Raw genomic sequence first — 262,398 nt, forward strand, 5'->3', positions numbered from 1 at the left:
TATTTTATGTTGTACCTTATCAACTATTGATTTTTGTAAATATACATTAATTCCTATTGTTATGCTGATTTGATGGTTGCAGGACATTGCAAAAAAAAAAGTAGAGACGGGACAATGTAAGCCTGAAAAGCCTATTTTGACTCACACGTGTTGAAACCTTCCACAGGTAAACAGGTTATGCTATCATGATATGACTGCTTATGAATAATAGATGTGACTGGAAATGTTATATTTTATTAGTTATTTGCATTAAACTCATAAGTTTCTGCTTTCTTAGAACAATTAGCAGAGGTAGAAGAGACTTTTTTTGGAAGGTTTCAGAGGTCCAGAGATATGTTGACCTTGGCATGGGCACCCCCGCATACACAGTATTGATTGCACACACATTCTTAAGCAAGTACGCCATGTTCTTAACAAGCTGACCATTCTTGTAGAATGATAAACAAGTTTGGGGTGGAAAGTCGGCCTTGAGCTGGGTCGCTGAGCAGAGTTAGCCTGAAGGAGCAGTAAAGCGGGGTATAAATAAGGCGATAGGGTGGACAGTATCCTCCCCTTCTCTCCTGTAAAGGCCTGTGTGTGTTGGCATTATGAGATGGGTCCTCAGCTGAGTAATAAATAGATTTTTTGCTTTTACTATTACTCCAGTTGTCTGTGTCAATCTTTAAGGGTTATTTTGAAATCCCACAACATAGATGATCAAGTTCAATCATTTATGAACAAGGATGGGTTGTAGTTTTCTATTAAAAAAATGTGTGCCACATTATGAATATAATATAACACTGCACAAAAAGATACACTGGACTGTAATGCAGCTGAAACTGTGTATTCAATGTTATATCTTTGGATCCTAGAGTTTTTGCAGTCATTAAATTCACAATAAGTATAATTATAGGAAACACCCTGGACATTGGACTGTGGGAGGAAACCTGAGCACCTGGACTGCTCCTGCTGCGAATTGAACCCAGGATCTTGCTGTGAGGTGATAGTGCTACCCACCGAGCCACCATGCTGATCATTATGTTGATTATGTAAATGATTAAATATCTTGAATTTGTCCTTTTAAACTGAATTCATGATGTGAATCATTGCTGTCTGTTTTTATTACAATTTTGCCTGCTGTCCCTACAAATCCTACTGTTTTGGATTTGGCTCGGTATGATGTAACATCTTGGTAACAGACCACTCTTTTAGGTTTGTGGGGTAGGCTTTGGTGTCTGATGCTGAAGAAGGTATCTCTCTAATCTGTATCTTTATCTGATGTCAGCAATATCCTTGAGTTTAAATAATTACAACCTATCCAGGTTTGATCTATGCATGTCTTATTAGCCTTTTTCAGAGCATTTCAGGGCGACATGTCTGGTTTAGTTTTGTTTTCTAAGATTGTGAATTACAGCTCAGTGTTTGTGGAAAATCTTTTATCAAAGCAGTTTAGAAGAAAAGCCTTTCACATCAGATTAGCTGCTTAGTGTGTCGTCTTCTTTTTCAGGTTTTGATTAGCTCGAGGCACTGAGCTTCTGTTCCTGCTGTGGTTTTGACCCGTTGCTTTTGTGTGTCTGTTCAAATATTTAGTAGTTGTTTAAATGCACAGTGCAGGAAAAATGTGAAACAGAATCAGCTGAGCCTGCCTATTGTGAAATCATCTGGATTTTAATTGCATCAATGGGTGCACTGTGTGTGAGCATGGGTTCCACACAAAATAAATTGTGTATGAGATTAGCATGGAGCCCTTGCTCATTTGGTGATGCACTTATTATAATTACAGTTCCGAACAAACTGGGATATAGGTAGGATGCAAATAAAAACAGAAAGCATTTAGTTTTATAGGTATTTAACCAAACAAACAGCCCAAGGAAGAGAGATTTAATGTATCAACTTTGATTTAGGCAAGAAGGTCCTGGGTTCGATCTCCAGGCAGAGTGTGCCTTTTCTCTTCTCTGCATGGGTTTCCTCCCACAGTCCAAAAACATGCAGTCAGGTTAATTGGAGACACTGAATTGCCCTATAAGTGAATGGGTGTGTGTGTGTGTGTCTGCCCTGCGATGGACTGGCGCCCCGTCCAGGGTGTTACTGTGTGCCTTGCGCCCATTGAAAAGCTGGGATAGGCTCCAGCACACGACCCTAATTGGATAAGCGGTTAAGAAAGTGAGTGAGTGAACTTTGATTTTTGAAAATATACACTTATTCCTATGTTTTATGATGCCATAATTTTGTAATAAGAGAGTGCAGCTGCTTTAAACTACGTCACTAAAGACTCCAGACTGTTGAGCACAAGTTTTTTTCTTTTTAAATATGTTGCAGGCATTCATTGTAGACAGTAATGAGGTAAAACATTACAAAAAAATGTTTCAATATAGGTAAAATTTATTTACAAATGACTGTTTGTTCTGTTTGTGAATTGTACCCACCGCGACTCTAAACAGGATAAAGCGGTGCTAAAACAGACAATGAGGTGGCGCAGCAGGATATTTCCCTAGCACACCTGCGCCGAGATTCTGAACTCCTCGGTTCGAAACTCGGCTTTGCCACCAGTCGGCTGGGCGCCATCTAGCGGGCATAACTGGCAGTGCCTGCAGCAGACACGTTTCTGCTAGGGCGGGATGAGCGGACTATGTGAGTGGGGTCTTCAAACACTGTGTAAGGACCCTGATTAGCAGATAGAGAGGCACCTGTGCAGAATGCATGGGTGAAAAAGGGTTCTGTTAACAGCTGCGCATGGGTTGGAGGAGGCGTGAGCAGCAATATACACACCTCGACTGCAATCAGGGATCCCCCAGCAGCGGAAGACAAATTGACTAAGCTAAATTGTGAGAAAATGGGAGAAAATGCATAAATAAAATAGAAAACAAAAATCAGACAATGAATAAATGTTTTCTGTCTGTCCCAAGTTTTAGGCAACATTATACTAGTGGTAACATGCATTTCTTTGCCTGGTTGGTCACTAGTGGGTTACCAAAAGGGAAGAAACAACAACACTAAGTGCATTTGTAATGTAATGGACTACCACAAGCATTCATAATAGGTTTAATGCATCTTTTTTTAGCTTAATAATGCTGTAATTTTGTAATAAGAGAGTGCAGGTGTTAGACTAGCTTATTTTAAGTTCATATTTGTCCCTTATTGGGAATAAGTGTGGTACACTATGAACTACATCACTGAAGACTCCAGTGTGTTGAGCACTGAAGTTTAGTGTGTGTAAGAGCAGTAAAATGATCAAATTATTTTGAAGGTCAGTTGTCTACTTGATCTATTTATACAGCAATACCTGCTATCCCCTAAAGCATGGTGACATATTACAGAAAAACATGATTGATTTTGTGTTCTGTACTGACACGTTTTGTTTAAGAAAATCTGCTAGAAATATGACTGTCCAAGCGAGCCTCATTAACCTGTATTTGTATGGGGAAATGTAGAAGGTTCTGACTTGATTTGTGCCCGAGAATGCATGAGCAAATTTATCTTGATCCTTTCACTGCAAGGTTAAGTCAGCCAGCAGGTGTAAATTAAAGTCTCAAATGTGACAGGCACTTTGTTTGTAAGCTATTAAATGGAGAAAAGCCAATTTTCTCTGTTTCTGGCACCACCAGCCATTACTTCATCTTTAGTTATAATAGTTCCTCTGTTACCTCCAGACTGAGGCTCCATCAGCTATTGATTTGTTTACTGTATGAGTAGTGCAGCTCTTTCTGCGAGCAAAATGCTTCTGTTGTAAAGTTCTGAGATCATTAAAACAGATCAATGCTAGGATGTGAATCGCTATTTAAAATGCATTACTACATACCTGAATTACACCATGTGGACAAAAGTATGTGGACACAATATGCAGCAACTACAGGGTTTGGTTTTTTTGTTCACATATTTTTTCTATTATATTTTATGCATTTTCTCCCAATTTAGCGTAGTCAATTTATCGTCCGCTGCTGGGGGATCCCTGATTGTAGTCAAGGTGGGTATATTGCTTCTCACGCCTCCTCCGACCTGCACGCAGTCGTTAACAGAACCCTTTTTCACACATGCATTCTGCACAGGCACCTCTCTATCTGCTAATCAGGGTCCTTACACAGCGTTTGAAGACCCCACCCCCATAGTCCGCTCATCCCGCCCTGCAGGCACTGTCAATTATGCCCGCTAGATGGCGCCCAGCCAACCCGTTGGCAACGCCGAGTTTCAAACCGAGGAGTTCAGAATCTCGGAGCTGGTGTGCTAGCGGAATATCCCTACATTTTTAAAAGTCTTAAAAGTCATGAAATCTTTATAGACAAACGTTGGGACTATAACGGCTTTGTGTACCACTTACAGGATGCCACCTTTAAACCTTTCAATTGGGAAATTTCCATTCAGTCGGACAAACGACAGCTCAGATGTGAAGCAGTTGGCAACACAAGCGTATACAAAGTCACCACTGAATGCTGAATTAACTGTTCTCACCTGCAGCACTGACTACTGAGGTCCAGACTGCTTACTGTTTAGCCCACTACTTTTCTATCTGTCTGTCTACCTGTCCATCGGTCTGTCCGTCCGGTCGTCCATCCAGCTGTCCATCAATCCATTGTTGCAGAACAATTGTAATTTTTTTCAAATTTTATTTATTGAATTTTAATAGAACATACAAATGACTTGCCAGTGTTCATAATAAAGGTCCAACCAGTAATCCTTGAGTAAGACATTAAGAAAATGAAAACAACATATACAAAAAAGACCCTATCAGTCAGCTAACCATGCACAATATCTATAATCGTTTATAGTGACCCATTAGCCAGTAATATCAGTCTGGGGTTAATGGAGAATTTGTCCTCCTCACAAACTGGAGAAATGGGCCCATATTCTCTCACACTTGTTTAAGAAGCCACTTAGTAAGAGTCTAATTTGTTCCAGTTTGAGAAAGAGCAGAACATTAATTATCCAGGGCGTAAAGGAGGGAGGTGTTTTAAATTTCTAATTAGTCACGATTAGCCTAGCCAGTAGAGTGACAAGAACAAAAATCACTTTGGTCATTTCACTGGGGTTTATATCATGAAGAATCAAATTCAGTTATCCTGACCCTGGCTAAAACTAACCATCTAATCACCATACAGTCTGACCATTTCAAACACCCCTTCTGTACCACTACACCTCAACAGCTACAGTATTACCTAGTGCATAGTAGATATTTTGTCAAGACTGCCAAATCTTGTCTATAATAAGATGTACAGTTCAACTGTAGTGTCTCTTTATAAAACTGTTGAAGAGTAGCGTATAAAGTAAACCAAAAGAACTCTTTCATATTTCATTTAAAAGCTATATTGTTAGCATAATGCTGTACCTCTACTACAGTAAATGTAATCAAAGGGCCAAGTTAATAAAAAGAGTGTTCTTTTTTATTTTGAGCTTCTGCAATTAAGTAATTTTGAATGAGCTATAAATATAATATAGCTGTAGCACTTAGCAGAGCTGTTTTTTGCCTATACAGAAAAGAGTACGTGCACACACATTCAGTGTCTGCTGCTCAGATTACATTATACAATACACAGCCAAAAGTAAATGGGCACCCTTTCTAATGAGTAAAGTCAGCCATGTTTACTTATTACTAAAAGGTCCATTAATGTTTCCAATAAGTTAGTGTATGCAGTTTCTGCCTGCCCATAAAGTGCTTTAAGTGCTAAACTGTAAGTGTTGTTATTATGAGGTGGAAATATCTAGAAGAAAAAGCTGGGGCATCAACATACATCAGTTGGAGTGGTGTTAAGCAAACTGCTATTGGGCACTCTAACATGCAATTTACTGTAACTAATCCAACTGCTGCATGTTTTTATGGAAGCATTAGTCCAGACTAGCCTAAATATTGGCCCTGCACAGTGCTGAAGTGTGGAAAGTGTAAATATTGCCTGTCCCTGAATAAAATATTCACTGCAAAATCACAAGAACTGCTCACGTTTACTCATGGTTTGGGGTTCCAAAAACAATGGCCTTATTTACATTAAGTGTTATTTTCATTGAACAACAGTATCGGATCGGATTACATGTTTTTTTTCCTTCCGATATCCTATCCAGTGATTTGGGCCAATATCGGACCGATACCAATACCAAGTATCGGATTTAATTGCCCTAGTTGAGATGATCACAAAAATGATGCAGCTTTCATGGATAATTTTTCCAAGTTGACATATAGGCTAGAAAGGCTGTTTTCTTAAAACCACAGTGTCATCTATTAATATTTTTGAGTTTAACCACATATTAACCAAGGAGTAGATACGACCCAAACAAGATTATTTAAATAAATCTTATTTTACCCAAGTATTTAGACTTAAATTAAACCCAACCAAATGGCTGAGCAAACCATTAAAGGGTTAATACATGTTGTGCTTTTCCCTTCTGGATACTCAACATAGCCTTTATATTTAGTTAGCTGGTCTCTTAGTAACACTAAACAGGTCTTCAATTCATGCTTTCTCAGTCTACAGTGTTTTGTGAAACCACCAGAAAAGTAAGATAAAAGGTTAAAATTCCTACAAGGGCATGTGTGCTAAGGTTAAAATGCTTGTACTCTAACTCTAAATGCAGCAGTTCTACAAAAGAAATCAATCTTTGACACAAAAAGCTTTTGAGGGCTAAAAGAAAACAACAACAAATATTTCTTATACTACCTAGAAGGTGACCTTTCAAATCCTTTTCAGTATCAGATTTAAGTAAGCAAGAAAAAGTTATCTGGTAGTACTTTGTTGCCATGTTATAGCTAAATAAAAAGAATGGAACAGGACTTACTCATAAATTCATTTATTCCTAGCAACCGCCTTGGGGGTTTTCACATTTCAAACCTGTAAAATAATATCTTATGTATTTTGATGATAAATTATTGAAGTTATAATGTTTTGAAATGTTCTACTATACGCAGGTAATTTGGTAACAGGTGAGAGCATCATGATTGGGTATGAAAGTAGAAGCCACCAAAAACTCAGTCTGTACAAGCAATGATGGGTCGGGGCTCGTAACTTTGTGCCAAACTTCATGAAAGAATTATCAATTATCAATCAAGTCATTTCTTAGTGCAAGATTCTAGATTATGTAGGTATTTCACTATCTACAGTACATAGTATTGTGAAAAGATTGTGAAAAGGACTCAAGCTCATCTCAGATGGATCAAAAGACACTAAAAACTGTGATCAAAGAATTCTTTTTTGGAATCCTGGTTTTTGGACATCAAGATTTATGTGCCAAAAAAAAAGCACCATCCAGATTGTTATCAGGTGCAAAAGTCAAAAAAGTTGGGTCAGGGGAAAATAAGAGCAAAAAGTTGATAAATTATTAAAGTTATAATGTTTTGAAATGTTCCACTATAAGCAGGTAATTTGGTAACAGGTGAGAGCATCATGATTGGGTATGAAAGTAGAATCCACCACAGTTATCTACAGTACATAGCATTGGGAAAGATTGTGAAAAGGGCTCAAGCTCATCTCAGATGGGCGGAAAGACACTGAAAACTGTGATAAAATTTTTTGGAATCCTCGTTTCTGGACATTAAGATTTCTGTGCCAAAGAAAAAAGGACCATCCAGATTGTTATCAGGTGCAAAAATCAACATCTATCATGATTTAGAGGTGCATTAGTGCCCACTTGCATATGCCATCAGTGTGATGTCTGGAAGTTCATAGCTTTATTCTGTACTCACTACAACAGTGTGGCCTCACAGACACTGACACTGACAGAGTTTAGTTGCTTGATTGGCTGTGTGCAGTCCAGATTTGTCTGCTGTTGAAAAACGTACAGTGTTTCATGAGGAAGAGAATCAGACGACAGCAAGCATGAAACTGCTGCACTGCAACAATTTTGTCCTCCAGGCATCAAATTTTAAATGTGGTTATATTTCCAAAATACACTGATCTGTGAAAACCTTAGAAATCTTTTCTCTCTACTTTGGTCAGTAAAATAAAGAGTCTTATTTTAAATTCATTTTACGATACGTCCCAACTTATCTGAAAATGGCATTTGTACATTTGAGACACATATGAATTCAGAACTTAGCAGGAGACCATTTATTTGAAAGATGTAAGTCTGCTCTAGACTTTTGACTGTTTAACAAGTGTCTTGTTAGTGTGTTATTGCTTCTGCATCTAATTTAATTAGAAGGGATGTCCACACACTTTTAGCATTAGTGTATGCATAGACAAACATGGTACAAGTGTGGCAGGAAAATACAAATCAATCAAATTCTACCTCAAAAACAAGCACAAATGTACTGCTATGTGTATTCATTCATTTATCGTGGTGGGTCCAGTTTCACTAGAATCACTGGGTGCAATCCACCATGGGACCTCGGGCCATAGCCCTCTTCTCAGATATACCCAATCACGTATGTATACGCCCGACTGGCCGATAGCACTGCTGCGAACTTAAACCCTGGATCCCAGCAGTAGTGGGCTAGCATCATTTACCACTGTGTCACCCAAGCACCTTGCTATGAGTATGATATGTTATTAATATATAGTATAGAAAATAATCATTGTCATACAGCCAGAAATTAAATACAGCCAAAATGTCTACATAATGTAGAACTAAAATAACAGGTTTGAAAAGTGATCAGTTCTGTAGTTTAATATTTTATATTTCCACCTTTTGCTTAAATACAGCCATCAGTCAGTTTGGTTATGTCTCTACTGGATTAGAACAGCTAGACTGGGGAATATTTGCCTTTTGTTCTTCAATACTATTCTTCTTTGCATAATTCAATATTTGTCTGGCTCAGTCATCCAGTTCGGTCATGTTGTTAGCTTTAAACACCTTCTATCTCTTTAATAGTGTTCTGAAGGTTACACTCAGAGAGATAGTTAAAGCCTATGAAATCTTTGTGCATCTGTCTCTTAACTTGTTCCTTTCCACAGCTTTAATCCAAAATCTAATCTAATCCATTGCTAACAAATGCAATAAATCAAGCCTACTGCAATGCAGTCTCCAAAAACAAATACTGGCAGTAGGATACTGCTTTTAGAACAAGTAAGCTCAGTGAATATCTGGGCTGGTAAAAATGCCCTGATAACCTTTAGCTGATGTTACTGTAAAATGGACAGGCAATGTTTAATACGAGCCACTGAGCTCAATAAAAATTTTTTAACGTAATTACACTCCACAGAGCAGCTCTAACCTGTATTTTCCACACCAGTTTGTGTAGTGGTAATAAGAGTTGTGTGCTTTCTCTTTTTACTGTGAGATCTATGTGTTTTAGAAGCAGGTGTAGGCAACCAGTTTGCCACTACAGCACAGTTTCATCTCTATTTCATCACCAATATTGCCCACCTCCATTCATCCTCTGTCAGCATGATTCCAGGATAGCTTGGGGAAGTGGGGTGTCTTTCCTTCAGACTTTATTTTTTTATAAAATTGTGTCCTCATGCTCAGCTTCAAACTGACTCCAGCATCACCAGGAAACGCTTCATTAAAGGCAGGAATTCACCCTGGACATGGTACCAATCCATCAAAGGGCAACATAAACTGATCCATTTGCTTACTCACCTGAGGCAGTTTAGAGCAGACAATCCAACAACTGGTGGTGTATAGCCGGGAGAAAGAAACCCATGTGGGCATTAGAGGTTCATGGAAAACTCCTTACAGAAAGTGGCTGGTGGCAAGGATTGAACCCAGGTCCTAATGACGCTGCAATGTGGCACCCAATCCACTAGCTGCACCACTCTGCCGTCAAGTAATATTTCATTGTTTTATTACAACTGCAGGTCTGGTCCTAGTCCATGTGGTATTTACCATGCTAGATATTTTTCTTGAGTCTGCGAGCGCTCGGCGAGCCACTCAGATCGAGTCTTTGAGCATTTCACACCAGAGCTGCCACATCTAGCGGCGACCTGTTGGCAAGTGAAAATCAGGGCAAAATCGTGAAGTGTGAACTAGGCGTTAGACATAGCCTATTCTTCTCTTTTCAGACCAATATGCAGTAAAGCATGGCCTAATAATGATATTTCGTACACTATGCTTTATAAACTAATCATTTCCCACTATTAAGATTACCAAATCTGACTATTCCTTTTTCAATATGTCTGCTAGATTAAATACATTGTTTAAATCATGTCTGGAGACAAAGGGACCAATTTTAAAATATAAAATGTAAAAATATATTAATTTTTTAATCTTTTTATTTAAATAAGAGGGACTATTTCATGTGACTTGTAAAAAGGAGGAAATATTTTGAGATACTATATATGTACAAAAGTATTATTTGAATTCATGTATTTCAGCCACAACAAAAGAAATTATATGATTACGACTTTGCAGCAGCAGTTTAGGAAAGCCCCTTTCCTGTTCCAGCATTACTGTGCCCCTGTGCACAAAGTAAGGTCTATAAAGACAAGTTCACACAACGCGACTTTCGTATCTGTCAGGTCGCTGTACAGTTCACACTACACAACTGGATCTCTTGTAATCGGGAGTCTTTTAAGTCGTTGTGGTTTTCACACTACACGACTGATCAGCGATAGGGGGTCACACACTACACGATCTATCACCGGGAGGAATCACAGACGAGTCTGTCTGGTCTCCCAAACTACGTTTTGTCACAAAAACACACGCAAGAAGTGACAAGGGGTTTAGTGAAACCATGTCCAAAAATGCACGCCAGCAAGAACCTGTTCCAGCATCACTGTGCCCCTGTGCACAAAGTAAAGTCTATAAAGACATGAAGAAAAGCTTGATTCAAAGATACTTCAGTGGCCTGCACATTGCCCTGTCCTTGGCCCCATCTCAGCTTTGGAATGAACTGGACCAACATCAGTGCCCAGCCATATAAATGCTTTTTTGACTGAATGGGCACAAATTCCCACAGACATAATTCAAAGTCTTGTGAAAAGTCTCAGAAGAGTGGCTGTTCTTATAGCTGAAAAGATCACAAAGAGGTCATTATTTTAAAACCATTTACTTTTGAAATGGGATGTCTAACAAGCTCATGTTCAGATGGCCAAATACTTTTGGCTGTATAGTGTACGTTTGCCATCTGTTGGCTACAGAGACGTTACAGCTACAGCCTGAACGGGCATATTACAGCACTACATAGTGCGTAAGAAAAGTACAGTATATCACAGTATGTGCACTAGTCTTTGTACATACTGCGTAGTATGGTAGTACGCAGATGATTTTGTCATTGGCTGAGCGAAGAAGATACGTCATCACGTCAGTGACGGCAGATTCAAAACCAAAAGTGAAGCAGCTAGCCGGCGAAGCTACCTGAGAGGATTAGTAGTTTTGCTAACAGGATGGAAAGAATTGTTTGTGAAAGACACGGTGAGTGTTCATTTTAAATACACAAACATTACCCGCTTTATTTAATAAATATACATTTTAATCAATTAAAAGGAGCCAGAGTAGCGGTGCATAGATAGCTTAGGTAGCATAGGTATATACCGTTACCATATAGAGTACCCAGAGAGGTTAGCTAGCTGTGTATTTATAAACAAGTTTCAATTAGCTTAACATTTCACTTTTAATGGAACTCTCTGTATTTCTACATGTGGACCTTAATCTGTATCCTGAGGTGTTACTTCAGTTGTCAACATTCCGTACAATATCAGTGCTCACTGCGCTAGGTCTTTATTTTTAATTGTTTTTAATTATATGCATTATATGGGTTTTTTTGACTTGTCAAAATACAACTAACAATGGATGAGATGTGGATGAGATCCCACCCAATGAAGCCCTCTGGTACAGCTGCTTTCTCTTCACACTGATTTGTAGTTGCAAAAACCTGTACAAAGAAAAATAAAAATCTATAGAACACTGTGAACTTCAGTAAGTGATTGATTACTGCTGGAAGTTGGTTCCACATAGCATCATTAGTCTTGAGGACCTGGGTTCGATCCTCGTATGTTCTTGTTGGCTGTAAACATGTTGCATATTCTGCCTGTGTATGTGTGGGTTTCTTCTTAGTACTCCTGCCCCCCCAACCAGTGTTGCCAACTCCTCAGTAAGGAAAGTAGCTATTGGCTGTCCTAAAAGTCGCTAAAAGTCGCTAAATGACGTCACCACCTAATTTGCATAAGGTCAATTTGCATGTATTTGACGCTGTAGAAGAGAGGAATAATATCGTGGAAGAGACAAAAAGTGGGTAAAAACACCCTAAATATGTTTAGAACTACAAATGAACATTCTTCTGTTAATTCGTGGTTTGTTTTTGTTTTTTAAGACAACATTGAGCAACTCTGGGCAGGGTTGCCAGATCGCGACAGTAATTTTCAGTTAAAATGCATGAGAAAAAACGCCCAAAACACAGGTTAAGCAGATGATGTTTAGCATTTCACAAATAATAAACCAGTTAAACCATCATGACGTACAAATTAATATCTTAAAATGTACAGATCAGCAATTATACATTATAAAGAACAAATTATTTTTGCTTGCATGTCTTTAAAACAATTTCCAACAAAATTCGCTATTTTGGTTGCCCAATCTGGCAACCCTGACTGTGAGACTGACCGCCCGTAAGTGCTTGGGGGGGCGGAGGGGATCACGGCAGCACCCGCTGCTCGTTGAGGACAGTAACTGCAGAACAATATGTGTTTTCACGTTCGAGTCTCCAAGTCTCCAGTAACACCAGAAAAAGTCGCTAGATGGGTCTGAAAAGTCGCTAAATATAGCGACAATGTCGCTAAGTTGGCAACACTGCCCCCAACCCCGACACACACACATACATCCAAAAAAAAAAAACTGGCTGGTGGATTGCAAAGTATAAAAATGTGAACTGCATTTTATTTTTATCAGTCATATTTCAAACAAAGGCCAAAACTGACTAATTTGCTGTATGGTACTCTAAATGTGTTCAAATTCATTCATCCAGTACCAAGTAATAATTTCTCTGTTTGGGTATTTAATTTAAAATGTGTTATCTGTTGTTGTGTTTACTATATATAGTCAGATAATAGTAAACAGTGTATGCGATGGATTGGCCGGACCCACTGTGACCTTGACCCTGACCAGGGTTTACAAAAAAATTTTTACTTTTAAATATAAAGATTAAATAATCAAAATAAAAAATTGTCTGTGGATATTGTGTGTATCTATATGATCTAACATCAATTTCTTCTAGGTGGTTTTTGCTTTTTAAAGACTGGTGTGAAAGAAGGACCTAATAAGGGTAAAAGTTTCTATATCTGCACGGGGCAGGATGGCTCACCTTGCCAATTTACACTACCTGCTGAGTGAGTATAGTTCTGACTTCGGTATATTTAGTCTGTTTTATTATTCAGCTTGATTTTAATTCACGTTTAAACTCTCTCTTCTCCTTTGTGCTTTTAAATGGGTGCTGTGGGATAGATTTAGTTCATCTGTGCACTCTCTCTCATTTTCAGCATTCCTCCTTCTCACTGTCTCCGCCATGAAGATGCTCTGGTTGAACTTCAAGCTTTGGTTCAAAATGCAAAACACAACTCTTACAGGTAGATAAAATAGTATGCATTTCAGGGTTGGGCAGACCATCTGATTTATTCCTTTGGTTTTGTAGAAGCTCCACAGTTACTTATAAATAGGTTCATTTTGTTGAAAAATTGCATTGTTATGAGTAAAATGTATATATGACATCATTAGGTTGTTGTATCGCTGTGTGATTGGAAAGAAAGAGGGACAGAAGTGGTGTGGGAGTATTCCATGGACAGAGGTAATTCTTTTTTCTTTCTTTTAAAAAAAAAGATGATCGATCTACATACAATGAAAGTGACTCATGATGTTCTTCCATAAATAAGTAATTTATCAAAATATGACCATTACAGTTCTAAGTGTTTTGTTCTTACCTGTTGTGTATCTGTTGTATATCTAGAAAGACAATAAGAAAAGTCATTTGTTGGACACTAAAAATCAGCCTTCCGCTTTGCCTCCTGTGAGAAACCCTTTTAAAGCCCCTAGCAAAGCAGACAAAACTTCAGAATGGAAAATGCTTCAAGAGGGTGACTCGGCTGGAGGAAATAGAAAGGATTTGGATAAATCTTCTGAAAGTAAGAGCTGCAACAAGACCGAGGATGATGAAAGAAACAATAAAAAAGTGGGTAAAGAATTGGATGGCACAATAAGTACAGAGGGTTCAGCTGCAGCAAGTAAAAATGAGGTCAGTTCCGTACCTTCAGATTCTTGGAGAAACAAGAAACTGCCTGCTGGAATGATGGTAAAGAAGCGTGGGTCTGATGAGAAGGAAAAATTGTGCAATAACAGTGAAGTGACTGTAGATGGATCAAAAAATACCGATGCTACTGTTAGCCCTGATACTAATGGTGTTCATAAAAGCATAAAGGAACGACAAACTGAGAAAAAGGCCACAGAAGGCCATGAGCCAGCAGCAACTGAATTAAATCCTGACTCGCAGCAAAACCCCTGTAAAAACCCTGAGGCAGACAGTCCACGCAGCACAAGCTCAACATCAGAAGCTAAATCAACATCAGTAAATCATGTCATGAAAACTGCTCAGAGGGCTCAGAAAAGTCCAGTGAACTCTCCCTTCGGAGAATGGAGTGATGATGATGATGATGTTCAGCTGGTTTCGGTGCAGCCAGGCTCCCAGCAGTCCTCTTCAATTCTAGCTCCCCCTGTGCAGAAAACCCTTACCTCTTACCCAGGCTTCCAGGTTACATCAAAAATCAAAGCTCAGGAGGAGGACCCAAGAGCTCTACACAACCACTTAACAGCCCAGATCAAACAGAAAAAGGTACTGTCAGAGTATTTCACTTATTCTCTTATGATTTTATGATTGACTTTCCTGGGCGCTCGGGTGGCGCAGCAGTCTATTACGCTAGCCCACCACCACAAAAGACTCAGGTTAGAATTTCAGCAGTCCCAGTGGCCAACTGGGCATCCACATAGACATGATTGACTGTCTTAAGGTATTCTTGCCTTGTGCCTGTACTTGCCAGGACCCTGGCCAGAATAAAGTAAAAAAGAAATAAAATAATTAGATGTTTAAGAAAAATATGCAATAGCTTTAGCACTGCTGAACTGTTTTTTTATTGATTACTTTATAACTTTGTTTGTGCTGTTGTACTGAAGATACATGGCCGCTTAATAGTTCACTTTATCAAAAGTTCATAATAAAGAAAGGTCCGTTACTTCAGCTTTTCCCCAAATCTGATATAAAAGCAGTGACCTCATAACATTTAGCCTTAAACATATTTTTGTGTGTGTGTTCAGGCCACTCTGAGTTCTGTCAACGTGGCTGCTCTGCCTGATAAAGGAGAAAGGCTGACAAACCAAGTAAAAGAGCTAGAAAACGCTCTGGAGGCTTTAAGTCTGACAAATGCTTCTCTTACAGGTAACATGCTGACCTAGAAAATTCTACATCATTGTTATACAACTCATGTAGGGATAGAGCTGCATGTTAAATGTGTATTAGCAGTCATTTTAGGGGACTTTACTTGCAAGATATTCTGCAAGTTTCCATTTGGAGTTTTTAATCTGCAGTTGCTTATGCATTTATCTAATTTAAATAATGAACAACAGAACTATTGCACATTAAAATCACAAATGATGAAGTTGTTTTTGTCCGTATGGAGTTTTACCGAATGTTATATTTTGCACATGCAAATCTCCGTGCTTTTTTAATTAATGTGGATGTTTTAATATTTTAATAACTACACTAGTGTTGTGGGGTAAAGCTTTAAAATACCTAAATTAATTCATTTTGATTAGCATATTTAGTTAGTACTGTTTGCTACAGAGTTAAAATCTACATCCTGAATGTTGAACTGGTTCTGCTCACTAAACTAAGCTCACTTTACTCTTCTAAATGTAGGGCCCACTACACCCCTTTTAGACAGCATTTGGCATCATCGGCATTATAAGAGGGATAAACTCTGCCAGTGCAATTTAGCAGCAATAAACGAAAGAGATGTTTTAGGTGGGGAATTTGCCAAAGCTTGAAATGAAGCATAGAGCTACTGCTAACCAGTGAGCACATTATAAGGCCCTGTGCAATAACAGTGAAGTCACTGTTAAATTATATGAGATTTTTTTTTTAGATATTTGCAATCTTTGAACCTCCAGCTTGTGTTTCTGTGGCTGTTGGGTATGAAATAGTAATAATTATGTGCGGTATTGAGTGATTGTCAGTTATTGTTTCCACTCACCTTTATTTAATATTCCTAGGTGTTTGTCATGGAATTTTTGTCCCCTACATACTTTCAATTTTTAACTTGTATACACACACAGTTCACACACAGGACAGGGTAGTCCAGGACCAGTGCTGTTAAACACTGTACTAAACAATTTAAAGTCTTAAATGAAACTTACATCAACTTATTGAACATTTTGTTTCCAGATTCTCAGGTTGCAGACGCTAATGCTCAACAGAACACTAAGGTCAGTCAGTCCAACCCTTTTAGCCGTCCTGGAGACACTATCCTTCTGGCAGAATCTCATGTCCCCGTCCAGCCAAAAGCTTCTACTAACTCACTGGGACTGCAATTGAGTCAGGGCTACTCACAGATGTATGGAGGTAATTCATTTTTTAAATGGAATAAGTTCATTTATTCAGTTAATTAAAACATTTAACGTTAATCGTTTGCTCTGCAGTGAATCCTCAGAACCAAGCTTTTTATGGTGGTAGGATGACCGAAGACAGGCTGATCGCTGTCCGCAATGCTACAACCGAAGCGATCGACCATCTCCATCACTCACTGGAGTCATGCCCATCTGCAGAAACTGAGGCACAGGATCCCAAAGGAATAAAGGTAGGAGATACTGAAATTACATTTTAAGAATATATAGGCAAATATAAAACCTTATTACATTTTTTTTGGACCGACGAGTTGAAATGATCTTAACGTCTTTCAGGTCCAGTTGTTGCCTCACCAAAGAGGGGCCCTGGCCTGGCTCCTTTGGAGGGAAACTGAAAAACCTTGTGGAGGGATTTTGGGTAAATATTAATTTGTGTTTTGAAAGTGTTTGTGATATAAGTTCACAATGCTGTGGGGTTCAACATGGCACTTATGGTAATGTGTACCTGGACTGTAGCTAAATTGACAAAGGTCCTATATTTATTTGTTTATTTGACATAAACCATTTGTAGAAGAGATTAATGGTACAGTCTTGTGTACTCTTATGTATAGATTAATTGCAGAGAGTTTTTAAAACGTCATGTTCATTTCCTTTTCTCTCCCCGTATCCGCGTGGGTTTCCTCCGGGTGCTCCGGTTTCCTCCCACAGTCCAAAGACATGCAAGTGAGGTGAATTGGAGACACTAAATTGTCCATGACTGTGTTCGATATAACCTTGTGTAAACTGATGAATCTCGTGTAATGAGTAACTACCGTTCCTGTCATGAATGTATCCAAAGTGTAAAACATGACGTTAAAATCCTAATAAACAAACAAACAAACATTTCCTTTTCTTTCCTTTGCTCCTTTGAGCATAGGATTCTGTGATTATATCATTCTCAGGCAAGATTGTAATAAAAAAAAAAAGCAAAATTGCTTTATTTAGTCTTACTTCACTCTGCAGTGTGCAGTGTCCAAATCCTTGCACCAACTAATTAGTGGATTTTTAACACACACAATCATTGTGTTCAGTTTGTCTGTTTTTATAAAACAGTAATTTATTTATTTAATCAATAAAGTTTCTGATATTTCTGTTTAAACAAAACGATTTGTAATGCAATTCCCAAGAATGTTTGGTGCAATTAATAAAGTTCAGAAATAAGCTTAATATGAGTAAATGTACTACTCTTTTTGTGTTTAGAGCCATCTAATAATTATTTAATAATTACTGCTTATTTACTTGGCAGAGCTGGTTAATCAATCAGGTTTTTTGATTGTATGTTTATTTGTTTGTTTCTCTTAAATGTAAAATAGAGCAAACAGTTTGTATGCCAAATTGCTAGTGTTAAACATTTGTCTATTAGACTATAAATGTCTTTATTTCTGGACAGCATGGTAGCGCAGTCAACTCACAGCAAAAAGTACCTTGCTTTGATTGTCTAGGCCATGGTCCTTTCTGTATATAGTTTGCATGTTCTCCCAATGTGGTCCCACCGCAACCCTGACCAAGAATAAGCGGTGGTAAAACACACAATGAACATTGTTACATTAACAGTAAGCTGGCCTGCAGTCCAGTTTGAAGTAGCAGGTGTACTGTTACTTAAATCTTTATGAATTCAATTAACAGTTCACATGCAGCCTTGCACATTAAGCAGTCCGACTTTTCCTTACATACATTTTGGATACACTTATATATCTAAATAATTTTAAATTGTTGTGATGAACATTGATTTTTTTGGACAAGTCTATGGCTGTATCTAATCCATATGGTCACTTTAAAACATAGTTATTTAAGGAAGCCTTACATGTTTTTTGCTTCAAATGTTCTATATATTATCGTTTCAGCGGATGATATGGGTTTGGGGAAGACCCTCACTATGATTGCTCTCATTTTGGCCCAAAAAAAGAAAGAAGAGAAAGACAAAGAGCTGCAGGGATGGGTCTCAAAAACTGGTAAACTCTCTTATGTAGTGTTGCTAAATATAGCATGCTTAATTTTTATTTTATTTTATTTATTTTTTTTGGTTGTGTGGGTTTTTTATGGTGCCTTTGTGTTTATTTTTCTTAGTGATATTTAGAGACAGCAAGTGTATTTAGAGGATCAGAGGATTAAATGTCAAGGGTTATGCGTATGTATTCATTATAATGTGTATGTTTTTGATTAGACTCAGTTATGGTGGCATCTCAGGGCACGCTAATTATCTGTCCTGCTTCTCTGGTGCATCACTGGAAGAAAGAGATCGAGAGATACCTGAAAAACAGTCGACTGAGTGTGTATCTCTACCATGGGCCCAATCGGCAGAGGAGTGCAAGCATGTAAAACAATCAGCAGAGCAGATCTGCTAATTTATTTGAATTATTCTTCATTAGTCTTAACATTAATTAGATAATTGTTGGGGGGGGTTTATCTTATAATCCACTTTTCCGTTTTGACACTCTTGTTCTTAGACTGGCGGAACATGACGTGGTGATCACCACATACAGCCTGGTGTCTAAAGAAATTCCTGTTCAAAAAGACGAAGCTGAACAGCCCAGTCAGGACTCTGTGCCTGTGGTATGATACGCTGAATAATAACATTTATAGGAATTATTTGGTTGTAATAATACTATGGATTATAAGGAGAATTGTATACGAGGAGAACGATGCATGACTCTCTGTGTGTGATACAGATTGCCATATGAGCCTCGTACATGTAAAAAGAAGCGGTCGGCTACTGCACGTGTCAAAGGGGTTTCAGGGGTGCCATATCCTTCACTCTGACACCAGCTGTAAAAAAGTTTTTATTGTACTGTAGGTGTATATACAGTATGTATGTATGACAAAGGCATTCCATCTGCCCTAGATTATCACTAATAATATATTGTTGGCTAATCATGATTTAAGAAAGATTTCGAAAAACTCAGCTTTTGCGCCATCTAGCGGGCATAATTGGCAGTGCCTGCAGCAGACACGTTTCTGCTAGGACTATGTGAGTGAAGTCTTCAAATGCTGTGTTATTCAAATGCTATGTAAGGACCCTGATTAGCAGATAGAGGCACCTGTGCAGAATGCATGGGTGAAAAAGGGTTTTGCTAAGGGCTGCGCACGGGTCGGAGGAGGCGTGAGCAGCAATATACCCACCTCGACTGCAATTAGGTATCCCCCAGCAGCGAAAGACAAACTGACTATGCTAAATTCTGAGAAAATGGGATAAAAATGCATAAATAAAATGGAAAAAAAATGTGATGGAATAATGCATTAAATACAATCCAAATACTCTATAATGCCTGTTAATTGTTAAATGTAACATGTAAAACGAATCAGATGTGGTGTTTACATGCTTTCTCTCTCTCTCTGTCTAGGCGTCAGAGCTCCCTCCTCTACTACGGGTTGCCTGGGCTCGTGTGATTCTCGACGAGGCTCACAACATCAAGAACCCTAAAGTTCAGACCTCCATGGCCGTTTGTAAATTGAGGGCCAAAGCACGCTGGGCTGTCACGGGTACTCCTATCCAGAACAACCTGCTTGATATGTACTCACTGATAAAGTAATACCACCTTGTATATACTCTTACAGTGCCTTGCAAAAGTATTCGGCCCCCTTGAACTTTTCAACCTTTTGCCACATTTCAGGCTTCAAACATAACGATATGAAATTGTAATTTTTTGTGAAGAATCAACAACAAGTGGGACACAATCGTGAAGTGGAACGAAATTTATTGGATATTTTAAACTTTTTTTAGAAATAAAAAACTGAAAAGTGGGGCGTGCAATATTATTCGGCCCCCTTGCGTTAATACTTTGTAGCGCCACCTTTTGCTGCGATTACAGCTGCAAGTCGCTTGGGGTATGTCTCTATCAGTTTTGCACATCGAGAGACAGAAATTTTTGCCCATTCTTCCTTGCAAAACAGCTCGAGCTCAGTGAGGTTGGATGGAGAGCGTTTGTGAACAGCAGTTTTCAGCTCTTTCCACAGATTCTCGATGGGATTCAGGTCTGGACTTTGACTTGGCCATTCTAACACCTGGATACGTTTATTTGTGAACCATTCCATTGTAGATTTTGCTTTATGTTTTGGATCATTGTCTTGTTGGAAGATAAATCTCCGTCCCAGTCTCAGGTCTTTTGCAGACTGCAACAGGTTTTCTTCCAGAATGGTCCTGTATTTGGCTCCATCCATCTTCCCATCAATTTTAACCATCTTCCCTGTCCCTGCTGAAGAAAAGCAGGCCCAAACCATGATGCTGCCACCACCATGTCTGACAGTGGGGATGGTGTGTTCAGGGTGATGAGCTGTGTTGCTTTTACGCCAAACATAACGTTTTGCATTGTGGCCAAAAAGTTCGATTTTGGTTTCATCTGACCAGAGCACCTTCTTCCACATGTTTGGTGTGTCTCCCAGGTGACTTTTTATAGATATCTTTGAGAAATGGCTTTCTTCTTGCCACTCTTCCATAAAGGCCAGATTTGTGCAGTGTACGACTGATTGTGTCCTATGGACAGAGTCTCCCACCTCAGCTGTAGATCTCTGCAGTTCATTCAGAGTGATCATGGGCCTCTTGGCTGCATCTCTGATCAGTCTTCTCCTTGTTTGAGCTGAAAGTTTAGAGGGACGGCCGGGTCTTGGTAGATTTGCAGTGGTCTGATACTCCTTCCATTTCAATATGATCGCTTGCACAGTGCTCCTTGAGATGTTTAAAGCTTGGGAAATCTTTTTGTATCCAAATCCGGCTTTAAACTTCTCCACAACAGTATCTCGGACCTGCCTGGTGTGTTCCTTGGTCTTCATGATGCTCTCTGCACTTTAAACAGAACTCTGAGACTATCACAGAGCAGGTGCATTTATACGGAGACTTGATTACACACAGGTGGATTCTATTTATCACCATCAGTCATTTAGGTCAACATTGGATCATTCAGAGATCCTCACTGAACTTCTGGAGTGAGTTTGCTGCACTGAAAGTAAAGGGGCCGAATAATATTGCACGCCCCACTTTTTAGTTTTTTATTTCTAAAAAAAAAGTTTAAAATATCCAATAAATTTCGTTCCACTTCACGATTGTGTCCCACTTGTTGTTGATTCTTCACAAAAAATTACAATTTCATATCGTTATGTTTGAAGCCTGAAATGTGGCAAAAGGTTGAAAAGTTCAAGGGGGCCGAATACTTTTGCAAGGCACTGTATATAGAAATCTTATAGAAAAACTGTTGTATGTTGCTTTGTGTTATAGTGCCAGACAAAAGTTTGGACACACCTTCTTATGAAAGGAGTTTCACACATTTTAAAATTATGGACTACATTATCAAAACTCAAAATTAATTCAAATGGAAAACTCCAGGGGGAGTGTGGGGGTCATGTTTTGTATAAGTCACCAAACAGTATCACCAGTAAAGCAATCCCACCCCAATAATTTCTTCACATTGGTTCATGGTGGGAACCACACGTACAGATGTTATTTGTTCTCATCTGCTTTTAACAATAACAGTGTTTAAAGCCAAAAATCAGGATTTCACATTTGGACTACTAGCCCAAAATACTTTTTACTGGTCTGATGTCCACTACTTGTATTCCTTGACCCCCATCAGTAATGGTTTTCTTAAAGCTATTCAACCATAAGGGCCTTATTCCTACTGAATAGTCTCCTCTGAATGGTGGTTGTTGAGGCTTGAACTCAATTCAACTCTAATCTGAGGGGCGGTTAATGGGTCTGCCTTTCCTGTGGTGCTTCTCACAAGAACCCGTTCATTGTAGCGTTTGATGTTTTATTTCACTGCACTTGAAGTAATTTGTAATTTTCTGTTTTTAATGCTCTTCATTCCTTTGAGTAATGATATGTTGCATTTTTGCTTCCTTTGAGCTGTTCTAGGCATATTGTGGACTATTTCAACCAGAAATAATCAAATATTACATCTTTGATACTGCTTATTAGCATTAAACATTAATGTATTTAGTACATATTCCAAAAAGTAACTTTTAAAGCACATCAATTAGGTATGTCCTAAAATAGATTACTGAAGACTTAAGATTTCGTATTTTCGTATTCCCCCTTTAAATGTCACTAAAGCTCTAAATAAAATGGGTGCTAGTGTTGTTATAATTGTAAATTAATTAAATTAATTTTGTAAATTCAAATTAATATGTAGGCATCAACTTTAGTATTTATATGTTTTTAAAAATCTTATTAATTTTACCTTCAGGCCAATAATCTCTGAACATTGTCAGGTGTGTGAGCATTTCTCATGATACAAATTCCATTTGTTTGTTGTAGGTTTTTGAGGTGCTCCCCATTTGATGAATACAAGCTGTGGAAGGCTCAGGTTGACAACGGCTCCAAGAGAGGAGGGGAGAGGCTTAATCTCCTCACCAGGTCCCTGTTGCTGCGCAGGACCAAGGACCAGTTGGACTCTACAGGCAAGCCTTTGGTGTGTACACATACCATTAATGATGATGATTAAGATTGTTTCAGTGTTTAACATAGAGTTTGGAAAAAAAACCTTCATTAGCACTCTTTAAAGGTCTACTGAACAGACGTTTAACTTAAGCTCTACCTGAGTCTGGCGGTAGTTCAGTGGTTAAGGAACCGACAAGTAATCAGAAGGTGGCCGGTTTAAGTCCCAGCAGCATCAAGTTGCCACTGTTTGGGCCTTGAGCAATGCCCTTGACGCTCGATTGTATTTGGTCACAACTGAAGGTCACTTTGGATAAAAGCTTTAGCTAAATGCCGTAAATGTAAATGTGGGGCTTGATTCATTCTGGCTTTACACATTGATTCAGTGCTGTGGGTTTACACAGTGTGAGTAATTCCATGTGTAATGTCACAATTTACAGTTGGTAGACAGCCTTTATGTTTCTAGCAAACTGATGCTGTTGTTTTTAACACCTCTCATATTCTGCTGCTGTAGGTGACACTGCCGGATCGCAGCTGTAAAATTCACAGGGTGAAATTATCCAATGATGAGCAATCCGTTTATGATGTGGTTTTTGCACAATCCAGGTACAACATTTCTTACTTCCCAACATTTCTGTTCTGGAAGTGACAGTACATTGAATAAAGCTTTAAATTCTTTTTTTATTTCTCAGGTCCACACTTCAGTCCTATCTAAAAAGGCATGAGGGGGGAGACACTACACAAGGATGCAATCCCTTTGACAAAGGTCAGTCGAATATTCATTATCAAGATTTAGTAATGAGGCTGTCTAAAAGTATAATCTGTTTTTGTGAATGCCTTTTATGTTCGTTCCATTTTTAATAGAGATGTAACGATACATTCTACCCACGATGCGATACGATTCACGATACTGGGTTCACGATACGATTTTTTTTTTGTTTTGTTTTTTTAAACAAAATCAAATCAAGGTTTATTTGTCACATACCGAGTCAGCGAGCTTAAAAACAATACACAATATAGACGTTGTTGACTGACAATATTATCAGTGTATTTACATGTTTTTACATGAAATTTATTTTTGTTTAAATCAAGAAGCACTGCCAACAGTCGTCACTTGGAGTTGTGAGGACATAAAAAAATGTAATAGGTTAATGAAATGTTATTGTTTTAATCAGAGGATGCATTTAATCTTATTAAATTGCTACACAGTGACAACAAATAAGTTCAGGATTATTAAATGCGGCATTGCATATTATGTGTGCAGTCTTACACAGAACCTTTGATGTCCCTGGTCAAATTCCATTGTTTTGTTGATTTAGAGAAAATAAGCTTACATATCCTTAACGGGAAACACAGGTACTGTTCATTATCTAATTTTAAAATTGAAAAATAAAATAAATGTTTTTTGTAGACATCACTTTATGTTTTATTTTACAATATGTTAAATTCAGGCCGTAAAAATTAAGCACTATAATTTGCACAGGGAAAATGTTTCACTTAAACATGTTTCACCAGTTTTAATCAATTCAGTATAAACATTTACACATTATTGGACTTCAATTGATAGAGATGAATATTTAATAAAGTGCTGAAGTTGTTGTTGTTTATCATGATCAATCATCACTGTCACCTGAGAGTTCTTTGCTCATCTTTAAAACAAAATGGTTTTTTTTATATATTAGATATTTATTTAAATATTGGATTTTTAGTAAATACCTACATGAACATGTTTATCTCGTGTTCATTTAGCATTTGCTGCATATCCACTAGTGATTTGTTGTATGTTTTAGTGGCACGTGAGTTTGGACTGTCCCAGGATTCTGTATCTTCCTCTCAACCCGCTCAAGTTTCCAGCACCATCCACATCCTGTCCCTGCTGCTGCGACTCAGACAGTGCTGCTGTCACCTGTCTTTGCTCAAGAAGGTCACTTTACAAATACATTATTACTCTCATTTTTATCTTTTTAGCTCTTTCCTTGCCACTGTGGTTCTAGGCTTGCTTATTACAGGTTTCTTGTTAAGTGTCCGCATTAGCATTCACTGGGATTGTGTGCCTTTGTTGTACAGACACTGGATCGGTCTGAGCTGCAGGGTGATGGGATAGCTCTGTCACTGGAGGAGCAGCTGTGTGCTCTTTCTCTGTCCGAGTCTACAGAATCAGATCCTAAAGCCACCGTCTCCCTCAACGGCAGCAAGTTCCACTCCGAGCTTTTTGAGAAGAGTCAGGAAAGCACAAAGGTAAGAGAGACTTGCCTTCTTTTTTTTTATTAATGAATATTATGTAAATGAATTACCAAAACACGATCTTGTCATGGCTGAATTTTGTTTGTTTTTGTATTGTATTATTTCTCATTTAGATTTCAGCCATTCTCACAGAGCTAAGAGAAATCCGTAAGAAAGGTCAGAAAAGGTAAGTAAAAAGGTTATAATGCAAAAATACAGTATTATATTTGGATTACTGTGCAATTCCTTATATATGCTGTGTGAAACATACTGGTGTATGTGTGTGGTCAGTGTAATTGTGTCCCAGTGGACCAGTATGCTGCAGATTGTAGCTGTTCACTTGAAAAAGATGGACCTGGACTTCAGTGTTATAGATGGCACAGTGAACCCCAAGCGACGCATGGATCTGGTAGATGAATTCAACACTAACCCCAAAGGAGCACAGGTATGCTTCTTGAAAGCTTGCCCCAATTATCCCAGTTTGCCTGATAACATGTTCATTGAGGTTACTACACATGGATGTACAGCCAACGCTTTTGTACATTTGTCTTATACTTTTAGTATATTTACTGGCTATTGTCGACTGTAGCCAACTGACAAAGAAGTTGAATAACAACTAGAGAGGGGCATTTCCTGAAGAAAATGCGACTGTTTCCAAAATTTTTTAAATGTGCGTATCCAAAAGCTGTGTACAAGCCGCAGTGTCATCAACGGGATTTAGAGTAAAAACTAATGGAAGTGGATGGGGCAAAAAATGGGTAAAAAAAATGTCCGTGGCGGGTGAACGGGTGCGCATATTCAAAAATTGTAAACAAGTCGTGTGTCATTAAGAGGTCGGACAATTTAGAGCTGGAATGGCAATGATGTATCTTAAATTCAGAACATTAATTGATGTGAATGGGGAAAAAACGGGCGTGGTGGGTGTGCGTATCCAAAAGCTGTATACAAGTCACAGTGTCATCAACCAGCCTGAAGATTTAGAATTGGAACAGCATTGATATCTCGAAATTTCAAAAAATGATTGGAAGTGAATTGGGCAAGAAATGGGCGTGGCGGATGACTGTGTGTGTGTATCCGAAAATTGTATACAAGTCACAATGGCCCGGATGATTTAGAATTGGAGTGGTGTTGATATCTCGAAATTTCAAAAAAGGAATGAAAGTAAATGGGGCAAAAAGAGGGGCAGTTTGGGTGTGCGTATCCAAAAATTGTATACAGGTTGCGGTGTCATCAACGGGTCGGACCATTTAGAATTGGAGCGGCGTTGAAGAGATATATAATGTTTCCATTTAATTTTCATCAACAAATTCTTGTCAGGGTCATGGAGGGTCTGCTTTCAGCCACCCCCTCATTTATGTCTGTGTAGACACTAAGCCGGCTGATCCAGGTTCAAATCTCAGCAGTGGTGGACTAACATAATAGACTGCTGTGCCATCCAAGCACTCATATTACTGTGGAGGAACTTTAGTGCACTTTATAGTGCTTGTTTAAAGTGCTGTCACAGCACCTCAAAGGGGTTCAAGTCAGGCTACTTCAGTATCTGAATTGTGTCTATTTTGAGTGACTGGGAGAGTAAGTTGGTGCTACACATCATACTCAACACATGAGAGGCACAGAGTGCTGAATCGTAATGGTGCATCACCCACCACCAGTGTGCATCTGCCCCTTTTGTTTCCAAACCATTTCAGAGAGTCTGCTGTTGTTCAATCCCAAAAAGGAAAGCTTTGTATGCATTTATATTATTACAATCAGGAATAAAGAAACTGTTAAACAGTACATTTACCTCAGATAAAGCTGTTTTGCTTTGGTGTTTAGTGTGACACCCAGTTCATTCGTTGAGTAATATGTGTAGTTTAGTGCTTGTTATGGACTGTGCTACAAACTTTGTTTTAAATGTACATCCAGAATGCTGAACTAAATTTGCTCAGTGTTTAATTTTACTGTTTTGCAGTACTGCCATGTTCGCTAGATTAAAGTCAATCAAGTTTGAAGTCATTATGATATGATGTTATATGCCTGTTGGTCATTGGTTAAAGATTTCTAAATGTTACATATAAGGCAATCTAATGGTGACAAATATGCAACAAAGAAGAAATCCAAATGGGGCAAAACCTGTTTAAAGTACCTTTCTATGTGAAGAAAATGTTATCTCAATGACTGTATGTTGCAGGTAATACTGGTGTCATTGTGTGCGGGTGGAGTAGGCATTAATCTGACTGGTGGAAATCATCTGTTCTTAATTGACATGCATTGGTAAGTCTAGACATCTAACTTTTTTTTTATTGTTAACCCCTAATCCCCAATCTAGTCATATATAATTCCACAAGGACACAGTCAGTCTCTCCATTAGGACACAGTCAGTAGTGTATTGTGCAGGCGCCTGGCTGGTTGATGGCAGAGAGCTAGCCACTCAAGCACCCATCTCACTTAGCTATTAATGTAGTAGTTAAAAATACTGTTAAATTAAAGAGCTTATAAATATGCAGAGATATGGGGTTTATTAGCACAAAGGCACTTATGAATGTGTAGGAGGTTAAACATTAAACAATTATATGATCATGTGAGGGGTCTTTATTTAATGAAGGCAGGCCACATATGCAAACCTATGCAGAAGATAAATAAAGATAGATGAAAATATTATTTTTCCTGTTTTTTTTTTTCTTGCTATGGATTTTTTTACTTTAGTTTTAGTAAGTGTGTCATCTACTGTGTTTTTTTTTTTAATTAATTACTAAATTGTGTTACTTTATCAAGGTTTTCTTCTTGTTGGCTTTAAAGCATTTGCAGTCAGTAAGACCTAAATTTCCAAAAAACTATGACTAAGATGAGACTTGATTTTTAGGAATCCAGCACTGGAGGATCAGGCCTGTGATAGAATATACAGAGTGGGTCAACACCGAGACGTTACCATTCACAGGTGATTATGCTTCTTTTAAAAAATATATGTTTATATATTTAGTTTTACTTTGCTGTTCTTGGAGATACATTTTTGCTTTAAAAATCTCACGTTCCACTATTAAACACTATTCGTCAGTGAAAAATGTCCTTTACATCACTGTTAAATAATTCTGTCTGACCCAGAATTGTTATAATTCAGTCACATTGGAGGCATTTTGCATATGAACTGCGAATTTAAGGTTCTGCCACAAGAACTTAATTGGATTCAAGTCAGGACTCAAATTTTGTTCCAGCTGAGCCATTCAGAGGTGGACCTGCTATTGTGCATCATAATGCTGACTTGTTACATTTTCCATTTCATATCGCAGCCTGATGACCAGAATTTTTATTCAAGGATTTTTGGGTAGAGAGCAGAATTCAGGTTTCTGTAAATAAGGTTCAGTGACATTGGTATATTGTGTAAATTTGTGTAATTGTGAAATGCGTTGTCATGTGTAATGAGACCCATGATTAACATATTATTGTGACTCATCAGTCCACAGGCAATTATTTTAAAGAGCTTAAAGAGCAATAATGTGATATTTGCCCAATTTGAAGCCAGCCTTTATGTTCCTCATGGTTATCAGTTTGGTGTGTATGTGTGTGTGGTTTGAAAATATATATTTTACACCAACATCCTTATCGCAGGTAAAACATCTTGTTTTAATGTCAGTGTATTGTGTGGACCTTTTCTCCTCAGGTTTGTGTGTGAGGGCACAGTGGAGGATAAGATCTCCTCTCTGCAGGAGAAGAAGAAGGAGCTGGCTCAGAAAGTCTTGTCTGGAACTGGGGCCTCCTTTACCAAACTCTCTTTGGCTGACCTTAGGGTTATCTTTGGTGTGTAAATTATAAAATGGCCTTAATTGTCATGTCTGGCATGAGTCTGATATGTTGCTCTGAGACTTGCACTTATTTACTTTTAAGGCTGTTTATTACTTACAAAGCTTTGTAATTTCCAGTCCCAAACTGAGACCACATAAATGACCTGACTTACGTTGAGCCTTATTATTGGATATGTTAAATAAGGGTCCAGTTAGACTGAAATGGTACTGGATATCCTCCATTAAACTCATTAAACTCTACTATGGTGGTTTATTTGATTACTAAAATAACATTGGACACAGAAAATCTCCTTATGCAACCAAAAATGCTTTAATTTACAGGGCCCGGGCCCTAATAAAAAAGAGCCATAAGAATAGTACATAGAAAGCATACACTTTCATAAAGTAGATGACCATATAGACCATTTTAATAGCCAGGATCATAGGCTATAATGTGCATATGCTAATATGATCAAAACACAAAAAGGAATCTAACCTAGTGCAGATATAGTTCTTTTTAAAACATCATACATCTTCGAAATTAGTCTGATAATCAGCCTGAAATTAAAACTTTCCCAACTGTATTTACACATTTTGCTTTGTAGAATCTTGAGAAACGGACTCCTGATTACCTACAGCTGAGTACTAAAGGTGGGAATATTAAGCTAAATCAAGTTCATTGATTAAGTCAGTAGAATGAACAATGAAGCCTTTTCGTTTATCTACTCTTTGGACTAGGCTTTTAGACTGTAGTTTCCGTTCATTTTGGCCTGAGTTACTACTTTCTGTTTAAGTTAGCTGGGTTGTAACTAAACATTAGTGTTATGACAAAGTGCTATGACCCAGGTAACACAAACAATGCATCTTACACTTTCTGACTGCTCTGTACAATCTGGTCACACAGTGGTTTACAAGATGTGACATAAAGCCTCCACAAGGGGGCATTTGTGTACAGGTTTATTTGATTATTATTTTTTTTCCTCTGCAACCCATTTTTTTTTGGCTCGCCACCCACCTCAGGGTCACGACCCAGGGTTTGAAAAACCCTGGTTTAAACGAGCAGGTGATCCTAATGATGTGGCTGGTGGATATAGGTTTCTATCTAACCACTCCATTGTGAGATGGTTCGCAGCCGAACAGACTGTAACTGTAAGGACCCACACTGCTTTAAAATGGTTATTTTGGTGGTTGCATAGATAAATATAGTAATAAGTTGATCATTTCGGGTGATACCACTATAGACTTAAGCAGACTTATACCAACATCATCAAAGATACCATTAACAAAAAAAAAACTTCGGGAATAATTAAAGACAGTCACCAACTTAGATTTGTAATAATATATTTTAAACCAATAACATAACAATTTTAGTAGCATTTGCATAAAATAACAAACTTTATAACATTGGAATTAATTTTGTATGTTGTTGATAACATGCTACAAATGTAGTGTTTTGTAAAAAAAACAATACAAAAGCAATTTATTAAAGTACTATTAAAGCTACTACTAAATTCTTCAGAAATTCGTAGTGATAAATACACTTAAAACACAAAGTAAATCCAACACATTTATTCTCACCTCTAGACTGAAAAATCCTGCCTTTTATACGTGCCAACAAATCGACATATTTACATAACTGATAAAAAGGAAAGAAAACAGTAAAAAGACATACTTTAATTACACTCGTGTTCAGACAAACCATACAAAATTTATGCTCTCATTACATTACGGGTCCCGGGTTCAATCCCCAGGTGGGGCGGTTCGAGTCCTTTCTGTGTAGAGTTGCATGTTGCATGTTCTCCCCCATGTCTGCGTGGGTTTCCTCCGGGAGCTCCAGTTTCCTCCCACAGTTCAAACTCATGCAAGTGAGGTGAACTGGAGATACAAATTGTCCATGACTGTTTGACATTAAACTTGTGAACTGATGAATCTTGTGTAATGAGTAATTACCTGTTCTGTCATGAATGTAACCAAACTGTAAAACATGACGTTAAAATCCTAATAAATAAATAATAAATAAACATTACATTACGAATCACTTTATACTCTGTCCTTTGTTTGTAAGCTGTTTGTGTAAGCAAGTGTGTGCATGCCAGCATTTTCGAGGTTGGTGGTATTTAAAGTCAGTATTATTAGTTTCCAATGCCAAACTGACTTACAGGTTTTACAACCTATTAGAACAGAATTAGTTTCAACAGTATTACAATAACCATGAAACACAATACACACATTAGTCATGACCTGGTATTCAAGAACTGGTTTTGCCAACTGGTTTTGTTCACCAATAATAGTGTTTGTAATGCTTTTTTGCTTTTGTGAAATATTAATAAAATACTATTTAGAGAAACAAAGTGTTTGACCTTTTTTGTACTGATAAACAATAATAAAAAGACATGTATACATTTTAAAGAAACAAAACTTAAAAAGTTATATGTAAAAGTATTAAAACACCACACATTTAATGCAGTGTTTAATCACCACATTTGATCACCAGAAGCCAGAGTTTTCATGTCCCAGCAACCTGTCTGTGGTTTGTGGCTTGTCCTAGTCACCACAGCTGTCTGTGAACACCCTTGCTGTTTCGTCCTTCAGAACTAAAGGAAGCTCCTTCACCAAAATGGCTTGTTGCATAATATATATTTTGAAACGAAACCAGTTGAAATGTACAGAAAAAATATCATTTGCAGCTTTAAAACCTTTATGTAACCATCAATATTTGTTATAATATTTAGCAGACACTTTTATCCAAATTAACTTGCAGTTATGAATGAATACCATGCAAGCAACAAAGGGTTAAGGGCCTTACTCAGGGGTCCAAAAAGGACAACTTAGATGTAGCAGGGATTAAACCTGCAACCCTATGATTACTAGTCCAGTACCTTATCCACTAAGCCACCACTTTTGTATTGTAATTTGTATTGTACACTTATTTCAGAAATTCAGTACTGTGTCCAGTAGAGAAATGGATCGCCAATACATAAAGCTGTCGCATGGCACGGGTCTGTACAACAGTCACATCGTCCACTCATTTAATTGTATAAGTACAATGTCTAAATACATTTTGTGTGTGTGTAAAGGTAAAGTGAATTTATGCACTATTTGACATTTTCAGCATTTAGCAGACACTTTTTTTTATCAAAAGCAACTATATGACAGTATACTGTCTAAGCAATGGAGGGTTAAGGGTCTTGCTGAAAGGCCCAACAGTGACAACCTGGCAGTGGTGGGGCTTAAACCAGCAGCCTTTTGATTACGAGTCCAGTACCTTAACCGCTAGGCTACCCTGCCCTACAACAGTGACAATAAATAACAAAAACCAAAGTGGTTAAATACCTGTTGTATTAGATATGGTTAGTATGAATAAAGACTTAAGCTAGGATAGAATGAGTGTTTGTACCCCCAATAAAATTTAAACTAATAAAATATAAATAAGTGGCTCTTGTCATTAATTAATTAATTAAGTTCCTTAATTTGGAGTGCTGGAGTACTAGTTCATTGTGATAACTAGTAGCAATTAAGCTTGTTCTTCAATCCTAAAGGATGTTACCATACAGTGGAGAGGTCTCCTGGGTTTATTCCAATGAAACATCTACAACATTCTCTGGATGTGTGAAGATTTATATAGACTCGTGTTCAGGGATGAATCCTTACTCCAAGCAGGTGAAATGCTGGATGTGATATTGTCCTCCACATGTTTTCCTCTGTCTGTGTGAGCAGTTGGTATTGGCAGTGATGTCCGTCTCCCTGGTCATTGTTCTCATGCTGATTCTGAACACAGTGTGAAACATGTTCACTAAGAACTTTGGCCTTCTCCACAGCCTGCTGGTGCAACTTTTCCTCCAGCATAGCCACCGTCTCCTGCTCCAGGTACACCTCAAAAAGTGACCTGTAGTATGGCTTCCAACGGATTCTGATAAAGGAACTCACTGTCAGCAGGAAGGAAAAGCCCAGGATAAAGAATAAACCAATAATCTGAAACACACAGATAAAAGAAATCAGATTATATAATTGCATAATCATGCAACCATAACATTTGTGCCGATGTTATTTCATATCATTCTCCTACTTGTTGCGTTACTAGGCTATTTTATTATTATAATTTTTTCCCCCAATTGTCCTCCCAATCTAGTCATAACCAATTACCCAATTGCATTAAGCTTCCTCTCTACTGATGTTGACCTCCAGTCCAACTGAGGAGAGCCAAGACTAACACACGCCACCTCCGACATGTGTGCAGTAGCCGACTACATCTTTTCACCTGCACAAGGCGAGTTCATATGCAGATCAGCTTTTTGTGTACGGAGAGACACACCCTGATTAATGCATCATCCCCAGTCTCTGTGCAGACGCTATGAATCAGCCAGCAGAGGTCTTAATTGCATCAGTAATGAGGTCCCTCCGGCACTCAGCCCTTGAACAACAACCAATCGTTGTTCATATAGGCGCACAGCATGCCGGATGGCATAGCTGAGTTTCAAACCGACTAGTTAGAAATGTCAGCTCTGGTGTGCTTGCGTGTTTTGCCACTGTTTTATTATTTATTCTGTTATGTGGTTGGGTTAATGTGTCCATAAGGTAAACTACTGAACCAATTAGTAAAATAATATTATATAAATAAACAGTGCATGTTTTTTATAGTGCTGTAAGTAATTGCCCCCTTGTCAATTCTGTGCATTGCATAACTGTCACAATAATTGATTTCACATGAGTGAAGGAAACAGCTTGGTTAGGCTAATTCTATAACAGAAAAAGTTGTATAATGCCAGACCTTTAAAGAAAAATTACATAATTCTATTTCCTAAAAGCATTCGTGAGAACAAATCGAAATAAAACATGAGTGACATCACTGTGTCTGTAACTCTATCAAGCGCAGTAAATCTTTTCTATATTTCCTAGAATTCCTTTCTACTGAAAAATTGTGCACCACTACAGTGACTTTTGACCGTTTTCGACCTGCATGTTACAGTCAGTAATGTCAGTGATCAATTTTTTCTGGCTTTTACTGGCAAGTATTTTGTTATTAGAGGGGAAAACGAAGTTTTAAAGAAAAGAAGCATTTTCTGTCTATTCTGTTATGTAAACATGTAACTGTCTTCTTGGACTGGCATACAACCAGTTCTCTAGATTTAATAGTTATGCCATTTTTATTTAACTGAAGAGGCTTTATTTTGCCCTGTAAATGGTAAAAATAGTAGTTTCACTTATTCTACACCTTCTTAGTACAACAAAGACAAGCAGTCACCTTAAAGTTTTTACTAGAACACATGTAATGCAATTTTCAAAAGCTGAAAACAATTGAACAGTGTGGAAATGATTGTAAAGCCTTACTTAGCCTCTAGCAGTGCATCAAACTTTTTCTCAGCTTTATTTATTTTTTAAATGCTAATTCTCTGAGTTTATTGATATGTTATTTAACAAACTGCTGAAAAATCAAGTTTTTTTCAGTTGCTTCTGTATTTAGTTTTTTTTTTTTTTTACACCGGATACCTTCTCTGGCACAACCCTCCTATTTCTATCTGGGATAAGAACCAGCACTAAGAGTGCACTGACACGTGCACCTCCAATAACTCGGCTGTTTTAGCCACCCCTTCCTCAAACATAAGCCAATCATGTCCATGCAGACGCCCGACCTGCCAGCATATGATAACAACTGGTGTTCATAGGTGTTGGACATATTAATACTGACCTAAGCTGGTGTTGCTAGTCGACCAGACAGGTTAAACCACTGAGCAGCTGGATGTTTAAGTAGGAACAGCAGTCACCTTAAAGTTTTTACTAGAACACTACATGTAATGCAATTTTTGATAGCTGAAAACAATGAAACAATCTGAGAATGATTGTAAAGCCTTACTTAGCCTCTAGGAGTGAGTCAAACCTTTTATCAGCTTTATTTATTTTTTAAATGCTAATTCTCTGAGTTTATTGATATGTTATTTAACACACTGCTGAAAAATTCTTTTTTTTTTTCAGTTGATCGGTATTTAGGGGTCACCACAGCAAACTTGGCACAGGCCTCATATTTCTCTCCAGGCTTGGGACCAGCACTGAGAGTGCACTGACAAGTGAACTTTTCAATAACTAGGCTGTTTCAGCCACCCCTTTCCTCAAACATAGGCCAATCGTGTACATGCAGACGCCCTGTCAGCATATGATAACAGTTGATTTTAATAAGACCTAAGCTGGTGCTGCTAGTCGACCAGATTGGTTAAACTGGTTAAACAGCTGAGCAGCTTGACGTTTAAGTAGGAACAGCTTAGACATCCAAACAATCATTGACAAAGCACATCTTAAGCTGGTAAATCAGGAAAATTATCACAACTGTCCACACCCTGTAAAATGACTTGAGTGCAGTATAGGTATGAAAAAGGGGTGCCACTTACAGGGGTTGGACAAAATAACTGAAACACCTGTCATTTTAGTGTGGGAGGTTTCATGGCTAAATTGGACCAGTCTGGTGGCCAATCTTCATTAATTGCACATTGCACCAGTAAGAGCAGAGTGTGAAGGTTCAATTAGCAGGGTAAGAGCACAGTTTTGCTCAAAATATTGCAATGCACACAACATTATGGGTGACATACCAGAGTTCAAAAGAGGACAAATTGTTGGTGCACGTCTTGCTGGCGCATCTGTGACCAAGACAGCAAGTCTTTGTGATGTATCAAGAGCCACGGTATCCAGGGTAATGTCAGCATACCACCAAGAAGGACAAACCACATCCAACAGGATTAACTGTGGACGCAAGAGGAAGCTGTCTGAAAGGGATGTTCGGGTGCTAACCCGGATTGTATCCAAAAAACATAAAACCACGGCTGCCCAAATCACGGCAGAATTAAATGTGCACCTCAACTCTCCTGTTTCCACCAGAACTGTCCGTCGGGAGCTCCACAGGGTCAATATACACGGCCGGGCTGCTATAGCCAAACCTTTGGTCACTCGTGCCAATGCCAAACGTCGGTTTCAATGGTGCAAGGAGCGCAAATCTTGGGCTGTGGACAATGTGAAACATGTATTGTTCTCTGATGAGTCCACCTTTACTGTTTTCCCCACATCCGGGAGAGTTACGGTGTGGAGAAGCCCCAAAGAAGCGTACCACCCAGAGTGAAGCATGGGGGTGGATCAGTGATGGTTTGGGCTGCCATATCATGGCATTCCCTTGGCCCAATACTTGTGCTAGATGGGCGCGTCACTGCCAAGGACTACCGAACCATTCTGGAGGACCATGTGCATCCAATGGCGGTGCCGTGTATCAGGATGACAATGCACCAATACACACAGCAAGACTGGTGAAAGATTGGTTTGATGAACATGAAAGTGAAGTTGAACATCTCCCATGGCCTGCACAGTCACCAGATCTAAATATTATTGAGCCACTTTGGGGTGTTTTGGAGAAGCGAGTCAGGAAACGTTTTCCTCCACCAGCATCACGTAGTGACCTGGCCACTATCCTGCAAGAAGAATGGCTTAAAATCCCTCTGACCACTGTGCAGGACTTGTATATGTCATTTCCAAGACGAATTGACGCTGTATTGGCCGCAAAAGGAGGCCCTACACCATACTAATAAATTATTGTGGTCTAAAACCAGGTGTTTCAGTTATTTTGTCCAACCCCTGTATATCTTGAGTGTGGCACCCAAAATAAACACAACCAATATAAATCAAAAACAGGTGTGCACATACCCTTGACTCACTGTCATACTTTCTCAGAGTTTCTGCCTCTTCTTTAGTTGGTAGCTCCTTGCAGGCGAGTTGTTCCCCTGTCCCGTTTACAACCACTGTCCGAATACACACGTACCAGTCTCCATCAAGGAATGCCACCACCACCCACAGCCCCGCCGCATACATGACCCTGAGCACATGTTTCCCTATCAAAGTGCAGGGGTACCATGCCTCCTCTCCACAGGTGGCAGGTCGGTAACAGTAGCCATCAGCACAGCAGCAACACTCCAGCCTGGCACTGCAGCATCTCCTGTCTCCCCGCACACAGCACTTACACACAAAGCACTGGCACAGCTTGAGAAGCTGGGTGTCCATTAGCAGCAGCATGAAAAACATGATGCCAACGGGTAGCAGCAGGTAAAGCCAGCAGTGCAGAGCGGTCTCCTCTGGACTTACACACGGACAGCTGAACAAATATTTAAATAACACTACAGTGACCAGCACCGCTACTGCTGTCCTCACTGGCAGCTTTTTCACTGGGTCCAGGTTTATCGGGAAAGGTGAATAGCGGGCCATGTTTGACATGCAAACAGAGTGACTGAATGATATTATCTGATATGTAACATGCTCTCTTTATACACCAAACTCCTTTCCACTGGAGTTTAAGAAGGAAAAGGCGGGATCTTAGGACTCAGTGGTTCACTTCCGCCACCCCTCCCATGTATCTGAATTATACCGAAGGCTTGGTTCCAATCGGCTCCTTGCTCCCTTTATAAGCGCCCCACTTTTAGCATAAAAGAAAAACCTCTGTTCACTATGTAGTGCACTATGTACAGTAAATCTACCTGTTTGAATTCAGAACACAGATTTTCCAAAGGTTTTAATGGCGCTTCTATAATTGGAGAAATGTGACCCCTGTTATTTAACTACAGATTGCCTTTCTGTTTCATTTCTCATATGTTTTTATGTCTGGGACCTTTTTTACACAATTATTTTATATTAGGCTACATGTTAAAGATACATAAATGTTAAATATACACGTATTTGACTGTGCTGAAGGCTAGATTCCCATCTGCTCCTTACTCCCTTTATAAGTGCTCCACTTTTAGCATAAAGGAACAACCTCTGTTCACTATGTAGTGCACTATGTACATTAAATCTACCTGTTTGAAATCAGACACAGATTTTTCAAAGATTTGAATGAGCTTCCATAATTGGAGAAATGTGACCCCTGTTATTTAACTACAGATTGCCTTTCTGTTTCATGTCTGTTATGTTTTATACATGGGACCTTTTTACACAATTATTTCATATTAGACTACAAGTTAAATCATAGAAAAGGGAAATATTTCATGAGGATAAACAACAAATGGCAAAATACATGTCTCTGACTGTGCTGAGGGCTAGATTCCAATCGGCTCCTTACTCCCCATATAAGCGCCCCACTTTAGAATAAAGCAACAACTTCTGTTCACTATGTAGTGCACTATGTACATTAAAGTCACCAGTTTGAATCCAGACACGGATTGTTTTTTTATAGGTTTCAATGGAGCTTCTATATAACTGGAGAAATGTGACCTCTGTTATTTAACTACAGATGTCTGATATGTATTATATCTGGGAGCTTTTTTAAACAATTATTTCGTATTAGACTACATGCTAAAGAATAAAAAAGGGAAATACTTGATGAGGATAAACATCAAATGTCAAAATACAGCATTTAAGCAATGTTACTTATGCATTTCACGTCTCACATGTGGTTACTTTTGAGTCAAGAGTTTTTTATGTTTTTGGGCATGTTTTTCATGGTGTGATAAGGTTCTATACTGTGGCTTTCATTTTCTTATGCCTCACACAAATAGCTGGACAGGGTACTCTGAAGGGATCCCAATTGTATGACAGCAACAGACTGGCCTTCTGACCAAGGAGTATTCCCAGTCAGTGCAAAGGTTACTAAGGATATGTTCATTAAATAACCACCACCTACTGGCTGTGTTGAATTTTATCCTTTACCAACATTCACTTCCCCAAAACATGCCAAGTTGCTATTAATCCCAAATTCGCTATTAATTTCCTTCAGTTGGCAGTAAACTACCTGTCTACCTATCCAGTGTGTATTCCTGGAGTGTGCCCACTGTCTTCACTGGCTCTTCACCCTCTTTAACCCTGACCAAGACAAGACTGATACAGGCAATGAATAAATGAATCTATAAAATAATTGTGTCAAAGCAGGCTTTGTAGCTGAAAAGAAATAATACTTGACAGTAATGATAACCAACATGAAACACTTAATCAGTGTAGTTATTCTCTTAAATAATCTATTTGTGACTCAATCAAAAGTTTAGCATAATCAGTTGGTTGATTTAGATACACACAAAACTCTGAACAAAATGTTGTACCAAAAGGCAGCTGTTATCTGAATACAAAACAAATCAAACAGATTGAGTGGTATCACAGTCTTTGCCTTTTTGGCCTTTGCCCACATGTACTCTTTAAAACCACTTAATTTCTGCTTACTTAATCAGATTCTGCTCACACATTACACACATTATTTACAAATCTAATACAAGGAAAAGCACGTCTGCATTATTTATTGGAAAGGATGTTTCTCCTTTCTTTTGCACTTCAATTTTGTAACACGTTTAAAACAGAAAACACATGCTTGTACAGAGTTATAATAATGTGTATATTACAAAATATCACAACAAATTAAACTAAAATGGTATTAATTTTACTATAACTGCCCAATTTAGGTAATTGCACATACCAGCCCATTTCATATCATTTTCATTTCAAGAATAGACCAAAATCACAAAATATAGGATTGTATAATTTTTTTATTATTTTACAAATATGGCTGACATTTGTGCTAAATGGGCAGTGTCTGGTGCTTAGGTGGTGCAGCAGAAGAATATGAAGAGAGGAGTGTGGTACTTTTAACTTGCCCAGGCTGTCTGTAAAAATCTGCCACTGGTGGGTAAAAAGATGCAGTCGCCTTAATACTTTCCAGAGGAGGCATGTGCTAGCTTGTGGTCTCTCTTGGCCAACAGGAGTTTTAAGCAACCGACAGAGGTCATTAAAGTGAAAATGTATCTAAAAACTGCAAAAAGGACTACAAATCCCCCCAAATATGGGCAGTGTAAGAAATTCAGTAGATTTAGTTTCGTTGTAGTTCTCCTGTAGCCACTAAATTCTATGAAATGTACTTTTAACTAAATATAAAACAAAAAAACCTGTTAACTGCAATAAAATAATATGATACTTACAATAAGGAAAAGAAAAAAAGATTAGTATCTGTATAGATAGACTACTGGCATATGTCATCAGTTTATCTGTTGAATCTAATGTGCATGTTATTAAATATTACAACAAATTAAACTAAAATGGTGTATGACTCAATTTAGGTAATTGCATATACTAGTCCATTTCATATAATTTTTCATTTCAAGAACAAACCAAAATCACAAAATATAGGACTGCACAATTTCTTTATTATTTTCTTGTTCATAACTGTTCTTATTGTTCTTATTTACAATATCTTTAAACGACTTTACTGGTATTTAGTTGACACAAAAGTGATATTTGGTTAAATTAAAAATTTTGAATATTTTTTTATTCAGTGCTTCAGCATTGAAAACCGTTCCCAATAACGTTCCAACCCCAAAATATAATATATATATAATATATAATATATAATAATATATACTCTTTCTTTAATTCCAGAAAACAACACACACTGTAAAAAATAAAATACAATAAAAATACATTTAAAAATAAACAAGTCACGTGATATAAAGTTGAAACATGTCAATGCAACAGACTGGCGATCTCTACAGGGTGTTTCCTACGTGTGAATCGGACCCACCGCGACCCCGAATAAATATAACGAGGTGGTAAAACAGACAATGAATGAATGTGAGTGCATGTGATTTCTTCTACCAGTCATGAAGTGGACAGATTAAACCACTAGATGGCAGCAGATGAACGTGTGTGGACTGTACAGTATATCGTGGAGAAAAGGGGCGTGGCTTGTGTCATCTGCTCTCCGGGAAGTGACTGTCAAAATATTTTAGTCTGAACCGACAGTCGAAGTGGGAATAACGACGGACTTTCTGCTCAGCAAAGATATTATTCGTATAATTAGTGTGAGGTAAGTATTTATGTGGTTTAAATGTAGCTGTTTCGGCTGGCTGTTAGTGCTATGGGAATATTTAAACACGAGTGTTTGGTCTAACACGGCTGAGTCATTTACTAAAACTGCTCCTTTTACAAACACTGAGGTAAAGTTTCATATTCAACATTCGTTTTTGCACTTTTCAGCGCGAAAGTAGAACATAACAGCTAATAATGTGCTATTACACTGCATTTCCAGTCGGGATAATTTCACTACCCACGTCCCAAACATACACCACATAGCCAAAAGTATGTGGACACCCCTTCTTAATAACTGAGCTCAGGTGTTTCAGCCACACCTGCTGCTAAAGTGCATGAAATACCAATAAAATAAATTCACTTACATCATTTCAACCTTGTGTCAACAATTTGGGCAAGGTTCTTTCTTGTTCCAACATGACCATACCTCTGTGCACAATGCAAATATTATTTGATAAGTTTGGTGTGGATGAACTTAATAGGCCTGTACAGAGCCCTGACCTCAACACCTTTAAACACCTTTGGGATGAATTGAATCATGAATTGAATGCAAATAGTAATGCACAGTTGCTTTAGGTTTGATAAACGACTGTGGCATGTGTAAAATAATGGAAATCATCCTGAGTAAGTTGTACACTTTTTAATCCTGAAAAATGTAATTTGACCACTGGTGTCCAAAACTTTGCGTACAAAATATGTTGTTGGCGTTACTTATTTAAAAAAATTCTTGAAGATGTAAGTGCTCAGGTGGCACAACAGTGTTTTTTTACACTAGCCCATTACTAAGATCCAGCAGTGCTAACGACCAGCCTGTCATCTACACAGACATGATTGGCTATCTCTGAGTGGATGGGTTGACCGAAGCCCTGCAGTTGATTGGCACTCAGTCCAGGGTATTCCTTCCTTTAAATTATGATATAAGATATTTAGTATGATAGTTGGTATCTGAACTGGTTTTTGGGCGGTACGTTGGCTCGGTGGGTAGCACTGTCGCCTCACAGCGAGAAGGTCCTGGGTTCGATCCCCAGGCGGCGCGGTCCGGGTCCTTTCTGTGCGGAGTTTGCATGTTCTCCACTTATCTGCGTGAGTTTCCTCCCACAGTCCAAAAACATGCAGTCAGGTTAAATGGAAACACTGAATTGCCCAATACGTAAATGGGTGTGTGGGGGTGTGTGTGTGTGTTTGCTTGCCCTGCGATGGACTGGCGTCCCGTCCAGGGTGTTACTGTGTGCCTTGCGCCCATTTAATTTAATTTAATTGGATAAGCAGATAAGAAAATGAATGAATAAATGAACTGGTTTTTGAAACCAGTATCTTAAACTTGTAAACACAAATAACTACACATGGAAATAAGTCTTGCTCTCTTTTGTGCAGGTTATGGCTATATTTGATGACTGCTCTGTGGTTTTGGACCTGAAGAATGTCTCTTATAAAGAGAAGAAGAAGTTAATGTCAGCTATATTAGACAATGGAGGGAACATAGCATATGTCGTGAACCAGAAGGTGAACACTGTGTTTGTTTTTTCTTCTGTCATTTTTTAAATGCTGTCAAATGTTAAGATCAAACAACATGTTATGAAATACCACTGATAAATATGTACGTTGCTAAAAGTTTGTGGACACCCCTCCTAATTATTGAGTTCAGGCATTTAGCCACATCCATTGCAGGTATGTTAAATGAAAAAATGGAAGGCTTCCAATTTGCAGGCAGTCGGAGGATTCCTGAGGATGCAAAATTGATGTGATAGTAGATTTTTAAATAGCAATTCCATTGTATTGCTTTACCACAGGTTGTCAGACTGAAAATTAGACATCTGACTCAAGGGTTTGAGTTACAGTCCATGTAAACATAGAAACAAATAGTTGCCATAATCTGATGTCTTGTATCCATCGTACCTAGACTACCCAAATGTTAAGGATGAAGCTTTTCGATTTTATTTGGAAGCAGGGAGAACCGTTCTGATTTGGAAATCACCGATCCTAACGTTAAAAAATTAAAGCTGCTTAAAATAAAGAAACACTGTTAATTATAGTGATAAATTAGAAGCCCAGGTGGGTATTTTATCTTTGTTAATGCCATAGCCATTTGCTCTCAGTAGTCAATAAACAATACATTATAATAGAATGGCTCTGGTGATCATGGCCAGAAGAAGGACGTTCCTGTTCCTGTCTATCTCACTAGCCATTTTTAGGCAACACTAGCCATTTCAGGCACCTAGGAGCTCATGTGTTGGCACTCTTCATAAAGATCTTCTTAATGCAATCACATTATCTGCAATTGGACAAGATTTGGTGGCTGGTTCCACTCGTCTCAAAAGAAGCACATGGTAACTCTTCTAGAAGAAGTGGTATGCTTGTGTTCTCTAGATGTGCTCCTCCTTATCATTGTACTTGTGTGCAAAGTCTGTTTAATTCAACCAAAAACAGAATAAATCGCTACGTCCTCTTTCCTCTGTCCTCTTTAGTGTTCCTTTGTGGTGGTGACCAGCCTAGAGAACCTAAGCTGCAGCAAGCAGAGGACTGTTCTGAAACACCAGACACCAGTGGTCAGCCCACAGTATGTGTGGAGCTGCCTGGAAAAACAGACGTTACTTCCTGTTGAGAAGCATATTTTAAAACCACAGGGCTCAGAGCCAACACCTGAACAGCTTTCACAAGCAGGTATTAACATCTCAACAAGTTTGCATAATACACACTCTAGTCTTTAATGCTGTACAGATTTATTTGTTATAAAGATGGTTTGAATGTGTCTTGATTCATGATTATGCAAACATAGGTGTGTGTGTGTGTGTTGGGGGTTGTTCAAGGGACCAGAGAGCAATCTGTGACCGTCTCAGGTTAATCTAAGTTATGTGATAGTTCTGGGTGTTTATGACTGTATGCTGAGCTGTTGATGATTTACTCTTCCTGGAAATTGAGTGGTGACTATAGAAGTGGGTGTGGAAGTCATTTAGAGAATGATCCACATTGTTTGTTTGCATGATTATGCAGAATACATTTTTAAATGCAGATTTTTTTTGTGGTTTTACTCATAAAGGGCTGAAGGTGTCCTTCCAGTTATCAAAAGGACTGATGTCCAAAGCTCACCAGCAGGAGCAATCAGAGGTTCAGGCACATGATGGCACATACCTGATAGAACCCAGGTGTGTTCTGGTTTTCATTCAAATTTGGTCTACCACAGTCCTGCAAGTCCTTAAAAGTCACTGTTTTTTTTTTTTCATAAATTAATAATTATTGGTTTTTAGAAAAGGGATGTATCAGCCTAATACTGATTATTAATAGTGGGCTAATGCAGGCTTAGACCAATTAAGTAATAGATCGAAATAGACATGTATTTTATCAATGTATGCAGCAAATGCAACTTATATTGACCGTTTTAGCCGAATTATGTGTGGGTGGGTCTTCATCTTGCCCATTGGCAAGAGAGACGCCTGTGCAAAAAAGCAGGGGCGAGAAGAGGAGGGCTGTGCATGTGTCGGAAGAGGCGTGTACCGCGATGTGCTCTCCTCAGATGCAATCTGGTATCTCTCAGCAGCGGAAGACAAAATTGAGTGCGCTAAATCGGGAGGAAAATGGGGATAAGATGCATTAAAAAAAGTAAAAACAATGTGATAAGGACGTCCCTAAAATATTACATTACATAACACTGACTGTTGTTCGTGCAGTGGTTTCCAAACAGAGTACCACTGTGCCCACAGTAAGGGGATCAGGATAATGCTAAAGTAATTAAATATATGTTTAAACTAAATAAACTGTCAAACTTGCCCTGTTAAATCATATTTAAATGTGTAAATATAAAAGTAAAATAACACTTTAATAACTTTAGAAAAATATTAGAGGTGTGAAAAGTGAAAATCATTAAAAAGTGCAAATGTTTAAATAAATAAATATGTTCTTTTTTCTGGTCCAGCACTTTATTTCTTTTCTGGGAACTCAGCTGGAGGCGCTGCACTTATCAGCACAGGCCCCATGTATGGCTCAAAGCTGAGCTCAACAACTTCTACCAATTGAGAACTTGGTTGTCGCAGGCATTCTTTATTACTGGCTGCAGATGTTATGTGTTTTTATTTTTTGGCTACCGCTTTCACTTCCCTTTACCTTTCTGTGGATTTTTCTCATCATATATAATTTCTGCAAAAATGCCATTGAGACCACAAATTTAGAATACATGAATCCAATACCTTTACATCTGAAGTAACATTAAAAATCGTATTAAACAAATGAGTGGGAAGTCGTATTTAATTTACAGCCTGTCATTTACAATGTCGACCACTTCTGTACAGTGTGTAATATATAACCACTTATTTTCAGATTTTGGAAGGAAAATAATCCTAATGTATCAGAATTCCCCTCACATTTTCAAGTTGCCAAATACTCCATTTTCAGCAAGGTGAGTTTACATATGCTCCTAATACCACAAACCAGTCAATATGCATCTAAAATGAATTTCTGTTTTACCCTTAAATGCTTTATGTTTTCGGCTCAGCTCAATAAATGGTCAGTCCTCGAGCTACAGAGTGCCAAAGGCCAAGCTGGGCAGGAGTATCGTGTTGTGAAGTCTGTCGTGCATGAGGATGAGGTGCGGTTATCTGAACCTTACAATTTTCTACCAGGAAGCTATACATGTTTTTCTAAAGTTAAAGCAAAAGGTTGACGCTTTGTTTCTGAATATTTTACAACACTGAAACCACTAGAAACTATCAATGCATTAGATTGTTTTATATCCTTGCCCTGATCTTCACCTTGACACAATTTCCACAGTCAGTTCCTTGAACTTTGGGGCTCGTTTTAGTCCTGCTAATGCAGTGTACATTTTGGGCTCTCAGGTGTGTCTTTTTCTAAACTATGTCTGTTTAATTCAAATTGCAACAGGTGAACTCAGCTTGAGTTCTAGACACACCTATGGGATATTTAAAGTAAACAGGATATACAGTGCCATAGCAAAGAGTTGGATTTCTTAATAAAGGATTTTTAATTCACTGTAGTGTTAGTGTAGATTAACTAGTAAAAATGGCAATTATTTTAATGCAACATCAAATCCATAACCCAGTGAAGTGTGCAAAAATTCAAGAGGTCTTAATACTGTCTAAATCCGATGTACATGCAGAGGATAGGATTAGTATATAGATTATGACAGTAGTGATGAATAAACCACAGCTTGGTGATCGTATTGGGTTTTTTTGGTTTTTTTTTTTGTATTATTACAGAAGACTGTAATGATTGATAAGGAGATGCGCAGCTCCAGCTCTGAGGATGCTCTGGACATGTATCTCATAATGAATAAAGAGCTGCAGGACCAAGGCTTTACACAGACACAAACACTTCCTTCATGGGCCGAAAAACTGGCCTCCAATGGCCTCCAGCAGGTCAGTGCAAACAAGCTATACTCATATGCTGACTAGTTTTTAATGAGTGATGAGCAGTAACGTTTCCTAATCATGATAGCCGCAAGAATATCCCTACAGCTTTAGGTTTTTATTAAACTTGGTTTTTAAAAGAACATTGTTGGAGAAGTACTAGTAGTTTGAACATGTTGGTTCAAATTCTTGACTGATCTTACATTGTGTAATTAACAGCTTTTGTTGGAGGAGAAGCTAAACTGCGGTACAGTCTCACAGGAAGTAGGTGTCTTTTTGGAACTCATCTGGAAAGAAGCTCTTGGTTCACTAAACAACATCCTGAATGTCCCTGTCACCAGCATCAGTCTCAATGATGTAAGACTGATCAAATAGAATATATGCAGACTTAACCCAATCAGAATTAAAATATTCTATAAATAAACTAAGAGCTAGCTGCTTTGAATTAGTACATCTTTAGTAATTCTAGGTGTATAATAGATAAACTGTGTGTGTGTGTGTGTGTGTGTGTGTGTGTGTGTTTATGCAGGTGAGCAGGGTTGAAGGTTTGCTGCTGCAGGCACAAAAAAATCAGAACGAGGATGTGGTCGCTGCTTTACTGGATGAGGTCAACACCCTGTTACCTCTTAATATACCAGAGCCTGATTCTAAAAACAAGCTTGTGTCTCAGAAACTCGATCTCTGCCAGGTAATGATCACCTTTAGTTCTTTCTATACATGTAATGATAGACATCTATCAATTAAACCCTGGACACAGTGGATTTATTTGTAAGTGCTGCATACAGAAAATGTTTATCCTACTGTCCGTTCTAATGAACATTGCAGTTTTTTTTTTCCCTTTAACCCGTTGTCCGACACTCAAAAGTATCACATAGCCACTCAGAATGTATCATGCAACACTATATATGCAACATACAATACATGCAAAGTCAATTCCTGACACTGAGGAGGATGTTACACAATGATGATGTATAGAACAATATATTTTGTTATGAGAGGGTAATTATGCTGGACTGTCGCCTCACAGCAAGAAGGTCCTGGGTTCGAGTCCCAGATGTAGAGGTCCGGGTCCTTTTGTGTGAAGTTTGCATGTTCTCCCCATGTCTGTGTGGGGTTTTCCCCACAGTCCAAATACGTGCAAGTGAGGTGAACTGGAGATACAAAATTGTCCGTGACTGTGTTTAACATTAAAGACTTAAACTGATGAATCTTGTGTAACCAGTAACTACCTGTCCTGTCATGAATGTAACCAAAGTATGTAAAACATGACGTTAAAATCCTAATAAATAAATAATAATAATATAATAATCATGCTGGCCCACTACTGCTGGGATCCTGTCCATGGCGTGTTACCGCATTGTGCCCAGTGATTTAAAGGAAACCAGACCCACTGCAATCCTGACCAGAATAAAGTGCTTTTAGAACATGAAATGACCTGAAATATCTTAATCAAATGTAATGGTGAGGTTGTACTGGTAACCTAACAGACTGCTTTTTTAAGGATGGTGAGTGATCTTGAGGAGATACAGACAATTAAGGCAATTTGGCTAACCCTAAAGTATGTGCAAAAATGGGTACTGGGTAACTGTAAACGTGGGTGTTTGATTCAGTAAGGTTTTATTCTCGTAACACCATAAGCCTTAATACAATCATATTTGCATCTCCAGCTAATCCGAGACATCCTAAACATGACTGAGCTGACTTTGGGTAACCCAGATCCATCCTCTCTGGGGAAGTATCGTGCCCTGAGGTGCAGTGTAGAACAGATGGCCCCGGAAAGTCCAGAGTTTCGGTCTGTCAGCCAGCTTTTACAGGATAGGTATGAATAATATGAATTCCACCTGGCTCTATTGGAGCATTTACATTTCTGTTTGGTTTTTCAGTTTGTGCTTTTGATTTTAAATGCATGTGCATGGGAATTGGTTGTCTAGGCCAGCTCAGGTCCAGCAGATACTGCGTGTGAATCGAGGGGCAGAACTTCATATGTTTAAAGAGGAGCTGGGTAACGTTAGGAACCTTCTTCATTCCAGTGCTCCCAGCAGCTTTGTAGGAATCCTGTCACGGTAAGAATCAGTTTCTTTTTCTTTCTTACACACAGTGTATCAGTGTTTAACAAGTCTCTGTTAATACAGGGTTACCTTGGTACTGCCTTAACGGTATTGCACTGTTGTTGTTTTTTATGTTAGCTTCATCTTTTCTCAACTTAACACAAATTTATTGGAGTAATTTACTCTAGTGATTCTTTATTATGGACTCAATACAAGAAAGATTAATCTTGCAGCTATTTTCTCCTGTTTGGGATTAGTTTAACATGGAGAGATTAAGTAATTAGATGATTCAAATAATGCACTGTCTGTGTTTGTTTTATCCTGGTTGGGGTCATGACTGGCCTGGTTTTACCTAAAAAACACTGGCCGCAAGGCAGGAATCCTCGGGATGGGGCACACGGCTTTGGCCACCCCCAAAGGCATAGCCAATCATGTCCATATAGACTGAAATTTGTGTGTTATTAAACAATTTATTAGCAAGTTTATCAGCTGGCAACAGTCGTGCAGCTGGTATTTTTTTAGGTAAACGAATGTTAAAAAGTAGACTTTTAATAACATTTATTGCAGGTTCTCTGAAGCAAAAACGCTTTTTAATTCGCATTTTATTTCATTTTATTCCATAATAGATGATAACAATGTTAATCATTTTTACATTTGATTTTATTATTTTTGCTTTGCTCAGGGGTTTGTTGTTGCCAAGGGTTGGAGTAGAGCAGCATGGTATTCAAAGAACAGACATCGGAAATCTGGGAGGCGGCATCTACTTTAGTGACTCCCTAAGGTTAGTTTCCTCAGGTCATAAAATGCACACATTGAAATCTTATGTAAGATGACAACATTAGCATGAGTTATTAGCCATAGTTCAAGTGCTGACTTTGGTTGTGTTCTGTCTCAGCACTTCTGTTAAGTATTCCAAGCCCAGTGAGACCGATGGCACCCGGCTTCTGCTGGTGTGTGAAGTGGCTCTTGGTCAGTGTAAAGACATGCACACTAGGGACTTCACTCTGACCTCTGCTCCAGAGGGATACAACAGTGTGCACGGAGTCCGCAAGAGCCAAAAAATGCATTCTGATTTTGAGGTGTGTTGTGTTAAAAAAATAGTTTTTTTTATTTAAATTTTGTAGCTTAATTTAACATGTTGGCCTGTGTGTGTTTGTGCTGCTACAGGATGAAGAATATGTGGTGTATAATACAGACCAGGTCAGACTGAAATATGTTGTTCAGTACTCACTGGAGGAGGATCAGGTGAAGGAGTTTCAGCCTCACATTGACACATTTGTCAACTGGCATTCTTCACCAGGCCTTGACGTCTGTGAGTGTTCTAAATACTATATAACAGCATATACATATAATGTTGTTGTGCACATACAAGTAGTGACTGATTTTATCACCCTAAATGTAAATTAAAACATTTCCAACCCCCATTTGCTCCTTATGTTCCCCATTTGTCTAGTTATGTTCAGTTCCCCTTTTGTTAGAATAAGGACACTGGCACCGACCCCATACTGACCGAAGAGTGCTGAAACTATCCCTCTGACATGCGCATAGTATATTTTTACCTACCTTCATTGGCATATCATAGGGAGCTGTATCACTTTCATAGACACACTGTTTTTTATACTAAACTAGTTCCTAATTTTGAATGAAAAAGTTAAACCTACATGATGATCAATAGGAGTTTATATAAATTTGAGTTTTGTTTGTACTATTAGGTACATGATTTCTTTTTTTTATTATTCAGGCTTATTTAGTGATGAAGGAGAGGGTTTGGGTGTGACTAAGAACCCTCTGGAGAACGTTACTGCTGGTTTGTTGAACAGCATTGGTCAGACACTCCCTCTGCAAGCTGTCCATATAAGGTGTAAGCTTATGGACCTGCTCTCCCAGGTGAAGTATTACCTAGGACTGAAATAATGCTATTTTATCTTAAAAGTTTTCATAGCAGTAACCAACACATTTTAGGTGGCATGTATAGAATATAATTGTAATATAAATGTAAAATAATTGTAAAGAAGTCAGTGTTGTTGTCCATTCAATCATTAATTTAAAGAACAAAAAAGTATCTAATGACAAAAAAAACAACTTAAGTGGCGGCAGTATGCTCATTATACAAGACCAAATGAGATCCAAATATAAATCAGGGAAGAGAAAAAAAATGATTTAATGTATTAAAATTATGCAGAAACTACTATTACTTTCAAATCAGGTCCTAAGAATTGGTGAGATGTCTAATGTTAATTTAAATTTAAATGTCATTTAAATAAATAGACGCTTCTGAATATTATTGTTAATTCCATAATTTCTAACTCACACGGGCAGACCGAATATTATCAAAAGCACAACACTGTTGACATCCCCAAAACGAAGGTCAAATATGCAGCTGGGATAAAAAGATAAATAAAGAATCAAAACCACCTCCTGTTATATCCAGAGTTTCACAGCTGAAATTTGGCAATCCTAATCGTAATCTTTTTCATTTACACAAGACTACTTTTTAACATGCATGCTAAATCCCAAATTTCATCTTTTTCATTACCAATGTACTCTGTGTGGAAGAGGACTTTAATCCATTCTGGAATTTATATCATACACTACATGCCTAATAGAGTAGCATTTAGTAAAATATGTTTGTTATAAGTTTATTTACCTTCCAGAATATTTTCTTTTCATGATTTCTGTAGAATTTATGTGATTATATAATAATCCTGATGAAATTTCACATTTTCACTTGTCTTTATCCTTGTGTTAACAGGTCATCATTTTCCAGACTTATACAAACAACAGTGATGTTCCTATAGAGGCGAAGTATGTGTTTCCTTTAGAAGAGACAGCAACAGTGTGTGGTTTCGAGGCCTTTATTAATGGAAAGCACGTTATTGGAAAGGTGACTGTTCTCCTCTTGCAGTTCCTTTTAACTAGCCCTCTGCTACCATTGATTATTAGTTTTTACGGCCTCTCTATTCGTGTTATTATGTAATCTCTCTCTCTGTCTGTCTCTTCATTTCTTTCTTACAGGTCAAGGAAAAGGAACAGGCTCGTAAAGAATACAAGCAGGCTATAGAAAAAGGCCATGGAGCCTACCTGATGGACCAGGATGCACCTGTGGGTTTCTCTTTATACCAACATGCATTTAGACTGTACACATTGTCTTAGCCTTCATATGTTTTCCTAAAATCCTATAAGAGATTCGTTGTTGGTATGTGTGTGTTTCAGGATGTGTTCACCATTAGCGTAGGGAATCTCCCCCCAAGAGCCACAGTGCTGATCAAAGTGACCTTCATTACCGAGCTGGTTGTCAGAGCAGGCAACATCGTCTTCTCTCTGCCGGGCAGCGTGGCTCCGTGGCAGCAAAGTGCTGCACTGAATCAGAAAACACAGGTACACTGGGACTACATGGGAAATCATGTATTTAATACCAAGCATGTATTTAATGTGTCCACTATCTTCTCACTGGTGCAGCATAGCATGTACTGAATTTTGCCATCTGACTCCAGTATCGGTTTGGCATGTTTGTTAGGCTCTGCACCTAATTAAGCTGCGTTCACACATTATCAGTCGTGATTGTATTTTTTGGTCAGCACCTTTTTTATAACTTTAATAAGATACCACATCTATTTCGATGGATAATTTAAAAGCCATGGCATGTCAAAACCCCAAGTGTCTGGATTGCACTAGATGTTATTGGAATTTTGCCTGAAACTGGGTTCTAGGGTCAGATTAGACAAAGCAGTGTGCCAGTAAACACTTCAAGTGCATCATATTTTAAAAAGTTAGTCATTCTTCATTGCATATCAAACATTTTAAAGCATGCTCAGATGACACAGAAGCCTAACACGCAAACACAGCAGAGTGTTTGTACTCTCAAGTTTGAATCTGAGCAGAGATACCGACCTGGTCATGTTTGAGAGAGGGAGGGACAGATAGAGTCTCTTCCTGCTGCTGCTGCTGCTGCTGCGATGTGTGAGTGGGGACGGGGTGACTTGGCTCTGTGTGCAATACTGCTCTGTGTTGATATTTAGAAGCAGTTGCAGATTGGACATGTCGTAGAGGGCATGTGCTGATCCAGCTCTGCTATATCAGAACGAGGGTTATGCAAGCGACATTAGATACACTATTGAAAATGACCAGATTGTGAGATAACGAGGGAAAATCCAGATTTTTTTTAAGCTTGATATAAATATAGAACATAGACAAACTGTATCTATGAACTGAAATGACAATGCTTATGAACTGTACTTTCTGGAATACCCTGCCCCACTGCCAACACTATTAACCTGAATAAGGGCTAATAATAACCACTTAAGTTGTTACAATGTCGTGCCTTTGCGTCCTAAAAATCCTAAAAATATTATATAATATCATGAAAACTTGCTGTGTGCTACAAACTGCTTCTAAAAAAAATAAACATTTGAAGTTTATATTGTGTATATCAGAAAATGGTGTGTTTGTGTTACAGTCTACTGTTGAAAAAATCTGTGTGAACGAGCTTCAGCCAGATGGGTAAGAATCACATGATGGACATTTTTCCTTTATTCTTGTATATCCATGACTAACCACCTTTTGCTTTTTGTAGAGAATTCTCTTTGAGCATGTCCATTGAGATGCCTTATGAAATCCAAAACCTGGAGTGCTCACATCGCATTAAAATCAAGGTACGTGTGCTGTGTTCATAGTAACATAGTAATGTGTATCTGGTGCAGCAGTGTTGTTGGGAATTTTTAAACAGCACCATGTGATTTGAAACTTTCCTTATATAAAAGCCTAGAGCAGGATTACCACACATTTCATTACAAATAGCTCTCATGTCTATTTGTACACATTCTTGTCCTGTAGGTCAGGGTTTGTCAAACCCTGGGTCTCGACCCTTGGGTGGGTCACGAGCCAAAAATGGGTCGCAGAGAAAAATAATAAAAAATTATTAAACAAATTTTAACAGGCACATAAACACGAAATGAACTTGTCCACATACGGTACCAGTCAAAAGTTTGGACACACTTTCTCATTCCTGTGGTTTTTCTTGATTTTTTTTTTATTTTCTACATTGTAGATTAATACTGAAGACATCCAAACTATGAAGGAACACATATATTTTAGATTCTTCAAAGTAGCCATCTTTTGCTCTAATGACAGCTTTGCACACTTTTGGCATTTTCTCAATCAGCTTTATGAGGTAGCCACCTGGGATGGTTTACAATTAACGTTTGTGCCTTGTCAAGAGTTAATTTCTGGAATTTCTTGCTTTTTTAATGTGTTTGAGACCATCAGTTGTGCTGTGCAGAGGTAGAGTTGGTAAAGAGTTGGTGTTCCTTCATAGTTTGAATGTCTTCAGTATTAATCTATGTATCAATGTAGAAAATAAAAATAATCAAGAAAAACCATTGAAGGGAAGGTGTGTCCAAACTTTTGACTGGTACTGTATGCCCCCATGTGAAGGCATTATGTTACATCTTGTAAACCACAGTGGGACCAGATTGCCAGTATTTTCATTAATTAAGTAAATGTTGTTTTGTGTTTTGTTTTGGTGCATTGTTTGTGTTGCCAGGGTCGTGGTAAAAATAATGGACAACATGTGGGTTTGCTTGAAAAAAAGTTTGAAAATCCCTGCTATAGGTGACCCTCTTAATTAATTAACAAGGTAGTGGTGGTAAAAAAGTGTAGAAAGCAACATATAAGGTCCAGTCAGCAATTGTACAAGCACAAAAAAGTACAAAAGTAATTGTACACTCCCAATTTCTTTGTTGGGGGTAGCTCATAAAATATTCACTGTGAGTATATAATATATAGGTAAACCTTATTGTCTGGTAAGTGTATGCAATTTACATGTTAATTTGTTGTGGGTTTTTTTTTTTTTTTTTTTTAGAAAACAGATTGTAATGCTGTCGTGAACACACTACCGGAACAGACTCTCAGCTCTGATGGTTTCCAGCTCAGCTTTACTCTGTCACAGATCCATATGCCGAGAATGTGGGTGGAGAAACATCCAGAGAAGGATACTGAGGTTAAAAGAGATATGCATGTCCTGGTCAAATTTAATAGTAAATAAACCATGCATATGAATAGTTTAGCTTTAACTCTGTGTGTTTTATTTGTGCAGGCCTGCATGCTGGTGTTTTATCCACAATTCGAGAGCGGTGATGCTTCTTTATCAGGTGTGAGTGATGTGGTAATTGTGCTGGACACATCAGAGTCCATGCGAGGAGAGGCCATGCTAAACGCACGCAGGCTTGCTCTGAAGGTTCTTAACTCACTGGATCGTTCACTGAAGGTCAACATCATTCTGTTTGGGACAGGTTAGTATTGACCGAAACAGCATCATCTTGGGTGTGTCTGGAAAATTAGTTCATTGTTCATTGGGAACTTTTTCCTTGCAAAGTCAGAGATGAATTACTAAGATAAATCACACTGCAGTATATAGTACATTTAAATACTGTGGGTCTGTCCGAAATGTAGTGAACTCAGCATTTTACGTCATCCTATGCATGCTTCCTAGAAGAAGTCTGTCTAGATTCTTAGATGCCTTAAATGCTGCGAACTAAAGTGTCTTATTTCGAAGCAATAATCTGACTGAATAATGAGGGAGCATCCAGTGCTTCCTTAGCGGTAAGGGCTATCCCAGCATTCAGTGCGGCACAACTTTTCTCACAAAAAATTACAAATACGGCAGATGAATGTGGAAGTTCTTTTCAAATATAAATAAATTAGCGTTGATTTTTAGTTTGTATAAAGGTGTACAAGTGTAATTTCTTTGCAAATGTGTGCTTGTCAGTAACAGATTAACCATGTTGGTACACAGAGGGAGATGTTAGCTGGCATACTAGTGGGTTGTGCCGCCTCAGCCCATTGGTTTGAATGGCCTGAGGCTAACTATGTTAGCTTAGTAATAACTGTCTAAGTGGTGCGTCTAAATAATCTCCCTTATAAGTTCAATGTCTTATTAGAATCCTCTCTACTTAGGCAGCTGTCAAGGTAGGCAGTAGGTATCAAGGCAGCTGACTAGGTTTTTGAACCAACACACTGTCAGACTTGTGTGTGAATGGAAGGGTTGGCATGCTTTGGGGCATTCATTAATTTATTTAAAAATTATTTTATTCTTTCATTGTTGGGGTTACAGTTAGTCCTGCAACACTTGGAAACACTGGATGCAAAGCAGTACACACTGGGCAGAGAACCAGTCTATCACAGTCACACTCACATGTTCACTTAAATGTAGATGAGAATAATGTTAGAAAGCCAGTTTACCTTTGCCTCATTCTTCTAGGGTGGTTTCGACAAACAAGGCAAATAGTTTTTCATCACTTTGTACATAATTGTGCAATTTTTGATTGACCACTTTGCACACTTTTGCTCATTTAAAAATGCAAGAATCTGCGATATCAGGACAATATAAATGTTTTTGTTGTTTAACAGATTACAGACAGGCCTTTCCATCACCGATGGTGCTTCAGGAGGCTTTTGCAGAAGCCAAGAATTTTATTATGGTAAGCACTTACTCTCAAAGGCTATGTAGCCATTTGTCTACACAACACCCTTTAAAACATGCTTTGTTTTGCACCACTGAAAAATCCAGTTCTCAAGTGAATTACTATCCATGTCCAGATGGTTGTTTTTACTTAAAATAATGGCATGGCATGTTTTACATTTTGATTTTTGGCATTTAGCAGACGCTTTTATCCAGAACGACTTACAAAAGTGCTTCCATAGTGAACATTACCTTACTCTAGTTTAACCCTTTGATGCACAAGTTAAGCAAACCCCTTCTAATGCATTTTTGACCCATGTTGTGCATTAGAAGGGTAGTGATACAAAAAAGATTTATATTAAAAAAGCAAAAAATATAAAACTGAAATGAGGATTTGTGATGATCAAAAACAAGTTAATTGAAAAATTCATGGAAGCTTGAATGACGAAATTAATTTATTGCAAAGATATAGAAAATAAAAACTCAGTTGGGTCACTTTTGACCCAGGTTGTGCATCAAAGGGTTAAGTAGACAGAATACAAATTTGCTAAAACAAAGACAAGGGAAGCTCGTTCCACCACTTGGGTGCAAGTACAGAAAAGAACCTTGATGATGCTTGTCTTCCTTGAGTTCTGGGTGGAGCATCAAGTCGAGCGAGACTAGTAGCACGAAGGTTGCGTGGTACAGAGCGGGGTTTTATAAGACCTCGAAGGTAGCTTGGGGCTGGTCCATTTTTGGCTTTGTAGGCGAGCATCAGTGTTTTAAACTGAATGCGTGCAGCTACAGGAAGCCAGTCAATAGAGCACAGCAGTGGGGTGATGTGGCAGTGTTCAGGTTGGATGTTTTGGATTTTGCAACACCATAAGGCTTCAACGTTTAGAACTGGCTTTTATTTTGCTGTATGAAAAATCTTAGTTGTCTTTTTAGTACTTAATTCATATGTTTATTTAATGTGTTCATATGTTTTTGTTGCGTTAATTTTAATTAATGTTGCTACTTTCACCCTTAGTCCTCATCTGCCATTGGTGGCAGCACCGAGCTGTGGAGACCTCTGCGCAGCCTGAACTTACTGCCTCCTTCTCATGGTATCAGGAATGTGCTGATTCTTTCTGATGGGCATGTGCAAAACCAGCCACAGACCCTGCAGCTGGTCAGAGAAAACGCCAAGCACACACGACTCTTCACCTGCGGCCTCAGGTCAGCGGGGATGCTTTATTTAGCTAAATGCAAATAAACACAAAATTAAAGTAAAGCTTGTAAACCACATGGAACCTGGATTTCTAAATGAAACACTGATGAAATGGATTCTGACTTTCACGTAAATGATAATAATTAAGAGATTCATTTTACCTAAATTAGCACCCAAACAATTGTACTTGTCTTTATCAGCATAATCAATGACTGGCCAGTGTTTAAAGTTTAAAGCGGTAGATTCTGCTAGCACACCAGCGCTGAGATTCTGAGCTCCCCGGCTTGAATCTCAGCTCTGCTAACGGTCGGCAATTGGCAGTCAAGTCTGCTGGGTGAGAGAAGACCAGACTAATAAGTGGGTGGGGTATAAGCTTTGAACAATAAGCTTTGGGATCACCATGAGCCTGATCAAGACAAAGCAATTGGATGTGAATTAAGCAATTATTAGATGTGAATTTTTTTCTCTTAGCCCAACAGCTAATCGTCACATGCTGAGAGCCCTGGCACAGGCAGGTGGTGGAGCCAATGAGTTTTTTGACACAAAGACGAAACACACCTGGGCTGAGAAGGTGAGAGCAGCTCTAGTGTATAATAACTATCTGCTCTTAGTGTTAAATATGTACAGTGCTGGCCAAAAGTATTGGCACCCCTGCAATTCTGTCAGATAATACTCAATTTCTTCCAGAAAATGATTGCAATTACAAATGCTTTGATATTAAAATGTTCATTTAATTTGTCTTCAATGGAAAACCACAAAAAGAATTGTCAAAAAGCCAAATTGGATATAATTCCACACCAAACATAAAAAAGGGGGTGGACAAAAGTATTGGCACCCTTTGAAAAATCATGTGATGCTTCTCTAATTTGTGTAATTAACAGCACCTGTTACTTACCTGTGGCACATAACAGGTGGTGGCAATAACTAAATCACACTTGCAGCCAGTTAAAATGGATTAAAGTTGACTCAACCTCTGTCCTGTGTCCTTGTGTGTACCACATTGAGCATGGAGAAAAGAAAGAAGACCAAAGAACTGTCTGAGGACTTGAGAAGCAAAATTGTGAGGAAGCATGGGCAATCTCAAGGCTACAAGTCCATCTCCAAAGACCTGAATGTTCCTGTGTCTACCGTGCGCAGTGTCATCAAGAAGTTTAAAGCCCATGGCACTGTGGCTAACCTCCCTAGATGTGGACGGAAAAGAAAAATTGACGAGAGATTTCAACGAAAGATTGTGCGGATGGTGGATAAAGAACCTCGACTAACATCCAAACAAGTTCAAGCTGCCCTGCAGTCCGAGGGTACAACAGTGTCAACCCGTACTATCCGTCGGCGTCTGAATGAAAAGGGACTCTATGGTAGGATACCCAGGAAGACCCCACTTCTGACCCAGAGACATAAAAAAGCCAGGCTGGAGTTTGCCAAAACTTACCTGAGAAAGCCAAAAACGTTTTGGAAGAATGTTCTCTGGTCAGATGAGACAAAAGTAGAGCTTTTTGGGAAAAGGCATCAACATAGAGTTTACAGGAAAAAAAACAAGGCCTTCAAAGAAAAGAACACGGTCCCTACAGTCAAACATGGTGGAGGTTCCCTGATGTTTTGGGGTTGCTTTGCTGCCTCTGGCACTGGACTGCTTGACCGTGTGCATGGCATTATGAAGTCTGAAGACTACCAACAAATTTTGCAGCATAATGTAGGGCCCAGTGTGAGAAAGCTGGGTCTCCCTCAGAGGTCATGGGTCTTCCAGCAGGACAATGACCCAAAACACACTTCAAAAAGCACTAGAAAATGGTTTGAGAGAAAGCACTGGAGACTTCTAAAGTGGCCAGCAATGAGTCCAGACCTGAATCCCATAGAACACCTGTGGAGAGATCTCAAAATGGCAGTTTGGAGAAGGCACCCTTCAAATCTCAGGGACCTGGAGCAGTTTGCCAAAGAAGAATGGTCTAAAATTCCAGCAGGGCATTGTAAGACACTCATTGATGGTTACCGGAAGCGGTTGTTCGCAGTTATTTTGTCTAAAGGTTGTGCTACCAAGTATTAGGCTGAGGGTGCCAATACTTTTGTCCGGCCCATTTTTGGAGTTTTGTGTAAAATGATAATTTATTTGACTTTTTTTTCATTCTCTTTTGTGTTTTTTCATTGCAAGCCAAATAAATGAAGATATTAATACCAAAGCATTTGTGATTGCAATCATTTTCTGGAAGAAATTGAGTATTATCTGACAGAATTGCAGGGGTGCCAATACTTTTGGCCAGCACTGTATGTGTGTAACATGTGTCAAACACTGTTGATTGGCTGTTCTAGGTGAATTCTCAGGTGAGGTGCATGTCATCTCCAGGCTGCAGTTCAGTGGCAGTAAAGTGGCAGCAGTTCAATTTGGCAGCTCCGCCTCCTCTTCAAGCTCCCTCACAGCTCTGCGCACTCTTCAGTGAATGTCACACTCTGGTTTACGGCTTTGTGCCGCACTGCACTCAGGTATTTTTTTTAAACTGTTGTAAGTTTGCACGTAGGGCTGTCCTTATCGGCTGACCGGGCACCTACACAGACATGATTGGCTGTGTCTGAGGGTGGGAGCACCGAAGGGATTATTCATTACTGTGGAAATTACGGCTTCTGCTGAGTGGTTGAATGTGCTTAGGCCAAGACGGGGATTAATGGATAGCAGTGCGTGACTCTCTTTCATATGAGATAATAATCTCTGTGTGAACCCACCTCATGCAGGTGAGAAGAAGTGATTGGCTACTACACCTGTCAGAAAAGGTCTGTGTTAGGGTCAGGATAAGGGTCTAGCCTAGGAGATGAATGGAAAACTGCATAAATAGAACTTTTTAACAACTAGACTTTGGTCTGGACCAGAAAGATGGATTTAAAAATGTATTTGTAATCCACATCATGTGTTGTACTATTAGTCATTAAACACTCAGTATTTTTGGCACTCACGAGCTCAGTAATTTGTTTAGGCTACCCTGTTCGGCGATCTGAGTGGGCAGGAAATCCAGACAATGGTTTCTACTACAGAACTGCAGAAGACTAAAGGAACGGTAAGAAATGGACTCCCAAATATTATTAAATATTAAATTTTAAATCTACAGTCCCTGTTGTGATAGAGCATTTGGAAAAATATGAAAAATCATTACTTTGTAAAACATTTTCTCTAGATCTGTAGAGAAAATGCAATTATTTGCAATTATTTATTTATTTATTATTCATAATTTTGTGTTAACTTATTTCTGTAATAACTGTTATAACAATGCTACCAGATTTGTACCTAACATGTGTAATTGTGTCACATTACAAAGCAATTTCTGACTCTGCAGTACAACCTTAATTCTGTAATATTTTAAATTTAATTCCACATAAAATAAAAATATAGTCATTTCTTCTAGTGTTGATCTCATGTGTCTGTTTTTTGTGTTTTAGTTCCTTCACAAGCTAACAGCAAGAGCAGTCATCAGAGACTATGAGGATGGCAGTCTTGCTTCTAGTGAGGCAGAACATGAGGTATCCATTGTATAGTGACATTTATTACTTGAAACTTGATGAACCACATTTATGTATTGTGTAATAAATATGTAGATAATAGCTGGAAAAGTAAACGGCCCAGGAACTTCTACAATTTTAAACTTATTTTAAAATTGAAATGAATATGTGATAATTCTATGAATTCTGTGAATATGTAATAATTAATTTACTTATAACTTTATCTCTAGTAACAGTTTTATTGTGATCAGGGTTAAAAACAAAGCACTAATCTACTGCAGTGCATCACACATTTACCTATACACTTACTCACACATAGGAATATTATACAGTATCCAGTCCACCTACCTGCATGTTATGTGTAAGCAAACAATGAGCACTTGTATAAGACACTGCTCTGTCACATAACTTGTCATCTTCAAGTCAATATTTTTGCTTCATCTTTCTTTAAAGATGTATTTACCTATTTTGCTCCTGCTTAAAATATTTTAATGATTCAGTTACAGTAAAAAACAGACAGTCGTGTACTTTACATAATATCTTTTCCAAAACTGTTTTTTTCTGTTTTGTTCTGCTCCTTGTCTAGGAAAAGAAAGCAGAGCTGAAATCCTACATTATTGAGCTCAGTAAGGAGTTTTCCATTCTGTCCCAGTTCACCAGCTTTGTTGCCATCGAGGAAAGGGTATGATTGTTGCAAAATTTTCTTGCTCAAGATAACACATTGGTATTATTTGTAAGTAATATTCAAAAATAGCATGTTTGTTCAACCTAGTATATTCATATTGTATCTCATTATGATGTTGTGGTTAAACCTTAAAAATGGCAGTTCATGCTTTAAAAAAAAGTTTTTTTCACCAATAGTTGGTTACTGGTTTAGGAGGGTGGTTAAGGGGGACAATTTATCTAGATCATGAACACATACAGATATGAAATTAGACTTCTAATGTGTGTAGACAAAATTTTCAAGACTAATAGTTTAAATATTTATCATGTTTATATTTACTTAACATGTATTCTTTATCTTTTTACAGGACCAGGACCAGCCTGACTCTGGTTTCACTGATGTTCCTAAGATCATTGCCGAAGAGGATGTGGATATTCTGCCGTACATTGGCTGGACAGATGAGGAGAAGGTTTGTTTTGTTTATAAACAAATCCAAATAGCTACCGAATTGCATACTATTTCATGCATGTACATGTTTTTAAAGGTGTTTGGCTTTTAAGCTTTAATATGAACTAATTATACTGGCCACCAGATCATGTTAAAAGTGTACTATTTATTTCTGTGTGACCAAACTTTATGTGTATAGTCTAAGCTTATTTTTATTCAGTAGAACATTTAAACCTAGGGTTGCCTCACAGCAAGAAGATCCTGGGTTTGATTCTTATTATAAAATATTTGGGCCATCAGAAGGCATTGCATTAGAAACCATTGTGCTGCTGGGATAGAGTCACATGAGCTTAGGATTACCATTGTGTCCTAACAGAGTCCACCACTACATCAAGACAGGCAAAATTTTATAATCAACGTTTTGGTCAGTTTTTAATGAGAGTTGAATTGAAGTGAACAATAGAATTGAATTGAAGTGAACAATACTGGATTTAAAAGTATTCATAAGTTAACAGCTTTACTACATGTCATCACACATCTGATTATTATGTACATGTAAACACAGTCATTAAAGAAGCATATCCAAATGATTTTAAAGAAACAAATTCAAGGTTTTAAACCCCATGCAGTGGTAAGACCTTAGATGTGCAGTTTGCTAAAAGCCCTTCAATAAGGCTAATCTAAAGCCTATTATTATTATTTTATCCTGAAAAATTAAATCAGAATAATAGTAAGTTCTACAGCAATGATAAAGACTACATCACATTGAGTGGCTGCTAGTTCATATTCTCATATATATTCATTAAATTGACATAAAACGCCTTTAGAAATCCAACTACGCCAATGGTTAGGCTTTCACTATAGTGAGTGTCATTTTAGTGGGATAAACACGGACCTGGCAATCTCTTCCATCAACCTGCCAGGTAAGGCTCTTTCGATATAGCTACCCTTTTTGTAAAGCCCTTTGTTTTTGCATATGCATTAGAAAAACACACAATATGCATCATTTTATATACATGGTGTGTTACCTGTGCCTAAAGGCTCAAGTAGGGCCTAACACTGTCACCTCACAGCAAGAAGGTCCTGGGTTTGATTCCCAGGTGGAGCGGTCTGGGTCCTTTCCTTGAGGAGTTTGCATGTTTCCTCTGGGAGCTCCTGTTTCCTCCCACAATCCAAAGATATGCAAGTGAGATGAATTGGAGATACGAAATGCATGTGCATCACTTTGTTTGACATTAAAAACTTGAACCGATGAATTTTGTGTAACCAGTAATTAATTACCTAGCCTGTCATAAATGTAACCAAAGTGTGTAAAACGTGACGTTAAAATCCTAATAAATAAATTAAAAAAAGGCTCAAGCATAATACGCCTAAAAGTGGACGCAAGCAGTTTAGTCCATCTACCAGGAGTTTTCAAAACTGCCTCAGCCCGGTTTATCAAAAGCATTCATCAAGGCTTTTTAAGAGAACAAAAAACTTCAGGGTATTTTACACAAACCTTTTTTTTTTTACTTTTTTGTTCATCTTACTATTTTTTACAGGAAGAGCAAATACTTTGTGATGATCTAGAAGAAGAGGAAGAAGAAGAAGAAGAGGAAGATGAGTTTGATTATTGTAGTGCTGATGCATATGATGGTGAAATGTTGTTTGGCTCATGTGGTTTTTCATACAAGGAACTGACTGAAGAGGTTCCTAAAATGTCTCTCAAGATGGACACATCAATTGCATTGGAAGCATTTGGAGCATCACTTTCTTCTGAGCCTGTGTTCCAACAAGAGGCTCTACAATTATTTGACGAAACACCTGAATCTCAGGGCCCCTCTTCTATTCCAACATTACCCCATGCTCCTAGCTCTGTATTTAGAAAATCCTATATTGGATCAGTAAGGTCTAAGGCTTGTACAATTGACCTAAATGGGCCCAAGTATCATGATGATTATAATAAACCAACTGGTTTTGGAGCATCATCTTCTGCATTCGGCCGTTCTGCAGCTGGTTTTGCTTGGAAAAAGAGAGATGCTCCTTCTTTGGCGTCTGCTGCTCAATACAGGTCTTTTGCTGCTCCATGTCCTCCTCCTCCTTCCTTTTCTAATCTCTTTTCTACTGATTCTCAATACATTTCTACTGCTCTTCCATGTCCTCCTCCTCCTCCTCCCTTTTTTTCTCTTCTTTCTCTTAATACTCAGTGCATTTCTACTGCTCCTCCATGTCCTCCTCCTCCTCCTCCTCCATTTTCTTCTCCTATTCCTCTTGATTTGTCCTCACACGGCTATGCTCCTCTCATAGCTGGTCCTGCTCCTCTCATAGCTGGTCCTGCTCCTCCCATAGCTGCTCTTGCTCCTCTCAAAACTGGTCCTGCTCCTCTCATAGCTGGTCCTGAACATCTCATAGCTCGTCCTTATCCTCTCATAGCTGATCTTGCTCTCATGGCTGGTCCTCCAGGTCTTTCTTCTCCCACTGTATACGAGTCAAAGAAACGTCACAAAAAATGCAGGTCTCAACCTGAAATAGACATGCCACGCTCATATCATACAGGTAAGAAGCACCACATTACTAGTTGCACATCTTTCAGTGCTCATCACAATTCCTTCTTTCCCATCTTAGTGCAACCCTTGTACTCTTTTCTTTCTCCTCAGATAAAGCATACCTCAGACAGACTGTAATTCGTATGGACTGTCTCAAAGACATTTCATATGGAATTCTCAAAGCAGCTCCTCGGGAGTGCAGCATAATGCAGAGCGACGAAAGGCCAGAACAATTCAGAAGACCTGACGAGATCAACTGGGAAGAGCTTTTTGACCTTCAACAACAGGTACATGTATGGCAGTATGCATCACAAATATTCTTGCCACACTCATCTAAGTTTGATCATCTCTTACCTGTCCTATAAATATGTTTCATAATAGTGTAACCTAAATATCATGTAAATTTTTTGTCTTATTTCGGCCCTGTCCAACCTTTTTAGTGTTTGTGGCAGGCATCGAATTTAATGATTGTGTTTACAAATATAATCAAGTTGGTGAGCCAAAGCATTAGAAGTCATTTCTTTTTACTTTTGGTTGTTAAATAAAGGTTCGTGAGAAGGAACAAATCACAGATTCATGTTATTACTACATCTTAAAAATGTCCCAGCTTCTCAGAAATAGTGTAATTTGTAATTGAAGCAGTAAAATGAAGCACGAGTAAAGGACATTCTGTAATGTTGCATTATAACGTGTATGAGTGTTTTAGGATGTGACATAGAACATATTTTTGCCTAATTGGGTGGCACGGTGGCTAAGTGGGTAGCACTTTAGCCTCACAGCAAGAAGGTCCTGGGTTTGATCCCCAGGTGGGGCGGTCTGGGTCCTTTCTGTGAGGAGTTTGCATGTTCTCCCCTGTCTGCGTGGGTTTCCTCCGGGTGCTCCGGTTTCCTCCCACGGTCCAAAGACATGCAAATGAGGTGAATTGGAGACACTAAATTGTCCAAGACTGTGTTCAGTATAACCTTGTGTGAACTGATGAATCTTGTGTAATGAGTAACTACCGTTCCTGTCCTGAATGTAACCAAAGTGTAAAACATGACGTTAAAATCCTAATAAACAAACAAACAAACTTTATGCCTAATTAATAATGTAACCTCACATAGACAAAAACAAAAGTAAAATTAATAGCAGAATTCTTTGACAGAGCGGGGATTGCATCAGTAGAGAGGAAGTGTAATGCAATTGGGTAATTGGATATGATTAAAGTCGGGAGAAAAAGGGGAGAAATGCATGAACAAAAATATTTAAAAAATAATAATAATAATAGTAAATGAATAAATGTGCGTGTCCACATCGTAACAGTACCCAGTGATGCTGACAGAACTAGTGATACTACATGCAAGAAACAAAAAACAAGAATACGAATCGGAATTCCCATGGCAACGCTTTATTTTGTTTTCAGTTCTGTTCACTCACCTGTCTCCACCAGCTTGTTTTAGATTTGTCATTGGCTACACCCATTTCCAATTGTTTTGCTGATTATTTTGTGTATTTATACCCCTGGTGTTAAATTTGTTTCTGGCTGAGAATTGCAGTTTCTATATGCATTGCATTTAGTATCATGTTGTTTTTTTTTTCCTAGTTCTGTTCCTAATCCTAATCCTGTTATTTTGCCTGTGTTAGGTGTCCTTGATTTGTACCAACCCCTGCCTGATTATGCATTTGATTATGAATTTTGTCAGAATAATGTGTTTTCCTACCAAATGCATGTTTGTTCTGCCTCCTCTGTCCGCCCAGCATTGTACTTAGCGTGTTTGTTTGTTTATTACATTTACATTTACATTTTCAGCATTTAGCAGACGCCTTTATCCAAAGCGACTTACAGTACTGTGACAGCATACAGTCTGAGCAACTGAGGGTTAAGGGCCTTGCTCAAGGGCTCAACAGCAGCAACCTGGTAGTGTTGGGGCTTGAACCAGCAACCTTCTGATTACTAGTCCAGTACCTTAACCACTAGGCTACAACTGCCCTAGGATTTTATTTTATTAGGATTTTAATGTCATGTTTTACACTTTGGTTACATTCATGACAGGAACGGTAGTTACTCATTACACGAGATTAATCAGTTCACAAGGTTATATTGAACACAGTCATGGACAATTTAGTATCTCCAATTCACCTCACTTGCATGTCTGAAACCAGAGCACCAGAAGGAAACCCACGTAGACACCGGGAGAACATGCAAACTCCACACATAAAGGACCTGGACCGCCCCACCTGGGGATCGAACCCAGGACCTTCTAGCTGTAAGGCGACAGTGCTACCCTCTTAGCCACCGCGCCGCTCACTTAGCATGTTGGTTGTTCATTAGTGAAAGCTTATTCAAATACTATGTTTTTAATTTGTTTGTGTAAATATAATAATAAAATGTACCTTATTTAGATTATTGGATTAAGTCAACACAGCTGATTTTAACCATATCCCTATATTAATGGTTTTTACTTGGTAATTCAGCAGTAATGACAGTTTAGCACAGCTGTAGCTGATGTAATGGTCATCTTATGGATGCCACTGTATAGAAAAGCTCATCAGTACTAATTACTTTTTTGTTGTTAAAAACAGGAAGGTTACTGGGAATGCAGTGGTGCTCTGAGTAGATTCCTGGGCCTGGATGTTGACTTCTTTGCCAATGTCTTCCTGAAAGAGAAAGGCATCTGTTCCTTGGGTAAAAAAGTTATTTATTTAGTACCTACTAGTCTGGTTAGCAATAATGTTTAGACTTTTTATGTGCCAGTTCCTTGTCAAACATTTAGTGAATTTGAAGTAGCAGCTTTGTGTAGACCACTTTGTGTAGACCACTAGCTATCCACATGTTCTTGGTTCTGGAGTTTACCACTGTTCCTTCTTTGGACCCTTTTTGATAGATACTGACCACTGCAGACCGGGAACACCCCACAAGAGCTGCACTGACCCAGTCGTCTAGCCATCACAATTTTGCCCTTTTCAAACTTGCTCAAATCCTTACGCTTGCCATTTTTATTGCTTCTAACACATCAACTTTTAGGATAAAATGTTCACTTGCTGCCTAATAATATATCCCATATATACTGTATATATATAACAGGTGCCTGATGAAGAGATAATCAGTGTTATTCACTTCACCTGTCAGTGGTCATAATGTTATGTCTGGTCGGTTCTACACAACAGAAATAATTTTTTACAAAAAATATAGAAATATTTAGTACAGATAAAAACAGAAGAAACATTGACAATAACTATTGTTGGGTTTTACATTCTAAAGCATGTGCACTTGTTTACTTGGTTTGTCAGGTGCAAAGGCCCATACTGACATCTTGAGGCTGGTGGCCACAATGCTGGTGCTGCAGCTGATACGGGTGATGAAGACAGCAGAAGGGGAGCTGTTCCAGTCTCTTTTCCGCCTTGCTGAATACCCCGAACCCAGGCAAGGGTTCCACTTTGCTAACCATTCTTTCCTCTTTCTTTTTCTGGTTAGTTGTTAACAGTAAGTCAGTAAGTTTTGTTGTGTTTTATTGCTCGTGTGTCTGTATAGGCCGACATACTGGGATGCAGTAAAGAGAGCGGTGGACTGGGCGTGCACGACAGACAGACAGTACCCGTGTGTGTGCAGTAGACTGGAGCTTGGCTGGAACTGGGAGTCCTGCACACGCCAGCTGCTGGGTTTGGACTCACTTCCTACCTGCTCTTCTCTGAATGCTGTGCTTCAGAGAAACAAAGGCCTAACAGTCATGTAGAATTTAGACTTCCAGTTTAGCACTGCTTCTCTGGAGCTTCAGTTATATCAGGAAGTTTAAAGATTTGTTGAAAAAACTATTTGATAAAAATAATTGCACTGCTGGTTTACAACATATCCAATCTATATTTTGATCTACATTGTTTAAGGCAATTATTGGGTTTCACTTTCTCAGTAGCTTCAAAATTCATCCAGCAGTTACTCTTATTCTAGAAACTGGCCACCATGACCACCAGAGAGTGGATAATTATTTATTTTTCATACATGCATGTTTACCTGGGTATTAATCTGGGTATGTGTTGTGTAAAGCAGTGGTCCCTACAGTGGGCCGCACAGAAAGAATAAATAATTAGAGATCGCTAAAAAAGCAATGAAATTTCCAAAACACTTCGGGTGTTTTTCTCTTTTATCACCCCTAGGTGGGAGCAGCATGTTATTGCTGCGAAAAAAAAGCTTAAAGCTCATCACTTGTAATTTGTATAGTTATTTTATTTTAAATCCCCCTGCCCCCGCCGGCCCATGAAATTATATCTTATATGAAACTGGTCCGTGGTGTAAGGGCACCAAAAATAAGTCAACTGGCATTTACCAGCTCAATACCTGGAAAAACAACAGTTCTGTTATTATAACAAATGTAAAAAAAAAGAATATATATGCTTAAAATAGCTATATCTACCGTCAGCTTTACTTCTGCTATTAGTCGTTAGTTATGCAGTCAAAGTTTAAGTTCAGTGCTCTCCTACAGTGTACAAATTAGATTTGTTATAGGTTTGATTTTCTATAATTACTGTTTGTTTGAAATGTGGTCCTTTTTTATTATAGGAATGTCTACTTCTGTGTTTCTATGTTATAGGCACGTTATTGTGGTGGTGTGATCTATTGTTTCAATTAACTGCTCTTTTGATTGAAGTAGTTGGATAGGTTTATGACTTCTATGATTTATGATTTTATGTACTGTTTGAATGTGCACTTTACATTTACATTATCAGCATTTAGCAGACACCTTTATCCAAAGTGACTTACATTAGTTACAGTATACAGTCTGAGCGATTAAGGGTTAAGGGCCCAACAGCAGCAACCTGGCAGTAGTGGGTCCAGTACCTTAACCACTAGGCTACAGCTGGCCCTATGTGGTGTATTGTTATTTGCAAATATACAAATTGTGTATTTGTGATTATGTTGTTTACGCAGCCCTAATGGAAGCACTGCTGGTTTGAGTGCATGTGGTTTATTTGTAGTATTAAAAATAAATCCACTAGAGGGCAGATCAGCAGCAAAACCTCCTTACCGTCTTATACACAATATGGCTATAAGGTACTGTATGTAGACACCTGACCATGACCTTGTAGGACGTCCCATTCCAAAACCATGGGCATAGATTTAGTAGTATCAACTGTTCTCGGAAACAGTGTTTCTGTTGGGATTTGTGCCCATTCAGTCAGTCAAATCACACACTGATGTTGGACTGGAAGGCCTGGCTTACAATCCATGTTTAATTCATCCCAAATGTGTTCAATTGGGTTGATACCAGGGCTCTGTGCAGGCAACTGGAGCTCCTTCTTTGCAGACAACTAATCAATCGATGTCTTTATAGACCTTGATTTGTGCTCAGGGGCATAATCATACTAAAAGAGAAATTGGATTTCTTCAAACTGTTGCCACAGTGTTAAAAGCATATAATTTAACTTATATTACTTTATACACCTGTAAGCATTGGATAAGGCAGAAACAACTAAATTCAACCATTAGGAGGGGTGTCCACATACCTTTGGCCATGTGTTGTAGCAGGTCAAACAACATTATAATAAACTCACTATTAATTTCCTATTAATGTCACTTATCTTGATATACTGGCGCCACTGTTAATGTGTACTTGTTGATATCAAGTACAGTCCCAGACAAAATCTTTATAATATAAAAATGAGGAACATTTATAGACATTTATAGTCATTTTAAAATGGGCTTGTATTGTAGCTTTGAGGCTAATGTACCTAAGAAGTGAAGCGTGTGGCATCCAGTGTAGCATCTCACAAACTGCATGCCCAGATGATCACACACAAGCCATAAACATAAAAATAATATGTTTCATTTTTATAGTGCCTTTCCCAAACTTAGGGGGCACTAATAAACATTATTACATGATCTAAAATAGCAATTTTTTGGCTAAATCTGTTGCTTTCTTAATGTGTTTGTTAAAGTAATTTTCACTTAAGAGTAACAGTGCACTTATTTTAAATGCAATTGTTTTGTGTTTTAATTGTTGTGTTTTAATTACGTCCAAGTTCAGATCTCAGCTTTGCATCTGACTGGCCAGGCACCTAAACACAGAAGATTGGCTGTGTCTGTTGGGAGGGTTGGTCGAAGGGATTTCTCTTTATTGCTGCAATTATAGCTTCTGCTGGCTGGTCAATGCCACATGTACAAAATGGTCAGTGATGGAGAGCAGTATGTGATACTGCTCTCTGTGTAAATCCATCTTTGGCAAGTAAAAAAAGAGGTTAGCAACTGTATGCGTGTCTAAGAAGGCGTGTGATGGGTACAGCCCACCTCCATCAGGGTAGGAGTCCACAGCAGTAAAGGAGATACCACTGGGTAATTGGATATGACTAGATTGGGAGAAAAAGGGGGGCAGACATAAGAAGAACTTTTAAAATCTGTAAACAGTAGTACGGTCTTTTTGTGTAAGGTTTATTTGTACACATTAAACATGTACTTTTTACCCTCATTCTTGCCTTTGTTTTGTGTGTGTGTTATTTGAAGTTCAATTTCATACTGTCAAAAGACTTTGGGTGCTCTGGTTACCTCCCACAGTCCAAAAACATGCTGGTTAATTGGTGACACAAAATTGCCCTGTGATGGACTGGCAACCTGTCTAGGGTGTTTCCTTCTGTGCAGTAAATTGCACCGTGACCCTGAATTGGATAAAGCAGTGGTAAAACATACAATGAATAGATGATCCTTCATTATCGTATGCATAAATGCTTTAGAATTTATATTACAATGTGCTCTATAGAGATGAAAGCATTGATGTACGTATATATTCTGTGTAATGGTAAAAACTTTAATTTAGTGCCAAGTTGACCTGTGTTTTTTTTTAAACCAGAAAGGTAAATAAAATACTTATGCAGAATTAATGATGTTACCCTTCAGCTATTTTAACTGGGCCTTATCACTAGCCACACCTCTGTCTGCCAATATTGACAGAACGTGCTGCACCCATGCTTTAGGCCGAGATTAAGACTGAGGCTGGTATGTGCCAACAAAACAGAAGTGTACCCATGCTAGTGTACAGTGTTTCAGCGTGCTCCTGTCACATTTGGAAAATACGAGGATTATCAATACAGCATAAAATTGCTACCTGATGAATCCAGCATGGCTTCACTTGCACAGATTATCTTTTGGAGGTATGTTTGTGATCCTTGTATTATGTCCTATGTTTAAATACAATTATGTTTTAATAGTTAACTGTTGTAAAAATGATTTTTTTTTTTTTTCTTTCAGCATGATTGTCCTCATATTTGCAATGGCTGTGATTATAATACTTCTTCTAGTCATTGCATTTTCAGGTTAGTCTATTTGTGTAATGCCACACTTAAGGGGTAAGGAAAATCTTTCTGTGTCTTGCATGCTTGTCAATGCTGTTTTGTGTTGCGTTTCAAGGTAACCATGGCATTGTGACAACTAATAACAATCATCCAGTGGGCAACCTGGGGCAGGATGTGCTTCTGGATTGCAGTTTCCAAACCAAAACTGAAAAGATTTCCACTAATGATGTGTCGATCACCTGGACGAAACAGAATCTGTCCGGGACAGTTTATCAATACAATAAGAATGCAGTCCAGTTACAGGACCAGAACTCGCAGTTTCAAGACAGGTCTTGGTTGTTCCCACCTTCCATCTCCACTGGTAATGCTTCGCTTCTCCTGAGTAGTGTAAGACTGATGGATGAAGGTCTATATGACTGCAGTGTTAACGCTCCTGGAGTCTTCGGTACTGTCAGAATTGACCTCAGGGTGGGCGGTAAGAAACTCTCACATACAGCACATCTTTAACCATTTATTAAGATATCCTACAACATTGCATTAAAGAATATTCAGCCCCTAAACTATGTTTTAGATTTTGTTGACTCAAACTGAGCATTTTAAATACAGTAAAATACAAGCATCATTTCAAAAAGAAAATTGGGACATTTTGTAAAATGCAGTAAAAAGGAGAATTTGTTTAATTGGTAATCCTCCTTAATCTTAAGTTAACTCATACAAATAGATAAAAATAAAGATTTCCTATGCTTTCACTAATCAACTTAATTGTATTTTGTAAAAACATTTAAAATTTGGTGCCTGCAACACACCAGAAAAGCTGGGACAGAGGCAAAATAAGAGTGAAAGGTTTATAGAATATTCAATATTCAGCATTCCATAAATCGGTGAATTGGCAATAGGTTAGGGACTTATGATTGGGTATAAAAAGGAGTCTTTACAAGCAACAATGAGTCGTGGTTCACCACTTTGTGCCAAACTTCACAAGAGAATTACTAATCATTTCAAAAAGAACCTTTTTATTTATATATTATAAGATTGCGAATAATTTAATCTTTTACCATCTACTGTTCATAATATTGTGAAAAGATTCAGGGAATCTAGAGAGATGTAGGGTAAACCCTGAAACTACTGTTTCTACAGACAGCACTGCATGAGAAATGTCATGCTACTGTGATAAACATATACTGTAGCTACGAAAGCTTAACACAGTCGACCACTGTACCATAAAATGCAACCTGAAACTCTGTTACACAAAGAAAAAGCTGTACATCACAGGGCTCTAGAGTGCGACCAATTCGCACATGCGACCTAATTTCTCAATGGTGCGACTAAAAAAAATCTCAGGTCGCACCGGTGCGACCAGGCGTCCGAGGGAAAAAAAAAACAACAGACACACATTAGGCCAATAACATGGTCTAAACCAATCAGAGATAGTGAAGGGCGGGACAATATTGTAGCGGTGATATGTGAGCGACATTCAGCTCAGCCAATCAGAATGCAGCACCAGGTTTATACACGTGCGTTCGGACGTTCTGCCGTAAGTTTAGTTTTGTATATGAGACTCGCCGGATGTCCCCAGAATGAAAGTTCGGGTTCTGGAGCTCGGCGGTGTAAAGTGTTGTAACGCTCACTTAAGTCCTGACTAAACAGTTAAAGTGACTCGACCCTGTCGTGTGCCTTTATTCCCACACCTCCACCACCGCACAGCAAAAGACCCGCAGCATCCCCACCGGACAGCGGCTAGGTGAGCCGACCCTCTACAGTAGCAAGGGGCTAATGCTAGCGGTAAAGTGCGGCGATAGTGAAAGTAAAAACACGACAATATTTTCGTTAAGTAAAATATAAAAATAACTAAAAGACCAAAATATATTACAATACATGTAGTCAAAATACGCAGTGAGTGCACCGCAAGCGATTTTGGGAATCTGTGTAAAAGATTCAGTAAAGCCGATAATATAATGCACTGCATTTAAGATTACACTCTAACACACACACACAAACATATACATATAATTGTAAATATACACACACATATAAATAGATATACACACATACATACACATTTACTCTATTATTTTTATAATTTTTATAAGTGTGCTATAATTAGTCTAATACTATAATTAACTGTTAAGAAGACAGTGGCCGGCAATAGTATTGTGGCGCCGGCGAGCAGGAAGGCGAGCGTCGGGGCCTCGAGTGAGCTGCCCTTGGCAGTTCTCTCAGTGGTTTAGGACGTACTCTCATTCATACACACATACATTCACACAACAGACAAACACATAAGCTACCTATCCAGCTCTCACCACAGCCACCCAGTCTCCCACACTGGGATACACGCTGACGGTAAGCCTGGATACCACGGCCGCAAGGCTTTCTGGGTTTAGCCCTTGCCGGCTCCTCCCACTGACGCTACAGTATATTTGTGACTGGTTCTAATACATTTCGAATTGAAAGGCTGAAAAAGCCCAATGCATCTATAAAACACATTACATGCCGCGATTAATGCACTGCCCAAGTGTCCCCCTCTCCCCACTGCCCTTCATTGTCAGGCAGCAGAAAACAGATCATCAGACGAGGCCATGTTGACCAGATTGTTAGTTATTTCCAAGTCAATATTGCCTGTATGGACAGTGATTAAAAAAAAAAAAAAAAAGTGAACCTGTAAAACTGCGGTGTTAAATGCGATGCGGTCGAAAATTTGGGTGCACCTAACTTTTGTGCTGGTGCACCTAAGAAAAAAAGTTAGGTGCACCAGTGCAACCAGTGCAAAATGTTAGTCTAGAGCCCTGCATCAATTCTATGCAGAAACATTGCTGTGTCCTGGTCCCAAGCTCATCGCAGATAGTCTATAAAGACAGTGGAAATGTGTTCTGTGGTCAGATAAGTCCACAGTTCAGCTTGTTTTCAGACTTTTATTTGTGAAAGATGCAAAAGCCAACATCTGTCATGGAATGGGGGTGCATCAGTACCTATGGCATGGGTGACTTGCATATGTGTGAAGGTACCATTGATGTGGGGGTGTATATTTGGATTTTAGAGAGACACATGCAGCCGTCGATGCAACATCTTTTTCCAGGAGGTCAATGATTATTTCAGCAAGACGATGCCAGGACTTATTCTGTACATGCCACAACAGCATGGCTTTGTAGTCACAGAATGCATATGACTCTGTGTCAACAAAGCCAAATGCCAAAAAACATCATCTTGTATCCCTAAATTACCAATATATGCCCCTGCATCAATGATACCTTCACACTTATGCAAATCAGCCATGCTGTGGGCACTGATGCACCGTTATACTATGACAGATGTTGGTTTTTGCACCTTTTGCTGATATCAGTAGTTGTTTTTTGGCATGGAAAACTGAACACCCGTGGTATTCTTCTGAAAACAAGTTGAAACAGACTCATTTGACCACAAGACACATTTCCCCGGTCTTTTGGTCCATCTTAGATGAGCTTGGGCCAAGAGAATTCTGCAACTTTTAGAACTGTTGTATGGCTTTATCTTTGTATTTTAGATTACATGTCCTAATGTAGTGGCAGACGGTGTTAAGTGACACTTGTTTTCCAAAGTCCTTCCAAGCCCCTGTGGCTATATTTATTGCAGTAGTATGATGGTTTGTCGTGCAGTGTTGGTTGATGGCTTAAAAATCACACACATTAAACAGTGGTTTCCAGTCTTTCGTTCTGTTGAATCTCTACTGAGAAAATTCATCCATATACAAAAAATATGTTTCTAAATATATATACAAATTTAGGGTTATATAAAACAGTGTTGGGGATAAATATTTTTTCATTGCTCTATATAATTTATTACAGCTAAACAAAACTGTTAATAAAACACGGTCACTGTTCTCAATGTGATGTTTGTAGCTTTTTCAGCACCTACAATCACAAAGTCAAACAACAGTCTAACAGCTGTGGCCATGAGGTGGCTGCCCAAACCAGAGGTAACTTGGTCATACCAGAATGGAACACGGTTAAACAGCAGCACCCAGTTTAATACAAGTTCATCAGGAATTGTGGAAGTTCTGAGTATCCTACAACACGCATTAAATGAGGAGACCTATACCTGTGTCATCCAGAACTTCCTCGTCACAGCAGTCACTGAAGCAAGTGTTTCAGGTTTGTGTGGAATAAATATTTGCAATTATAATTTTTGTTTCCAATATGCATGTGTATATAGACACACCACATTAATACAACTCACATGGAATGAAAATATGTACACAGGCACTGCACATCTAAAACCAACCCTGTAAAAAGTCACTGTAGGAACTACACCAACTGTGTTTGGATAAGCAAAGTGATATGCTTTAAGTCTAGGCCAGTTTTTTTTTTATTCCTTTCTTTTTAAACAACAGGGCACCTACAAAGCAGCTTCCTAGGTTCTATTATGCACTCCCAAATCTGTGCTTTTAAAGGCAAAAAAAAAAAGATTAAGCCTGCAAGCCTAGGCTACAGTGGAGTGAACAAGTATTACACCACTTCTGTTTTTTAATAATTTACACGCTGTGTTTGTACTTTTAAATACATACTAATGTATGTCTTTATAAGCATAAACAAATATGTTTAAAATATTTAGTCCCTGTATTACAACCCCTTTTCTAGAAAAGTTGGGGCATTTCCTAAAAAGCAATAAAAACAAGAATCTGTCTTTTTTTCATTCTCTAGAACCCTTATTTACCTGACAAAAGTACCATAAATGCCTTTTAATAGCTGACCAGATTGATAGTATTTTGTACATTCAAAGTACGGTTACAAATTTAAAGCCATTTTTTTTATTTGATGCCTGGTAACAGGTGAGGGCATCATGATGTGTTGTGACCACTTTGTGCCACACTTTATGAGAGAATTGTCAATCAGTTCCAAAAGGACGTTTTACAATGCAAGATTGCAATTCAATTAAGGTGTATTTAATTTGCTCAAATAAACAGTCTGTTTAGTCTATAAACACTGATTCATTCATTTATCCTCAGTAGAAGCTTAATTGGGTCATGGTGGGTCTAGAGCAGTGGTCCCCAACCACTGGGCTGCGGACCGGTACCAGTCCGTGGGTCATTTATTACCAGGCCATACAGAAAGAATAAATAATTAGAGATCGCTACAAGAGCATTTCAATTTCCATCACTCTTAGGGTGTTATTGTCTCCAATCACCACTAGGTGGGAGCAGCGTCTCGTTGCATTGAGAAAAGCTCAGAATTCACATTGATTTTCTATTCTATAGTTATTCTATTTTAAATCCTCCCGCCCCCGCCGGTCCGTGAAATTATATCCTATATGAAACCGGCCCGTGGTGCAAAAAGGTTGGGGACCGCTGGTCTAGAGCCTATCCCAGGAATACTAAGTACAAATTGGACTAGTGCGTGTTATCACACAGTTAACCAAGTAAATTTAGGCCGTTTACAATTGATAGATTTTTTTCTATACCCCATAAAAACTGTGGGGTAAGCTAAAGAGGAGAGTGCAAAAGAGAGCTTGGACCCTGAACAATAAGGGGACATTGTGTAAAGAGGAACTGTCTCAAATTGCTCTATATTCTACAAACCGATAAGATGTAATAGGACAAGACTATGTAATAGAGTGCTTGTCCAGTTATTGGGGAACAATTTAACAAAGTGTAAATACAGTGTCTTCTGGTGTGTTTGCTTTTCAGGGGATGAAGTTTCGACAAAGATTAACTTTATATATAACTCATCACCAAAGATCAACAAAACACCTCTAATCAGTGCAATCCCCATTCTTCTTTCTATGCTGGTATGGTGAAGCTGATCCAGGATGGTAATGGATGAGGCTAAGTCTCTGGGTGCTATAAAAATACTAAATGTAAATGTGGTAAATATATGTGGTATATAGATTTTAGCTTGTAGCATTTGTGCTTTTAGGTCAGTATAAATCATCTGAGCTGCAAATGTTACCTGCAACATGCTTTTTGTAAGAAGTCTTTGAGTGCCAGTTGTCTTTATTTATTTTGTTCTTAGTAAAAAAAATTATTGCTTTGTTGTTTGTCTAGTAAATATTGTAACATACAGGTTCTTTCTGCTGCTTGAAATGTGTATAAAGTAACTGTGTCTAAATTAAATAGAACATTTGTATATTTTCACTCGGTCATACCACCGGACATGCTTCATCTGCAACAACACGACCATAAGGAAGTTTTCTTAGTAAGTGTCAAACGGCTACTGACTTTGTCACTGCGTTTCAAAAACAATAGCGATCAACCTTATCAGGCAATACCCTGCTTATTGTTTACTTTAGCTTAGCATACCTAAACTAACATTCCAGAACACACGATACAGTCAAAAGAATGTTGACCTTATTAATAATCGTCTAGATCAGGTATTTTACCAGGAAACACTGGGAGCAGGGCAGGAAAACAATGGACAGGGTGCCAATCTATTGTCGAAACTCAGCCCGCCATCCGGCTGGGCGCCTACATGAACAACAATTGGCTGTTGTTCATACAGGGTGGGAGCTGGATAGGGACTCTCTCATAACTGAGGCAATTACGACCTCTGCTGGCTGATCGACAAAGCTGATCTGCATATGAACTCACCTCTTGCAGGTGAAAAGATGCAGTCAGCTACTGCACACGTATCGGAGGGGGCATGTGTTAGTCGCGGCTCTCCTCAATCAGCAATTGGGTAATTGGATATGCTAAAAGTCAGAAGAAAAAAGGGGAGAAAATGTGTAAACATGCCCAAATGTGTGAGTGAAAGATAGTAAATAAACAGGTAGGCATTTGTCGACCTTAAAGCGGTTGGCACCCCGTCCCTAGGGTGGCTCGGTGGGTAGCAGTATCGCCTCACAGCAACAAGGTCCTGGTTTCTATTCCCAGGTTTTCATCTCTGTGTGGAGTTTGCATGTTCTCCTCATGTCTGAGCGGGTTTCCTCTAGGAGCTCCGGTTTCCTCCCACAGTCCAAAGACATGCAAGTGAAGTGAATTGGAGATACAAACTTGTTCATGACTGTGTTTGACATTTAACTTGTAAACTTATGAATCTTGTGTAACCAGCAATTACGTGTTCTGTCATGAATGTAACCAAAAAGTGTAAAACATGACGTTAAAATCCTAATAAAATAAAATAAAAACCCATCCCTGGACCCACCGCGAGCCCAACCAGGATAAAGCAAAAGTGGAAAAGTTTGTCAGAATATTTGGTCTGATTTGTTGTAACGTCATTCTGCTAACGTTCATGTTGTTCACATACTGTTTACAGTCGAAATTTAGTGCGAGTGGCATTTTCACCACAGCCACCGTATCCTAAATTGTGCCTTCTTCACTGTTTCCTACATACTAAAAAGAACATGGGCGGCACTTGCTGACCTGGCTACAAACGGCAGAACTTGCGAATTAGTGCACTTGGAAGTAGATAGAGTGCAGTTTAAAACACGGCGCATGCCTGCTCTGTGACTTGTAAGCCACGCCTACTGGTGCGTCTGCGTTCTCTGATTGGTCAGAACAGAGGTTCTCGGATTCCATTCAGAGTAAAGCTGTGAAGAGTAGAACTTTACGAAGTTAAAGTGTTTACCTATAAAACTAGTTTCCTGCTTACATTCGTTTATATTTCGTTACCTTATGGTGTAATAAAGTATAACTCGTAACAATGTCACTTTGTAAGGAGAAGTCCACTGCTGGAGAGGTGAAAGAAAGCGGAATGAGGAGAAACGGGAGTGTTAGGAACACTAAAGCGATATGCAGTGTGTGTAAGCGCATGTTTAAAGAGCCTAAGCTGCTCTCGTGTTTGCACACGTTCTGTGCTGAGTGTATTCTTCAGTTAGAACCGTTCTCTCCACTCTTACCGAGCTCTGCACGCTCCGAGCAGCTCTCCTTCACCGTTCTGTGCCCTGAGTGTGACACCGAGGTGGAACTCCCGGCCTCCGGGGTGGAGGGACTGACCACAGACCACCTGGCTCTGGATGAAGTGTTCATGGAGACCCTCCTGATGGAGAAGAGTGTGTTGTGTGATCTGTGTGGAGATGCTGAGGGGGAGAAACGTTGTGAAGTCTGCTCTTTTACCCTGTGTGACTTCTGCAGCCAGGCTCACAGGTCAGTCACTTCGTGTGGTCACTCCCAAATCACACACTGTTCACTGTTTTACATGATAGTGCACTAGGGGCAGTTTGGAGTAGCCCATTAAACTTCAGCATGTTTAGGGAGAGTATGCCCAAGTCATCACTGACTGGAGATGTGGACCAAACCCAAGTCCCCACAATTCTGCCCTTTTGTGCCCATGTTTGATATAAAAAAGGTTTACTGACTGACAGGGTTGCATCCAGGGGCATTGGCCCCCAGTTCGATTGGCCCTTGAATTGCCCCAGTAATGTCACTTGTTGCTTCACATAACTTTTTTCCATATATAGGGGTCGCCACGCCTCTCTCTCTCACTTTCTTAACCGCTTATCCAATTTTTGGAGTCTATCCCGGCTTTTCAATGGGCGCAAGGCACACAGTTTGTTTGTTTTATTAGGATTTTAACGTCATGTTTTACACTTTGGTTACATTCATGATAGGAACGGTAGTTACTCATTACACAAGGTTCATTACACAAGGTTATATCGAACACATCTCCAATTCGCCTTACTTGCAAGGCAAGTCTCTGTACTGTGGGAGGAAACCCATGCGGACACGGGGAGAACATGCAAACTCCACACAGAAAGGACCCAGACCGCCCCACCTGGGGATCGAACCCAGAAAAGGCACACAGTAGCACCTTGGATGGGGCGCCAGTCCATCGCAGGGCAGACACACACATACACACACCCATTCACCTACAGGGCAATTTAGTGTCTCCAATTAACCTGACTGCATGTTTTTGGACTGTGGGAGGAAACCGGAGCTCCCGGAGGACACCCACGCAGACACGGGGAGAACATGCAAACTCCATACAGAAAGGACCCAGACCGCCCCGCCTGGGGATCGAACCCAGGACCTTCTTGCTGTGAGGCGACAGTGCTGCCCACTGAGCCACCGTGCCGCCCCCTTTGCCCTGACAAGTGTGTCTCTCAATGGCTAGCCCCACCTCGAACATCATGTCATATCATCATAGCCAATCATGTCCATGCAGACACCCGACCGGCCAATAGCACTGCTGAGATTTGAACCCTGAATCCCCAGATCTCAGCGTACTTTATTGCTGCACCACTGCTTCAGGGAACTTCATTAAGAACTGAAATTTGCAAATGCCACATTCATTTAATTTCAGTGCCAGATCCGCACGTTCAACCCTCTATAAATGAGACATTAAACCAATGCTCTAGCCGACCACTATGGGGACTCTGGTATCAGTTTCAGCAGTAGCACTGGCCTGTTTAGGCATTGACTATGTCTGGGGAAGAAATGGTGGGATTGGGATTGCTGCTTCAACAAGTGCTGGAGCTCTTGTGTTGCCTCCACCTGCTGTTAGTTATAGGTTAAAAAAAAATCATGTGGGCAGCACAGTGGCACAGCAACATGAACCATGGGGACCTGGGTCCACCTATTGTTTTAGAATGAGACTATCATCTAGCTTGTGTTCATTATGTTCATTTGTATTTTATTGCTTTTTTATCAACAGGAGACAAAAGAGGACATCCAGTCATGCCATCCACAGCTTGGATGAGCTGAAGCGGGAGGGACGTCTCTCAAGACGTGTGCTGTGCTCTCTTCATCCAAGCCAGGAGCTGCGTCTCTTCTGTGAATGCTGCGACCTCCCTGTTTGCCTTGAATGTGCTGCAACGCTTCATAGGGACCACCGCTGCTGCCCCATGAATGAGGTCATACACCAGCATGGTGACCGTATCCGGGAGCTGGTCTCTGGAAGTCTTCGGCCTCGCCTCACTCGGCTTGAGGATGCACTGAAATGCGTAGAGATTTCCCAGGATGCTTTACAGGCCCGGGCAGAGACACTGGCAAGTGAAATTCGGGCCTTTTCTTTGGCCTATTCGAGTGCTGTGGAGGCTCACTGTTGCTCTCTGCTCCGCTCTCTGGATGATCTGAGGCTGCAACGTCGCAACCAGCTCCAGCTGCAGAAGGCACAGCTACAGCAGGCACTGTGTGACGTCCGTGGCAGTGTGGACTTTGCTGAACGCTTGCTCACATGTGGCTCAGAGGCGGAGATCCTGAATGCAAAGGAAGTGACCATAAGGAGGCTCTTGAATTTGTTGGAGTCAGGGTTTGATCCCCGCTTGGCTGTTGTTAGCCATGACAGTGGTAGCAATATCTGCTTTTCACCACGTGAGAGTGCAGGCCAAGTGAATGACTTTCCCATGGTTGGAGTTCTACATGCCAAGACTGTCGATCCCAGCAAATGCTCCATTCAAGGAGAAGGTAAGAGCAAGGGTTAGGGGCTTTACAATGCAAGTTCTACAATTACTGACTGTAGTCCATCTGTTTCTCTACATACCTTTTTAGCCTGCTTTCACCCTGTTCTTCTATGGTCAGGACCCCCACAGGACCACCACAGAGCAGGTATTATTTGGGTGGTGGATCATTCTCAGCACTGCGGTGAGAGAATCACTCTATTAGACACTCCTACCTATTTGGTCCACCTTGTAGATGTAAAGTTAGAGACGATCGCTCATTGGTGCTGTTCGAGTTGGTCATCTTCTAGATCTAGACCTTTATCAGTGGTCACAGGACGCTGCCCACGGGGCGCTGTTGGCTGGATATTTTTGGTTGGTGGACTGTTCTCAGTCCAGCAGTGACAGTGAGGTGTTTAAAAAATCCATCAACCCTGCTGTGTCTTATCCACTCATACCAGCACAACACACACTAACACACCACCACCATGTCATTGTAACTGCAGTGCTGAGAATGACTCACCACCCAAATAACCTGACCATTGAAGAACAGCATGAAAGGGGGCTAATACAACATGCAGAGAAACAGACGGACTACAGTCAGTAATTGTAGAAGTACAAAGTGCTTCTATATGGTAATATACTTTGATACTTTGTAAGCTCTGTGCGGACCATGGCTTTTGCTGTAAGATGCAACCAAGTAAATGTAGGAAAATCCTACTGGTGTAACTGAACTTTGGAGTCACTTTGGTGGGTCACTGAATACTATGTAACATGAGTTAGAATGTGATTGGTTTATTCTGAACACAGCCACATACTTAATTATAAGACGATGTGCACACTTATGCAACCACATTATTTTAGTTTTTATTGTATAAATTACAGGTCACATTACAGGTAAGTCTGAGATGATTCATCTTGATCTGATTGTACATCACAAAAACTTGCCATTTTTACAGAGGTGTGTGGACTTTTTATATCCACTGTATTCATGTGCCAGTGTACACACACACATGCGAAAAGGCCTGGGCGATGGAGCACTCTGGTCAATAATTGGTGACATTCTTTGTTCTTATGGCAGCAGTCTGTCAGTCATGGGTTTCTTTCTTTAGCCACGTTCCAGCATGTCTCACGGAGGTACGGACATCAATTCTTCTATTAACTTCTGTTAACCACAACATTTACAAGGAACGTAATTTATTAGGATGATAACAGAAACCACTGGTCTGAAAATTTAAAGGACTAAACTAGTAAACTTGATATGCGTCCTTCATTTATGCAGCCTTATATTTACATTTACATTTTCAACATTTAGCAGATGCCTTTATCCAAAGCGACTCACAGAACTGGGACAGTATACAGTCTGAGCAATTGAGGGTTAAGGGCCTTGCTCAAGGGCCCAACAGCAGCAACCAGGCAGTGGTGGGGCTTGAACCAGCGACCTTCTGATTCGTAGTCCAGTACCTTAACCGCTAAGCTACAACTGCAGCCTTCAGGTGACAATTGCGCTTAATGTGACTAAAATAAATCAACATACAATTTATCAACAGTCCATTTCTAATTAGTTTAAAGATACATCCTAAACCCTTGGGGTTGTTTAGTAGTTGCATGTCCTCAATCCTGGGTTTTGAAGGGATTTGTGGGTGATTAGCATATAAATGATTCAGCATAACACGAATGACATGCATTTAAGAGTGGGTTGAAATGGCTTCAACTTGCAATTGTTGTGTATAGCTCAGAAGCCGTAAAGGGGGAGAAATATCTGCAAGTTGCAACATGTTTATTATGACTCTGGGTTGTGTTTACACTTAACCACTATCTGGGTCATTTCTGCTAACTTCTCGAGTAAAAATGCATGTGTGAAAGTAGAATGAGCACGATGAGCACGGTGGTGAATTCTCATGGTAAAAAAAAGGTCTGCATCTAACATAAACAGACTCCACCAATAGAGAACAGTACTTCGCAACAAGCACAGAGTCGCCAGCGCTATGCTGACTCAGTGACTACAGAGTTCCAAACCTCCTCTAGCATTAACATCAGCAGTAAAACTGTGCACCAGGACCTACTGTACATAGGCAAGCAGCTGCATGCAAGCCTTACATCACCAAGCACACTGCCAATCGTTGGATAGAGTGGTGTAAAGCACACCACTACTGGACTCTGGAGCAGTAGAAAAGTGTTCTGTGGAAATGTCTGGGTTTCACGAATGTCAGGAGAACTAAATTGTGTCAGCTGTGAAGTATGGCAGAGGAGAAACAATGCTATGGCGTTCTTTTTCACCCAAGCCCCTTCATTCCAGTAAAGAGACATTTTAATGCTGCAGCATACCAGACATTTTGGACAACTGTATGCGTCCAGCTTTGCTGAGGGTGTCAAAACATGGACGACTTTTTGTTTTTAAGACCGTAGCTGGATGTTCTAGGTTTACATTCAACTATTAAGGTAGCTGTGCTGTGTATTGTAGCTTCCATTTATTCTATCATTCAATTTATGGGTGTAATTTGATGACTGCTGTGAAATGTGGCACTTTTCTTCCATGAAATCCATGAAATCTGTGATTTTTGAAAAATGAGGTCAGTGAAATTAAGCACATTTTCCTGTGAAAAGTAGGCCCTATAAGTACTTGATAATTCTCTGGGAAATGACACTCACACTTTGATTTGATTTGATTTTATTGAACCATTTCATATTTTATAAATAGATGCAATACCTCCTATAAAAAACTGAAACAGTCAGGGATAACACAAAAAGTCCATAGACTTATTTCCATTGTGGTCCCTAAGTGTCTGAGTGTCAGTCTATAGGCAGCTGTACCTATAAAGCTTGTATTTGGCTCTGGCAGCTGTGATTGAGAGCACAAAACCTGCATGAACCAGACAACCTGATGAAAAATGGTTGTATTTCAATTTTTCATTAACTATTAAGCTATCAGCACTTGTAAACGCCCATAAAAAGTGTTACAGCATCTCTGACATCAGCTGAAAATTACCAGTGTAAACATGTAATCATCTCATCCTCATACTCTGTAATCTACAGATTTCCAGCGAGGTGTTGAGGGCCAGAGAAGCGAGTTTGTACTTGTCTGCAGGGACTGTGCAGGGGAGCAGATGGGCAAAGGAGGAGATCCTGTGCTAGTCAGCATTGTCCATGCAGACAAAAAGGACTGGTGAGTGTAAAACCTTTCTGTGGAACAAATAAGTTTTTTTTAGTCTGAAATCGGTCTCACTTTAATTGTCTGCCCATGGTTATGGATTCTTAGACAGCTGGTTCTCTGTGCTTTCCTGAGGAATTTCACATATACATGACAGTTCAACTTTAGTGCTGTGTTCAGTGTTTGAATATCTCTGGATTTACAGCCACTGAGCTTGTGTGTTACATTCCTGTCACTGGAGACATTGTAAAGTACTAATTGAGACTTCCTTAAATTTGGCTTGTATAGGCCTCTCTGTTCTGACATGCCATGAGAAAACTAAGAAAGACCTGTTCAGAGTCAAAATAGACAGACAGAAAAGCTTTACAGTTTAGAGCAGGGGTGTCAAACTCACGGCCCGCGGGCCAGATCCGGCCCGCCACGTCGTTTTATGTGAGAGCTTAAACGACTGTACGATTGTTGTGATGGTTCGAGTCGTTACAGAGATGTACTTATAATTTAATGGGACTCCTGTGCCTTTAAACGGCAACCGGTGACATCGTAGTCATGGCAACTAACTTTGACCTTCGCTGAGAAGCCATGTGACTTTTACGGCAAAAGAACGCGGGTAGTAATGTAAACAATAATAATAAATATAAATAATTATTTTGCTGTATAATACCAAAGCATCGTCTGTGAGTAGTGGCGTTTATATTCTCAGTTGTTAGTAAATGTTTAGTGAGTATATCGCAGCGTTTTAGTTACAAATTTACCGTAATTAAATACAATTGTTACCGTTACTATAGCAATTAGTATCTTTACACAAAATGCTAACTCCTTAGCGCTATTTTACATTTGGTTAAATCTCATATTGTACCAGATGTAACACTTGACTACAGCTGTGTGCTTTTACTGTATTAAGTTCTTTATTGTTTTTATTGTTTGTATTTTTACTTCATTCTGGTGCACACAGTGTATCACACAGCTGGGAAGCAAATAAAACCGACTATTCTGAAGAGAGCTGTCTGTCTGTCTGTCTGTCTGTCTGTCTGTCTGTCTAGCTGAGCAAGGGGGATAAACTATTAGTGAGGGCAGCACAATTGTCTTAAAATACACTGTAAAATCCTACATTAACTGCATCTCTCAAAATGCAGGCTGATTTTGTGACCTGCAAAGTGACACATCCTGCCAGTAGATGATGTTAAGAAATATTTACACATAATCCCAAAATGTAGAAGAAGATAAGTAAGGAAATTAAGCAGAAGGAGGAAATTTAATGAAAATGAAAACAAGTTTGTGCTTCAGGAAGAGAAAACGGTGTGTCTCTTGTGTTATGAGGCTGTGTCTGTGGTAAAGGAGGACAATGTAAATGCAGAATTTAGCCTCCAAGAAAAACAACAGACTGCAATCACAGCAGGATACATTAAAATCGGCCCTTTGAGGGCCACAATAATGCTGATGTGGCCCTCGGTGAAAATGAGTTTGACACCCCTGGTTTAGAGTTAAAATAGTTTGAGCAGAGGTGCTTAGAAACGTAGAACATTTAAAAAAATATGTATGGATCAAATGTCTATTCCATTTCACTAATTTTCTGTTTCATAGTTTGAATGTACACATTAGTGCTACTGAAAACAGCACTACACACACAGCACTTTTCCACCAAAAGAACTCTGGTTCTTGAACCAGTTCTGTTTGGGTCTCTTCGAACCTTGGTGTTTTTTAGAGAACCGACGCGCGTTTCCACCAGTTTACACTTTGACCTTTACACTTTGACTCGTCCACTGATGACATCACGGTTTGCGCTGAAAAACCAGGTATTATGAGATGCCAGATTAGGATGCTAGTTCGCTGTCTGGAACCTCTTTTTTTATGCATTTTCTCCCTATTTTCCTCCCGATTTAGCGAACTCAATTTTGTCTTCTGCTGCTGAGAGATACCAGATTGCATCCGAGGAGAGCACGTCGCTGTACACGCCTCTTCTGACACGTGCACAGCCCTCCTCTTCTCGCCCCTGCATTCTGCACAGGCGTCTCTTCCACCAATCAGGGTTCTTACACAGCGTATGAAGACTTACCCACCCACTCAAAGTCCGGCCCCCACCCTGCAGATACGGTGGCCAATTAGTATCTGCTGCAGGCACTGCTAATTATGCCCGCCAGATGCCGCCCAGCCGAGGAGCTAAGAAACGCGGTGCTGGTGTGCAAGCAGAATATCTCACTGCACCAAGTGGGTGCTGCAGGAACCTCTTTTCTTTTTTTTTGGGTGGAAACACGTGGAACCGGTTCAAAATCAAGTTCGCGAACAATGGTGGAAAAGGGGTAACAGTAATCACAGTGCACAGTCACGTTTTGAAAGTTTACTTTTTCAACAGACTTCTTTCAACAGTCAGAGGGTCTAATGGTCTAATGCCAATCATTGGTAGGATGGTTGCATCAAGAAAAGCACCCGGTATAAAAATTGGGCCAATGCAGGTATGCAGACCAGAATGACCCACTGTGGTGACCCCTAATATGGAAGAAAATGGGGAACTCTTGGGGAAGTCTTTTGTGGGTTTTCTGAAAATATGCTGGGTCAAAAATCTGTTTTAACCTCATCCTAATTCCTTGTTAGTAAATATGACTGCTTGCTTTTGGGTTTTCTAAAAAATATGACAACATTTAATAATAATAAATAAAAAATATACATTCAGCAATGTATTACTTTTGGTGGTATAATGTAAACAGTCACTTTTGGCAATTTTAAATATTAGTTTGTTTTGTAGCCCTTGGGTGACACAGCTGTCTGTTGGGTTTGAATTGCAGATGTGCTATCAACAGCCCAGGCGACTACACAGACATGATTGTCTATATCTGGAGGGAGGGTGGTTGAAGCCCTGTGATGGATTAGCACCCTGTCCAGGTTATTTTTGCCTGCGTCACATGAAGCTTAGTGTGGCTCTATGTACGCCATACGGGTGGGAAACCAGTGCTGTAGATTGGACATGTGCTGCAGGGGTGTGGTGATCTGGTTCTGCCTGATCAGATCATGGATTGTGCAATTATTAAACTCTGAGATAAAAGTGGAAAAATCCAGAAATAAAATGATTAATGATAATTAAATGATCTATTGTGACAAAAAAATTTTTTTATATCCAGCCTCACACTGCATAGGTCATATATTTTCATTCAGTTTTTTAAAGACTACAAATCCAGCATAAATAGGGTATAAAGTGTAGTGAAGTGTAATGCTATAGTTGTAAGTAATATTGATGAACAGCATGTCTTTATGCTTCCTCTGTGCTCTACAGCAAAGTGGAGACTACGGTTATGGATAATAATGATGGATCATATGCTGTATCCTACACTCCCATGGAACCTGGATCCTACTCTGTGTGGGTGTGTGTAAAAGCACAGCATGTTAAGGTAACAGACTGGTTCTGGGAAAGCTTCCATGCATCAGGGGTGTGTGTATGCAGGAATAATGGTTCAGTGTTGTTCTCTCGGTAGGGCTCACCATTCAGGCTGACGGTGAAGAGAAAGTTCCAGAGACACCGTGGAATCTTTCACTGCTGCTCCTTCTGTTCTAGCGGGGGTGTTAAAGAGGCACGATGCGGCTGCGCTGGAACCATGCCAGGTACAGCACAGGTTTTCAAACCCAGTTCTGAAACATTTGGGACAGTAAGTAAAAAGCAAATAAGAAGTACTGTAGAACTGAATTTGTTTAAACTCTTTATACAGGTATTTAGTTGAAACAGCACAAAGAATAAATATTTTATGTATTACCTTATCACCTTTACACGCACATTCTGAAAAAGTTGGGACTGGGCATATTAAAACCTGGAGTTCTGGAAAATGTTTAAAAACCATTTAAAGCGCCCAGGTGGCGCAGCGGAATATTCCGCTAGCACAACAGCACCGAGATTCTGAACACAGACTCAATAATTGTAGAAATACAAAGTGCTTCTATATGGAAAGTGGAGCTGATAAAATGGACAGTGAGTGTAGAAACAAGGAGGTGGTTTTAATGTTATGGCTGATTGGTGTATACTGTCACAGTACTGTAAGTCGCTTTGGATAAAAGCGTCTGCCAAATGCCGAAAATGTAAGTGTGTGTGTACACAGTATTTGCTTTTCACCTCTTTAGTCCAGCAGGGAAGAGCATGACCAAGGCCATGGCTCTGAGAATCTGAGAAACTGTTCTTTAGTCTACTGGTGCGAGATCATAATGACCCGGACTGTTTGCTTTACAGCAGCAGTTTAAACAAGAATTGACAATGTTGTGTGATGTCTGTGATAAATAAATAGTTTGCTTAGTAAACAGTTTTTCGGGAGCTCGCGTGGTACAGTTCTGTATGCTCGGCAGCCATGCAGCTGGTTAGAATGCTTTCAGTTGTGCTTCTGTAGAAACTCACCAACGGTTTCTGTGGGAACTGGGCCTGTTTCAGTTTTGTGAGGAAGAAGAGTCTGTGTTGGGCTTTATTTGACTAAGTGTGTGAGGTGTGAACATGTGCTTCCATCTCGACACAGTTTTTTTTTTTTTTAATTGTTGGTTTGCTTTTGGGTCTGTTTAGTTGAACACAAGATGGACTACAATATGTGAATAGAGTAATGTCTGGTTGTTAATACACATTGACATGTCATGTGGTCTGAGCTAAACTAATAACATGTTTAAGATGGTACCTGTGATCTTCCTGTAAAGTCAGATCATAACACTACAATTGCATATTCCCCTTTTAGCTGGTAGCACTTCTTAATTCTAATTAGATCCTTTTGAAACAGTTCACAATAAGCAGCTGAATTTGGTAACTGAGGGAATCATGATTGGGTATAAAAGGAGGATCCATCAAAGGCTCAATTCCTGCATGCAAAGATGGTTCATGGCTCACTGACAATTTTTTCACAAAACAATCAGTTCATAAAGAACATTTCTCAAAAGATTGTAAAAAAGTTTTTGGTAGTTCGCCATGTACTTTACACTAAACTGTGAAAAGATTCATGGAATTACACTCAGTCCATGTAGGAAAAACTGGAAACCATTGTTGAATGTGCATGAATTAGCCCTCTTCTAGGCCCATGTTTTTGGGAAAAAAATAGGCCATCAAGAACTCTGTGCCACAGACATAAAGGATTTTCCAGAGTGTAGCGACTCTAGCAAAAGGTGCAAAGCCGACATTTGTCATCTGTCATGGAGGTGTATCAGTGCCCTCTCATGAGTGACTGGCACATGTGTGAAAGTACCAATAACGCAGATTGCATATATTACAATTTTAGAGCATCGTTTTTTTCTGAGGTGCCCTAGATTGCAAGACAGCACCAGGCCTCATTCTGCACAGACAACACCAGTGGGGCTTTGAAGACTCAGTGTGTGTGCTTGACTGGCCTGACTGCAGTACAGATCTGTTTCCTATTTATAATTTATGGCACTTTAAGAAGCCTTTTTTTAACTGTTTTCTTTCCTGTGCATAAACTAATATATTCTCTCTCTCTCTCTCTCTCTCTCTGGGTTTGTGTAAATATGTGTGTGTTTGATGCCTGTACAGGAGGGTTTCGGGGCTGTGGTCATGGTCATAAGGGTCACCCAGGAAAGCCACACTGGTCCTGCTGTGGTAGTGTAGTGGAGAGCTCAGCATGTGCGCTCAGCCTTGTGTCAGGCTCACATCGTGGACATGTACGAACTGTGGAACTCTGACAGAACTCCTACGCCTGGAACACATGAAGAGGTTTTTACTCCTACATGATATGACGAAGACAAACATGAAACAGGTTTTTTAAATATTTGAAACAAGCAGATGTATTATTTTGGGTTATTGCCAGTAGACAAAAACTAAAAAACACAGTGTTCTAGTGTAAATCCTAACAATCACATATTTACTACAGTTTTGTTTTTTGAGTGGAAATGATGCTGTTGCTTTCCTTCTGAATGACAAAACCGATCATTTTTATTATATAGTTATTATTTGGTAACTCTGGGGATTTAAAGGTGCAAAGAGAAACATGTACCAAGCCCTTTAAACAGAACTACAGTATATAAAAACTGGGTGTAAATCCACTAAACGGCAGCAGCACTGTTTCAAATGGATTCCTAAAGCTGTGTATTTTAGTGCTACAGTATTGTTACTGTATACCTCATGCTTTATACTTATTGCTACAATACATTTTGACATTTATATTCTTTACTTAATAGTAAGGATAAATGTGTACTATAGTATTAGATTTTATTTAGTCTTTTGGGGCCACGTGTATCAGTTCAAAGCTTTTTAATTGTTAATTGCAGAGATGATGCACAGCCTCTTTTAATGTGTGATTTAGTACAATCTCCAATTTTTATTATACACAGTCAAGTCACATGATTATGACCACCAGCTAATATCCAGAGAATTTGTAGTAGGGTTTTTTAATATTCGTGCAGGTTATATTACACTACCATCTTTGTTTGTTTGTTTGTTTATTAGGATTTTAACGTCATGTTTTACACTCTTTGGTTGCAATCATGACAGGAACGGTAGTCACTCATTACACAAGATTAATCAGTTCACAAGGTTATATCAAACACAGTCTTGGACAATTTTGTGTCTCCAGTTCACCTCACTTGTACGTCTTTGGACTGTGTGAGGATACCGTAGCACCTGGAGGAAACCCACACAGACACAGGGAGAACATGCAAACTCCACACAGAAATGACCCGGATTGCCCCACCTTTGGATCAAACCCAGGACCTTCTTGCTGTGAGGCCACAGTGCTACCATGCCACCGTGCTGCCCCACTACCATCTTATAACCCTGAAATTATGCCACAGCTGTTAGAGTGGGTCCAGTGTCGCACTGTTTGCTCTGACGGCCGTGGTTTCATAGTTGCTTTTGACTTTCTTCTGAGTTGACACACATTAATTTACCCCTGGGAGAAAACAAATACTAATGAAAGCAATTAACTTAAACATCTATCCTGCCACAAACTTCACAAAAGTGCAAACATAGTGTTAAATCCTAAACAAACAAATCCAAATTTCCCCCAGGTGTAAATGAATGACTGACATTTTGAGTGTGACTGACTGACTGCCCTGTGGTTGTTGATTTAATTTGATCATATATATGTTTTATCAGTTAAGCTATTTTTTGTGTTTGAATATGTACTTTTATTGTATACTTTTCATATTAGCAACCTTTTGCCTACATTTACAGAGACCTCTGTGCTCTTGGCGTACCTTGAGCGGAACAATCAATGATTTATGCTACATAGTTGAGGAGTCAAGGTTTGTACAAGTGCCATTGTTTATTCCTACTAGTTCAGTTAAGGCTGCACCTGGAAGAATGGTGGAACAAGGTAATGCAGGATGTGAACTAAATGTTGCTATATTGAACTGTAACCAGTTGTATGCTGTATCGTTTGTTTTTCATTATTTGAATAATTCATGTATTTTTTATAAACTTATGCATCTGCTCATCTGATTTTGTAGCACTCTGAGGTGAGAGTGACTACCCAGGCTTGTGAGCGCAAAAAGGTGAATAATAAAATATTAGTCTGACCATATTCGAGTCTTGTAGTGTTTTTATTTCAGATCAAATTTACACCACAGGTCCTGTCCAGTGTTGATGGCCTGTCTTCCTCTTAGTATTTCTGGGTGACACTGGAACTGCCACAACTTGGACCAGGATTATTAAAAATGAACCAAAAGGCGCCCAGGTGGTGCAGTGGGATATTCCACCATAACATTAGAACCACCTCCTTGTTTCTACACTCACTGTCCATTTTATCAGCTCCACTAACCATATAGAAGCACTTTGTAGTTCTACAATTAAGGAGTGTAGTCCATCTGTTTCTCTACATACTTTGTTAGCCTCCTTTCATGCTGTTCTTCAATGGTCAGGACTCTCCCAGGACCACTACAGAGCAGGTATTATTTGGGTGGTGGATTATTCTCAGCACAGCAGTGACACTGTCATGGTGGTGGTGTGTTAGTGTATGTTGTGCTGGTATGAGTGGATAAGACAGCAGCGATTATACAGTTTTTAAACACCTTACTGTCACTGCTGGACTGAGAACAGTCCACCAACCTAAAATATCCAGCCAACAGAACCCCGTGGGCAGCGTCCTGTGACCACTGCTGAAAGTCTAGAAGATGACCAACTCAAACAGCAGCAATAGATGAGCGATTGTCTCTGACTTTACGTCTACAATGTGAACCAACTAGGCAGGAGTGTCTAATAGAGTGGACAGTGAGTGGACACGGTATTTAAAACCTCCAGCAGCGCTGCTGTGTCTGATCCACTCATACCAGCACAACACACACAAACACACCACCATCATGTCAGTGTCACTGCAGTGCTGAGAATGATCCACCACCCAATTTATACCTGCTCTGTGGTGGTCCTGACCATTGAAGAACAGGGTGAAAGCAGGCTAAAACAGTATGTTGAGAAACAGATGGACTACACTCAGTAATTGTAGAACTACAAAGTGCTCCTATATGGTAAGTGGAGCTGATAACATGGACAGTGAGTGTAGAAATAAGGAGGTGGTTTTATTGTTATGGCTGATCAGTGTATTCCCCCTTTCTGATGAATCTGGCATACTCCCAGCGTTTAGAAAGTAGGTGGCTCAGAAAGTGCTCTTTTTAAAACCAACACTAGATGGAAGCAATACAATAGGATTTTTACATTACATTAACGACACCTATACCGAAATCTTTCCTCATACAGCTTCTTTACCTCTTAGTCAATCGTAAAAATAGATTTGGGGACTGGTTTAAATCTAAACTAAGTATTAATCGTTTTGAATTTAATTCATGTTTACATTTTGTGCCTTTTCATTCAGGTAGCACCAGGGGTGGAAATAGTGAGAAAAAACAGATATATAATATTATCGTTGTAAAAATAACTAATCATTTTAAATAATATATACTAAAATGCTGCATTAAAACAACGTGTGCTAATTATCGACGCAAGAAAAAAATAGTTTTAAATTTAAAAAGATTGCATTCCCCCTACACATTCCTCACAGTGGTTTGGTCCACTGCCCACCATCACCTGAACCCACACACGTTAATCTGGATGTGTGCCAGTACTGGCTGACCTTCAGTAAGTAGCTGCTTTGCAAAGGTAATTTAAAACTAAGATGTGTCAGATATTTTGTTTAAATTTTACCACTCTAAGGAATAAAAGACAATTACATATGTATCAAGATATGTTCAGGTAGGCAGAAGATCCACTATAAAGTTCAGAAAAATGAACTGAATTTCCTACCAGTTTCTGTGAGTGTGGTCTGCCAGGAATTTATTAGATCTAATGACACCCAGAAAATACCTTTGATTTGTAATCATTGTCCATATTTAAATTGGCATATTTGTCCAAGTCGACTATAATGTGTTACCTACAGGTCATCCTTTGTATTACTGGTTGAACGTATTAAACTTGCAGCCTGTTTAAAATATCAGTACTGTTGGTAGCACATTGGGCGTCCACCTTAAAAATGCTATCTGGAAAATTTACTGTTTATTGTCTCCCCAACATTGAAGTGAAATTTACACCCTGGAGTGTCACAGTGGCACTACATGTAATGTGAAGGACCTGGATTACATCAGTTGGTAGCACTGTCGCCTCACAGCAAGAGGGTCCTGGGTTCGAGCCCCAGGTGGGGCGGTCTGGGTCCTTTCTGTGTGGAGTTTGCATGTTCTCATGTGTCTGCGTGGGTTTACTCCGGGTGCTCCGGTTTCCTCCCACAGTCCAAAGACATGCAAGTGAGGTAAATTGGCGATACTAAATTGTCCATGACTGTGTTTGATATAACCTTGTGAACTGATTAAACTTGTGTAATAAGTAGCTACCGTTCCTGTCATGAACGTAACCGAAGAGTAAAACATGACGTTAAAGTCCTAATAAACAAACAAACAAACCTGGATTACATCCGGTCAATGTGGTTGATGTTTGATGTTTTCCCATGTCTCTGTGGGGTTCCTACAGGTGCCCTGTGTTCCCCATTATTCAAAAATAAAAACATGCAGAACTGGCTGTACTACAGGCAGTACATTACTGTACTGACGTATGATTAATGCATCTAGGTTTTATTTTATTGGCACTTTGTCAGTAGTATGCTTGTCAAGAAATGTAGTTTGTGCTAAAAGTTAAAGAAACATGAATTACAATACAGTGTAATGTTATAATGTTAAAATGTTTACATCACGTGTAACTTGTGTATTCATCAGCAGTACTGGAAAAGCACACATTATTTCATGTGCATGTAAAAATGGCTTGATTTTAAAGGCAAAATCCTGTTAACTTTGTAATAAGTGTAGATTGTTTGGGAAAGTACTGTAAAAATTTTATTTGACACTTTTTTTACACTAGTCACACCACATTCTTGCTTTTTATTAATGTTTTTAGGTTGTGACAGTCTTCACAGATACCATGTAGCTGCTTGCCCAAAGAATTCAAATCAACAAACAAAAAACACATATAGTTTGCATGTATGTCATGACAGTATTGAGTTTTATAATAACTTATTTTCAGAGACTAAATGACAAATTTTTGTCCCTATATAAGTTCATTAAAATATGCTTAACCAGGGAAAGCAGGAGGCTTAATACACTGCCTGGCCAAAAAAAAAGTCACACAATATTTGGTTGGACCGCCTTTAACTTTGATTACGGCACGCATTCGCTGTGGCATCGTTTCCACAAGCTTCTGCAATGTCACATTTATTTCTGTCCAGAGTTGCATTCATCTTTCCCCAAGATCTTGTATTGATGATGGGAGATTGGGACCACTGTGCAAAGTCTTCTCCAGCACATCCCAAAGATTCTCAATGGGGTTCAGGTCTGGACTCTGTGGTGGCTAATCCATGTGTGAAAATGATGTCTCATGCTCCCTGAACCACTCTTTCACAATCTGAGCCCGATGAATCCTGGCATCGTCATCTTGGAATATGCCCGTGCCATCAGGGAAGAAAAAATCCATTGATGGAATAACATGGTCGTTCAGTATATTCAGGTAGTCAGCTGACCTCATTCTTTGGGCACATAACATTGCTGAACCTAGACCTGACCAACTGCAGCAACCCCAGATCATAGCACTGCCCCCACAGGCTTGTACGGTAGGCACAAGGCATGATGGGTGCATCACTTCAGCCGCCTCTCTTCTTACCCTGATGCGCCCATCACTCTGGAACAGGGTAAATCTGGACTCATCAGACCACATGACCTTCTTCCATTGCTCCAGAGTCCAATCTTTATGCTTCCTAGCAAATTGAAGCCGTTTTGCTGGTTAGCCTCACTGACAAGTGGTTTTCTTAAGGCTACACAGCTGATTAGTCCCTTGAGTTCCCTTCGCATTGTGTTACTTTCACTATTAAACATCCCTGAGTTCTACAGTAGTTTTTCTACCATTTGATTTCACCAAACGTTTAATTGATCGCCGATCACGATCATTCAAGATTTTTTTCCAACCACATTCTTTCCTCGAAGATGATGCCCCCCCCCCCCCACTGTCCTTCCACTTTTTAATAATGTGTTGGACAGTTCTTAACCCAATTTTAGTAGTTTCAGCTTCTCCTTAGATGTTTTCTCTGTTTGATGCATGCCAATAATTTGACCCTTCTGAAACAGATGAACATCTTTTCCACGACCACAGGATGTGTCTTTCCACATGGTTGTTTAACAAATGAGAAGCTACTCACTGCATTAGTTAGGGTTAAATAACTTGTTGCCAGCTGAAACATAATCACCCATGCAGTAATTATCCAATGGGAGGCTCTTACCTATTTGCTTAGTTAAATCCAGGTGGTGACCTTTTTTTGGCCAGGCAGTGTATAATAATGAGTTTAAAGGTTCCTGGGAAAGAAAAAAGTACCTGCTTTTGCTTTTTTGAACAGAGGTTATTTCTTGTGCAGCAGCTTTGAAGCTAATGGGTGGGTAACACTGTTGCCTCACACCAAGAAGATCCTGGGTTTGATCCCCAGGTGGGGCGGTCTCGGTCCTTTCTGTATGGAGTTTGCATGTTCAAATAATGTAGCCTAGTTAGACTTATTTGTCTAACTGGGGGCTATTTGTCTAAACAGGGCTTGTTGCGCCCGTCTTTTACGACTGCTAATCGTAAGACGCTTCTTGGCGTCATAAGACGAAAAATGCTCAAGGGCTAAGGGCGGGTCTACGTGATGTATTAGGGTTGGTAGTTTTGTGACGCTCCCAGGTTGCTCAATCGGGCAATGCCACATGGCTGTGAGGGAGTCTACGTTTATTTGCTGTAGTTGGTAGTTCTGAGACGCTCCCAGGTTGCTCCATCCGGGCAATGCCACATGGCTGTGAGGAAGTCTACGTTTATTTGCTGTAGTTGGTAGTTTTGAGACGCCCCCAGGTTGCTCTATCCGGGCAATGCCACACGGCTGTGAGGGAGTCTACGTTTATTTGCTGTAGTTGGTAGTTCTGAGACGCTCCCAGGTTGCTCCATCCGGGCAATGCCACACGGCTGTGAGGGAGTCTACGTTTATTTGCTGTAGTTGGTAGTTCTGAGACGCTCCCAGGTTGCTCCATCCGGGCAATGCCACATGGCTGTGAGGGAGTCTACGTTTATTTGCTCTAGTTGGTAGTTCTGAGACGCTCCCAGGTTGCTCCATCCGGGCAATGCCACATGGCTGTGAGGGAGTCTACGTTTATTTGCTGTAGTTGGTAGTTCTGAGACGCTCCCAGGTTGCTCCATCCGGGCAATGCCACACGGCTGTGAGGGAGTCTACGTTTATTTGCTCTAGTTGGTAGTTCTGAGACGCTCCCAGGTTGCTCTATCTGGGCAATGCCACATGGCTGTGAGGGAGTCTACGTTTATTTGCTGTAGTTGGTAGTTCTGAGACGCTCCCAGGTTGCTCCATCCGGGCAATGCCACATGGCTGTGAGGGAGTCTACGTTTATTTGCTGTAGTTGGTAGTTCTGAGACGCTCCCAGGTTGCTCTATCTGGGCAATGCCACATGGCTGTGAGGAAGTCTACGTTTATTTGCTCTAGTTGGTAGTTCTGAGACGCTCCCAGGTTGCTCTATCCGGGCAATGCCACACGGCTGTGAGGGAGTCTACGTTTATTTGCTGTAGTTGGTAGTTTTGAGACGCCCCCAGGTTGCTCTATCCGGGCAATGCCACACGGCTGTGAGGGAGTCTACGTTTATTTGCTGTAGTTGGTAGTTCTGAGACGCTCCCAGGTTGCTCCATCCGGGCAATGCCACACGGCTGTGAGGGAGTCTACGTTTATTTGCTGTAGTTGGTAGTTCTGAGACGCTCCCAGGTTGCTCCATCCGGGCAATGCCACACGGCTGTGAGGGAGTCTACGTTTATTTGCTCTAGTTGGTAGTTCTGAGACGCTCCCAGGTTGCTCTATCTGGGCAATGCCACATGGCTGTGAGGGAGTCTACGTTTATTTGCTGTAGTTGGTAGTTCTGAGACGCTCCCAGGTTGCTCCATCCGGGCAATGCCACATGGCTGTGAGGGAGTCTACGTTTATTTGCTGTAGTTGGTAGTTCTGAGACGCTCCCAGGTTGCTCTATCTGGGCAATGCCACATGGCTGTGAGGAAGTCTACGTTTATTTGCTCTAGTTGGTAGTTCTGAGACGCTCCCAGGTTGCTCTATCCGGGCAATGCCACATGACTGTGAGGAAGTCTACGTTTATTTGCTCTAGTTGGTAGTTCTGAGACGCTCCCAGGTTGCTCCATCCGGGCAATGCCACATGACTGTGAGGGAGTCTACGTTTATTTGCTGTAGTTGGTAGTTCTGAGACGCTCCCAGGTTGCTCTATCTGGGCAATGCCACACGGCTGTGAGGAAGTCTACGTTTATTTGCTCTAGTTGGTAGTTCTGAGACGCTCCCAGGTTGCTCTATCCGGGCAATGCCACATGGCTGTGAGGGAGTCTACGTTTATTTGCTCTAGTTGGTAGTTCTGAGACGCTCCCAGGTTGCTCTATCCGGGCAATGCCACATGGCTGTGAGGGAGTCTACGTTTATTTGCTGTAGTTGGTAGTTCTGAGACGCGCCCAGGTTGCTCTATCTGGGCAATGCCACATGACTGTGAGGAAGTCTACGTTTATTTGCTCTAGTTGGTAGTTCTGAGACGCTCCCAGGTTGCTCTATCCGGGCAATGCCACATGGCTGTGAGGGAGTCTACGTTTATTTGCTCTAGTTGGTAGTTCTGAGACGCTCCCAGGTTGCTCTATCCGGGCAATGCCACATGGCTGTGAGGGAGTCTACGTTTATTTGCTCTAGTTGGTAGTTCTGAGACGCTCCCAGGTTGCTCTATCCGGGCAATGCCACATGGCTGTGAGGGAGTCTACGTTTATTTGCTCTAGTTGGTAGTTCTGAGACGCTCCCAGGTTGCTCTATCCGGGCAATGCCACATGGCTGTGAGGGAGTCTACGTTTATTTGCTCTAGTTGGTAGTTCTGAGACGCTCCCAGGTTGCTCTATCCGGGCAATGCCACATGGCTGTGAGGGAGTCTACGTTTATTTGCTGTAGTTGGTAGTTCTGAGACGCTCCCAGGTTGCTCTATCTGGGCAATGCCACATGACTGTGAGGAAGTCTACGTTTATTTGCTCTAGTTGGTAGTTCTGAGACGCTCCCAGGTTGCTCTATCCGGGCAATGCCACATGGCTGTGAGGGAGTCTACGTTTATTTGCTCTAGTTGGTAGTTCTGAGACGCTCCCAGGTTGCTCTATCTGGGCAATGCCACATGGCTGTGAGGGAGTCTACGTTTATTTGCTGTAGTTGGTAGTTCTGAGACGCTCCCAGGTTGCTCTATCTGGGCAATGCCACACGGCTGTGAGGAAGTCTACGTTTATTTGCTCTAGTTGGTAGTTCTGAGACGCTCCCAGGTTGCTCTATCCGGGCAATGCCACATGGCTGTGAGGGAGTCTACGTTTATTTGCTCTAGTTGGTAGTTCTGAGACGCTCCCAGGTTGCTCTATCCGGGCAATGCCACATGGCTGTGAGGGAGTCTACGTTTATTTGCTGTAGTTGGTAGTTCTGAGACGCTCCCAGGTTGCTCTATCTGGGCAATGCCACATGACTGTGAGGAAGTCTACGTTTATTTGCTCTAGTTGGTAGTTCTGAGATGCTCCCAGGTTGCTCTATCCGGGCAATGCCACATGGCTGTGAGGGAGTCTACGTTTATTTGCTCTAGTTGGTAGTTCTGAGACGCTCCCAGGTTGCTCTATCCGGGCAATGCCACATGGCTGTGAGGGAGTCTACGTTTATTTGCTCTAGTTGGTAGTTCTGAGACGCTCCCAGGTTGCTCTATCCGGGCAATGCCACAAGGCTGTGAGGGAGTCTACGTTTATTTGCTGTAGTTGGTAGTTTTGAGACGCCCCCAGGTTGCTCTATCCGGGCAATGCCACACGGCTGTGAGGGAGTCTACGTTTATTTGCTGTAGTTGGTAGCTTTGAGACGCTCCCAGGTTGCTCCATCCGGGCAATGCCACACGGCTGTGAGGGAGTCTACGTTTATTTGCTGTAGTTGGTAGTTCTGAGACGCCCCCAGGTTGCTCTATCCGGGCAATGCCACATGGCTGTGAGGGAGTCTACGTTTATTTGCTGTAGTTGGTAGTTCTGAGACGCCCCCAGGTTGCTCTATCCGGGCAATGCCACATGGCTGTGAGGGAGTCTACGTTTATTTGCTGTAGTTGGTAGTTCTGAGACGCTCCCAGGTTGCTCCATCCGGGCAATGCCACACGGCTGTGAGGGAGTCTACGTTTATTTGCTGTAGTTGGTAGTTCTGAGACGCTCCCAGGTTGCTCTATCCGGGCAATGCCACATGGCTGTGAGGGAGTCTACGTTTATTTGCTGTAGTTGGTAGTTTTGAGACGCCCCCAGGTTGCTCTATCCGGGCAATGCCACACGGCTGTGAGGGAGTCTACGTTTATTTGCTGTAGTTGGTAGTTCTGAGACGCCCCCAGGTTGCTCTATCCGGGCAATGCCACATGGCTGTGAGGGAGTCTACGTTTATTTGCTCTAGTTGGTAGTTCTGAGACGCTCCCAGGTTGCTCCATCCGGGCAATGCCACATGGCTGTGAGGAAGTCTACGTTTATTTGCTCTAGTTGGTAGTTCTGAGACGCTCCCAGGTTGCTCTATCCGGGCAATGCCACATGGCTGTGAGGGAGTCTACGTTTATTTGCTGTAGTTGGTAGCTTTGAGACGCTCCCAGGTTGCTCCATCCGGGCAATGCCACACGGCTGTGAGGGAGTCTACGTTTATTTGCTGTAGTTGGTAGTTCTGAGACGCCCCCAGGTTGCTCTATCCGGGCAATGCCACATGGCTGTGAGGGAGTCTACGTTTATTTGCTGTAGTTGGTAGTTCTGAGACGCTCCCAGGTTGCTCCATCCGGGCAATGCCACATGGCTGTGAGGAAGTCTACGTTTATTTGCTCTAGTTGGTAGTTCTGAGACGCTCCCAGGTTGCTCTATCCGGGCAATGCCACATGGCTGTGAGGGAGTCTACGTTTATTTGCTCTATTTGGTAGTTCTGAGACGCTCCCAGGTTGCTCTATCCGGGCAATGCCACATGGCTGTGAGGGAGTCTACGTTTATTTGCTCTAGTTGGTAGTTCTGAGACGCTCCCAGGTTGCTCTATCCGGGCAATGCCACATGGCTGTGAGGAAGTCTACGTTTATTTGCTCTATTTGGTAGTTCTGAGACGCTCCCAGGTTGCTCTATCCGGGCAATGCCACATGGCTGTGAGGGAGTCTACGTTTATTTGCTCTAGTTGGTAGTTCTGAGACGCTCCCAGGTTGCTCTATCCGGGCAATGCCACATGGCTGTGAGGGAGTCTACGTTTATTTGCTCTAGTTGGTAGTTCTGAGACGCTCCCAGGTTGCTCTATCCGGGCAATGCCACATGGCTGTGAGGGAGTCTACGTTTATTTGCTCTAGTTGGTAGTTCTGAGACGCTCCCAGGTTGCTCTATCCGGGCAATGCCACATGGCTGTGAGGAAGTCTACGTTTATTTGCTCTATTTGGTAGTTCTGAGACGCTCCCAGGTTGCTCTATCCGGGCAATGCCACATGGCTGTGAGGGAGTCTACGTTTATTTGCTCTAGTTGGTAGTTCTGAGACGCTCCCAGGTTGCTCTATCCGGGCAATGCCACATGGCTGTGAGGGAGTCTACGTTTATTTGCTCTAGTTGGTAGTTCTGAGACGCTCCCAGGTTGCTCTATCCGGGCAATGCCACACGGCTGTGAGGGAGTCTACGTTTATTTGCAGTAGTTGGTAGTTTTGAGACGCTCCCTGCCTGCACCAGGCGGGCGGTCTGTTATGGGATGCTGAAGGCGAGGGGTGGAGTCAATGCTGTCTAGCTGTTAGCTATTGCAGTGACAACATCCTGTACAGGAGCGGCTGCCATTGGCCATGGTTACTGAACAAACCGGAGCTCTAAATGAAGATAAATTCGGTTTGAGGATATAAAACACGGGTTTTCGGAGAACCTTCGTGTGTTTTAGGAGGACATGTGGGCGGTTTGGAATAATTGGCGTGGTTTTTATTTCAGAGCAGCGACGAGGGGATGCAGCAGTAGCGATGGCTGTGGGCAGAGGGAGGATCGGGCTGCTGAGTTAGCTTAGCTCTAAGCTAGCTAGATGCCTTTACTCACAGAGATAGAGAGAGAGACGCAGTCTTCAGTAGAGCTAGCATTCATTTCTTTTATTTGATGCTTTGTGTGATTAACAAGCGGGTTTGTTTATGTTCAGTGGTTCTCTCTCGGAGCGCTCAGGCTTGTGTGTATAGAGAAGGCGGTTATGCTGCTGACACGACATCACTGACGCTGTGGGGGCCTTTTACACACAGCTCTTAATACTCTGCATAAAGTCTACATTGTAATTCAGAGTTCATTTCACATTTGCTAATCCAATAAACATTTCAACTGGGTGGTTAAACTCGCTGTGATGTTGCGAGGCACTGAGTAGCTGTTTTACTGTAAATACGATCAAATAAACGTCCCTGCTTTAACCTTTATGATTAAACAGTATAGATTAGATTTGACATAGTTAGCTAATGCATTACTCTCCAGACCAAATCCGACACTCGGGAGCATTTGGATCAAATACCATCGTGGATCGGAATGATCAGCAGAAGATCATCAAGGTACGTGGACGTGTTTGTCATGCTTGTTTAATTTGACCAGTTGTAATGAGGGCAACATTATTGTGTCGCCTACAGCGTCAGTTTTATGTTGATGAATGCTGCTACACTCCTGCTGTGACTGCAGTTTACTGCTCGTTTTACATGAAAATTAGTAGTTTTAGTGTTTAGACTAAAGTGCATAGCTTGTTTATTATTATAAAGCTGCTGTATGCACGTTCTTTGCTTAGAATTAAATGCACTCCTATACAAATCTGTAGAGAACAGAGAATTCATTAAACATGTTTAATTAATGATTGTTGATGGTGTGTTTAATGATGGTGGGTAGGCAATGTGGAGTAGGCTAGAAGGTTTCAACAATCAGCACACTATGCTGTGATAAACAGAAACAATCTGGGGATATATATATATATATATATATATATATATATATATATATATATATATATATATATATATATATATATATATATCTACACATACACACACATTTATATGCAGTATATATATATATATATGAGCCTGGACTGGTTTGCAAGACCATTTCTACGTTTATTGGACTCACAGTAAATCACAGTGAGAGCCATTATTCCAAATCAAGAAAACTTGAAACAGAATTAACCGGTCTTTATAATGTCTCAGAGAACAGATCGATAACTACTCCTGGAAGTCATGTATTTAAGGAACTATAAAGTGTGTTTAGACTAAAGTGCATAGTTTGTTTATCATTATAACACTGCTGTATGCACGTCCTTTTGCTTAGAATCAAATCTGTAGAGAACAGAAAATTCTTCTTAGTTGCTCATTTAAGAACCATGTTTAATTGATGATTGTTGATGATGAGTTATTTATACTAGGCATAACCAGGCTAGGTTACTAATATCCCTGTTGAATTTAAACATGACTTAAATAGAACCTTTTAGGCAATATAGAGTAGGCTAGAAGGTTCAACAATCAGCACACTGCTGTGATAAACTGAAACGGTTAGAAGAAATTAAAATATTCACAAATACACACACACACACACACACACACACACACACACACACACACACACACACACACACACAGGACCACCACAGGACCACCACAGAGCAGGCATTATTTAGGTGGTGGATGACTCTCAGCACTGCAGTGACACTGACATGGTGGTGGTGTGTTAGTGTGTGTTGTGCTGGTATGAGTGGATCAGGCACAGCAATGCTGCTGGAGTTTTTAAATACCGTGTCCACTCACTGTCCACTCTATTAGACACTCCTACCTAGTTGGTTCACCTTGTAGATGTGAAGTCAGAGACGATTGCTCATCTGTTGCTGCTGTTTGAGTTGGTCATCTCATATATGTATGTGTATATACTGTATATACGGTTTTTGGACTCAGTAAATTACAGTGAGAGTCATTATTCCAAATTAAGAAAACTTGAAACGGAATCAACCGGTCTTTAAAATGTCTCAGAGAAGTCATGTATTTAAGGAACTATGTAGTGTGTTTAGACTAAAGTGCATAGTTTGTTTATCATTATAACGCTGCTGTATGCATGTTCTTTGCTTAGAATCAAATCTGTAGACATTTTGTTTTGCAGCCACTAAATGGCAGCAGAATACTCAAAAAATCAGGTATCAGTCCACTTAGTCTCCAGTTTTTTGGACAGACGCTACAACCCCAGGCACAATCTTTAATGTTCTTTAAAAGTTCATTGATTTGTACTGTGAACACACGATAGTGGAAGAAGGGGTGTAGTGTACTGTAAAACCGACCTTGCAAGGTTTCATCACGAGTAGATTGCAATAAGAAATTTAGATGAATCAGAATCCCCTAGTCCTTTCAAAAATGAAATGACTTTAGTCTGTGCAAACACTTCCGTATTTTGTAATATCCCCTTTAACAGATACAACTTTTTTTGTAGCAAGCCAGATTTCAGTTCCTGTTTTAGAAATGTTCACTCATTCTTCCCTGCAAAACGCATCTACTGTAGATCTGAGTTGTAAGTTAGGGGATTCTCACGATGATTTTTAAAGCTTTAGCTCACGTTTCTTGTAGAAGTTCTAGTGGATTTTAATTTAAATTTTATTGGATTATTGTCCTGAACTCTGTTCTGTACTAAGTGTGTCACATTTACCTCCAGAATTTGCTGATATTTAGCTAAATCAGCTTTTAAATCTACTTGTCTTTAAACCCCACATCATGCTTAACAGTTGTAAGGGGGTGCTCTGCTTATCTATTGCTGCTCACCAAACATACTGTTGGTCACTGTGACCAGAGTTGAAATTTTACTTCATCAGCCCACAGCACTTGCAGTTAAAAGCTTTCTGCATTGACTAGGTGTATTTAGTCTTCTGCTATGTAGGCATCACTTACCTTTGCTTTTAGATTTTCAGTAAGCTGTTTAGAGGAGTCCATGGTTGTTGTACAAGTGTAAACACAAGAGTCTGATTATTTACTAAGCTTTAGAAATGAAGATTTGCATAATTAAAATACTAAGATGTTGAGATCGTGATTATTTTGCTATTTACAGTACTTATATATAGAAATATAGAAATAAGTAATTGGGACTGAGCTTCCCATACCTTTCTATTGTAGCTTCGAATTAAAATGAGTGTGTGTAGTATACTTAACTACTATTAAACAGTCTCTTACAATAGAACTGAATAATAAGAGCCACTTGTTTTAGCAGGATTTGCTTTAGAAGTAAAATTCAGCATAGGTAGTTGAGAAAATTCTTCTTGTTGACCTAGTTATTTAAAATGCAAGTTCAAACGTTTTTTAACAATTAAGTCTAGTGTGTCAGCTGATTTAAGGTTTAGCTTCATTCCAGTAACAGTTGTGACACAGCATTTTTTTAAACCTTCCGTTTTCAAATGCATGACATTTGTGGCGCATGCTAAGCCTTAACTGATGGAAGATCAGGAAAGTACATATCATTTTCTTTCCTCATTCTTTTGCTTTTGCATCACAACTGACGTGTAACCAACCAGTGTACCAAAATTTTCCTTAAGCCGTAAAATTTTTGTAATTTATATCAATTTGCCAAAAGCCTGCATTTTAGTTTATACTGTAATATTCTACCTACATTTACAGAAAATGTTTAAATTGCAATGGAAACTAAAATGAAATGATCAGTCTTCTATCCAGTAGTAATATAGATTGTTCTGTCTTCAGGATTAAAATGATGCAGATTCTCTGAGGAACACGGTCTTCGCCCCACCCAGGATCCTGGCACCACGTTGACAGTTAGTCATGTGTTTGCTGCCATGAGATAAGAGTGGCCTACGTGAGAGAACTGTGACCTTCGTCCTTCCGTAGTTCCCATTTGAAACTTGAATATCAGAATATGACCACGCAGGTTCTTTTGCCACTCTCGGGACGCAGGATACCCACGCTGTCTCCAGGTGCCTCGTCTTTCCCTCACCACAGAGCGACCTTGCGACTCTCTGAAAAGTTTATCCTTCTCCTTATCCTCAGTGCCTTCATCACCCTTTGCTTTGGGGCATTTTTTTTCCTGCCGGACAATTCCAAACACAAGCGTTTTGACTTGGGTTTGGAGGATGTTTTAATACCGCATATTGAGCCAGGAAAGGAAGGACGGCATACAAGCGGGCATGTCATACATGGGCAAGGAGGATATGATGAGCATCGGCACAGGTGAGAGAACACACACACCCTTGAAATGCAAACAGCATATCATATATTAATAACATGTCAAATAATTTTCTTTTGCATTGCTCACAGTTCTGTTCAGTGGGTGGATTTTTTTATTGTTTGGTAAATAAAATTACCACAAAAAAGAGCTTGAGAAAACTGACTGGTGTAAAGATCAGAAGGCTTACTGACTGTACAACACATGCAGTTTTTAGATATTGTCATTATTGTTGTTATCATATAGTGCGATTGTCTATATGGTAACCAAAAGTTGGAATACACTCAAGGTTGGTGTCACAGACAGGGATTAAGCCTAGTCCTAGACTACACAACATTTTGAATGGAGATTCTCCATTTAAAGCAAAATGTAGTCCTGGACTAGCCTTAATCCCTGTCTGGGAAACCAACCCTCAGTGTTTTTTCCAGAAACTCTTGTCTTCTGTTTAGGTCATCAGACTTTAATAGTTTGTTTATTGTTCCTCTATTTGTACCCATCCATCCTGTTGCTGGCTGTCCTCTTTTACCTTTAACTGTATTTCCAGTGAACCAATTCTTCTCATAATATTCTCAAAAATAAGAGCTCCAGTTTGGCTATCTGGACTTTGAGAGGTTGTTTTAGGTCCTACACCAGACTAAAGGACTGAGGGGGAAGCACCATTTTACTTTAAGTTCTTGTACTTGCCACTTTTCTGGATGTATACACTACATGGCCAAAAGTATGTTGACTTTAAGCATTACATTACAAAAGCATACGTTTTAAGACAGAGTTGGTTTTCTTGTTGCTGCTTTAACAGCCTTTTAGCCTGTGAAAAGCTTTCAACTAGATTTTAAAACTATTGATTCTGGGGGGGTTTGCTTCCATTAAGCCACCAAACCATTAGTGCAGTCGGGCATTTTTTCCCTTTTGGACGCTGCCATATTTTAGAGGTAGATGCAGCAGATCATTCTGGTCCACATACCTAGTCTGGCAGAGTTTTTTTATGCAGAATGCCCTTCTTGACGCAATCCTTTTTTTGTTTTTGGGACTGACACACGGGCATCTGCGTAGACTTTGTGACCTTGTTATATTAGATAATGTTGTTAAGAGCAGCATTGAGAGACTAGAGGTTGCATCCTGGTGCTGAACTAGTACTGCACTGTAATGCTTTATTTTTATTCAGTAAAGTCTAAAGCTGTGTTGACGTGGTGTGTTTATCTGCAGGATTGCTTTATTGTTGTTAGATATGCGTGTACTATTGTCAGTGTGCATCCCTGGTACATGTGCTGACTTGTAATACGTTTTTATGGTTTTTTTGCCATTCTCTGATGTTTGTTCAAGTTGTTGTTGTTGTCTACTTGTTTGGATTATCCTTTGGTAAAAAGTTCCCCATTGGTGGGTTTAAAAAGACTGCACGACACATGTTAGTTTAAATAGTAATGACGCTGATAATGAATGGACCTTGAATGAATGAATTGAATCAGACTCATAGATGCTTGGATACTTGAGAGCTAAAACATTGTATTTAAATATCAGTTTATATGTGTTTTGATTAGGCAATTTGATTCACTTCAGATACATCTTTTACTGGCTTGTGCATAATTATAGAGCTATGCATTGATGAAAAGTTGTTTTTCTTTTTGTAACAGATGATTGAGTGTAGTTTTAATACATGGTCATAAATCATGCTTATGATTATCTATGCTGTTGAAATAATTGATATGGCAACAGTGCTTTATGTAAAGTAATCTTGATATCTGTATTCAGCTTGACAGTATAAATTGCTGAGACCTATTACTTAAAGTCTGATTTGTTACATGGCATCTGCTTACTAAGTGGATACTTTAAGTTGTTCATGTGTTTTGCTTCAATTACCATGATTTTTCATGTCTTTAATAATAATAATAAAATAATAATTTTGAATTTAATGCATGGAAAATACTCAAAATACGGTTAAATATTTGTCTCACAGTTCTGAAACATTTTGCAATAAGCAAGGTGAATTGGTAACATAAACATAGATAAAACACTGCAGAGTCGTGTTCTCTTTGCCAAAGAGGGCGGCACGGTGGCTAAGTATGTAGCACTGTCGCCTCACAGCAAGAAGGTCCTGGGTTTGATCCCCAGGTGGGGCGGTCCGGGTCCTTTCTGTGTGGAGTCTGCATGTTCTCCCCGTGTCTGCGTGGGTTTACTCCGGGTGCTCCGGTTTCCTCCCACAGTCCAAAGACATGCAAGTGAGGTGAATTGTCTATGACTGTGTTCGATATAACCTTGTGAACTGATGAACCTTGTGTAATGAGTAACTACTGTTCCTGTCGTGGATGTAACTGAAGGGTTTAAAACATGAAGTTAAAATCCTAATAAATAAACAAACAAACAAACAAACAAATTGTCCATGACTGTTTGATATAACCTTGTGAAATGATGAATCTTGTGTAACGAGTAAATCACCTTAACACATGATTTATCCGAAGCACACAAACAAGTCCACCTCTGAGCACCTCAAATTAACCCAAAATAAAGGTTTGTGAGTGGCAGAGAGTGGTTGAATTTCATTGAGATGCCTTAAACGGTCGGTTCCTGTTTGAAAGCCCTCCACTGTAGCCAAATTAAAGCAATTCTTCAAAGAAGAGTGGGCCAAAAAACAGCAATGCAAATGTTAATTCAAATGTTTGATTGCAGTTTGTTTGCAGTTGTTACAGCCAAGGGTGGCACAACCAGTTTTTTCACATGGGTAATAATAGGTTTGGAATAAATCTTTATCTTCAAGCTCTTCAATTGTGCAAATAAGCTTGTGCAAAAGCTATTGGCAGAGGTTTAATGGCCTCCATGCTGCAACAGCTTCTTACCAAAAATCTATGGGATAAGAAGGCCACTCCAGGATATTCCAGAACTGATTTCTTAACCAAGCTTTGCTTGACTTGGAAGTGTGCTTGGAATAATTTATCACCTAGGTTCAATCTCACCACAGAAAGCATAACATTCCTTCTCAAAGTGTCTTGAATTTTTTGCGAATCTATGAGGCCAAGATTGCCAATTTCTACAGCGGAAAAACATCACAGCACTGACCCATCTCCATGCTGGGCCATGGGGATAGAATTCTTCTGGTCCTAAGGCTCACCTTTATTGCGTCAGATAAACTGATCAGTGTGGCCTAACGGTTCCAGTTTTGATTTGGCACTCAATAGCTCTCCGGGCCTATCCAAATTCCTTCTATTTTATTCCAGTCAACGCTTCCTGTGCTACTTGGGCAAGAGTGTCACGTGTCTTTGAGACTAGCCATTAAGTTCTTGGTTGTTAAATTAAAGTGAAATTAGTGCAAAATTGTGTCGTTCTTAATAATTTAACTCACTTATAGGTCATGCAGACTAGCAGAAAGTTATTATGACATGTTGTGTGTGCATTTTTAAACCTGTTCTGCTCAGTAATCTAAAAATACCAAAATTTACAGCCACTGACAGGTTGGGCTGAACAGCAGCGTATATTAACAAGCTATAAAGGGTTGTAAATGAGCACTAATGTAAACTTCTGTCTTTGTGCAGTAAGTTTAAGTACAGCCAGAGGATCGTCTAGGTCATGAGTATCCACTTACCATATAGAAGCACTGTGTAGTTTAAATACTGACTGTAGTCCATCTGTTTCTCTGCATGCTTTGTTAGCCCCCTTTCATTCTGTTCTTCAATGGTCAGGACTCTCCCAGGACCACTACAGAGCAGGTATTATTTAGGTGGTGGATCATTCTCAGCACTGCAGTGACACTGACATGGTGCTGGTGTGTTAGTGTGTGTTGTGCTGGTATGAGTGGATAAGACACAGCAGCGCTGCTGGAGTTTTTAAACACTTCACTGTTACTGCTGGACTGAGAATAGTCTTTCAGAAACATAGTATTTGAACCAGGCTGTGACACTGCCACAGATGCCTAGGTCATCTGCATAATAAAATATTGTGATGAACTGTCTAGTGCAGCACTTGATATAAATCAAAAGTTAAATCTCAGTAAGGTCAGTATCTGCAGGATCTATGTTGTGTACAGTACTTAATAATAATAACTATAATAATTGTTATTTATATATGGTCTTTAGAGAGGAGGAAACATCACAATTTATTTTGCACTGAACTAATTACAGGTGTGGCACGGTGATTCGGTGGGTAGCACTGTCGCCTCACAGCAAGAAGGTCCTACACTATATTGCCAAAAGTATTCACTCACCCATCCAAATCATTGAATTCAGGTGTTCCAATCACTTCCATGGCCAAATGTGTATAACACCAAGCACTCAGCTCAGTGCTCAGTGAATTCCAGCGTGGCATCGTGATATGATGCCACCTGTGCAACAAGTCCAGTCGTATTCCACAGTCAACTGTCAGTGGTATTATAGCAAAGTGGAAGCGATTGGAAACGACAACAACTCAGCCACGAAGTGTTAGGCCACGTAAAATGACAGAGCGGGGTCAGCGGATGCTGAGGCGCATAGTGCTCAGAGGTCAGCAACTTTCTGCAGAGTCAATTGCTACAGACCTCCAAACTTCATGTGGCCTTCAGATTAGGTCAAGAACAGTGCGTAGAGAGCTTCATGGAATGGCTTTCCATGGCTGAGCAGCTGCATCCAAGTCTCACATCACCAAATGCAAAGCATCGGATGCCGTGGTGTAAAGCACGCCGCCACTGGACTCTAGAGCAGTGCAGACGTGTTCTCTGGAGTGACGAATCACACTTCTCCGTCTGGAAATCCGATGGACGAGTCTGGGTTTGGCGGTTGCCAGGAGAACGGTACTTGTCTGACTGCATTGTGCCGAGTGTAAAGTTTGGTGGAGGGGGGATTATGGTGTGAGGTTGTTTTTCAGGAGTTGTGCTCTGCCCCTTAGTTCCAGTAAAAGGAACTCTTAATGCTTCAACATACCAAGAGATTTTGGACAATTTCATGCCCCTTCCTGTTCCAACATGACTGCGCACCAGTGCACAAAGCAAGCTCCATAAAGACATGGATGAACCAGTTTGGTGTGGAAGAATTTGACTGGCCTGCACAGAGTCAACCTGATAGAACACCTTTGGGATGAATTAGAGCGGAGACTGCGAGCCAGGCCTTCTCGTCCAACATCAGTGTCTGACCTCACAAATGCGCTTCTCAAAGAATAATCAAAAATTCCCATAAACACACTCCTAAACCTTGTGGAAAGCCTTCCCAGAAGAGTTGAAGCTGTTATAGCTGTCATCATAATAAACCCTATGGATTAAGAATGGGATGTTACTCAAGTTCATATGCGTGTGAAGGCAGACGAGCGAATACTTTTGGCAATATAGAGTATGTTCGATTCCCAGGCATAGCATGTTCTCCCGGGGTGTGCGTGGGTTTTCCAGTCAATCAGCAACTACAAAGCTCTTAATCTGTAATATGTTTGTGTTCGTGTTGAAATAGAGGGTTTAACTTTATCCACTAGTCACCTCTGTGAGCTCTTATGGTTAATCAGTACAATAAGTGTACACACAAGACTTCTTTGTACAAGGCTGATTGAGCAATAACAATCATGTACACGTGTTGCTGCTACAGTGTTTCTGCCCACTAGTACTACAGTGCGTCCGAAAAGTATTCACAGCGCTTCACTCTTTCCACATTGTGTTATGTTACAGCCTTATTCCAAAATGGATTAAATTCATTTTTTCACCTCAAAATTCTACACACACACACACACACACACAATACCCCATAATGACAAAGTGACAAACAGTTTAATAAAACACAAAAATATAACAAGCCTTTGCTACTTTGTTGAAGCACCTTTAGCAGCAATTACAGCCTCAACTCTTTTTGAGTATGATGCTACAAGCTTTGGGCAGTTTCTCCCATTCTTCTTTGCAGAACCTCTCAAGCTCCATCAGGTTGGATGGGGAGCGTTGGTGCACAGCCTCTCAAGAGATGTTGAATCAGGTTAAGGTCTGGGCTCTGGCTGGGCCACTCAAGGACATGCACAGAGTTGTCCCGAAGCCACTCCTTTGTTATCTTGGCTGTGTGCTTAGGGTCGTTGTCATGTTGGAAGATGAACCTTCACCCCAGTCTGAGGTCCAGAGAGCTCTGGAGCAGGTGTTCTTCAAGGATGTCTCTGTACATTGCTGCAGTCATCTTTCCCTCGACCCTGACTAGTCTTCCCGTTCCTGCATCCACACAGCATGATGATGCTGCCACCACCATGCTTCACTGTAGGAATGGTATTGGCTAGGTGATGAGCAGTGCCTGGTTTCCTCCAGACATGGCACTCGGTATTCAGGTCAAAGAGTTCAATCTTTGTTTCATCAGACCAGCGAATTTTGTTTCTCATAGTTAATATTCTAATATTTAAGAAAAAAAGTCCTTTAAGTAAGTAATTTGCTTCCAAAATAAAATCAATGCTGTACTCGTAGTTAAACTGCGAGTCAGTAAGGCTGCACTAGTGAAGTCACTGTGCATGCATAATGAATTTGGTTGCCTGGTCATGTGCTTTTGCTCCTGACTTCGAAAAGACAGGCTCATCCTGGCCCTGAGGTCTGCGTCCAAGCGCAAGCACACTTCTGATCTCACTCAACCCCGGCTGTGTGTCGGTCTGTGTGTCGGTCTGTGTGTCGGTCTGTGTGTCGGTCTGTGTGTCGGTCTGTGTGTCGGTCTGTGTGTCGGTCTGTGTGTCGGTCTGTGCCTGACTATGCCAGACATTGACTCATGTGCCGTAAGACAATAATCCTCTAACACAAGGCCACGACAGCCCAGTGTTATTTATATACAATAATAAACATTATTTGTTTTTTTTATTATAATTATTATAATTATTTTTTCCCATTTTTTCCAATTTACATTGGTCAGGGTCACAACAGTTCTGGTTTTAGAGGGAACTTGGTGCAAAGCTAGTCCACTACTAGTCCAGAATATGATACCTACAACAAATTCCTAATGTTGTAACAGGAGCATATTTACTTCTGTTATATTATCTCTGTTGTGAGCTTGTGTGACTTAATGGTAAGAGCCAGTTTGCTGATAACAACTGATAACAGCTGAAGTTCCAGCGAATCGAATCCCAGGCTGGGTTCACAGATAGAGAACGCACATGTCAGTACATAAACCTATCCTTTGGGGGCAAACATTAGTGCACCCTTATGTCGGTTCCAAGTCCGGATAATTAGGACTGTTGCATCAGGAAGGGCATCCAGCATCTCATTACTTTTTCTTTAGCCAACACTTAATTTGTTTGGGGACCAAAGACACCCATTTATTTAATTTTAAAAGTGGATTCTTGTCTCTCTCCTCTGTTGAGCAAGTGTTTGTTAATGTGTTTAACTGTTAATGGCCATCATTGTCAACGTTTGAGCCACATATTTTAAATAAAAGACATGAAACAATAGGCAGGTCAGTCTAGCACCCACACTCTGTTTATGTCATTGTGACATGCAGTATCTACACAGAGAACAGTAACTGGCTGATGTGATCATGGAAGCCTAAAAATATGGCATGGGGCATTTTCAAGTTGATAAAAGGTCATATTAGTTGCCTAGGTGGCGCAGCGGAATATTCTAACACCCCGGTTTGAATCTCAGCTTTGCTAGCGGTCGGCTGGGCGCCAGCTACTGGGCACAATTGACAGTGCTTGCAGTAGACAAAATTGGCCACTGAGTCTGCTGGGTGGGAAAAGTCCGGACTAAGTGGGTGGGGTCTACAAACGCTGTGCAGGGACCCTGGTTAGCAGCCTGAGGCGCCTGTGCAGAAGTGGAGCAGCCTCATGAAAAAAACGAATAAAAAAGAAGGGGTTGCGGTACTGCGCACGCATCAGAGGGGGTGTGGAGCAGGCAAATCTACCCTCCCTGAACGCAGTGGAGATCCCCAGCAGTGGATGACTAATTGGCTACACTACCGGTAGAAAACGGGTGAAAACTAAATTTAAAAAAAGATAAATGGTTTTATTAAGAAACAGTAAGTTTTGTTAGTAAATTCATGAGCTTTGCAAGGTAGAATAAAAAAATAGACATAAATGATGTGGCACATCAGGAGAAAACAGTCAACTAAGTCTTACAAGGAAGCGTACCGAGCCTCAGAAGTGGTGCCGACTGTTTAAAAGACTGTTTACCGAACTGATACCACGATGCATTTTCCCCCAGAGTGCCCTCTGCTTTAGAGTGATTCAGTGAGAAACAAACAGCTGCACAGCGTACCCTGTAAAAGAGATAGTTGTCGCCCCTGGGGAAGGTAGCAGAGACAGAAGTGAAAAAGGAGAAAGAAGGGAGGAAACCTTTATATGTTCCATATAATGGAAATTCAAGAAGTTGACCTGGATTGTAGGCGGCTCGCTTTAAAATGAGCTTGAAAGATTTTTGGCCCTGGAATAAAAAAATGGACATTTATGTATTTTATACACTGATCAACCATAACATTAAAACTACTGCCTTGTTTCTACACTCACTGTCCATTTTATCAGCTCCACTTACCATTTAGGAGCATTTTGTAGTTCTACAATTACTGACTGTAGTCCATCTGTTTCTCCACATGCTGTTCTTCAATGGTCAGGACTCTCCCAGGACCACTACAGAGCAGGTATTATTTAGGTGGTGAATTATTCTCAGCACTGCAGTGACACTGACATGGTGGTGGTGTGTTAGTGTGTGTTGTGCTGGTATTAGTGGATCAGACACAGCTGCGCTGCTGGAGTTTTTAAACACCTCACTGTCACTGCTGGACTGAGAATAGTCCACCAACCAAAAATACCCAGCCAACAGCGCCCCGCGGGCAACTCAAACAGCAGCAATAGATGAGCGATCGTCCCTGACTTTACATCTACAAGGTGGACCAACTGGGTAGGAGTGTCTAATAGAGTGGACAGTGAATGGACACAGTATTTAAAAACTCCAGCAGCGCTGCTGTGTCTGATCCACACACTAACACACCACCACCACCATGTCAGTGTCACTGCAGTGCTGAGAATGATCCACCACCCAAATAATACCTGCTCTGTAAGGGTCCTGTGGGGGTCCTGATCACTGAAGAACAGGGTGAAAACAGGTCAAAAAAGTATGCAGAGAAACAGATTGGACTACAGTCAGTGCTTCTTTATGTAAGTGGAGCTCAGTGAGTGTAAAAAGAAGGAGGTGGTTTTAATGTTATGGCTGATCAGTGTATATACAGTATATTTTAAACATACATACTTTCAAGTCATGCCTTTGGATTAATCATATATCGTGGTAATAAAGAGTTCCCTTTTTGTAGCCTTAAGAAATGAATAAGTGTAACAGTGTATTGTCCTCCTTTTTACTTTATTTAACCCTATCATTATACACACGTGATCCAAAACTAGTTCTTTGTTTATGGAGATCAGCCTTTCAAACATTTTATTCTGGAGCTAAATGAATCCTATTATGTTGCCAGTGATTACTTTCATTACACTATACCTTTCATTGACTGTAGTTACTAAAACACCCACACAGTTGCTTGGCAGTATGAACGTTTGGCTACATGTAAGACTGTTTGGTAGCATCACATGGTCGTCTACTGGTTCTTTTTTTTTTAACCACAGTTTTTATTAGGTAAATAAACACTTCTGAGCACCTGGTAACAAATCCATTTCTGGCATTCTACTCAGGCAGGAAGCAGCCAGTCTCTGTACACTAGCCATAATAGAAGTGGCACTTACCTACCAACTGTGGTGGAAAACCCCTTAATGAAATACCTCAGAGACTTGATTATGAGTAGAAAAGAGTTTCACACTGACTCGCATAGAAACTTGGGGAATGCGATAACAAGGAAATAGAATAATCACTCGTTTAATACTCCCATCAGTGACCTTGTAGGACAGCGGAAGATTTTTTAGCTAGAACATAGGATCTGGTCTAATCCAGCTAGAACTGGGTTTTGGAGGTCATACAATGTAATTGACACACTTCTTTTCAGATACACCACTTTCTAGTAACATTCTATTGTAGCAGTATTCTTGGAATAGTGGAATTATGACTACTGGCAATCATGCCCTATGTACAGTACACTGATCAGCCATAACATTAAAACCACCTCCTTGTTTCTACACTTACTGTTCATTTTATCAGCTCTACTTACCATATAGTAGCACTTTGTAGTTCTACAATTACTGACTGTAGTCCATCTGTTTCTCTGTATGCTTTTTTTTTTTAGCCTGCTTTCACCCTGTTCTTCCCCACAGGACCACCACAGAGCAGGTATTATTTGGGTTGGGGATGATCTCAGCGCTGCAGTGACACTGACATGGTGGTGGTGTGTTAGTGTGTGTTGTGCTGGTATGAGTGGATCAGACACAGCAGTGCTGCTGGAGTTTTAAAAAACCGTGTCCACTCACTGTCCACTCTTTTTGACACTCCTTTCTAGTTGGTTCACCTTGTAGATGTAAAGTCAGAGACGATCGCTCATCTATTGCTGCTGTTTGAGTTGGTCATCTTCTAGACCTTCATCAGTGGTCACAGGACGCTGCCCACAGGGTGCTGTTGGGTGGATATTTTTGGTTGGTGGACTATTCTCAGTCCAGCAGTGACAGTGAGGTGTTTAAAAACTCCATCAGCGCAGCTGTGTCTGATCCACTCATACCAGCACAACACACACTAACACACCACCACCATGTCAGCGTCACTGCAGTGCTGAGATCATCCACAACCCAAATAATACCTGCTCTGTAGTGGTCCTGTGATGGTCCTGACCATTAAAGAACAGGGTGAAAGCAGGCTAAAAAAAGTATGTAGATAGTTTGGACAGTGAGTGTAGAAACAAGGAGGTGGTTTTAATGTTATGGCTGATCAGTGTATATCTGCGTGTTTTCTCTAACACAAGCGAAGTGAATTTTCAGGCTAGATTTAAGCTACATTAAACAGCAAGTTAAAAGATGATGAGGATACCCATGCTTTTTATAGAAGAAGCAACATTGACATCCAAATTCAGATGGAAATTATAAATATGCTCGGCTCCCCCAGAAAACAGCTCACCAGAAACTAAAATGCATCCAAATGTTCCATGTGTGTTCGATTATTTGAGCTTGTCAAAACAGCTGCTTGTCATACCAATGCATTTCGAACATGCGTTTGTGTCCAACTGTGCTACAATTTATGATACGCTGGAAATATTTAAAGAATACCTGAAATGCTTTAGCAATAATTGATCATTCGATAATCAAGTTTATTCAACCAAGCTGGTATGATGTCTTTCAGTGTTGAGTGGCATAGTAGAATTTGACTGGTACTAACACACATCTGAATGAGTGGCTGAACTAGGAAAATCATTTAACATTATTTTTTGGCATGAAACTGTGCCAGATCAGGGGTTAAGACCAGAACGATCCACTGTGACGACCCTTACATGCGAGCGGCCAGGAAAAAATACAATAAATATAGTTAACATAGTCACACCTAATTGATTTAGTTCAGATTCTTTGTGTTGCTTTGTGATTTTAAGGATTTTGAAGGTTGTACATATCCTTAATGCAGGGGTGTCAAACTCACGGCCCGCGGGCCAGATCCGGCCCGCCACGTCGTTTTACGTGGCCCGCGAGAGCTTAAACGACTGTACGATTGTTGTGATGGTTCGAGTCGTTACAGAGATGTACTTATAATTTAATGGGACTCCTGCGCCTTTAAGTGGCAACCGTTGGCATCGTAGTCATGGCAACTAACTTTGACCTTCGCTGAGAAGCCATGTAACTTTTACGGCAAAAGAACGCGGGTAGTAATGTAAACAATAATAATAAATATAAATAATTATTTTGCAGTATAATACCCAAGCATCGTCTGTAAGTAGTGGCGTTTATATTCTCAGTTAGTAAATGTTTAGTGAGTATATCGCAGCGTTTTAGTTACAAATTTACCGTAATTAAACACAATTGTTACCGTTACTTTAGCAATTAGTATCTTTACACAAAATGCTAACTCCTTAGCGTTATTTTACATTTGGTTAAATCTCATATTGTACCAGATGTAACACTTGACTACAGCTGTGTGCTTGTACTGTATTAAGTTCTTTATTGTTTTTATTGTTTGTATTTTTTACTTCATTCTGGTGCACACAGTGTATCACACAGCTGGCGAGCAAATAAACCGACTGTATTCTGAAGAGAGCTGTCTGTCTGTCTGTCTGTCTAGCTGAGCAAGGGGGATAAACTATTAGTGAGGGCAGAACAATTGTCTTAAAATACACTGTAAAATCCTACATTAACTGCATCTCTCAAAATGCATGCTGATTTTGTGACCTGCAAAGTGACACAACCCGCCAGTAGATGATGTTAAGAAATATTTACACATGATCCTAAAATGTAGAAGAAGATAAGTAAGAAAATTAAGCAGAAGGAGGAAATGTAATGAAAATGAAAACAAGTTTGTGCTTCAGGAAGAGAAAACGGTGCGTCTGTCGTGTTATGAGGCTGTGTCTGTGGTAAAGGAGGACAATGTAAATGCAGAATTTAGCCTCCAAGAAAAACAACAGACTGCAATCACAGCAGGATACATTAAAATCGGCCCTTTGAGGGCCACAATAATGCTGATGTGGCCCTCTGTGAAAATAAGTTTGACACCCCTGCCTTAATGTATTGATCACTTATAGTCACTACTGGACTTTTATTAGCATCTGTTTATTGGATTGTTATATTGTATCGTACATACTTTATTCGCTTGAGCATGTCCTACTTTGTAATAACCATTAATCGTTATCTCATCCCTCATTTAGCGGAACAACGTCTTGCCCCCTCTATTGAAAAAATCACTTCTCTTGTTCATTCTTTTCTCACATTAAGAGGCCGACAAAAAAGCCTTGCGTGTAAGTGCAGTCATGTGGTCGAGTAATGGAACTGGTCAAGGTCTGTGTCTCCTGAGGCGAGCAGGAAAAATGTTCCCTTGCTTTGAAATACCCTGCTGCACTCTGCACACTAAATTTAGTCATGTTAAACATCTAATACTTTGATCTTTTTTTAACCCAATTTTGCTTTTAATTAGTCATCGCCACTTCCTACAAACTGGAGAGCGTTCCCCTATTTCATGACGGCTACCAGTTACGATAGAGGAGGGCAAACGTGGGACATGTGCAGTAGGGTTGGGCGGTATGACGGTATTACGGTATACCGCCGTATTTAAAAATGTTGACGATATTTAAAAAATGTGAAGCGCCAAATTTCTGCTTAAGGTCCACCTTGAAAACGGAGACTTTAAGACCTGCGCGCATCCACAATAAGGGAGGGGCGGGAGTTGTAGGTGGTTGGAGCTCATTGATTGGTTGTGGGGGAGCTCACTGTTTGAGGCCATAACACAAAAGCTAGGGAGCTCTCTACATGGGGTGTGTTCAAACGCCTTGCTGTCTTACTGCTTACTAAGGCAGCTGCCTCAGTAGAGAGGATTCTAATAAGTCAATGACCTATTATAAGGCAGGTTATTCGAACGTGCTACTTAGACAGCGATTCCATCGGGTTTTGCTTGCTACGCTAACAGTTAGTATCTTGCCATTCAAAACCATGGGATGGGGTGGCACAACGCGCTGGCATGTCAATATAATATCTCTGTGTACCGAATACAGTTACATTCACTGACAAGCCCGAACTTGCAAAAAAAAAAAAAAACACACTTGTGCAAGTTTATACAATGTAATATTATCTCTCTGTGTGTGTGTGTGTGTGTGTGTGTCGCGCTCACTCTTCGTGATACTCGGATTTCGGATTGAATTCCGACAATAAACAGCTTTTACTATGACTGATTAATTCCCCGTACTGATGTGAAGAATGGGTGTATCACAGCCAATAAGAACGACGTAAAAATGAAAAGAACATATAAAACATATGTACAGGGTGGGCCATTTATATGGATACACCTAAATAAAATGGGAATGGTTGGTGATATTAACTTCCTGTTTGTGGCACATTAGTATATGGGAGGGGGAAAACTTTTCAAGATGGGTGGTGACCATGGCGGCCATTTTGAAGTCGGCCATTTTGGATCCAACTTTAGTTTTTTCAATGGGAAGAGGGTCATGTGACACATCAAACTTATTGAGAATTTCACAAGAAAAACAATGGTGTGCTTGGTTTTAACGTAACTTTATTCTTGCATGAGTTATTTACAAGTTTCTGACCACTTATAAAATGTGTTCAAAGTGCTGCCCATTGTGTTGGATTGTCAATGCAACCCTCTTCTCCCACTCTTCACACACTGATAGCAACACCACAGAAGAAATGCTAGCAGAGGCTTCCAGTATCCGTAGTTTCAGGTGCTGCACATCTCGTATCTTCACAGCATAGACAATTGCCTTCAGATGACCCCAAAGATAAAAGTCTAAGGGGGTCAGATCGGGAGACCTTGGGGGCCATTCAACTGGCCCACGACAACCAATCCACTTTCCAGGAAACTGTTTATCTAGGAATGCTCGGACCTGACACCCATAATGTGGTGGTGCACCATCTTGCTGGGAAAACTCAGGGAACGTGCCAGCTTCAGTGCATAAAGAGGGAAACACATCATCATGTAGCAATTTCAAATATCCAGTGGCCTTGAGGTTTCCATTGATGAAGAATGGCCCCACTATCTTTGTACCCCATATACCACACCATACCATCAATTTTTGTGTTCCAACAGTCTTGGAGGGATCTATCCAATGTGGGTTAGTGTCAGACCAATAGCGGTGGTTTTGTTTGTTAACTTCACAATTCACATAAAAGTTTGCCTCATCACTGAACAAAATGTTCTGTGTAAACTGAGGGTCCTGTTCCAATTTTTGTTTTGCCCATTCTGCAAATTCAGTGCGCCGATCTGGGTCATCCTCGTTGAGATGCTGCAGCAGCTGGAGTTTGTAAGGGTGCCATTTGTGAGTAGCTAATATCCGCCGAAGGGATGTTCGACTGATGCCACTCTCCAGTGACATGCGGCGAGTGCTACGCTCTGGGCTCTTGCTGAATGAAGCTAGGACAGCCACTGATGTTTCTTCATTAGTGACAGTTTTCATGCGTCCACATTTTGGCAAATCCAACACTGAACCAGTTTCACGAAACTTGGCAAGCAGTTTGCTAACTGTAGCATGGGAGATGGGTGGTCTCGTAGCGTGTCTTGCATTGAAATCTGCTGCAATGACCCGGGTACTGCGTTCACCAGACATCAACACAATTTCTATCCGCTCCTCACGTGTTAACCTCTGTGACATGTCAATGGCTGTAAACAAAGAGAAGCTTGTGAATAACTCATGAAAGAATAAAGTTAGTTTTTTTTTTTTTTTTTTTTTTTTTTTTTTTTTTTTTTTTCCTTCCCTCCCCTTTTAGCGCATCCAATTGTTCAATTAGCATCGTGCTTCCTCTCTGTCTATGCCGAACCCTGCCCTGATGGAGGGAAATTCTCAATAAGTTTGATGTGTCACATGACCCTCTTCCCATTGAAAAAACTAAAGTTGGATCCACTTCAAAATGGCCGCCATGGTCACCACCCATCTTGAAAAGTTTTTCCCCTCCCATATACTAATGTGCCACAAACAGGAAGTTAATATCACCAACCATTCCAGGGCTCTAGAGTGCGACCAATTTGGATTGCCAATCAGAATGCAGCACCAGGTTTATACATGTGCGTTTCGACGTTCAGTTGGTTTAGTTTTGTATATGAGACTCGCCGGACAGTCCCAGCATTAAAGTTCGGTTTCTGGAGCTAGACAGTGAAGTCTACCTTGTCGTGTGCTTTTATTCCCACACCTCCATCACCACACAGCAAGAGACCTGTAACATCCCGGACAGTGGTGAGCCGACCCTCTAGTAGCAATAGGCTAATGCTAGCGGTAAAGTGCGGCGATAGCGAAAGTAAAAACACCACAATATTTTCGTTAAGTAAAATATAAAAATAACTAAAAGACAGTGAAATATTAGAATAAGTGTACCGCAGTAAGTGCACCGCAAGTGATTTTGGGAATCTGTGTAAAAGATCCAGTAAAGCCGATAATATAATGCACTGCATTTAAGATTACACTCTAACACTCTAGAGCCCCATACACACACACACACAAATATATATATACATATAATTTTAAATATACACACACATATAAATAGATAGACACACATACATACACACATTTACTCTATTATTATTGTTATAATTTTTATAATAGTGTACTATAATTAGACTATAATACTATAATTAACTGTAAAGAGCATGGGAAGACCATGGCCGGCAATAGTGTATTTGAGACTGGTTCTAATACATTTCGAATTGAAAGGCTGAAAAGCACAATGCATCTATAAAACACATTACGTGCCCCAATAAATGCACTGCCCAAGTGTCCCCTTGCCCAAGTGTCCCCTCTCCCCACTGCCTTTCAGCGGCAGGCAGCAGCAAACAGATCATCATATTGTTAGTTAATCATTTACAAGTCAATATTGCCTATATGGACAGCGAAAAAAAAAAGTGAACCTGTAAAACTGTGGTGTTAAATGCGATGCGGTCGAAAATTAGGGTGCACCTAACTTTTGTGCTGGTGCACCTAAGAAAAAAAGTTAGGCGCACCAGTGCAACAAGTTAGTCTAGAGCCCTGCATTCCCATTTTATTTAGGTGTATCCATATAAATGGCCCACCCTGTATAACGGAGATGCGACTCGGTTCATTTGAAAGAGCCGTTCAATAGAATCGGATCGCTTGCGAACGACCCATTACTAACAGAGAGACGTCCCCTCTCGCGGTAATACCACGGTATTTTATGAAGACGGTATGACGGTATGAAAATCGGCAATATCGCCCAACCCTAATGTGCAGCATCTTTGGACGTGCTGAACTGTTTAGAGGAGCTGTCTATTTTAAATAGGAATTATTTAAATGATGCCTGTTGACTCAGTAATATTCTGCTGACTCAACCGCAGAGTTTCAAACCTCCACTGGCATTACCATCAGCACTAAAAGCTTTAAGGCATGGAGCAGCACTTGCATCACCGAGCACGATGCCAGGTGTCGGATGCAGTGGTGTGAAGCACAATGCCACTTGACCAATGATAGACGAATCTGAGTTTGTGTGAATGCCAGAACAACGTTTATCTGACTTCACTTGATGGAGGTTGAATATATCACCTATATAGGGGTTGGCCATGACCCTTTAGATTTAGTAAAGGGAAATCTTCAGCATACAAAAACAATCGTATGCTTCGAACTTTGTGGGAACGGTTTGGGGATGGCCCATTTTCTCAACGCACAAAGCAAGGTCCATAAAGGCATGGTTGGATGAGTTTGATGTGGATGAACTTGACTGTCCCGAACAGAGCCCTGACCTCAACCCTATTATTTATTTATTTATTTTACACTTTGGTTACATTTATGACAGGACAGGTTGTTACTGGATACACAAGATTCATCAATTCATCAAGTCTTTAATGTTGAACCCAGTCATGGACAACATGCATGTTTTTGGACTGTGGGAGGAAACCAGAGCTCTTGGAGGAAACCCACACAGACACGGGAAGAACATACAAACTCCACACAGAAAGGACCCAGACACCTCTATCTGGGAATCAAACCCAGGACTGTCTTTGCTGTGAGGAGACAGTCCTACCCACGGTGTTGGGATTAACTAGAATGGAGATTGCAAGCCAGACCCTCTCATTTAACGTCAGTGTCTGACCTTACAAATGCTCTTCTGGATGAATGTGCACAAGACACTATTGCATAAAGACACTATTGTATTCCACAAAGACAATATTATAGAAAGTCTTTCCAGAGGAGAGAAAGCTGTTATAGCTGCCAAGAGGGGAGCAACTCCAGACTAATGCATATGGATTTAGAATGAGATGTCATAAAAGCTCTTGTAGGTGTAATGTAAAGGTGTCCAAATACTTTTGTCCATAAAGAGTATGTTTGAGAGGATGGGTCTGTCCGAAAACCTAGTGAGCTCTCTACATAGACAGCAATTTACGCCATCCTATGCATGCCTACTGAGGTGCCTTATTTCTTTTTTTTTTTAAATATAGTTTGTTTATGCATTTCCTCCCCTTTTTCTCCCGACTTTTTAGCGCGTCCAATTGCCTGATTGCATCACGCTTCCTCTCCACTAATGCCGACCCCCGCTCTGATTTGAGGAGAGCAAAGCTAACCCACACCCTCTTTGACACGTATGCATTGGAAAGAGACACACCCTGATCAACGCACTCTTTCCCCGCCTCTGTGCAGCCAGCAGAGGTCGTAGTTGCATTAGTTACGAGGAGTCCCTATCCTGCTTAATACCCCACCCCTATATGAACAACAGGCCAATCGTTGTTCATGTGACCGCTCAGCTAAGCCGGATGGCAGAGCTGAGATTCGATGCGATGTATTCGAGATCCCAGCTCTGGTGTGCTAGCGTGTGTTTTTACAGCTGCGCCACCTGAGCAGCCGAGGTGCCTTATTTCTAAGCGATAATTTGACATAATAATGAGAGAGTTCTTTTCAAATGTAAATAAATGATCATTGATTTTTTTAATTTGTATAAAGGTGTAACAGTGTCATTTATTTGCAAATTCGAGCTTGTCAGTGACAATTTAACCGTCTTCAGTACACAGGGAGATGTTAGCTGGCATTCTCGCGGGTTGTGCCGCCTCAGCCCATTGGTTTGAGTGGCCTGAGGCTAACTATGTTAGCTTAGTAAGCAAAACTGTGGTGATGTAATAGCTATGTAAGTTGTCTGTCTGAATGCGCCCTATAAGTTCGATGTCTTTTTAGAATCCTCTACTTAGGCAGCTTCCTAGGTAGGCAGCAGGGCAGCTCACTAGGTTTTCGAACAGACCCGATATTTGTGTGTGTGATACAATGGTTTAACAGAATGAGGGGAGAGATTGAAATGCGTTCCCCCATCTGTGCGTATCAAACAGCTGCAAATTGGAATCAGTCTCGCTACAATCCGGTCCAATCAGTCCAATCATTGTGACACATGTCGACATGCCTCTAATTATGTGTTTGACAGGAGCCCTGCATGCTCCAGCTGCATTGCATAAGGCGTTCAGGAAAAGCTAGCAAAAATGATCAGAGAAATGCAAACAAAGGTTTCAAATGAAACCAGCTCTGGTGCTAAACCCGTCATGCCACTCATGGGGTTACTGGAGTGTCCACATCCATCTCATTTTACAATTTGCTATAAAAACAATCTCAGCCATTCATTATTGCTTTTCCCTTTGAGCCTTAATTTAAAATATAAACCAAAAGAAGTACAATGATTGATATAAGTGGAATATAAATATTTATATGTATAATATGTTTCTTTTTTATATGCCACAATTATTGACACTCCAGGAATTTAAAGGGTGGTTGTAGCCTAGCAGTTAAGGTACTGGGCTAGTAATCCAAAGGTTCAAGCCCCACCACTGCCGGGTTGTCACTGTTGGGCCCTTGAGCAAGGCCCTTAACCCTCAATTGCTTAGATAATATACTGTCACAGTAATGTAAGTCGCTTTGGATAAAAGCGTCTGCTAAATGCCGAAAATGTAATTGTAAATGTAAAGGATTTGAAGGGGTGGCTTAGTGAGTACCACTGTTGCCTTGCAAGAATGTACTGGGTTTGATTCCCAAGTGGAACAGTCCGGGTCTTTTCTGTGTAGAGTTTGCATGTTCTCCCCGTGTCTGCATGGGTTTCCCCCAGGAGCTCTGGTTTCCTCCCACAGTCCAAAGACATGCAAGTGAGGTGAATTGGAGATGCAAAATTGTCCATGAATGTGTTTAACATTAAGACATCCTTCCCCGTGATGAAATCATAGCAGTAACGCAGTCTCGAGTGGCTTATTGCTTTTATAAAACGGCGGTCCACATAAAATATAATAAAATACAACAATGTTCAATTTATAAATGTTTTTATTTACAAAAACACTTACAAAAAGCATTCTTCCGCGAAATCAGGTAGTCCGTTAACAGTGTTGCTAGGCAACATGAGGGCGAACATAACATTCACAATAAACATTCCTCCACAAACACTGTTACACTATTTTTTGGACTAATGATTAGGATTACTGTTTATATTAATCTGGACATTTCCATGTATAGTACATGACTTAAAATAGTGTTCAACCAAGTTTGTGCTTTTTCTTTTCAGTGGAGTATTAATATGGAATGATGACGAAGGTGGTCATAGGTGTGCGTATATCAGGAATTTTACAACGGCTTCGAACGCGGCTCGGCCAATCAGATTTTAGGACCGGAACTATCCGTTTTATAAGCAGTAATTACCTGTGCTGTCATGAATGTAACATTACAACATGTCATTACAATCCTAATAAATGACTAAATAAAGGATTGGAAGAGGTTCTGTATGGGGGAATGGTCTCTTTAAGCGTTATAAGAGATGACTAAGATCTCTCTAAGTCAAGACTGTACAAAACAATTGGAGGAAAGGGTGTTAATACCTGTATAACAATTCAGTGGTTGTTCAGTGGGTAGGATACTGGACTAGTGATCAGAATGTTGCTGTTAACCATAAGTTACCTAGAAAAAAGCTTCTGCTAAATGCCATAAATGTATAAACCACATTTCTGGAAAAGTTTAAATATTGTGTAAACTGCAGTAAAAACAAGAATTGTATATTTTTTTAATTCTCTCAAACCTTTATTTAATTGACAGAAGTTCTGAGAAAACATTCCTGATGTTTTCATTGACCTATATGGTTGTATTTGCTAAAATTAAACAACTAGAAGAATTTAAATTTAATATAATATGATCACGCCCTGGTGGTGCAGTGGGAAGATATGATAGCCCACTACCACCAAGATCTGGGGATCTGAGGTTCAGGTATCTGCACAGGCATGATTGGCTAATGTCAGAGGATGGGCGGTGGCTGAAACAGCCTAGCCATTGAGAGCTGCATTTGTCAGTGCACTCTCTGTGCCGGTTCTGAGCCCCGATAATCATAGCGAGTTTAAATGTGCAGCAGTTATACGGATAGGTTAATGCATTGAAACGCTCCACTATGGTATAAGTGGGCCAGTCTGTATCAAAAACATATTGCTTGTTTAGGCTACTAGTAGTGGTGTAATAGTATGGGAAATAATCAGGTTAGGCACATGGTTTCATGCCAAATTCCAACACAGATCTCTTGTAATTGTTAAAAACAGTGTGATGGCATTTAGAGACAAATGCACTACATTCTTAAGGCACTACATTTTTTTGTTGTATATACTTGTGGGATTATGATTTATTTTGATTGTTCTTTGGGGTGAGCTGCCTTGTTTGTTTGACTTTTCTCTCCTGTTTTTGATAGCTATAGGTTTAGGATTGTGTTTTTTTTTTTCTAATGCTTCATGTAGTTGTAGGTTTTGTTTATTGTTTTGGCCTGTGCTTACCCTGAAGCCTATACTGGTGTTGGAGTTTTTATTTGTATATGCTGTAAATAGCATTGTAAATAAATACTTAAACCTTGCTGAACTCTAAACCTTGTATGCTCTGCCCTTTATTTTCTATAAAGGAGAGTAGGGGTCATAACAGGTGTTTATGGTGGATGTTAATGGGTTGGTTGCACACTTGAGGAAGAAAAACTTCTTGTATCTAATAATAATAATAATAATAATATAGTTCCCCATTCTTCAGTGAATTAGGATAGTTTAGCATGAGTTTATTGAGATGTGGAAATAGAAAGTGTCAGGTGTTGTCATGTAATCCGTATTTTTGATTGTCTGCACTTGAGTGCTGTTATCAGCGCTGGTACTGATAGTGTCGCTGCAACGATATTTGGTTTATAAATATCTGAATGAAAACCACACTCTTAAAAAGTATTACAAATCAAGCCGTAAACCCATTTACATTACACTTGCTTGTCACTTTGCAGACATGCCCTAATGTGGTATTTACTTAACTGTGCTCGTTTCTGCTTTTAATTAAAACATTATAGACTCACTGGCTACGTTTCTACAGCTTTATTATACTGTTGTTAAAAGGAAAACTTAATCTGCCGCTGTTGTTCACCATGTAACTAAGAGATGCGTTTTGTGATTTGTTTTTATTTACATTTCCTTTCAATTTCATTACAGTCTGTTCTTAGGTACAATCAAATATTGTTATTATTGCTTTCATTGGCCTTTAAAAACCCATATCGATTCCACTTTTTTCCATGCTGGAATTGCTACACAGTTTGCACATAAAGCATCTTACACCTGATAGTCCAGGCTCCTCTTGATGTCTACAGCAGAGCACATTGCATTGTGTTTCAAAGATGGGTATGAAGATATACGAGGGTTCTTCGATAAGTTTCCGCACTTTTTTAAACTCTATGTGTTAAGAATTTGAAAAACAAACTACATCACTTTTCTGGCCAGTCCGGGTCCTTTCTGTGTGGAGTTTTGCACGTTCTCCACATGTCTGCGTGGATTGTTTTTTAGTCGAGCGTGTAGCCACTGATGCGCCGCTGCTTTCACATTATCATCACATGAAAATCTTCTTCCCCTTAAAGCTTCTTTGAGCGTCCAAAAAGGTGGAAATCAGATGGCGCTAAATCCAGACTGTAAGCTCTCCCTCAGTCTCTCAGACATGACTAATCACTGCTCCTCTCACCCTCACCGTTTTCAATGAAAATATAAAAGTGCAGAAACTTTTTGAAGATCCCTCATAGAACCAGCAAACTTCAACTATTCATGATGTACTTTTCATGATGCCCGATGGGTTGATGTTAATTATAAGTTATTGAATAAATAATGGCAGCTTTTTTATAATTGCTTTGTTTCCTGTTGTGCTTTCATCCTGCTAGGGAAGAGGAGGAGAGCCTGCGCAATAAAATCCGGGCGGATCATGAACGAGCGCTCCAGGAGGCCAAGGAGAAACTCCGCAAGTCCAAAGAGGAGCTGAGGGCGGAGATTCAGACCGAAAAGAACAAGGTGGCAAAAGACTTAAAAAAGAAGGATGGGCCAAAGCCTCTTCCTCCAGTACCCTTGCCTAAACTGGTGGGCATCAATGATGGAGACCCTGGAGACCCTGATGTTAAGGAGAAACGGGATAAGATCAGAGAGGTAAGAGGGAACCAGTGGAACTGGTGTATGTGTGGGTGGTGCGTTGGTGTGTGTACGTTTTCTTTTGTTGTTTTGTTTGTGTGTCATTGTTATAAAGCCATATAGATCAAAGGTGTACCAGTCGGCCAGAGAAGCCAGTAGTGTCTGTAGCAACAAAGGTTTCAGACAAAATTCTATTGTGATGTCAACCAGTAAAGTACCAGTGATTCCATTTCTCTGCCATCTGTCGGCAAGCGAAAATCAGGGCAAAATCGTGTAGTCAACTAGTCATAAGGAAAGCTTGTTACAATATACTATATCCACATAAAGCCTTTGCTTCCTTTCTTGCAATGCACTTCAATTCCTAATTTGGTTGTTGTTAGACCATGAAGAAGGAGGGATCTACCTTGCAGTCTGTACTCAATAACTAGATAGATAGATGCACTGTGGTTATCCCTATGAGAAAGTTTAGGTGCTACTACAGCGGACATCAGTAATGTACCACATTAAGTACGCCCACTCGTACATATTACACATTTACACAGTCCAGAGGACAACATGGTGTAAAAGGTCAGACAAATGGAAAAAAACAACATTAAACATTTATACCTAGAGATGTGTATGTGTCATGAAGGCTACGAAAGGGGCAATACTGCTGTTTATTAAAGCTCTGTTTAAATAATGTAAGCAGTTTGTATTGGGGCATCATCACAGAACACAACTTCGATATCAAATTCTGCTGGATCCCGGGCCACTGAGGAATTCCAGGAAATGAGAAAGCAGATCAGTTGGCAAGAAGAGAAACAGGAGAACGGATCATCAACCTCAAACTTCCAACAACAGACACCATGCCTCTAGTGAAACAATGTACAGTGTATCACAAAAGTGAGTACACCCCTCACATTTCTGCAGATATTTAAGTATATCTTTTCATGGGACAACACTGACAAAATGACACTTTGACACAATGAAAAGTAGTCTGTGTGCAGCTTATATAACAGTGTAAATTTATTCTTCCCTCAAAATAACTCAATATACAGCCATTAATGTCTAAACCACCGGCAACAAAAGTGAGTACACCCCTAAGAGACTACACCCCTAAATGTCCAAATTGAGCACTGCTTGTCATTTTCCCTCCAAAATGTCATGTGATTTGTTAGTGTTACTAGGTCTCAGGTGTGCATAGGGAGCAGGTGTGTTTAATTTAGTAGTACAGCTCTCACACTCTCTCATACTGGTCACTGAAAGTTCCAACATGGCACCTCATGGCAAAGAACTCTCTGAGGATCTTAAAAGACGAATTGTTGCGCTACATGAAGATGGCCAAGGCTACAAGACCCTGAAACTGAGCTGCAGCACAGTGGCCAAGATCATCCAGCGTTTTAAAAGAGCAGGGTCCACTCAGAACAGACCTCGCGTTGGTCGTCCAAAGAAGCTGAGTGCAAGTGCTCAGCGTCACATCCAACTGCTGTCTTTGAAAGATAGGCGCAGGAGTGCTGTCAGCATTGCTGCAGAGATTGAAAAGGTGGGGGGTCAGCCTGTCAGTGCTCAGACCATACGCCGCACACTACATCAAATTGGTCTGCATGGCTGTCACCCCAGAACGAAGCCTCTTCTGAAGTCTCTACACAAGAAAGCCCGCAAACAGTTTGCTGAAGACATGTCAACAAAGGACATGGATTACTGGAACCATGTCCTATGGTCTGATGAGACCAAGATTAATTTGTTTGGTTCAGATGGTCTGAAGCATGTGTGGCGGCAATCAGGTGAGGAGTACAAAAGATAAGTGTGTCATGCCTACAGTCAAGCATGGTGGTGGGAATGCCATGGTCTGGGGCTGCATGAGTGCAGCAGGTGTTGGGGAGTTACATTTCATTGAGGGACACATGAACTCCAATATGTACTGTGAAATACTGAAGCAGAGCATGATCCCCTCCCTCCGGAAACTGGGTCGCAGGGCAGTGTTCCAGCATGATAATGACCCCAAACACACCTCTAAGACGACCACTGCTTTATTGAAGAGGCTGAGGGTAAAGGTGATGGACTGGCCAAGCATGTCTCCAGACCTAAACCCAATAGAATATCTTTGGGGCATCCTCAAGCGGAAGGTGGAGGAGCGCAAAGTCTCGAATATCCGCCAGCTCCGTGATGTCGTCATGGAGGAGTGGAAAAGCATTCCAGTGGCAACCTGTGAAGCTCTGGTAAACTCCATGCCCAGGAGAGTTAAGGCAGTTCTGGGAAATAATGGTGGCCACACAAAATATTGACACTTCAGGAACTTTCACTAAGGGGTGTACTCACTTTTGTTGCCGGTGGTTTAGACATTAATGGCTGTATATTGAGTTATTTTGAGGGAAGAATAAATTTACACTGTTATATAAGCTGCACACAGACTACTTTTCATTGTGTCAAAGTGTCATTTTGTCAGTGTTGTCCCATGAAAAGATATACTTAAATATCTGCAGAAATGTGAGGGGTGTACTCACTTTTGTGATACACTGTATATATAACAAATGGCAGACAGAATGGAACACATTAACACAGAACAAACTTTATGAAATATGCCCTGACTTAAAAATCTACCAGAAATCATACCCAGATAAACATAAAGATCAAGTTATTTACTGCAGATGTTGCATTGGACACACCAGCCTTACACACTCCCACTTAATAAAAGGGGAGGATGCCCCGCAATGTGAATCCTGCCAATTACGCATCACAATTAAACACATATTGACTGAGTGCCCTAAATATCAAAGGGAAAGACAAAAATGATCCATAACCGGAACAATGAAAGACATTTTTAACCTTGGAAAAACAGAAAAACTTTTAAAATTCATTACAATTACTAAATTAGGAATATACATATAATATCAGAGACAACGTAACAGATACAAAACACCCACATAAACCTTTCCTGCCGTGAATGTAACTCACAAGAGTAAACACGGCGTTAAAAAGAAAATAAAAGAAAAAGAAAGTATTGGGGCATCATGGATCTGTAATATGAGAGTGTTTTAGGAAAGTGTTTAGACTGCCGGATGCACCTTGGCTTGTAACTTCATCTTCTATTTGAATCAGAAATATATATAATATATAATCAAATTTAATGCTGTTAATTCCAGTTTTGGGACACTTCGACTTTTCTGTTTGTATTTAGACTGGTACTCATGAATGTGCTCTTTCAGTGTGTTTGTTATTGTGGATGTAATGCTTCATTTGGTCTGACAGGTTGAGGGGGGGCAGTTGGACGCACAACTTGTAAGCATTCTCTGCTCTTTATTGAACGTAACTTGCAACACCAAGGGGGCAACACTTACAAATCATATTTGGGACTCTGGGCTGAGTCCCTCTGACTACCTGACTGGGTTCTTTTTGGGCATCCCTCTCAGGTTTTGTCCGTGGGTGGCATGGCAGCTTGTCTAGTCTGTCCCTGTGTTTACTGTGTTTGTCCCTGTGTTTACTAGTACATTTACATTTACATTTTCAGCATTTACCAGACGCTTTTATCCAAAGCGACTTACACAATGAGCAATTAAGGGTTAAGGTTGCTCAAGGACCCAACAGTGGCAACTTGGTGGTGGCGGGGCTTGAACCGGCAACCTTCTGTTTACTAGTCCAGTACCTTAACCACTGAGCTATCACTGGCCCCTAGTGATCATGTTACATAGAGTGTGGTCTTTCTGCTCCAGTAGTGTGGTCACCTGTCTTTTTTAAAAATTTTATTTCTGATACCTGCTTCGAGCATCTTCTAATGGTTTGATTAGGTCTCTTTTATTTCTTAGGTTTTTTTTTTTGCTTTGTTTATTTATTTAGTTTATTTATTGGCTTTTTGTGGATCCACAGTATTGCTCTGCCTTGTTTAAGTTTTCTACGAACGATCTTCAAGAAGTTTCCTCCTTTTTGGATGGCCAAAGAAGCTTTAAAGGGAAGATGATTTTCATGTGATGATGATGTGAAAGCAGGGGTGCATCAGTGGCTACACGCTCAACCAAAATCATTATTTGCTGATGGCATTAAAAAGTCGGTACGATGCTGGGGAAAATGCATCGGAAGGTGACGATGTAGATAAGTGAAGTCATTTGTATTTGAAATTGAGTTTTTTGAAGAATCTTTTTGAAGAACCCTCATAATTAAAGTGTTGCCAGGTGCTCAGCTGGTTCACATATAATGTGGCCCATCACTCTCCAAACAATTAGGTTAGAATGTTAATTATACATAATGTTCCTATGTTCTTGTGTCACGTCATCCTGATATTCATGCATTTCTACTCTTAAATGCTTTACCTTTGGTAAAACTAATATTCTCATAGTCACAAATAACACATTCTAAATGAAAATGAATGACACTTTCTTGTTGGTAACTTTTTTTTATTATTATTTATTTATTTTTTTAAATCTATTTTTTCCCACTCCCCCCCCCCCCAATTTTTCTCCCCTAATCTAGTCGTGTCTAATTACCCTGAAGGCGTCCTCTATACTGATTCAACCCCTTTTTCGCCACTGACTGAGGACACCACTCCACTGACTTGCGCCCCCTCTGGCACGCAGTCAGTACAGCTTGCATTTTTCACCCGCACAAGCAGAGTTCATACACTGATGGGATACACGGAGTTCATACACGGAGGGTCACACCCCCCTCAATGTTATTCCTCAGCCCTGTGCAGGCGCCATCAGTCAGCCAGCAGAAGCTGCAGTTGCACCAGTCATGAGGACCTATGCTCCGATGCTCCTATGCTCCGACTTGTACCCCTAACCCAAACATTGTTCATGCTGCCGCCCAACCCAGTCGGAAAGGTAGAGCTGAGATTCGATACGATGTATCCAGAACCCCAATTCTGGTGAGCTAGCGTACCTTGTTGGTAACTTGAGTTCTGTGGTCAGAAATGCTGGTTAACAGCTGGGCTTGATGACCAATAACATTTTTGATATTAGCAGTATAGAAACAGTCAGTATAGAAAAGTCTTTATATAGAAGACTCTGTAACAATGCAAACTGAATAAATAGAATGTAAATGCTGCTACTGTTGGCTATACCCAGGGGCAGACATAACCTTGTGTTACCAATTAGCAGGTTGTGTGTTTGAATCCCAGGTCTTTCATGCTACCAATGTACGACGTCATTCTCGGCTTGACTCGTCGTACAATGGCTTCCCGGGGACAAAACATCTCATTGTACTGTACACATGTATATGTATAAATGACAAAGACAGGGCAGTTGTAACTTAGTGGATTAGGTACTGGATTGGTAATTGAAAGGTTGCTGGTTCAAGCCCCATTACCGCCAGGTTGCCACTGTTGGGCTCTCAATTGCTTAGACAATATACTGTCACAGTATAAGTCACTTCGGATAACAGCATCTGCTAAATGTTGAAAATGTAAAATGCCCTGGATTATCGTCATTTCACTGCGACTTATTCGGTCGGCCTGTTACTAATGGTAACTGTAGAAACATCGTCATCTTCTGTTCTAAGGTTGAGAAGAACAGGAAGAAAGATTGTTATTGGTATCACCCTATGGGCATGCATGCTATTCAGCTGGATATTTATGCTTTTACATTTAAATCACCTGGGGAAGAGTTGTTTTGCTGCTCACTAGGACTTTTAAGGAGGACCGTCTCTGGGATTAATTAAAAGAATCTATGGAGGTTGTATTGCAGCTTTGCCACTTCAGTACCAACAGGATACCAACAGGACTTAGAAACTCGAGCTCATTAATGCGGGTGTTGGCACTGGTTTCGGCACTAGACTTAGCTTTCTTTTCTTACTTGTGGTTAAAAGTGAGGGCTAAATACTGCTGGTATATTGCTTGATAAAAATTAAATTGGCTTTTTCTTCAGTGTGCTATAATTGGCAGCAGACCAATAAAAAGTATAATATGAATGACGTCTTCTGATACTGCCGATACTGTCAGTATCGGTACAACCCCAGTCATTAGTGTATTGTTTAATTTATAATGAAATCATTATTATTTTAGCTCAACAGTGATTAACAGGTCATGTGTAGCTCTTGAGTGATATATAGGAAAATATAGAAACAGACTCCAGAGGGGAGTGTAAATGTAAAAACAGCTCAATAGAACCAATTATAGCCCTGCTGGTGGATAAATACCTGCTTGTGTTTCAGACGGCTGAATGAATTTGTGTTTTTTCTCTCAGGATATTTTTTCTGGTTTTGTTGTTGGACTAAATAAAAGGTACAATCAACAGTGTTTAAGTCAAAGCTCTTTTTAGAGAACTTGTTGAAGTTCTTTTTAAATTTAGACAGCTATCGACTTGCTCAAAGGAAAACTTTTCTCATCTTCCCAACTTTTCAGGCTCATATATTGGTAATAACCATTGATGTCGAGCACCAGCATCCAACCAATCAGGTATTATTGGCGTGTCATGAATTTCCATCTCGGAAAGCTTCTGTTCCGATAGATTTCATATGTATTAGCCTAGACAGAGGACAGACACTAAAGGTATTTGCTTGATTTGCTTGGACTTTGAAATTCAAAACAGGTGGCTTCAGATGGCTAAGATAACAATCACATACAGTGCTGTGAAAAAGTATTTGCCTCTTCTCAATTCATTCACTTTACAATTTGGTTTAGTTTTACTAAGCCACACACACATATTTCACCTGTCTGACCATGTAAATCAGGCTACAATCTACTGCTCTGAAATCCAGCAGTCTGGAATGTGGTATAAAGCCATTGTTCAGGCTCTGGGACTGAAGTGGATTACAGTGAGAGCCATTATCCACAATAGAGAAATCTTTGAACAGTTGTGAACCTTCCCAGGAGTGACCAGCCTGCCAAAATTTCACCAAGAACGCATCAATGGCTCATCCAGGATGGCATAAAAGAACCCAGGCAAACATCTAAAGGACTGCAGGCCTCACTTGTCACAGTTGAGGTCAATGTACTTGATTCCATAATAAGACAGACACTGGGTAAAATGGTATGAATTGTAGAGTTGCAAAGTGCAAACCACTGAGCGAAAAGAACACAAAGGCTTGTCTTGCATATAACCCCAACACTTTTGGGGTTATATTCTGTGGACTGATGAGTCAAAGGTGGAACTTTTTGGAAGACATGGGTTCTCCTACATCTTTTGTAAATCAACACCACATTCTACTACAGCAGATACCTGTCGAATACCTGTTTCTGTTAAAAACACAGACTGGATGTACTAAATACTCACAGAAACGACAATCTCTAGCAATACCAAAGACTATGACAAATCTTTAACCAAGCCAAATGAAAACAATCCTTAATTTCTTGATACAATTTTGTATTTAAGAAAGCATTTAAAGAAAAGCATATAAGAACAGCACTTGACAAGGATGATAAACTGCCATGAGAATGATCTACCCTTCCTGCCGTGAATAAAACCATGGTGTAAGCACAGCGTAAAGCAACTTAATGAATAAATAAATAAATCATACCAGCAGTCTAACACAGTGGTGGTAGTGTGATGGTCTGGGACTGCTCTGCCTCCTGGATGACTTGTCATAACTGATAGAATGAATTCTGCTCTCTATCAGAAAATCCTGGTAAAGAAAGTCCGCCCATTCATTCATAACCTAAAGCTCAAGCGCAGTTGGGTTAAGCAGCAGGACAATGATCTGAAGCCCACTAGCAAGTCTATCTCTGAATGGCTCATAAACAGTGAAGAGATCCTGTGGCAGGACCTTAAATGGGCAATTCATGCTTAAGAACCCCTCAATGTTGCCAAATGAAAAAAAATTATGTGCAAAGACAAGTGGGCCAAAATTTTGTGAACAGTGGTGAACCTTCCCAGTAGTAACTAGCCTGCTAAAATTTCACCAAGAATGCATCAATGGCTCATCCAGGAGGTCCTAAAGGAACCTAGATGAACATCTAAACTGCAGGCCTCACTCAACACAAAGGCTTGTCTTGCAATGATCTCCAAGACTTTGGGGGTTTTGGGCTGAGTCCTGACTTGAATCCCTTTGAGATGCTGTGGCAGGACCTTAAACGGGCAGTTCATGCTCGAAAACCCCACAATGTACCCAAATTAAAAGAAATTTATGTACTTTACATAGATGTAAAAGAATTATCACAAGTGCTTTCAAATGTTGGATTTCAGTCATTACTGCCAAGGCTGGCACAATCAGTTATTAGGTTTGAGAGGGATAAATCTTTATCTTTAATAAACGACATGATCATTTACAAGCTGGATTTTGTGTTCACTTGTGTTGCCTTTATCTTGTATTAAAATTAGAAGATCTGAACCACTGAAATGTGACAGATTAGCAGAAATGGAAGAAATTGGGTTAGCACTGTAGCTTCGGTTTTGCTCTGCTGATGCAATTATCCCTGCTTGAAATGAGATCCAGCCTTGTATGAAAGAATTGCTTGTGTGTGTTGGCCAGTGTGTGTTTACCATGTCTAAAAAATTTCAGGTTTCTCCCAGGAGGGTGAAAGAACAGATGTTATCAGATGGTAACAGGATCTCAGGCCATTTTTAGCCATAGTCTGTTAGGCTTTTTTGATGTCTAGTTATTTTTAACCTCTTATTATAGGTCACCAATGGGTTCTAAGCAAATTATGTGTACCCCGTTCTTTATTTCTTAGTAATCCGCTCTTGCTAATTGCTTTCCTTTCCGTATTTCTGCGTATACATTGTGTTGTGCATATATTTTCCTTCTGATTGTGGGTGGTAGTTGTTCTACAGAAGTTGCACAGTCATTCTCCTAACTGCCCAACGAGACCCCGGCTCTAACGACGCTGGATTGTCTGTTTGCAGATAAGATAATCCTACTCGTACAAAACACATCTGTGTGGGAGGAACCGAGGAACCACTGATTCGTTTATAAAATATACCTCCTTCAGTTTTAATGGAGGTCATCAGAAGGAACATCTGCAGTTCAGCACGGGATGTTGACATACAAACATGAACGCACACACAGAGCAGACAAGGGTGTGTGTCCTGTAGGGCAATCTCTCACACTGCGAAAACCACACAGCAGGGCCATCTGCTGCTCACCAAGGATCCTTAACCCTGCTCTGTGTGTGTGTGTTGTGTGTGTGTTGTGTGTGTGTTGTGTGTGTGTTGTGTGTGTGTGTGTGTGTGTGTGTGTGTGTGTGTGTGTGTGAGTGAGTGTGTCATCAGCATGTCTTGATGTCCATATTGATCTTGCAGCCAGATTTTGAACTCAAGGCTTTGTATGCATGTTTTGTTTACATGTGACTGAGACAGGGTACAGAGCGCTGTATGGCTGCTTCTTCAATTTGATTTTATTTTTCATTCCATTTTTATCAGGTGGTTAATAGAATGGAAAAATAAACTTTATGAAATTTGTCCAGACATTTCCCCCTAAATAAAAACAGCCAGAAAAACATATTGATCAGATGGTCTATACCAGATGCCGCATTGGACACACACTGAGAACACATTCATGTCGAGGAAACTCCTCAGTTTCTGTGATACCTGCCATACACCCATTTCAATCAAACATATATTAACTAAATGTTCTAAATACTTACAGCAGCGATAATCTATTGCAATACCTAAGACTATGAGAACTGAAATGAAAACAGTCCTTAAGTTTTTGGAAAATTGGTCTAAAAAGCGCTTGTAAAGAACAACACTTGACAAGGACTATAAACTGAAATCTGAACATTTTTATCAGCCGCTTTACCCTGATCTGGATTGTGTCATGTCTAGTTCCACCAGAACACTGGGCACAAGGCAGGAATATTCTGGACAGGAAACCAATTCATCACAGGGCTTTAGACATCCAATATCAGACATGGCCAATTGTCTGTGTGGACACCCGGTCAGTCGATTCGAACCTAGATCTCAGGGGTGGTGGGCTAGCATAATAGACCGCTGCACTACACAAGTACTCAATTTGATATGTGACTTCTAATGGTTTCGCATCTGATGGTAATAATGCAGAATGCAGTTTGTCAGTTAAAACTGCAAATTTTATGCAATTGTGATAGAAACCTGCAGGAATTCATCTAGCAGTACCGAAACGCAAGTCTTTTTTTTTATATCGGATGCCTAGGGCGGCATGCTGGCTCAGTGGGTAGCCGTATCGCGTCACAGCAAGAAGGTCCTGGGTTTGATTCTCAGGTGGGGCGGTCCAGGTCCTTTCCGTGTGGAGTTTGCATGTTCTCTCGTGTCTGTGTAGGTTTTCTCCGGGAGCTCCGGTGTCCTCCCACAGTCCAAAGACATGCAAGTGAGGTGAATTAGAGATACAAAATTGTCCATGTCTGTGTTTGACATTAAAGAAGAACTGATGAATCTTGTGTAACCAGTAACTACCGTTCCTGTCATGAATGTAACCAAAGTGTAAAACATGACATTAAAATCCTAATAAAAAAATGTAATAATAATGGATGGCTAAAGTTGTTAGATCAATCTGTAGCATATGATTGATTACTGAAAAGAAAAAATTCATTACACAAAGGTCCTGTCCCAAATGTTATTTGTGCCCTGTAGTGTTGACTTTGCTTAAAGTTGAGTTGAGACTTTCTTGAAACTGCAACAGTGAATCCTACCAACAGTTCAAACACAAAAAGTTTATGAAGTAAAAATATCAAATGTCACAAATACCGTAATTATAGATCATAAATAATCATACATCATAATTAGCTATAATCTATCTATCTATCTATCTATCTATCTATCTATCTATCTATCTATCTATCTATCTATCTATCTATCTATCTATCTATCTATCTATATACACGTACATACATTATATAATTGGTTTATGAGTGGTTATTTAAATATTAAAATGTATCCTAGAGGTTTGTTTAACTAATTTATGATTTTAATATTCCATATGTAATTTGCATTCATTCAAATATTGACTTCAGTGAAAGAAAGTATCTGAAGGACGTGTCTAGACAAGAGACGACAAGTGGTGTGCTGCTCCTTTCAAAAATTGTTTTTACATTCCACAACTACCAGTTGTAATACATTTAGAAACCTATTCGTATGAAGAACTAAAGAATGTTCTGAGCACACAGACATACATACATTAATACACACACTCACATACACACACTCACAACCCCCTGCACAGCTCTGTACAGAGTCTAAGTTGCTATAGTAACATCATAAACAAATCACAATTACTATTGAATGCATTTTAATTCACACCCACACACACACACACACAGATCATATTATACAAATCTGCATACATTCTGTTCTTTTGGTTGCACACGTATATTAGGGTTCACAACAGATCGTTTTGGTCTGCATACCTGATCTGGCACACTTTAACAGATTCCCTTCCTGTGTGCCGTCCTATTTTCACAGTGGCTAGACTGTTCAGCCATCCCCCAAATGATATAGCCAATCGTGTCTGTGTAGACGTTGTAGACGATAGCATCACTGGGTTGGAACCACAGGTCTAGGCGGTAGTGGTGTAACGTGTTTTACCACTGTGTCTCTGCGCGTGTGTATGTGTATTTATGTGTATACATGTTGATACATTGTATATTACCAGACGTTTAAGATGTGCGTGGATGAGAGAAAAGACACTGGTAGACTGTGGTTCTGTACTTGGTAAGATATTAACATCAGTTATCATATACAGTGGTACCTTGTAACTCAACGTCCTTTAAACTTAAAATCTTTGAAACTCAACGCCCTTCGTCGAGAAATTTTTAAGGGAAACTCAATGTTTCCATTAAACTCAACGTTTCCCTTAAACTTAACATGTTCAGTTTGTTTAAAAAAAAAATTATTTATTTAATTTCAATATAACAATGAACAGTTGCTTTGTTCAGGGCTCGGCTTGAGCGGTGCAGTAATAGGTCAAAAGTACGAATCAAAGTGCGAATATTAGACGAAACTGCATTTGTGTGGAATAACTGTCAGATTCACTCTGAAAGCGTCCACATGTATCTGTGTTTAGCTGGATTTTTCTCCTGTTTCACTTTTAAACTTGTGTTACAGCTCGAGGTTCTGATAAATTGTAAGAATCAGCTTATTTCTGTGTTTTTATATTAAATTTGTTATTTTCAAAAACAACCTTATTATTTTACATAAGTAAAGTAGAGATGCATGAGTACCGATACTGGTATCGGGTATCGGCCCAATACCGTGCTCATTAACTCGTACTCGCAAACGAGGCTCCGATACTAAACATCCGATACCGTGTGCCTAGTGCACGTTGCTGCGTTATGCCAAGTTCACACTACACGATTGTTGCCCTGTTTTCTGCTCGGCGGCTGGTCGGCGCTAGATTTGCCGGCTCGGGAGCAACTCGGCGTTCGCTCGGCGATCAAAACTCGACTCTCGATCGCTAAGTGTGAACTATCCAACAACTCGATCCGACCGGCTCGCCGACCGCTCGGCGACCGGATCGAGTTTTCTAGCACGTCAGATATCTGATCTGAGATGTGCGACTGGCAGTGAGTGACATGTCAAACAGCCAATGAGAACTCAGGATACGGTGTGAGGGGAAACGCAGGAGAGGAGTGTAAACAGGTGGGACAGGGGGATAATATAGTTTATATCAGAATACACCGGCACACACACACACGTTTTACAGTATTTCTGACCTGATCGTTCTCTACAAAACATAACAACATTGCAAAAATATTTATTAACCTCCAACTCACTACAGAACAATCCATGCTATTCGTGTTGCCAAATCCACTCAGATTCATTTATTTTTCTTCCTTGATTTCATCACGTCAGCGCACAAACACTTTGATCACTCGCTACTTGTTGACGTGCATTTTTGGACGTGGTATCATTAAACTTCTCGTCACTTCTCACGTGTGTTTTTGCTTAAAAAAAACGGTATTCTAAATAGGTATCGGTATCGGCAAGTACAAAAATACATGTACTTGTACTCGTACTCGGTTGGGAAAAAATGGTATCGATGCATCCCTAAAGTAAAGTATATGCAAGTCCAAGGGACCATGGAAAGCATGAACAGGTTTCCCAGACATCCTTATGGGAAAAATACCTTGAAACTCAACGCATTTTAAACTCAATGCCAGTCCCAGGACCAGTTGACGTTGAGTTGCAAGTTACCACTGTACCTTTCTCTTATTGGCTTGTCGATAAACAATGTGACTTGAAGTGGTCACACTTAAAGATTTTGGTCAAATTGTTTAAACTATTATTTTTAAGTAGATTTTTGTGTAGGAGTTGCATGTTCAATTAAAGTAAATATAGAACTATAATTAATAATAAACATCCATGCTTGTTTCTGATAAATTGAATAAAAATAACTCAATTAAATGCTTAAATCTTTATCGATGAGGATCTGAGATGAAGCCACACAGAGTTAAACATGTTTAATGAAGCAGAGTAAGCTGCAGTTTTGTATAAGTTCTGATGCAGTAATAAATGAGTTGCCTGTAATGTTCTGTTTGCTCTTTGGAAATAGAGCTGGATGGCCGCTGGCAGGTTGCACGTATGCATGCTCTGACACTAGTTGACAGAGAAGGTGGTGACCCTTTGTGTCCCTGGGATAAAGCAAGTCCTAGTTTAATCACTGACCATATGCCTAAAGGGGCAGCAAAAACAAGGACAGTACCATCGACACTGTCAAGGATGAAATGAAGTAAATAAGCAGGAAAAGGAAGGGAAGAACATTAGAGGCCACTTTGAGAACTTGTTAAATGTATTTAATAATGGCAGTGTATTTATACACTGACCAGGCATAACATTATGACATTTATGTAAAGTAAATAACAGTGATTATCTCTTCATTACGGCACCTGTTAGTGGGAGGGATATATTACACAGCAAGTGAACATTTTATCCTCAAAGTTGATGTGTAAGAAGCAGGAAAAATGGACGAGCGTAAGGATTTGAGTGAGTTTGACAAGGACCAAATTGTGATGGCTAGACGACTGGGTCAGAGCATCTCCAAAACTGCAGCTCTTGTGGGGTGTTCCCGGTCTGCAGTGGTCAGTATCTGTCAAAAGTGGTCCAAAGAAGGATCAGTGGTAAACCGGCGACAGGGTCATGGGCGGCCAAGGCTGAGCGAAGGCTGGCCCGTGTGGTCCCATCCAACAGATGAGCTACTGTAGCTCAAATTGCTGAAGGCAGCAAAAGGGGAACCAACACAATATTAGGAAGGTGGTCATAATGTTATGCCTGATCTGTGTAAATGTTTTTTCCATTAAGAATCTACTTTGACTCTCTTTATCCCTTTGTATGGGGGTGACACGGTGGCTCGGTGGTTAGCACTTGGTGGGTTCGATTTCCAGTGTGGAGTTTGCATGTTGTCTGTGTCTGCGTGGGTTTACTCCGGGTGCTCCGGTTTCCTCCCACAGTCCAAAGACATGCAGATGAGGTGAATTGGAGATACTAAATTGTTCATGACTGTGTTTGACATTAAAAACTTGAACTAATTAATCTTGTGTAACCAGTAACTGCCTGTCTTGTTATGAATGTAACCAAAGTGTGTAAAACATGACGTTAAATCCTAATAAATAAATAATAAATAAATAAATACCTTTGTATGGTATGTAGGATTTGAACCTTTTTCTTACATCCTGCCAGCCTGCAGAGTTGACTGTGTGAAGGTCATGTTTACGGCACTAATTCTTTCTTTGCTCCTCTTGCTCGTTATCTTTAGATCTGCCCTTGTGTTTTTCCTACACTCTCCAGGTAGAATACACTTGTACTATTGATCTATTTTTCGAGGACAAAACCACATTTGCTAAGGGAATCAGTTCACATTTAACTGGTTCACAAGCCAAGAAGAAAATACCTTATTAGATGTTATTAATGCGTGTCGTCAAAACTGAGGCTTTACAAAAGAAATCATCTTACCAGATACAGTAAAATCTTTAAGCGTACACATCATCATCAAGACAGTCAAATAACAAATACACTCATCAGCCTTAACATTAAAACCACCTCCTTGTTTCTACACACACTTTGTAGTTCTACAATTACTGACTGTAGTCCATCTATTTCTCTACATACTTTTTAGCCTGCTTTTACTCTGTTCTTCAATGGTCAGGACCCCCACAGGACCACTACAGAGCAGGTATTACTTGGGTGGTGGATCATTCTCAGCACTGCAGTGACACTGACATGGTGGTGGTATGTTAGTGTGTGTTGTGCTGGTATGAGTGGATAAGACACAGCAGCGCTGCTGGAGTTTTTAAACACCTCACTGTCACTGCTGGACTGAGAATAGTCCACCAACCAAAAATATCTAGCCAACAGCACCCCATCTAGAAGATGACCAGCGATATCTCAGTGGTTAAGGTACTGGACTAGTAAACAGAAGGTTGCCGGTTCAAGCCCCGCCACCACCAAGTTGCCACTGTTGGGTCCCTGAGCAAGGCCCTTAACCCTCAATTGCTCATCGTGTTCCGCTCACTGTGTAAGTCGCTTTGGATAAAAGCGTCTGCTATGCTGAAAATGTAAATGACCAACTCAAACAGCAGCAATAGATGAGCGATCGTCTCTGACTTTACATCTACAAGGTGGACCAACTAGGTAGGAGTGTCTAATAGAGTGGACAGTGAGTGGACACGGTATTCAAAAACTCCAGCAGCGCTGCTGTGTCTGATCCACTCATACCAGCACAACACACACTAACACACCACCACCATGTAAGTGTCACTGCAGTGCTGAGAATGATCCAAAATAATACCTGCTCTGTTGTGATCCTGTGGGGGTCCTGACCATTAAAGAACAGGGTGAAAGCAGGCTAAAAAGGTATGTAGAGAAACAGATGGACTACAGTCAGTAATTGTAGAACTACAAAGTGCTCCTATATGGTGAGTGGAGCTGATAAAATGGACAGTGTGTATAGAAAACAGGAGGTGGTTTTAATGTTATGGCTGATTGGTGTAAGTGGTTATTTTAATATTAAAATGCATTCTAGTGTTTGTTTAACTAATGTATGATTTTAATATTCCATATGTAATTTGCATTCATTCAAATATTGGCTTCACTGCAAGAAAGTATTTGAAGGACGTAGCCAATGAAAAGACAATTTAAGTGATGTGCTACACCTTCCACAAAATAGTTTTTACATTTTACATCGAGCAGAGTTGTAATGAAATCAGAAACCAATTAGTATGAAGAACTAGAGAACGATCTGTGGACACACACACAATTCCCTTCACTGCTCTGTACATTGTAAACAAATCACAATTACTATACTGTACAATGCGTTTCCTTTTACACACACACACAGGTCAGACTATACAAATCTACACCAATCAGGCATAACATCATGACCACCTTCCGAATATTGTGTTGGTCTCACTTTTGCTGCCAAACAGCCCTGACCCATCGAGGCATGGACTCCACTAGACCCCTGAAGGTGTGCTGTGGTATATGGCACCAAGATGTTAGCTGCAGATCCTTTAACTCCTCTAAGTTGCGAGGTGGGGCCTCCATGGATCGGACTTGTTTGTCACAGATGCTCAATTGGATTAAGTTCTGGGGAATTTGGAGGCCAGGTCAACACCTCAAACACATTGTCCTGCTCCTCAAACCATTCCTAAATCGTTTTTGCTTTGTGGCAGGGCGCATTATCCTGCTGAAAGAGGCCACAGCCATCAGGGAATACCGTTTCCATGAAAGGGTGTACATGGTCTGCAGCAATGCTTAGGTAGGTGGTACGTGTCAAAGTAACATCCACATGGATGGCAGGACCCAAGGTCTCCCAGCAGAACATTGTCCAAAGCGTCACACTGCCTCCGCCGGCTTGCCTTCTTCCCATAGTGCATCCTGGTGCCATGGTGCCAGCATCAATCTTTTCCAAAATTCATCTGACACAATACACGTTTCCACATGGTCCATCCTAGATGCCCCCGAGCCCAGAGAAGTCCACACCGCTTGTGGACATGGTTAACATAAGGCTTCTTTTTTGCACAGTAAAGTTTTAAGTGGCATTTGTGCATGTAACTATTATTAGCACAGTTAATGTAGCAACACCGCCATGCTAAAGGCTCATAAGGTGCAACGTGGAAAAATATGTCATCAATGTAGCATTGTTTGTACAAGATTTTGGATGACAATACTAGTTGTGCTCTTTTAAATGCCTTTCACGATACTGTTCCAGGGGTAAGACAATAGCTTTTATTACTGTAGTGTGAAAGGCTTTGTTTATTTGAATGATGTTGCCCCAAGCCCCAAACGTCACCTGTACAGATTTAGAAAGCCAAAAAGGGAATCTTGAACTTAAACCTTTTAATATTGGTCACAGCTTTTGAAACTGGTTTTGGCTTCTTGAGATCAGAATAGTAATAAGCACACCTGGGCCACATGTGGCCCTTTGGCTGTCAACAACTGGCCCGTATGAGGTCAGTGGCAATTAAAAATCAGACGTAAATAAATGTACGTCACACATGTAATACAACCGGATTGTTTTTATTTTGACGGGACCGCTATTTCTTTAAATGTACGCAAGTTTCAATTTACGTGTGAGCGAGTGTTATGCTTCCTCTCTACTGGTGCTGACCCCTGCCCCGATTGAGGAGAGTGAACTGACACACGCCCCCTCCGACCCGTGTGCAGTAGCCGACTGCATCTTTTCACCTGCACAAGGCGAGTTCATATGCAGATCAGCTTTGTGTACAGTCACACCCTGATTGCATCATCCCTCAACTCTGTGCAGACGCCATCAATGAGCCAGCAGAGGTCATAATTGCATCAGTTATGAGGTCCCTGTCCAGCTTTTCCCTCCCTGTATGAACAACAAGCCGCCCAGCCTAGCCGGATGGCAGAGCTGAGTTTCGAAGCGACGAGTTTAAAATGTCAGCTCTGGTGTGCTAGTGTGTTTTACCGCTGCGCCACCAGAGTGGTCGATGGTAGAGTTTTAACAAGACACAAACTTCTAAGTACTGTATTTATTTACTGAAGTTAGTAAGCTGTAAGGATCACAATTTAAATCTAGGGTTTAAATCTGATACTGTTTTACTCATTCATGACTGCAGCTGTCAAGATCAGCTTTGTGATATCCAACAACAATATCCAGCAATAACAAAGGACGGAAAAACAACAAATGAGGTAATTAAACTCCAAACAAAATCGCAATAGCACTTTGTGTAAAGTTAATTTAAAAATCAGCACATTTAACCACTCCGGTGGCGCAGCGGTAAAAACACACGCTAGCGCACCAGAGCTGGGATTTCGAATACTGGGCTGAGCGGCCACATAAACAATGATTGGCCTGTTGTTCATATAGGGGTGGGGTATTAAGTCGGATTGGGACTCCTCATAGCTGTTGCATTACGACCTCTGCTGGCTGATTGACGAGTGCGGATCAGGGTGTGTCTCTCCGTAAACAAGGCTGATTTGCATATACGCACTCGCCTAGTGTGGGTGACAAAATGCATACGGCCGCTGCCCACGTGTCGGAGGGGGCGTGGGTTAGCTTCGTTCTTCTGAAATCAGAGCGGGGGTCGGCATTAGTGGAGAGGAAGATGACGCAATCGGGCAATTGGACGCCCAAAAAAAAGGCGGGAGAAAAAGGGGAAAAAATGTAGTAAATTGTGCAGTTCTGATAAGCTGTTACTGTTAAGAGTAGATGTTACAATCAGGCAATGAGGGCGGCACGGTGGCTAAGTGGGTAGCACTGTCGCCTCACAGCATGAAGGTACTGGGTTCGATCCCCAGGTGGGGCGGTCCGGGTCCTTTCTGTGCAGAGTTTGCATGTTCTCCCCGTGTCTGAGTGGGGAGTGCTCCGGTTTCTCCCACAGTCCAAAGACATGCAAGTGATGTGAATTGGAGACACTAAATTGTCCATGACTGTGTTCGATATAACCTTGTGATCTGATGAATCTTGTGTAATGAATAACTACCGTTTCTGTCATGAATGTAACCACAATGTAAAAACATGACGTTAAAATCCTAATAAACAAAACAATCAGGCAATGAAAATCGTAATTTAAACTTTTCGAAAATAGGTGTGAACAAAATGTGCAGGTTTTAAGTGATATTGCTATTTTTTTATTAACTTATTTGCTGTTTTTTAGTCCTTTGTTATTGTTTGTTATAGTCCTTTTTGTAAATCACAAAGCTGATCTTGACTGCTCCAGTCCTGGATGTGTAAAACCTAATAAAAAGTCCTTCTTGCTTTTGCAGTTTAGTTGGCGAAGCTTCAGATGTGACGCTCTGCGTCGTTCAGATTCTTGTATTTCTCCATGTTTAGTACCGTAATGGCGATTTTAAACCCTAGATTTAAATTGTGATCCTTAAACAGCTTCACATATGACTTCAGTAAATAAATACTAATTTCTTGTTAAAACTTGACCATCTCTGTCAGTCGCTCTTAGTTCTGTTCGTCAGTTCTGTTTGTCATTTACACGACCAGATGTAGGGAAAAAGCCACCTGCATCCTCCGTGACCCCACCCACCCTGCACACGGACTTTTCACCCCCCTTCCCTCTGGAAGGAGGCTGCGCTGCATCCAGGTAAAAACATCTAGACTGAAAAACAGCTTCTATCCGGATGCAGTCAGACTGTTGAACTGTTCTACTCCCTATATACTGTCTATGCACCTTATATAAACATTATACAACCTACAAATATATTAAACACCTTATCAACCATTTATAAACTCTACCATACTGAACAGAACTGGCACTTTAACCATCTTGTGATTTGTTGCTGCTTAGTTTTGCTGCTACACTTTTTGCAATTATGCACTTTAGATTAACATAAGCTGCTGCAGTTTTTTTGTTCAATTCTTTAAAATGTAAATACTTTGTACTTTGTACTTAGTTCAGTGTTTCTCAACCTTTTTTCAGTCACGGCACCCTTTAAAAGTATTCAAAATCTCGAGTCACCCCAGTCTAAAATGTATTAAAAAAACTTACACTCTGCATCCCTCGGACTGCTAACACACAAAAACACTACAGGGAAGAGACGTACTGTGGTTGCATTGCATTAAGCTTTACAAAAATCCTCTCTTGTGCAGAGATGAGCCCGTGTTTGTTTCTGCTTTAAAACATACGCGCCATGAACCAATCAGATTTAACATCATTAAAAAGTTTATAGTTTATTTCTCAATTATTTGTCATTATACCACTAGCACTGCTTATTGTCTGCATGGTTTCTCTGTAGCTCGGTTACGGCTCTCATACTCAAACTCAAACGAAGCTTTATTGGCATGACATTCGTATTGCCAAAGCTCAGTTACAGAGAAATAATAAAAATAACAATTAAAAAAAACAAATATAAACAAAACAGTTATTTGTGCAAAAATATAAAATAGAATAAAATATTAATAAAAACAGTGCAAAATAATAACAATAAAAATTATAATATTTACATTAATGAGGTAATGAGCTCTCTGTGTATGTGTGTGTGTGTGTGTGTGTCGCTTGCTCTCTCCACGATACGGAAAGTGATTTGAATTTCGACAATTAACAGCTATTATGACTGATTAATTCCCTCTACTGATGGAAGCAGAATGGTTGAATTACAGCCGATAAGAACTGCACAGAAATATAAATATGTATCATAACGGCTCCCAGAGGCGCGACTCGGTTCCTTTTGTTCATTTTAAAGAGCCATTCAATAGCATCGGATCGTTCGCGAACGACCCATCACTATAGGCAACGCACGCAACCCGCATTGACGTTGTAGCATGGGGAAAGGGGCGTGTGAGACAAATTTTGATGTGTGAGGCGGCTAATGGTCTACATTTTCATGATAAGTTGACTTTTTTGTATTTTAAATTTATTTCATAATATCAGTAAGGTCAGAATATTTTTGACGGCACCCCTGACGAAGCCAGACGGCACCCCGGTTGAGAAAGGCTGACTTAGTTTATTCTATTTTATACATATCTTAGTCTATTCTTATTTTTTTATTCATGTTGCACGCACCGAGGCCAGGGTAACTGTATTTCGTTCTATCATGTACGTGGTTGAATGACAATAGTCTGAGTCAAAACATTACGGTGGCCGCTCAGGTGGCGCAGCGGTAAAAAGAAACGCGCTGCAACCAGGGCTGGATTCTGAGAACGTGGTATCGAATCCAGCCTTGCTTTACCGGTTCGAAGCTGAGTGGCTATATGAGCAACGATTGGCCGGTTGCTCATATGGGGGGTGGGACAAAGAACCGGATGTGGGTCTCTCTCTGTCAGAATGCGATTGCGTTCTCTGCCGGCTGATTGGAGGCGCTTACACAGAGATGGGAGAGGGTGCCCTTAGGGTGTGTCTCTCCGCATGCAACGCTAGGTGGCGCCAAAACTCGTCAATGTGTGGGTGGCAAAGATGCATCTGGCTGCTGCTCGTGTTTCGGAGGGGATACGGGTTAGCTTCAATCACCTCCGTCAGGGCAGGGTTCGGCATAGACAGAGAGGAAGCACGATGCTAATTGAACAATTGGATGCGCTAAAAAGGGGTTAAAAAAAAAAAAAAAAAAACATTACGGTGAAGCTGGATGCACTCACACACACGTACATTGAAACTTGCGTTCATTTACAGAAACAGCGGTCCCCTCAAAATAAATTTTTATAAAGAGATACAATTTATATTGAGCAAAATTAAGTTCACCTTATTGGTCCGGCCCTCCACAACAGTGCCAGTTTCTTGCATCGTGCTTCCTCTCTGTGCCGAACCCCGCCCTGACCGAGGAGATCGTGCAAATGTGTTAGTTGAGTAATGATTCAATTACTGCTACCTAATGAGTGGGCCTCGTTTATATCGCCATTGTTTTTCATGAGTTGATTTTCCTTTACTCTCAGTATTTAGTCCAGGTTTTCTTTCTTTCTTTCTCTCCTCCTCCCTTCTGTCCTGCAGAGTTGGCAGAGCCTCTGGTTTATGATAGACTCTGGACAGAGTAATTTGCTCTAAAAGGATCCTCTCACACTTGTCGTTCACCAAGACATAGAAAAACCATCAGGGCACAGAATAATGTCTTCATTTAACGCACCTAACAGCTGTGCTTCTTTCTGCCACTCTGCACTTCCTAAAAGATGTCAATAGGAGTAAAATCCAGTCCTGATGGATTGATTAGGTGTTTTTGACATCAGCTGTGTCATAAAGTATTATTTCTCCATGAGGTTGACCTTCGGACAAGGTAGAGCATTCAGCCGACGGCCTTCAGCCCTGACTGAATACAGCGTTAGGATGAGTGTATTTATAGGCAGATGTGTAGGTGCCTCTGCAGCAGAGTGCAGATTTAGGAGTGGTAGCTTACATCCTTGACGTCGGATGCTTGTCATGCCTGTCTTGAAGATTTAAACTAGATCACCAGGTAAAATCTGCCTGTGTGTCCTCGTGATGGTAGAACAAACCTCCCTTGTCGGTCTGGATTAGGGCTGGGCGATATGGATCAAAAGTAATATCTCGATATTTTTTCGCTGAACCACGATATACGATATATATATCTCGATATTTTTTCATCCCATAAGGTAATAACAAAAAGACACTTCTGAGACAAAGCTACATGTTCCAAATTTTATACAGGCACTTTTATTAAAATTCATGTTGGGGAAGCTTCACACAAGAACCAAAAAAAAAAAAAAAAAAAGAGCTATTCTAAGAAAAAGTTTGTTGTTTTCTAACGTCTCAGTTGTCGTGTAATGTGAATTACAAATATATTGTCTGGCCCTTTAAGAATGTTAAGTGCACTATAGGGCACAGGGAGCGAGTGTGTAGGGAAGGTGACGGAATTTATCGTTTCCGGCTGTGCTGATGTTCTTCTGTTGGACTTTATATATTATTTTACATCAGTCGCTACAACATTAACATTTACATTAATATATATATTTTTTTTACCGTATAGAACAGGCATAACTAATCGTTCATGTTACTACTAACTATAACAACATTTAATGCATTTTAATCAGCGTTCTGCTTCATGTACTTTATTATTATTTAACAGCTTTATTTGTTGTTTAATTGCTGTTTTCTCCTTGTTTACTGCAGAGTTAGTTCATGCAATTTTATAAATTTTTGGATGTTTATTGGCCAACAACAAGAAATACTATAATAGAAGATAAATAAATAAATGAGTCTCGGACGTCGGGCGATCATCCAGTATAAACTAACACGACCACGTACAACATCCAGTACAGAAATCACGCCCCATAATGTTTGTTTTTTACAGATAGAGCAAATATATGTACGTCAAATATACAAACACTAGAGTCAGAACAACAGGAGATGCACCGTTACGTTATTATTACTGTTTATAACACTTGTGCATTATTTACACTCTCTATATATGAAGTAAACACGTGCATGTCAGCGCGTGCACGCACTTGTGTTTGTATATTTCTGTTTTCCAATATTGGTTTTTGAAATGAATAACGACTCGTTTTCTTGTTTATCAACTTTGGGATTTGAAGTGAAAAACAAATGACCAAAGGTACACGAAGCTGGAACCTTTTGTCTGGACTTGTTTTCGGCATTCTCTACAGAATACATTATTCTGCTGCTCATCTGACACTTCTCCACCATTGAATACGAACCATCTCCAAATAACTGAGCCATTATTATTCTTTTTACTAAGCAGCTCCTCAACCGTCTCCATGCTATCATGGGAGCTTTACTTACAGAAATGTGTTGTGAGGGCAGAAAGGATTGGTGGTGGGGAGGGGCGTGTTGTGTTCAGTGAGGGAGAGGGGCGGGGCAGGTGAACATGTGCAGAGACAAACTGGGAGAAGAGAAAGACGAACTGTCGGATCTGATTGGAACGCAACATCTATATCGATATAAGCGATATTGTCTTATCTTATACCGCGTATAAAAATATATCGATATTTTATAAAATCTCGATATATCGCCCAGCCCTAGTCTGGATTGTTTTCATGCTTTTAAAGGTGTTGCCTTAAAGCAAGAAGGTCCTGGGTTTGATTTCCAGGTGGAGCGGTCCGGGTCCGGGTGTCATTACACGTAATGTGCCACCCAAGTAATATCTTGTCAGTGGTGGTCCACTTTTCATTAATGGATGAAATTACACAGGTTGGCAAGGTGAACAAAGCAACAGATGGGCTACAGTCAGTAATTGTATACCCAAAAGGTGGGTGTTGCTTATGAAAGAAGTCAATTAGTGTATACACCGGTCAGCCATAACATTAAAACCACCTCCTTGTTTCTGCACTCACTATCCATTTTATCAGCTCCACTTACCACATAGAAGCACTTTGTAGTTCTACAATTACTGACTGTAGTCCATCTGTTTCTCTGCATGCTTTGTTAGCCCCCTTTCATGTTCTTCAATGGTCAGGACTCTCTCAGGACCACTACAGAGTGGGTATTATTTGTCATGCCTGTCTTGAAGATTTAAACTAGAACACGAGGTAAAATCTGCTTCCCTCTGTGTCCTTGTGACAGTAGAACAAACCTCACTTGTCAGTCTGGATTGTGTTCATGGTTTTAAAGGTGTCGCCTTACAGCTAGAAGGTCCTGGGTTCGATTCCCAGGTGGAGCGGTTCGGGTCCTTTCTGTGTAGAGTTCTCCTCGTGTCTGTGTGGGTTTTCTCTGAGAGCTCCAGTTTCTACTCAGAGTCCAAAGACATGCGAGTGAGGTGAATTGGAGATAAAAAAAAATTGTCCATGACTGTGTTTGATATTGAACTTGAACTGATGAATCTTGTGTAACCAGTAACTACCGTTCCTGTCATGAATGTAACCAAAGTGTGTAAAACATGACATAAGTAAATTTATGACATAAGTAACATGACATAAGACACAAGTAACATAAGTAACATGACATAAGTAAACATAAATAAGTAAATTTATGGTTTTAAAATGTAGACCTTTCTTTACCAACCGTAAAGAACAGTTAATGACTGTTAATGATGAACCATTTAGTGATGAACATATAAATAAATTGTTAAAGCAGTGTTTCAAAGTGTCATTTAGAGAATACTGGGTAACGTGGGCATGTTAGTGTCATTGCAGTGCTGAGAATGTTCCATCACCCAAATAATATCTTATCACTGTGGTGCTGTCTGAGTTCCTTTTCATTAATGGATGGAATTAAACAGGTTGGCAAGGTGAACAGAGCAACAAAGGGGCTACAGTTCAGTACAGTCAATTTATTTGTTAGGATTTTATCGTCGTGTTTTACACACTTTGGTTACATTCATGACAGGACATGTAGTTACTGGTTACACAAGATTCATTAGTTCAAGTTTAATGTCAAACACAGTCATGGACAATTTTGTATCTCCAATTCACCTCACTTGCATGTCTTTGGACTGTGGGAGGAAACCAGAGCTCCTGGAGGAAATCCACACAGACCCAGGCAGAACATGCAAACTCCACACAGAAAGGACCCGGACCGCTTCACCTGAGAATCAAACCCAGGACCTTCTTGCTATGAGGTGGCAGTGCTACCCACCAAAGTACAAATCTGAACCTTCACCATGCACTGCTTGTGCAAAAGAGAATTGTAGCTCCGCAATCAGGTTTTAAATCAAGTTCAAATCACATTGTTAAAGCTGTTAAAATGAATTACGATTAAATTTTTATCTGACAGCATTAAACAATGTCTTCTTTGAGAGTTATTGGATAACCGGTTATTCTCCATGACACAGTTTGTACACTGTGTGGTCTACACGTAGCTCTGATGAATGATGCTGTGCAGTTGATGACAAACTGACTCACCTTGCCTTGTTTTATATTAGTCATGATTTACTAAAGATAACTTCTGGTATGGGTACATGGCCAGGGCATGGCGGTCACTGCAGTAAGACTGATTGATGAGATAGGTGTGCGCCTGAGTATTGCCACTAGCGTGTTCATCATCTCTGGCCACCCATTTCTCAAGCCGAACACGATGTGACAGGGACAAGAGGAAAAAGATACATCTGCCTGCCTCTGTTCAGCGGACCGAGTGAAAGTGTCCTATTGGAGTACGTCAATCATCTTAACCCAGACTGTCTTAGATTGGATGAAGGTACTGGTTAAAGTATCATGCACAAATTCTCAGGTATAATGTATTTTCATTGGTAACGGAGCTTTGGCTGCTTTTTCACTGGATAATGATGCTGAAATACAAATTGGTACAGTTTTCATTTAGCCAACAACAAAGGTCATGAATTACACACACAGTGATAAAAAAAAACTGTAAAATACAGACAAGAAGGAACAAATAATATATAAATAAAAAAATATTTACAAAATAAAAAAAAGTACAGCGCTTTTTACTTACCATTATGTAACATGCAAATAGGGCTGGGCGATATGACTAAAAAACTCATATCTCGATATGCTCTTGAGAAGTGGCGATATACGATACGATATAATGTAAACGTAAAGTACAATGACAGGCCACCACCCGTATTTTAGCTTTTATTGTTTATATCTTAAAAACACAAAGTATTGTAGTTCTGATACATTCTGACATATTTACAGTGTTTATATTTTGTATTATTACAAGGATGTATTTGTATTAATATTGACAATATACAGTGTATCACAAAAGTGAGTACACCCCTCACATTTCTGCAGATATTTAAGTATATCTTTTCATGGGACAACACTGACAAAATGACACTTTGACACAATGAAAAGTAGTCTGTGTGCAGCTTATATAACAGTGTAAATTTATTCTTCCCTCAAAATAACTCAATATACAGCCATTAATGTCTAAACCACCGGCAACAAAAGTGAGTACACCCCTTAGTGAAAGTGTCAATATTTTGTGTGGCCACCATTATTTCCCAGAACTGCCTTAACTCTCCTGGGCATGGAGTTTACCAGAGCTTCACAGGTTGCCACTGGAATGCTTTTCCACTCCTCCATGATGACATCACGGAGCTGGCGGATATTCGAGACTTTGCGCTCCTCCACCTTCCGCTTGAGGATGCCCCAAAGATGTTCTATTGGGTTTAGGTCTGGAGACATGCTTGGCCAGTCCATCACCTTTACCCTCAGCCTCTTCAATAAAGCAGTGGTCGTCTTAGAGGTGTGTTTGGGGTCATTATCATGCTGGAACACTGCCCTGCGACCCAGTTTCCGGAGGGAGGGGATCATGCTCTGCTTCAGTATTTCACAGTACATATTGGAGTTCACTCCCCAACACCTGCTGCACTCATGCAGCCCCAGACCATGGCATTCCCACCACCATGCTTGACTGTAGGCATGACACACTTATCTTTGTACTCCTCACCTGATTGCCGCCACACATGCTTGAGACCATCTGAACCAAACAAATTAATCTTGGTCTCATCAGACCATAGGACATGGTTCCAGTAATCCATGTCCTTTGTTGACATGTCTTCAGCAAACTGTTTGCGGGCTTTCTTGTGTAGAGACTTCAGAAGAGGCTTCCTTCTGGGGTGACAGCCATGCAGACCAATTTGATGTAGTGTGCGGCGTATGGTCTGAGCACTGACAGGCTGACCCCCCACCTTTTCAATCTCTGCAGCAATGCTGACAGCACTCCTGCGCCTATCTTTCAAAGACAGCAGTTGGATGTGACGCTGAGCACGTGCACTCAGCTTCTTTGGACGACCAACGCGAGGTCTGTTCTGAGTGGACCCTGCTCTTTTAAAACGCTGGGTGATCTTGGCCACTGTGCTGCAGCTCAGTTTCAGGGTGTTGGCAATCTTCATGTAGCGCAACAATTCGTCTTTTAAGATCCTCAGAGAGTTCTTTGCCATGAGGTGCCATGTTGGAACTTTCAGTGACCAGTATGAGAGAGTGTGAGAGCTGTACTACTAAATTGAACACACCTGCTCCCTATGCACACCTGAGACCTAGTAACACTAACAAATCACATGACATTTTGGAGGGAAAATGACAAGCAGTGCTCAATTTGGACATTTAGGGGTGTAGTCTCTTAGGGGTGTACTCACTTTTGTTGCCGGTGGTTTAGACATTAATGGCTGTATATTGAGTTATTTTGAGGGAAGAATAAATTTACACTGTTATATAAGCTGCACACAGACTACTTTTCATTGTGTCAAAGTGTCATTTTGTCAGTGTTGTCCCATGAAAAGATATACTTAAATATCTGCAGAAATGTGAGGGGTGTACTCACTTTTGTGATACACTGTATATATATATATATATATATATATATATATATATATATATATATTAGGGCTGTCGAAATTAACGTGATAATAATGCATTAACGCGATCTCAATTTAACGCGATTTAAAAAAATAGTGCCGTTAACGCAAATTCTATTTGGCTCTGCGAGTCATCCGTAGTTTATGTTGAGACTTGACCGTGCACGGCATCTCTCATTAAGACAGCGTTTCTCAAATGTAACCGAGCGTCGTAGCACTTGCTTAATAAAGAAATAAATACACGGTATATTCACAAGTTGTCAGGAGCATAACACTTTATTACTTTTTCTGTTACGGTACCGAATAGCGGACAGCTAGAGTCATCGCGTTAGCCAAGCACGCTATTCCATGAACTATGGAAGCCCCAAAGGGTCAAAACACACTCACTTCGTGTAGAAATGTCCATCAAACCATTGTCACGATACAACCACAGAAAAGTCTGTTACAATAACTAAGCCTTATCCTACCTAAAGCACCGCTGATCTACAATGTTTGCTGATGGAGAAATTTTAATTTACAATCTGACATATATACGAAGTCAAGGGTCTCTGCTGGATAGTATTACTGCCTAGTATGTGAGTGAATAAAACTCCCTTACAGTTTTCTCTTGTCCCAGCAGTTTTTAACATAAGTACATTTAGCATAAAATGTGTTCACCATTTTAATTGTAACATTTCACTTAAAAATCCTTGTTTTCTATAACATTTACACAGTTAAAAATTTTAATCGTTTGACAGCCCTAATATATATATCAATATATATATATATATCAAACGAACCAGCAGAATCTCACAATCACATTTATGCTCCGTTTTACAAAGAAATCAGCATCGAAAATATCCCAAGGAAGTTGAATATTTGATGATGCTTTGCTATTATTGCAAAATGAAAGCACACGTTGACCAACAGCACCGCAACCCAGATCAACCACACAGCAGTATAAAATCATAACCGCTGCTTACCTGAAGGCCACCTTATATGTTTCCAGAATATTTCCAGAATATATAAATCCATTTCCAACTTTGTTTGTCCACCAAACTAAAGAAAACCGTCTTAGATCGTTTATTCTCTCGGCTTTCCCGGTAAAAAGCTGAAACTGGTAATTCGTTCACTAAACTTCAGTTTGCGTGTGTGTGCAGGGTGCTGAACAGCGCCTTTGTGTTCTGTTTTAAACGTTATCGAACGGTAACCTGTGTATCCTAGACATACTCGATATATCAAATATGGCCATTTTTAACATCGTGTAAAAAGTACATTTGAATATAACGATATCCGCGATATACCGCCCAGCCCTACATGCATAACATCAAAAATTGTAAACTGACCATTGTATTTAACCCCAACCCACCCTAAATCAATTATCAAATCATTACAATCCCCATACCTGCTTCTCCTCTCACTAATAACCCTGAGACCCAACAAACTTAATTACAAAAAGATAAAACATTCAAATTAAACATACATACATAGACATTCACATTACCCGATACCTGACAAAAACAAAAGAAGGGTCAGTATAAAGACAATTCCATTTGTTTTGTCTTTTTAAGTCAGCATACAATCTGTGAGGTTTGCTGATCGTACTAGGGACTTGATATCTTTTTCTTTTTTTTCCACTTACGTTCTGTATAAACACGACCCTTACAAAGATCTGTGGTGGAAACTTGTGGGTTAGACGCTGGAGTAAAATGCAGAAGACTTGTTTTGGCAGGAACAAATGAAAATAATTCCACATAAAACCCTGTTGCCTTTCATTTTTCCAAAAGTACATTACACGATCTGTTCTACCATAACTGGAACCTAGCACTGTATGCAAAGTCTGCTGATGAGCTCGAAACTGTATATGGATGTTGTGGTTGGAATCTTCGCAGGCCGAGTAGTGTGGAAAAGTGAAGTGAGGCTCTCGTGTTGTCTCGGGTGTCTGCAAGTAATTTATTCCTTATGCAAAATGTAAAGGATCAGAAATATCCCTAAGAGCTCCATTACAGCGCTGGTTCATTTGAATAGTCGTCCATCTTCAGGCCTTAGAAAATCAGGGGTAAACGAAAGGATGTCCAAGGATAATAATGTAATAAGCTTTTGCCTACACAGATTACCTCATGGAAATATTGTATCTAAGTAAACACTGAAATGGCTGGCCTTCCTTTTTTTACTGGCCTGACTCTCCCCTGGGTGCTGAAGAAGGTTCTAGGCTCCCAACAGCAGAGGAAAATGTAGGCATGAGCCTAGAATAATACAATGCTTTGAGCCAAAATGATTTGAAAGGATTTTGACATTCATGGGAAATAAAATCCAGTCTTTCATGCATTAAAAAAAAAAAAAAAAGTGAAACTGCAATGTTCAGACTGGAAAACAAGCAGACTATTGTATGAGGGAAGACTATTGTAGTCTGGGCTATTGTATGAGAGAGAAATGTCTAGTTCTTCTTGTTTATGGTGTATTCCTGTTCATCACATATTAAATGCATATTGTGTTTATCGTAGATAATCATGTATGTCCTAATTGTTTCTCCTTTTCATGCTATCCTTATCTTGATCAGGCTTGTGGTGGCTGTGGCTTCCCTGGAATTATTGGCTGCAATGCAGCAACACACCACAGACAGCACAATCCCTCGCAGGGCCTCAGCCAAAACTTAGACATAGCCAATCATGTCTGTATGTAGTCACTCGTCTGGCTGGTAGCACAGCTAGGGATTTAAACCCTGCAGTAGTGGGTTTGTCTATTCTACCCCTAAATAACTGTACAACATATTAAATTGGTGCAGCAAACCAGTCAAGTTCCATTAAAAAAAAAAAAAAAAAAAAAGCTTAAGCTCTGTAATTCAGTGGTTGAGCTCATATAGATCATCACATTGATATACACCGATTAGGCATAACATTATGACCACTTTTGTAATGTTGTGTTGGTCCCTCTTTTAATGCCAAAACAGCCCTGACCCATCGAGGCATGGAGTCTGACACCTTTCTATCAGAACCAGCATTCACTTCTTCAGCAATTTGAGCTACAGTAGCTCATCTCTTGGATGCCTATGCTCAGGTGCATCAATGAGCCTTGGCCGCCCATGACCCTGTCGCCAGTTTACCACTTTTCCTTCCTTAGACCACTTTTGATAGATACTGACCACTGCAGACCGGGAAATGCTCTGACCCAGTTGTCTAGCCATCACAATTTGGCCCTTGTCAAATTTGCTCAAATCCTCACACTTGCCCAATTTTCCTGCTTCTAACACATCAACTTTGAGGGTAGGCCGCTCAGGTGGCGCAGCGGTAAAAACACACGTTGCAACCAGAGCTGGGATCTCGAGTACATCGTATGACGTAGTTTCATGCAAAATGTAGCCAGGCTTGGGTATTTTTTCTTGCCACCCTATCTCACAGGCCAGACACACGACGAATAAGTAAATGTCAGGAAAATCCTATTAGAAGAGCTGAACTTTAGATGGGGTTACTGGTGTCACTGATTACTATTTAACATGAGTTAGAATGGGATTGGTTCATTCTGAACACAGCCACATCTTTAATTATAAGAAGGTGTTAACCCATATTATTTCAAAGATTTCAGTTTGTTTTTCACTTGAATTGCACCTTCAACATTCAATAATTTCCCACATAGTCTGTCTGTCTGTCCGTCTGTCTGTCGATCTGTTACAGTCACATTATTTGAAAGTGCAGAGCCTCTGTTCTGTATTCACGAGACGCTCTAACCTCTTCTTGTATCTGTGGCTCACTAGATGATGAAGCACGCGTGGGACAGCTACAGACAGTATGGCTGGGGACACAACGAGCTCAAGCCTATCGCAAAGAAGGGACATTCCACTAATATATTCGGTGAGTGAGCTACACCCATTTTTCCCATTGGCCTGGAACAGGCTGTACCCACAGATTTGTTCTTTCATTTGCATGTAAATGACCGGATTGGTGTTTGGATGTGTTCAAAGCTGAAAGTGCTACTTGTAAAACATATCAGCACTCACTCTTCTTCTGCACGCTCATTTCTGTGTCCACAAATGATGAGGACAAGCATAGGTTACACACACACACACACACACACACACAAACATATACATACACATTTATTTGGAGCTATAGTTGAGCTCTCCAGCTGGTTTGATAGATAAAGCAGAGGTTGTATTTGCTGAAAATAAATCACTCTGGCAGCTGACCATAAACTTTCTGCTTTTCAACACTGGATGCTGAATGTTTTCTTCCTTTCCTCTTTCTTCTTTCCTTTCTTTTCCTCTTCCTTCCTTCCTTCCTTCCTTCCTTCCTCACTTCCTTCCTTCCTTCCTTCCTTCCTGTCTTTTACTCTTCCTTCCTTCCTTCCTTTTTTCCTTCCATAATTATTTACTTACTTTTCCTCTTCCTTCCTTCCTTCCTTCCTTCCTTCCTTCCTTCCTTCCTTCCTTCCTTTCCTTTCCTTTCCTTTCATTGCTCCCTCCCTTTCCTTTCCTTCCTTCCTTCCTAACTTTATTTCTTTTTTGTGCTTTCTTTCCTTCTTTCATCTGTTTTGTCTTTCTCACGTTCTTACTTTTTTGCTTTTCTCTCTCCATTTTTTCCTCTTTGTTTCTTTATTCCTTCCTTCCTTCCTTTCTTCCCTCATTCCTCTCTTTCCCTTCCTTCCTTTCCTTTCCTTTCCTTTCCACCTTCCTTTCCCTTCCTCCTTTCCTCCCTCCATTCCTTCCTTCCTTCCTTTCTTTCTTTCTCTTCCTTCCTTCTTTTCCTTTCATTGCTCCCTCCCTTTCCTTTCTTTCCTTTTATTTCTTTCTTCCTTCCTTCCTTTCCTTCCTTTCCCTTCCTTCCTTTCCTTCCTTTCCTTTCTACCTTCCTTTCCCTTCCTCCTTTCCTAACTCCATTCCTTCTTTCCTTCTTTCTCTTCATTCCTTTTTTCCTTTGCCTTCCTTCCTTCCTTCTTTTCCTTTCATTGCTCCCTCCCTTTCCTTTCTTTCCCTTCCTTTCTTCCTTCCTTCCTTTCTTCCTTTCCTTTCATTCTTTCTTCCTTCCTTTCCTTTCATTGCTCCCTCCCTTTCCTTTCATTCCCTTCCTTTCTTCCTTCCTTCCTTTTTTCCTTCCTTTCCTTTCATTGCTCCCTCCCTTTCCTTTCTTTCCCTTCCTTTCTTCCTTCCTTCCTTCCTTCTTTTCCTTTCATTGCTCCCTCCCTTTCCTTTCTTTCCCTTCCTTTCTTTCTTCCTTTCTTCCTTTCTTCCTTCCTTCCTTCCTTCCTTTCCTTTCCTTTCTACCTTCCTTTCTTCCTTTCCTTTTCATTCTTTCTTCCTTCCTTTCCTTTCATTGCTCCCTCCCTTTCCTTTCATTCCCTTCCTTTCTTCCTTCCTTCCTTTTTTCCTTCCTTTCCTTTCATTGCTCCCTCCCTTTCCTTTCATTCCCTTCCTTTCTTCCTTCCTTCCTTTTTTCCTTCCTTTCCTTTCATTGCTCCCTCCCTTTCCTTTCTTTCCCTTCCTTTCTTCCTTCCTTCCTTCCTTTCCTTTCCTTTCCTTTCTACCTTCCTTTCCCTTCCTCCTTTCCTCTTTTCTCTTCATTCCTTTTTTTCTTTGCCTTCCTTCCTTCCTTCTTTTCCTTTCATTGCTCCCTCCCTTTCCTTTCATTCCCTTCCTTTCTTCCTTCCTTCCTTTTTTCCTTTCTTTCCTTTCATTGCTCCCTCCCTTTCCTTTTTCCCTTCCTTTCTTCCTTCCTTTCTTCCTTCCTTTCTTCCTTCCTTCCTTCCTTCCTTCCTTCCTTCCTTTCCTTTCATTGCTCCCTCCCTTTCCTTTCATTCCCTTCCTTTCTTCCTTCCTTCCTTTTTTCCTTCCTTTCCTTTCATTGCTCCCTCCCTTTCCTTTCTTTCCCTTCCTTTCTTCCTTCCTTCCTTCCTTCCTTCCTTCTTTTCCTTTCATTGCTCCCTCCCTTTCCTTTCTTTCCCTTCCTTTCTTTCCCTTCCTTTCTTCCTTCCTTTCTTCCTTCCTTCCTTCCTTCCTTCCTTTCCTTTCATTGCTCCCTCCCTTTCCTTTCATTCCCTTCCTTTCTTCCTTCCTTCCTTTTTTCCTTCCTTTCCTTTCATTGCTCCCTCCCTTTCCTTTCTTTCCCTTCCTTTCTTCCTTCCTTCCTTCCTTCCTTCTTTTCCTTTCATTGCTCCCTCCCTTTCCTTTCTTTCCCTTCCTTTCTTCCTTCCTTCCTTTTTTCCTTCCTTTCCTTTCATTCCCTTCCTTCCTTCCTTCCTTCCTTCCTTCCTTCCTTCTTTTCCTTTCATTGCTCCCTCCCTTTCCTTTCTTTCCCTTCCTTTCTTCCTTCCTTCCTTCCTTCCTTCCTTTCCTTTCATTGCTCCCTCCCTTTCCTTTCATTCCCTTCCTTTCTTCCTTCCTTCCTTTTTTCCTTTCTTTCCTTTCATTGCTCCCTCCCTTTCCTTTTTCCCTTCCTTTCTTCCTTCCTTTCTTCCTTCCTTTCTTCCTTCCTTCCTTCCTTCCTTCCTTCCTTCCTTCCTTCCTTCCTTTCCTTTCATTGCTCCCTCCCTTTCCTTTCTTTCCCTTCCTTTCTTCCTTCCTTCCTTCCTTCCTTCTTTTCCTTTCATTGCTCCCTCCCTTTCCTTTCTTTCCCTTCCTTTCTTCCTTCCTTCCTTTTTTCCTTCCTTTCCTTTCATTCCCTTCCTTCCTTCCTTCCTTCCTTCCTTCCTTCTTTTCCTTTCATTGCTCCCTCCCTTTCCTTTCTTTCCCTTCCTTTCTTCCTTCCTTCCTTCCTTCCTTCCTTTCCTTTCATTGCTCCCTCCCTTTCCTTTCATTCCCTTCCTTTCTTCCTTCCTTCCTTTTTTCCTTCCTTTCCTTTCATTGCTCCCTCCCTTTCCTTTCTTTCCCTTCCTTTCTTCCTTCCTTCCTTCCTTCCTTCTTTTCCTTTCATTGCTCCCTCCCTTTCCTTTCTTTCCCTTCCTTCCTTCCTTTTTTCCTTTCTTTCCTTTCATTGCTCCCTCCCTTTCCTTTTTCCCTTCCTTTCTTCCTTCCTTTCTTCCTTCCTTTCTTCCTTCCTTTCTTCCTTCCTTCCTTCCTTCCTTCCTTCCTTCCTTCCTTTCCTTTCATTGCTCCCTCCCTTTCCTTTCATTCCCTTCCTTTCTTCCTTCCTTCCTTTTTTCCTTCCTTTCCTTTCATTGCTCCCTCCCTTTCCTTTCTTTCCCTTCCTTTCTTCCTTCCTTCCTTTTTTCCTTCCTTTCCTTTCATTGCTCCCTCCCTTTCCTTTCTTTCCCTTCCTTTCTTCCTTCCTTCCTTCCTTCTTTTCCTTTCATTGCTCCCTCCCTTTCCTTTCTTTCCCTTCCTTTCTTCCTTCCTTCCTTCCTTCTTTTCCTTTCATTGCTCCCTCCCTTTCCTTTCATTCCCTTCCTTTCTTCCTTCCTTCCTTTTTTCCTTCCTTTCCTTTCATTGCTCCCTCCCTTTCCTTTCTTTCCCTTCCTTTCTTCCTTCCTTCCTTCCTTCCTTCTTTTCCTTTCATTGCTCCCTTTCTTTCCCTTCCTTTCTTCCTTCCTTTCTTCCTTCCTTTCTTCCTTCCTTCCTTCCTTCTTTTCCTTTCATTGCTCCCTCCCTTTCCTTTCATTCCCTTCCTTTCTTCCTTTCTTCCTTTCATTGCTCCCTCCCTTTCCGAGCAGATTGTCACAATAGGGAAAAATAGGTTTCTTCTTATAAAGTGCAGTGTTTCACCATCTACAGACCAAAAAATTGTTAAGAGTCTAGTGTAATTCCTGTGCAACATACATACATAATTGGCCCAAATTGTCTACAGTATAATTATCACATGCCTCAGTAATACTTACATTTGAAATGTATTTTAACAGCTGCTTGGAGGGAACAACAGATTGATGCCACCAAGATTATTGTCCTTGGTGTAAATATACAGTGGCATCATCAAAACTCGTGCATCACTGTCTGCTGCAAACTCTTTGTTTATTAGGAAGTATCATTCATGAGAGTCCTGGGATAAATCGCACAGATTAGCTGCTACTCACTTTCCATTTATCAAACACAATACTGTACACCTTCAGTCTTTTCTGCTCTCCTTCATGCTGGGTTTATTACAGCTTCTGCTTTCTGTGTTTTTGTGGGGCTCTGGGGAATTAGATTTTATTCAAGTCACGATTGTGAGTGTTTTGGTAATGCTTTACGTTCAGAGGGAAGTGTTGTGCAGGGTTTGACTTTTAGTTGAGGGCTCATAGCTTTCATACTTTTTAAGAGGCTATTAACACAAATAGTGAAGAAATTGCTGTGTGTGTGTGCGTGTGTGCGTGTGTGCACAGTCTTCAAGAGTTTCCCCACAACAAACATTTTCAACCATATCTTAATGATCCAAGTGCACAGGGGCACAGTCATGCTGAAATAGAAAATAGTTTTTTCCAAATCTTTGCTACAAAGTAGGCAGGATGGATCTTATACACCGATCAGCCATAACATTAAAACCACCTCCTTGTTTCTACACTCACTGTCCATTTTATCAGCTCCACTCACCATATAGGAGCACTTTGTAGTTCTACAATTATTGACTGTAGTCCATCTGTTTCTCTGCATGCTTTGTTACCTCCTTTCATGCTGTTCTTCAATGGTCAGGACTCTCCCAGGACCACTACAGAGGTATTATTTGGGTGGTGGATCATTCTCAGCACTGCAGTGACACTGACATGGTGGTGGCGTGTTAGTGTGTGTTGTGCTGGTATGAGTGGATAAGACACAGCAGCGCTGCTGGAGTTCTTAAACACCTCACTTTCACTGCTGGACTGAGAATAGTCCACCAACCAAAAACATTCAGCCAACAGCACCCCGTGGGCAGCGTCCTGTGACCATTGATGAAGGTCTAGAAGACGACCAGCCGCAATAGATGAGTCTCTGACTTTACATCTACAAGGTGGACCAACTAGGTAGGAGTGTCTAATAGAGTGGACAGTGAGTGGACACGGTATTTAAAAACTCCAGCAGCGCTGCTGTGTCTGATCCACTCATACCAGCACAACACACACTAACACACCACCACCATGTCAGTGTCACTGCAGTGCTGGGAATGATCCACCACCCAAATAATACCTGCTCTGTAGTGGTCCTGTGGGGGTCCTGACCATTGAAGAACAGCATGAAAGCAGGCTAATAAAAGCATGCAGAGTAACAGATGGACTACAGTCAGTAATTGTAGAACTACAAAGTGCTCCTATATGGTAAGTGGAGCTGATAAAATGGACAGTGAGTGTAAAAACAAGGAGGTGGTTTTAATGTTATGGCTGATCGGTGTACAAATAACACAATAACCCTGATGAATTACTACATTCTATCTTGTAGTTCTTAATGAATTTTATTTTGAATTTTTGTTCCTTGTTTTCTTTTCATCTTTGCTTATTTGCACTTTCTATTCCAAACTAATGTTATTTGGTGGTGTTATATAAATCTTGTGTATTTTGTAGCCTACCGTGTTAAAGCAGGCTAGGGAATTATTGTTGTTGCTTAGCAACTCATTTGTAGTGAAACTACTTTTTTGTGGAAGATAATGTCAGTGTTAAAGCAAATTCAGTATAAAATTATTATATATATATAAAACGGTTGTATAAAAGCAATAAGCAATTTAACGGTCAAGTTGTTTCAGTATTTGACTTGTGCTGGCGACCAAATCTCAGCTGTGATGTTATTCGCATTAACACACTCTCTTTCAGGTTTTAATCTTTAAATATAGATTAGTTAGTTTTCTTGTAAACATTTACGTTATTTCTGTAAAAAATTTTATGTGACACAGTTACATAGAATGCCTTCATTTGTCATATATACAGTGTATCACAAAAGTGAGTACACCCATCACATTTCTGCAGATATTTAAGTATATCTTTTCATGGGACAATACGACAAAATGACACTTTGACACAATGAAAAGTAGTCTGTGCAGCTTATATAACAGTGTAAATTTATTCTTCCCTCAAAATAACTCAATATACAGCCATTAATGTCTAAACCACCGGCAACAAAAGTGAGTACACCCCTTAGTGAAAGTTCCTGAAGTGTCAATATTTTGTGTGGCCACCATTATTTCCCAGAACTGCCTTAACTCTCCTGGGCATGGAGTTTACCAGAGCTTCACAGGTTGCCACTGGAATGCTTTTCCACTCCTCCATGACGACATCACAGAGCTGGCGGATATTCGAGACTTTGCGCTCCTCCACCTTCCGGTTGAGGATGCCCCAAAGATGTTCTATTGGGTTTAGGTCTGGAGACATGCTTGGCCAGTCCATCACCTTTACCCTCAGCCTCTTCAATAAAGCAGTGGTCATCTTAGAGGTGTGTTTGGGGTCATTATCATGCTGGAACACTGCCCTGCGACCCAGTTTCCGGAGGGAGGGGATCATGCTCTGCTTCAGTATTTCACAGTACATATTGGAGTTCATGTGTCCCTCAATGAAATGTAACTCCCCAACACCTGCTGCACTCATGCAGCCCCAGACCATGGCATTCCCACCACCATGCTTGACTGTAGGCATGACACACTTATCTTTGTACTCCTCACCTGATTGCCACCACACATGCTTGAGACCATCTGAACCAAACAAATTAATCTTGGTCTCATCAGACCATAGGACATGGTTCCAGTAATCCATGTCCTTTGTTGACATGTCTTCAGCAAACTGTTTGCAGGCTTTCTTGTGTAGAGACTTCAGAAGAGGCTTCCTTCTGGGGTGACAGCCATGCAGACCAATTTGATGTAGTGTGCAGCGTATGGTCTAAGCACTGACAGGCTGACCCCCCACCTTTTCAATCTCTGCAGCAATGCAGACAGCACTCCTGCACCTATCTTTCAAAGACAGCAGTTGGATGTGACGCTGAGCACGTGCTCTCAGCTTCTTTGGACGACCAACGCGAGGTCTGTTCTGAGTGGACCCTGCTCTTTTAAAACGCTGGATGATCTTGGCCACTGTGCTGCAGCTCAGTTTCAGGGTGTTGGCCATCTTCATGTAGCCTTGGCCATCTTCATGTAGCGCAACAATTCGTCTTTTAAGATCCTCAGAGAGTTCTTTGCCATGAGGTGCCATGTTGGAACTTTCAGTGACCAGTATGAGAGAGTGTGAGAGCTGTACTACTAAATTGAACACACCTGCTCCCTATGCACACCTGAGACCTAGTAACACTAACGAGTCACATGACATTTTGGAGGGAAAATGACAAGCAGTGCTCAATTTGGACATTTAGGGGTGTAGTCTCTTAGGGGTGTACTCACTTTTGTTGCCGGTGGTTTAGACATTATTGGCTGTATATTGAGTTATTTTGAGGGAAGAATAAATTTACACTGTTATATAAGCTGCACACAGACTACTTTTCATTGTGTCATTGTGTCATTTTGTCAGTGTTGTCCCATGAAAAGATATACTTAAATATTTGCAGAAATGTGAGGGGTGTACTCACTTTTGTGATACACTGTACATATACAGGTGTACAGTACAACACAATTCTTTCTTCGCATATCCCAGCTTGTTTGGAGGCTGGGGTCAAAGCCCTGGAGCAGAGAGGGTTAAGGGCCTTGCTCAAGGGCCCAACAGTGGCTGCATGGCAGAGCTGGGATTCGAACTCTCAACCTTTCAGTTGATAGCCCAAAGCCCTACCCACCAGGCTACCACTGTCCCTTGCTGTGAATGACTGGAAATTAGACTAATCAAATGTGTCAGTTAAATTATTCAATAAATTTGGTTAATTATTTGATTAAGTAGCCAAATTGAGGCAACACTTTTTCTATATAGGTCCTTTATTAAAAATGACCATATTCAGGTTTCTTTGTTCTTTTATTTAATATAGTTTAAACATTATAAATGATGCTCAGGTGGCACAGTGGTAAAACACGCTAGCACATCAGAGCTGACATTTGAAACTCGTTTGTTCTTGTCCAAAGTATTGCCCCAATTTGACTACTTAATCAAATGATCAAACAAATTAAACAGACCTGATATTTCAAACTCGTCGGTTCGAAATTCAGCTCTGCCATCCGGCTGGGCTGGGCACTACATGAACATTGATTGGCTTGTTGTTCATACAGGGAAGAAAAAAGCCAGATAGGGACCTCATAACTGATGAAATTACGACCTCTTCTGGCTCATTGAGGGTGTCTGCACAGATCTGAGGGATAATGCGTTGATCAGGGTGTGGCTCTCCGTATACAAAGCTGATCCGCATATGAACTTGCCTCGTGCAGGTGTAAAGATGCAGTCGGCTACTGCACACGTGTCGGAGGGGGGGGGTGTCAGTTCGCTCTCCTTAATCGGTCAGCACCAGTAGAGAGGAAGCATGACGCAAAATAAAAATTGGACGCGCTAAAAATTGGGAGAAAAAGAGGGAACGTTTATCTGAATAATCAGTCTTGTATAAATTTTGTCCAGGCTGGACTGCTTATGAAAACCTTTTATTAGTTCTTTATTAAATCTTTGTATTTTTATTCCTTCATCCACTGTTCAGATGGAAAATATAAAGTCACAGTCAGCTTACACTGTTACCAAAAGCATCAGCATTACAGTAATGAACCACAGACCTGCATATTTAACCCAGATCTCCCACTTTAATTAAAGGATGCTTGACCCCACAGGTCTAAACCCCCCTCCTTTATAAAGCCTGATTGGCATTGAAAGCATCTGAATAAAGGATGGAGGATTAGTATTGGGACGATCTGCTCGTCATTGTCCGTGTCCTGCATCATCATGAAATACATTTTTACGAGTGGGCTGCAATACAGAATGAGAAGCAGAGATGAGAGGAAGGAGGAAGAGGTTAACACACTGAGGAGAGGAGGAGGGGGAATAATCTTTGTAGACGTTCTGACAAAGCCTGGCCTCACATCTTTTCTTAACGACGTCTCCACTTTTCATTTGTTTCGTTCATTTTCAATATTTTGAATGTCATTTGCATAATTCTGAGTCATCCCCTCAGGAGTCCTCATGAAATCTCCAATTACTTCGGCTTTTTGTTTGCTCCAAGTGAAATTACCTTCCCTAGGTGGTTAATACTGTCTTAATGAGGTGTGTGATTTCTCTTGTCATTGTGTTTGAGTGTAGAGAACAGGGTTAAATAGGCTGGGGATCGCAGAACGTCGAGTGTGGGTGCATGTCTGCTCACTGTAAATCAGCCCTATTGTGTCCATAATGCTATAATAACAGACTAGATCAAAATCAAGCTGTGTTATGTTCAGCTTTATGATAAGATAGTGAAGACTGGACCTGGTGTGACTGCTGTGAATCGGCTGAAAGGAAAATAAAGTGGGATACTACAAGTCACACAAATGCAGATTTGTCTCATATTCGTTAAGTGCTGACCAAAGCGGCAGTTTGCGTCGAGGTTCGCGGCAGGCGAAGCGCACAGCGCTTCTCATGTGCATGCGCCCTTAGAACGTTCTGTCCAAACCTCACCCATCCCAAAGCATCAGACTTTAATCTCTGATTACACTGCAAGAACCCATCAACTGCCAGTATTTATTTTTCCCCTTTATCTCTTAACCTAGTCATTTCCAATTCCCGATTGTGACTCCACTGCCACTGACTTGCACAACCCCTGGTCTGATCAAAGAGAGCCAGATCACCACACGGCCTCTCTGACACGTGTCCAATCTGTGCTTGATTCTTATCGCCTGCCAGCACTGGGATCACTCACAGACCCGTATCACGTACAAACGAGTAAAGTGTTATGCTTCCGATAGTTTGTCTAGGTACAGTTTATTTATTACTTTATTAACTCAGCAAACTCTAAAGACCCTCGATTACACTAGCAATAGTTTAGAAAAAATGTCCAAGATGTCGAAGCTGTACCTGGATGTTCTAGGTTTACGTTCAACCATTAAGGTAGTCTGTGCTGTGTATTGTAGCTTCCATTTATTATTCAGTTATTGACTGATGTGAAATGTGGCACTTTTCTTTAAAAATCTGTGAAAGCGAGGTCTGTAAAATTAAACTAATTTCCCGTTAATTTAGTAGGACCCTAGTTATATTCCTTGTGGGGTTTATTTCTAAGGTAAAGGTTTTACACATTCTTTACAGTTACATTTGACCCCTCCCCACCAATATTCCTGGTTCCTTGTAATGAATATACACCGATCAGCCATAACATTTAAAACCACCTCCTTGTTTCTACACTGACTGTCCATATAGAAGCACTTTGTAGTTCCACAATTACTGACTGTAGTCCATCTGTTTCGCTACATACTTTTTTTAGCCTGCTTTCACCCTGTTCTTCAATGGTCAGGACCCCCACAGGACCACCACAGAGCAGGTATTATTTACGTGGTGGATCATTCTCATCACTGCAGTGACGATGACATGGTGGTGGTGTGTTAGTGTGTGTTGTTCTGGTATGAGTGGATCAGACACAGCAGTGCTGCTGGAGTTTTTATATACTGTGTCCACTGTCCACTGTATTAGACACTCCTACCTAGTAGGTCCACCTTGTAGATGTAAAGTCAGAGACGATCGCTCATCTATTGCTGCTGTTTGAGTTGGTCATCTTCTAGACCTTCATCAGTGGTCACAGGACGCTGCCTATGGGGCGCTGTTGGCTGGATATTTTTGGTTGGTGGACTATTCTCAGTCCAGCAGTGACAGTGAGGTGTTTAAAAACTCCAGCAGCGCTGCTGTGTCTGATCCACTCATACCAGCACAACACACACTAACACACCACCTCCATGTCAGTCTCACTGCAGTGCTGAGAATGATCCACCACCTAAATAATACCTACTCTGTGGGGATCCTGACCATTGAAGAACAGGGTGAAAGGGGGCTAACAAAGCATGCAGAGAAACAGATGGATTACAGTCAGTAATTGTAGAACCACCAAGTGCTTCTATATGGTAAGTGGGGCTGATAAAATGGACAATGTGTGTAGCAACAAGGAGGTGGTTTTAATGTTATGGCTGATCGGTGTAAATATTTGATTAACGTTGGAAGTTTATAAACTATCATACTGCAACTATTAAATCATTTTGTAAATATTATTAAAACGAGTCTTTTCATACGAGTCGAATTTACCTAAATGTCATCTAAGCCTTATTCATTTGTGTTGACTTTCCATTGAGATGCGCTGAACTGAACTGAGCTGCTTTGTTTACGCTGATTGTTTTCTCACGCACAATGTGTAACGTGAAGCATGGACTGAACGAGTAACGTGTACTAGTGCGCCCACAGTGTAAGGTGATAATAGGAAAGCGAACAACTAGGCAAAGCAGGGAGGGATAAATAGGACAAGGGCTTTATGGAAAACCTGAATGTGTAATCTAAAACCAACCTAATCCAGTCATGTCAAAACGCAGTGTTGAGTAGTTCTCCCAGTATTTTCTCAGATCATATACCCTTCTCTGTATGAAACACGCCCTTCTCTGTTTGTTTGAGGTGTTTTGAATCGGTTCACCTTATGAACTTCAAGTGTTTATATTTAGTCACTCATACTTGATTTGTAGTGGCTGTGTTTATTCATGTCTCAATTTTTTAAAGCGTGACTATTTTACTTCGGCGTCTTACCACATTTCTTCATCTTACGCATCAATGCGTCTTTTTCTGCTCAGTTCCCTAAGTGCTGCTCATGAATGAATGAATCTTTAAACAGGTGGCTAGTGCCAAACGCGGGCAGGAAACCTCAAGGATTTGAGACTTCTCAGTGCTGTAGTAATTTACATCAAGCCTCTGAGGCGCTGGTGCCATGGATACGGGAATAAAGTGCGTAGTGTTTACACGTTGCAGTCAAAGCCTGTAGTAAACTAAAACAACAATAAAGTAAATAAAACAGGTCATCACGTAGGTTACTGGCAACAATCAGGTCTTCTTTTCTACTGTGGAACAAAGATGTAAAAGCGCAAGGTAAACCTAAGCTGGCTTTGGGAGCTCACTTGAGGATTCGTGCCGACTCATGTAGCCGTCTAGTTTTGTTGCTTTAGCTTTGTCTCTAGTATGCCTGGTGTTACAAGTACATTAAAGTACATTTAAATATAACTTTTAATTTAAGTGCCTCTGTATTTGTACCTCTGAACACCTGGTGTTCAGGTTCACCAGGTTTATAGTACAAATCAGTCTAAACATAATGGTTTAAGGTAGGGATGTCCCGATCACGTTTTTTTGTTCCCGATACCGATCCCGATTATTAATTTTGATCCCGATCCGATACCGAGTCTCAAACCGATACTTGTATTTTCTAGATATTGTTTAGATAAGAACTAGATAATACTGTTCACACAGTGCACACTTCAAGTACATTACAATTATTCAAATTAATCCAATGTATATGTTTAACAACTAAAAAGCTCTGCAGTGCTGAAGGGGAAAATGCTGCATCCAAACTATTGGCCTAATGTTTTGGTATTTTTACAAAATCAATCAAAATGAGTGAAATAATTACAGTTTTACTTTAAACTTTACATTCGAAGAAAAAAAATCTGTTTAATGCAGTGATACACTAAAAATGAACAGAAATCTGTGTAGCAGCTTAACTTGAATATAAGAAAATAAGTTACTTGAAAGCATTACAGTAAAACCTGAAATGGAAAGGCTCTTTGGTTATGAAGGAAAGCCAGTTCTTAAAGTGCTTGTATTGTGACAAGGGTTTGATGGACGTTTGTACACGAAGTGAGTGTGTTTTGACCCGTTAGGCCTTCCATAGAACATGAAACAGCGTGCTCGACTCAGCTGTCTGCTATTCGGTATCGTAACAGAAGTTAATAAAGTGTTCTGCTCCCGACAATATGTGAATATACCGTGTATTTATTTCTTTATTAAACGAGTGCATCACTACGTTGTTTCGTAAACCGGAGTGATCCTTGACTCACACACCATATAAACAGTAAAATTCTACAGTACTGAACGCAGCTCTGCTACTACCGGCTCGTGAAGCGCTCGCATTACAGACGTTACACTTCACTGTTGGACTTGTTTTACCTTCCCGTTTAAAATATTTCCACACACCGGACATGCTGACGTAAAACAAAAGATCGGGATTAAGATCGGGTTTAATGAAGCCGATTCCGATCAATTAAAAAATGCCTTGATCGGCCCCGATCCCGATCTTTGAGATCGGATCGGGACATCCCTAGTTTAAGGTTACCTGATAACACCCTTCCAGTCCTGTCAGGTTTACAGTATTGCTAAAGGCTGACCAGCATTTTTGGCTGTGAACCCTACCACACTTTACTAAATATATGACTAATTAGTTTAGTGCCATTGCTGTAGAAATACTATTTATTTTTTATTATTTATGCATTTTTCCCTCTATTTCTCCTAATTTAGTGTAGCCAATTTAATGGCGACCCCGATTGCATCCTTATTTTCCCCATACTTTGTTGCCACACACTGATCTGTATTGACTGTTACTTGCATTTTTGCACACCTCCTGGAAATGCACAATAATTTCTGCACCTTACTTGTATTTTGCACCATATTTACTTTTTAGGCACCTTATCTGCATTGCCAATTTTACGCTGCTAATGTACAACATGTCACTACCTCATGAACCATTGTACCATCTATTCACCATCATGTACTAACACTTGTCTTTAGTCCTGTCTTCTAAGTACTTGTTTAGATTAGGGATAATTAGGAATATCTTTTGTAGTTATTTATTATAGGATTTTTTGTATTATTGTTGTATTTGCACTGTTTTGTATTGTCTTGCACTTTTTGTACCGTGTTACACCGTGATCCTAGAGGAACGCTGTTTCGTTTCAATATGTACTTGTATGTAGCTGAAATGACAATAAAACCTCTCTGACTCTGACTCTGATTTGCGTGTGAGGCCAGTCTGTTACATGGAGAGTCACTCACTGAACACTGTGTTCAGCCAGGCACCTCGGACTACTAACCAGGGTCCTTACACAACGTCAAAGACCCCACCCAGCAGACTAGTGACCAGTTTTGTCTTCTGCACACACTGCCAACTGTGCCTGTTTTCGGACACACAAACTCGAAGAGTTCAGAATCCCAGTAAGCTAGCGGAATATCCCACTGCGCCACCTTTTCAGTGGAAATTGAAACGTGAAATAGTGCCGTGCCGCAAACGCACCAGAGTTTCTTCCATTTACTTGGACTTTTATTTTATTTCAAACAGTAGGAACAGTAGGCTCTAAAATCTCATTGTACTTCTCTGCCATGACAGTAAATATTAAAGTACCTTTGTCAAGGGCACTGACACAACCCCATACCATGACAGACCCTGGTTATCGGGTGTGTTATTAATAACAGTCTGGATGGTCCTTTTCATCTTTAGTCTGGAGCACACAGCGTCCATTTCTTCCAAAAAAAGATCTGAAATGCTGATTTCCACTATGTAATGGTCCATCACAGATGCCTCCAAGCCCGGAGAACTTATTGCTTCTGGACATGTTAACATAAGGCTTTTTGTACAGTAAAGTTTTAGTGGCATATTGGAACGGCACTGTGGCTCGGTGGGTAGCACCTCACAGCAAGAAGGTCCTGGGTTAAAATCCTAAAAAATAAAGGTTTTCCAGAGTAATCCTTTGCCCATGTGGTTATATCAGCTATTGATGACTGACAGGCTGTCTGAGGGATCAGAGATCAGAGGTGTTTAGCTCAGACTTGTGCTTTTGCCTTTTATACACAAATTCCTTCAGATTCCTTGAATCGTTTGATATTAATAAAACTGTAGAGGGATAAATATGCAAATCCCTTACCATCTTTCATGGTGTTAGATTGTTTTTAAACAATGTAGTCATTTTCTCTCTGCCCATCTTTGTTTCTCAAAGACATTTGTGTATACTACTTTTGAATAAAATCATGACTAGTTTGAATGACTTCAGCTAGTATGAAATCACAATTATTATTATTATTATTTTTTTTTTACCTCATTACTAGCCCTGAATTTCCCCGTCCTATGTTTTTTTGAAATGTGTCGCAGGCCTGGAATGTATGAATGGATGTACACCGATCAGGCATAACATTAAAACAACCTCCTAGTTTCTACACTCACTGTCCATTTTATCAGCCCCACTTACCATATAGAAGCACTTTGTAGTTCTACAATTACTGACTGTAGTCCATCTGTTTCTTTGCATACTTTTTTAACCTGCTTTCATGCTGTTCTTTAATGGTCAGGACCACCACAGAGCAGGTATTATTTGGGTGGTGGATAATTCTCAGCACTGCAGTGACACTGACATGGTGGTGGTGTGTTAGTGTGTGTTGTGCTGGTATGAGTGGATCAGACACAGCAGCGCTGCTGGAGTTTTTAATCACCTCACTGTCACTGCTGGACTGAGAATAGTCCACCAACCAAAAATATCCAGCCAGCAGCGCCTTGTGGGTAGCGACCTGTGACCACTGATGAAGGTCTAGAAGATGACCAACTCAAACAGCAGCAATAGATGAGTCTCTGACTTTACATCTACAAGGTGAACCAACTAGGTAGGAGTGTCTAATAGAGTGGATAGTGAGTGGACACGGTATTTAAAAACTCCAGCAGCGCTGCTGTGTCTTATCCACTCATACACACACTAACACACCACCACCATGTCAGTGTCACAGCAGTGCTGAGAATGATCCCCCACCCAAATAATATCTACTCTGTGGTGGTCCTGTGGGGGTCCTGACTATTGAAGAACAGCATAAAGGGGGCTAACAAAGTATGCAGAGAAACAGATGAACTACAGTCAGTAATTGTAGAACTACCAAGTGCTTCTATATGGTAAGTGGAGCTGATAAAATGGACAGTAAGTGTAGAAACAAGAAGGTGGTTTTAATGTTATGGCTGATCAGTGTATATTACCAAATGAAATGAAGTTAACCAGACAAAACATGAAATATCTTCATACTGTCTGCAATGAAATAAAACTCCAACTAAATATAAGAAACACTGCATTTTCTCTGTACTGTTCCGACTGATTTGTGGTTGTACAATTCACTTTTGAGCAGATATTTGATGTGTCACCCAGATTGATCAAGCCTCAGTAAATATGGAGTTGGCGATGCAGCTGAAAGGATTTTGCATTCTGACTGTTGAAATGGCTTCCACCGTAGCGTGCAGTTAACTGGACTCCTGGAGTTAGACGCCAATCAGTTTTCACAGCGCTGGTCTTTAACTGATTTTGAAAGTGTCTATAATGCTGACAGATGCAGGTATTTATTTGTGGAGATTGACATGGCAGACTTGGTGTTTTCATCTGATAGTTGCAGTATCTATGGCACTGAAGCTTGAAATGAATGTTGGGTTTTAATTTCAAGGCTGTTGGGGGAAAAACTGATAAAAGAAGCTGTTGACATTCCCAGAAAGTCCAAAATCTTTACTTTGACTGACTTGTATTTATTTTCTTTTTGCAGTTTGATATCATCTTGTGTATGGCTATCCAGCCACTAGTTGCTGTTATGAAATATACTTGCAGCCTATTTCATATGTTCTTACATTGCATGAGTGTTTTGCTTTACAAACGACACTTAAAAAACCCAGTCCGTTTAAGGGAACTTAACTGAATATCATAATCAGCACACAAAAAGAGGACCACAAAGCTTATAATAATACTATTTTTAATTACATAAAAATAGATTACATAAATTTTTTGCATGGGATACGGAATACAGTAGACCCTTGAGTTACGAACGGTTTACCATACGAACATTTTGGGCTACAAACGATCTTTATCACCTTAATGTATGAACAAATTTCAGATTACAAACTGAAATTCGCGAAATGCGTGACGTCACGAACAAGTTAACTCCGACCGTCTCTCTCTCTCTCTCTCTCTCTCTCTCTCTCTCTCTCTCTCTCTCTCTCTCTCTCTCTCTCTCTCTCTCTCTCTCTATATATATATATATATATATATATATATATATATATATATATATATATATATATATACCGTGAGCGAACATTCGGACAGCGGACTGTGTTTTTCCGGTGTTTTCTTTATGTTTTGTAAAATTCTATATTAAAATGTCCCCAGAGAAGGTGCAGAGAAAGCGCAGTTTTTTGTTGTTGTATAATTACTCCTGCCAGTAGATGTCACTGTAATGTCACTAAAATAAAGAAGGAAATAATATGAGAAATTTGAGAGATGTTGTTTCTGGTAGATACAATGTATTATGGTGTATGGTACAGCACACGTACTGTACTGAAATGTGATGTGTGTTTAGGTACAGTACAGTACTACTGTGTATTGTTGTTTGTTATTGTTTATTACAGGAATGTATATTCTATAATTTAAGATTTAAGGGCAAATATACTTGTATTAATAACAAAAAAGACCATTTAAGACATTAGAAAGGTTAGGTAAGGGGGTGGTTTGGGAGGTCTGGCACGGATTAATTCTATTTACATTATTTCGTATGGGAAAAACCGGTTTAACTAACGAACATTTTGACTTAAGAACAGCCCTTCGGAACCAATGAAATTCCTAAGTCAAGGTCTACTGTATGTAGCTTTTGTACTTAATAAATGTCTCCATATCAGACCGCTTTAAATTTCATACACACTGCGCTCATATCAGCAAACAGAAAAATTGAGAATTCCTAAGAATACATTTTGGTTTCACATTTTGAAAACAGCACCTCAGGTGTCACAGTGGTCTGTTGCACTAGCCCACCATAGCTTAGAGCCGGGTTCAAAACTCAGCAGTGCAACTTGTTAGTCAGGCATCTACATGATTGGCTATGTTTGAGGGTAGGGGGGATGGCAGAGACCATGCAATGGCTTGGTGCCCTTTCCAGGGTGTTCCTGCCATGTGCTCAGTGAGACCAGGAGCTGCCGTGACCCTCACCAGAATAAAGCCGCTGATGATAATAAAAATTTCAAATAAGGGCAGAAAACACAATTGACATCTGACTGGACTTGATCGAATCAATAAATGACAGTTCTATCTTAAAATTTTTTATAAAGGCAACAACATTTCGTTTTAACTTTCACGGCTGTTTGAAATGAGAAATTATTAGTTTAAATTTATGATTTTTTATAAAAGGGATGAAAATTTTGCCAGATTTTTTAAAAACTAGAAATAGAAAACATAAATGTGATAGTAATGGTAGGAACTAAATTGGCTAATGGATATCATCCATCAACATAGTGGACTTATGGTATTAGACTTAATATCCTAATCATTTATTGTTAATCCCATTTCTGGCTCAGCTTCACTCATGGACAGCTGACCTAACATTTTCTTTTAACTTTCTAATAGTAGGCCGCTCAGGTGGCGCAGCGGTAAAGTACGCTAGCGCACCAGAGTTGGGTTTTCGAATACATCGTATCGAATCTCAGCCCTGCCTTTCCGACTGGGCGGTAACATGAACAACGATTGTTGTTCAGGGTTGGAGGGTAAGAAAGTCGGATCATAGGTCCTCATAACTGGTGCAACTGTGGCCCCTGCTGGCTGACTGATGGCGCCTGCACAGGGCTGAGGAATAATGCTGATGTGGATGTGGCCCTCCATACAGAGTGCTTGTCAGTGTATGAACTCGACTCGTGCAGGTGAAAAATGCAGTCTGTACTGACTGTACGTGCCGGAGGGGGCGCAGTTGAGAGGCGTCCTCAGTCAGCGGTGAAGGGTCGAATCAGTATCGAGGACGCATTCAGGGTAATTGGACACGACTAGATTAGGGGAGAAAAAGAGGGGAAAAATAGAAAAGAAAAAAAAAACTTTCTAATAGTAACTGGAATTAATTATTTTCCTAATAACATCAAGTTGTCTATGTCCTTTCACAGCAAAGCAACAAACACACACACACACACACACACTTTTCCCATGTTTGGCTGTCAGTAAAGTATTAATATTAAATGATGCATTTGTTTTTTGTCAGATAGAAATAAAACTCTTTGTCTTTCACAGAACATTATCAGAACGTTAGAGAATCATCCAGCTGTTTTGCTTTGTTTTCTTTCTCCAAATGTCAGCAGAGCACCAATGTTTACTTTTTGCAAAGCTCCCATCAATTGAAATTTTGCCTAGTCTCTTTTGTATTTTGTATTTTGTAATTACAAACACTGCATTTAGCTGAAGGTAGAGATGTCATAAGTACACGTACATGCAGTTCCATTTGTGTATATTAAGTTTTGTTTTATGATTTCAAATAATTCACTGTGACAGATGCAATGAAATGCAATAAGATGCACTATTCCTCAGCGGTGTATACCATAAGCTCACCTGTAAAACGAAAACACCTTGTTTAGCCTAAACTGCCAAATCATGAGCCAGTAAAGCAACTGAAATCTGAATAATGAATTCACTACAGCTGCTGCCGTGTGGGCCTTCATGTTTGAGCATACGAAAGCAGTCAGTTAATAAACCTGGCAGAAGCAAGACTGTTGTAGAGGCTGTAAAAAACACCGGCTGTTGTCATTTCCTATAAACCCTTGTTGATGTCAATTTGTTTTCGTACAAATAGTGTTTGGCACCCATAACGTTGACCTTTCTAAATGTCAATCAGGAATAATTTTGTGTGATGAGCTTGCTGTGTGTGTGTGTGTGTGTGTGTGTGTGTGTGTGTGTGTGTGTGTGTGTGTGTGTGTGTGTGTGTGGTGAGCGGCTGCTGGATTTGTTAAGAGTGGAGTTGAACGATGAGAGACTTGAAAGCAAATGAATACACTTGATAGAATTGGAGCACAGGATTAATGGAACAGATGTTGGAGGATGAAACCAAAGATTCAAAGAACTTCTCACAAGTTACAGACTTACAGACTTATGAGAACATAAAATCTGTTCATTAGTGTAATAAGACGATAAATAAGACAGTTAGAAATGGCTAAAGCAGCAGGATAGATGGGTAGTAATGTGAGTGAGGTGGGTGAGTGTAGGTAGGTAGATAGGTGAGTTTGTTAAGTAGGTTAGTGAGTGTTGTAGGTGATTGAAGTAGGAAGGTGATGTTGGTAGAGTGGGTGAGTGCCAAAGGTGATCTTGGTGTGAGGTAGGTAGGTTAGTGAGTCAGTGTGTCTGTCTGAAAACCTAGTGATCTCTCTACATAGACGCATTTTATGTCATCCTATGCACGCTCCCGAGAGGAAGGCTGTATAAACTCTTTAATACCTTAAAATTCTGCCTACTAAGGTGACTTAATTCAAAACTATAAACTGACTGAATAATGAGGGAGCATTCAATGCTTTCTTAGCGGTGAAGGCAATCCCAGCATTCAGTGCAGCACAACTTTTCTCACAAAAAATGACAAATATGGCGAACGAATTATTTCTATTTACATTTTTAGCATGTAGTAGGCGCCTTTATCCAAAGCGACTTACATTACAGTTGCAATATACAGTCTAAGCAATTAGAATTAAGGGCCTTGATCAAGGGCCCAACAGCAGCAACCTGGCAGTGGTGGGGCTTGAACCAGCGACCTTCTGATTACTAGCCCAGTACCTTAACCACTAGGCTTCACAGCTTGCCCTTAATTTGTATACAGGTGTACAAGTGTCATTTATTTGCAGTTTTGTACCGTCAATGACAATTTAACTGTTTTCGGTACACGGAGGGAGATGTTAGCTGGCATTCTAGCGGGTTGTGCCTCCTCAGCCCATTGGTTTGAACAGCCTGAGGCTAACTGCTGACTGTAACCGCCGTAACGTAATTGCCGTAATCGCTGGCTAAGTAGCGTGTCTGAATAATCTGCCTTATAAGTTCGATGTCTTATTAGAATCCTCTCTACTTTGGGAGCTGCCTAGGTAGGCAGTAGGCAGCAAGGCAGCTCACTAGGTTTTCAGACAGACCCACTGTGTCTGCTCAGCATTAATGAATTACAGCACCATGATTCTTGTTCATGAGTGATGCGAAGAGGGATCATGAGATCGACTGTAGGTTGGGTGTGGCGTCTGCAGTAATGCGGTCACTTTACCGGACCATTGTGGTGAAGAGAAAGCACAAAGCAAAGCTCTCAATTTACCAGTCGATCTACAGGGGTTGGACAAAATAACTGAAACACCTGGTTTTAGACCACAATAATTTATTAGTATGGTGTAGGGCCTCCTTTTGCGGCCAATACAGCGTCAATTCGTCTTGGAAATGACATATACAAGTCCTGCACAGTGGTCAGAGGGATTTTAAGCCATTCTTCTTGCAGGATAGTGGCCAGGTCACTACGTGATGCTGGTGGAGGAAAACGTTTCCTGACTCGCTTCTCCAAAACACCCCAAAGTGGCTCAATAATATTTAGATCTGGTGACTGTGCAGGCCATGGGAGATGTTCAACTTCACTTTCATGTTCATCAAACCAATCTTTCACCAGTCTTGCTGTGTGTATTGGTGCATTGTCATCCTGATACACGGCACCGCCATTGGATGCACATGGTCCTCCAGAATGGTTCGGTAGTCCTTGGCAGTGACGCGCCCATCTAGCACAAGTATCGGGCCAAGGGAATGCCATGATATGGCAGCCCAAACCATCACTGATCCACCCCCATGCTTCACTCTGGGCATGCAACAGTCTGGGTGGTACGCTTCTTTGGGGCTTCTCCACACCGTAACTCTCCCGGATGTGGGGAAAACAGTAAAGGTGGACTCATCAGAGAACAATACATGTTTCACATTGTCCACAGCCCAAGATTTGCGCTCCTTGCACCATTGAAACCGACGTTTGGCATTGGCACGAGTGACCAAAGGTTTGGCTATAGCAGCCCGGCCGTGTATATCGACCCTGTGGAGCTCCCGACGGACAGTTCTGGTGGAAACAGGAGAGTTGAGGTGCACATTTAATTTTGCCGTGATTTGGGCAGCCGTGGTTTTATGTTTTTTGGATACAATCCGGGTTAGCACCCGAACATCCCTTTCAGACAGCTTCCTCTTGCGTCCACAGTTAATCCTGTTGGATGTGGTTTGTCCTTCTTGGTGGTATGCTGACATTACCCTGGATACCGTGGCTCTTGATACATCACAAAGACTTGCTGTCTTGGTCACAGATGCGCCAGCAAGACGTGCACCAACAATTTGTCCTCTTTTGAACTCTGGTATGTCACCCATAATGTTGTGTGCATTGCAATATTTTGAGCAAAACTGTGCTCTTACCCTGCTAATTGAACCTTCACACTCTGCTCTTACTGGTGCAATGTGCAATTAATGAAGATTGGCCACCAGACTGGTCCAATTTAGCCATGAAACCTCCCACACTAAAATGACAGGTGTTTCAGTTATTTTGTCTAACCCCTGTATGTCCCTATCCTTACCTATGGTCATGAGCTTTGGGTAATGACCGAAAAAAACGAGGTCGCGGATACAAGTGGCCGAAATGAGCTTTCTCCGGCGGGTTGCTGGGCGTACTCTCCGTGATCGGGTGATGAGCTCAGCAATACGGGAGGAGCTATGAGTAGAACTGCTGCTCCTTCGTGTGGAGAGGAGCCAGTTGAGGTGGTTTGGGCATCTGATAAGAATGGATTACATCTCCCAGCTGGCATGGGAACGCCTGGGGATCCCACCAAAGGAGCTGGTAGAAGCGGCAGGGGAGAGAGATGCCTGGGACTCTTTGCTTGCACTGTTGCCACCGCGACCCTGAATGGATAAGTGGAACAGATGATGATGATGATGAGCACCATGATTGTCATCTGCTATAAACTTGCAGGCTTGGTAAACAGAGTTGGGGTTTCGAATACATCGTATCGAACCTCAGCTCTGCCTTTCCGACTAGTCTGGGCGGCAGTATGAACAACCATTGGCTGTTGTTCAGGGTTGTTAGTCGGATCATAGGTCCTCATAACTGGTGCTACTGCGGCCCCTGCTGGCTGACTGATGGCGCCTGCACAGGGCTGAGGAATAATGCTGATGGGGGTGTGACCCTCCGTACACAGCGTCCATTAGTGTATAAACTCGACTCGTGCAGGTGAAAAATGCAGTCTGTACTGATTGCGTACTGGAGGGGGCGCAAGTCAGTTCAGAGGCGCAGTCAGCCGTGAAGGGTCGAATCAGTATAGAGGATGCATTCAGGGTAATTGGACATGAATAGAATAGGGGAGAAAAATTGGGGGGCAAAAGTGGGGAAAAATAGATAATAAAAAAATAAATAAAAAATATACGTTTTAGCAAATAAATCTTCCTAATTAAGAAGAGACCTCAAAAATTAGAGTGCCAGCTTTATGGCTAGTTATTTAATGTAGTAATTGCTGATGGATTTTACTAAAACTGAAACTTGTGCACATAATCAGCACATAATCATAAATATCATAATTAAAATCAATGTCCAAGTTGATTATTATATTCTATATATACACATCGAGTATATACGCTTTTAGCCTCGAAATAAATAATCCTTAGAAAATGTTCTTCATTTATTATTGGATGTGCATCTAATAATAAATCATCATGGAAGTCATGTTGCACAATAAGTGATGCATTACAAATCGTGCCTACAGTGGATCTGGTACAAATGAACCTGTGTGTCACTCATTACTAGTCATTTTTGCAGGCTTATGAATAATTCTTTATTATAGACAGTGACATGCATTTCAATCTGCCCAGGTCCATGTTTTAATTATATCTGTAGAACACAATGAAACATTCACTGTGCTACAGGTTTAAATTTGTTTCCTGCTTATCTAATTTGCCTGGAAATCATAACATAATAAGTGATGTAACATGGTTCTGTCCCCATCAGTAGTAAGGTGGGTATTTTGGGGTGTCATGTGTCATCCAAATGTGACCAATACACACATTTATATGTACGTATTGTTGAAGTGTGTGCTAGACAAGGGGTTTCAACTTTTTTGGCATGCGCCCTCTTGAACTTGCGCTACCCAACCCCTCCCCCACATCAGCCCTAACTCAGAAACTTTAACGAAAGCTCTTGACAGGCTAAAATTATATCATTACCGTTGTGCACATCATATACACCGATTAGGCATAACGTTATGACCACCCTCTTAATATTGTGTTGTTCCTCCTTTTGCTGCCAAAACAGCCCTGACCCATCGAGTCATGGACTCCACTAGACCCCTGAAGGTGTGCTGTGGTATCTGGCACCAAGATGTTAGCAGCACATCCTTTAACTCTTCTAAGTTGTGAGGTGGGGCCTCCATGGATCGGACTTGTCAAACTTGCTCAAATCCTTACGCTTGCCTATTTTTCCCCACATCAACTTTGAGGATAAAATGTTCACTTGCTGCCTAATATATCCCACCCACTAACAGGTGCCGTGATGAAGAGATAACCAGTAGGGATACACTCCACCCACGATGCGATGCGATTCACAATACTGGGTTCACGATAAAAATTTTTCCTGATTTTTTTAAACTAAAACTGAAGACAAATTATGACAAAGTTTCCTTTTATTATTTCTCTTAAAAAATCAAATAAAATACTGTATTTGTGCTTATCTTTTATTTATCTAAATAATAAATGCCCTTGTATTTCTGAGGTAGGTACAAACTATGCAAAACAATTTTGAATTAAGCCCAATTTGGCTGAAAACCCCCGAATTTGGCAACCAAGCGTATAGCGCCAGTGACGTCAACCAGGCAAGGTGTATAGCACCAGTGCCCTCTGCTGTTTAAAGTGAATATCGATTCATTTTACATGATTTTTCAATTTTTGAATCGGTTATTAACTGACTTGTGGTGCATCGTTACATCCCTAATAATCGTGTTATTCACTTCACCTTTCAGTGGTCATAATGTTATGCCTGGTCAGTGTATATGATGCAATTTTGCTGATTTAAATATTTACTTCAAAAAGACAATACAGACGCCAAAAAGACGCTACCTTATTCAATGCGATGGCTTAGCCCGTTTCTGCGAGCACATCACAGAATGTCGTGGTTCAATATCTGTTACAGCTTGTCGTAAATCGTCCTCCACTGTTGCTTCACAGAACCAAGTAAAGGCAAAAGGCAGAAGCAGATAAATTACTAGGTTCACCAGTTCATGATACTCTGCTTTGACTGACAGCCAAAACTCTTGATGTAGATGGCTCATCTGCATCAGTGGTATAGGAATGGATGACCTTGCTAGTGGAGTCCTCGGCTGAAACAACACAGTCATTGTTTTTTGTCACTAATTTATCTTCACTGTTAGCCATATTGGGCGGCACGGTGGCTCTGTGGGTAGCACTGTCACCTCACAGCAAGAAGGTCCTGGGTTCGATCCCCAGGCGGGGTGGTCCGGGTCCTTTCTGTTTGGAGTTTGTATGTTCTCCCAGTGTGTTTTCCCCGGTTTCCTCCCACAGTCCAGAAACTTGCAGTCAGGTTAATTTGAGACACTGAATTGCCCTCTAGGTGAATGGGTGTGTGTCTGCCCTGCGATGGACTGGCGCCCTGTCCAGGTTGTTAATGTGTGCCTTGCGCCCATTGAAAAGCTGGGATAGGCTCCAGCACCCCATGCGACCCTGACTGGATAAGCGGTTAAGAAAGTGAGTGAGAGCCATATATTTAAGTTTTGCTAGCCACCTGTCCATTTTTCAGACTGAGCTGGATAACATTAGATGTGCGTGTGTGTGTGTGTGTGTGTGTGTATGGTCAGCAAGACGAATCAAATATGCCTCCTGTGGGTGAAAAATGAATTGGTTTAGTTTTAGAAGTAAATAAATCTCGTTTTGTCTCGCCCACCTGTACAGGTACTCACACCCCACAGTGCTGAACACCAGTGCTGAACTACTGCTACAGCCTTACTACTGTGTTTGATTATGGTAATAGTAAACCAATACATTAAGCTGTCTGGCCAAAGTGAGATATAAAAGGCGACCTTACGGTCAGACTATATTTTAACTGTGAGATCAGATTTCATATTGTATAGAGACACACACACACACACATTAAAGTTCTGTGCAGTTGATATATAGACCTGTGTCCTATTTCCCTATTTCGATACAGAGTCAAAATGATATATATCATATATTTGGAATAAAAACAAGAATCTGTGATTTGTCAATTCTCTTGAATCTTTATTTGATTGACAAAAGTACCAAGAAAATATTTTCTATGTTTTAACTGAAGTTAAATGTGTTTTTAATTATACACACATTTAGAATTTGATGCCTGCAACACACTCAAAAAAGGGACAGAGGCATGTTTAGCACAGTGTTACACTTCTTAATTATTAAAGGAACTGCAGATTCTAATTGTTCTGAATTCATTAAAGTTTTCTATTTTTTTTCCAACTCAGTCCCTACATTTGTTATTTACACTTCAGTGATGTGTTTTTATTTTTCAGATTTATGCAAATGCAAAAGTTTAAATGTTCTTTCCATGCTTGATTAGACCTTCTGGTTTGTGCTGACACATGTTTGTGCTCTGTCCCTGCAGGTAATTCTCAAATGGGGGCCACAATAGTAGACGCTCTGGACACGCTCTACATAATGGGACTCCAAGATGAGTTCAAAGATGGTCAAAAGTGGATTGAAGAGAACCTAGACTTCAGTGTGGTGAGTGTTATGGAAAAATGTATTATTATGTTTGATATCACCTGAATATTAGTTTTATAATATTATGCTGTTTTGTGCTTTAAATCCTTAGTTATATTGTGCTTGTGAGATGTGGCTAAATCTATTGTCTGAAATGTATAGCTGAAAAGAATAAATTACATTTTGAGTACATTTACATACATTTATAAGAAATATCTAAAGCAATGCTTAGAAACTGTAAATCTATTAACACCTACATCTGCCACAGTGACTTCTGACATTGTGTCATGTCAGACTTGGGTAATTATTAACAGTTTATAATGCAGTCTGCCCTCAGTATTTATATGAATTTATATTGCAACAATCGTGCGATGCTGTGAATAACTCTAGTCCCCCAACCTCTTATACAGAACTAATTAAAACCAGTAGTTCTGTTGCACACTGAAACTATTAACAAAATTCAGGTATTAACAATCAATTTCTGGATATACGTATAGTAGTAAATGATCAAATATCACATCTTTGTGGCAGCGGACAAGACCCAGTCGGACCTTCCCTCCCTCAAACACGGCCAGTTGTGCTAGTGTGGATGCCTGGCGGTTAGTGGCTCTGCTGAGATAACTCCAAAGTGCTCCAGATCACATCACCTTTTAAAAAGATGAATAAAACACTAAATGTTAAGTGAACAGGAAGCTGATCAGCATGTTTGCAACCAATTTATTTCAATAATTTGTTTAAGTGGAATGCTACTGTCTTACTAAAGGGAAGTAACCAAAAACAGTACTGCACTTGTCAGGGTACTACTGAAACAAATCCAGATACTGACTTACTTGTAGACTGAGATTTGCCAAGCTTGAATAATCAAATCTTTCCATGCCTTCGTTTCAGTGTATCCCATTAAGGACTGATTTTTGCTTTCTGACTGTACACATAACACATTATGATGTCATAATTTGTACATTCATTTATATTCAAGGGTGATGTCTGATCTGACCTCTTTTCTTCCCTCAGAATGCAGAGGTATCTGTCTTTGAGGTCAACATCCGTTTCATTGGAGGACTGCTGGCTGCATACTACCTGTCTGGCCAAGAAGTAAGATTCTACTTTGTATTAATTTATTCAACCTCAGTGAAACTGGTAATCTGCAAATAAATTACAATGTCTGTTGACCTGCCCGGGAGTCCAACAGACAGTTGGCTGCATCTATAGGAGGAAGGTTGACTTTGAAAAGATTTTTTTGAAGGTCAGGCTTTAAAAGTTTGTTCAGTTGCACACAGAAATCGGGCAGGAGGAGGCTGAACTGAGAGCAGGCGAAAGAAAAGGCAATAATATTATTCTCGTCTATTTGAAGAAGAGATAAATTCATAAATACACGGTTGGACAGATACAGATCGTGAATAGACTTACAGATAGGAAAGGACCTCAGAGAACAAGTAGAGAGATTATGCTTTCTACTCTACTGACTGTCCTAGGTAGATCTGTCCTCACAGGAACCCTGCGCTGGGCTGTCAGCCTGTTTTCAACCCCGCTCTTGTCCACATGATGGATGGTATTTACTCTCCATTTTCCTCCCCTCTCCTTTCTTCTTTGCTCTTTGTATTTCAATTTCTTTTCTGGTTTGGTTTCAGTCGTCTTGTGTCCGGATGCGTTTTTGTCTTTCCTGAGCAGAATGAAGGGTGAAAGGTGAATAATGGCTTAAGGCAACAGCATAGAACGATGCTTTGCTACTGTGGTCATTTAAACGTAATTAAGAACTGAAGTTTTTAATTGAATCAAGAAATTCGTCTTGAGCCCCAGACCCAAATTTTTTGCAATTTTTCTGCCTAATCTAGTCGTACCCAATCACCCTGATTGCATTACTTTTGCCCTCTACTGATTCTACCCTTCACTGCTGACTGAGAGCTTCACAACTGAAACACGCCCCCTCCGATACGTGTGCAGTACCGGCTGCGTCTTATCACCTGCACGAGGCGCGTTCATATGCGGATCAGCTTTGTGTACGGAGCGCCACACCCTGAGCAACACGTTATTTCTCGGCTCATGAGGAGCGTGTTTTACCGCTGCGCTACCTGAGTGCCCAACAGCTTTTAAAAAAAACACTGATCAGACCAACCTTAGTAGTGCATTATGGCTGTAATATGCTTTTTCAGAAGCATGCCTGAGAGCATCTTGGAATGAACATCAACAAATAGTAGTTTTTTTCAGTCAGCACAGAGCACTGAGGTGACATACTATTTAGTAAAGACACAACTGTGTTGGGTTCAGACTGCTGTATATACTTCCAATTAGGGTTGGGCTGTATATCACAAATAAGTATTTTTACACAGTATTGAAAAATGGGACATCGGTAGACTAGTGCTTAGAGCATTGGGCTGTCAGTCGATAGATTGTCTGTTTAAATCCAGGCTCTGCTATGCAGCCACTGTTGGGCCCTTGAGCAAGGCCCTAAACCCTTTCTGCTCCAGGGGTGCCGTATAATAGCTGACCCTGCGCTTTGACCCAAGCTTCCAAACAAGCTGGGATATGCAGAAAAAGAATTTCATTGTACTGTACACAGGTATATGTATACATGACAAAGGGCATTCTTTTTCTAAAAAAATACCATATTTGTTATGTCAAGTATTGTTCATCTTACGCACTCGGGTCTACCTCACGCGTTCATGGTGTCTCTCACTGTTGCAGCCTTTTTCTTCGCTAACGTGTGGCTCCCCATTTTCACCGTGTTGCTGCTATCTTTCCCTAAAGAACCGACTGCAGTGTTAAGAAATAAATAACTGATCAGTCAACGATGTAAATAAAAAATGACTCTGCATGGGTCGGTTGTGTGGAAATGGTTTGATTTCTGCAGGGATGTTGTACGACATTAGTAAATTTTGTGCAAATTATGTGGTAAAAAAAAACTGAGCCGCTCAGGTGGCACAGCGGTGTAAGAATTACAGCATGGACCCAATGATGACTAGTTTTACCCCACTGCACTTAATGGCATTAGTATCATAATTTCTGAACCAGGGTGTCTCTTCCTAAAGTTGGGGACCACCTGGCTTAGTTTAGCATATGAAACAAGAAGAGCAGAGACAGCTCTCACAGGTTCTAACCAACTTAAAGGGATTATTATAATGAGTAATCAACAGCCATCACAGACAAAGGGAATCGGCCTAGACGTGAAAGTGATTAAAGACAATTAGACCAATTAGAGTTGAGGTGACAGTTCCATCTTGTCTGCACTGCTTTTGGGTAATACACATCCTTTACAGGAAACCCCTAAAAGGGCAACATAGGAAGCCCATATATGGTTCTTCTTAAATGTATATATGTTGTGTGTTTTAACCCCGAATTGTTCAGTCTAGCTCCGCTGTACCCGAGTTACTTCGTGTTTCTTGCTACTGCATCCTGTAATAAAGATTGACAATTTTCACCAAGTTGGAGAGACGTCCTTCTGTTCCATTTTTTCCTTACAACGGTAAAACACGCTAGCACACCAGAGCTGACATTTCGAACTCGTCGGTTCGAAACTCAGCTCTGCCATCCGGCTGGGCAAGGCGGCTACATGAACAACGATTGTCTTGTTGTTCATACAGGGTGGTAAGCCGGATAGGGACCTCATAACTGATGTAATTATGACCTCTGCTGGCTCATTCTGGGAAAAATGCATTGATCAGGGTGTGGCTCTCCGTACACAAAGCTGATCCGCATATGAACTTGCCTCGTGCAGGTGAAAAGATGCAGTCGGCTACTGCACACATGTCGGAGAGGGCATGTGTCAGTCACTTGATCTCCTCAATTAGCAGTGGAGATCAGCATCAGTAGAGAGGAAGCATAATGCAATCGGGTAATTGGATACGGCTAGATTGGAGGGAAAATTGAAAAAACACTAACTAGCAGCATGACGAATGTATTTCATCATCGTAATCATCATCCACTGCAGTTTGCTGAGTCAGTAAATAACTGTGAAGAGAAACAGACAGGTAAAAAGGTCTCCCTCTGTCCCTACAGAATTGTTTTTATGTTGGAAGCAACCGACTTCACTTAAGTTACAAGCTGTCTGCTGGGTGTGCATTTGTCTTACGATTATTATTATTGTTAATTTAAATATAACAGATATACTGTACAGTTTGATAAGTACAGTTCTAATACAGATAAATACTGATACTTTAACATTATTATTGTATCGTATATCACCTCTTTGACATGAGTTTTTTTAGTCTTTTTCCAATGTGCTCATGCACTGGAGTTCTATTTCACACCTGTTTACACATTTACTAACGGATGACTTCAGAGGTTTGTGGAAATTTCAGGCATTTCTGCTTCAGAGAGGAAATTTTCACCCATGCACGTCCCCAAACCTGATAACAGCTATGGAATCCTGTAAGGCTGCTCCTACATGATAAGCAATTTTTGCGCAATTTTCACCCCAAGGCTGGGTGCATAGTGGCACTTACCATGGCGTTTAAGTCCTTACATGATACGCTGGCTGTACCAGTGAGCGGCATGCTTGAAGCTTGAAAACAATATACAATATAGACATTGTGTTCTCAGTATTGACTTTCACTGTTGTTATGAGATGTGTTTTAGTTGGAAGCAAGAACGCGCTGCCCAAGGTGGTCAGTTGGGAATGTGAAAAGATTTGAAAAAAGTATTTAATACAATGATCTGGGTTTGAGAAACTTTATTTTACCAATCAAAGGGTAAATTAAATCTTATTAAAGAGCTACAAAGCCACATCAAGCGATTCCATGGTTAGTTAACGAGGGAATGCATCTAAACTACAAACTCGTTTTTCTTGTTTCAAAGCTTGCTATGCCATATATTTCTTGCTGTGTCATGGTACTGTTTTAAAAGAGGAATACAAAAGCGAGAACTGGTTTCACCTCGTCATGCGTGTGTGACTGACTACGTCATATAAACAATGTGTCTTACTGGTGACGCTTTGAAACGGTCAGGTGGATTGGGCTACGCGAACAGCATGGATTGTTCTATAGTGAGTTAAAGGTTAATAAATATTTTTTGCAATGCAACGTTGGTGTTATGTTTTGTAGAGAAAGATCAGGTCAGAAATACTGTAAAACTTGTGTGTGTGCCGATGTATTCTGATAGAAACTATATTATGCCCCTGTCCCATCTTTTTACAACTCCTCCCCTGTGTTTCCCCTCACACCATATCTTGCATTCTCATTGGCTGTTCGACATACCACCCATTGCCAGTTGGGCGACTCGGATCCAGATATTTGACATGCTAGATAATTATCTTCAGTCGCCGAGTCGCTCGAATCGAATTGTTGAGCAGTTCACACATAGCGATTGAGAGCCGAGTTTCGATCACCGAGCGAACGCCGAGTTGCTCCAGAGTCAGCGAAAATCAGGGCAAAAATCGTGTAGTGTGAATTAGGCATTATATGCACAGACTCTGTCCTGTCTGCTGACCAAAGAGACTCTTAAGTCTGATCACCCACCATTTCTAATGTTCTACAAAAGCATACCAACTTAAAAAAATGAAACTATGACAGTATTTAGTTGGATCCCAGGCCATTGTGGCCTCCATGGCAACAAAAAAGCGGACCAGTAAAGCAGACTTTACATAGCTCCAACAATAATAGAATAGAATTCCTTTATTTGTCATAAATACATACACCGATCAGGCATAACATTATGACCACCTCCTTGTCTCTACACTCACTGTCCATTTTATCAGCTCCACTTACCATATACAGTGTATCACAAAAGTGAGTACACCCCTCACATTTCTGCAGATATTTAAGTATATCTTTTCATGGGACAACACTGACAAAATGACACTTTGACACAATGAAAAGTAGTCTGTGTGCAGCTTATATAACAGTGTAAATTTATTCTTCCCTCAAAATAACTCAATATACAGCCATTAATGTCTAATGAGTAATGTCTGTGAGGGGTGTACTCACTTTTGTGATACACTGTAGAAGCACTTTGTAGTTCTACAATTACTGACTGTAATTCATCTGTTTCTCTACATACCTTTTTAGCCTGCTTTCACATTGTTCTTCAGTAGTTAGGACCACCACAGGACCACCACAGAGCAGGTATTATTTGGGTGGTGGATCATTCTCAGCCCTGCAGTGACACTGACATGGTGGTGGTGTGTTAGTGTGTGTTGTGCTAATATGAGTGGATCAGACACAGCAGCGCTGCTGGAGTTTTTAAATACCGTGTCCACTCACTCCACTCTATTAGACACTCCTACCTAGTTGGTCCACCTTGTAGATGTAAAATCAGAGACGTTCGCTCATCTATTGCTGCTGTTAGAGTTGGTCATCTTCTAGACCTTCATCAGCAGTCACAGGACGCTGCCCATTGGGTGCTGTTGGCTGAATATTTTTGGTTGGTGGACTATTCTCAGTGACAGTGAGGTGTGTATAAACTCCAGTGGCGCTGCTGTATCTGATCCACTCATACCAGCACAACACACACTAACACACCACCACCATGTCAGTGTCACTGCAATGCTGATCCATGACCCAAATAATACCTGCTCTGTGGGGGTCCTGACCATTGAAGAACAGGATGAAAGCATGCTAAAAAAGTATGTAGAGAAACAGATGGACTACAGGCAGTAATTGTAGAACTAGAAAGTGCTTCTATATTGTAAGTGGGGCTGATAAAATGGACAGTGAGTGTAGAAACAAGAAGGTGGTTTTAATGTTATGGCTGATCGGTGTATTCCAGCGTGTTTGATTAACACTGACACTTACGTGTCAGCTTTGCAGGTCATGCATTCTGCTTTCCAAGGATGCCAATCAAGACAAAAACAATTTGCATTTGTGCTTGGACATTTTGTAAGCGAAGTGAGAGACGGCGGGATGTAAAGAGGAACGGTGCAATCAGTTAAAAATGAGGGCATGTCTGGGAAAAAGAGGATGTATGGTCACCCTACTTTAAATGACCTTTAAACTTTAAACACTCTTACTCTGCTTATGCTTTTTAAATAGGGCTTCATTTGAGTAAGCGGCAGCTGGAGTAGCATATACCTCTCATTGATTTGTGTAAACTCTAGTGCATTTTAATGGTGTCACACTAAGCTTGTCGGGCAGCGGCCAAAAATAGAAATGTCATTAACGCCGGAGGAATTGCAGGTTGTCTCAAAGTAATGCATTTTCCTGCTACATGTTTATAGTTCTTGAGCTCATTAGCTTCTAAAAGGCTTCATAAGATAAAGATGCCTACGGTGTAATACTGCACTCTGTCTGAATATGATAACCACCAGCAATTACAAACCAATGTCACAGCTTTGATTAAGGACAGTTTTTGCTCTAGACAAAGGTGTGGTGCATGAATATGTTCGGAATAAAAATGGCTGCTGTTTGCTGTGATTACTTTTCAGTAATGTCACGGCAGACCTGACCCCCAGTCATAGTTCAAAAGAAATAGTCCTTGTTACATAATGGCAGAACTGTGTGAATGCTAATACAAGCAATACATCTAAGTGATATGCTGCAGTGTAGAAAAGAGGTTTTGTTGTGTGATTGTCTGGATATTAAAGGGGGGGGGGGGGCACATGGTCATTAGAACAGAGAAAAGCAAAAATAGGAAGGAAGGCAATGTTTGTCTCTATACTTAAAGGGCCATTCCACTGAATAGGTGCCATTTGTGTGTGGCAACTCGATAAAATTAAACTTAATTTTAAATTTTTAATCTAACCGACAGTCATTAGTTGAATGTTAATTGAATGTAAATAAGCATATACGATAAGATTCCTTTATTGATCCCCATGGAGGAAATTCAAGTGTTACAGCAGCTCCAGTACAGTGTAAGTACAGGGTGGGGCATAAAGATCTCCCACATTTTGAATGAATCTACCAAAAGAACCCAACTATCTAGAAAAAAAAATGCTTATATTTCTGAAAAGTACATAAAAAACAGTTTTGTTTTAATGGGTTTTGGGCTTGAGTTATTGTAGGGGGAAGCTGGCTCATCAGTGTGAGGACAGTCTGTGTATTCTGCTATTGTTATGCAGTCTGATGGCAGTTGGCACAAAGGAACGTCTGAAGCGCTCCGTAGCATCCCAACAAACATATTAGACACATGACTACGCTTCATATTAACTAGTCACACATGCTTGATTGGTTAAAAACAGTGTAATACTGCACTTGATGATAAACACTAAGATGAACACCATGAGCAAAACCAGTTCAACATTCCAAATGTACTGTAGATCAAGCGACCCACATTTTGTTCACAATTTTTTACGCAACACAGGCAACACATCTTACTCTCTCTATACAAGAGGGACGTTTGTGTACAAGTTTATTCAATTATTCTTGTTTTTCCGTGCGATCCATTTTTTTTCGGCTCGAGACCCACTTAAGGGGTGCAACCCAGGGTTTGAAAAACCCTGATTTAAAGCACTAAACATACTAATCAAAATGATTGCAGTTAGTATGTTAATGCTGATCCGGACATGCTGTAGTTATTACAATATGATAAGCAGAGTTTTACCTTTATACTGAAGCATGATGCAAAATATCCACATCATTTTTGCATTAAAACACACACACACACACACACACAACTGTACACAACAGTACACACAGGTCCACGTGTGCAGAGCTTAACATGCAGTCTGACTCCATACTGACACAAACTGTCACAACTGCGATGCACTGTGTATTCTGACACCTTTAACATTGAATTCTTCAGCAGCCGGTTTACCAATGTTCCTTCCTTGCACCACTTTTGATAGATACTGACCACTGCAGATCGGGAACACCCCACAAGAGCTGCAGTTTTGGAGATGCTCTGACTTAGTCGTCTAGCCATCACACTTTGGCAAATTTTGTCAAAACTCGCTCAAATCCTTACGCTTGCCCATTTTTCCTGCTTCTAAATCAACTTTGAAGATAAAATGTTCACTTGCTGCCTAATATATCCCACCCACTAACTAACAGGTGCCGTGATGAAGAGATAATCAGTGTTATTCACTTCACCTGTCAGTGGTCATAATGTTATGCCTGGTTGGTGTAGTTCTTCTGTTCATTATTTTAATACTATAAATGCATAAATATAGTTTTCCTGTTCAGATTAGACTCTCCGAATGTACTGTGTATACCAGCGGTCCCCAACCTTTTTTGCACCAAGAACCTGTTTCATATAAGATATAATTTCACGGATCGGCGGGGGGATTTAATATAGAATAACTATAGAATGGCAAATCAGTGTGAATCCTGAGCTTTTTTCGCTGCAACGAGACGCTGCTCCCACCTAGTGGTGATTTGGGACAATAACACCTGAAGAGTATTGGAAATTTAATTGCTCTTGTAGCGATCTCTAATTATTTATTCTTTCTGTGCGGCCCGGTAATAAATGACCCATGGACCGGTACCGTGGAGCTGGCGCATGCATTTTGCTGTAGTTTCGCTGTCAATCGGAATCAAGCATCAGATGTTAGAACTATATTAAAATGACAAAATGATTTTTAACCTATGAATGGAACAAGGACTTCTTTGTTGGTTAATCACTGGCAAGCCGAACATTCTTGACTTCATGTTTGTTAAACCTCGCCTCTGGTTGTTGGACGTGAGCACGCTGTTTCATTCTTGGAAGCCAGCTGTTCTGTGGTGAATTACTAATATGATTGTTGTTGCTATAAATAAATCCATTCTGAGAACCAGTTAGCAGCTTATTTTTGTTTCAACACAGAAGTACGTTCTAAACTTTATGATCAGTCACATTTTACTTCATTACATTCTGTGGTTTGCAGTGAAGTTATTGTCAGAACACACATGATAGCTCCTTTAAGGATGAACTTGAGGAAAGAAAGTAAGAAAAGGAACAGAGAACAGGACAGAGAAACTAAAGCGTGATTGCATTCTGAAGTGTCATTTTAGAGGCTTGTCAATTATTAATAACCTTCATCAGGAATTTAATATCTAGCAGATTTGCATACCCAGCATGGAGTAATTACACACTGAACTGTTGTCGTTTAAGGCAGTTACAGTTGGAAATATTAACACCTCCCTTCCCTTAGAGGAAACAGGCATTTATAATTTTAATACAGCAAATAAACAAAAATGATATTTTAGAGTAGCAGGATGTTTTGTTAATACTGCCACATTACAATTATTCAACTCCTACATAATTTTGCTGATCTTGAAACCTACTGATAGTCTGTATGATTAAACCATTGGGAACTTGAAAATGACCCTGTTTTTTGCTTCAGCTATACACCGATTAGCCGTGACATTAAAACCACCTTCTTGTTTCTACACTCACTGTCCATTTTATCAGCTCCACTTACCATATAGAAGCACTTCGTAGTTCTACAATTACTGACTGTAGTCCGTCTGTTTCTCTGCATGCTTTGGTAGCCCCCTTTCACCCTGTTCTTTAATGGTCAGGACCACCACAGAGTAGGTATTATTTGGGTGGTGGATCATTCTCAGCACTGCGGTGACAATGGCATGGTGGTGGTGTGTCAGTGTGTGTTGTGCTAATATGAGTGGATCAGACACAGCAGTGCTGCTGGAGTTTTTAAATATCGTGTCCACTCACTGTCCACTCTATTAGACACTTGTACTTAGTTGGTCCACCTTGTAGATGTAAAGTCAGAGATGATCGCTCAGCTATTGCTGCTGTTTGAGTTGGTCATCTACTAGACCTTCATCAGTGGTCACAGGATGCTTCCCATCAGGCACTGTTGGCTGGATATATTTTTGGTTGATGGACTATTCTCAGTCCAGCAGGGACAGTGAGGTGTTTAAAAACTCCAGCAGCATTGCTGTGTCTGATCCACTCATACCAGCACAACACACACTAACACACCGTGATAAGGTGTGTGATAAGGGCAGTGATAGCTCAGTGGTTAAGGTTGCCGGTTCAAGCCCCGTCACCACCAAGTTGCCACTGTTGGGTCCCTGAGCAAGATCGGGTATTTTGGGTATTTTGGGTCCTAAATAGCTCATTGTGTAAGTCGCTTTGGATAAAAATGAAAATGTAAACACACCACCACCACATCAGTGTCACTGCAGTGCTGAGTATGACCCACCACCCAAATAATACCTGCTCTGTAGGGGTCCTGGGAGAGTCCTGACCATTGAAGAACAGCATGAATGGGGGCTAACAAATAAGTGGAGCTGATAAAATGGACAATGAGTGGAGAAACAAGCAGGTGGTTTCAATGTTATGGCTGATCTGTGTATTACACGGCAAGTGAACATTTTACCTCAAAGTTTATGTGTAAGAAGGAGGAAAAATAGGCAAGCGTAAAGGGCCAAATTGTGATGGCTAGACGACTGGGTCAGAGCATCTCCAAAACTTCAGCTCTTGTGGGGTGTTCCCGGTCTGCAGTGGTCAGTATCTGTCAAAAGTGGTCCAAGGAAAGAACAGTGGTAAACCGGCGACAGGGTCATGGGCGGCCAAGGCTCATTGATGCATGTGAGGAGTGAAGGCTGGCCCGTCTGATCCGATCCAACAGACGAGCTACTGTTGCTCAAATTGCTGAAGAAGTTAATGCTGGTTCTGATAGAAGGGTGTCAGAATACACAGTGCATCGCAGTGTGTTGTGTATGGGGCTGCATAGGTGGTCATAATGTTATGCCTGATCGTTGTGTTATATAAACACCACCCAGAAATGTATTCACGGTGTGTTGCAGCCATGGTGAAAAGTAATGAGCTGTCACAGAAGCTGAGAGGAGAAAATTTCATTGCACCAGAAGGGCAATGGGTTTTCATTTCATCCCTTTTCAAGGTCCTGACTTCCAAGGCCTTGAACATTCCTAGACACCATTGGGAATAATGTCCAAAGCTTCTATTATTATGGCACATCAACAAACAAGGCCAGACTTTATCATGCACGCCACTTTTGACAAAGAAGCACAGGAAGGGTTGACTGGAATACACCAGTAGGAATTTGGATAGGCCTGCAGAGTTCTATGGAGTAACTAATCAAAACTGGAACAGTTTAACCATACGTATTAGCAGTTTGTCTGGTGCAGCAAAGGTGAGGCTTATTGGCATGGACGATAAGGTCACATACAGTAAAGCTTGTGTATCCCAATGTATTCTGATAGGAACTATATAATGCCCCCCACCCCACACATTTACGCCCCATCCACTCCCCGGGTTTCCCCTCACTCTGTATCTTGCGTTCACAACAATCACAACCTGATTGCAACACCTTTCACACTACATGATTTTGAGTCGCTGACAGGTCCAGATATTTAGCATGCTAGATATTTTTCTTGAGTCTGCGAGCGATCGCCGAGTCACTCGGATCAGGTGGTTGACTGAGCCCAGAGTGAACGCCGATTTGCCTCCGAGCCGGCACATCTAGGGGGCGACCTGTCGGCAAACGAAAATCATGGCAAAAATCGTGTAGTGTAAACTTGGCATAAAAATATCCGTAATATGGTAACAAACTTCAGTGTTGACTATGTGTGGGATTTTGTCTGTGAGTGTAAATAATAAAAATCTATAATGAATTACAGATTTTGTTTGTATCTTACTGTTTCTCTATTTTCGTCTGTAGGTTTTTAAGGTGAAAGCCGTCCAGCTGGCTGAAAAACTGCTTCCTGCCTTTAACACCCCTACTGGTATTCCTTGGGCCATGGTCAACCTCAAGAGGTGGGTACTTATCAGTCTTCATGTACTTCAGCTTTAGCTTGGTCACTAAAACCACAGTGCTTTTTCTTAAGCATATTATTGGCCTGTCAGTTGTCTGGGTCTTTTTTTTATGACCATTCAGTTCACTAGATTTTATTCAAATAGAGCATAATAAATGCACATTGTGCATACTGAATGTATATTAGGCTTTTCGATACACTAACGCTACATTAATTAGAGTTTAGCACAGATTTTGTAAATTAATTGGGTGTTTTAAGAAATTTGAGGAATCTGAGAACTGATGACTTTCAAGGTGTGTCTAACCTTAAGGAAAAATTCATTTGTATTCCATTACTTCTTATTTACCCAGACTGATTTCGGGCCTGTCATTACGAACTCAGACACAAACACACCCCTAAAGGAGATAGAATGAACACGTCATGAATGTAAATGAGTTAATAACACAAAAGAACAGGCCGAAAATACAAAACTTCATCCCCACCTGCATTGAATAACAGCTTGTCTATGTTTATACATTAGTTGTGTGAGTGTTGGGGTTTTATTATACCATTTAAAACAAGGTTCTTTATCTTTCTTTTCTCTAGTGGTGTGGGTCGTAACTGGGGCTGGGCCTCGGCTGGTAGTAGCATCCTGGCTGAGTTTGGAACTCTGCATATGGAGTTTGTACACCTCACATATCTGACTGGGAACCCTGCCTACTATCAAAAGGTTTGTCCATTTTATTCTATTTTTACATTTTTCCTTACAATCTTAGTCATACCCAGTTCCCCACGTGTAAGTTCCCATGCTGCTGCAGACCTCCACCTTGACCTTGTAGAGCTTCTTTTTACCTGCCAGAGACTGGACCTTACAGTGAGCAGTATTGTTTATAGAGAGTCGTGCACTACTATCTATAAATCAACCATCTCTCGTGCAGGTGCCTCAACCAGGCAGCAGAGGCCACAATTTCCTTCTTTCTTTTCTGTGTGGGTGCCTGGCCGGTTGCTAGTCTTGAAAAATAATGTGATTTGTTTGATACTTTTATTAATCTTATATATTGTAAAATATAATAATCAGAATCATATAATAACACATTAAATAATTATTTTATTTATAACAAAGGGCAGCACGGTGACTCAGTGGGTAGCACTGTCGCCTCACAGTAAGAAGGTCCTGGGTTTGAATGCCAGGTGGAGCGGTCCGGGTCCTTTCTGTGTGGTGTTTGCATGTTCTCCCCGTGTCTGTGTGGGTTTTCTCCCACAGTCCAAATACATGCAAGTGAGGTGAATTGAAGATACAAAATTGTCCATGACTGTGTTTGACATTGAAGACTTGAACTGATGAATCTTGTGTAATGAGTAACTACTTGTCTTGTCATAAATGTAACCAAAGTGTGTGAAACATGATGTTAAATCCTAATAAATAAATAAATATTTATAACAAATGTGTACACCAACATAGCACTATAATAGTTGGTGTTTTTATTACTTCCTCCTCCCATCAGGTGATGCATATCAGGAAGTTGCTGGCTAAGATGGACAGACCCAATGGCCTTTATCCGAACTACCTGAACCCACGGACTGGCCGCTGGGGCCAGCGTAAGTACCATCCATGTTCTATACTCTCCCGTTAGTCTTACCGAAAATACAGTACTCATAATACATGAATGATTAGCGAGTCTTTCACCACACTTTTGAAGTGTCACTGTATGAAGAGACCATGACAGTGACAAGCAAAGGGACAAATAAAAATGTGACTATATTGTCATTACGGTTGAACACTAGTTCTAAACAATCTTCCCTGTTTTTGGGGTCAGAGTGCAGGCTCAATCGTTGTACAGCGCCCCTGGAGCAGACAGGGTTAAGAGCCTTGCTCAAGGACCCAACAGTGGCTGCATAGCAGAGTCTTCATTTGAACCTCTCCAAAAAATGCAAGCACAAGTTTTTAATATGACATTTAGTGCTATAGTTAAGCAGTAGCTTTTACAAGAGAGTCTAAAACACTTATCATGAACAAAAGATTAACAGGGCTTAATGTACTAAAAGAATGACAAGGAACACTTAACCTCTCTTAATTATTAATGGCCATAAGTTCTCTCTACGAATGAACTTTCTTGGTCGTTGTTTTAGTACAATAAGTCATGTTATGCTTTGTTTGCATTAAGCATTGTTCGTACTGCCATTTACTACGTCATATCGAACAGTTCGTCTCATTGACTTTAAAAAGGTCAGAAGCAAACTGGGTCTAAGCTCAATCAGGTGATTGCAAAAATTGTGGAGCGCTGCAGCAAGCTAAGCAGCACAACCACACTCTGGCACACAGCCAGCGCAACAGCCTAGTCCTATTCTGTGACCTTGCGTGACCAGTCACTTTGCTGCCAAACTCTAGTCACTCATATGTTTTCACTTTTTAATAACGCCACAGGGGCATAACAAGACTGGGGCCATACTAGAAGGTTAGACATTTAACAAGCCATCCTATTATGACTGTACCCCATGTGGGTATGACTGAAATAGCCAAACAAACAAGTTAGAACTGGTATATGACCTTGTATCCTTATTCCAGCTGTTCAAGGTCATGTTTTTTCCCCAATATTCACTTATTCAAAGCTGCATTTATCGCTGCATCTTTGGGACTCACTGATTTATTCCGTTCTCTACTGTACTCAGATTTTGGTGCGTTCTCTCAGACTGTTTATCGCTGTATTATAGTTTACATTTATAACCTTCTAACGAGCCATTACGATGCATTACCATCCCCGATAGTGCTCCATCTGTCAGCCATGCACACTCCTGCAGTGCAATACACAGACTCTGCAGAGGCATCGTGAGTAATTAGCTGATTGGTCGTGTGTGTCTACAGACTGATTCAGATGCTAACACAGGCCGGTCTTAATGCTTTATTATTGTAATAAAGGTGGGCGTCTGCCTAAATTATTTATTTTTACTGCAGAGAGTTGGAATGATGGAAAAAGTAAGCTGCCAGGAAACAAATAAACACAATTTTATACAACTGAGCTGAACTACATCTAGACATGATGAGTATGCCCTGTGGCTGAACTTTATAGTAATATAAAACGTCTACATCTGGTGAAGGGAGAGCGCCCACCGATACGTGACCACTGTAATACACAAATAACCATTGAACATTTATTAACAAAGTGCACAAAATATAACAAGTCAAGTCAACTTTATTTATATAGCGCTTTTTACAATAGACATTGTCTCAAAGCAACTTTACAAAATCCAGGACCAACAGATACAAAAACCCCTGTTGAGCAAGCCAAGGGTGACTGTGGCAAGGAAAAACTCCCTGAAAATTACAGGAAGAAACCTTGAGAGGAACCAGACTCAGCAGGGCCCATCCTTCTTGGGTGGTCTGGAGGATACTTTAAGTAAATACACGATTTACACAAAACATACAAACACAGAATTAAATGATCTAAAAGTTATAACTGGTAATAAATAGATAAATAAATAATAATAGAGTTGTTATTCGCTCTAGTCTTCAATAAAGTCTGTAGTGAGTTCTTGTCATTCTTGGTGCAATTACTCCAGACCCGTCACATCCGGCACGAGCAGCATAGTTGTCACGGCAGTTTCGACTTTAATCCTTAACCTTGGCGGGTAAACAGGTTTCCATCAGAATGCCTTTGAAGTAAAACAACAAAGAATGTAGTTAATAATGTACAATGCTAGTTGAGTAAAACAGTTTTACAGAGAGTTTTAGACTCCGGCAGCCCTAATTATTACAGCATAACTAAAAGGGAGAGCGAGCAGGTAACAAGGTCATGATGGCTTTCACAGGACATCAGCGCCCACCTCTCCTACCCAAACCGGAATGACATAGAACATAGAATGCCAAAGACTTGCAATACCAAATACAATCAATGGTTGACATTTTTAACAAAACCTCTGATTAATTTTTTGACAAATACAATACTGATAATACACATCTAGAGCAAAACACAGAAAGGACACTAGACAAAAAACATGAATAAATAACCTGTGCATAATCTAGGTAACTATCTTGCCATGAGAATGACCAGTGTGTAAACATGGCTTTAACAAATAAATAAATATATAAAACGTCTTCACATCCTTGTTAAAATGCCAGGTTATTACAATGTAAAAATATCAAACCCTTGTCTTACGAATTTAATTGGTTCCGAAGGGCTGTTCTTAAGTCAAAATGTTCGTTAATTAAACCTATTTTCCCATAAGAAATAATGTAAATAGAATTAATCCGTGCCAGACCTCCCAAACCACCCCCTTACCTAACCTTTCTAATGTCTTAAATGGTTTTTTTTGTTATAAATACAAGTATATTTTCCCTTAATCTTAAATTATAGAATAGATAATACTGTAATGAATAATAATAAACAACAATACACAGTAGTACTGTACATATAAAACACACATCTTAGTACAGTATGTGTGCTGTACTATACACCATAATAAATGTCCTTCTTTTTTTTCATACAATGTATCTACCAGAAACAACAATAACTCATATCTCTTTATTATTTCCTTCTTTATTTCAATAGTGTTGTATTTTGTAGGTGTAATTGCACGAAAGAAAGAATACTTTACCCAGCGGACTTCCTTCTTCTCTCTCACTCACTGTCCCCTCTGTCTGATACACAGTGACAGACGTCACGTGTTTCGCGAATTTCTGTTTGTAATCCAAAATTTGTTTGTACGTTAAGTTGAAACAAATTGTTCGTAACCCAAAATGTTTGTATGGTAAATCGTTCGTAACTCAAGGGTACACTGTAAATCCACCTTTAATCCAGACTACCTTTTCCACATTTAATCTGTACAATTCAATTGAAAAACAAACTTTTAGGGGGCAAATAAATATAATTTAAAAAAAAAATTAAAAAAAAATTAAAAAAAAAAAGAATTTTTGGGTCTTTTTGGCTAGGAGTCTATCAGCATGGCACATCTTGACCCAGCAATCTTTGCCCACTCTTGCAGAAGCACTCTAAATCTGTCAGATTGCAAGGGCATCTTCTTTGCACAGCCCTCTTCAGGTCACCTCACAGATTTGTAATTGGATTCAGGACTTTTTCTTGCCACCCTATTTCACATCCCAGACTTGAAGAATACAGGCAATTTTTGTCACATGTAGTACAAAACCAATACTTGCCAGAAATACCTTCAGCTCATTTAATGTGAGCATCCCAATTTAGTCATTTTGTCTTTTCATAATTTTTGGAGAGACATAGCCAGTCATCTGTGTAGAAGCCCGGCCACCTCTGAGATTCGAACCCAGATCTTAGCAGTGGTGGGTTGGCTTAACAGACCATTGTGCCACCCGAGTGTCCCTTAAATAAATGTAAATTTTTGGATTTGCCGCTTAGGTGGCGCAGCGTTAAAACACGCTAGCATACCAGAGCTGAGTTTCGAACTCGTTGGTTCGAAACTCAGCTCTGCCATCCAGCTGGGCTGGGCGCCTACATGAACAACCGATTGGCTGTTGTTTATACAGTGTGGGAGCCGGATAGGGACTTCATAACTGATGCAAATACGACCTCTGCTGGCTGGTTGATGGCGCCTGCACAGAGACGAGGGATAATGAGGATCAAGGTGTGGCTCTTTGTACACAAAAGCTGATCTACATATGGCGGGTGAAAAGATGCAGTCGGCTACTGCACGTGTCGGAGGGGGCATGTGTTAGTCATAGCTCTCCTCAATCAGGGTGGGGATCGGCATCAGTGGAGAGGAAGCATAATGCAATTGAGTAATTGGACACACTAAAAGTCGGGAGAAAAACAGGAGATAATGCATGAACAAAAATATATATAAAAAAGAAGAGTATTTAGTTAGTTCCAGCTTATTTCATGTTGACCAACAGGAAAATGGTAGGTGACACCAGTGACTTTGCATAATAGTTATTTTGGCCTTTAGTAGTATTATAGGAAGCAGTTTATTTTGGTAAATTAGCAATTTATGCTCAGTGATCTTGTTAATTATGTAATTCCAGTATTAATCCAAAATGCTATACAAGTACAATCTGCATTGTAGTTGTGTCTCATGCATGGGCAAACAAAGTTGGTGTGTTGGCCAAATGAGTAAAGTCTGGAGTACAACTTATCAGATAAACCATAAATAACTTTAGATTAACTCTGTAGTTTATCTCATAGACTGTAGAGGAAATTATGTTGCATGTTTGAGATTTGGCTGCTACCATACAAACAACTATTAACTTGTGAATGCATAGCACCCAAAACAACCAGAGGAATTTGGGTACTTGATCAAAAGTACTTGATCTCTTTATTTAATTTTAATAGAAGTTTGTAAGTTTGATGTAAGCTGACAGTTGTACTATTTTAATTTGCTATAGGGATGTTTATTAAACAATAAACAACTGATTAGATTAATGCTGTCCATTAAAACAAAATTCATATTATGTTCTTCAACCATATTCAACCGTTCAGGCTAACAGCAGGTCCGGTTTCACCAGCAAACAATTGACTAGGCTTTCACCTAACCAGTATCCTATCAAGTCTGTGTAGATGCCTGGCCGGCTGATGGCACCGGAGGATCTTAGGTGGTGGAGTGGAGCATAGTAAACCCCAGCATCTCAGTTAAAAATGTCATTTAAATTCATTTCCAACAGCAAAATTGAAGTTACATATTTCTCTTGCACACAGAATCAATAGTGACTGCTGATTTGTACTCACCCTCAGTGCACGCGTGCCATTTCTTTTTACAGCTGTAGGATGAGTGGGTTGCATTTCTTATCTGAACAGAAAAACATTTCTATGCATTTGTATTATGTAAATCATGAACAATAGAACTGTTTAACAATAATCACAAAAGAAACAGCTTTCTTTATCAGTACAGAGACTGATGTTTTGTTAAACTCTGCGCATCTGTGTGTTTAGTAATTTTAAACTAGTTTGGCTTTACTGTGTTTTTTAACAATAATGCATTAAGACTAGGGATGTAACGATGCACCACAAGACAGTTAAAAATCGGTGCACATGTGCCACGATTCGAATCGGTTATTCGTTTAAGATGAATCGATATTCACTTTAAACAGCAGAGGGCACTGTTGCTATACATATTTTTTTTTTACACAAAAAGTTAAACCAGCATTGTTTTGCATAGTTTGCACCTACCTCAGAAATAAAACAGCTTTCATTATTTAGATAAATAAAAGATAAGCACAAATACAATATTTTATTTTATTTTAAAAAGAAATAATAAAAGGAAACTTTGTCATAATTTGTCTTCAATTTTGTTTAAAAAATCGGGAAAAAATCATATCGTGAACCCAGTATTGTGAATTGTATCGCATCGTGGGTAGAGTGTATCGTTACATCCATAATTAAGACTAGTTAATTTGAAATCAATGTTGTGTTTTACATTTTTATACCACATTTTTTGTTTGTCGTTAAGTGTCATCCATCAGCTAATTATGATTGGTTAAAGGACATGGCCAGCGTTTGCATCCCTAGTTTGCTGCCTGTTAAAATAGATAGACTTGCCTGGCATAAGTGTCTGGGGTGTCAAATATACCTTCAGGGTGCCCTGGCACCTTTTGTCTTTGAACAATGAAATTGTTTTTTTTTAATGCCGTGATATGATTTTACTGGTTTTGCATATTTTTGGGTGCATATTTATCCCATGAACCTGAGCACTGTCTCACACGCCATTCTTTTTTACATACAGACCACACATCAGTGGGTGGCCTCGGCGACAGTTTCTACGAGTATCTTCTCAAGGCTTGGCTTATGTCTGATAAAACAGACATAGAGGCTCGCAAGACCTACGATGAAGCTATCGAGGTAAGTCCAAGTGTTAAAAAACGAATAATATTTGTGCATATTTCCTAAATCATGTCTGTTCCTCTCACTGTTTCTGTGTTTCTAACACAAGGCTATTGAGCGTCACCTCATCCGAAAGTCCAACGGAGGCCTCACTTTCATTGGCGAGTGGAAGAACGGCCACCTCGAGCGCAAGATGGGTCACCTGACCTGCTTTGCCGGGGGCATGTTCGCACTGGGAGCTGATGGGTCGCCTGGAGACAAGGCTGGCCACTACCTGCAGCTGGGAGCAGAGATTGCACACACCTGCCATGAGAGTTACGATCGTACAGGTTAGCAAACGTGGAAGCAATAAAGACAGACATTTACTTGTCTTAATTTATAGATATTTAATACTGATTCATTATCTGAGAGCTGCATCAGTCCTAACCTGCGGTTTGTTACACTAGCCCAATTCGCTAGTTAGTGGTTCTGCCAGGCGGCTGTCTACACAGACATTATTGGCTGTGTCTGAGGGGTGTGGTCGAAGCCATGCAATTGATTGGTGCCCTCAATAGGGTATTTCTGTCATGCACCCAGTGTTTTCCGCTGGATGAAAATTAAATTTTTCAATTAAACAGTTTTCTCTACAAAATGGTATTTTAGCACCCCTAAGACTGGCATCTTAAACTAAGGCTAAAGTTACTGCCACCTTTGATAGGTTTGCACGGTGGATTTATTAATTATCAAAACTAATAAACAATAAAAAACACTTCTTCAGCCATTCTATCAAAGTAAATTAGGCTGCTCCCTCAACTACACCCTACATATTAAATGATTATTAGAAATAATTACATTATAGGCATTATATATACAGTGTATCACAAAAGTGAGTACACCCTTCACATTTCTGCAAATATTTCATTATATCTTTTCATGGGACAACACTATAGACATGAAACTTGGATATAACTTAGAGTAGTCAGTGTACAACTTGTATAGCAGTGTAGATTTACTGTCTTCTGAAAATAACTCAACACACAGCCATTAATGTCTAAATGGCTGGCAACATAAGTGAGTACACCCCACAGTGAACATGTCCAAATTGTGCCCAAAGTGTCAATATTTTGTGTGACCACCATTATTATCCAGCACTGCCTTAACCCTCCTGGGCATGGAATTCACCAGAGCTGCACAGGTTGCTACTAGAATCCTCTTCCACTCCTCCATGATGACATCACGGAGCTGGTGGATGTTAGACACCTTGAACTCCTCCACCTTCCACTTGAGGATGCGCCACAGGTGCTCAATTGGGTTTAGTCCATCACCTTTACCTTCAGCTTCCTCAGCAAGGCAGTTGTCATCTTGGAGGTTGTGTTTGGGGTCGTTATCCTGTTGGAAAACTGCCATGAGGCCCAGTTTTCGAAGGGAGGGGATCATGCTCTGTTTCAGAATGTCACAGTACATGTTGGAATTCATGTTTCCCTCAATGAACTGCAGCTCCCCAGTGCCAGCAACACTCATGCAGCCCAAGACCATGATGCTACCACCACCATGCTTGACTGTAGGCAAGATACAGTTGTCTTGGTACTTCTCACCAGGGCGCCGCCACACATGCTGGACACCATCTGAGCCAAACAAGTTTATCTTGGTCTCGTCAGACCACAGGGCATTCCAGTAATCCATGTTCTTGGACTGCTTGTCTTCAGCAAACTGTTTGCTGGCTTTCTTGTGCGTCAGCTTCCTTCTGGGATGACGACCATGCAGACCGAGTTGATGCAGTGTGCGGTGTATGGTCTGAGCACTGACAGGCTGACCTCCCACGTCTTCAACCTCTGCAGCAATGCTGGCAGCACTCATGTGTCTATTTTTTAAAGCCAACCTCTGAATATGACGCCGAACACGTGGACTCAACTTCTTTGGTCGACCCTGGCGAAGCCTGTTCCGAGTGGAACCTGTCCTGGAAAACCGCTGTATGACCTTGGCCACCATGCTGTAGCTCAGTTTCAGGGTGTTAGCAATCTTCTTATAGCCCAGGCCATCTTTGTGGAGAGCAACAATTCTATTTCTCACATCCTCAGAGAGTTCTTTGCCATGAGGTGCCATGTTGAATATCCAGTGGCCAGTATGAGAGAATTGTACCCAAAACACCAAATTTAACAGCCCTGCTCCCCATTTACACCTGGGACCTTGACACGTGACACCAGGGAGGGACAACGACACATTTGGGCACAATTTGGACATGTTCACTGTGGGGTGTACTCACTTATGTTGCCAGCTATTTAGACATTAATGGCTGTGTGTTGAGTTATTTTCAGAAGACAGTAAATCTACACTGCTATACAAGCTGTACACTGACTACTCTAAGTTATATCCAAGTTTCATGTCTATAGTGTTGTCCCATGAAAAGATATAATGAAATATTTGCAGAAATGTGAGGGGTGTACTCACTTTTGTGATACACTGTATATATATATATATATATATATATATATATATATATATATATATATATATATATATATATATACACATTATATATTTCTGAGTCTTGTGTGTGTTTAGTTTTAAAGCTTGGTCCAGAGGCCTTCAAGTTCGACAGTGGGCTGGAGGCGGTGGCTGTAAGGCAGAACGAAAAATATTATATCCTGAGGCCAGAGGTGATCGAGACCTACTGGTACATGTGGAGATTCACCCATGATCCCAAATACAGACAGTGGGGCTGGGAGGCTGCTCAGGTAAGTTCATATTCTTACCTCCTGCACTAAACAATGTTGCACTAATGTTTACTAATGCAAAAAAGTTTAATATTTTGTGTTTCATGTGCATCCATGAAACGATTGTTCCAAATGTTCCAAATTACATTTTATTGGAATTTAGCAGACACTTTTATCCAAAGCGACTTACAGTACTGTGACAGCATACAGTCTAAGCAATTGATGGTTAAGTGCCTTGCTCAAGGGCCCAACAGTGGCAACCTGGCAGTGGTTTTACTTGAACCAATGACCTTCTGATTACTATTCCATCACCTTAACCGCTAGGCTACAGCTGTTCATCATGAGGATGAGGATGGACAAAATTAGTAATGAGATTATTAGAGGGACAGGATGTTTTGGAGATGCGAGATTGAGATGGTTTGGACATGTGCAGAGGAAGGAGAAGAGTTAAAAGGAAAAGGCTGCTGAGAATGGAGCCATGGGGCAGGAGGAGGAAGAGGAGGAGAGAAAAGCCAAAAATAAGGTTTATGGATGCAGTGAGGGAGGAGATGCAGGTGCTTGGTGTGAGAGGAGGATGTTCCAGACAGGGCAGGATGGAGATGAATGATCTGCTGTGGTGACCTCTAACAGTGTTACCTTGCTAATGTAAATTGTGTTTGATTTACACTGATGTCATGTCAGTGTATCTCTTTTTACCCCCCAATCAAATGTTTTTTTCCCCTTAAAAGCAGGTTGTATTCCTGGTGTAGGATTTTGTGTTTTTAGATTGTATTCAAGTACTGTAAAGAGTTTCTTTGTGATTAGACGGCTTCATTGTACTGCATCAGTACTGCACCTCTGCACTAGGACTCCCTCAGATGAAGAGCTCCTTCTCTCCACTGGGTTCTCCATTTGTCTTTTATGTTTTACTTAATGCTTTTCCCTGTCATCTCAGTCTCAGTCTGCTCTCCCCCTCAGCAGGTCTTTCAGCTCTATATGGTTAAATAGCATGCTGTTCAGCAACTGTGCTGTTCTTTAGTGTAGTGCTGTGTGTCAGGTGTACATACCCAGCTTGTTTAGGTATGATTACAGTGAGCTAAGCTGGAATGGAACATTTAACATTCAAATACCATCTTAAACAATCCAAATCCAAATTTTGATCTGAAGCTCTCAAGCCCTTCAAATCTTATCTCTGCTATCTGCCAGCCAGTTGCCTACACAGACATGATTGGATATGTCTGAGGGAAGGCTGCAATTATAGCCTTTGTTGGCTGGTTGATGTCGTCTGCACAGAGACGGCAATAATAGAGGTCATTGAGTTACTCTGTTTGTGATACTTCTCTCTGTGTGAACCTGCCTCGAGCAGGTGAAAAGCAGCACTTGGCAAACTGCTTGTGTCTGCACCTCCCTCGGTCAGGGTAGGGGTCTGCAGCGGTGAGGAGATAAAACTGAGTAATTGGAAATATGCAGAAAACTGTAAATGCTACATTTTAGCAAGACATTTATTTGTTCTACATGTTCATACAACTATAAAACTAGACCAAATCAACAAACCTTAATTGTATGTTTGCGGGAATGTAATTCATCAATCAATCCCTGTACAGTTAAAGTTAGGGATTACTGTACATTTGTATCCAAAACTGAGCAATTCAAATTTTATTAAGATGATTCAAATCTGGAGATTTCAAACTCTGATGGGGGAACAGGGTCAGAGATCTATATCAGGGACCTCAACATTAGTAAACAAATCAGTAGCCATAAAATAAAACTAAAACCAGATCTTAAAATGTCCAAACAGGCATAGTTGGCTGTCTGGTTGAGGTGCCTGCACTAGTGGTGGGGTATTTGCTAAGTTCAGTTCATAGTGTGTTTTTAGGAGGTGCATGATAATCTCAGCCGTCCTTGTCTAGTTAGGGGTGGTACAAGCAGCAAGATCATTGTAATAGGGGTACTGGCTATACGATTAGACTGGGACTAAAATAAAAAGACATTTGCTTTGTGCCCAGTGTTTGTAACTGGCACTGACAGCCCACCTATGTCCTAAACATGATGTTTGTGAAAGTGAGAGAGAGAAAGTATCAGCTTTAATTAGTGAATAAGTCCTACTCTTACCAGCCATAGAAGATTTGCAAACTTGCATTTTACAGCTCTAATAAAAAACAAAATTTCCTGGATTAGAGATACAGTAATTATAGCTCATTAAGAGCGTCAAACTTTAGATTCAGATTCAGGTTAATGATCAATGGAACCATTTTAGTCAATCCAGCCAAAAAATGCAACATGGTTTGATTAATAAGAGTGATAGTACAATGCAAAAGAAGCTGTATCCTTTTGATATGGACACTTGGCATTGGCTTCACATTTATTGTTGACCCAATGTGTGCTTCTTAGACTTTACATCTTAGACACACAATAAAAACTAAGTATACTAAAGTTCATCAAACCTGTAACTAAACTAAAATTGGAAAGTGTATTAGGAAAACTGTTATGCTACAATTAAAAACAGCTTTCTCAAGTTTAGGCAGTAGAACGAACTGAACACACAGAGAAACACAACTTGGTTAAAGCTGAATTGTACTGCGGATGAGAGCTGCAGATTGCAGATGGTGCAGTATCTGCTGTATAGCTGTTGTAAATGGATTAGGCATTATTGAGCAGGGCCAGTTGTCGTTGTCTACAGCTTTGTCAAATAAGTGGATGAGAGAGCAGCTGTGTGATGCGCTGTTGTTTCAGGTAAACAACTGCAGCATGCCGGGCTTTATTGGCACAGATGGCCTGCATCCCTCATCTCTTTAACCCTCTGTTAGCACTGATGTTAATACACCTGAGGCTAATTGAATTCTAATTGAAAAATACGAAACCAAAATAGAAGAACAATGATGATGGGTGCTTAAATATTTGTATGGATGTAAGGCCTGGAAAAAAAACCTCATCTAACTTTATTATTTAATTCCAAAGAGGGTGAGTTTTTGTTATTAAAAATAATTATCTTCTTTACAGGCTATAGATAAATATTGCAGAGTCAGTGGAGGATTTACTGGAGTAAAAGACGTCTATTCTTCCAATCCCACCCACGATGACGTCCAGCAGAGCTTCTTCTTGGCTGAAACTCTTAAGTATGTGTCACGTTTTGCTGCTTTACAGATTCTTTCTGTTTAATATCTACACATCTGTTAATAAGGGAGTGATGAGCATTCGAATGGCCATTGTATCCGTTGTATTTTTTTATACTGTAACCGAGCCTGTGACATTCTGAATAATTTGGAAATACAAGCATGCAGAAAAAGAACAGTAAATGCAGTTACGTATATAGAATAGCCATGAGATGATCAGGTTTACAGGTCCAGTTCTACAAGAGTCAGTCAGTGACTGGATATTTTAAGAGGCATCTTATTTAAAAAAAGTTATGTATTGTCCCCAAGTGGGGCGGCACGGTGGCTCAGTGGGTAGCACTTACGCTTCACTGAAAGAAGGTCCTGGGTTCAAACCCTCAGTTGGGGTGGTTCGGGTCCTTTCGGGAGTTTGCATGTTCTCCCCATGTCTGAGTGGGTTTTTTTCCGGGAGCTCCGGTTTCCTCCCACAGTCCAAAGATGTGCAAGTGAGGTGAATTGGAGATGCAAAATTGTCCATGACTGTGTTCAATAATAAACTTGAGAACTGATGAATCTTCAGAGTCAGAGTCAGAGAGGTTTTATTGTCATTTCAGCTACATACAAGTACATATTGAAACGAAACAGCGTTCCTCTAGGATCACGGTGTAACACGGTACAAAAAGTGCAAGACAATACAAAACAGTGTAAATACAACAATAAATACAAAAAATCCTATAATAAATAACTACAAAAGATATTCCTAATTATCCCTAATCTAAACAAGTAATTAGAAGACAGGACTAAAGACAGGACTAAAGACAAGTGTTAGTACATGATGGTGAATAGATGGTACAATGGTTCATGAGGTAGTGACATGTTGTACATTAGCAGCGTAAAATTGGCAATGCCGATAAGGTGCCTAAAAAGTAAATAAGGTGCAAAAATACAAGTAAGGTGCAGAAATTACTTGTGCAGTTCCAGGAGGTGTGCAAAAAATGCAAGTAACATAGTCAATACAGTTTAGTGTGTGGCAGCAGAAAATTTCCGGAGGAAATTGTTATAGTACTGAATTGAGGAGTCTGATTGCCTGAGGGATAAAACTGTTACACAGTCTGGTTGTGTTAGTCCAGATGCTGCGGTATCGTCTCCCAGACGGGAGCAGAGTAAAAAGTCCATGTGATGGATGGGTTGGATCGTCCACAATGCTGAGAGCTTTGCGGATGCAGTGGGTGTTAAAAATGTCCGTGAGAGATGGAAGAGCGACCCCGATGATCTTTTCAGCTGTCCTCACTACTCGCTGGAGAGTTTTTCGGTCCGACGCAGTACAATTTCCGAACCAGACAGTGATGCAGCCGCTCAGGATGCTCTCGATTGTTCCTCTGTAGAATGTGGTGAGAATGGGGGGTGGCAGATGAGCTTTCCTCAGTCTTCTCAAAAAGTAGAGACGCTGCTGGGCTTTCTTGCTGATGGAACTGGTGTTGAGGGTCCAGGTGAGATTCTCCTCCAGATGAACACCGAGAAATTTGGTGCTCTTGACGATCTCAACAGATGAGCCGTCGATGTGCAGTGGGGAGTGGTCCCTTAGTGTAATGTGTAATGAGTAACTACTGTTTCTGTCATGAATGTAACCAAGGTGTGTACAACATGGCGTTAAAATCCTAATGAAGACGTAAATGTCCCCAAGTGTGGTAGAAATATGACTATATCTAGGATATTATGTTGCGTAGTTACGTTGATTTTAATCCTTTTTATTCACATACATTGTCCACTATACCAATAGTTTTAGCATATAGAACTGTGTAGAATTAGTATTGCAGGTTGCATAGAGCTCCAGTAGCTACTGATTTTCAGATAATCTCCCGAGGACTTACTTACCATACCATAGTGTTACAATGATTAATTAATCACTATTTATAAGCCACATTTTTAAAAGCAGTGGTAACCAATGAAAAAAGGCAATGCCTATTTAAAAAAAAAAACAGTTAAAAGCAGTTAAAGCTTGGTTAAAAGCTCATAAATTACTTCTATCATATCACTTAAATGCATACTTATTGTCTCTAAATTAATTAGCAATATGCTTTCCAGTTCTAAAGTGTTTACCACTATTTTTACACTACAATCAGGTTGAAAATTAGAACCTTACTTGAAACCCATGAGGTATTTAAATAACAATCATTCCCTCCAAGTCAGATTTAAAAACCATCCTTTTAATCGAATCAAATACAGAACAAATAAGATGCTAAGCATTATTTAAACGTGAGGTAAACCTGTTTTACACAGTGATTGGTGTGTTATAAATAGGCGTTTTAACCTTGAACCCTCTCCTAAATCATTGTTCCTAAACATCGACGCCACCTACTGCTGTTTTTGCAACATTGCACCTTTTACACTACACCTAGACAAGCACGTGTTTATTAGCACAATACTAAACTTGCTGGGTCTTTGCTACTCCCAGTGTATAGTTTTTACAGACTCTCTGATCATAAAGCAGGTCGTTATAATGAGACTGGGTGTAAATCTGTCTCTCTGTGCTCTAGGTATCTGTATTTGCTGTTCTCCAGTGATGACCTGCTGCCTCTGGATAGCTGGGTGTTCAACACTGAAGCTCACCCGCTGCCTGTGCTACATCTGGGCAACATCACTCTGCCTGGTAGTGTCCCACAGTGATAAAGGAGTCATAGCAAAGAGTGTTGTCGTTCTTTCTTGTCCAGGAGTTGAGGACCTCCTCCATCTGACCACTGTCTCACCTGGACTCTGGGATTTTACTGCCAATCAGAGGAGCCTAGAATACCCACATACTCATGACTGCTCATCTATATCTCTTGTGTATGTTTTCACCATCTCTAGTACGCTGTTATTCAGAAAAGACAGCTTGTATAAGTAAGCCAATGGTGGCATTTGTAAAGTCTTTCGACATACCACAGCCCAGTGAACAAAAGAAGCAGCACTGATGTTGATTAACAAACATGAGAAAGTTGTATTTTTCTCTATGAAGAAAAGGATTTTATGAGACTTGATCTTATCAATTTTTCATTGCTTTTATTGCTATATTGCTGCAGCAGGACAATTTGCTCTCCAGCTAAATCCCTCGCTTTCCTTCTAAACCCAAGCCGGACCTGGAGCTACGGGGGGGCAGCAGCTGGTTAACGCGACCGTCCCAAAACTCTCTCGGAGAGAATGTAGACACCCTGGGATTATTTTGGCTTGTTTCGTACTGATACACTATGCGTGTGATTGTAATTCTTGTGTTAGTATGCTATCAGTCTCCAGCACACTTCAGTCAAATTCTAGTCCATATTTTAAGCCAGACCCGTTCTTGGTTTGTAATGGTTTGTTGGTGAAACGACTTTTTATTTGCATTGGTTTGCTGCTATGGATTAGATGCTGCTTCAACCAGGAATTTTCACACATTCACATTTAACATCCCTTATTTCCAAATTCTTCTTTCTTTCCTAGTTAACCTCTCATCTGTTTTTATGTCGCTGTACAACCTAGCAAACCTCTTAACTGACTGAGCATGTTCTCTGTTTGCTGTTGTCCACTTCACTTTCAGAAAATTGCTTTGTCTGGTTCTCATCCACACGATGCTGCGCTTTAAACTTACCAGATTAGTATTAGATTTGTTTCACCACAGATTTGTTTTGCTGTGCCAGAGAAAGAAGGGTCGCAGATCTTTTTTTTCTTCCTGTTGTCTTTTTTTCCCCGTGTTCAGACTGTATCGCTTTATTACTGTACTGTATTTTTCTAGCAGCTGAATTTTACCTCTGAGCAAAGCCAAGTCTTGTCAACAGACAACCAACAACACAAATATTTAATTACTACTGCAACTTTAAATAAGTTAGGATTTTAAGTACTCATTGAAGTAACCTGAAACAAATTCCATAATACCTCCTTATTGTGTGTTTAAAATAATTAACTATACGTATATATACACACACTCTTGGTTGAAAACCTTTTACAGTCCAAGGCTTTTGTATTTTAATGGTCAAAGGTAAAATCATAGTTTGCATACAAAGAATCACAGCCCTCTGATCAAGTTTTGACTGACTAATGTCAACCTCACAAAAAGGAAAATCTAAAATAACTAGTTATAAAATGCTTGCAATTGTTATTGTGGTGGACCTTTTATGTTCTAACAGTAACTTGATTCCATGCTAAATTCCACAGTTACGCAGATAAAAGACCCTAAATTATTCTGTTCTTTCCATGATAAAGCTACCTTGCAATGTCATGATGTTGTTTGACTAAGCCACAGGCTTCTAGAAGTTTGGACCACTTATAATCATTCCAGACAGTCGATCGATCGGTAGATCATATTTTTACCAGTGCAGACAACTGTCACTCAAGCACTTGTTTCCGGCTTTAGTTAGCTGAATGGGCTTTTCCACATCTCCACAGCATGCTGCGCTGCGCCACTGAACCTGGTGGAAAGACCGCAGTGTTTAGAGATGCGTCAACAAGGCTTTTAGTCAGGAAAGACTTGTTCCACCGCTGCTGTGTTTTCCCACATGCGAACAACTTGCTTCACACTGACCTTTAGTCTCTCAATAGCCTGGTGAGACAGCAACATATTCATACAGTATCAGTTCCCCTTCGTGAAAGCAGTATGACAGGTTTAGCATGCCACGTGAGAATGGTTATCAATAGTACTTCCATGTTTATCTCCATTCTCTCTAAACATGGCGTTCCTCCTGTTCACCACTTCTACTACTCTAGATCTTTTAAACTCTAGACCACGTTTTCATTGATTTTTCAGTCCTTCGGGTGGCAGTATCAGCAGCCCTCTGATGCTCTCATTTTAGCCCCTGGATCCGTTTCTTTCAGCATTTCCTGGCTTGCATCAGTTTGATATTATTTCTTGTTATGGTGGAAAAGCCCAGACCAACGTGGCCACTGTCGTTGCTGGGTGGATTGTGAGAGTTTTGTTCTGTATTTGTATTTTTACTGAACAAAAAGTACTGTACATATGTTTAAAATGTGACACATTCAATAAAGACGTTATGAAAAGTGAACTAAATGTTATACAGACGTTTACTATGTTGTGATTTGAGGATCATTCCTTCTGGCAATTGCTAGAAAGTGCCATAATATTAGCACAGGGTCATTCCTGGGATTGGGTGCCTTTTGAACCTTAAAACTTTTTGAAAATGAAACACTGTTTTAATTTGTTTTTCATGTTTTATTATAAAAAGGACATGTTATACTTTTCCAAACTAATATTGGTATTAGTTTGGAAATCATATACAGGTGCTGGTCATAAAATTAGAATATCATGAAAAAGTTGATTTATTTCAGTAATTCCATTCAAAAAGTGAAACTTGTATATTATATTCATTCATTACACACAGACTGATATATTTCAAATGTTTATTTCTTTTAATGTTGATGATTTAACTGACAACTAATGAAAACCCCAAATTCAGTATCTCAGAAAATTAGAATATTGTGACAAGGTACAATGTTGAAGACACCTGGTGCCACACTCTAATCAGCTAATTAACTCAAAACACCTGCAAAGGCCTTTAAATGGTCTCTCAGTCTAGTTCTGTAGGCTACACAATCATGGGGAAGACTGCTGACTTGACAGTTGTCCAAAAGACGACCATTGACACCTTGCACAAGGAGGGCAAGACACAAAAGGTCATTGCTAAAGAGGCTGGCTGTTCACAGAGCTCTGTGTCCAAGCACATTAATAGAGAGGCGAAGGGAAGGAAAAGATGTGGTAGAAAAAAGTGTACAAGCAATAGGGATAACTGCACCCTGGAGAGGATTGTGAAACAAAACCCATTCAAAAATGTGGGGTAGATTCACAAAGAGTGGACTGCAGCTGGAGTCAGTGCTTCAAGAACCACCACGCACAGACGTATGCAAGACATGGGTTTCAGCTGTCGCATTCTTTGTGCCAAGCCACTCTTGAACAAGAGACAGCGTCAGAAGCGTCTCGCCTGGGCTAAAGACAAAAAGGCTGCTGAGTGGTCCAAAGTTATGTTCTCTGATGAAAGTAAATTTTGCATTACCTTTGGAAATCAAGGTCCCAGAGTCTGGAGGAAGAGAGGAGAGGCACAGAATCCACGTTGCTTGAGGTCCAGTGTAAAGTTTCCACAGTCAGTGATGGTTTGGAGTGCCATGTCATCTGCTGGTGTTGGTCCACTGTGTTTTCTGAGGTCCAAGGTCAACGCAGCCGTCTACCAGGAAGTTTTAGAGCACTTCATGCTTCCTGCTGCTGACCAACTTTATGGAAATGCAGATTTCATTTTCCAACAGAACTTGGCATCTGCACACAGTGCCAAAACTACCAGTACCTGGTTTAAGGACCATGGTATCCCTGTTCTTAATTGGCCAGCAAACTCGCCTGACCTTAACCCCATAGAAAATCTATGGGGTATTGTGAAAAAAAAGATGCGATACACCAGACCCAACAATTCAGAAGAGCTGAAGGCCACTATCAGAGCAACCTGGGCTCTCATAACACCTGAGCAGTGCCACAGACTGATGGACTCCATGCCACGCCGCATTGCTGCAGTAATCCAGGCAAAAGGAGCCCCAACTAAGTATTGAGTGCTGTACATGCTCATACTTTTCATGTTCATACTTTTCAGTTGGCCAACATTTCTAAAAATCCTTTTTTTGTATTGGTCTTAAGTAATATTCTAATTTTCTGAGATACTGAATTTGGGGTTTTCATTAGTTGTCAGTTATAATCATCAACATTAAAAGAAATAAACATTTGAAATATATCGGTCTGTGTGTAATGAATGAATATAATATACAAGTTTCACTTTTTGAATGGAATTACTGAAATAAATCAACTTTTTCATGATATTTTAATTTTATGACCAGCACCTGTACACTGTGACGTCCAGCCTGTTATGTATTAGGTTGTAACGGTGGACCATAACAGGGTGGACATTCTGACAGGCAGTTGTAGCCTAGTGGTTAAAGTACTGGACTAGTAATCCAAAGGTCGCTGGTTCAAGCCCCACCACTGCCAGGTTGTCACTGTTGGGCCCTTGAGCAAGGCCCTTAACCCTCAATTGCTTAGACTGTAAGTTGCTTTGGATAAAAGCGTCTGCTAAATACAGAAAATGTAAATGACGTAAAATTAGCCATTAGATAGCGAGTGAGCAAAACCATGCTAGCATAAAAGTGAATTCAGACAAAGAATTATCTGCTTTTAAGTATGATAATTTTTAAAATTATCAAATCGTATTGCTTTTTCTTATATATCCCATAACAGGGTGGACATGTTATGGTTGACCATATAAGACTTGTAGGATAAAAAGTGGAAAAAACAACATTAAAATGAGGAGTTTAATAAGCCACTCATCTCCCACAGTTGTTTTCCATGAAAAAAATCATGTGAGCTCCAGGAAATGATGTCAGTATGTAAAACAGCTCTTCATTTTAAGAGACAGTAGTAAGAAATAACAGGGTGGACAGCAACTTGAGGGACGTGTGAAAACCCCTTTTAATCAGCAATAAAATGAAACTCATGAAGAAAACAAAATCCAAGGTTTAGAGGGACTTAATCAAACCTTGTAAACAGTATTGAAAGACTGAGATATTTTCATGATTAAACCTCATGATTAAACCTCATCATAAAACTGTGTTTGTTCTATGTCTGCGATTGCTGCTGCTGCTGCTGCGAAGGTTTGACACCTCGACAATGTGTTTTTTTAGAGGGAACTATTATCTAAGAACCAAAGACGGAGTGCACCATTTCATGATGGTTATAGTATGCATCAATCTGCTCTATGCCAAGTTGCTACTGGTAATCGCCACATTGTTTCGCTCCTATTTGCTTCTAATGTATACTTACATGCTGTTTGAAATGCTGCCAAAATGTGTGGATGTTCAGGTGTAAATCAAGCACTTCTGATGCTTCAGAAAAAGAGCTCCTTGAGAACATAACAGACACTAAAATCCCAGTCGTGTTTTTCTATGGTTTACCTGTAAGTTTAGCATAGTGGCAGGCAAAAATGTACATTATAATATATCAGTGTCTGATGGTCTTGAGCTTCTTTGTAATATCAGCAGATGTATTGATTGCTTGCAGTATTTTAAGAGGGATTATGTAGCGCATGGGTGTTGCAGCAGTCTAGCCTACAACCACTGCAGTCTGGGTTTGAATTTAGCAGTGCTGTCAGTCGGGTCTCTACACAGACATAACTGGCTATGTCTGAGGGGGAGGGAGGATGGCCAAGGCCCTGCGATGGATTGGTGCCCTGTCCAAGGTGTTTCTGCCTTGTATCTGGGGTTTCCTGGTGAAAACAGACCCACCGTGAACCCAGACAAAGATCAAGATGAAAGTAAAATTAAATAAGGGTTATTTCCACTCAGTTCTTTTATTATTGCACTAAGATTTGCAAATATGTTTCTGAAATGAGTTACCAGGTAAATCTTACCACATTGACTCTGGCGGTCTGTGTTAGACCCCATTCCTCGCTGGTTATTGTTTGTGTGGCGTTTATGTACTCCCTCTGTCTGCATGGGTTTACTTTAGGTAACACCCGGAATTACATAATTCAGACTGCTGTGTGTAGGTATGATCCTATTCTGTAGCTGCATTACTTTTTACATATTTAATATAGTTCTTCTATCTAGTTGGTATTTTTAATTGACACGCTAATTTTGCTCATTAAATATATAAGCATAATAAAATTGTATTATGAATAAAAATATTTAGCCATAAGGATGCGACTGTATAGATCTTTAACATTGTCTTACTGTTGCTTGATATATTATTTCTGTTCATTTTAATACAGATTACATAAATCTGACCTGAACACCATATAAAGTGAACAAATACTGAGGTGAGTTCTGTTTCACTAACCAGACCATTCTTAATTCCTTCTTAACCAGAACATGTGGCTGCTTGTGTTTATTTCTGCATTATGTTCCACTATTTGCTGACAGACTGGCGCAGAACTATCTGAAAAGTTATGTCTATTTATTTTCCACCCAGCAGACACTATAAATACTGTAAACTGTTTATCTTTCTCTAGTTGTAATGGGTAAGTAAACATCATTGCACTGTACAATGTGTCACATTACACAAATATGCTAGAGGGAAATAATAGCAAAAGGAATTGTGTATTTGCTGAAAGCTCACTTGTAATCAGCTTAACTCAATGTTTTCTGTCTCGCACCTTCAAATATTTACCTGTTCCTCAAGTAAACTTGTTGGTGTACTTGCTTTTAAATGTTAATGTTGACTTTTTGCCTATTATACACAGTTTTCCACTAACTTTGAGGCAGATGTGCTGCATATTTTGCAGGTGTGGGGTTTCTAATGCTCTAAATGACACATATTATGATGTCTTGCAGTTCTTAAATTTTACTGCCCAAAAGTCAGGGGCAGCTTGCACGTTTTGGGTCAGTCTATGTGACAATGTCACCTAAGTAAAAGCAAAGAGAGGAACAGCAAGCTAAATGAGAACTAGGTAAGAGGGGGGAGCTGGCACAGAGCGAGTGTACACAATAAAACCACTGCCAGTGTCACGGTGAACCAGATGGGTCAGTAGGCAGAACTTTGCAAATGACAAAATGCTTGTCCTTCAAATCTCTCTCTTTACTTTTGCGTATTTGTTCCTGTCTCGTTTTACACTTTTTACATGTTGGAATTCCTTTTATTACATTAAAATACAGTTTTCTCAAATATGTGATTACAGGTATTATCACAATTCCCACTCCACCACCCCACTTATAATTAGGGCCCTACATAATTCACGGCTGTGAAAATCGCATCACAGATCATGAAACAAGCCTTTTCCCTAATATGCAATTCGTTGTGAAATTCAAAATTTAAGGTTGATGTTCAGCAATTTAACCTTTTTCATTTGCGTAGCATTCAAGTGCCTCATGTTTACTGGTTAATTTGCACTATGAGGCGTCCTAGTGTAACCAAGCATCTTTAGAGTTTGCTGAGTTTATAAAGTAAGAAATAAACTGTACATAAACAAATTATCAGGAGCATAATACTTTACTGAATTGTTCTTTTGGGGCACAGCACAGACTAGACAGAGATGATCACGTGTGTAGAGAAGCACACTTTTCCATTGATTATGGAATGCACTCAATACGTAAACACATACATCAAACATTATCAGCACACTACACCACAGAAAAGTCTGTTACACTAGCAATCCTACGGCAATTCATGTAGCAATCGGTTAGTTAAAATGTCCAAGATGTCAAAGTCTAAAGCAACTAAAAACACGACTGGGGTAACTGAGTTTGGAAAACTCTGTGGACAATTCTGTGGACACAGAGAGGGACGCATCAAAACATGGATGAGGATTTTTGTCTTTGAGATGGATGTTGTAGGTTTACATTCAACTGTTAAGGAAGGCTGTGCTGTGTATTGTAGCTTCCATTTATTCAGTCATTCAATTTATGAGTGTAATTCAATGATCGTCGTGAAATGTGGCACTTCTTTAAAAATCATTAAGCATAATTTAGAAGGGCCCTACTTATAAGTCTATTTGGTTTAAAAGATCTTCATTTTAAATGTTAAAAATGGCACATGCTAATGATTTTAGCACAAAATCATTATAATAACTTTTATTTCCATAAATGCAAATGCACTGAAAATACTACACTTTCAATTCTAAATCAAAACATTAACAAAATTTTGCCAGTTTGTGTTAATCCTTTACAGAAAGTTAAGAAAAATGAATATTAGGCTGTTCAAAAAAATTGCAGTGCCAGCATTTTTCTTTAAAAACTCAAAAAAATTATCTATAACATGAAAATTTTTTTTAGGTTTTACTTTACTTTAAATTACTGAACTAATATTTAGTGGCATAACAATTGTTTCTGAGATCTGTGTTGCATGGAGTCGACCAACTTCTGGCACCTCTGAACAGGTATTCCAGTCCAGGATGATTAGATATTCCACAGTTCTTCTGCAATTTTGGGTTTTGCCTCAAAAAAACGCGTTTCAGATTTCAGCCCACAAGTTCTCTCTGGGATTGAAGTCAGGGGATTGGGCTGGTCACTCTATTACCTCAGTCTTGTTTGTCTGTAACCAAGATGTTTTGGGTCATTGTCATGTTGAAACACCCATTTTAAGGACATTTCTTCTTCGACATAGGGCAACATGATCTCCTCAAGTATTCTGATATATTTAAATTGATCCATGATCCCTCGTATGCGATAAATAGGCATAACACCATGGTATGAGAAACATCCCATATCATCATTTTGTACCACCGTGCTTTACTGTCTTCACAGTGAACTTTGGCTTGAATTCAGTGCTCGATGGTCGTCTGACATACTGTCTACAGCCACTAGACCCAAAAAGAACAATTTTGCTTTCACCAGTCCACAAAATGTTGAGCTATTTCTCTTTGGACCAGTCAATGTGTTCTTGGCAAATGTTAACCCATTCAGGACACGTCTTTCTCTTAACAACGGGACTTTGCAAGGAGTTCTTGCTGGTAAATTGGCTTCACTTAATCATCTTCTGTACTCACTGGTAACTTCAGATGTTCCTAATTCTTTCTGGTGGTGATCATTGGCTGAGTATTTGCCATTTTGGCTATTCTTCGATCCATTTGAACAGTAGTTCCACGCTTCCTTCTGCGTCTTTCAGGTGTTGGTTGTCACTTCAAGGCATTTGAGATCATTTTAGCTGAGCAGCCAATAATTTGCTGCACTTCTCTGTATGTTTTTCCCTCTACTATCAACTTTTTAATCAAAGTATGCTGTTCATCAGAACAATGTCTGGAACAACCCATTTTACCCAGTATTTCAGAAGGAAACGCGCTATGACCAACCTGTGCAACATTTGCCCCCCTCCTACATTAAATAAGGGCCAAATTTGACACACGTTCTTCTGCAGAATGAATGATTTCACCAATTGAACTCCTCACTGCTATTATTTTGAACAAGCCCCTTTCAATCAATGCTTCAATTACTCAGAATGAGCGGCATGCATGTCCTAATTGTTGGGTTTGTTTTGTTTTCATTACTCTACTACACTTTCAAGTAAATTATTTGCTATTTAGAAATAGCATTTCTACTAAAAACAGTGATTTATCAGGTTAATTTTGTTGGGCTGCTATTTTTTTGAACACCACTGTATATCACTAGAATAGATAGAATGCCAATCAACTGTCAGTTTTTTTACATCACCAGGTTAGAGGTTAGAGTGAAAGCAGATGAAATCGGCAGAAAAAATGTCCTCCAACACAAACTTCAAAAATGTAGTCTTAATAACCAAGCTATAATTATATGCAAGTAGCCACTGGTGCTTCTAAATCTGTTCTGCAACTTGCCCTGTAATTTTAGCAAAGTTTGTCACAGCAGTGAACTACAGCAATTCTACAGTCAGTTGAAAATGTAGTTAAATGGTTATTTGGCTTCATAAATCTTTATCTGCTATGCTGCTTAAATCCTTGTTGGATGATGGTTGATACGGCTTGTGATGACAGATAATATGAACATGTAAACAGGGCTTGTTTGACTGCATCAACTGTATTGCGCCATAAGCATTACAGTGAGAAAATCTAGGTAGTACAGATCAGTCAGGAACATCACCTGGAAGAGCATCTTAGCAACTTCTGGTCCTAAGATCTTCTGCACAAACAGCCATCCATAAGTACAAAGCATATGGAACAGTGGTCTGATTGTCAAAGTCAGGAAGAAAACCCAAACTGTCAAATTATGCTGAGAGGAAATTCTTCAAAAATGTCAAGTGTAGTCTAAAACAAGTAAAAACAGATCTGCCATAACTACAGAGATGCCTGAACCCAGGTGTGACTGTCCACGTTGTTGTCAAATAAAACAAAGATTATTTGGAGGTACACTACTTAAAGTATTTGGACACTGGACCATGAGCTTGTTGTACATCCCATTTTACAGTTTTTCTCAGTTGCTTTGGTGCATTTCTCTGATCAGAATTAAAATTCTCATAACTGTTAGTTCAACCTCCACAAGATTTAGTCATTTGTGCACATCATAGTAGCAGTTTCTCATTCCTTCCAACAAATTGCAAATGCTTTTGGACATGCATCAATTGCTTCCACACAATTCTCTGCTGTTTTATAACATTATCATTTGCTTATGTCATGTCAGTCAAAATGAACTATACTTATGAATGCTGAATAGTCATTCCCTATAAAACTAATAGTCCTCATTTCATTGCTTGAATCATTACATACAAAAATGTTGAACTAGTTGTCAAAATCAGTCAAGCAAATCTTATGCATTTCTTTATCATTTTTTCCTGAAAATGTCTCCCAAATTGAACAATTTCTCTCAGGTGAACCTCAGCTTTCACTAATGAGGAGTGTTTGAAGCATTATTTGTAACCAATGATAAACCACCTCTCCACAGTCACTCAGAGCTGAATCCCATGAACCCTCAATTGGCAAGCATATATGAACCAGGCAGGACATAGTGTGTACCATTTCGACAATACTGTGACACAGAAATGGAAGGTCAGCATCGTGGAAAAGGGGTGAGAATGCGTGGAGGAAGGGGAAGGGGACAAAACAGGGGAAGAGGAAGAAGAAGCCAAGTACATAGGCAGATTCCTGATGAAATTACAATTGTGGACCATGTAGTCAATCACAGCCTCACAATGGCTGAGGCTGGTCGAAGGGTGCAGCCAAATGTTGGGAGAACCACTGTAAATTCAATTATTCAAACATTTCGTCGGGAGAACAGGTGTGTATATTGGACAGTAATTCAGCACTAAACAATCTGCACTGCACTACTGTCACTGTGTCATACATGAAGCTTACAGTGGGACAAGAACTTTTACAATTTACATTTAGACTAACAGCTTTATTGCAGCACAGATTGACTGTATTGTAGTGTAAAGTAGTGTTACAGTAAATATTTGCCATATTTACAGTATGGTACTGTACTGCAGCATTTTACAAGTGGGAGGCACTGTTATTGTACACTACAGTAATATGGGTTAAAGCAGTATATCTCATGTATACTTTACATTACTGTAATTTCACTCTGCACCACATAGGATTGCAAAACAACCTCGCAGAGGTGGAAGAGGGCCCCTTTTTACTCCGCAACAAGAGGAAGCCATTTGTGCAATGGTGATTGCAAACAATGCCCTACGGTTGAGAGAGATACAAAGCGCTGTTATAGAGGATGACAATATGTTTGGGAATATTGAATCTGTTTCAATCGCTACTATTGACAGAGTGCTCAGGAGAAATGAAATGCGCATGAAACAATTGTACAATGTGCCATTTGAATGCAACAGCGACAGAGTGAAGGAGATCCGTCACCAGTATGTACAGGTAAAACATTTATGTGTTCTATGCATACTCTAATGTACAGTGCTGTAAACTGGTTACTTTGTGTAGTGCCATGCAGTACACTTACATGGCAGTTCATACTGTACAATATGTTGTCCAAAATGCATTATGTTACACAGGAAAAGTTGTTATAGTTTTTCTCTCTCTCTCTTTTGGTATAAAGCATGTACTGGAGCTGGAGGCCAGGGAAATGCTGCACACATTCATATACGTTGATGAGGCAGGTTTCAATCTGGCAAAAGGTAGAAGGCGTGGAAGAAATCGCATTGGACAGAGAGCAACCATTGATGTCCCAGGCCAATGAGGAGGGAATATTACAATGTGTGCAGCCATCTCAGAAAATGGCGTCCTCACTCATATACCCCGTCTTGGTCCATACAACACACTACATTTGCTGACTTTTTTAGACACTCTTTACAGGGACATAATCCCTGAGAATGAGAGGGGTCTAAATGGAGACCATCTGAACAAGTATGATGTATTATGGGATAATGTGCGTTTTCACCACTCACATTTGGTCAGGCAGTGGTTTGCAGCACATGAAAGGATGCTGGTGGAATATCTCCCTCCCTACTCCCCATTCCTTAATCCAATAGAGGAGTTTTTCTCTGCCTGGAGGTGGAAGGTATATGACCGGCATCCACATACCCAAATGGCCCTGCTAGTGGCCATGAATGCAGCATGTGATGACATCACAGCAGAGTCCTGCAGAGGGTGGATTCGCCACTCGAGGAGATACTTTCCTTGCTGCATTGCCAGGGATGATATTCGCTGTGATGTCGATGAAAATATGTGGCCAGACAGACAGGAACGTCTGGATGTGCAAGAATGATTTACAGTACTGTGTATGTTGTATGTTCCAATTCAGTTTGAATATGTACTGCAATATTGTTTACAGTTGTGCACAGCTCTACCCAAACGGTGTTTTTTATGTTTGTTGTAAATAAGTTTGTACTTTGCTTTAGCACAATGCTGTGAACAAATTAGAATTGCAAAGAGCATATGCAGTAAAAATGTGAAACATACATATTGAGTGTCTTGTACTCATTTACCTTACTAAACTGTAGATTTCAAATGGGTGTGCTAATAGTGTATAGTGCTGTCTTGAGCATTTTCAGGTAGTGTCACCATGATCTGACTTTTTTGCATTGGAAAACACTTACAGAGTGAACTGTCATAATGAAAACATGACAAAGCCTTCTTGTTCATAAACAATGGTGTCAGGACTATTTATTTTGATGACACTGACACTTTCATTGACCTGAATACTTGCTTTTGAGTAATGAACTATCCATTTTGAGCAAGTGACACACTTTTGCAGGTTATCAACTAGGTTTTGCAGTTTGTACTAATTGTTTTGAGAAATACACTTAGTGTTGTGCAAATGTTAATAGTGATGTGAGAAATGCACCAAAGCGACTGAGAAAAACTGTAAAACCAAACAAATGATTTTAAAATAAAATGACCTCTATGCAACCATTTCAGCTAAAACAACAGTCACTTTTTAAGAAGGCTTCTTACAAGACTTTTAAGTACTGTATGTCTCTGCACATTTGTGCCCTTTTAGTCAAAAGATCATGTGTATTGCTTTTGTATGGTGGGGCACTGATGTTGTTCAAGACAACAATTGATCAATTGATATTCCATGGCATTCCAAAGCTGTTCAGTCGGGCTGAGTTCAGGTTGCACTGTGTAGGACACTGATGTTCTTTAAATCAAACTTCTCTTTGTGTCTATATAGACCTTGCTTAGTACACAGGGATACAGTCATGCCAGAGCAGGAAAGGGCCTTTCGTAAACTGTTGCTGCAAGGTTGGAAGCATTTAATTTCTTTCATACAATTAATTTATTACACTTTAGCAATTGTTGTGGCTGAAACACATGAAATCAATAATTTAAAGGGGTGTCCCAATATATTTGTCCATATAGTGTATGTTTGCTAAAGAAAGTGGGAGGTATTAAAACCCAACAATAGTATAACTACAGTGAAGCATACAAGGGGCAGTTTTTATGCTTTGGGGCTGTTTTGCTGCCAGATAATAAAGAAGAAAGATTATCTTAGTCTTAAATCTTGGATGCAATATTTTGTGCAGGAATCACCATGGCCTATAACACATTAAAACTGGTTTTGGAATCAGTCCTGATTTCAACCCTGTTAGGAACATGTGGACTCCCTGAAAACCAAAACATTTGTTTAAATGTTTTCAGGTCCCTCCCTGAAAACCAAAACATTTGTTTAAACTTTTATCAATTCTGCCAAGTAGAGAAGTCACAGATCCAAGCAGGATTGTGCCAGAAGCTTGCTAATGGTATCAAAAGTAAATCACCAAGGCAGAAGGAGCTTAGAGACATAAGAGCGTTAATGGTATTTAGACGCTTTTATTCAAAGCCAATTCAATTAAAACAGTTGAGGGTTAGGGGCCTTGTTCAAAGGCCCAACAGTAGCAAATTGGCAGTAGCAGGGCTTGAACCAGCAACCTTCTTATCACTAGTGCAGTACCTTAACCACTGATCTACCGTTGGCCAACATATATTTTGGACAAGATTGGGAATGAATTTATAAGAGGGACAGCATAGGTTAGTTGTTTTGGAGACAAAGTTATGGAGGACAGATTAAGATGGTTTGGGCATGTGCAGAAGAGAGATGAGAGTTATATGAGGAGAAAAAGGACATGCAGGAGGTTGGTGTGACATAAGATGTTATCTTTGAACAAGGCCCACTACAACATACAGGTAGCTGCTCAGCTCAACATAGCTGCTATTTGGGACCGTGGTTTTGAGCAAGGCCCCCAACCCTATCTGGAGAAGCCGTAAATGGCTGACCCTGCGCTCTGACCTTAGCTTCCAAACAAGCTGGGATAGCGTAGAAAGAATTTTGTTGTACTGTACACGTGTCTATATATGTATAGGACAAATAAAGGCATTCTTCTTCTTTTCAGTTTCAGGTCACCTTGCATAAAACCATTTGCTAACTTTGCTTACGATAAATAAATAAATTTAAAGCTGGTCATTTGTTTTTATTTTTTTGTTTAGCTGTTTATTAATAATCCTGATCAAGTTTATTTTCTCCGAGATACTTTGATGGACACCATTAATAATGTTGTGGAACTTCTCAGATTAACAAGACCTTGTTTTTAGGACAGGAGTAGAAAAAATGTTTCAATTAATGGAACTACCATTGCTATACAGAAGTACATACAGAATGTAAACAAGTGTATAATGTTTCATCAATCCCAGCAGGTCAGTGTTCCTTATGTAGTTCAGTAAAGTCTTCCTTTAGTCTGTAATTGCATTGTTTTCATATTAGTCAGTGCCAGTGCGTCTTATCAGAATGACGTCAAAGTGATCAGTCCCTTGAGGAAGATCTGACCCTCTCCAAGCATGTAATTGGTAAATTAAGTTTGAGTTCCAACAACAACTGACTTGTTAAAAAGTGCTTTCTTAAAAAGACTGGTCTATACAATATATGGCTGAAGGTACGTGGACATCTGACTCCACTTCTCCTTTAAGGGCTTTTCATATGAATTTGGAGTGTGTCTGTTGAGAGAACCTTTGGATGGTCAGGCACTGAGGTTTGACAAGGCCTGGCTTGCAACTGAGGCTACAAGTCATCCCGAAGATGTTTAATGAGGTTAGGGTCAGGGCTCTTTTTGTCCCCATTTCTCTACAACAAACTCTTCAAAACGTGTGTTTATAAAACTGGCTTTTTGCACAGGTGCACAATCCTGTAGAAATAGGAACTGACATTCCCAAACTATTGTAAACCTATAATTTAGTTTTTAGAATTTATAGAACTATCTGAACCTAATAAGTTGAGGTGGTATGTAGAGTTTATTGTGTTTGGCTGTAAAACACTTAAGACACAGATGAGATGCTTTTTTGTGTTTTTTTTTATTTTGCAAAGTAGCACTAAAATAATTTAATTCCTACTTAACAATGCTAAATTGAATTTACTGAGTAACACAGAAGAACATTTAGATGCTATAGCCTTCTCTGACCAGGAGTCAAGAAATCTTAAATTGTCCAATTTTTCATAGTAAAAAATCTGAGGAAAACACTAGCACAACTGTCCTGTATCCAATTAGCTCTTCAAAGCAAGAATAAACTCTTTCTCAACAAACGGCAGGCAGTGGATTTGTTTGCCGTGTCTCTACAGTCGGTTACAGACCCACGCTGATAATCAGTATTGCCGAGAAGTCTGTTCTGATGTCACGTATGAAAGGTGTGTTATGAATATGTCACAGTGAGTCACAGGATGGAAAGAGGAGGGGGTGACATTTGCGTGGACATCTGCAAATGTACTGAAGTGTTTAATGTGTTAATGGCCTGTGTGTGTGTTCTAGCTTGTGTTTAATGTGTTAATGGTTGCTGGTTAACCATCTATGGCATGGACAGTGACTCACTTCCACTCGATGACAAGCCCAGCTGCAGCAGGTGGCACAAATCCTCCTGAGATTTTAAATGTTCACCTCTGTAAAATCCAGCTCCTCAATTTTCTCCTCATTTACTCCTTACAGCTTTTCCTTACTGTCTGTTTATTTTCTGTGTCTCAAATATCAATATCTGATCAAGCTTTGTGTTTAGATCAATTTCTTTTAATCTTGAAAAAACTTAACTGGTCTAAATACTGATGACTGCTAACTTAAGAATCTAGAGTTCAAATCCCCAGTGGTGTTATCAGCCAGTCGGGCGTTTACGTATAAACATGATTGGTTATGTCTGAGGGGGTGATGGATGAAAGCCCACTGTGACCCTAACCAGCATAAAGTGGTGGTAAAACATGAAAATAGAATGGACCCACACACACTCTACTGCCCCTCCGCACCACCTATTATTATTATTATTGGATTCAGCTCATTTAAAATAGTGAGAAATTAGTAGGTTTTATATGTGGTTAAAAAAACCTCCCACCAATATGAAGCATGTAATCTAATACCATCAAGCCTATAATTGTGATACTAGAAGAATCCAGCATTTCTGCACACATAAAAGTACAAATAACAGTTAGAAAATGTGAAATTGACCAATCATTTGCAAATGCCTTTTGACCTTCATAAAGTGTTCAGCTTTATTGCTTTGTATGTATGTACAGTACAGGCCAAAAGTTTGGACACACCTTCTCTTCAATGTTTTTTCTTGATTATTTTTATTTTCTACATTGTAGATTAATACTGAAGACATCCAAACTATGAAGAATTATGCAGTGAACCAAAAAGTGTTAAACAAACCAGAATATGTTTTATATTTTACCAACTCTACCTCTGCACAACCCAACTGATGGTCTCAAACACATTAAAAAAGCAACAAATTCCAAAAATTCACTCTAGACAAGGCACAAACATTCATTGAAAACCATTCCAGGTGGAAACCTAATAAAGCTGGTTGAGAAAATTTCAAAGAGTGTGCAAATCTGTCATTAAAGCAAAAGATGGCTACTTTGAAGAATCTAAAATATAAAACATATTCTGGTTTGTTTAACACTTTTTTGTTTACTACATAATTCCATATGTGTTCCTTCATAGTTTGGACGTCTTTAGTATTAATCTACAATGTAGAAAATTTTAAAAAAATTAAGCAAAACCACAGGAATGAGAAGGTGTGTCCAAACTTTTGGCCTGTACTGTATATAGGTAAGTAATTTGACCTTTCATAAAAATGAAGACATTTGCATGTTAACATTGTGTTACATTACTTATCTTTTTAACAACAGTTTGTTATTATATAGGAACTGAGAACTTCTTTTACTGTAATTGTGAAAGTGGAGTTTCCCCATTCTTTCTTGGTATACTACTTCAACTGCTTACTAGTTCGGGATCTTTGTTGTTGTATGTTGTGCTTTAAGACTTGTCGAGCACTTTCAACAGGTCTGGACTACAGGCAGGTCACAGCATTTATCATACTTAATGTTCAACACTAAAGTAAGGCAGAGTTTAACGCTGCATATTACCTGCTACATAGTGGCTTTATTGCTAATGTTGAGCCATGTGAGGTGAAGAATGCACCATCCTCTTGAGTCCTCCATGCTCATCAAGGAGCACAAGCAGCTTCATACACACTTTCTTATCCACAAAAAGCTAAAGTATTAGACAAAATATAGTTTATAATTTAATTAGCAAAAATAGTCTTAAAAATGGTCTTAAATATGCATTTTCAAATGCAGTAAAATATAAGGTAAAGTTGGCAAACATAATAAGTACAAATACCTAAAATGTAGGTGACATTATTTCTATACATAATCCATAATCTCTTTTATTTGTACATTTCTGGAGCTGTTTGAAAGGTTGACAAGTTTTTTTTTTTTGCTTATTCTTATCAACATTTACATTTTCATGATGGTACTGATTGTTCTATCTCATCTTAATGCATATTTACTTAACTTAAATCCAAATGAAAATAAAAACCACATGCAATTATTTGCGATTCCTTTTGGATGTGTATTTAATTGGAAACATCTCATCTTTGCACTATTATTTTTTGTTTATTTATCAACGCCATTTTTAATTTTATAGCTGCAATATGTTCCAAGAAAAGTCAACATGGCAGTGGCTGTGTTATGTTAGGTTGCTGTTATTACATTGGGACCAGGACAATTTTTCATCATTAATATATCAATGAATTTCATTTTGTTGTAAAAAAAAAAATAGTAATAATAATAAGAAGAATGTAAGGTCAGCTGCTATTTATGTTTTTTTGTTTGTTTATTGTCTGAAATAATCCATTGTAACAAACGGGCAATAACAAAGGCAATCGGAAAGTACCATAAAATAACTAATATTCTAAAGGAAGGAGGTCCAGACCCACTGTAGCTTATCTTATTCACTGTCCAACTACTAATTAAGCCAGACCCTACTTAGATTTGTGATGAGTCTGCTTTTACATCCTGCTGTTATTATACCTCCTGCAGCTAGCTGACTGAGAGAATACTTCTGCTGTAAGAAGTATGTGATGTCTTTAGTTTCTCCTGCACCTGGACATCTCTTCCTGCTGAGGAGTCACCCTGTATTTCAATTGCTTCATGCTGACACATGCTGAACATCTTTCTTACAGTTTTGTAATTTGATATGACCTAATAAATTTAAGTTCCTAATTTACAATACTTCTGACTCTGGGCATGAACTGGGTTAAAGTTTAGTTTCATTGTATGTAATAAGACACATACACAATATAACGGATGTAGTGGAAAGTGTGGGCTGACATGGTTAGAAGGAATAAGTGTAACTGAGTAGTTGCAGGGGTGGGCTTGTGGGATTACCCTTTAGAAACAGGAAGTGGAACAAACAGTAAAATGTACACTAAGTGAATCAGCACAATGTACACTGTAGATCTGAAAGAGTAAGGGGGATTCCCGATTTCTCTTTCTGTGCATCATGCAAGCCCCCGTTTTCCTTTGAGTTTCTTTCTACTTTCGCAGCACTGCTAAATAAAACACCTCACATCAGAGACAGGAAAGAGGCTTAATTGTATTTGTTCGTAAGAATTTATTAAGAACTGCCCCTGTTAAATGTAGAAACTGGTTACAAAGAGGGAATGTCTCAACAGAGAATCAGCTTTCACAATGTAAGTCAGATACATTGTCTAATAAGATGTCCTAACTTTATAATCACACTCCAGGTCCATCGCCCATATTTACTGTTCAGTTTTGCAACTCTTGACGTTTGTTCTATTGGTTACAATTATTAAAAAGACTATCTTCAGTGTCCTAGAGAACATTTCACAGAAACAGCTAAGTAGTTTGAATTGTACTTATCCACATATGTTGTCTGTGGAGAGATTAAACCTGATGAATTCCTGCAGAATTGTTTCCGGGGTTCAAAGTTTAAACTTAATTCCTAATGTATCCAAACAAAGGCAGCAATGTATCATAAAACATAAAAAACATACATGTAGACTGTAAGTGGCCAATGGATCTGATCTGGCAACTCTTTTACTTTTGGGTAAAACGGTCCAGAATCATCGTCACTCCTACACCCCATATTTAACTACTGTGCTAAAATCAGGCTGTTCTCTGCTAAAATACTGGAACATTACACATTATTAAAGACAATTTGAATGAAACAATGCTTATTGAAGACTTATTGCAGACTTATATGTAAGTATTATCTACCAGGAACTATCTGAACATCATATCAACAACCCCAGACATCAAGTCCACTTTATTAAAATGTATTCATTAATGTATATATTATAAATGTTTTATTTTAACTGGGGTTGTAGCAGTTTTGGAGTGTACCAGAAAAAACTGAGCACAAGGTGGAAGGCAGGAACATACCCATTTACTTACACCTAGGGGAGTTGGAAGCAGCCAATCTATCATCTGTATTTTTTGGAATGTAAAAGGAAATCCACACAGACAAAAGGAAAACATTCCAAACTTGGAATGTGACCACACACAAGGCTTAAACCAAGATCTACAGAAGAACACTGTAAAATTGTAAATGGACATGTGTATAATGTTTGTCTGCACTGCATAGTACACTGTAAGTTGTAATGTAAAATGAAATCATATCCTTTTGTTGGTATTGTGTATGGTCTACGTAACTGTAACTGCAACACTTTGGGTCTCCTTAAGAAAACAATGCCTGCTGACTTTTCTTGAAAGCATAGTAAAAGTCATTTGTTAGTTGTGGTGCATGATGTTTAAAAGAATCAAAAGTTACAAAAAGTTAGATTAATAGTGTGTATATGTGGTCATATATATAACCTTTTTATAATAATAATGTATTATAGAAAAAAATAAATGTCAAGTTGATTGACCAATCTTAAAACAAGTGCAGGTGAGCAATCATAAATCCATAAACAAGAAGCAACAGAGGCTGAAGTCAACATCTTTTTCCTGTAAAACTTGTCAAATGTGATTGACACCCTTCACCATTAGCCTGGATGAAAGGTGTAATATTATATTTATTTAATATTATGGCCTGCAAACATGGCTCATCCCTACAATACGGTGACTTGTATTAAGTTAATTGTATAGCATTCTTTATATAGAGAGAAGATAAGACATGGAACAAAATAATGTAATGTTAGTCCATATAACACTTTAACCCTGTTGCACACAATCTGAAACAATGTTAAAAACAGTTTTATTTGTTTCAAATGAGAATGTGGGTTAAATTATTATCAAAATCAAAGTTCTGTACTTCTTTGCATTTATCAGTAAATAACTTTTCTATGTGTTCAAGTTATTACAAACTGGGCAGTGGTAGCTCAGTGGTTAAGGTACTGGACAAGTAATCAGAAGGTTGCTGGTTCAAGCCCCACCACCGCCAAATTGCCACTGTTGGGCCCCTCAACAAGCCCCTTGACCCTCAATTGCTCAAATCGTGTTCAGTCATAATTGTAAGTTGCTTTGGATAAAAGAGTGTGCTAAATGCTGAAAATGTAAATGTAAACTGCTCCTTTGGTCTAATTAGTATAGTAGTGTGGATTGGTAAGCTTGACATTGACAAACAACTAAAGTGACAATTGAAAATCTTATGGAACAAATAAGTTGGTTTGACATGAAAGAAAAAAACTCAGAATGTATTTTTTGTTTAAATAAAAACAAATTGTATTAATTTGTTATTCCATTATATTTTATTAGTATTATTATTATTATTAATTAAGCACACATTTTTCTTCCTTATGGATTTCCTTTTACTTGGATTGATTTTCAGCAAAGTATTTTTTATTTTAAATTGAACTATGAGTGTTGTGTACCTTATACAACATTGATTAAGTAATGCAAGATGTATAACGATTAAGGTTCCAGATATGAGACACAAAGTCCAAAGATCCGTTGCTGAAAAGACGTTACGGAACGAAGAGCATTCTGGTAGCTAAAAGAGCCGACTCTTATAATGAACTGAGTCAATTAATATGACTCACTATAACGATTCAGAATGCCCATCACTACAATCAGCTTGTGGTTACCCGGCAACACAAAAAATCTGCTTAGCCAATCAGAGGTTCGCTAAGCGCATTGATACAAGGTTGTGTGTGTGTGTGTGTGTGTGTGTGTGTAACACACATAAACACATGTGTGTTTTTAAATTCATACACAGACTTGGGATCATCGGTGGTAAGCATGTGCTACAGAGCGGCCCACACGCTGCAGGTTTTAATTATAGTTTTAATTATATTCATGTCAGTGTATTTTAAATAGCAGTACAGGGTCAGGTTAAGAAAAGCTAGTGCGTGGTCATGTGGAGGGTGGAGCGGAATAGTTTGAAGTTTTACCCAGTAGGCTGTTCGGTCTATAAGTAGGTGGTGCAGCAGGCTGAGTTCAGAACAGAGTTGTTGTGAGTCGAGGCCGGTCGTGCAGAGATAAAGCTGAGTGTGTGGATGGAGCAGCCTGTGCTAAACTTTACTTCTTTTTCTTTACTGCTTTGTTAAGAACTTCAAGTGGACTAACTTTCTACAGCAGGTTTGGAAACTTTTTTTTTTTTGCGTTTTTGTACAACTTGTCTGTTTTATGCGTTTTAGCCTGTTTGTGGGCGAAAGTGGACTCTTTTTGCGTGGTTGTGTAGTGTGAAGTAAAAAAAATCTTTATTTTACGGGTTCGTTTGTTTGGAATTGGCTTGAGGTAAATTATGTAATATAAATATAAAAGTTAATATAAAGGTTAACTGTGTTTTAAAAGAGTAGAATGGAAGTTTGTAGCTTCGCTTATATTCTGAATGTACTGTCCTGATGAATGTCACGTGTTCGTGCTGCGCAGCACGGAACGTCGCACCTGAAACGACGACTTTTACAGCTAAGTGTTTTATTAAAACCCAGCTGGGCATTAGGCGTCCTGGACTAGAGTAAAGGAACAATTTTTAAAAGAAATTATGATGTATTTTTTTTTTTTATAGTAAAGTAAATGGCCAAATCTACACGTAGTTTGCTTTCGTATTAATTTAAAGCTGCGCAGCACGTTTTAAACTCCTCTCTAAACTTCACATCAGCTCTAGTTGTTTGTGCTTTTGTTTATTTCCATGCCAAACTCCCTACTTTACGTGTATTTGTAGAGTAAGTGTGGTTCAGTGTCTGGTGCAAAAAGTTTTGTAATAATTCTCAATAGTTAATGGAAGCTGTTTAATGTTAATGGAAGCTGAGTGAGTGTTGGTCGGGGGTAAGGGGGTTGGTTGGGGGGGGGGGGGGGGGGGGTAGGCAGGCTGGGAGGTTTGCTGTTCTGATCCAAAGTTTACATGTTTATCTGTACATTCAGCTGCCTCCATCACTATTTCTAGATATGATATCTCTTATGTAATAACTCCCTTGTTGAGTCATTATCTCTAATGTTTAGTAGAAATATTTCACAAATACCAAGTTCAGATGTAGGGGAGGTTACACTTCATTACATAATCACTGATCACTTTTATTTAATCCAGTTATCATGATTACATTTTCATGTATTGTCAAACATTAAATGTAATCAGTTTTTATGCTTTAAGTACCTTTACACTTCCATTTGCTATGCTCATTGTGTCGTTGGTAATTGAACTGCCACCTGAAATTAATATTGAGCTCATTTTAACTTATTAGTTATTTATACCTTTATACATTTTAACATGGGAAGGAAATTGAGGCATCTGGAATTTCATTTTGAATAACTTACTCCATATTTATTTGTAATAGTCTTTTCAATTTAGATTATTCTCACATTGGGTGAAAACATAGCAGGGCTAGGGTGACCAATATCAAGGTTAAACTCAAGTTTTCAGGCATGGACAGGTTATCAACAGGCCTTCAGTTCTAACCACACATAATTGACAGTTATGTGACTTGTAGTCTTGTGTTTTTAGTGAAGGTGTGTGCTAATCCACTTTGGTTGATTCATTATGGTTGGTCAATCCTCACTAAGATTTTCTTCTTTTGTGTATTGTGGAAACGGTCCTTGTTAATAGACATTGCAACACTGTTAATCACGCAAAGATCAGCTGTGTTATTAATGAAATATTATGTAACTTGGTTAGTTAAAAAGATATTCCTGGCAGAACTGTTAGCAACTCAGTAACATGAAGTAACGAGGCACATTTAAGTTAGTCAGGTAGTGCATAATGATCAGGTGGCAATCCAGGATGACTTAAGTAAAAATAAATAAATGTCTAAAAATTTAAAACAACTCTGTGTAATGTCTTGCTCTTAAGGGCAACATGGAGTGTTTTAAAAAAAACCTACTGCACCTTTAAAATGACATCATAAAAAAAATTGTGGTTTAAAAAAAGCATACTGTGAATTCATATGTATTGTCCTTGTTACATCTCCTACTTTATCATTTTCTTTTCGTCTACCTGACCTAAATTATTATTATTTTTTTTTTTTTCCTTTCAGTTTCTCTAAGAAAACTTAAATGATGGCAGACAAAACCAAGGCCTCATCCAGCAACGAGAGTGATTCTTACAGCGTGCTTACCTGGGAGCAGGTGAGCCGGCTGGATGAGGTCCTGACTGAACCAGTACCAGTGCATGGTCGTGGCAACTTCCCCACACTCGAGGTGCGTCTGAAGGACATAGTGCAGATGGTACGCGATCGGCTTGACCAGAGGGACATTCAAGTAAAAGACATCCGTTTAAATGGCTCTACAGCTAGCCACGTGCTAGTCAAGGACATTGGCTGGAGTTACAAAGATCTGGATATTATCTTCAGGGTTGATCTTCCCAAGGAGACTGACTTTCAGCTGATAAAAGATGTTGTGTTGGGCACTTTGTTGGACTTCTTGCCAGAAGGTGTTAACAAGGAGAAGATCACACACATGACTCTAAAAGAGGCCTACGTACAGAAGCTGGTTAAAGTGTACACCGAGCAAGACCGCTGGTCCCTTATCTCTTTGTCCAACAACAACGGTCGCAATGTAGAGCTCAAGTTCGTGGACTCAATCCGCAGGCAGTTTGAATTCAGTGTGGATTCCTTTCAAATTATTCTGGACTCTATGCTGGTCCATTATGATGTCTCTGAAAAGGTAGTGTCTCAGCATTTCCACCCCTCTGTGGTAGTGGAGAGCGTTTACGGTGACTTCGCTGTGGCTCTAGAGCACCTCAAAAACAAGCTGATCGCCACGAAAAGGCCAGAGGAGATTCGTGGAGGTGGATTGTTAAAATATTGTAACCTCCTGGTGAGAGACTTCAGGCCCACAGATGAAGAAGAGTTCAAAGCATTAGAGCGGTACATGTGCTCTCGCTTTTTCATCGATTTTCCTGACATCGGTGAGCAGCAGAGAAAACTTGAGGCCTACCTGCAGAGTCACTTTGTAGGTGAGGAGAAGAGCAAGTATGACTACCTTCTAATCTTGAGGAGAGTTGTCAACGAGAGCACAGTCTGCCTCATGAACCACGAGAGGAAACAGACACTTGACCTTATATCATTCACAGCTTTTCGAGTGCTCGCAGAACAGAACGCCATACCTGATGCATCAAATGTGACCTGTTACTACCAGCCAGCACCTTATGTCAGAGACCTAAACTTCAGTAATTACTATGTGGCCTCATGTAACCAGTCCATTCCTACCTGGCTGCAGTGTAAATGAGACACTCGACAGATGCTTTATTAATAAAAAAACGGACTAGTTGGGCATAAATCGTATTTCCCCATGGGGACATAAATGATATATTTAAAGACAAATCTTTGTCATTTACTTTTTTTTTTTTTTTTTTTTGGGTCCTAATTATGACAACATATCAAGACACTTGTATCCAAAGTAGTATATTTCAGTCCTCAGATTATACATATATTGCCAAAAAGTCTTTGTTACCTGTATTCTTACTAAAAATATTGTGCCTTAATGCCTCCTTAATGTTAAATTAACTTAAGGGGTGAATAAAATGTTTAAGGGATGTTGCTACTTGTGATAAAATAGAAAATGTAGGAAAAAAACAACAAAACTGTATAAATTGGAAAAAAAAAGTATAAAATAAGATTTGGGTTTCAAAAAAAATGAGCACAGGTTTAAATGGCAGGATTTAATCTGCATGAGGAAGCTGTTTTCCCTTTTTCTTTTTTTTCTTTCCACTACCAGCTGCTAATATTCATGAGTTTTCAGCTTGATTAGTGTTGTAACTTTCCCTCAGCTTATCATAATATATAGTGGGGTAAATGAAGCTGACCATGTCTGTTCTTATAGATAACAGTTTGATATAGTTAAAGCAGCATTCAGTATGTGTGCTTTAACTCTGCACATTTCAGTGTTCCAGTGAAAACATCAACAGTGTGTCTCTAATCTCTTTGTAAACTTGTTCAGCCCTGAAATTAATTGCCGATTTTGTAAGTCAAGGAGTAGTTTTGGCTTTTGTTGTTTAGGTTCACCTTTATAGAGTAACACTTGTGTGCATTTTAAATTCCTTTTTGTGTGCGAGTGGGTGCATGATGGTAAGGTTGTCCTTTTTCCTTAAAAGGGTAACGTTAGGTGTGCTATCCTTTCGAGTCTGTCGTGATCCTTAGCAGGCTTTGCATTGCTGTGTAACAGGACTCCAGACTGGTGTGTCACACTGCTCTAAAATTATCCTGGGAGGCACAGAGCAGAATATGTCTACGCTGGAGGGAGGTGGGCAGGGTTTCCACTATGACGAACACCTTACATGTGCTCGGGCTGCTCTTCCCCATTCACCAGGCGCACAGCAAACCTTTTCTGGACATTAGAGCAGGGTCATATTCACAGTAATGTTACCCTAGTCCTAGGTCGGCTTTAATTTTGGACCCCCACCCTTGAGCGAGCAGTGTTGCGTGTTCTTATGTATAAGCAATATTATCTATGAAGTAAAAATCGCTGGTGGTTGCACCGTGGCTGCTCATTTCTTAACAAGTTCTCTTTCTTTCTGCACATAAGCACATTAGATAACCTAAAGAGCCACGCTAGCTTCTTATCTGCTTTACACACAGACTTTGGAGAAAGGGGGGGGGGGGTGTCATTGGCCTCTGAATTTGCGTTACACCCCTAGGTCAGGACATATTGAGCTTTTTTTGTGTCTGTATGCTGTTGTGAAAGCTAGACTGTGGACCAATTTCTGCACTGGTAACAAAGCTCTTGAGGGCTTTGAACTGGTGCTAGTTTAAGGTTGCAATAAGGTGAGGTTTGTAGCTGGGTGAGTGAGGTTGCAATTGACTGAAGTCACGTCCAAACATGGCAACATTTAATGTTTTGGTATGGTATAAGGAAAGTGTTCATTATGATTGAAGCTTGAATCTACATTTAAGATAATACCTAAAACTGTCAATGTTCTGGTCTATCCTTCTACCCCTAGTTGTCTAGGCATTCCAGTAACTCACTTGTCAGGTTTTTCATTCACACTTCAAATTATCTTCCAACTCGAAGCACATTTGGGTACTGACCAGTCAATTTAAAAAAAAAAAAAATCTCAAATGTGCAAGTGAATTGCACTTTTTAGATCTTGATGTATGCCATAACCCTCAAAGTGATCTAAGTGGATATGCTCAAACTTAGGTGTACAGTATTAAAGGATGAATCTTTAACAGATCAGCTGTGGGAGAGAGAAAAAAGTCTGCTGTGTGAATTCTTTTTCTTTTTTTTTTTCTTTTTTTTTTTTCTTGAGAATTGTGGTCTTTACATTTATCTGTTAGCATCTGCATGTCTCAGGCAGTCTCTTTCTTTAGCTTCTGTCTGTCAGTGGACCTATTTCCCTAGTGGTGATTGATACAATTTGGGATTAAATTTGCTGACATACAGCGTTAGGCTTAGTGGGTTTGAGGCCACTGATGTGACGTGTCAATGCTGACCCTGCAGTGACTGCATTTGATCTTCCCAGTTTGAACATGCTCCAGACCAGCTGCTATTGAAAAATGTGTTCACATGGTTTATTATGTCTATGAACTTCATACAGATATGCCTTTATCTGATTGCTTGGCTGGGCACATCCTGTATAAAGGCTGTGCTTACAGCAGGATGTGTGTAAATTGGGAGCTTAAAACTAATGCAATGTTTACTAAAGCAAAAGGATTTATTTAAAAAGCTGTTTTTCCTCTTGTAATAATATTCCAAATAATTCCCCATTTAAACATTCACTTTGCTGTCTCTGTGAACATAAGGTTTGAGATTTGCTTGTACACTTGCACTTTGGTTTAAAAAGCATCTATCAATAATGTGTAGTGTTTACCTGGGCAGATCATTCTCAAGTACAAGTTTTGCTAATGTAGAGACTCTGTAGAAAGTCATTTTGTCTGCAAGAGAAGTTGCTGGATATGCTGTTTGTGTTGCTGTAAATTTTCTTTGTGCTAATGAATGTGAGTTGGAAAAGATGAGATGTTACACTGTATTCTTTTGGAAAGTGTGTGTTTTTCCAGCTTGGTATTGAGGTTTATTAAAAAAGAAAATCATTGTCATTTCATTTTCAGCACTTTTACCTCACTTTAATTTTCCTTTGGATAAAGTTGAATATTGGGAAAATGTGTATGAAGAGGGGAATAAATAAAGTATTGAACCCCATATTGTTGTCAGTTGTTTGATTTCCAAACTTACTGAAAGGATGTTTTTGTGAGGGGGTTAGAATAAGAAACAAGGTAAACTGGAAATATGAAATTGAACTACACAAGCTAAATGCTATGTAAAACTTACAAAATTTACATTACATGTAAATTACTTTATGTGAATGTTTATTCATTCACCATTTTACCACTGCTTTATCCTGGTTGTGGTGGGTCTGACTCTTTGATGAAAAAGGCAGGAAACATCCTGAACAGGTTCCCAGTTCATCACAGGGTAAACGCGCACTCTTGGGCAATTTCTAGTAGCTCCCATCGGCCTGACCATGTCTTTGTATTTGTGGGAGTAAAGCCACACGGGCACAGGGCATTCAAACTCAATATGGAAAGCACCCTGATGGCCTGGCTGGGGAACAACACAGCAAGCTAAAAATATTAATTGTTAAAATACATTAAACATGATTAACAAATTTTTGTTTGTTTAATTTAGCAAAGAAAATGCAGAAGTTTGTCATTTAAGCTTAAATTTTTGAGAATTGTTAAGTCTTTTTTTTTTTTTTTAATTTACCATATGTTGGTTTTGCTGGGTTTTTTTTTATTATGTGAGCAGTGCTTTACAGGTTTAAGTAGAATAAACATACCAATTTTGATCAAATGGTACTCGGAGTTCACGAAATCTAATCAATTAAACATTTAAATAGAACCTTAAGAAGATATAAAAATCTAAACTTTATTTAATATTTAGCTATTTGCCTATACTTTTAATGTGAATGCTGCTGGACACACAATTCAGTGTCCATTACCAGTAATGTTAAATAGACCATACAAATGTTGACCTTGCTTTAAAGTTGTTTCTGGTTCCTAAACCTGTGAGCTTCCTGGGCCATTCATTTGATCTTGTTCCATTTCTCACTGCCACACCAGAGAACATCTATGAGTCAGCCTGCTGGCAGCATTGAACCATGTCTCAGTTCTATGGTAAATGCCAAAAAGAAACATTTTATTATTACTAATGAGTTGTGAAGTGATTAGAAATATGCTGCTATCTGTTTGTAGGTCTTCTGTTAGAGGTCGGAGATGCATTCTAATTTTGTGACTATTTTCTTGCAAACTTTGTCTACTTTAAAGAGACAAAATAATGTTCAAATTCATCTGTTTAGTATTAAAAGTAAAAGAAGTTTTGTACAACTGCAAAGGTGGTGCTTACTGATGTTTAACTTAGTATCAACTTAGTACCACAGTATCTGACTTTTTGATGTTTATTAAACTAAAACCACACTAAAAAATGTAATTTTTCTTTTACTAGAATTAGATTTATGTTTTGGTAGGGTGTTGTAGTGATAGCCAGTAGTGTTACTGCAAATTTCTAGCCTTTTGTAGACCATGTGTTTTTTAAATATCTGGTCAGACAGGAGTTTCCATTTTATAATCTCCCTAATTTCGTAGTGAGTCAGCAAGACTACATAAATAACCAAGACTTAAAAGGAACCTGCCCTGCTGCTGAGAGCTACGCTGTTGTCACTGCTGTTTTTTCCCCATTATGCATTTGATCCCCAAGTGCGTCCTTCACTCCTGACTCACTTTTAACATGGAAACATGACTGATATGGTTCATTTACACAGACCTCAGATAATTGTGGATAAACAAAACCCCTGACTAGAACCATTCTACAAGTTACAAACATGTCATGAGGGCTGTTCCAGTGAGAGGGGAACAGTCAGACAAAACAGGCAGTTAGCAAAGTCCTGAATATTCCTGAAAGACATGCAGACAAAGACAATAAAATCATTACACAGCAGAATGAAAAGTGAGAGAGGGGCAGAGGCAAAGAGACAATTCCGAGAATATCCACCCTCAACATTCAGTGCAGTGCTGTCTTTTGTTTATCACAAAAGGCATTTTCTTCACAGCCTATTTTCTCAACAGTAGGAACTGACATCATGGTTTTAATGTATTTTTTATTTACAAACTTGACCTTACATTAAAGGATCTGCTGCTAATTAATGATCTCTAATCAGTTACATCTCTAATCTCTTAGTTCCTCCTACAGCAGAGATCCTTATTTTACTAACTCAGTAAACACAGTCTGCTTATTTAAACAGCACAAACACCAGTTGTTAATTTATGTACATAAGACACTTAAGTCAGTACACCAGCTAACTTTATTATGACAGTAAAACTGTTTGCTGGATGTGTATGCTGGATGTAATTTTTAAAGCTTTGTGTTTAGTAGACAGTCAAGGGTGTAAATTTCATTTCAACGTTGGTGCAGTAAAATAAACAATTACATTTCTTAAGAGCAGTTCCTAAATGGGACGTCAAAGGTGCTACCAAAAGTTCTATTGCTTATGTTGATTAACATGCACTTAGTAATCTTCTATACCAGTGGTTCTCAAACTTTTTAGACCGAGTACCACCCAAACCAAAACTTCCAAGTACCACCTATGTTTCTCATCACAGAACCACATAAGGCTCACATTAATTAGGTGTGTGTATATATATACAGTGTATCACAAAAGTGAGTACACCCCTCACATTTCTGCAGATATTTAAGTATATCTTTTCATGGGACAACACTGACAAAATGACACTTTGACACAATGAAAAGTAGTCTGTGTGCAGCTTATATAACAGTGTAAATTCATTCTTCCCTCAAAGTAACTCAATATACAGCCATTAATGTCTAAACCACCGGCAACAAAAGTGAGTACACCCCTAAGAGACTACACCCCTAAATGTCCAAATTGAGCACTGCTTGTCATTTTCCCTCCAAAATGTCATGTGATTTGTTAGTGTTACTAGGTCTCAGGTGTGCATAGGGAGCAGGTGTGTTCAGTTTAGTAGTACAGCTCTCACACTCTCTCATACTGGTCACTGAAAGTTCCAACATGGCACCTCATGGCAAAGAACTCTCTGAGGATCTTAAAAGACGAATTGTTGCGCTACATGAAGATGGCCAAGGCTACAAGAAGATTGCCAACACCCTGAAACTGAGCTGCAGCACAGTGGCCAAGATCACCCAGCGTTTTAAAAGAGCAGGGTCCACTCAGAACAGACCTCGCGTTGGTCGTCCAAAGAAGCTGAGTGCACGGGCTCAGCGTCACATCCAACTGCTGTCTTTGAAAGATAGGCGCAGGAGTGCTGTCAGCATTGCTGCAGAGATTGAAAAGGTGGGGGGTCAGCCTGTCAGTGCTCAGACCATACGCCGCACACTACATCAAATTGGTCTGCATGGCTGTCACCCCAGAAGGAAGCCTCTTCTGAAGTCTCTACACAAGAAAGCCCGCAAACAGTTTGCTGAAGACATGTCAACAAAGGACATGGATTACTGGAACCATGTCCTATGGTCTGATGAGACCAAGATTAATTTGTTTGGTTCAGATGGTCTCAAGCATGTGTGGCGGCAATCAGGTGAGGAGTACAAAGATAAGTGTGTCATGCCTACAGTCAAGCATGGTGGTGGGAATGCCATGGTCTGGGGCTGCATGAGTGCAGCAGGTGTTGGGGAGTTACATTTCATTGAGAGACACATGAACTCCAATATGTACTGTGAAATACTGAAGCAGAGCATGATCCCCTCCCTCCGGAAACTGGGTCGCAGGGCAGTGTTCCAGCATGATAATGACCCCAAACACACCTCTAAGACGACCACTGCTTTATTGAAGAGGCTGAGGGTAAAGGTGATGGACTGGCCAAGCATGTCTCCAGACCTAAACCCAATAGAACATCTTTGGGGCATCCTCAAGCGGAAGGTGGAGGAGCGCAAAGTCTCGAATATCCGCCAGCTCCGTGATGTCGTCATGGAGGAGTGGAAAAGCATTCCAGTGGCAACCTGTGAAGCTCTGGTAAACTCCATGCCCAGGAGAGTTAAGGCAGTTCTGGGAAATAATGGTGGCCACACAAAATATTGACACTTCAGGAACTTTCACCAAGGGGTGTACTCACTTTTGTTGCCGGTGGTTTAGACATTAATGGCTGTATATTGAGTTATTCTGAGGGAAGAATACATTTACACTGTTATATAAGCTGCACACAGACTACTTTTCATTGTGTCAAAGTGTCATTTTGTCAGTGTTGTCCCATGAAAAGATATACTTAAATATCTGCAGAAATGTGAGGGGTGTACTCACTTTTGTGATACACTGTGTATATATATATACAGTGTATCACAAAAGTGAGTACACCCCTCACATTTCTGCAAATATTTCATTATATCTTTTCATGGGACAACACTATAGACATGAAACTTGGATATAACTTAGAGTAGTCAGTGTACAACTTGTATAGCAGTGTAGATTTACTGTCTTCTGAAAATAACTCAACACACAGCCATTAATGTCTAAATAGCTGGCAACATAAGTGAGTACACCCCACAGTGAACATGTCCAAATTGTGCCCAAATGTGTCGTTGTCCCTCCCTGGTGTCATGTGTCAAGGTCCCAGGTGTAAATGGGGAGCAGGGCTGTTAAATTTGGTGTTTTGGGTACAATTTTCTCATACTGGCCACTGGATATTCAACATGGCACCTCATGGCAAAGAACTCTCTGAGGATGTGAGAAATAGAATTGTTGCTCTCCACAAAGATGGCCTGGGCTATAAGAAGATTGCTAACACCCTGAAACTGAGCTACAGCATGGTGGCCAAGGTCATACAGCGGTTTTCCAGGACAGGTTCCACTCGGAACAGGCTTCGCCAGGGTCGACCAAAGAAGTTGAGTCCACGTGTTCGGCGTCATATCCAAAGGTTGGCTTTAAAAAATAGACACATGAGTGCTGCCAGCATTGCTGCAGAGGTTGAAGACGTGGGAGGTCAGCCTGTCAGTGCTCAGACCATACGCCGCACACTGCATCAACTCGGTCTGCATGGTCGTCATCCCAGAAGGAAGCTGACGCACAAGAAAGCCCGCAAACAGTTTGCTGAAGACAAGCAGTCCAAGAACATGGATTACTGGAATGCCCTGTGGTTTGAAGAGACCAAGATAAACTTGTTTGGCTCAGATGGTGTCCAGCATGTGTGGCGGCGCCCTGGTGAGAAGTACCAAGACAACTGTATCTTGCCTACAGTCAAGCATGGTGGTGGTAGCATCATGGTCTTGGGCTGCATGAGTGTTGCTGGCACTGGGGAGCTGCAGTTCACTGAGGGAAACATGAATTCCAACATGTACTGTGACATTCTGAAACAGAGCATGATCCCCTCCCTTCGAAAACTGGGCCTCATGGCAGTTTTCCAACAGGATAACGACCCCAAACACAACCTCCAAGATGACAACTGCCTTGCTGAGGAAGCTGAAGGTAAAGGTGATAGACTAAAACCAATTGAGCACCTGTGGCGCATCCTCAAGTGGAAGGTGGAGGAGTTCAAGGTGTCTAACATCCACCAGCTCCGTGATGTCATCATGGAGGAGTGGAAGAGGATTCCAGTAGCACCCTGTGCAGCTCTGGTGAATTCCATGCCCAGGAGGGTTAAGGCAGTGCTGGATAATAATGGTGGTCACACAAAATATTGACACTTTGGGCACAATTTGGACATGTTCACTGTGGGGTGTACTCACTTATGTTGCCAGCCATTTAGACATTAATGGCTGTGTGTTGAGTTATTTTCAGAAGACAGTAAATCTACACTGCTATACAAGTTGTACACTGACTACTCTAAGTTATATCCAAGTTTCATGTCTATAGTGTTGTCCCATGAAAAGATATAATGAAATATTTGCAGAAATGTGAGGGGTGTACTCACTTTTGTGATACACTGTATATATATATATATATATATATATATATATATACAGTGGGGTCAAAAAGTATTTAGTAAGCCACTGATTGTGCAGGTTCTCCTACTTAGAAAGATGAGAGAGGTCTGTAATTTTCATCATAGATACACTTCAACTATGAGAGACAAAATGAGGAAAAAAAATCCAGGAAATCACATTGTAGGATTTTTTAAGAATTTATTCGTAAATTATGGTGGAAAATAAGTATTTGGTCAATAACAAACAAGCAAGATTTCTGGCTCTCACAGACCTGTAACTTATTCTTTAAGAAGCTCTTCTGTCTTCCACTCGTTACCTGTATTAATGGCACCTGTTTGACCTCGTTATCTGTATAAAAGACACCTGTCCACAGCCTCAAACAGTCAGACTCCAAACTCAACCATGGCCAAGACCAAAGAGCTGTCAAAGGACACCAGGAAGAAAATTGTAGACCTGCACCAGGCTGGGAAGAGTAAATCTACAATAGGCAAGAAGGTTGGTGTGAATAAATCAACTGTGGGAACAATTGTAAGAAAATGGAAGACATACAAGACCATTGATAATCTCCCCTGGGGTCAAGATCTCATCCCGTGGGGTCAAAATGATCATTAGAACGGTGAGCAAAAATCCCAGAACTACACGGAGGGACCTGATGAATGACCTGCAGAGAGCTGGGACTAAAGTAACAAAGGCTACCATCAGTAACACACTACGCCGAGAGGGACTCAAATCCTGCAGTGCCAGGCGTGTCCCCCTGCTTAAGCCAGTACATATCCAGACCCGTCTGATGTTTGCCAGAGAGCATATGGATGATCCAGAAGAGGATTGGGAGAATATCATGTGGTCAGATGAAACCAAAATGGAACTTTTTGGTAAAAACTTAACTCGTCGTGTTTGGAGGAAGAAGAAAAACCCAAGAACACCATACCTACATCTGCAAAGGGGACAGGACGACTGATCCGTGTTCAGGGAAGAATGAACGGGGCCATGTATCGTGAGATTTTAAGCCAAAACCTCCTTCCATCAGTGAGAGCATTGAAGATGGAACGTGGCTGGGTCTTCCAGCATGACAATGATCCCAAACACACCGCTCGGGCAACGAAGGAGTGGCTCCGTAAAAAGCATTTCAAGGTCCTGGAGTGACCTAGCCAGTCTCCAGACCTCAACCCCATAGAAAATTTGTGGAGTCCGTGTTGCCCAGCGACAGCCCCAAAACATCATTGCTCTAGAGGAGATCTGCATGGAGGAATGGGCCAAAATACCAGCTACAGTGTGTGCATTCCTGGTGAAGACTTACAGGAAACGTTTGACCTCTGTCATTGCCAACAAAGGTTATGCTACAAAGTATTGAGTTGAACTTTTGTTATTGACCAAATACTTATTTTCCACCATAATTTACAAATAAATTCTTTAAAAATCCTACAATGTGATTTCCTGGATTTTTTTTTCTTATTTTGTACAGACCTCTCTCATCTTTCTAAGTAGGAGAACCTGCACAATCAGTGGGTGACTAAATACTTTTTGGCCCCACTGTATATATATATATTAGTGATGGGAATTATGGCTTCTTGACGGGAGCTGGATCTTTTGGCTCGGTTCCTTTCAAAGAGCCGTTCAAAAAGTGACTCTTCACGCTACTAGGTAAACTATAAGACACGCCCGATATTAACATCAAATTTGCATTAAATGTAGGCCTAATTCAAACATCACTTAAATGAGAAAGATTCATTTCAAAAGGCAAAAACACTACAGGGAAGAGGCAGACTGTGGTTGCATTTCATTAAGTTTCAGAAAAATCCTCTCTTGTACAGATGTGAGATGTGACTGTGTTTGTTTCTGCTTTAAAACATAAGCACAAAGAAATAATCAGATTTAACAGAATTAAACAAGTTTATAGTGTATTTCTCAATTATTTGTAATTATACTACCAGCTATCTCTCTGTGTGTGTGTGTGTGTGTGTGTGTGTGTGTGTCTCGCTCTCCGCAATACTGAAAGTGTTTCGGATTTGAATATCGACAATACACAGCCTTTATTACGATTTACGATTAATTCCCCTTTACTGATGGAAGCTGAATGGGTGGATTACAGCCGATAAGAATTGTGCAGAAATAAAAGACTCGGCTCCTTTCATTCATTTCAAAGATCCGTTCAATAGAATCGGCATGTGAGTGAGTGGGATGCGTCTGTTTAGCGGAGCAGCCAGGAACGAGATCAGTGAGCTTCAAACGCAGATCTGATCTGATAAAAGCGAGAGATCTACTGATAACTTTACTGATAACTTTACTGATAACTTTACTGATACCGTTTCGGAAATTTCCAGATGAAAACCGCGAACGTGAAGTATAGACGTAATGAAGTACGGTGTCTGCGTAGCCCCGAATGTTTTAAATAACACATTAGTTTGAATACGATTTGTTTGAATTAAACTGATTTTATTAAAACAGAATTATAAGAATTTTATTAGTAATTTACACATTTTGTTATTTTTTTATTTATTATTATTAATTTTTTTTTTCGGTGCATGTAATTACTTTTCCGAGATTATCTGGTGTACCACCTCGTGCTGCTTCACGTACCACCAGTAGTACGCGTACCACAGTTTGAGAACCACTGTTCTATACTATCTGAAAGTGTAAATGTAAATAGGCTATGGGTTTCAAGCAGTAATACCAACCTGTAGATAGCACACTGTAGTGGTCTTTAAGAACAAGCTATGGAAAATTATGTCACCAACTGTAAGGCAACTTAAATATGTGCAATACTTTATAATTTATCAACTGTAACAGTATCAAATTAATCGAAATAAATGAAATGTAGATTAGCTGTACTGTAGCGTGCTTATAAAACTATATAATTGTGTTGCACATTAAAACTAAAGCACAATATCAAATAGAGCAGACTCAGACATCGCATGTAGCCTGTATCATAAATATGTGTCTTGCAGCTTAAAACAGCTTAAAAATTAGCCAAAAATTCAGTTTGATATGCTGATTGTTATAGTGAATCTCCTGCCTCCCTAGACATAGTTAGCTAGCATGAGGTAATGGAGCTGTTCTGTTCTTGCTCTCGTGGAAGGCGGTCGCACTTCTCTCTCCTCCCTTATCTTTCCTGCTTGGTTTCTCCTGTATCGTCTTGTCTCGTCTACTCTACTCTACAGGGATTCTCTTAGCACTGCTCTTCAAAGAACAAATTATGGAATTGGTTAAATGGTCTCTGAATGCTATAAACACCACCTTCTCATCGAGAAGTTCGGGTTCGGGGGAACCCACATGCCCCGGCGGAACGCAGATGGCGGGATACGCGATGGACTCGTGGAGGGTCGTGTGCCTGGCACCTCTTTCGTTAGAGGACATAGAGGATGTTTACCTATTCGGAACTATGATTGTGGGGTTTTTGCTGATTGGATTAGGCTTTACCCTGCTGTATCGGGAAATTAAAAGAGTTGGGTCAGTTGTTAAAGGTCCCCAGAAACTGCCCAATTTGATTGATATGATGGGCAGAGCCGTTGGAACTCAGACTGTGACTATAAATCGCAATATGGATTCCATCTTGGAGAAACTAACGGCTATGCAACACGGTTTGAACCAGAGACTGACTCAATCTGAGAGCATGTGTTGAGAAATTTTTACTCGTGCTCAGATAAAAAAAACAAGTCATTTCTGCTCTTCGGCTTACCCTGTTATCAGCATTCGGCCTTGCTGATAAGGAAATTCCTCCAGAGGATCTGTTGCTACGGGTCATCTCGTACCTACCCTCCCCTGCTCTCTGGCTGTTTTTCATTCTGGGTAGCAACTGATGTAAAAGCCATCTTATCGCGAACTTTGTACAGACTTTTTGCTTACAGGAATGAAGGACTGACAGAACATTTTCCCAACCCCCAACCCAACGTCTCCACTCTTAGCTTAATTCCACCAATACGGCAGGACGGGTCTGCAGCGCGCGCTGGTTATGGCTGCGAATCGCCGGATGGCTGCTTGTCGTAGTTGGTTACTTTTCATCAATCCCCACATCCCTAACCCGTGGTGGTTGTGTGACTGTGTTATGTTCTTATGTTTACATGTGCTTGTGTGCTGTAAGGGGCTTTTTTTTCGTGTTGCTATAGTGTGCACAATCTGGTTGCTGGTTTTTTTTTATCTCCTACTCTCCCAATGTGTTTATTATTTCTTGTTTCTTATCCTGTCTTCCCGTCCTGTCCCCCATCCCCCCCCCCTTGTCATATTGAATGTTCTGGACGGGTTGACGGCTAATTTCGCTGTAATTGTACCTGTTGCAATTTATAATGACAATAAAGTTACTACTACTACTACTACAAACAAAATACAGTCTGGTTACAAGTGTAAATGTGTTTTATTCTGTTGAGTAGTAGAAGTTAGGCAAATAACATTCGTAAAATAACTTGTGACATGTCATGCATCGTTTTTACCTTTTGATGATATTACTTTGATTTTAACTTATTTGTGTATCACAGACCAAAAAGCTGAAGTTGGATTAAAGATTGCATTTTGATGCTAACCTCCATTCTATAACAAGCATTGTCCAACATTCTGAAAATGCAGCTAGACATAGACCAAAATTGTTCTGACAGCAGAATACGATGTGCAATAGTTATGTCATTCACCAACTTTCGGCCAACTCTCTGTTGCTGTCTGGGTAGCTATTTATGAAATTAGCAAACATTAGCTAGCTCTCTCTGTGTGTCCTTTGATGAACTGGTTTCCTGTCTTTCTCCCAATTAATCGACACACTGTGACCCTGATAAAAAAAAAACAGTGGTAAAACAGACAGTGAATTAATGAATAAATGAATGAATGAAATAAGAGGTTGTTTTAACCATGGTCACAGGGAAGCTAGGTCAAGTTGCAACCCATACTCTCTTCCATAAGAGAGAACTTAGCCTGCAGTGCAATGCTTACAGGACAGTGAAGTCTGATATGTTTTTGTAAGGTGTAACCAGCAAAGAAGCTAAACTTACTGCCAAACTAGTCTGAGAAACCCAACAGCTTAAGCAAACTGTCCTTCATTTCCAGGAAATAGACACGCTGTTCAAACTGTAACTGGCTGCATCAACGACTCTTAAACAGTGCCATTTATAGGATGTCAAGGTCCTGAGAAACAGCTGATAGGTAAAGGCAGGGTGACAGATGTTACTGTGGCTGAAACAGAGAGGTAGAGTGAGGTACAGAAGGGATGTGGTGTACATTTTAATGTTGTGAAGTTTTTTTCTGTCATTGTCATTTCTCAGAAAACCATTTATGACTGCTTGAGGTTTTATGTTTGCTTCTTGGTTATTAAGTGAGGTTAAAGTCAAATTTAAATACACTTAAAATAACTGTGTGTTTTATGGCAGTCTTGGAATTTCAATGTAAAATCTGCTTGTAGGCAGTGTCACATATGTTTCACCAATTTACACAATTTCACAAATTTATGGAAGACTTGTTTTTGGCAGTTTTTCAACTACCCATGACCATCCAGACAAGTTTTCCCTAGGTAAGAGATCACTGTCCTGTGTACTTTTGAAAATATGCATGCACAGAGAAAATACCAAGTTATAGTGAATCATAATCATTGGCATGGAATTAGAAGATCTGACATAAATGTAAATGACATTCAGCAAGAAACCTTTTTAACATGAAATTGATAGTGTTGCTATACGTATATTTTTCACCAGCAATTTTCACCACAATAAACATATAAAACCTTAACACTTTTCACTCAAAATGCTGATTATGTGATATGAAAAAAAAAAACCATGTTATTCAAATCAAGAACAATGCAAAACAAGTATTGTTACTACTGGTCTCAGACGTTTGGCCCCAACAGTACATGTTTCCTGGAACTTTTATTCCAGTAACCATTTTTGCCATTCCTGTAACATTTTCATTACATTTAAATATATATATATATAAAATATTTTACAGTGTAATGCATTTACATTCTCACTTGAAACATGAACATTTAAACTAACTCCCTCCTACTCTCTCAGACCTCAGCAATAGTAGTTATACAATCAGATTCTGACACAATGAGCTTAAAAGAAAACAATAATAATAAGACTTTTTTCTTATTGATGCTCCCGTATATATAAGGTGTTGCCACAAGAGATCATTTTGGTCACATTTTATCCAGGTTCCTCAGGGTTCAATAGCTAGGCAGACTAATAAAGTGGAAAATGTTTTTTAATGGTGTAAGTTAGCTTGCCAAGACCTTTCCAGTAAATTTTCTGAAAAATCACTGAACATTTTTGGACATAAAAATGCAGAAATAACAAAAATCCAATTTCCAAATGTCATGACAACAGTAAGTGGACACTTCTCCTAAGTATTAAGTTTAGGTGTTTTCAGGTGTATGAAATCAATTATATATAAATGATGTGCTTTCAATTTTGTGGCTACAGTTTGAGGAAGGCATTTTACTGCTCCATCATGAGTATGCACAAAAGCGAGGTTTATAAAGACATGGCTTTAGGAGCTCTGTGAGGAAGCACTCCATTGGCTCGCATTTCCCTAAATTTAATCCCATTGAACATTTAAGGCACACATTGGAACATATATTGCAGGTCAGTCTTTCATGTCCAACATCAGTGCCATCAGTTCTCTTTTAACTAATTGGACACAAACTTCCACAGACACTTTTCAGTAAAGTAGAGGCAACTCTAATCATATTAATGGTTTTGGAATGGGATCTAAAGGTCTGGTGTCTACATACCTGTCGCCATAAAGAGTTTAAGTCCCACACTTGTGTATGTAAACCTTTAAACAAAGCAACCTATTAACTAACAGCCTGAGCTGTTCGATTAGATTTTTTAACCTGAAGATTTTAGAGTTCAGTAGTTATTGAACAGTTCAGAGTTAATCTAGTCCATTCCTGGCGTCTACAGTGTGAACAATTTTAGATGTTTACATGCTGTATAGGTACAAGGTTAAAAACATTTGAACATACAGAACTGTGAAGACTCATGTAACAGTTTTAATGCATGACAAGCATAGGTGTGTCAGGGCATGAATGGGAGGCTTTATTGTTTATTATTAGATGAGGAAATGAATAAATACATTGCAAACTGTACAATGTTTAAAAAAAAGTGAAAAGAGAAACACTTTCTGTTTTATACTGCTGTTATCGTCCATGTTCAACTAGAACATCTCACACAAACGTTACAAAAATTATAATTATTTCTTGCTTTATTAACATTTAAAAATTGCATTTGTAGTTTTCTTCACCTGGGTCTCTGTTAGTTGAGTAATAAACATGTTGGACAAGAGATTTGTGTGAACAAGTATTGAAATGCTAATCTGAGCATGTTTTTAAACCTTGACAGTTTAAGCTTCTAGTTTTTAGCTTAAAATATGCTGATTTTCACCTTTGATTCACTGTCAGTTGTCAGTGCCTTAATAGCTCACTGTAGGGCATGGGTGGGGCAGGCAGGATAGTACATGATATTAATGTTATGCCAGGAAAATTATCAAAGCACACACTCAACATTGGATTTTTTCTAGGCATTTTACAATCATGACATTATTGCCTGGTCACCTCCATTTAGCCTTATTGTGACTGAAAATCATAATTGATCTTCAGCTTCCACAAACCTTCATTTTCATGCTTCACCAAACACTTCTTCTATTACCATTATATAATTACTAAATTACTGTGACATCATGCAACTGCAGTCCTCGTCTCCAGTCACTGTCTGTGAGGATTTTGCCATATTCCTACCATGTCTAGGTCTTCTCGGGTTACGAAAAACAAAAAAGGTGGTCTGGGTACTCTAAACTGCTCATCGGTTTAAGTAAGTGTTGCCCAGTCTTGGGATTGTTCCTTCCTTGCTCCCCGTATTTCTGGACTATGCAGGAAAGATAGAAACCCTGATCAGACAGTCAGTGAAAATGAATTATCTTTGCATTAAATTTTAAGTATTAAATTATAGAAAAGGCCTTTAAAAAATGGGCTAGTATACAACTCTGGCCAAAATTACAGAATCGTTACACTTGGAGAACGTTCATTATTTATCACCAATAAAGTTGAACATTCTGGCTTTGTAAAACAAACCACAAACTCAGAACAAATATTTATTTAATAAATGGCATATCTTCTTCCAGATCAAGCAGAAAATTATAGAATATTTTGAAGAAAAAAAAATTTATAAACTTGTAATAAAAAACATTGGCTTCAATTTAAGAAAATGCAAAATGTAAGCATTTTCACTGGTGGCTTCAAACTTTTGGCCTCTGCTTTATCTCTCGTTCCATCTTATTCCTCATATTTGTTTATGACTCAGTTACATTGCTCTGAGCTAAACCTCATCATTTATTTTTGTATGGATGCCACAGTCATTTAGTACTATTTTATAAGCCCAAATCAACAAGTCCAAACACTTCAGGTTTGTTTGCATTTCATTCTTACACATAATGGAATCAGATTGCTGACAGTTCTAAACATATGCACTCAAAAGCTGATCTGAGAAACTGACATTTTGATAGGGAATAAATAAATTCAGGCCAGGATGAAAGAACATGACCAGATTTGTATTGTACAGCATACTTTTTACTACTCTAGAGGATTTAAAATCTGTGTATAAAGGATTTATCCAATGCAGTGGCGATTTCTTTAAGACTGCAAGGGAAGCTCAGCTTCCCCTAAAATATCAAAAATTAAATGGTGAAATATGTACAGTTGTGTTAACATTTCATTGACTACAAATGCGTTAGAACACGTTCATCTCGAAGATGAGTTCAGAATTAGCTACTTATCACAAATCGACTGACTCGATTTTGTTAACTTCCCATACATTCCCGTAGCGTCAATGCATTTGCCCGTAGAAGCTGAGCATCTATTCACTTCAATGGGACTGCATGGAACGGTTTTTTTCATTGCTTCGAAACTCGCCAGTCATTGGATAAATGCCACGATTTTGTCCCGCCCCCGGACGCTGAGCGTCTCTGGGGGTGAATGGAGCTGTGGTCGGGTCTGGACGCGGAGCTTCTGCAAGATGATTGGAGGATCAGTTGAAAGGCTGATTCCCGTTTTGATTGACAGCTATTTTGAGATGTACACCGTCATCTAATCACTGGGAGCTTCAGTCCTATCGCGGATTTTGCGAGTGAAGTCGAAAGACAAACTGCAACCCATTTGTTCGATAGGATCACAGGCCATTTTCTTGAAAAGGAACGGAGGGCAGAATTTATGTATAAATAAATTGACAAATTTTATGATGTATGACAATGAGCTTCCCCTCTTTGAAAGACCAGCAGCCGCCACTGATCCAATGCTAGTGTGGGTTTCGCAGTGAGGATATGTAAACCATTGGTGGGACAAATACTAATGCACCCTTAGTGAAGGTCCCAAGCTCAGATAAATAGGAGGGTTGTGTCAGAAAGGGCATCCTGCGTAAAAATACTGTGGCAAATTAAATATGCAGAGAAATGATCTGCTGTGGTGACCCCTAACAGGAGCAGCTATAAGGAATTATTCAGTGTAGATTCAGCACTTTCAGAAATGTGTATATATGGCATGTCACTCCATTTAGCAACATAATGTTTCAGTGTTTTCGGTTTTTCTCATCTCATCTTCATTCAAAATCAAGATCAACTAAGCTTGAACAAAGCAAGGAGAAATAATTATATGGGAAAAATATGTTGAATTTATAGATAAGCTTTAATGTTTATTAGTTTATTTATTAACTCCTGGTCACATTTTCTGTTGAAATGTAGCACAAATAAATGAAATTATTTATTTAGAACTTAAAAAAGTAAATTGTGCCCACCTTACCACAGTTTAGTAACTTGGACTAAATTTTCCACGGCTAACATCAAACTATTTTTTTAGATTCTGTAAAACACTTTGTTACCATAAACTGCTCTGAATACAAACGACTATCTATGAACAATATGAAATTGGTTTTGTATTTTTAATCTTAACCCCAAATTAACTACAGCATTGTATCATTATTCAAGGACAGTGGTGATGTTCAGCTGCAATAACCTCATGAGCCGTGCTTTTCACATGCTGTATAAAACCTCCACTCCTGGCTAATGCTGTTTTGTGCTGGGCTTTGATCCCGGCTAATTCACAAAAGAACAGAATTAATTCCACCCAGGTGTTTTTAGTTCACCATGGCTTCTTACATTTACTAATCTAACTCGCATTGAAAAACCCTATAAATAATTGATTCACTAATATGCACTTGATCTGTCAGTTCTCTAGCCTTTCAAGCACCTAGACTATTATTTACTACTCTGCTTTTAAATGTAGTTTTCATTACCACATGGTAAAAGAATAAACAGAAGCAGGATTAATGAAAATGATGAACTGTTTGATCCTGCATTAAGGCATGATAAAGACAAGAGCAGAAGAGACAAGGGTCATATTGGTTTTTAGCTGCTGATAGTCTCACAGCACATGTTAATCAGTTAGCACATTTTGTTAGATAATACTTACCTTTCTGTCTCTGTGCAGGATTAAAATATGCAGACCTACAGGCTCATCACTAAGTTGGCCTCTTCTGTCTTGATGTATGTGTTTTCAGTCTCCTGCTCCTCCTAAGCTCATTGCATTGTACAGATAAGTTCTTTATGTAGTTTTAATACAAACCCTTTGATATTACCTGGATTGCTACATTACCTATCTAAGTCAATCACCTCCTGGATAATTGGATTGTTGCATCATCCAACTTCTAATAAACCGCAGAGCATGACCTGCGACCCTGTGAACTGAGGCCTAACAGAACATGCTAAAATATACATTTATACAATTTAGTATTCATAGTTTATTTGGCTGCAAGCTGACAACAAAGCACCCAAACAATAATTTTTCCACCACCATATCTTGCAGTGTGAATGGTGGGCCATTCCTAACAACATCGAGTTGAGTGTTTTGAAAGTTGGATGGTTTGAAAGTCTGTAGCTTTGGGATATGATGTAGCAGTAAATGATCAAAACACTGGAAATAATAAATTAATGTCTTAGTGATCAGACCACATCCTAGAAATACTTCAAAATCCAGGCAATTAAAAAGTGGTTGTCTTGCTTAAATATGGTTAACTCATTTGCAGCTAAAATATTATTTTGTTCACAGAGGAAAGTTAGCTCACAAAGCATTATGAAATACTAATTGACTCTCCTTCTTCTGACAACCATTTATTGTGCTTGACCCGGGAAAAAATCAATGAAAAGCAAATGCATCATAATTTCATACGCATGACATGCAACATGCTCCTACTCGTGCACAGTTGCAATCAGAAATGCTTAACCCCATTTCACTGTAAAAAAAAATTACATTGATGTGTATAGAATGGCATGGAAATATACCACAAGAAGTCTCCATAAGCATAGAAACAATTTATACTGACACATACAAGCAATTCTGGATAAACAAGTCAACATCTTTTTGAGTTTAATGAAAAACAGCTACTTCCCTTAACAAATGTACATGTGCACTATTATTCAACCTCCAGCCTCAGTACTTGATGGAACATCCTTTTTTTTTTAATAACTTCTAATAAGTAATTTAGGTATGTGCTAACAAGCTTCTGACTCCACTCTAGTGGAATCCTTACTTATTCTTCTCAAGCAAAAGCTTTCACCTTGTTGGGGTTTGATGGCTTTCATGTTGCAACAGCTTTCTTCCACCAAAGTTTTTTTTAATGGGATTTAAATCTGGAAACTGAGAAGGTCCAGGATATTTCAGGATTGATTCTTTAATCAAGCTCTGGTTGAACTGGAAGTGTGCTTGGGATCATTGTATTGCTAGAAAGTCTTAATTATCACAAAGGTTCAATTTCACAACCAAAGGCAAAACATTCCTCATTATGTCTTGGTATTTCTGCGAATCCATGGCGCTGGTCACATGGTCAAGATTGCCAGTTCATGTAGCAGAAATACATCGCCACATCACTGACTCAACTCCATTCCTTCTGGTCATAAGCCTTGCCTTTCTTGTGCTAGACAAACAGCTAATCCATGTGGGGAAACAGTTCCAGTTTTGATTAATCAAATTATAGACCTGTGAACCAGAATGCTGCAGGCCTTTACATATGCAATTTGCTGCTAACTAAATGTAAAATACATCCATTGATGTCTCTCGGAATGTTCAAGGTCTTGGAAATCATCTTATATCCATTGCTCTTTTGATGCAATGAAGTGCTTTCTCAGCTGTTTAGTTTTTACCATGGTTGCAACAAACCTTGAACACATCAATGGGTGGTGTTTATGTAACACAAGACAGATGAAGCAGATTAAGGGATGTTATTGACTTCCTAAAGGTTTAATCATGTTGAAACAAACTTTAGTTCATATAGACTAGCAGTAGCAATATTATGTAAGAGCTGAATAATTGTGACATGTAAATATTAACAAAATATCCTGTTACTACAAAATACATCATTCATTTTCTTTGTTTATTTGCTGCATCATTTAACTGATAAAGACCACACAGCAGTTACAGTGAGGTCTAGCTCTGCTGAAAAGAGTTAAAAGTCCTTACTTTATTTGGGGGGTTGAATATTTTAGATTGCAACTGTATTAAAAAAGAATAGTCTAATGTAACGGCTACTAATGTGCATTAGTAGATGTTTGTTTGTTTGTTTATAAGGATTTTAACGTCATGTTTTACACT

General features: G+C 39.9%; 7 protein-coding genes across 9 annotated transcripts; 6 read left to right on the plus strand and 1 right to left on the minus strand.

The window, feature by feature from the left end:
- The first annotated feature begins 11,627 nt into the window (after nucleotides 1-11,627).
- On the plus strand, nucleotides 11,628-30,870 carry ttf2 (transcription termination factor, RNA polymerase II). Its single transcript, XM_063006689.1, has 23 exons — nucleotides 11,628-11,670; nucleotides 13,052-13,163; nucleotides 13,314-13,400; nucleotides 13,549-13,618; nucleotides 13,778-14,656; nucleotides 15,136-15,256; nucleotides 16,262-16,438; nucleotides 16,516-16,673; nucleotides 16,777-16,858; nucleotides 18,324-18,431; nucleotides 18,644-18,794; nucleotides 18,927-19,032; nucleotides 19,821-20,005; nucleotides 22,727-22,880; nucleotides 23,361-23,452; nucleotides 23,539-23,612; nucleotides 24,637-24,770; nucleotides 24,914-25,084; nucleotides 25,204-25,256; nucleotides 25,361-25,514; nucleotides 27,240-27,322; nucleotides 27,912-27,986; nucleotides 28,707-30,870. Exons 1-23 carry the CDS (start codon nucleotides 11,628-11,630, stop codon nucleotides 28,849-28,851), a joined length of 3,414 nt encoding a protein of 1,137 aa, XP_062862759.1. The 3' UTR covers nucleotides 28,852-30,870.
- Nucleotides 30,871-32,398: 1,528 nt separating this feature from the next.
- Nucleotides 32,399-37,059, minus strand: LOC134324754 (uncharacterized). The gene is made up of 2 exons (XM_063006691.1): nucleotides 36,505-37,059; nucleotides 32,399-32,799 (listed from the first exon to the last, which is right to left on the minus strand). Exons 1-2 carry the CDS (start codon nucleotides 37,057-37,059, stop codon nucleotides 32,461-32,463), a joined length of 894 nt encoding a protein of 297 aa, XP_062862761.1. The 3' UTR covers nucleotides 32,399-32,460.
- Nucleotides 37,060-40,563: 3,504 nt separating this feature from the next.
- On the plus strand, nucleotides 40,564-70,241 carry parp4 (poly (ADP-ribose) polymerase family, member 4). The gene is made up of 35 exons (XM_063005583.1): nucleotides 40,564-40,633; nucleotides 42,010-42,138; nucleotides 43,101-43,296; nucleotides 43,673-43,778; nucleotides 44,947-45,025; nucleotides 45,122-45,214; nucleotides 45,843-46,001; nucleotides 46,212-46,349; nucleotides 46,522-46,680; nucleotides 47,660-47,811; nucleotides 47,924-48,055; nucleotides 48,723-48,821; nucleotides 48,936-49,119; nucleotides 49,208-49,352; nucleotides 49,782-49,927; nucleotides 50,793-50,924; nucleotides 51,056-51,142; nucleotides 51,254-51,418; nucleotides 52,497-52,540; nucleotides 52,614-52,692; nucleotides 53,901-54,038; nucleotides 54,135-54,330; nucleotides 55,448-55,518; nucleotides 56,509-56,696; nucleotides 57,160-57,259; nucleotides 58,993-59,163; nucleotides 59,649-59,729; nucleotides 60,109-60,189; nucleotides 60,755-60,850; nucleotides 61,200-61,301; nucleotides 62,821-63,814; nucleotides 63,916-64,091; nucleotides 66,367-66,469; nucleotides 67,075-67,207; nucleotides 67,316-70,241. Exons 2-35 carry the CDS (start codon nucleotides 42,013-42,015, stop codon nucleotides 67,515-67,517), a joined length of 5,253 nt encoding a protein of 1,750 aa, XP_062861653.1. The 5' UTR covers nucleotides 40,564-40,633; nucleotides 42,010-42,012; the 3' UTR covers nucleotides 67,518-70,241.
- Nucleotides 70,242-70,702: 461 nt separating this feature from the next.
- Nucleotides 70,703-77,085, plus strand: vtcn1 (V-set domain containing T cell activation inhibitor 1). The gene is made up of 5 exons (XM_063006256.1): nucleotides 70,703-70,920; nucleotides 71,018-71,082; nucleotides 71,177-71,536; nucleotides 74,934-75,185; nucleotides 76,718-77,085. The coding sequence occupies exons 1-5, from the start codon at nucleotides 70,889-70,891 to the stop codon at nucleotides 76,825-76,827; spliced, it is 819 nt and encodes a 272-aa protein (XP_062862326.1). The 5' UTR covers nucleotides 70,703-70,888; the 3' UTR covers nucleotides 76,828-77,085.
- Nucleotides 77,086-78,668: 1,583 nt separating this feature from the next.
- trim45 (tripartite motif containing 45) lies at nucleotides 78,669-90,139 on the plus strand. Its single transcript, XM_063006470.1, has 6 exons — nucleotides 78,669-79,111; nucleotides 80,619-81,382; nucleotides 84,391-84,508; nucleotides 87,759-87,873; nucleotides 87,958-88,084; nucleotides 89,991-90,139. The coding sequence occupies exons 1-6, from the start codon at nucleotides 78,669-78,671 to the stop codon at nucleotides 90,137-90,139; spliced, it is 1,716 nt and encodes a 571-aa protein (XP_062862540.1).
- An 11,713-nt stretch (nucleotides 90,140-101,852) lies between these two features.
- On the plus strand, nucleotides 101,853-218,373 carry man1a2 (mannosidase, alpha, class 1A, member 2). The gene is made up of 14 exons (XM_063005464.1): nucleotides 101,853-102,540; nucleotides 105,697-106,179; nucleotides 128,810-129,068; nucleotides 160,728-160,824; nucleotides 187,145-187,263; nucleotides 188,254-188,334; nucleotides 199,739-199,833; nucleotides 200,418-200,541; nucleotides 201,317-201,410; nucleotides 207,495-207,610; nucleotides 207,702-207,921; nucleotides 210,134-210,306; nucleotides 213,265-213,380; nucleotides 215,894-218,373. Exons 2-14 carry the CDS (start codon nucleotides 105,869-105,871, stop codon nucleotides 216,021-216,023), a joined length of 1,935 nt encoding a protein of 644 aa, XP_062861534.1. The 5' UTR covers nucleotides 101,853-102,540; nucleotides 105,697-105,868; the 3' UTR covers nucleotides 216,024-218,373.
- A 19,264-nt stretch (nucleotides 218,374-237,637) lies between these two features.
- On the plus strand, nucleotides 237,638-241,231 carry tent5c (terminal nucleotidyltransferase 5C). Of its 3 annotated transcripts, none has more exons than XM_063005775.1 (2): nucleotides 237,638-237,707; nucleotides 239,945-241,231. In XM_063005775.1, exon 2 carries the CDS (start codon nucleotides 239,964-239,966, stop codon nucleotides 241,134-241,136), a length of 1,173 nt encoding a protein of 390 aa, XP_062861845.1. In that variant the 5' UTR covers nucleotides 237,638-237,707; nucleotides 239,945-239,963; the 3' UTR covers nucleotides 241,137-241,231. The 3 variants fall into 3 exon arrangements, with proteins under 3 accessions (XP_062861845.1, XP_062861846.1, XP_062861844.1); XM_063005776.1 differs by lacking the exon at nucleotides 237,638-237,707 and adding an exon at nucleotides 237,726-237,743; XM_063005774.1 differs by lacking the exon at nucleotides 237,638-237,707 and adding an exon at nucleotides 237,819-238,052.
- The last annotated feature ends 21,167 nt before the right edge of the window (nucleotides 241,232-262,398 follow it).

The sequence above is a fragment of the Trichomycterus rosablanca genome, chromosome 12 (genome assembly GCF_030014385.1).
Source record: "Trichomycterus rosablanca isolate fTriRos1 chromosome 12, fTriRos1.hap1, whole genome shotgun sequence".
Lineage (NCBI taxonomy): Eukaryota > Metazoa > Chordata > Actinopteri > Siluriformes > Trichomycteridae > Trichomycterus > Trichomycterus rosablanca.

Excerpts from the sequence above, each read along its gene's own strand:
- parp4 (XM_063005583.1), top strand. The coding sequence starts at position 42,013 with ATGGCTATATTTGATGACTGCTCTGTGGTTTTGGACCTGAAGAATGTC. Across the intron at positions 55,519-56,508 it reads AAGCCAAGAATTTTATTATG|TCCTCATCTGCCATTGGTGG; the intron begins GTAAGCACTTAC and ends TTTCACCCTTAG. Across the intron at positions 56,697-57,159 it reads CTCTTCACCTGCGGCCTCAG|CCCAACAGCTAATCGTCACA; the intron begins GTCAGCGGGGAT and ends TTTTTCTCTTAG.
- tent5c (XM_063005775.1), top strand. The coding sequence starts at position 239,964 with ATGATGGCAGACAAAACCAAGGCCTCATCCAGCAACGAGAGTGATTCT.
- vtcn1 (XM_063006256.1), top strand. The coding sequence starts at position 70,889 with ATGGCTTCACTTGCACAGATTATCTTTTGGAG. Across the intron at positions 71,083-71,176 it reads TCTAGTCATTGCATTTTCAG|GTAACCATGGCATTGTGACA; the intron begins GTTAGTCTATTT and ends TTGCGTTTCAAG. Across the intron at positions 75,186-76,717 it reads CACTGAAGCAAGTGTTTCAG|GGGATGAAGTTTCGACAAAG; the intron begins GTTTGTGTGGAA and ends TTTGCTTTTCAG.
- ttf2 (XM_063006689.1), top strand. The coding sequence starts at position 11,628 with ATGGATGAGATGTGGATGAGATCCCACCCAATGAAGCCCTCTG. Across the intron at positions 23,453-23,538 it reads GTGGTTTTTGCACAATCCAG|GTCCACACTTCAGTCCTATC; the intron begins GTACAACATTTC and ends TTTATTTCTCAG. Across the intron at positions 23,613-24,636 it reads ATGCAATCCCTTTGACAAAG|TGGCACGTGAGTTTGGACTG; the intron begins GTCAGTCGAATA and ends TGTATGTTTTAG.
- LOC134324754 (XM_063006691.1), bottom strand. The coding sequence starts at position 37,059 with ATGGCCCGCTATTCACCTTTCCCGATAAACCTGGACCCAGTGAAAAAG. Across the intron at positions 32,800-36,504 it reads AGTATGACAGTGAGTCAAGG|ATTATTGGTTTATTCTTTAT; the intron begins GTATGTGCACAC and ends TGTGTGTTTCAG.
- trim45 (XM_063006470.1), top strand. The coding sequence starts at position 78,669 with ATGTCACTTTGTAAGGAGAAGTCCACTGCTGGAGAGGTGAAAGAAAGC. Across the intron at positions 79,112-80,618 it reads TTCTGCAGCCAGGCTCACAG|GAGACAAAAGAGGACATCCA; the intron begins GTCAGTCACTTC and ends TTTTATCAACAG. Across the intron at positions 87,874-87,957 it reads TAAAAGCACAGCATGTTAAG|GGCTCACCATTCAGGCTGAC; the intron begins GTAACAGACTGG and ends TTCTCTCGGTAG.
- man1a2 (XM_063005464.1), top strand. The coding sequence starts at position 105,869 with ATGACCACGCAGGTTCTTTTGCCACTCTCGGGACGCAGGATACCCACG. Across the intron at positions 207,922-210,133 it reads TGAGAGTTACGATCGTACAG|TTTTAAAGCTTGGTCCAGAG; the intron begins GTTAGCAAACGT and ends GTGTGTGTTTAG. Across the intron at positions 213,381-215,893 it reads TTCTTGGCTGAAACTCTTAA|GTATCTGTATTTGCTGTTCT; the intron begins GTATGTGTCACG and ends TCTGTGCTCTAG.